Raw genomic sequence first — 222,761 nt, 5'->3', positions numbered from 1 at the left:
TGGTTGGAGGGGACACGATCTGCAGTCTGCACATGCGTAGCCATTCTCGCGGTCTTCACTTGCGTAGCCATACACGGCTCTCTGCAGTATACACAGAGCATGCTCGCTTGCTCTGAGGGTAGATTGTTCTGCCTCCTTAGATCTAAAAGCTACCTAGCTGCAGTTTCTAGTGAGGAACTGTCAGCCTTCAACTCCCTGAAAACTAGGTAGGCAGTTGCGATTCTGAGAACCTACAACAGAGCTAGCAGGAGGCTGACAGGCATAGCTCAGCTTCATGACCTCCAGAGTTAGGGATTGTAAGAGTACCTTTTATATGCCTGATGTAATTGTTACATTGGAGGCTTACTGCCTCCATCTACTAACCTAGGCCGAGTTCTGGAAGCTTCTAGCCTCTGTTCTATTTACCTAGGCCTAGAATGTTTTCAGCCTCTCAGAGTTGGGCATCTCTTATTCTGTCACATCTGGCTCTGATTCCTCCCTTTGTCTGCCACTCAGTTAGACATCACTTGCAAACATGAGTGCTTCCTACCAAATACTAACTTTACCTTCACTGTTTGAGATTAAAGGTGAATGCTAAGGCTGGGCCCTACCACAAGTAGAAACAGGATTTTCCAGTAAACAACATAATCTCAGGGTTCCCAGTATGATCAAATATCCTGCAACAAGTGATTTTTTTTTTACAGCTATCAGAGGGAATTAACTAAGGGAGCTGTGCTGGTTTGAATGAGAATTCTGCTCCCTGCCCCACATAGGCTTATGTAGTTGAAGGTTTGGTTCCCAGTTGGTGGACAGTTGAGGAAGGATTAGGAGGTATGGCCTTGTTGGAGAAATGTGCTGGCTGGTCTTTTGTGTCAACTTGACACAAGCTAGAGTCATCAGAGAGGAAGGAGCTTCCGTTGTGGAAATGCCTCCAGAACATTTCCCAATCAGTGATCAATGTGGGAGAGCCCAGCTCATTGAGAGTAGTGCCATCACTGGGCTGGTGGTCCTGGGTTCTATAAAAACAAAAAGGAAGAAGGAGAAGGAAAAGGAGAAGGAGGAGAGGAAGAGGAGGAAAAGAGGAGGAAGAGGACGAGGAAGAAAAGAAAGAAAGAAAGAAAGAAAGAAAGAAAGAAAGAAAGAAAGAAAGAAAGAAAGAAAGAAGAAAAACAAGCCTGTAGTAGCAGCCTACATTGCATCTGCATCCTTTCCTGCCTCCAGGTTCCAGCCCTGCTTGAGCTCCTGTCCTGACTTTTTCCAATGACTGATACTAATCTGGAAGTATAAGCCGAATAAACCCTTTCCTCTCCAACTTGCTTTTTGGTCAGCTGTTTTTGTTGCAGCCATAGAAATCCTAACTAAGACAAGGAGGAGACCTGGCCTTGTTGGAGAAGGTGTGGCTTTACTAGAGAAAGTGTGTTACTATGGGTGAGTTTTGAGGTTTCAAAAACCCAAGTCAGGGCCAGTCTTTCCTGAACCCCTTCGTGAGTGTGTGTTTGTGTGTGTGCGTGTGCGTGTGTGTTTGAAATTTATAGGTGGTACCCATATGTGACAATATATACAGAGATCGTCAGCCCAGAATGCTCTCTGAGCCTCAGTGTTCAGGTGTCAGGGCTCCACTCCATAACATGACAGGCTGATCTCTGACTTCAGGTCACTGATACTGATAACCCAAAGCCCCCACTCAAAGTCACATGGCGGGTCTGTCTGGTGAGACCATCCTTATCCATTAGGCTATCATGGAGTGGTCAGTTCCCATCTGGAGTTGCACTGACTATCACTATGACTTGAGACACTCGCAAAGAAAGACATCAAAGGTTATCTCCCAGGAGCCAGGGAGAAAGGCCAGACCTCTTTTGGAGATTAATGATTCACTGCGGAGTGTAACTGGCCTTCCTTTGCTTCCTGTGTGAGAAGGGAGAGAGGGAACTCACAACTTCATTGGCCATTCCGTGTTTTTGAAAACCACTCCCATTGTTCTATAAAATGTCTCCTCTCCATTCTCAAACTGAAAATAGACCCCATCCTTCAGTCGGGAAACAGCTCTTAACCAACCAGCAGCAGCCCCAGAGATAGCGCTGAGGAAATCACCCTTAATATTTCATCTAAATTTCACATAGACCCAAATGTTTCATTTAAGTGTAAAACAAAGATAACAGGGTGTATTTTAGTAAAATGCGCCTTGCTTCTAATCAAGATGTTCTTTTCAAGGCAGTCAGAATCTTCACCCCACAGACTAGCTACCATTAAATCACCTTCCCAGAATGAAATGTTCCTGTCAGAGAAGGTCAAGTGTCTTTCAAATGCTTCTTCAGTGCATTTCAGAGACAGGTCAGTGACCAACACTGGAAGCTACAGTGTCTATCAGCAGTGGGTCCTGCTCTTGGGGGTCTCGGGGTCCAAGGGTAGAAAGGAGAGAGGAGGCCTCGCACAGACTTACACATAAAGGAAATGAGAGGTTTACTGTTTACAGCCTGGGGCTCAGGTCTCTGTACTTTGTCTTCTTCACCTTGGAGGAGACATCACGTGACACGTGACCTGGAACATTGTTTGTCTTTGGCAACAGTTTCTTTTCGGAAGTCCTAGCCTCCGCACCCAATGCAGACCATTTCTACTCCCTGAAATGTCTTCCTACCAGATGTCAAGGTTTTGTTTGTTTTTTTGTTTGTTGTTGTTGTTGTTGTTGTTTTTTCATCCATTCTTTCCTCTGCACCTCTTGGGGATCAACAGCAGCAGGGGTGCATGGCTGGATTCAGTCCCACAACAGGCCTGGGGTTTGACCCGAGTCCTGGAGCTTTCTTTGGGAGCTTTGAGGAACTGTGAGCCACATGCTCTGTCAGATTGATCTTACAAGAAAGGACAGTACAGTGCACATACAAAGTCAGTCACCCCATTCTGGCTAGTCTGAGGTGCTAAATGGATGTCAACACATCCCATTTCTGTGACCTCAGGCTACCTTACAAGAAGGAGCCTACCTCCACACTCAGTTCCTACCACACGAAACAATGTTTCTCTACTCTGTGGCAGAATGGATTCTCATCTACCATCATACCCTCCAGCCCAAGGAACTCCCTTGTCTGTGCGGAGTTCATTACAGCAGAAAAGAACAAGCACCAGGGGATCCTGGAGAGGCTCAGCCTGGAGCATCCCAGCAGGAGGGTACTCTGGGGCTCAATTCACCCGCTGAATTGGTGAAAAGTTCAAAGGAGCAAAGTTTGCTTCTAGAATGGATGCTGTCAAGAGCTGGGGGTTGGGGGGGGGGTCTAGGATTCTTATCTTAACAAGTGCTACCGAGGAGTTGGACACATAGAGGGATGCTGGGATGCTGACACTTCCCTCGGTAGCTATCACTCATTGGTTGGTATTCTGCACTTTGTTCTTGCTCAGACAATTGCTAAGTGACCTTGGTTCTACCTCCTGCATGGAGACAGCAGTCTCCGTGTCTGACAGGATGGCTGTGACTGTCTTCCTTAGAAGGAACAACTGAGCTTAGCTACCATTCCAGATCAGTCCACAGTGACACTAAGGCCAACTCTGGGTGTCAGGCTGTCCTCTTCCTTCTCTGACCACACTGCTACATGGTGGTCCTTGGAGCTGGGGCCATCGAGGCAACTAGGAGGCAAACTCCAGAAAGAGCTCACTCTCAGGCACCACCTGTCACCTCAAACTGTATGCGTTAGGCCCTTCAAGTGGGTCACCGTCCTGCACCGCAGAATCCTTGCATGTTGTCTCTGGCCCTCTTTCCCATTCCCCCTTCTCTGCCTGTACCACCTGTATACCATCACCACCTTGCCATGCGCTCATTAACGATTCTCCAGTCACCTCAGGATTTGTGTGGACCATGTTCTACATGACTTGTTGCAGAAAATATTTTAAAAGGCAACCCCCTTAACCCCAGCACTCGGGAGGCAGAGGCTGGCAGATTTCTGAGTTCAAGACCAGCCTGGTCTACAAAGTGAGTTCCAGGACAGCCAGGGCTACACAGAGAAACCCTGTCTCGGAAAAAAGAAAAAGAAAAAAAAAAAAGGCAACCCGCCATTTCTCCTGCCTTGGCTGGTCCATGATCATGCTCAAGTACCAGCACTGGTGGGCCACAACACTAGGTCCTGGCAGGAGTGGAGTGGAGTGGAGTGGGGTGGGGTGGGGTGGGGTGGGTGGGTGTGTTCAGCTCGGCGTTTTCTCACCACTGAGCTACTCCCAGCTAGCGAGTTCATCTGTTTTCCACACAACACACACACACACCCCACGATCAGCCATCTCAACACCTAGTTACCCAGTAGAAACATGACTCTTAGAGCTTAATTATTCAATCAGATTTATATAACAGTAAGGTCACAATTTACAAGATGCCAACTGATAAAGATAGGCTTTAACCCAATTATTCTAATCTTGTGAAAAACCTAGCTACTTGTGGCTGCTTAAAACCACGTGGGGTCAGGATCATCTTTCAATTCGTCTGCCTCCATGTAGGTTTCTCTCCTTCTCCCCCTCAGGTTAACTCTCTATCTCTCCCTCCCAGCTCCGCCTCCCTTTTCCTGTCCAATCACAGGCCTGCCAGTGCCCTAATGTGATTGGACAGAGAAAATCCTGCAACAATGACTTTCTTATCATTCATCTTTCCTTTCAAGTGGGACCCTGAAAGAGGCCTCCCCAACCCACTCAAAAGAAAGCATCCCGTGCCAGGGCATTTCCTGTCTTTCTTTACCTTGTTTTAGCCTTCATCCATGTATCAGTATTTGAACTCTTTTAATGATTACACGTTATTTTCTGTCTTCACCGGCGTCTGGATGTTTGTTATACAACACAGGCAAAGGTTTGTCTGCCTTGTTCAGTTCTTCATCTCCAGGGACAAAGTGCAGAATACCAACCATCTTTTATACCAGCTACCAATGAGTGGCAGCTATCTACTGAGTGCAGTGTCAGCATCCCAGCATCTGTCTGTGTGGTTACGATTTCAAAGATCAATACATGTTTATCGTGATCTTATGAAAAATAACTAAACAAGACGTGTGTGTGTATGTGTGTGTGTGTGTGTGTGTGTGTGCGCGTGCATTCTCAAAATACGTGTTGGCAATAAGAGAAGGATACTGGCCTAGAATAGCAGAATCCTGGTCCTCAGGCATGGAGTATAATAACCAAGCTTAATTACTATATATTTGATTTGGCCCAGATTAAAAACCCAGATTCACATACTCCTGCGTATCTATGTATATATATACATACATATATACATTGCTAATGGATGCCCTGATTGCCAATTATTTCAAAAGCTTAGCCTAATAGTTTAATTCAAATAATACAATTAATAATCATATTATACTTTAAAGGGGAAAGTTTGACATTCAGTTATTTTGTTTCCTGATTATTTCAAATCCATGAGATTTTAAAAATTAGAGATCAGCAAGGGTTCTATGCAGGGTTGAATTCCTGACTCAACTGTCCCTGAACCATCTTAGGAATGAGACTGCCATAGGTGATAGTTGGTAGAGGGGCCCTGATAAGTGAGACCTGCCATCCCTCTCTCCCCTTGAAATCATTACCTCTGTCCCGGCCTCATTCTGCCACCCGAGCTAGATCACTAGCTGTGGTGGTTTGAATGAAAATGGCCCCCATAGGTTCACAGGGAGTGCGCTGTAAGGAGGTGTGACCTTGTGGGGAGGGGTTGTGGCATTGTTAGAGGAAGTGTGTCACTGGAGAAGGCTCTGAGGTCTCAAGATGGTCAGTCCAAGCCCAGGGTGGCATTCTCTTCCTGCTGTCTGCCAATCTGGATATAGAACTCTCAGCTCCTTCTCTAGCATGGTGTCTGCTTGTGTGCTGCCATGCTGCCCACCATGATGATAATGGACTGAGCCTCTGAAAGTGTAAGCCAGCTTCCATTAAACGTTTTCCTTTATAAGAGTTGCCATGGCCACGGTGTCTGTTTGGTACAATAGAAACCCTAAGTAAGACACTAGCTCACTAATTAATATGATTTAAAATAAGGGCTGAGGGGTTGGGATGATTGCTCAGGAGTTAGAGTACCTCCTGTCTTGGAGATGACCCAGGGTCAGTTCCCAGCACCCTCATGGTGCTTCACAACCATCTGCAACTTTACTTCCAGATGATCCAATGCTTCTGTGATCACCAACCCATACATGCAAGCAGAGCAGTTATACATGTAAAATAAAATAAATACTTAAAAATTTTTATTTTCATTCCTTTTTTTTTCCAAGATAGAGTTTCTCTGTGTGGGTCTGGCTGTCTTGGAACTTGTTCTGTAGATCAGGCTGGCCTTGAACTCAGAGATCCCTGCCTCTGCCTCCTGAGTGCTGGGATTAAAGGCGTGCACTACCGTGCCCTACTTTAACTTTTTTCTTTTTTTTTTTTTTTTTTTAAAGATTTATTTATTTATTATATGTAGGTACACTGTAGCTGTCTTCAGACACTCCAGAAGAGGGAGTGTCAGACCTTGTTACAGATGGTTGTGAACCACCATGTGGTTGCTGGGATTTGAACTCTGGACCTTCGGAAGAGCAGTCGGGTGCTCTTACCTACTGAGCCATCTCACCAGCCCCTTTTTCTTTTTTAATTATGAGTTTAAAGGCTGTGTCCCAGCCAATGAACCAGATCCAGAACAGAACTAATGTCTATGCCACCCTCCAGGCAGAACCATTGTTCATTGAAACAGTTGATGAATGACTTCATGGATAGACCATTTTAATACACACACCATTTCTTAAATGAATGTAACCTGTTCCCTGCAGGCTGAGAATGACGACAATCACTCAAGTCAAATAGCTTTGGCCATAGCAGGAAATATGCATCCAAATAATGGTGCCTACAATTCATTCCTTGGTGCAGCAGAACTGTCAACTCTTAGCTTAGCTACTATGGAGGTAAAATCCTTTGGTGATGTGAGGGACATTCAAGTACAGCCTTACTACAATGAACTCCAATGTCCAAAAACTGTTCTTATTTTGTGTTTGTACCACAGTAAGAGCCAAGATTTTAAGCTCTACTAAAAACAAAACAAACAAACAAACAAACAAACAAAAAGACCTTACCTATTTATGTTCATTAAAAAAACTAATAATGATATATCATTTTAAAATATCATACAGTTAATATATTTGGAGTTATTTGAAATTTATATTGAGAAAAACATATGTATTTTCAATATTGCTGTAGACAAACATCTACATAATACTGTTCAATTGATTGTTGTTTTATGTCAAAAAAACTTTTATAATACTCATTTTTATTGTTTTATTTTATTTTAAATTTATTTTATAAATTTAAAAAAATATGAAAAAATATGAAAGGTATTGCAGGTTTTGAAAGGAGGCCTCTCCGAGAGGAGTTGGGGTACAAAAAGGAAAGAAGAATGTGATGTAAGTCTATTTACTCAAAATATGTTTTTAAATGTTAACAAATTCAGATAAATTGGGCTGGTGAGATGGCTCAGTGGGTAAGAGCACCCGACTGCTCTTCTGAAGGTCCGGAGTTCAAATCCCAGCAACCACATGGTGGCTCACAACCATCTGTAACGAGATCTGACTCCCTCTTCTAGAGTGTCTGAACAGCTACAGTGTACTTATATATAACCAATAAATAAATCTTTTTTAAAAAATTTCAGATAAATTGAAATTATGTATCTTTTCTCATTTTAATTCAATAAACTTAAATCAAAGGGAAATTTTTTTAAAAAGTGGTTGTGTCCTATGGCTTACTACTGTAATCTAGCACTTGGGAGGCTGAGGCAAGGGATCTTTACAAGTTCAAGGCCAGCCTGAGTTATAGAGTAAGTTACCTTCAAAACAAGATAAGTTTGGGAGAATAAATATGTAATGAATATTATATCCTCAGTCTATATCAAGACCTGAAATAGAAAACAAACAAACAAACAAACAAAACAAAACAGAACAGAACAGAACAGAACAGAACAAAACTTAGCTCTCTATATGATTGCATACAATTTTTCTAAGACTTCTGGCCCCAGGGAAAAAAAGAAAGGACCCGAACGAGCCCCGCTGAAGGCCTCTGGGGTCCCTGTGCTCCCAGCAAGTTTCTTACTGGTGACTTATGGCCTGCTGCTCGCTCCCAAACTCTCTGCATTCTCCAGTAAATATCTGTGTGTCTGTCTCTGTGCCCGCCTCCCCTGCCAGTACACAACTGGCATCTGTTGTAGCAAAAATTAATTGGGGGTTTCCACCCCACCTTTGACCCAGATAAAAGCCACAAAACCTTTATATTTATAATCACCCTTAACAGCACTAGAGCTGGTCAGATGTCAACCCTCTAAGTTATTGTGTCTACTTCCCTGCCAATAACCCTGAGATATGACTTGCCATCTTCCACCTGGGCCTCTCTTACTCCAACTGGCCAGCCCTCATGGCCAGTTCTCATGAGCCCTTAACCCATGGCATCTTCTCCTCTCTCTTAACTCTCCTCCCCTCCTCATAGTCCCTGCCTCAGATCCCCAAGCCCGGGAATCCCATCTACCTGTCTCCGCCCAGCTACAGGCTGTAGGCATCTTTATTCAACTGATAGTTCTAATTTTTGTGTGTGTGTTTGTTTTTGTTTTTCGAGACAGGGTTTCTCTGTATAGCTCTGGCTGTCCTGGAACTCACTTTGTAGACCAGGCTGGCCTCGAACTCAGAAATCTACCTGCCTCTGCCTCCCGAGTGCTGGGATTAAAGGCATGTGCCACCACGCCAGGCAGTTCTAATTTTTAAAAAAGATTTACTTATTTGTTATACTGTAGCTGTCTTCAGACACACCAGAAGAGGGATGGTTGTGAGCCACCATGTGGTTGGTGGGATTTGAACTCAGGACTTCTGGGAAGAGCAGTCAGTGCTCTTAACCACTGAGCCATCTCTGGAGAGCCCTGATAGTTCTAAATTAAGGAGGAAAGTCACATAGCATCATTTGGTATACATGAGGATCTCCTTGTCTGTGAAGCAACTAGATCTTGTGGGCTGATATTTAGCATCACAGTGCATAGCAACAGGACCAAACCCTCAACAGGCACCTTGCATCGACCTCACTTTGTGCAGCAGACTCCATCCCTATAGATTTCTTTTCACTGCCATTAACTGTTCTCAACATCACCAACTGCTGCCAAATCAAGCCTTAGACACTCCGAAAGGAAACAGATACACAACAGCTCTCCCAGTGACTCGCCCTGGCTGGACTCCTTAAGTCAAGGGTAACAAATGTCTGCTGGCTGGCTGGCTGGCACCTTCTGAAGCACTCTGGTAGAAAAAGCCTTTGTAGATATGGTTATGGTGCCCAGAGGGAATTAGAGATAAGAATCACAGAGCAGATGGGGAACTTAGTAGGGACGGCTGTTAAAAATACGCACCGAGAAGGGGGCATTGAAGAAACGCCTTGACAAACTCGACGTTGAGGGAGCGGCATACACAGACAGGCCGGTGCTAAACAAGAGACCGAGGGAAGTGGACCAGACATTGTAGGGGAGCAAACACACGGAGGGAAACATAGTCCCAAGGTCAAATGGCTTAGCATCTAATCCCCCATCACTCCAGGCTCCGGAGGCTCTGACCTGCTCCAGTCTTGGTCTTGCTCTTCCTTGGTTCCCTGATGTCACAGTGAAAACAACAATACAGTTAAAATGGCAAAGTTGGGAGACACCAGGGACGAGAAATACAAGGCCTGACAGCAGCGTTCAGAGAGCCAAGCTTCACAGACAAGGAGAAGGGCGGAGCTTGGAGGAAAACAGAGGAAGCTGGCGACCACAGGCTTCATTTGGCTTCCCGGAAACTGTACTGAAGCATGCACACAACTCACTGTTGCTCTTTTGTGTATTCTTGCCGCAGATACAGCTAATTCCTGCAAAATCATTGTAAGCATGGCATAGAAGAAAGCCTTCATCTACTCCAGAAGGGAGACTACCTTGGCCCCTGGCAAGGAGTTTTATGTGAGGTAGCCCAGGAGAACTGTACTGTTCTGTTGTCTTGGCATCTGTGTTTCTTAGTGGTCAGAATTTTCCTTTGTGGTTAGACATCCTTGATTCTGCATAGATTGATCCCACTCTATCAGAAACTACAGTACCAGGGCATTCACCTACTCATGTACATCAATGAAGAATCTGTACCCTTAACATAAAACTCAACATCGTGTCGGGCATTGGTAGCACACACATTAAATCCAAGCACTTGGGAGGCAGAGGCAGGCAGATCTCTTCGAGTTTAAGGCCAGCCTGGTCTACAGAGTGGGTTCCAGGACAGCCAGCGCTGCACAGAAAAAGCCTGTCACAAACAAAACCAAACAACAAACTTCAGTGTCATTATAGTATCTTATAGTGTGACTTTGAAAGCCCCCCTTCTTTTTTGTGGGGATCATGGAATGAAATGCTCTAAAAAAAAAAAAAAAAAAAAAAAAGATCTGGTCCACCATGGCTTGGGACAGAAAAGGCTCACCTTGTTGTGCTTAAAGGGGGTTAGTTCAACAGTCAGCTAAATGGCTGACTGGGAGTACAGATTATTGGAAGAGCTATTTGTAAAATGAATTAGAAATTCTAGCTAGCCCATAGAAAAGACACACAATCCAGGTGTTTTCTTTACAAGCTGTCCGCTTAGATTGGGCAGGTTTTGGAGCTTTTCTAACTCACATCCTGGCCATGTGTCCCTTGTTGCTTGCTGTTTCTCCTGGCCACGTGCTCACGGTCCGTGTCTCCTCTCATGGCAGCTTCTGCCTCTCTCCATGTCCTTTCTACTTTCTCCCTCTCTACCTGAGACCCAACGGAAAACCTGCCTGTCATTGCCTAATCACAGGCTTTAGCCTTTTATTGACCAGTTAACTTGCGGAGCAAGGTTCACACACACAAAAAAAGGCTGGTTAGACATGACAATCCACAATCAGATCTTGGGGTATGGAATTTAGCATTCAAATACAAGCTACACCAGACCATCCTCCTACGGCTATTAATGCTTAGACAGAAAGGCAGGAGTACTGGGTTGAGGGGGGATAGGGAGCAGGCTCTGAGGAGAGTTCAGACCCCGAAGGGAGGAATCTCACAGTCTCTGTGGCAGAAATAGGTCTCTCAGAGCTTTCTGAGGATGGGGGAGGTTTTGAGGATGGGGGTGGCAAGAACCTGCCACCAGGCTCTCTGATTCCCAGGCAGGTGGCAGGGAAGGAAGGGGTGGGAAGGGGATGAGTGGTATCAGTGCCACCTTTGATGTAAGGCCCTTTCCACAGATGAGAAGCCCTGTACCTGAAATCAGAAGCTGCACACTCAGTATCTCTGTCGTGCGCCTCTGAGGAGGAAGCAACAGATAGTGCGGGCTGAGCAGACGCTGGAGTTAAATATCACATTCTCACATGCTGCAAGTTGTGAATATGCCACTCCATAAAGCCTCATAAAAACCGTCTTCAGAATCCACAGCTTAGATCCCCATCCTGGAGCAGCCAACTCCAAGCTCTGCTGAACTTCGCTGATTAAACTTCTGCTTTGATGAAGAAACATCTGCTCAAACTCTCTGTGTCTCTTGATTGACTTCTCTCAACATCTGGACCCGGTCATGAGGCTGGGATACTGCTTCCTCATTTCCAGAGGAATATACACCAAACATCCTTCCCAGTTTCCTGCTACCCATTCTTACAAAAAAGTGCACCCAGTGGATGTCCCTTCAATTCAGAAGGTAGAATGGTACTACTCCATCAGTGTACCCTGGTTTGAGTTTTGATCTAGGGTTTGTAAAAAGAGTATCTTTAAGTATCTGGGGCTTGAGATTGCTACAGGAATGAATGGTGGCTTATGCAAGCGTTTGGCATGGGTCCTGACAGACTTAGCACCAAGAGAAGCCTATGTCCCTTCTTGTTTTCACTGGCCACTTCCTCTCCTGCACAATAAAGCCTACCTATTCACCCCTCTGTCATCATCACCAGTGGTCAAAACTGTCTGCTTCCTGTTTCATAGAGTCTTGCTATTTGATGGTTTTATGCTCACACATTTAAAAAAGCAGAAGCCATTCTTGTTTGTTTGTTTGTTTGTTTGTTTGAGACAGGGTTTCTCTGTATAGCCCTGGCTGTCCTGGAACTCACTTTGTAAACCAGACTGGCCTCTAACTCAGAAATCCGCCTGCCTCTGCTTCCCGAGTGCTGGGATTAAAGGCATGCACCACCACGCCCGGCTAGTGGAAGCCATTCTTATCAAAGCTATACACCTAAGTCACCAAGCCAGTAATTGGCCCAGGAAGCCACTGAGGTAGTTCATCTCAGTTGTCAATTTGATGGGGGATTTAGAATCACCATGGAAACCAACCTTTGAGCATCCCTACAGGGGATTTTTCAGATTAGGTTAATTGAGGTAGAAAGACCTGGCCTAAACTTCAGTGGCATCATTCCATTTGGTATGATCCCAGATCTTCATAAAAAGGAGAAAACAGAACAGGCAAGTTTGCTTGGGGGCAATGAAGAGGTCAGCTCAGGAACTTTGGAAAATTCCACTGGGCCCCTCCCCTCCTCAAAGGCAAAGGTCATAGAGCACACAGGCACCCCTCCCCTCAGGAAGGAAGAGGCTAATTTCATTCCTCAGACCACAGGGGGCACGACCGACCAACCCTAGGCCACCTGCAGATGAGGGAAACCCAGAGCAGTAGACACATTCCTCAGGGCAGACTAACCATTGGCTACCCACAGATAAGGGAACCTCTTGCTACCTCATTCCCTAAGGACCAATCAGTTTAAAAGTCGCACTGTTCTGCCAATCACATTGTGCCTAGTGGCTGTTGCTCTATTCTATCCCTAAAAACTGTACAAAAACTCTCCCAATGGGTTTCCCAGGGTCACCACCTCTCCGTCAGGTACTCAATGACCCCAACGCGCTGAAACAATAAATTCCTCTTGCTTTTGCATCAATCCCCACCTCCAAGGTGTTCACACAGGGGTCCCCGGTGAGCTAAGGCTCAATAGAGTCTGACAGCTGATAACGTAAGTTCAATTCTTGGGACCCACTCAATAGAAGTAGAACTGGTTCTCACAAGTTATTGTGATGGCTACTCACGGTTGTCAACTTGACTATGTCTGGAATTTACTAAAACCCAAGCAGCTGAGCATACCAGGGAGGGACTTTTTCTTTATAAAACCATTTGAAATTGGAAGACCTGTTTTTAATCCAGTTCTTTTAAAGTGGAAGATCCACGTTTATTCTGGACCACACTCTCTGCTGGCAGTCTATATAAAGGACATGGAAGAAGCAAGCTTGCTTTCCTTTACTTACTGTCTCCTCTCATTGCAAGTCCACTCCTTCACCGGCATTAGTGCATACTTCTTTCGGATCCCAGCATATACCAAAGAGCAGCTGGGACATGCATCCTTGTGGGATGAACGACTACTAGATTCTTGGAACTTCTGTTGGTAGACAGCCATTGTTGGAATAGCTGGACCACAGCTTGTAAGTCATTCTAATAAATCATATGTATATATGTATTAATATATTATGAATGAATATGATGAATAAATATATATTCTATTGGTTATGTTTGTTGGGATTCAGGAATCACCTTATAAATGACGTGAACACCTATGTCAGTCATGTAAGAATATTTATTGAACACGAACACCCCAAGACTGATCCATCAGGGCCACAGCCCACAGGCTCAGGCGCTGGAAGGTGTAACCTTTAACATTTCTCACAGCCAGATTATAAAAGCTAAAACTGTAAAAACCACATTGAGTTCATATGCCAGTGCAGGAAGTACTGTCTGGTGGTTAGCCCTGACTCAAGCTACTTTAGAAGTAACAGTTCATATTGACCTTGAATCTGATGGGTCCTAAATGAAGCTTATGGTTGTGGAATGTCTTAAGATTAACACACTTCCTAACATACAGAATATAACTGGGTATGTTGTCAACAGGACCTTGCTCTGAGTCAAGTTATTTTTATGCGTCAATGACTGGCAGGCATATTACAGTAACAATCTGAAATAGCTGGTGGACTTGGAACAAAATGGCTACAGCTATGCTAGCGGGGCAACAATGTTAGAGAACCCAAACTAATACAGTTATCCTTTGATCTTTATATTTTACTGTGGCACATACACACAGTAAGTAAATATGTCAGTCAGTAAATAAAAAAATAAAAAATAAAAATAAATAAATAAAATATGGCAAGCAAGATATCTTAGTGGATAAAGATATTTGCTGCAGCTGGGTACTGGTGGCGCGTGTCTTTAATCCCAGAACTTGGGAGGCAGAGGCAGGTGGATTTCTGAGTTCCGAGGCCAGCCTGGTCTACAGAGTGAGTTCCAGGACAGCCAGGGTTACACAGAGAAACCCTATCTTGAAAAACAAACAAACAAAAAAACAAAAATAAAAATAAACACAAGTACAAACAAACAAAACTGATGTTGGATGCTATAAGTCCAGTGATCTGAGATCTATTCCTGGAAACCCATTTGTAATGGTTAGCTTTAATTGACACCTTGGTATGACCTAGAATCACCTGGGAAGATAGTCTCAATAAGGGATTATCTACATTGGGTTGGCCCTTGGGCTTGTCTGTGGGATAGTGTTTTGATTAAATTAACAGATGTGGGGAAGGGCTGGAGAGATGGTTCAGTGGTTAATAGCACTGACTGCTCTTCCAAAGCTCCTGAGTTCAAATTCCAGCAACCACATGGTGGCTCACAGCCATCCATAATGAAATCTGATGCCCTCTTCTGGTGTGTCTGAAGACAGCTACAGTGTGCTTACATATAATAAATAAATAAATCTTAAAAGAAAAAAAACAAAAACAAAACCAAAAACCAGATGTGGGGAAACCTAGCCCACTGTGGGAGGCACTATCCTCTAAGCAGAAAAAGCCAGCTGAGCATAAGCTGTCTCAATTTCCTGACACTGAGCTGAAAGGATGGACTAGGTCTTGGAATTAGAAGTTAAATAAACCTATATCCCTAGGTGGCTTTTTATTAGAGTATTTTATTACAGGAACAGAAGTTAAGTTGGAACACCACATAAAGATAGAAGGAGAGAGACAAGTCTACAAAGTTGTCTTCTGACCTCTAGGTAGCTCTGTAGCACATGTAATCCCACACACGTGTTATATACATGCACAACACATAAGTGTACACAGACAGCCAAACACAAGCCAATAATAATACATAAAAATAATTTTTAAATGAAACTAAATAAAGAGAATAATCAGGCTGAGCAGGAGCTCACAGATCCCTGCTTTCTGAGGGCAGAGACTATGTGACTAGCTGTCTCATGCTCCGCTTCCGTGCCTTCCCCATCAAACCAGGAGCCAAAATAAATCCTTTTTCCCTGAGGTTGTTTTTATGACAGCACTTTGTCACAGCAGTGAGAAAGTAATACATGAGACTGTGGACTGGGATAGAATTGTTACTGTAATGAGCTGTCCTGTGAGTTGATTTGTAGGAGTAACTTGGAATTGTGTGGAATTCTGGGCTAGAAATGCCCTGGAATTCCTTAAGAAGACCTGAAATGACCCACTCTGTTGGGAAAGAGAAATGCAGACAGTGGCATCCCAGCTATGAGGTTTCAGAGAGGAAGAGGGACTATCGGGGGGCTGGAGGCATTTTTTAGGGCATTCTGGTGGAAAATCTGGTCACATGCCAGCCTTACCCTAAGACTCCCTTGGGGTTCCACTAGGCGCATTAGGTTGGGAGGTAGCTGCTGCTTGCCTCTCTAATCCAGATCTACGGTTAGAGAGGGCGGAAAGTAGATCAGAAAGGATGGAAAATGTACAGCATGGTGAGGAAAAGTGTAAGTTTAACGTTACAGGCAAGGCAGCCTTGAAAGCAACTGCAATTATGAAAGAGTTGAATGTGCTACAGAGGAACCTGGCCCTGTGCACTGGGCCAGCAGCATTGCTACATACACGACCATCGGCTCTGGATGGAGCATTCGTGTCCCCCTTAGACACAGCTGCATCCACTTCTGTGGGGTGATGTGGGGTGAGCTTGGGAAGCTCTTCCCGGGTGGTTTGCTTTGAAGGCTCAGGGATCCCTGACACTGATGGTCTCAGTTTAGAAACCCTCCTTTCAAATGCATTTGCACGTTTACAAGATAGAACCTTTAAAATTATCTTATGTGTATGGGTATTTTGCCTGAATATACGTCTGTGTACCTACCACATGCATGCCTGGGACTCACCGAGGACAAAATAAGGCTTTAGATCCCTTGGAACTGACATTACAGTTGTTATATGGTGGTGGTGGTGGTGGTGGTGTGTGTGTGTGTGTGTGTGAGAGAGAGAGAGAGAGAGAGAGAGAGAGAGAGGGAGAGAGAGAGAGAGCACTGGGAATTGAACCTGGGTTCTTCAGGGAAAGCTCCCAGTGCTCTTACCTGCTGAGCCTCTCTCCAGCCCCAACACAGAGCCTGAGTTCGAATCCCCAGCACCCATGTGTGGTGGTTTGGGTGAGAAATGTCCCCTGTATGTTCCAGGATTTAAACACTTGGTTTCCAGTCGGTGGCGCCACTTGAGAAGGACTAGGAGGCGTGGCTTTGCTGGAGGAAGAACGTCACTGGAAGTGGAGTTTGAGATTTTAAAGACCAGTTCCACTTCCTGTTTGTGCTCTGCTTTGTGTTCGCAGTTGAGAGGGTAAGCTCTTAGCTTCCTGAAGCCACCACACCTGCAGCTTGCCACCATGCTTCCCTGGAGGGGTGGGCTCTTATCCTTCTGGAACCATAAGACAAAACGAAGTACCTTCTGTAAGTTGCTTTTTCAACACAGCAGCAGAAAGGAGCAAATACGGCAGATAAAAAGCCGGAGAGGACCACGTGTGTCTGCAATTCCAGGGTTCTTACAGTAACACAGGCAACAGAGAACGTGTGTCCCCAACCCCAATCTCAAATAGGGTAAAAGGTGAGCGTCTGATATCCAAGGTTGCTCTCTGACCTCCACACATGTCTCATGGCAAGCACAGACTCTTACACACATGAACTCACAGACATCATACACACAACAACTTTAAAAATGTTGAAAGAGAATGGCTAGAATATCATTTTCGGGACCTGTCACCTCGTGTGTTGAGTCATTACGATGTGCACATTAATGAGTTCAGCTATTTCTCACGATTAAATGACCTAGGACGGGGATCAAAGCCAACCACTTTCTTCACCTTTCCATTATTATTCATACACATTTGTACTCCCTCCTCCCCCTCCTCCTCCCCCTCCCCTCCTCCTCCTCCTCCTTACACATTTAACAAAGGATATGCTATGGTGGCGGTATATTCTAGAAATGCCAGACTGAGGAAGCTGAGGTAGGATTGTGAGGTCATGGCCAGCTTGGGCTAATTGGGGTGGAAGTTGGGGGAGAGAAAAATCCAAAAGGAGACACTCGTGAGTTTCCTGAGATTAAATATGCACAACAAGCCTCTCTCCACAACCTTAGCTCTTGGCCTCCCTTTTCTCAAGGCAAGAAGCTACTCTGTTCTGGGAATGAAGGGGCCTGCCTGGGTCCAGCAAGCTTTTGGTGACTGTCAGGCCTGAGGCAATCCCATCAGGCAGAAGCCATTCTGTAACAAAACCTTCTCTGCTTCTCTAGAACAGCCCTAAGCACATCCTGCTCTTTTGACAGAGAGAGAGAGGAGCAAGAATACTCAAACTGACCCAGGCCCCCAAGTTCTCCGCTTATCGCTAGTTAGATGCTTCTGTCCCAGAGTCCTCCGCCATCTTTTCCATGACCATCAAGAAGCCATACTTGAACCACTTGCTCTGGACCCAGAACTCGGTCTGCTGTAGACACAGTAGTACAGCGGCTCTCAGCCTTCCTAGTGCTGTGGACCTTTAACACAGTCCCTCATGTCGTGGTGACCGCCAGCCAACCATAAAATTATTTCATTGCTACTTCATAATGATAATTTTGCTATACCTATCAACCAGAAAGTAGATATCTGATATGTGACCCCTGTGACAGGATCGTTCTGCCCCCTCCCAAAGGGGTCACGACCCACAGGTTGAGAAACACCGTCAGAGAGTCTCTGCTTTTCCCTACTTGGAGAATTCTAGGCTCTTTTGCTCATTCCTCTCAACCTGGGCGTGCTTAGAAATTACTTACTAATTAACTAATTAGTGCAATGATTTGTTAATGTGTCTAACATCTGTCCCCCCCACCCCAACAGCAGAAAACAGAAAAGTTCCAACTAGCCCTGGGGCTTCAGTTTCGCTTGGTCCCCTCTGCTGATTCATCCTATTCAAACTGTCTTGTATCTGTCCATCTGTCCATCTAGATCCAGTCAGTGCCTTGCTCTACAGATCAACTCAACCCCAAGACCCAGCTCAGTCCAGTGACCCTGTAGCTAGGTTCTGCGCCTCTGGTCGCTCTCAACGGGCTACTTAATGCCTAACTTAATAACCAAGCAGGCCTTTATCAGCTTTCCTCCTCTGTCTCTAACAAAGCTAATGTAAACTCCTTGAGCACACACACACACACACACACACACACACACACACACATACACACTTAATTACCATGTATTGTGGAATGTATGATCAGAGTGTTAATATTAGGAACTAAGGCTGAAAAGGGGAACTTGGCTCTGCTTGTCAGACTATAGCCTATGACACTGACATAGCTTACGAATTTGTTCTTCAAAATCCTGACATTGTGGAAAGATACCAACTGTCTAGGTCACTGGCCTTTGAGCTCAAAATAGTCCCTCCCCTGTTCTGACTAGATACCTGCTCGTTCCCTCTGGGTAAGAACTCTGGAGAGGCCATTTCCACAAAACTCTGTGGCTGACTCTCCTGGGCCTATTCCAATTGTTTCCTCTGAGTTCCAAGTTTCCCCTGCCTTGAGACCTGCCTGCTGCATACACATGTTTGCATCCTGGCTTGCTTCATGAAAATGTCCCCTCGTTTTCCCGGGTTCTCTTTCTGAACAACAAGAAACGGCTCTACCTCTACCGGTAAATGTGATCCCTGCTCCCTCTAAGAGAATCCCTTCTGGAACGTGCTGGAGTTCCTGGAGATTCTTTGCAGCCTCCTTACGCTCAGCTGCTGTTTACATTTTGTGAATTGAATGTTGGCAATTACAGTGGAAGGATTTTTTTTCCCCCTAGCATATGCTGAACACGATAAAATATTTAGCACATCTTACTCTGGACTCATAATTACACTCCATTCTTTCAGCCCATTTATGACTAAATTAGAATATTCAGTCGTGTTTGGTGACAACTCCCACACTTTGTAAGCACCAAGGGGGGAAAATAGAATTTATTTAATTGGCTTTCACTTGGAAGGGAAATAACCCCACGTGAAACATTGCTGTGCTAGAACAGATATTGCGTTGCCCACAAAACTCACAGATGCTCGTAACTTTGGGGAAGTGACATATACCTTCCACGGGTAAGCTTGCAAGGACACTCCAAGTCTCAGCCATCCCTTCCTGGGTTAGCTGTGTAGCTCCACAGCTGTGTCCTGCTCTGTCCCTCACATAGTTACAGAAGCCCCAGGCTTCAGGCAAAAGGATGCAAGCTACTGTTGGCTTCTAGGCTACAAAGGCAGACTGAATGGCATCTGTCATTCTGAGAGGGGCACCTGCTCCGTGACGGGCCTGCTATGGGCGCCTGCTCTGTGACTGACGGGCCTGCTATGGGCACCTGCTCTGTGACTGACGGGCCTGCTATGGGCACCTGCTCCGTGACGGGCCTGCTATGGGCACCTGCTCCGTGACGGGCCTGCTATGGGCACCTGCTCTGTGACTGACGGGCCTGCTATGGGCACCTGCTCCCTGACGGGCCTGCTATGGGCACCTGCTCCCTGACGGGCCTGCTATGGGCACCTGCTCCGTGACGGGCCTGCTATGGGCACCTGCTCTGTGACTGACGGGCCTGCTATGGGCACCTGCTCCGTGACGGGCCTGCTATGGGCGCCTGCTCCCTGACGGGCCTGCTATGGGCACCTGCTCCGTGACGGGCCTGCTATGGGTGCCTGCTCCGTGACGGGCCTGCTATGGGTGCCTGCTCCATGACGGGCCTGTTATGAGTGCCTGCTCGATTCTGACATGAACTGAATGTGATCCTTTTATTGAAAAGATCATGGTCTAAGGGCAGGGACCAAAAAAGAAAAGCTATGACTGACACTTTTAGAGAAGGGGAGCTTGAGACTGCTTAGCCCACCTGGGAAGAGGGAGAAGGTGAACAGGAAACCATATTGGCAGGAGCCTGGGGGGTGGGGGTGGGGGAAACAATGCTGCCATCTTAAAACAGAGGTGAGAGAATGTGGAAAGCATGAGGAGGGAGGGAGAGAGAGAGGGATCCAGTGAAGGGAGAGGGATCCAGTGAAGGGAGAAAGATCCAGTGTGAGGGAGGAGGGATCTGGAGTGAGGGGAGAGGGATCTGGAGTGAGAGGGGAGGGATCTGGAGTGAGGGGGGAGGGATCTGGAGTGAGGGAGAAGAGATCTGGAGTGAGGGGGAAGGCATCTGGAGTGAGGGGGAGGGATCTGGAGTTAGGGGGAGGGATCTGGAGTGAGGGGGTGGATCTGGAGTGGGGGAGAGGGATCCAGTGTGAGTGAGTGCAGCAGTCAGTGCTGAGTTTTGAACTTGAATTTCATTCTGAAGGCAGTAGCAATTCTGTATGTTGCATCTCTAGGATGCAACCCAGGAAAGTAGGCGCAAGGGCGATCAAGGCTGGTGAACCTGACCAGGACAGTCACGGGAGAGTTTGAGGAGATAAGATATGTTCCGAGTGTATATAACCTTATTTCTTAGAGAGTCCTGGCAGAAAAACTGGGCTCTAACACTGTAAAGTATCAGGCATTCTGCTCCAGTAACAGGTGATTGTCCCTGTGAACACATCTGGTGTAAGGGGATCAGAACACACAGTCTTCACATATGTCACTTTGGCATAAGGGCTATTTTGAGCTGAAGACAAATGACAGCGAACATCAAAAGAGTTGTTTGCTTTTTTTCCATCTGCTCTAAACGGCAGGCATATTAGACACACACTTTGTTCAGTGAAAGCATTCTCCTGGGGCTAAGAAGGGAAGAACAGAACAGACCAAGAATCACCCACAGAGTTCATCTAAAGACAGTTTATTAAAACCACTCTTAACGTCCTATTGGTCACTCTTCCGTTGCTGTGATAGAACACCAGGACCAAATCAACTTAAAGAAGAGAGAGTTTATTTTGGCTTACAGTTCCAATGGAATAAGTGTCCATCACTGCAGGGGGCGTGGCTTACAGTTCCGACAGGATAAGTGTCCATCACTGCAGGGGGGGAGTGGGCGTGGCAATAGACAGCAGGCATGAGGAACGGGAAGGAACATGGAAGGAACAGGAAGCTGAGAGTTCACATCTTGAACCATGAGCTTGAAGCAGATAGAGCAAACTGAAAATGGCTGTAGTATTTTAACCCTCACAGCCTACCTCCAGACACGTACTTCCCCTAACAAGGCAGAAGCTCCTAAGCCTTCTCAAACAGCATCAGCAACTGGGGACCAAGTGCTCACATACAGGAGCCTATGGCGGGCGCTCTCTTATATTTTGGGTTGTGAGCTTAGCCTTTAATGGCTGAACCATCTCTCCAGCCAGGAACAATCTCATTCAAACCATCACACCGACCCTTAGTTCCCGGTCACTGACCCTTGATGCCTCTTTCCTGTCTGAACTGGTATATGATATGAGCCTCTAACACTTTATCAGGCTAGGGGGCTCCCTTTCTACATGTAAATATTATTGAACGTTCCCGTTTGTCCATTAAGTCTCTTTTGTTTGTTTCCGTTGCAGCTCCTGGGAACGACACTGAAGAGGCAGGGGAGATGTTCTTTTCCCTCAGTACACAGCATCACCTCATTGAATCCTCAGCTGGCTTAGAACAGATGTTCCTGCTCTTACTCCACACTTGAGATTCAGAAACTAAACCAAGAGATGTTAAGAAACCGATTCAAGATCACAGAGCAGAGCTGGGATTTGGACTCGTGCCTTCAAGACCGTACAGCCTAAGTACCTACCAACTATGCAGTAATTCTTTTTTCTTTTTAAAGATGTATTTATTTTATGTATGTGAGTACACTGTAGCTGTCTTCAGACACACCAGAAGAGGGCATGGGATCCCATTACAGATAGTTGTGTGCCAACCATGTGGTTGCTGGGATTTGAACTCAGGACCTCTGTAAGAGCAGTCAGTGCTGTTAACTGCTGAGCCATCTCTCCAGCCCAATGCCGTAATTCTAACACATGGAAAAAATATTTCCCAGCATGCAAAGAAACAAATATCCCTGTCCTACAATCGTGTAGACATTTTCCATGTTCTTTGGTAGTTCAGATAATTAGATAATATATCTAATATAAAGGGTCATTTAACCTTTCTTTTTTTTCTTCCTTTTAAGACAAGGTCTTGTGTATTCCAGGTTGACCTCAGACTCACGATGAATCCCAGGGTGACCTTGAACTTCTGTTCTTCCGGGCTCCCCCTCCCTCCTTGGGATTGTAGGTATGTGCCATCATGTCCAGTTTATGCCGCATTGGGAATCAAACCAAGGGCTTCAGGCATGCTAGGAAGTACTGTTCCAACTGAGCTACGTCTCCAACCCAAGCCCTGTTTTAGCTTGAAGCTCATACTCTTTATCTTACATCTACTTTGGAATAGAAATGACCAGCATCGTCTTTAGTGAACCCACAAACTAGATAACGAACACCCCAGTTCTGATGGTCCCCAAGAAAATGAAACAGATAGTCTTTATTTTAATTCTGTTAAGTGCAAAATAAAAACCTATGCAGGCCAGCTGGTGAATGCAGGGACTACAACTGTCATCTGGGCTTTAAGCAGGGTGACTCAGGGGTCCTTAGCTATGATCCTGGGAGGCAGGAGAGTTCCCGTAGATGATAGTATTTTAAGTACTGGCATACTGAGTATTTTGGGGGGATGTGTATCACTTGATGAAGCTACACGTCTCTAGTTGCTTGTACAAATACTGTTCACCTGAGAGCCTACAGGGGTCACTGTGGTGGTTTGTGTATGCCTTGCCCACTATTAGGAGGTGTGTCCCTGTTGGAGTAGGTGTATCACTGTGGGTAGGCATGGGCTTTAAGACCCTCATCCTTGCTGCCTAGAAGTCAGTACTCTGCTAGCAACCTTCAGATAAAGATGTAGAACTCTCAGCCCCCTCCTGCACCATGTCTGCCTGGATGCTGCCAAGTTCCCACCTTGATGATAATGGACTGAACCTCTGAACCTGTAAGCCAGCTCCAATTAAATACTGTCCTTATAAGAGTTGCCTTGGTCATGGTGTCTGTTCACAGCAGTAACTAAGATACCATCTTAACTCTTTTAAAGCCTTTGTAATTAATTTCCTATTTAATGCTCGTTTTAAAGGCTAGCATTCATTTTGTTTTCCCAGAGGAACTGTGACTGTCTGGACAGAAATAAAGCTGTTCTAACAAGGTATTTGTGCTCCGCCCCCTCAGCTATTAGACGATTGAAACAATAGACTCCCATACACAAAATTAGAAGTTTCCCATGCTGGGGAAGTCAAAAGGTAGGACCCCAATGTCAGCCAAATCAGGGACAGTGGATGGGGTCGGGGGGGTGATGTTGTCTCCTGGGAAAACATCACAGTTTTGACCATTGGTTAAACCACCAATCACTGGAGCCGAAACAATGACGTCAGTGATGAGTGCGACCACACCTTAATGCTCGGTTACCTCAATGCTTCTGCTCTATCTAAAGCTAAATGCCACTACACCAAAGGTGGGCTTGGGATGGAGTGAGTGATGGGCGGGCTGGTGGTCATCTCGGCGGAGGTCGGACATGGACAAAACCCTGCTCATTCAGGAAATATAGGAGAGCAAGCTACAGAGGAAGGAAAAGTAACAGCGTGACCCCTGGGATGGGAGACCTAAGGCTGCAACTCGGCCAAACTGACTCTGGCTTAGGCGCTGGGCATGGGGTAGAGGGCAGCCCTATCCATGCCAGGTCCAGGAGAGGAAGTAAGGAGTCAGAAGGAGGACTAGGTTAGACAGCAACGCTGGGAGATCCTGCAGTTCTTACTAACTAGCAACCACACTGCTTCTTCATGCACACAGGACTCATAAAACAAAGACTTGGGGGTTTTCCAAGAGACACAGATCATGTCGTTTTGTTGTCCCCGGACACCTGTTTGCTTTTTTTTTCATTGCATGTCCGGGGTCGCAGGTTCAATTACAGTTAGCAAGTACAGATAGAACATTTTGTTTCCGTTATCAGCCCCCCCACCCCGGTCACCCCATTTCAAAGAATCTACACAATATTTCGGCTAAAGCAAGCACACTTAATACGTGGCAGCCCGTTCACAGGCTGGCAGCATTGGTGATTTCAAAGCACTAGACAAATAGAAAATATCCGAGCCAGTCCAGGTGAATCACCATGCTCTGGGCAATGCATCATTAACCCTTGGTGTTCAAAACGCTACCTGCAAGTCTGACTGCTTTGGGGACACCTGGGTCATCTGGATGATATCTAATCTACTTGAGTGTACGTGGTTTGAGTCTTTTCTCTAGGAGCCCCTAAGTATACCTGTCAGGTGAGAGACTGAAGCTGGGAAGGAAGCAAAAACAATGGTGTGGTTGATCCATGGACACACGTGAGCCCAGCCTGGGGACAGTGGTGTTCCCCAAAGTTACCAAGGAAGAGAGTATAGTCCTCAGGCATAAAAGCTGTGTAGCTGTCCTTCAGTCTGTGGTACAAATGTGATCTTTGCATTCATGATCTGTATAAAAATCTATTTGTTTAAGAAAATACTTTTGTTCCTAGTTAAATAATGTCACTGTAGCCTGGTGTGAATCAGTCTTTTTCATGAATGGCAATTCCTGCTACCTCTCTTTTTCTTATATCCTTACATCATCGATTCATGCTATTCTGTATGGAAAGGGCATAATCTGTACGGCCCTCTGTCTTGTAAGCTAGCTGTTTCAGGAAGCTCTGAGTGTATTGTGGGATGAAGCCTCCGGTCTGTTGCCAATTCCCTTGGTCAGTTGGAGCTCGTCAGCTTCTTCTGAGTCGATGCTGTTCTGATTGTTTCTGATTGTTTCTGAGTTTGCTTAGGGATAGATGTTCCGAGAGGATCCTGGAGCCATGCCCTCATAAAGAAATGTCTAGGGTCTTTGTGCTTTTCACAATTCCCAGCGCATAAGGGAGACTCCCAGATAGAGCCAGGTAAGATTATTTCCCTGAAAGCAGGCGGGATAGTATGTTTAGGACTTTCCTAAAGAGACTGGGACATGATTTTCTCTGGAAAAGAGATAAAATGAATCATAATGCAGAAAGCCTTCCCCTCCCAAATCTGACAGGCAGAGACTAAAACCAAAAGTGAGAGTCAGAGTGAGAGCCATCACAGCCTTCAGCTCAGCTTTGCTGGAACTGGGTCAGACCACCGTGCTGGCTTCACAACTCTCATCAATTCTAATGGATACGACTGTTGCCAGTTAGGCATTTTATTGCAGCCAGGCCCCCATTAGTCCTGTTAGACACTCATCCCTGTGCCTTCCCTCATCTTACCTCACAACATCTTCTGAGAACAAGAAGTCTCCATCTCAGGGATCCAGTCTCACCTTTCTCTGTCTACCTACGTCCCTCTAACCTTTCTTCAAGTTGTTACTGGACTGACTGACTCCTTGGCCATGGCCACCGCAGACCAGTGGATGCTCGGTTTGATTTAGGCCTGTCTGTTGGCAGCCCTCTTGACTGTAAGGAGAAGCTGTACATTTCCAGCATGTCTCCCGCTGTAGCAAAGGTGGCACCGCCTCTCCTACCTTTGTTTTCTCTCTTCAACTTCTGGGACACCTGCCCAGGGAGAGGAAGGCTTTACTTGAGACTTCCCCCGTCAAGGATCTTAGCAGTGCAAGTGGAGCTCAGTGCCTGCTGTGTCTACAGAAGGGAGGAAAGGAGAAAGGCTGGAAGACAGGAGTAACTAGGCTCCACTGATTAGACTATACTCTCTTCCTTGGTAACTTTGGGGACACCACCATCCCCAGGCTGGGCTCACCACGTGTGTCCATGGATCAACCCCACTGTTGTTTTGGCTTCCTTCCCAACTTCAGTCTCTCACCTGACAGGTATACAATGCTGTCTTATCCCTAATGCCATAGCTACTGTGGCCAAAATGAATGTCTGCCAGTACCGAATCCCTTCCCCTCCTCCCAGGTCCTAAGGCTCACACCTGCTCCCCTTGGTGGACCTCCTCCCGGGCTCTCCCTACCCCCGGGGGGTCTGGCTGCTTTGGGGACACCTGGGTCACCTGGATGATATCTAATCTACTCGAGTGTGCGTGGTTTAAGTCTTTTCTCTAGGAGCCCCTAAGCAAAGGGAGGATTCAAAAGGTGTGCCAAAGGTTTTCCCTGAAGTAAAACCTCCAGAGGCAGCTGAGTCTTAGTCACGACCTATTTCAACATGCATTTTAAAAAGCTGTGCCTCTGGCGGAATCCTGCCTTCTGGACACCACCCAGACTCTTCCTTCAGCCCCCATGAAATCTCGTCAGCTGCTGCGGCTCTAGCTCTTGGAATGAAGTCAGACAAGAAAACCTTACAGACGAGCACATTTCTTCATGGCTCTGCTGGAATTCCCCAAGGCGGGCAGGATTCTGGGGTAATAGGTGGACCCTGCTGTAGAGAAGGATTTGAACAGCCTGCAGCCTAGTGGACTTGGTGGTCAGATAAAGGTTGGTAATAATTCCACACAGCACGACATAGGTGTCCTGAGATTCTATGTGTTTCTAACAAAACTTCAGTGACGGACAATTCAGCCGTGCGTTCTTCCTTCATCTGGATCTTCCTCACAGCCCCGGGGCCTGGGACCCAGAAGAGGGGCAGCCTGGGCCCTGTGCACAGCAGAAGGTCAGCCAAAAAGGAGCTGATAAAGAGTGAATGAATGGATCATTTTAAAAATTGTTTATTCTTCTCTCATAGAATAGATCCTGAACCCAACTTCCCTTCCCCCAACTCCTCCCAGTACCCCCTACCTCCCTTCCCCCACTCCTCTCAGTCCCCCGCAACTCTCTTCTCCCCACTCCTCTCAGTCCCCCCACCTCTCTCCCCCCACTCCTCCCAGTCCTCCCTACCATCCCTCATTCCTCCCAGTACCCCCACCCCCCCCTTCCCTCCACTCCTTCCAGCCCCCCACCTCCCTTCCCCCCTCACTCCTCCCAGTCTCCCCACCTCCCTTCCCCCCACTCCTTCCAGTCCCTCCCACCTCTCTTCATCCCCTCCTCCCAGTCCCCCCACTTCCCTCCCCCCTCACTCCTCCCAGTCCCCCCCAACACCTCCTTACCCTCCATTCACCCCCTTACTTCCCACCTGACAAAAGCAAGCCTCCCAAGGACAGCAACTGCACACAGCAGAAGATACAAGGAGACCGGGAATGTCCTCTCACAGCAAGGCTGGTAAAGGAAAAGAATTCCAAGAACAGGTAAAAGAGTCAGAGACACCCCACCCCCTCACTCTCCCTGACAAGAGTCCCTCCCCCTAAAACACCAAGCCAACAACCATAACATATATGAAGAGTACTTAGCACAGAATGAACGGGTGATTTTTATATTTATAATTTTTATATGATTGTTTAGCCTGAATATATGTCTGTGTAACACGTGTGTGTAGGGGAGTCCAGAAAGGGCACCAGATCCCCTGGAACTGAATTTATAAATGGTTGTGGGCTGCTCTATGGGTACAGGGATCCTGTCTCCCACTTAATCTCTGCAGCATCTCTCCAGCCCATGAGTGATGTTGTAAGAATCTCCGGTAGCATCAAGATGCTCTGGTGCAGAAGAGACCCAGTCTTGTAGGAACATGGCCATTCATCTGAAAAACGCAGATTCTCTTTCTTCACAAACTCTGATTCTGATACCCTCCTCGTCCGTCTTTTTGTCTTCTTACTTTACCTAATTTCTCCCCCTGAAGACTGGTTCTCAACCTTCCTAACGTGGTGAGGCTTCAATACAGTTCCTCATGTTATGTTTTGTTGCTACGATGTAACTGTGATTTTGTGAGTCATAGTGTAAATAACTGATATATGCAGGATGTCTGATATGCCACCCCCTGCAAGGGGGTTATGTAGTGAGAATTTTGGTTTCCTTAAAAAAAATAATAATAAAGAAAACAAAAATAAGAATGTGCTTTCGTTTTAATGCAGGTGTGGGAACAGGGCAGGGTTGTTGGCTAGAGCATAGTAGGTTGTTTGCTGTTGGCTGTTGTTGGTTGTGGTTTGTTAAAAGGTCATGCACAAAGAAGAAACAACAACAAGAAGAAATTAGATATCCTGGTGGTGAAAATCAAACTTGCCCCAAGATGCCCTCATCAGCAGAAAGTAGTCTAACAGTAACACGCCCCTTTCCTTTCTATCCTTTTCTCTCTCCTGTCTGTTGTTCGGAAGGGTAGAGAAGGGTGGGACAAAGAAGAACTCATGAAGTAGCAAGAGACAGCTACCCTGTTGTGACCCACAGGTTCAAAACCACAGCTTGAGATGCTTGTCATTCTAGAGCAGCAACTACCTTGTCATTTCACGGAGAGGAGGGACAGGGAGTTCCCTGTCTCTTGGGAATTGGAACCCAGACAGGGTGCGGGGATATTTTCTGCTACTACAACCCACCTGCCTTGGGTAAGTTTCCTAGTGCCTGAACTTAAATTTATCACCTCAAAAAGTTTTCAGTGACAGTAGCTCTATATAGGTTTGTAAGGGCGATAAAAGAGGGGCTAAGGGGCTGGTGAGATGGCTCAGTGGGTAAGAGCACCCGACTGCTCTTCCGAAGGTCCAGAGTTCAAATCCCAGCAACCACATGGTGGCTCACAAGCATCTGTAACAAGATCTGACGCCCTCTTCTGGAGTGTCTGAAGACAGCTACAGTGTACTTACATATAATAAATAAATAAATCTTAAAAAAAAAAAAGAGGGGCTGAAAATACAATCTTGAAAGCTAAAGTTCTTTTATTTATTTTTACTTCTCCTTTTGGGGGTTGAACGCAGGGATTAATGCATGCTAGAGAGGTGCTTTACCACCGAGCTGTCTCACCTACTCTGTTTATACTTTTACTCTTGAGATAAAGGCTGGCTAACTTGCCTTGGATGGCCTTGAGCTTGTTATCTTTCTACTTCAGCCTTTACGGTAGCTGGGATCACAGGCCTGTGCCACCTGGCCCAGCTCTAAAGCTCTGGGTTTTATAAGCAATCATTGTTCTGCATGTGACCGCAAAGGGCCATCTGATAGCCTAGCACAGTGAGAGGCTTCCCTCGCTGAGGTCCACAGGCCTGAAGTGGTGTGGAAGCTCTCATAGATGCTCGCGCATGCTCTCATCATCAGTGCTTCATACTTAGAGTGTGGGTCAGGAAGACCACCCGAGAGTGTCCTAAGGGTATTTCTGGAAGGGGAGGTAGCTATGGAGAGAAGCATGAGTCTTCTGAGAAGACATGTGTGGTATGGCTGTGGCGTTAGGGTGGACAAAGGAAAAAGGGACACTGGAGAAAGACAGGGATGGCTCTCTGTGAGAGTTGGGGAGGTGGCTGAAATGACCAGCCATGATAGCTGGCTTTTGATGAAGAGCTTAACAACCAGCCAGGGGTTTTGCTTGATGTGTGACATTTGTGACATCTCCCTTATCTCCCACTGCGCCGGCTCCTGGAGGCTCCTGCAACTAAAGGCAGAGCTGCAACATGGCTCAAACCAGTTTCGACTGCTCCGGCTCAAATGCTAGCGGGCCTCCTCAAGTTGCTGAGGATGCTGGGAGCCAGTCGTCATCAAAAGAAAGACCAAAATGTGTCCAGTCACTGGGGATGTAGGGAAGAATGCTCTTTTTCCACTGTCATGTCTTCATTCCTCGGTGTGAATTCGGTAAGCCTTTGTGCAGTGACTGAATGTAAGATTAAATACTGAGTCCCAGGGACTTTTCTGAGGGTAGAGAAGAGAAAACAAAGAGCTTTGGGTCTGCTCTTTCCCCATGCCTCCCACATCTTGAGAAGAAATGTAAGGAGAGCATTTTGTGGCCCAAGGAGGTAAGATTCGGGTCAGTCATTTGGGAAATACAGCAGGGCAGTTAGCGGTGGTGAAGGGGAGTGGGGTGAGCAGGGAGCTCCTTTTCCCGAGCGTCTGTGAATTCATCTGAACTCTGAACTCTGTTCACCTGGGCAAGGACCACTAGGGCGTCTTGATGATGCCGTATGACCTCATCATATTTCTTATTAGCGACTTACCATATACTAGGTGTTTTATAAGAGGATGTGGAGAATTGTAATATCAATTTAAGTGACAGGGATGTTGAGTAGGCACAGGTGCCTAGACAGGTCTGCTCCTGCTCCGAATTCACGTCTTCCAAGGCGATACAGCTCAATAGTACAATGCTTCTCTCCAATGTACAATATCCTGGGTTGGTTTCTATTTTGTCTTGTAATAGGATCTCACGACGGGGCGTAAGATGCCCTGGAATTCACACTCCTCCTCGTGTCACCTTCTGAGTGCCTAGAACATCGGCATGAATTCCCCAGCCTGGTGGTAAGAACCCATTCCGTTGAAATAACTATAATACAATTACCACACCAAGAGTAGATTAAAAATTATATCAATAACATCAAATACCCAATCGGTATTCAATTTTCTCCAAGTTGCGTTCTTTTTAAGACGTTTTGTCAAATCAGTCTCAATAAGATACATACATACACAGTTGCTTTTTTAAATTTTAGGTTAACATAGAATATCACTATGACATTTTCTTTTTTTTTTAATTTTTTTTAAAGATTTATTTATTTATTTATTATATGTAAGTACATTGTAGCTGTCTTCAGACATTCCAGAAGAGGGGGTCAGATCTTGTTACGGATGGTTGTGAGCCACCATGTGGTTGCTGGGATTTGAACTCTGGACCTTCGGAAGAGCAGTCGGGTGCTCTAACCCACTGAGCCATCTCACCAGCCCTGACATTTTCATACATGTGTGCCACTACACTTTTTTCTAGTTTATCTGCCAACCCCATTACCTTCCCCCTCTCTCCAGACCCTCTTGCTGGTTCCCACACTTGTGATTTCACGTCACAGGAATCCCGTTACCCTTTCCACCTCCCATATGCTTTCTACACACACACACACACACACACACACACACACACACACACACACACCTAAGCCCCGAATATGAGAGCAAACACAGTCTTTTGAGGGGGGTTCCTACAAGTTCTCCTGTTGTCAGAGAAACAAATTGCAAGAGGTAAGACAGAACCCTGTTCAGTACAACTTTGTTGGCCTGGCTCATTCAAACTTCTGGAGTCTGAGCCCAATCGATTTATTTTTGACGTATTTAAATACAGTACAACTTTGGGAAAGTTTTCCCTGTGACAATTATCACAATAAAGCTTCGGGCATGGCTGCATTAAAACTCCTTTGCAAAGTACCTATGACTTCTTCCACAAGAATGGTTTCTATTGACTGGGAAAGAATGCTTAGGATAAGGCCGCCAAGGAGGAAGGTTTGTAATAAGCATAATAGCAAAACTCTTTTACAAGTGCAAGGGGCCTCTTCCATAAAGGTGAGTTCTATTGACAGGGAACCAGTGCTCAGGCTGGGGGAGATTCAGAAAAGACTCTGCCTCCACAGGATAGCAGTAGAGACCACCAGGTTATTTAACAACATCCACTTCAGCCTCCTAGGTGAACAGGTGTCAATGTCTTCCCTTGAAGAAAAAAGCCTGCGTGCTTAACAAGTCTGGCTTCTCTAGCGCTGCCTGCAAGCACATGGACTGCATGTCCTCTGTAGCCTTTGTCTGTCTGAGTCTGGCTTATTTTGATGAAATAAGTATTTCCAGTTCCATCCATTTTCCTGTGGGTGTTATAATTTCATTTGCCTCTGTGTCTAAAAAGTCTCATTGTGTCTATGAACCATATTATCTTTATCCATTCATCTATCAACAGACCTCCAAGCTGGTTCTATTTCCTGGCTATTGACTAGTCAGTCCCACAGTAGATACGGATGTGCAAATATCTTACCCTTACGGGTCCTACAGGTGGGCCCCATTGTTGTACTGCTGGGCCAAACAGCAGGTCTATTTTAGTATTGTTTTAGGAATCCCTCCTCATGTCCATGATGGCTGTATAAACTTACACCCCACCCCCAGCAGTGAATAGGGGTTCCTATTTCCCTACTGCTTTTTCAGCTTTTGTTAGTTGTTGTTGTTGTTGTTGTTGTTGTTGTTGTTGTTTTAAATGACAGCTGTTCAGACTGGGATGAGATGGAATCTCAGAAGTTTTAATTTGCATTTCTCTTATTTCTAGAGATGTTGAGCACTCTCCTAAGTATTATTGCCCAGTTTATTTCTTACTCAAGATTTGTGCATTCTGGAGGGCTGGAGAGATGGGTCAGCAGCTAAGAGCACTGTCTTCTCTCCCAGGGTCCTAAATTCAATTCCCAGCAACCACATGGTGGCTCACAACCATCTGTAATGGGGATCCGATGCACACTCTTCTGGTGTGTGTCTGAAGACAGCTACAGTGTATTCATAGAAATAAAAATAAATAAATAATATTTTAAAATGAAAGAATTTTGTATTCAGCTTGTCAGCCATTGGTTGATTGATTTGTGCGGGTTTTATATTTATCTTTTGAAGTTACTGATATATTTTAGGTATTAATCCCCTGTCTGGTGTGTGTTCAATAGTAATTTTTCCCATCTGATAGGATGCAATTAATTTATAAGAACTTTTTGATCTCTGACTCTTTCCTGTCACCATTTTCATCCCCATCAGAGAAATTAGAAAATACAATCTTCAGTTGGTCTGGATTTTTAACCAATCACACCTCTAATATGTAGGCATAAATTCTTCTCAACTTACTTTAATAAGGGTTCAACCTCTCCTCTAGCCCACCAGAGATAGTGGTAAAGAAAAGTTATTAGGACACAGGGGAAGTAGACCTGTTTAGAAATAGTTCTTTGGGGGTGAGTGCAGTCCATTAGCAAACACCAAACATGAATCAGCAGCTGCAGATCAGTCCACTGTGCAGACACCACACAGGGACCAGCCAGGGCAGTTCAATGTAGAAGAAACCGCAAGGCTCGCTAACCAGCTGGAGGCAGCAAGGAGCCAAAGGAACCTCACGAGAAGTTCTTTGGCGAGTTCCTCTCGAGGGCGTCACCACTAGTGGAGCTCAGCAATGGATGTAAGGTGAACCAATGCATGCATGCTGTTAGTGAAGAACAGCGAGGCGGAGCAAAGCAAACCAACTCCCACTGTCTGTGGGCTCTTATTTATGTTCCTTCATCACATAAAGTGTCCTTTCATGTGTCTGCTATAGCAAGACAAAAAATCCTTCACCTGTGTTTGCTTCAGGAAAACAGTCTTTCATGTGTCTGCTTTAGCAAGACATCCTGTCACCTGTGTGCCCCAGCAAAACATCATTTGGCATAACTGGCTTTTCAAAGAAACCAGAAGTTTCCACTTCACTAATGTGTTATGGAATAATAACTCTTGTTTCATCTGAGAAGGGTATTTAATTCTAGAACTGTGAATATATTTCTTTAGTAGTTTTTTTTTGTTTGTTTGTTTGTTTGTTTGTTGTTTGTTTGTTTGTTTGTTTTTGCTAGAATACCTTATGAGAGATATTGTGTGCTTCTTCTAGGAAGAACAGAGTCTAGCCATCTCTTGTTGAGTTCGGTTCCAGTGAGGATCATGATCTAGAGGCATTCTTATTAGCTGGAATCCTCTAAATAGGCTCTTCCTTCTCCTCTCTTCGCTGAAGTGAACATGGGGAAAGACAGCTGAAAGCTGCTTGCTGTAGGACAAGAGTGAGATGCTCCAGCATCCTCCATGACTTCCAGCGGTGGGTTCAGTTGTAGCAGTCCCCCAATTATTTAGTTATTTGATTTCTGTTTTCTGAGTGAAGATGCCAAAGCCAGCAGCCTGACAGGGACCAAATCCTGGTTGTACTGGTCATGTAACTTTGAACCAGGCCTTTAACATTCCTGAGTCTCACCATGCACATTTGGAAGTCAGTACCTTTAAGGGCTCTTTTATCCAGTAGCTCTCCTGAGGATTAAGTGAAACTGTGTGTGTTTGAGAAGTTCTTGGTATATGGTAAGGGTAAGGTTGGTGAGGAGAAGGACAAAGGAAAGATCGACTAGCATCTGGTTTGTTCAGGAGAAACCCTGAGAACAGAAACTGTAAGAACCAGGGCCCATTGCCTGCCTACAGGATGGGGTAGTTATGGGGCAGAAAGAGGGGAGAGAAAAGGGGGCTGAATTTTTGTGTGTTTGTTTTGGCCTCTAGTCAGCCAGGGTAACCAGGGAAGCAGAGTGTGTAGTGGATTAAAGAATGGTTGGGCATGGTGGAGCATGCTACTCTGGAGGCTGAGGCAGGCATAGCTCTGCGAGTTCGAGGCCAGCCTAGCCTACGTGGTGAGTTCCATGCCAATCAAAGTTGCATAGTGAGAGTGAGACTCTGTCTCAAGGAGAGAGAGAGAGAGAGAGAGAGGGGGGGGGGAGAAGACGGGAGGAACAAAAGGAAGAAAAAGAAAAAAGAGTAGGAAGGGATAGACGGAGAGACAATGGGAGGAAGGAAGGAAGGAAGGAAGGAAGGAAGGAAGGACGGAAGGAAGGACGGAAAGGATAGGAAGAAACTAGGCAACCAGTAGTTATTAGGAGTTTGACAGGGTTAGAGCCTAAACACTTTAGGTTGTTTTGTTTTGTTTTGTTTTGTTTTGTTTTGTTTTGTTTTGTTTTGTTTTTTCGAGACAGGGTTTCTCTGTATAGCCCTGGCTGTCCTGGAACTCACTCTGTAGACCAGCCTGGCCTCGAACTCAGAAATTCGCCTGCCTCTGCCTCCTAAGTGCTGGGATTAAAGGCGTGTGCCACCACACCCAGCTCAATACTTTAGCTCTTGAAACCGTCATGGTGTCATCAAACTGGAGAAGTTTTACAAAATGGCGTGACCAACGCTCACAATAAACCCAATGTGTTTGCCATCATTAGTGGTGTTATTTTTAAAAGTGGACTTGAGTGGATTATAGATGATGGCATAGCGTAACAGAATCTCCAAGGAACTCTAGTGTGGAGCTGGGAAGGGGAAGCAGGAGGTTTGAAGAGATGATGGCTGGATTATGCTTTCACGATAGGCGGAGGATGCGGCTCCGTTGGAAGGGTGCTTGCCAGCTTCCAGGTAGCCAGAGCACCGCAGAAACTAGACACGGCGGGGCAAGTCTGCAGTAGCAGCTCTTGGAAAGTGGAGACAGGATGGATACAAGCTCAAGCTTGTGAGGCTAGACTGGGCTATATGGGATCCTGTCCTAAAAGAAAGAAGGAAGACGGCCCAGGGACTGAACCTTTTCATTTGTTCATCAAGAACACCCTGAGCTTCGTTCAGTCAACACAGCAGCCTCTTAGTGCTTAGTTTCTCCATCACAGCTACGACTGATGGTAGCGCACACCTACTAGATCACTGTCCTGCACAATGCCTGGCACACAGTAGGCAGTCAAATTTTAGTTATACTGAAAATTACAGCTCAGGTCAGAGTCTCATAAGCCCTGATAATCTCTGCCTAAAATTTTCTCTTTCTATAACCAGAACTGTAAACACAAAAATCCAAGGAAACTGTGTTTCACACAAACATTTGTAAGAAAGAGTTATCTGTCTGTTTAGAGCGATAAACAACTGTGCAGGGGCATGTTCCAGTAGCCCACAATATATTTTAAATGATATTTGGTGATCAAATAAACAAAGAGCATTTGAAGCGCTGGGCCCATGTCTAAGTGGGTTTTCTGGCCTCTTGCTTCTGGCCTCTTGCAGCCGTCTCGGGTGTACCTTCTGTTCCACAGAGCTCAGGCTTTTGGTGTTCTTATCTACATATTATAAATTGGGGACATTTCATCTGATATGCTGTGTGCTTTAAAGAGGCAGTATTTTGTCTTCCAGACGTACTGATTTGTCATCCATAAAGACTGCAGACAAGACAGTCCTTAAGAGACAGATGCTATGGAATGAATTATTGATCAAAAACCATGAACAAGTTAGAAGATAAAATGTTTACTAAATCCTTAAAAAAAATATGTATTTCCTACCTTCAACTCCAGAGATCTGTCAACAGTAGAGAAATATGTATGTATACAGGTGAACACTGGTAGGGCCAATATGCAAGAGCCTTGAATTTTAGACAGTGGTTCCCAATCTTTCTAATACTGAGATCTCATCATATGATTTCCAAACAGGCTGAACCAAACATCTGTGTGTGTGTGTGTGTGTGTGTGTGTGTATTTTTCCTAACCACAGTCATCTATAACTGTCAATCATGGTGTCCTGCCAGGAGAGAATGCATTCTACAGACACTTTTGCCCCTCCCTTTGGCTATCACACTTTTGAAACAATGATCTCTGTACTGGCTAGTTTTGTATCAACTTGACACAGCTGGAGTTATCACAGAGAAAGGAGCGTCAGTTGAGGAAATGCCTCCATAAGATCTGGCTGTGGGGCATTTTCTCAATTAGTGATCAAGCGGGGAGGGCCCCTTGTGGGTGAGACCATCTCTGAGCTGGTAGTCTTGGTTCTGTAAGAGAGCAGGCTGAGCAAGCCAGGGGAAGCAAGCCAGTAAAGAACATCACTCCATGGCCTCTGTATCAGCTCCTGCTTTCTGACCTGCTTGAGTTCCAGTCCTGACTTCCTTGGTGATGAACAGCAGTATGGAAGTGTAAGCTCAATAAACCCTTTCCTCCCCAACTTGCTTCTTGGTCATGATGTTTGTGCAGGAATAGAAACCCTGACTAAGACAGTCCCCAAGGAGTTGAAATTTCCCCCAGGAAATTTCCTGGGAGAATGCTGTGCAGCAGTTTCTTCTAAGGGCAAAACCTTCCATCTTGGGAGGAAACTTTTTAAGACATAGGATGTGACAAGAGCAGGTTTTAAGCAGGGTGTTTACAGGGAGTGAAACAGGATGGTCTAAGGAGAGGCAAAGCCCTCCCTCTTGCTGGGAAGCTCATTAAGACTGGAAGTAGACAATTCAAACAGCTTCAGGAAGTCCCTGAAACTGAACAGATTCACTAGGCTTCTCTCCTCTAGAGTATATAGGCAGTAAAGAATCCTTCACTCATTCTCTGACAAGCTAAATTGTCTATAAGATCCTCAGACAAGCAGAGCTGCCTGGAAGATATGCAGAACAACTGAACTCCCTGCTCAGCACACCTCCATCCTATTGATCTGCCTGCAGGCTATGCAGTGTGCTTCAGATTGCCAGCTTTCATGAGCTGTCATCCATGCAGCCTGGGCTTTGGTGATGGCAACTGTCTGAGTCACTTCTGCTTTTGTAAGCGTCTTAGTGTTCTATTGCTGTGAGTAGACACAATGACCAAGGCAATGCTTATAAAGGAAAGCATTTGATTTGGGCTGGCTTGGAGTTTCAGAGGCTTAGTCCATTATCATCGGGGCAGGAAGCAATGGTGGCACACAGGCAGGTATGGTGCTGGAGAAGTAACTGCAAGTTTTACATATTGATCTTTAGACATCAGATAGAGACAATGGGCCTGGTGTGGGCATTTGAAACTTCAAAGTCCATCCCTAGCAATGCACCTCTTCCAACAAGACCACCCTTCCTAATCCTTCCAAACAATTCATTAGTCAAGTATGCAAATATATGGGAGCCATTCTCATTCAAACTACCACGGTAACCTTAGTAAACTCACTGGTTCACCAGGTTGGACTTTGGTGGTATCCTCCCTTTGGGCAGCTGTTGGCGCTCTATTAGGTGTGAGTGGATATCTGTTTTAACCTCCCCATGAACAATGTCACACAACACACTAGGAAAAGGCTGAAGCCCGTTGTCAGCCAGAGGACGAAATTGCCTCCCTGGAAGAGATTTAACACAGTTGACAACTTGTCAGACCACCGGGTGAGAGAGACAGTGATTGGCTGGACCACACCTTGTTTAGTTATTGGGGTCTCTTGTTATTTATTTTAACTCAAATCTTCAAGAAGGATCTGAAGGCAGAGCACCTGTCATGAGTTCCCCTGGAACCTACGGGCTCCTGAAGGTTGATCTCTGACCTCTCTACCCCACCCCCATCCTTGACACCCATGGGCCAAATAATAAGTAAAAACTTGTATCTCAGGTCAGTACTTCAGTGATAACCTTGGGTTTTGGGAGGGTGTCTTGGTTTCCTTATTTGTTCCCCTCCTAACATGACCACATTGGGTACGTCTCCTCTCTCTCTGTTGACTGGCAATTACATCTTTAATTGGCCTATTGAGGACAAGTGGCGGAGCCTAGCTTGTAAGGGCCGCCAGGACCCGGGCTTCAACACTCATCTGGTACAGAATGAGACAGCCAGAACCACTCCCCTGGTGTATCAGAATTCTATAATTTGACTTTCAAGAGTGTTTTGTTTTGTTTTTTTTTTTTTTAGATGAAACCATCTTTAATTAACAAAGATACAGTTTTCCCTAGTGGTGGGAAGATTGGGGTCTTGTGTGTGTCACTCAGCAGTAGTGAGAACCTGGGCTCAACTGGAAGCATCAAAAATGACTGAGAGTGACCATTCTGACATTTCTCAGTTTAAACCCCTGCTTGGCAGAATACTGGCTTTTCAAACATGCCCCCTCTTCCCGCTCTCCCTCACTACCAGCAAGCCGGTTATCCCACATGTGGTCCCTTCCCAGTGGGCTAGAATCATGAGCCAGGAGAAGCCATTTGTCCTGGTTTGTTCCCAAGCGATTGGTTACTCTGTAGCATGCTTTTCTCTTCTGCCCTACTTCTGAATTCTTGTTTGCATACACCTTCATTAGGATGAGGTCACCCGTGGCAGGAGAGGTTAATCTTGACTGTTTTTTTAACAAAGCAGAGCCATAACCTGTACTGTCCCTGCTCCTGCCCTTACATGTCAGCTTCCCCTCCCTTAGATCTGGGTACTGTTGTAGATATTTCTCTCTTCCAGGAGCATTCACTGTGTCGTCTGGATTAAAGGCAGTGTGAGTAGGCTGAATCTCCTCCTCCTCCTCCTCCTCCTCCTCCTCCTCCTCCTCCTCCTCCTCCTCCTCCTCTTCCTCCTCCTCCTCCTCTTCCTCCTCTTCCTCCTCCTCTTCCTCCTCCTCCTCTTCCTCCTCCTCCTCTTCCTCCTCCTCCTCTTCCTCCTCCCCCTCCCCCTCCCCCTCCTCCTCTCTGTATGTGTGTGTGTTTCTGAAAAGTGGACTCAAGTACTCACACAAGTTAGGCAAGTACTCTACCATTGAGCCATATCCCGAGACCTTTATCATATTTTAAACCACTGACAAGAATCATCTTTGACCGGTCTCTAAACCTACAGGACATGAGACAGTATATTTCCTATGCACTTATTGAAGTCTGTTGTATATGTGTACACACACATGTGTATATGTGTACATAGATATCCAGAATAACCATATGCCTTCACGGGAAGGGATAAGAGAAAGAATACTGGAGGTGTTCCGTATCCCATCATCCTCTGGGAGGACTGAGCTCTGGAGCAGTGGCTGAGGTGGCTGGAGAGGTGAATCTGAACTGTGGAGAGCTGGAACTCAGGCAATCTCTTGGATCCAAGCAAGGAGAACTGCGGAACGCGAGCCACCGAAGCCACGCCCATTTTCCTTTTGTCTGAGGTCTAGTCATGCAATGTGTGCTCTTTTTCCTAGGCGCATGTTAGACAACACCTTTCTGGAAAGAAATCAAGAGTGAAGCAAGCCAGAGCATCGGAATGCTGCACGGACGCCTGCTTATGTCTTTCGATTCAAGGCCATCATTTTCAAAAAGCAAGGGAATGTTTTGTCTTCAGGCTAAGCAGCTTTCGTAGCTCTGCGCTTTCTAGGGCTGTGGGGTTAGAAAGCAGCCATTGATCCAGCTTGCTAAGGCGACTGCCCTGGCTGTCCTCTAGCCTTGATTTTTCTAAAGCAAACGCCTGACCGTAAAATAATCGAAGGGGCTCTAGCAGGCCTGAGCACCGCAAGCATAGCTCTGGCAGGCCTTCTCCTCCCCCCTTCTCTTTCCTTTGCTAAGCCGCAGATCCCATTCCTAAAGCTAGCCACCAAGGCTAGCTTTCCCCTTATTTGGCCAATAACCTGTCCAATGAGAATGAACTAACTCATCCCAACAGGGTTTCCCCTTTCCCCTTTATAAACTGCATTTGCCTATGGGCCAGGGCTGCCTCCTCTCTATCCAGAGGCAGTTCTTTGTTCCTCCAGGGCAAGTTTCCTCTCTCCAACCATCTTGTTCCTTTTCCCTTCTCCCTTGTCCAGTCTCCTGCCTTTGTCCCTTATTCCTGCCCCCGCCCCAGGGGTGGGGGTGGGGGCAATTAAACCTCCTTTGTGCTGAGACCTTGGTTTTGGTGTTTCCTGTGCCAACTCTGGCCCATTCAATAAACAGCCTTTTTTTTTTTTCCATTTTTTATTAGGTATTTAGCTCATTTACATTTCCAATGCTATACCAAAAGTCCCCCATACCCACCCACCCCCACTCCCCTACCCGCCCACTCCCCCTTTTTGGCCCTGGCGTTCCCCTGTTCTGGGGCATATAAAGTTTGTGTGTCCAACGGGCCTCTTTCCAGTGATGGCCGACTAAGCCATCTTTTGATACATATGCAGCTAGAGTCAAGAGCTCCGGGGTACTGGTTAGTTCATAATGTTGATCCACCTATAGGGTTGCAGATCCCTTTAGCTCCTTGGGTACTTTCTCTAGCTCCTCCATTGGGAGCCCTGTGATCCATCCATTAGCTAACTGTGGGCATCCACTTCTGTGTTTGCTAGGCCCCGGCATAGTCTCACAAGAGACAGCTACATCTGGGTCCTTTCGATAAAATCTTGCTAGTGTATGCAATGGTGTCAGCGTTTGGATGCTGATTATGGGGTGGATCCCTGGATAAGGCAGTCTCTACATGGTCCATCCTTTCATCTCAGCTCCAAACTTTGTCTCTGTAACTCCTTCCATGGGTGTTTTGTTCCCACTTCTAAGGAGGGGCATAGTGTCCACACTTCAGTCTTCATTTTTCTTGAGTTTCATGTGTTTAGGAAATTGTATCTTATATCTTGGGTATCCTAGGTTTTGGGCTTTTAAAGAGCTTCCCAATCCAGGACACTTTTGGTTGCCCTTTTCTCTCTGGGATCTAGAAAAGACAATCCAGGGGTACCTTTCAAACTGATTTTATTTTAGCTGAATGAACTAGTTACTGTATGCTCAGACATTATACGGAGTGCTTTCCAGCTATTATACCATACAGGGAATAACCCTGGGCTGTAGGATCTTAAAAGAGTCCTTTTGTTAGTTGTAAAATCGTATGTCTTTGAGTATGGTCCCACGAGTACAGGTCTCTGGGGAATCCAGAAGAGGACACACGATCGCTGGAACTGGAGTTAAAGGCAGTGTCAGGCTCCTGATGTAGGTGCTGGGAAACAAACTTGAGTCTTCTGCAAGAGCAGTACTTATTCTTAATGGCTGAGCCCTGGTATTGTCACTTTAAAGTTTAGGTGTTTGTGCTGGGTAATTTTATGTCAATCTGACACAAGCTAGAGTCATCTGAGGGGAGGGAACCCCATTTGAGAAAATGCTTCCATAAGAGCCGGCTATAGGGAAGCTTCTAGGGTTCTTTCTCTTTCTTTCTTTCTGGTTCTTTCTTTCCTTCCTTCTTTCCTTCCTTCCTTTCTTTTCCTTCCTTCCTTCCTTCCTTCCTTCCTTCCTTCCTTCCTTCCTTCCCCCTCCCCTCCCCTCCCCTTTTCTTTTCTCTTTTCTCTTCTCTTCTCTTCTCTTCTCTTCTCTTCTCTTCTCTTCTCTTCTCTTCTCTTCTCTTCTCTTCTCTTCTCTTCTCTTCTCTTTTCTTTTCTTTTCCGAGACAGGGTTTCTCTGTATAGCTCTGGCTGTCCTGGAACTCACTCTGTAGACCAGGCTGGCCTCGAACTCAGAAATCCGCCTGCCTCTGCCTCCCAAGTGCTAGTATTAAAGGCGTGTGCCACCACGCCCAGCTGGGCATTTTCTTAATCAGTGAATCTTGTGTAAGGACGCAGACCACTGTGGGTGGGGCTACCCCTGGGCTGGTGGTCCTGGGTTCTATAAGAATGCAGGCTGGGCTATCAAAGCTGGTCTCTGAGTTCCTGATTCTCTTTCTTCCATCTCTTGAATGCTATGATTTTGTTTGTTGTTTCTATTATGACTGCTTAGGGTTTTCCGCTGTGAACAGACACCATGACCAAGGCAACTCTTATAAGGACAATGTTTAATTGGGGCCAGCTTACATACAGGTTCAGAGGCTCAGTCCATAATCATTGAGGCATGAACACGGCAACATCCAGATAGACATGGTGCAGGTGGAGCTAAGAGTTCTGCATCTCCATCTGAAGGTTGCTAGTGGAAGACTGTCTTCCAGTCAGCTAGGATGAGGGTCTTAAAGCCCATACCCACAGTGACACACCTACTCCAAAAGGGCCACACCTTCTAATAGTGCCACTCCCTGGGCCGAGCATATACAAGCCATCACAAAGACAGAGAAAATCTTGCTTGTAATCCAGGCCACCCTGGAACTCAGCATGTAGCCCAAGTGCATCTCAAACTCACTCTATACCTGATTCTTCTTCCCAAGTGCTAAGACAGCAGGCAGGTAGCCCTACGCTCAGCTCTGCAGATATTTACAGTGTTAACTGTACAGCAACTGAAGCTCTGAGGGCTGTTTTTGGTTGCTGGCATATAACTGGGGCCTTGTGCATACTAACAAGCACTGTACCACTGAACAGTGGTGCCCGCAACCCACAACCTGCAAGCCACAGAGCTTAGAGTCTTGACTCAAAGCTCATAACACCCCTAGAAGGTTAGTTCCATCATTCTCCTATGTTATAAATGGAAGCCTTGAATCCAACAATATTTTTAAAAATATCTTTTATTACTATGGTTTTTGTGTGTGTGTGTAGGTGTGTGTGCCACAAAACACATGTGAGGTTAAGATGACAATTTGTCAGTTCTCCCATTTCAACACAAGGGAGCAGGGGATGGAATTCAAGCCATCATGCTTACAAGTCAAATGCTTTCCCTACTGAGCCATCTCCCATCTCTAACTATATTAGACTGTATTCATCCCCCACACTGTATTCACGTAGTACTTACTTCATCCAACATTTGGAGAAAGGTGTTATTATTATATACAAAGTAAAAGACATTATGTGATTACAGACTTTTAGTTGATATTTTAATGTGGCTTTGAATAAATTTAACCCTTTGGTAGACTATGAGGGTTTAGTGTGCTGCGTAGTCATCTACCATGCAGGTTTAGTCTCCTTGTTGATTCCTGTGAGAAGGTTCCAGACCCCAGTGTTAAGGAATCGCTTAGCAGCTGGGTGTGGTGGCTGCCTTTTGGTGGAGGCAGAGACAGGAAGAGCAGTCAGAGTCCTCCTCAGCTAGAGGCAGAGCTTGAGGCTTACCACATGAGCCTTTGTCTCAAAAACCCAAACCCAACCCAACCCAAAGGAAATCAAAGGAAAAAATGAAGAAATGCCTTAGGAAGGTAGACTCTCTCTCCCTCCTCCCTTAAACACTCTTGTATAATGTAGGTTTCTTGTCTAGACTTTCCTTATCTGTATATCTTCATATCTGTAGCCATGAGAATTAAATGTCTTTCTGGATACAAAATAATCTTTTTTTTTAAAAATTGAGTTAACAAATATGCATTGGCCAATAAACTTGTAGAAGACTGGCCCACTAGGATATCATGTGTTAACTCACACAGACATGCCAATAAATACCTTCAGTTAACTATGTAGATAATTGCTGGCTGGTGAGGAAAGATGAAGTCCCACAATGTAGATGATGTCACATGCAAAGGATGCCTCCAGGCTCCCCCTCCCCCATCAGCATCCATAGTAAGGGATGATTTTTATAGTCTTATCTAATGGCCATCTATTGGCTCCTTCTGATCCTCAGACCAAGAGTACTTGCCCTCTATCAGTACTCTCCTTTCTGTGGGGCCAATTTCTTTGTCGCCAATCCGGTGTTGCGCTTACTTCAACCACGTCTGTGTTAATACTGGGACTCCTTCCTGGGTTGTTTCAAAGCCCTAGATTCTATTGAGAACTTCATTTCATACAATCACGGTCAAGATGTTCATGTTCAGTGCCTGGCTCTTGTTGGTAGAGGTCAAGCTAACCGGAATGAGGTGTCTGGCCTCACTCACTGTCATACATCATGGTAGTCAACCTGCTAGGCAATGCAAGGCTACCAGATAGCTCTGGTTAATGGAAGGGAAGATATAAATCACCATTTTTCTGCACACAATGAAATTATTGTTTGACACACGATCACCAGTGGCTAAAACCATTGCTCAAAAACTTACAGGAACTGGGATATTCACAGGGATCAGAGCATCACCTCACAGGACCCTCACTGCTTGTAGGTTCAGAATCACAACTGTAAGAGAGACTTCCAGATAGCCTGGCGTATGTGATGATTGGTATTACCACCTACTGCTGAGAGAACGTCCTTGAACCAGTCTACCAAAATGTGTTGCTTGACTCTACCTTGGCCTTTTGCTTGATAGAAAACACAGGCTGGCATGAAAGTAAGATGACACAAGGAAGAAACCACTAGACAGACTAAGGGTGGGGCTTCCTGTAGGACACATGATCTCAGTGCATCGTGGCATTGACAGAAGATATTGTCTTGGGCTTTCTTCTAGAAGTACAAGATTTCAACAGCCATGACAGCCACTCATCATGGGATCCTTTTCTGAAGGCCCCCACTTTGAAAAGTGGCAGAAACCATTCTTTTTGAGCGGTGTCTTAATGTTTTACTGCTGTGAACAGGTACCATGACCAAGGCATCTCTTGTAAGGACAACATTTAACTGGGGCTGGCTTACGGGTTCAGAAGTTCAGTCCATTATCATCAAGGTGGAAACATGGCAGTGTCCAGGCAGGCCTGGTGCAGGAGTAGCTGAGAGTTCTACATCTTCATCTGAAGGTTGCTAGCAGGGTCCTGGCTTCCAGGCAGCTAGGAAAAGGGTCTTAAAGCCCACACCCATAGTGACACACCTACTCCAACAAGGCCACACCTTCTAATCATACCACTCCCTAGGCTAAGCATATACAAACCATTACAAGGGGAGAGGGTTGAATTTCAGATGCTGTCAGCATTGATGCTATTAGACACAGTATTAAATGTGTGCTTATGTAGGAAAGCACTCATATTTACATATACATTTATATATTAAATATGATAAAGAAATGATGTTATCTGTTAACAATGGCTAAGCCTGTATTACACCACACAAATTGGGAAACAAGCCATGATAACCCAGACCTAGGTGTTTTGTACTTTTTTTTATATATAAATTTTATATTTTAGGAGGAGAAACATTAAGAGCGGTGATTTTGAGCACAGTCCTCTTCTGTGAGCTTCCTACCTATCAAAATTCTAGGGTTCCACTCTCAACACATGGAGTTGAAGCTTGGGATCTTGGGAAAGCCTTGTAACACACCAAATAACCTTGAGAACACTGGCATCAAAGGTGGTGCAGATCACTGACCGGGACGGTCACTCTGGTGGTGGAACGTCATCGCTGAGGTAGAATACACAACCAAAATTTACTCGGCAAGGGGCTGGAAAGATGGCTCCGTGGCTAAGAGCCCTTGTTGCTCTTGCAGAGAACCTAGATTTCATTTCCAGCAGCCACAGGTTGGTTCACAGCTATTAATAACCTTTCTTCCAGGGAGTCCAGTGATCTCTGACTTCTGCAGGCACTAAGCACACATGGGGGTATACTTATATATACAGGCAGGCAAAGGACTCATACTAGTAAAATAAATCTAAAATTTAAACAATAAACAAACAAACAAACCACTTGCTCAGACTAGCCCACTATATTTAGACTTGGGAGTAATATCCTCACTAATATACCATGACTCCAAGGTAAAAATTCTTACTGTATCCTACACTGTCCAAACATGACCAAGGTTTTGCCAGCCCCTGCTAGAACAGCCTGCAGGGGTAAGAAGGTATATACCAAGACATATAAAGAGACATACCAAATTCACAAGTCCTGTACCAGCCAAGGCAGAGGCTGATGAGAACATGAGGGGACCTAGTCCAGAGCCCAGGTGGGGCAATCAAACCATATGGGTCTTCCACAAAAGCTCTGGGGTGCTCTTGGTTTATTTAAGATGGGCCCTGGCTTAGGACTGGAGTCCTGCTCCTAAAACTGTCCCGTGTTTAAGGAGGGCATTGTTGCTGATGACTGCTCGGTCTCACTACATGCTCGTTCGCACTCCTCAATACCATGTTCCATTGGGGTGCATCTTGGGACATTCTGTGACCCTGATACAGGCACCTAATGCCTGGGACACTGTCATGGTTTGTATATGCTCCGCCCAGGGAGTGGAACTATTTGGAGGTGTGGCCTTGTTGGAGAGTAGGTGTGCCACTGTGGGCGTGGGCTTAAGACCCTCATCCTAGCTACCCAGTAGTCTTCCACTAGCAGCCTAGAGTTTCCAGTGGGCTTCAGTAAACTGGAGAGGCTTTGGTAACTGCAGGTGTTAGCAAACTGGAAAGCTTACTCTTAATACACTTAAAATATTCATCCTTGCCAGGCGTGGTGGCACATGCCTTTAATCCCAGCACTCGGGAGGCAGAGACAGGCGGATTTCTGAGTTCGAGGCCAGCCTGGTCTACAGAGTGAGTTCCAGGACAGCCTGGGCTACACAAAGAAACCCTATCTCGAAAAACCAAAAAAAAAAAAAAAATTCATCCTTATGCTCTACAACGACTTCTGGTACCAAAATCTGTATTAGGGTTCTCTAGAGGAACAGAACCAAAAGAATGGAAAAAAATGCACATATACATGTATATTACATTTATTTTCATGTTTATATTTTCATGTTTGTATGTGTATATTTACACACACATATACGTAAATACGAAAAGTGGATTTATTAGAATGGCTTACAGCCTGTGGTCCAGCTAGTCCAACCATGGCTGTCTACCCAGGTTTTGGTTAATCTCAGACATGGTCGAGTTGACAACTAAGAATAGCTGTCACACATGGATTTTAGATTTGTGGCTCCCCAAGCTGTAAGAGAGCACGGCTGTGTAGGAAAACCCCTACCCACTGAGAAACAACTGCCAGTGACCGGCCATGACCGTTTAATCCATAACCCAGGAAAGTCATGCCCGATTCACCATCTGGCTCTCAGCACTGTATCCAGGAACCTGGTTCCCGGCACAATGACAGGAATAGGGATGGATACTTACCAATCTAGCTCAGCAGAGAGACACCGGAATGCCAGTTTATTGGCTTACCCCTGAGAATACAAAAGCTTAGCATGACTCAGGCCGGGAGTTACATGCTGTTTGGGAAAGAACCCCAGAATTAAGGTAACTGGACATTCTGAGGGCTGATGGTGCCAACCCACTGCCAGTCATTGTCCCCCATCCGGAATCTGAGGCATTCTGACAAATTCCGATTTTCCCACATTTCTAGGGTCTTCAAAGGGCATCACCGTGCTGCCTCAATGATGCTCCATCAGATGCGCTACACTGATGTTCACAGGCTCTGTAAACTTGGGGTAGAGCCACATCCACACCTTTGAATATTGTATCACCATATTCATGGAAAACCATTCATCACGGGAGTGCTCGCCACTCCTAGGACCTCAGATACTGGGACCTCTGAGGTAAAGACCCTTCTCCAGGAATATGTTCTCTGGGGCCAGAGTGCTACAGTATAACTCTGAACCCATCTGGTCTTGATTTCTGGTGTTATCATGAATCCCACTCTTGAGGAATAACATTATTATACTTAGAGATGGTGGGACCAGGGACCTACAAACCAGTCCAATCCCTCAGTAAAAAATTCCCATCACTAAGATTTTACTCACATCTTAGTTGAGTATTTTATCTGAGAAGGAGCACTTAAACACTTAGTCTTACATGTAGAATACGAGATGTGGCGATTTCTCAAAGCTGACCCCGAAAGGGCTTATTTAGGACTGGGAGGGACGCCCTTTCAGTTTGCAGCTTTATTCTACAATGGTAACTCACAGGACCGTTGAGTGTGGCTGACCTCTCTCCAATTTCCTCACATCCAGAAACCAGGACTAGTGAAGGGATCGCCAAGCAGCAGGTGAGCCTTCCTGGAACATACGTGGCCTGTTGTCCATCATAGCTTATTTGGTGGAATGCGTGCTTAGCGTGCATGAAGCCCTGGAGTCTGATTCTCCATATCCTATAAACCAGACACAGCAGTGCCTATGTGTAATCCCAGCATACAGGAAGCAGGAGGCGGAGTTCAAAGGCATGTTCATGAGACTGTCTTACATGCCTGGGATATCCACCCTCTGTCTGTGTCTCAGACAGACAGACAGACAGACACACCTTAATGTAATGGTAACAAGTACTGAGTAGGAAAGACTCAAGAGTCATTTGTTTGGACTCTTGTTTTGCAAACGTTTTAACTTTTACACCTTTAGCTTTTTCCGGTTCTAAAATGGAATGGTTCTTTGTGAAAATAGAACCCTTTACACCGTCAACTGTTCTGAGTAGTCTAAGCGGCTCTCAGAACCACCCATTTAATACATACAGTCCTTGCTGAGCTAACAAGGAGAGCCCGCCACCATTAAACACAAACACAAACAGGCACACATGTGCACGCGTCCATACACACCACACACACACAACAGGCAGAACCACTTTTGGAAACAATTTCTGTATTTCAATTTTATTTTTACAAAAAGGCAACAAGAATAGCAAGGGGGAGGTAGTAAGAATGCTTGCTTGGTCACTTAGGGGGAAGAGATGGCCTCAGGCAGCAGGAGGGGGGCCAGTCTGCTCTTCCCTGCCTCAGTTTCTAACAGCAATAAACAAAGAGAAGTCCAAGACAGGACTAGCTGGGGTTGGGTTAGCAAGGTCACTGTATTAGACCAACAATGAGACAAAAAAAAAAAAAAAAAAAAGACAGACGTCACACGGCCCCATCCAGAGGTAAGGCTTAGTCAGAACACTACTGGGGCCTTGACTCTAGGCCGGCTGGAGAATGTTTTGGCGGTCGCCTGGGTCTGTCTCTCCAAGGATTACTATAGGGGCCACGAGCAAAATGCCTTGGGAAGCCCCTATGTACTACCGGGGCCTGACGCTGATGACAGGGTGGGCGGAAGTTGGGCACAGGTGGCTGGGGATAAAAGCTAAAGTCGCCCTCAAAGGCATATCCAGTGTGGGTAGGTGGGGGGCTATCGGAATGGATATAGAATTCATCTGACTGGAAAACAGGGTCTGAGGAAAAATAGGAAACTTGAGGATAGAGTGGGAATGGGGGCATCTGCTGGGGCTGGGGCAGGGGACATCCTAGTAGGGGTGGGGGCCTTATGGGCAAGCCAGGGGATGGGAGAAGGGGAGGTGGTCTAAAAGGACAATGTGGAGAAGGGGCAAACACCTGAGGTCCTAGGTTGTCTTGGGGCTGCCTTTCCTCTACCTGGCCTGAACTTTCCCACGCCTCAAAATCAGGCTCCCATGAGTCTCTCTGGGGCAACTCCACACCCCATGCATCGGCCATGTGGGCCAGCAGCAGGTAGGAGAGCTTGCGGTGCGCATGCTCATTCCAGTGCACGCCATCTCCCTGCAGGTGCTTTCTGGCTTGCCGGAAGTGGAAATTTAAGTCCAGCACATCGAAATAGTGCTTTGTTGCTTCCGCATGGCTATAGAGATTGGCTTGGGTCACTTTCCTTTTCAGGGTGGCTACCGAGATCCGGGGGTACTGGCCCTTACACTTCTGTGGGAGGAAGGCCGCCTTGATCTTGTCACCCAAAGGCATAGCAGTGTTCCACACTAGCAGGCACGACTTGGGCAGCACCTGGTCCATGCGCCCAAACAAGTTTTCCAGGTTCTGCTTGTAGCTACTCAAGGAATTCCGCCCATACCTGGAGACGTCCCAGAGGCAAGAGTTCATAATGATCACATCTGGGGCGTGATTGCCGGATTGGAGCTCCTCTAGGACGCTCTCCATGTACTCAGAGTAGACCCGCGTGAGGAAGTAGAAGCGCACCAGATGGTGGTCAGAGCAGAACTCGCGCACCTCGCGGTAGTCCGTGCGGTTGTGCAGGGTATCCAGCTCGCCTCCCATCTTCAGCTGGTCCTTCTCAAAGCTCAGCTCCCCCTTGGTCCTGAGCTGCTTGTTAGTGAGCAGGCAATCCTTCTGCAGCAGGAGCACCAGGTCCTTGTACACCGCCCTATGCACAGAGTCCCCAAGGACGACCACAAACTTGTTGTGGAGTAGCTGCTGTACTTCGGAGGCCAACAGGCGGACCATGGTGCCTGCGGTGTGCCTCTTAGCTCCCTCTTTTGCACAAGCTGGGTCTGGGAACTGCTAGAACAGAAGAGAGAGCGCTGGGAGGGACTCACCCTTAGGCAGAGCAGCAAGCATTAAGAAAGATAGGGGAAGTACTGTAGGGAGCTGCCGCCTGAGGGTGCCGCCCTTCTCCCCCACCCCGACCCCCATGGCGAGGAGGGAGGAACACTGCAGGCTTCCCGAAGGCTGAGCCTGAGGGCTGGAAGGAGGAGGTAGGGAGGGGAGAGGGCAGGAGCAGGAAGCCCTCCTACATCTGCGATCTCATTTAACTATTGGGCACTCTGGGCTGCCCAGGCTCCAGCCAGCCAAGAGGCCAGCACCACCTGTAACCACTTAAGACAAATTAACATGCAGATGCGGTTGCTTACGTTTAGTTTCTGATGGGCCTCATAGTTCCCTGTCATCTCCACCAATTACCATTTCTTGAAGCTCAAACCATTTTTAATATGTTAATGATCCAAGCACTTGACTGGGGAGATGGAAGAACTGGGCAGGCTGCTCAAATCCCCAGAACGGACAAGCAGATCCCAGTTTACCTGTCAGCTTGCTTGCCTTGCCAAAATGGCAGGCTTCAGATTCAGTAAGAGAACCTATCTCAAAAAGTAAGGCCTTCGCCTTCATGCAGGCAGCCGTGCCTGGTGATGGCCCGTCTTTAATCCTAGCATTTGGGAGGCTGAGGCAGGCAGAACCCTCAGAGGCTAGCCATGTCTAGTCAGTTCCAGATGGGCCAATGCTACATGGGGAAGCTTGTCTCAATGAACAAATGAATGTGAAGAAAGAGACTCAGAAGAGGAAGACACGCCTCTGGCTCAGAAAGACAAATATTACATCTCCTCTAAAGTAAATAAATAGCTGGGCAGTGGTGGCGCACACCTTTAATCCCAGCACTTGGGAGGCAGAGGCAGGTGGATTTCTGAGTTCAAGGCCAGCCTGGTCTAGGGAGCGAGTTCCAGGACAGCCAGGGCTACACTGAGAAACTCTGTCTCGAAAAAACAAAAAACAAAGCAAAACAAAAAAGAAAACAAATAAATAGGAAGATTCGTTTGAGTGCATGCGCCTGTGCACACACCACCCTGCAATGCCACCCACACACCTATAATTAATTAAAGGACTCTTGTAGATGTAAAACAGAGAGCTCTAGTTTGAGTCCTCTTTGTTCACAACCAAAGGGAAAACTCTAATGATGTACAGTGTCTCACCTTTGTCCTAAGGGTGTTGTGGGTTTTTTTGGGGCGGAGGGAGAAGTGGGGGGTGGGAAACATAAATATCAAACTTGAAACCTGCATGTCCCCAGGGACTGAGCTAAGTAGAGAAAAGGTCTTGCCTTACTAAACACTTTGGATGAAATGCTGACAGATGTGGGACTCAAAACCTCAAAGTTAAAGTGCGATGGTACACGCCCTTAATCCCAGGGCAGCAGAAGCAGAGGCAGGAGGAGCTCTGTGAGTTCAAGGCCAGCCTGGTTTACATAGCCAGTTCCAGGTCAGTCATGGCTTGTTACAGGACTGTCTCCAAACACACAAAAACTGCAAGTTACCTTCATTCGACTTGCCATCTAGGATTCTTCTCTTGAGACAATTAAGAGGTAGAAACACACTTCATACTATCAACAAACTGACCAGGAGGGGCACAGAATTCACTTCAGGTACTTTGTGTCGGCTACTTGAGAATGGCAAGATCATATAAGCCGTAAGCATGTTAAGGATAGCTGGCATGACACTGTAAATCATTATTTTCTGAGAAAGGTTTTGCTGTATATTCCAGGCTGGCCTCGAACCCCCAATCTTACCATCTTGGCCTCTGGGAGCTGGTGTTAGAAGTATGCACCACTACATCTGAAACTTCTGGGTCTTACTAGGTGGCCCCTCCTGGAATTCACTATATAGACTAGGCTGGCCTTAAAGAACTCAAAGAGATCGGCTGCCTCTGCCTCTCAAGTGTGTTGGTATTAAAGGAAAGAGACAACAGGGCCCAACTAACAAATTAAAATGTTAAGGCTATGCAGCTTGTGGTTTTAAGTGGTCCCAAGTATCAATTAAGAAAATAGGGAGAACAGTGAGTTCTCATAGAACAGGTGAAAACACTCACCTGTCTTTACCCATTAATCACGTAAACATTGTAATCAAAAAAAGTTTTGCAGGGAGCCTTTATTCCCAGCACTTGACAGACAGGCAGGTATCTATGAGTTAGAGGCCAGCCTGGTCTACTTAGTGAGCTCTGGGGACAGCCAAGGTTACGCAAAGAGACCCTGTCTCAACAAATTCAAAAAGAAAGATCAACAACATCAGCTCATCATCACGAGGCAGCAAATGAGGCGTTAATGAGGAATCGCACACACAGGGCTGCAGATGCTGCTCGGCTGACAGTGCTCACGGAGAACACGCAGAGCCAAGAGTTGGATCCCGTTACCACATCACCAGGGGTGGAGGCAGAAGCTGCAATCTCAGGGCTTGGGAGGTAGAGAGGTAGGAAGATCAGAAGTTCAGGGTCATCTGTGGCTACAGAGTGAGTCTGAAGCCAGCCTGGTGAACATGAGACACTGTCTCAAAAGACACATACAAGCAAGTCAACAAACAAAAAACCCAAACAAACAAAAACAACAGAGAGAAAGAAAGAAAAGGGGAAAAAAAACAAAACAAAACCTGAGTTAAACGTTATTTGTCCTCTTAGCTCACAATCACTGAGAAACTGGGCTTGGTAGTATATCATAGGACTATGTAATGCTAGCTCTTGGAAGCAGGAGGATAACCCTAAGCTCTTAGACCAGCCTGGTCTACATAGTAAGACCTTTTCTTAAAATACCAAAAAGGAAAAGGAGGTAGGGGGAGGAAGGTCACTGATAATTGTAATATAAGCCAGGTGCGGTGGTGCAAACAAACCTGTAATACAATACGGGAGGATCAGTGGTTCAAGGCCAGCCTCAGACATAAACATACCAGATGACACTTCTTTGGAACCAAGATACCATGGGGGGTAGGGGGGCGGGCAGGACAGGCTCTGCTTGCTGAGGCTAAGTTCCTTAGCCTCTCTGTGAAACAGCACTACAGGACTCACATTGACTTGATTAAGTGGGGATTAAGTGTTGCGTACACAGATATTGTTTATTCTCCTAAGTCTGCAGGTCTTCACGGAGACCCGAGTGTCAGATCCCGAGGCTGGAGTTCCAGGCAGTTGTGAGCAGCCTGATGTGGGGAGGTGCTGGGCTCTGAACAGCGGGGCTCTCAACCTGAGCAAACTCTTCAGCCAGGACGTACTTAAAAACAACCCTGCCAAGATTGATTCTCAGAGAGCAAGCTACAACAGAAGAGCAGTTTAACCACGTGCAAAGAGAGAAGAAACTGTTCATCTGCCATCGGGGGTTCTACAAGACCAGCGGAGGCGATGGCAGGCAAGGGTTTTGAACATATGCTGGTATTCACAGAATGGCTCTTGGGTGACCTACAGAAAGCATCATTCTCTCCAGTCCTAATCTATAGGAAAGGTTATAGAGAGATTGGAACTAAGATTTACTCATTTTATTCCTAGGGAGCTAACTACCCAGAGCGGATGGTTGTGTGTACCTGGGGGCGGGGCTGGAGAGAATAAATATACCAAATCTCGTCACTCATTTTCAAGCTTGAGACACCAATATTGAACAAGGTGTTAGCATAACCCAGGAAGACGAAATACCGCAGGTTGCGACTTCCCTGTGGGAAAGGGTGGCTCCCGGTATCTTCACCAGGGCACCTTGGACCACACGCTGCTCCCAAGGATCAGGGCCAAGTCAAACAGAGTCTACAAGAATTCTCCATTGTCCTGGGGGGGCGGGGGGGGGGGGAGAAGGGGCAGATGGCATGGAGGAGGGAGAAAAGGAAGCATCCCAGTGAGCAACTGAAACCAAAACTCAGAGAGGAGGAGGCAACAACCGGACCAAGCCAGACACCCTCTGCCCCCGTGAGCCAGAACAGGCTCCGCAGGAAGGGCACTCACTCCATACATACAGCAAAACCTAAATGCCGCTTTTAGTGGACAGAGAGAACAGTCAGAAAAAGGGTGAATCATCTCAGGCGGTTAACAAAGACCAACCGGGAACTTCCAGTTCCGGGTCTTATTTATAAGAACTGAAACAAAAACAAAAACAAAAGGGATTTGCATACAGGCAGGTTAGAGACATTTGCTAAACTCCCTTAGTAGTTTTTGGATGCTACTTTACGGACTCACATAATGAGAAGGGAACACACAGTGGGTCAGCTGTTGTCTCAGCCGGTGTGGTGGTCAAACACCTATAATTCCAGCACAAGGCGCCAAGGATGAATTTTACCCCAAAAGACTAAAATGAGTTGGCCTCTTCCCTGCAGGGGAGAGATAAGAAAAAGGCTGCCAAGGACAGATAAGGTGGGAGCTGGTCCTACAGAGATTGTGCACAAGTGCCCAAGGCTGTCTGAGGAGAGGGCGGGGTTGGAGGCAGAGGGGTACAAGACTGTCATGGCCACCTTCAATTCCACTCTTAAAATGTGGCCTGCTTCCCCAAATCCTAATTACTTTCTGTTTTGCTGCAAGATCTGGGGCTGTAATGCTGTGGGAGCAATATGCATTAATGATGGCTACTGCTATAAAATAAAAAAAGACTTTCAAAGAACTTGCTTGTATTTCTCAATTTGGGGATGATTAATTTTTCAGTAGCTTCATAAGGCATAAATTATAAATCTTTGACTGTTACTTCATAGCTATCCCAAGCCAAACCCAGAGCATTTATTTTTCATTAATCAATGTTTTGTAATAATTAGGTTAGTTTTGGAAGACTGACAATGAACTAGGCCAGTTGCCCTAGGGATAGGACAGAGGTCTTAAATCATACAGACAGACCTGACAAAGGGGTGCTGCCTGCCTGGGCTTCCTGCAGGAAAAACAGGTAAGGAGTTTAATAATTTCATGCATCTGACTAAATACCTACTGTGACATTATACTAGGATTAGAAATAGCTCCTTTCTGTTTAAAGGCATTTTGGGAGAATCTAATTTATTATCTATCTATCAATCCTATCTATCCATCCATCTATCTAGTTTTTTTAAGACTGGGTCGCACTACGTAGCCTGGAACTCAACGATGTTTAGATCAGGTTGGCCTTGACCATGGGAGACCTGCCTGCCTCTGCATCCTGAATGCCGAGATTTAAACATACCCATCTCAAATCAGTACTTTTGACTTTTCCAAGATCTCTTTCAATGTTAAGGCATTGCATGTATAGACAAGAAAATACTTATTTCTAAGGGTACTCACATACTCAACTTTCCTATGTTCTGGTATTAGTTTAAAGTTGAACTAAATTTGTCAAAAAAAAAAAAAAAAATCCATGGCCTATAATGGGCCTACATTAGATTGGACCAGGCCTACTAAGACAATTAAGGATCCTAGGGTGGTCCACAAAGCCTGCCTGCCTTCCAACTACTGGCTATGGGTATTCTGGGGGAGGGGCAGTCACTGGACCCTGAACTGGGAATTCACCAAACTTTTGATTTGAGGTAAGTAAGTTAATATCCGCCAAAAATTAAAGAAACAATATTTTAAAGGTGGCCTTAGGGTCACATCAAATACATAAAAGTCCTGTGAAGAATGTGGTTACATGTGGTTATAAAGAAACCACTGCTGGGGAACCGCTGGCAGGACCCAGTCTCCTCCTCCCAGGTGGCGCTACCTGCTTACCAGGCCTCAGCCCTTTGGTCTAATTATTAAAAAAAAAAAAAAAACTAGTTTCCAGTGTGTGTCAGGGCCTTGACAGCTGTCACCTTGCACATTTAACCTGGTTGACACTTGTGACATAAATGGAAATTTGAACCAGGAAGATGCCTGCCTGCCCTTCAAAGTGTGTTCCAGGTGACCTCAAGTACTGCTTAGGCAAGAGTTGAGATGGCCTTGCTGGCCTGTGGCTTTATGATCCCTCACACTAATGCCTAATACTACGATTCTTTTGAAAAAAAAAAAAAATCGATTACATGTTTACAAATTACAAGCTTAAAAACTCTTACAGCAGTTAGAGCCTGGCCCAGTCTACAGAGTGAGTTCCCGGATAGACAGGGCTACACAGTAACGCCCTCCCTCGAAAAATCAAAAACAAAACCACCCAAAACAAAAACCGACCGTTTCATATGGGCTATATAAAGAAATGTAAGGAATAAATTTAAGAGTGAGATGGAAACCCCTAACACTTGCTATGCAGACACTTTTTAGGGAAAAATAGAATCTTTTTGGACAATTTGGAGTGTCTTTTAATTTTTTTGAGAACTGTCTCTTTGTAGCCCTGACTGGCCTAGAACTCGGGGAGAATTCCTGCCTCTGCCTCCCGAGGGCTGAGATTCAAGGTGTGCACACCGCCGTGGATCTTTTAAACAATTCGTGAGAATTTCATTTCAACCGCATACAGCGATGCGAATTTTAACCTCACCATCTCGATTCGTCACTTCAAGTTCCACTATAATCTGTCTAACAGGGGAAGGAAAATGCTCCAAGAAACAGCAGTGCCATACTGGTCTCAGTCTGGAAACTCATTTCTCTGAGCCTCGGTTTCCCCTCCAGTAACAGAGGGGATGAGAGGAGACCCGGTGTCTCAAAGGCCTAGTCACGCCTGTGGGACACCGGGCCCCTTTCCAACTCCAGTACAGCAAGCTGGCCCCACTCTAGAGAAAGCCCGAGGCCCCGAAGCCCCCACCCCACCCCACCTCACCCCACCCCCACCCCGGGGTCCCCCTTCCCATCGAGCGCAAAGGCAGACACGTACCTCCTGGGTTAGATCAGCAAGCCAAGTCTCGCCGGGAGCCTCCTACATCTCAGGCTACCTCCCCGTGGGCTGACCCTGCGCTCGGCATGCTAGTCTCTAGTCCTAAGGTTAGCTCCCACCCTTCTAAGGTCTCGCTGCTCCGAAAAAGAAAGGTAACTTTCCTTGGCTCCACCTCCAGGCCTGTCCTACCGCCTGGCCTTCAAAGCCACATTTTTAAAGCGCTGTTTGCACAGCCTGTGTCCGGTCCTCTCCCTCCCACTCACTCCTCCTTTGACTTTAATTTGGCTCCCAATCGCATCAAACCCGAAGACGTTTGTCAGTAAGTCACCACTGGCTCCTTGGCTTCCTTTCAAAGGCCGATTCTCGTCCTTTCCAGCTGCTGTTGACCGTACGTCTGCTACGCCCTCCTGAGTCCGTGTCACCGGCCCCGCTGGGTCCTGTCCTCCCCTGGAGCCTTTGCCGTACCTCTCTTCTCTCCCAGGGCACTCCCTCAAAGTTGCTCTTTCTCAAGGCCCTCTTCCACCTTGGTCTCAATCACCCTCAAGCCTATCTTACCCCAGAGAGTTCTGGCTTTGGCTTCAGCCAGATTGTAAATGGCTTCTCTTCCCTAGACTCAGGAGGAGGAAGACAAAGGACCACCCATCACCTTATCAATACTATTTGTATGCAGATAACTCAGAGTTAGGCAATAAAGCCACCAGGCTGAGAGGGAGGGCCCGGGATTTGGCCCTGGGGTTAGATCCAGCTGGAGTTCCCGGCCAGATCTGCACTCTGCCTGCTTTAGGTCTTCTGGCCCAGAGGGGAGGGCAGCCTAGTAAATTACTGGCGATTTCTCAACAGTTGATAGCTAGCAAGATGATGCCACATTTTAAAACAGCCCATTCTCTACCCGGGAGTCCCCAGCTCCAGGCATTCAGGTGTGTAAAGTTCTTCAGTGGGGGAAGGGAGGAATAACAATAGCTTTCCACACTCTCCAAGGTTCCTGATCCTCACACCAAACTGACAATTCCTAAGACCGTTCCCTCTTGACCTTTGGACAGTCTTCCTCAAGGTAAATACTGGCTGTGGACTGGAATGTCTGCTCTTGGTGTTCAGAACTTCACTTCTGCATGGAAATATATGACTGGGTGGAAGGAAACTCCTTCCCCAAGGCTGGCTCGAGTCATTTTTATTTTTCATAAATGGCTTTTCCCACTATTCTCGAAACATCCAAATCCTTACAATGCTAGCTCAACTCAACTATTTCTATTTATTTCTACTTTATTGGGAGTGCTAAGGATTCAACCCAGGGTCTGACTCATGTTACATAAAACCTGTGCATTTTCATTATATACTGTGTAACAGATTCCACGTTAATAATATTAATCAACATAGTAGATAACATATGGGTATACATTCTCTCATTATATATGTAAGGTAGAACTACATGCATATTGAAAATATGCTTTAGGATTTTGCAACATTTTCAGGAGGTGAGTAGTATTCGGTTTTTGCTTCTGGTTTACCATAGTTTACATGACTAATTTTTGGGGTGGTGGTGGTGGTGGTGGTGGTGTGTGTGTCCCCGATCATCTGGGATCAAACACAGGATCTGTTTAAGATCAGTTTTGTCAGAGATTCTTCCTTTGTCCTTCAGACAGCTGTCTCCTTCCTCCTTAATGCTTGGTTTGCTACTTGAGTTAACTCGCCCTGTCCTGCAGGCTGTCCTCACTCAGGTTCCCCCTGCCTCCACATGCCAGCTGGTCTCAGGAGTCCTCTGGTCCAGGTCTCCTCTGATGTGCCCTGGCTTGCCCATCCATCACCCTATGCCTCCTCACATCGGACATTCACAGTGGGTCCTCACAGGCCGGTGAGGTGAAAACTTAGTCTACTTACAGAGAAAACTTAGTCTACTTACAGAGAAATCAACAGAAGCTATGCAAAATAGCCCAAGACTGCTCAGCTGGCAAAAGCCAGAACTGGCTGGCCTGCTATAGATAGCAAGAAGTCTTCTGATGAATTAGATAAGATTGGGGCTTAGGTTTCCTTTCTTTGGGTTAAAAAAAAATTATATTGCCGGGCGTGGTGGCACACGCCTTTAATCCCAGCACTCGGGAGGCAGAGACGGGCGGATTTCTGAGTTCGAGGCCAGCCTGGTCTACAAAGTGAGCTCCAGGATAGCCAGGGCTATACAGAGAAACCCTGTCTCGGGGAAAAAAAAAAAAACCAAAACAATTATTTTTATATATATATATAGTTTCAAAACCTGAGCTTTTAACTCAGCTATACAGATTTGTTAAAAGGAAAAGAAGGAAGTAAAATTATCTAGAAAGAAAAATATGCATGTGGTCTCCCTCCTGGTTATTCTCGGCCAGGAAAACTATTTTGCACACAGCTTTAAACGCTTCCACAAGGACACAAAGCAGGTAAGGAGCTTCTCTGGTTCGTAATAACGTAATAACTAATTAGCCTTATTACTTGCGGTGAAATGAAGCATTTCAGCCAGGGTTTAGCAACACCAACCTGGTAACATTGTTTCAGGCTCCTCTGGCGACCTTTAAGTGATTTAACTTGCTTACCCTTGTGTTCCTCGTAAGAAGCCTAAGAAACAGGTGCTTTTCTTTTTTACACATTCAAAGATCAAGGTTGACAGGGAATGGGCTCCCTGCTTCACAGCCACAGGCTCATGGGAAGCAGGGCTGGGGTGCCGAGCCTCTGTGGTCAATCACAACAGACAGGATTGCATAGACAATAAATAGATACCGCACCTCCTTTTCTCTTCAACGTGGAACTGGCTGTTTTTCTGTATCTTTTTCTTTTCTTCTTTAAGGTGTTTAATTGTTTACCAGTGTAGACCACATAACTAACAGCTTGTCCTTTGGTGCCACCAAGTCTGGTGCCTGGAGTTTCCCATCCCTCCCCCCCCCCACCTGCTCATTGACTCCTTACAGTAGAGATCTGAGAAATGATGATCGATCTGAAAATTTAAATGTATATTTAAAAGAGAATGGGGAATCTCCCAAGATCTTTCTTCCTCAGTTACATAGGGAGGAGGAGGGGGAGGAGAAGGAGGAAGATAGCCTGGGCTACAAGAGACCCATTAGCGAAAGAAAAAAAAAAAAAAAACAAAACTGAAAACAGAAAGCTGGGGAGTACTTACTTATGGAAACCACTGGTGACTTTTTTAAAAAAGGTGACTCTCTGTTGATTCTAGATCCTTCCCTAGATAGAGTCCTTTCCTGGCTGTAGATCAGAATGGCCCAGGCTCTGTCTTCGGGGTAAATAAGTTCAGCGCTGGGTGCTGCAACTTTCACAAGGCAGTGTCTGGGGAGGTGATGCCATTTCCGGTGGCCTCTGGGGCAAATGACAGGATACAACGTTTGCTCTCTTGCTTTAGGAACAATAATGACCTAAGTTTTAAGACTGCGCCGTTAACGTGGACGAGACCTGACGTGGTGGGTTGGCTCTGAATTCATTTTTATGTTGCCTTTCTCAGTAATTTAAATGTGACCCTTTGTGTTCTCTTAAGAGTTTGGGTCCTCCGTTTTTACTATGCCGGTGTGGCGAATACGAAGCAGAAAGCATTCGGCGTGGGAAAGAGAAGTTGAGGGGAGAGATTTGGGGAGATGAGAGATTTCTCCCTTCTCATTTAGTAGCCTTCATCCTGTGTTGGGGGAGGGGGAGGCTCTGCTTTTAACCCAGCCTCCCTCTCGGTCTGCACGAAGCTCGGTAGGGGGGAAGGACTGCCCTCCCCCCCCCCCCCCCCAGCTGGGAGTCGGGATATAGGCCCAAGGGAGTCCAGAAAAAGTCAGAGCTGTGACCGGGAGCCAGGTAAATGCGGGAAAGGTCAGAGTCAGCCCGGCGGTCCCTTCGACTCCCTCTCGCAGACTCCCACTGGAAGCTGTCATCTGCTGTGAAAGAAAGGGCCTCTGATTTAGCAGATAAGCTCTGGCCTTGGGTTCTGCTTGGGATGATCTCATTGTGGGGGGGAGGGACTCTCACCTCCTACTAATACTGAGATGAAAGAAGGAGGAAATGAATCAGAAAAAAAAAAAAAAAAATCAACCTAGGAGAAGAGAAACTTAAAAAAACAACAAAAACAGCTTTAAAAAAATAGTGGCTTTTTAGTAGGTGTTCTAAACACTTCAGAGCAAGCCTTAGAATTGAAGTTACTGTTTTGTGTGCTCCTTTGTATGTCTGTGTGTAAAACTCCGGCCCTGCCCTGTCTCCCTCTGAGCTCCAGCCTCAGCTTCTAACTTCCATCACAATAAACAGTAGAAAGTGTGGAACAAGAAACACTCTGCAGTGAGACCAGTGTAGGCCCAAGCTCACAATCCCAGCACTCGGGAGGGCAGTAGCTGGATCTACACAAAGCCCAGGCCTGTAACCCAACTTTTGTCTACTTAGTGGGCTCCTTTTTCTTCCACCCTTCTCCAAACCCCTTCTTCTACCCTTTCAACCCCAGAATCTCTAGGTGGGAGAGAAAAAGGGGTGGAGGGGAAAGTAGTCTACAATGGCCTTAGACTACTTCCTGCTGGTTAGGGGCGTTCCTTGGGGCAAGTTTGATCTTCGCTGTCAATTGATCTAATTTCTTCTTTCCTCTTTTTGCATACAACTATCATCTAACCACCAGTCGACCAGCCCTTCTACTGGGGCTCTCGTGTTTATACATCCTTTGATTAATTCCCAGAGTTCCAAACGGTCACACACTGGCAAAAAAACTATCAAACGATCTGCAGCTGGCAAAATCACCCCCCTCCCTGCCAGTGCACGAGGTAAGTCACAGCGAGCTGCTGTGCACAGTCTGAAGCAGCTCCGTATCCCACACCTGGGATCAAAACAAAACATATTCTTATAATATTTCTGTGTTAAACAAACATAGGAACAACAATATGAACTAGCCAGTACCCCCAGAGCTCCCTGAGACTAAACCACCAACCAAAGAAAACACATGGTGGGACTCAAGGCTCTAGTCGCATATATAGCAGAGGATGGCCTAGTCGGTCATCAATGGAAGGAGAGGCCCTTGGTCCTGTGAAGGTTCTATGCTACAGTGTGGGGGAATGCCAGGGTCAGGAAGTGGGAGTGAGTGGGTTGGTGAGCAGGGGGAGGGGGAAGACGATGGGGGTTTTTGGAGGGGAAACCAGGAAAGGGGGTAACATTTGAAATGTAAATAAAGAAAATATCTAATAAAAGAAAAGAAAAAAACAAGGGGGGAAGGGTATGGGGGACTTTTGGGATAGCATTTGAAATGTAAATGAAGAAAATACCTAATTAAAATAAACAAATAAATAAATAAAAAAGAAAAAGGGGGATCAAAACCCCAAAATAAAACAAAATTCTCAGTACACAGGCCAGCCTGAGCTATAGAGGAGACCCTGTCTTCAGCACAAATAACAAAGGGTCCCAGGGCAGTCCTGAATTCCCCCTGTATGCTTTGTTCAGGGTCTTGTTTCTTTACTAATGAGTTATGAGGTAGGCTAGGCTACAAAATTAGTTCATTGTCATTTCTTGAAAATAATTTATCTCCTCAACTAGCCCACATGTGCATAAAGTTTAATCCCGCACTTCTGTGTTCTTCTCGCCTTGCCTAAATTATTTCTCTCATCTTGACCAAACTTTTCTGTGTTGCAATGAATTCTAATACAGTCATTACAGTGTCTCCAGACAGGCTTTCAGTCTGGAAAAGCCAACTGGAAACCTGGCTATCCTTAACTTCGGAACCGTGTCTTATGTAGCTGGAGGGACCCTGCCCTGACTTGGCGCCAAGGGGTCTGCTCGAGATGCAAATGTTTCCAGCGGGTCTGTGAGCTCTGAGACCCAGCTGGGAGGACACCAGGTTTTCTGTAATCACCAGGAGACCAGAGGGCAGAAGAGCAGTAGTAAATGCAAAGAGTTCATGCTTGGAATCTTCCGTTTTAGGTTCTTCCTTCTTCCCAGTGTCTGTTAGAACCCACGTCAGTCATCAGCCTGTATTGCTGACCTGGCTCCTGAGAATACTCTGGAGCCTCTCGAACCTCCTGGTCCTTACCCACCCCTAAGATGTACTTCCTCAGGTTGCCTTTTCAGGATGTGAGGCACACTCTTGTCACCTTTAGTTTGCAAATAGTGAGACCGAGACTCTGAAAAAACGTAATGGCTTGCCGCCGTTGATGGGGAAGGACCGACTCTAAACTGCACGGCAGCCATCTTTGCTGCCAGTTGGAGGGGGGGGGGGGGTGTGGCACACACAGCCAGTACTGTCATTCTTAAATTATTCTGCTTAAACCAGGTGTGGTAGCACCCGCCTTTAATCCCAGCACTTGGGAGGCAGAGACAGGCTGATCTCTGAGTTGAAGGCCAGCCTGGTCTGCAAAGAGAGTTGAAACCCTGTCTTGAAAAACCAAAAAAAAAAAAAAAGAAAAGAAAAGAAAAGAAAAAAGAAAGAAAGGATGCAAGAGGATTGTGGGATTGTGGGATGTGGCTCACTTGGTAGAGGGCTTGCCTGCAGTGCATAAAGCTACAGGTTCGATTCCCCACATAAACTGACTGTGCGTGTTACAATGTGCTTGCAGTCAGAGTGACGGGGGGGGGGGGGGGGGGACACGACCAGAAACTTAAGGTCATCCTTGACTGTATGTCTGAGTTTGAAGTGAGACTGAATTACTTAAGACCCTGCCGGAGGGGAAGGGGGAGTGGAAGGGGGAGGGAGGGGAATGTGTTCCCACCTGAGAGGGGCTGTAGGGAGGGAGGGAGGGAGAGAGAGAGAGAGAGAGAAAGAGAGAGAGAGAATGTATTTCCAAGACTCTCCTCCTCTAGAAGCACCACCAGCTACTTTGTCGGAAACATTCTATACAGATATTCCACAGCTGAAGAGATTTCTATATTCTCAAGTCAGGATAGAAAGCAAAAGTTCTCCTGCTGACAGAGTTAGGAAACTCTGGGAATCACCAACAAAGCCAAAGTTGCCTACAGAGGAGACATGTGTTTTCCTGAGACAGGTATGTCCAAGACGACAAATAGACCGTACTTCCATACAGCTAAAATAACCTCTTACCTTGGGTTATGTATATAAAACCTTTACTCTCGTTCCTAAATTTGAACAATAACACTCATAATGTATACTTCACAATTTTGCTTATGAAAGGAAGTTCTCTTGGGCCTTGCATGTTCTACTCTTTGAGCAACCCCCCAAGCCCCACAGACCTTGTACATAGTCACTGTGGACACTAAAGGTGTTGGAGACGTGGCTGAGTTGGTAAAGCGCCTATGGTAAAAATCCATGTTTTAAAAATGTGTCTTTTTAATATAAATATAAGTAGTAGATTTATCTAGCAACTGTATTTCTTTATCTTTTTTTTTTTCGAGACAGGGTTTCTCTGTATAGCCCTGGCTGTCTTCTAGGCCGGGCGTGGTGGTGCACACCTTTAATCCCAGCACTCCGGAGGCAGAGGCAGGCAGTTTCTGAGTTCGAGGCCAGCCTGGTCTACAAAGTGAGTTCCAGGACAGCCAGGGCGACAGAGAGAAACCCTGTCTCAAACAAACAAACAAACAAACAAAAAGTGTCTTTTAATAAACTTCAACTCTACTTCACACCAGCTTGCCTTGAAGTTCTTTTTTGTTCGTTTGTTTTTTTGAGACAGGGTTTCTCTGTATAGCCTTGGCTGTCCTGGAATTCACTCTGTAGACCAGGCTGGCCTTGAACTCAGAGATCTGCCTGCCTCTGCCTCCTGAGTGCTGGAATTAAAGGCGTGCGCCAACACTGCCCCGCTTTTTGTTGTTGTTGAAGTTCTTTTCTACGGCAAAGTGAAAAAAATCCTGGATTTGCCTAAGCAGAGGTCTCCAAGGCTCAAAGGTCCTGGGGTTGACAATACTGTTCAGTGGTAAAGCCAGTCAAGTGACCTGGAGCAAGAAGGCAGGCAAAGCTATCCTGCGGCGCTACAGCCAGGCCTTGGAGCACGTGACTTGGTCATGTGACCCACCCTGGTCTATGGGTCTCCACCCTCCAGCGTGGAGAGCTCTGAACTCAAGCTCCCGGAGGTTCTTAGTGTGCTGGTGGTGCATATGGAGAGCAAAGCTATGGTGTGAGATAGGTGAACCGGAGACCTCTGGCTTTGGCGCCAAGGGAATGGACTCACATTTGTTTCCACGACCTTGGAGGTCAGCGAACTCCTCAGAACCTACTCTTTCATTTGTAAAATAGTGGCGATAATCACCGCTAGGGGAATGCTAAGACTGGGATGAGAACCTGGCACAATATGTCCATAAGACAAAAACAAAAACAAAAAAAGCAAAAAAGATTTCTCTATTCTCTCTATTCTCTCTCTCTCTCTCTCTCTCTCTCTCTCTCTCTCTCTCTCTCTCGACCCCTCTTCCTTCTTCCTCTCCCTCCCTTCCCCCGCCCCCCTCCGTCTCAGTCAGTTACAGCCACAGGCTTGAATGCTTTATGGAACAGCCCAGTAGACAGGGGAAAGATGATACAAAGATGGGGAAAGTTGCCAGAGCCAAGTCCTTGGATGAGGAAGAAACTGGCGGTACCTGCCAGGCAACTTGTAGGGCTTGAGTTCTTCGTTTTTTTTCTCTGGTCTATCTCAGCAAGGTGGGTGAAGGCATAGCGCAGGCAAGGAGCTATATTTAACCAAGATTGGAGCTCGATTCTATGTTTTGCTATGTATCCCTGACTGACCTGGAACCCCCATATGTAGATCAGGCTGGCCTTGAACTCACAGAGATCCACCTGCCTCTGAATCTACTCTTTCATTTGCAAAATTGTGGTGATAATCACCCGCTATGGGAATGCTAAGACTGGGATGAGAACCTGGCACAATATGTCCATAAGACAAAAAAAAAAAAAAAAAAAAAAAAAAAAAACCAACCAACCAACCAAAAAAAAAAAAAAATCCACCTGCCCCTGTCTCCTGAGTGTTGGGATTAAAGGCGTCCGCCACCATTCTCAGCCATTTGTTTGTTTTGAGACAAGGTCTCACTATGTGGCTCTAGCTTGCCATTTGCCATTTGTAGACTAGGCTGCCCTCCCCCTGCCTCTGCTGGGACTTTAAAGGATGCTGCTGCTGAAGATGAAGATGGTCATTTCATACGTATGCATGCGTGTGGTGGTATGGGTCTTTGCACAGGAGTGCAGGTACCTGCAGGGACCAGAGGAGGCTATCAGACTCCGTGGTGCTTGAGTTACAGGTGCTTAGGAGCCGTATGACATAGGTTCTGGGAACCGGACTCAGGTTTCTGCCAGAGCAGTGTGTGCTCTTAACTTCGGAACCACCCTTCCAGCTGTGGCTTTGCCTTATTGGTGTTCATTCACATAGACTGATAATTACAAATTCATAATTTACTTAAAGCCATGGCTTACTTGAGTCCAAGCACATAAAACCAATTTTTTTTTAGATAGTAGAAAATATTTTTAATGTAATGGCAAAAATAATGTGTTTTCCTCCTTCCTTTTTTTTTTTTTTTTTTTTGGTGGTGTTGGATATTAAACTTACAGTCTCACACATGCTTGGCAAACATCTGTACCCTGTCCAGTAGTGTTCCTTCAACATCAACAACCCTTTATTAGTTTCGGCCACAGCTTATCTTTTTCACCCACCTTCTCTGTTTGAAGGGGCAGTTGTTTTTTCTTTTCTTCTAGGATTCCAGTGCTCTGAGTGGGCCAGAAATCAGCCCATTCAATATTTACATAAAGCTGCATTTACCTCAGTCAACGGGTGCTTGCTTTCACACTTATGCTAGGCTATGTTTAAGTAAAGGCCGAATTTAGCAAATCAAAAAAAAGCATGCCTTTTTTTTTTCTTCTTCTTTGCTTGTATGGATATAATGGCCTGCATGGTTTTGGTTATTTCTCTTCTAAGAACTTGTGATCTGTGCCTTTAAGTATATATGAGTAAGTCAGCTGTGTATTAGCTCAGCATTGGGGAAGCAGAGGCACAAGGGTTGCTGAGAGACTGAGGCCAGCCTGGTCTACATAGTGAGTTTCAGGCCTGCATTTTTAGACTCTGACAGACACAGACAGACAGACAGACAGACAGACACACACACACACACACACACACACACACACATGAATAATCTATTTCCTCTAATAGCATATTAAGAATTGTGGGGCTGGAGAGATGGCTCAGTGGTTAAGAGCACCGACTACTCTTCCGAAGGTCCTGAGTTCAAATCCCAGCAACCACATGGTGGCTCACAACCATCCATGATGAGATCAGATGCCCTCTTCTGGTGCATCTGAAGACAGCTACAGTGTACTTAACTATATTAATAAATAAATCTAAAAAAAAAAAAAAAGAAAGAATTGTGAGGAACTGGGGTTGTAGCTCAGCTGTAGAATGTGCATGAGGGCCCGGGTTCAATCCCCAGTACTACATAACAAACACCTTCGCTTACATTGAAACCTAACATGGCAGTATACGAGGTTGGCAATTCCAGAACCCAGAGGGTTGACGGAGGAGGATCACGGTGAGTTTGAAGCTAGCCTGGACTACTGAGTGAGACCCTGCCTTAGAAAAAACAAAACAATAACAAAAGGATTTTGAGGGGCCTGTGTTGGGGGTAGGTTCTGATGTTTTGTCTTAATTCAGTTCCCAAAAATCAAATGGGAATCCACATGTCCAGATGCTGAGGGCTCCTGTCCCCAACTGGTTTTTGATTAGCCAATAAAGAGCCAGCAGCCAATGGCTGTTTATAGGGTGAAAGAGGCGGGGCTTTTAGCATCCCAGGCAAGAAATGCATGGGGGAGGAAGAAGGGATTCCACCATGAGAGGGCAGGGCACGGGACTGACCATACCATACCGGGGAAGCAGAAAGATCAGAATTAAGAGCTCTCTGACAGGTAAGAACTTGGGAAAGTGGTCCCAAGGGCCAACCCTCTGACTGGGTCTGGGGTAGCAGAGATGAAATGTAGATTTTAAAAGGTGTTAACTAAGGAACATGGGAGGAGAGTGTGTGTGCTAGCCACAGGGAGGTTCATGAAGTGCCTAGCCATTGAGCTAGTAAGACATATTAAAAATAACACTGTGTGTGTGTTGTGTGTGTGTGTGTGTGTGTGTGTGTTTTCATTCATGAATCCAGAGAGCTCTGGCTAGATGCACAGGACCACAGAGTGGGTTAACAATTCACTGGAGAGATGACACCTCAGTGGTTAGATTGTGCACTACTCTTAAGAGAGGATCCGTTCCCTGAACTCTCATCAGGTAGCTCACAACTCCAGCTCTGAGGGAGTCCAATGTCTCTGGCTACCTTGGGCACCTACACACACACACACACACACACACACACACACACACACACAAATGCATGCACACACACAGGCACACAGGAACATACAAACATGTTAGACAAATCTTTCTTAGAAAACCAAAGACTTTGGAAGCCAGCTGTGGTTGGTGGCAGACACCTGTAACCCTAGTTCTTGGAGAACTAGACCAAAAGGTCATGAGTTCTAACCCAGTCTGGACCACTCGGCAAGACCTTGCCAACACATAAATAAACCTAACTTTGAGATCTGAATTAAAACATCTCATGAAAAAAAAAAAAGGTGCTGGTGTGATGGCTCAGTGGGTAAGAGTACCCGACTGCTCTTCCAAAGGTCCAGTGTTCAAGTCCCAGCAACCACATGTTGGCTCACAACCATCTGTAACGAGATCTGACGCCCTCTTCTGGTGTGTCTGAAGACAGCTACAGTGTACTTACATATAATAAATAAATAAATCTTTAAAAAAAACATCTCATGAGTTCTGCTTCAGCAAGAGAACTAAGTTTATACTAAGTCAGTATATGTCAACTTCTCGTTGGTTGTTGCTAAGCAAGGACTTAGGAGGTTTGAGAATGGATGAATCAAGAGACCCAAGATGCCAGTCTGTTGCTCTGCCTTGAATCTGTCCACAAGCTGTCTTGGAATCCTTTTGCGCATGGGCTTTGCAGGTCAACAGAGTCCTCATCTCTTGGGCCACTTGACTCTTCTACACCCATTTCCAGTGTCAGAAACTGAATGTTCGGACTGAGCAGCAGAGTTTGGATTTGCTCTAGGTAGTGGTATGTGCCGGGGTGCGGCTCCACATAACCACAGGTAGCTTGGCTCAGTTCGCCTATTGGTAGTTCTGGCAGATATCCCGAGCCCTACAGCAAACAAAGTTGTTAGGATAGTCAGCCGAGCGTGGCGTGCCAACCACTGATGCCTGGGTTGTTCTTAGCCAATGTTTTGAGAAAGGACAATGCATTCCTGTTGGCCTCAGCCCATCTCTGTGTAGCTCAGCATGGAGACACCACCCTCAGGTTTTACAATGGAGGGATCCTCTTGCCTTGTAGCTGCTCAAGACATCCTGTGCCCTTAAGTCTCCAGTAAAGTGAGCTAGAGAGATGGCTCAGCCATTAAGAGCACTCACTGACTGCTCTTCCAGAGGTCCAGAGTTCAATTCCCAGCAACCACACGGTGACTTACAACCATCTGCAATAGGGTCTGATGCTCTCTTCTGGTGTGTCTGAAGAGAGCAATAGTGTACTTATGTACATAAAATGAATGAATAAATAATCGTTTAAAAGTCTCCAGTAAAGTGCGATTTGTGCAATCTGGGTCATTGGCCCCTTCTCCTTGGTGTCTCAGGTCCCTTCTACCTGTGGCCTCTGGCTCTAAACTACTGGGAGTGAGGTTTCAAAACAATATATGTTCATCTATGCCTTCCTCATATATATAAATAATACTCTGAATGATTAGCCATAAGTAAAATACAAAGGCTTATAAGCACCCTGTGTTATGGGCTGTGATGGTTTGTATATGCTTGGCCCAGGGAGTGGCACTATTAGGAGGTGTGGCCTTATTGGAGTAGGTGTGTCACTCGTGGGCGTGGGCTTAAGTCCCTCATCCTGGCTGTCTGGAAATCAGTCTTCCACTAGAAGCCTTTAGATGAAGATGTAGAACTCTCAGTTCCTCCTGCACCATGCCTGCCTGGATGCTGCCATGTTCCTGCCTTGATGATAATGGACGGAACCTCTGAACCTGTAAGCCAGCCTCAATATAACATTGTCTTTTTTTTGTTTGTTTGTTTGTTTTTTTTTGTTTTTGTTTTTCGAGACAGGGTTTCTCTGTGTAGTCCTGGCTGTCCTGGAACTCGCTCTGTAGACCAGGCTGGCCTCGAACTCAGAAATTCACCTGCCACTGCCTCCCAAGTGCTGGGATTAAAGGCATGCGCCACCACGCCCGGCTAACATTGTCTTTATAAGAGTTGCCTTGGGGGCTCAGCTATCATGAGCACTGACTGCTCTTTCAGAGGTCCTGAGTTTAATTCCCAGCAACCACATGGTGGCTTCCCTGCCCTCTTATGGTGTGTGTGAAGCCAGTGACAGTGTACACACACACACACACACACACACACACACACACACACAGACACACATACACACATTTTAAGAGTTGCCTTGGTCATGGTGTCTGTTCACAGTGGTAAAACCCTAACTAAGACATGGCACAGCTCCAGGCTGTCCTGAGAGCATCCTGTAGGAACAGACTGCGGGTGGATAAGAATGATGTAGGTTGTCTTGAGGCTGGGGAGGCTGAACAGCCTTTCCCATTCCAGCTAGGTTCAGTCGTGAGCTTGGCCGTGCAGCAGGCTCCCTAAAGTTTGTAACCCTTTACACAAATGATACTCAAACGGCGCCTGAGAAAAGAGGCCTTTCGTTCTATCAGAAACGCGTCTCTCACCTGTAGACAATACGGGGAGACGCCAAGCCCCTCGCTTAGTGTGTTCTGATTCCCGTTCTCCGCACAAGTGAGACCTTCATCCATATTTGATGTCACATGGTTCTTTCTCATTCTGCAGACCTGAACCTACACATCTCATTCCCTCTCCCCGAGGCCCTCAGGGCCTCTCATTGTTCTCAGCGTCTCACACGCTCACCACTGCCTTTCTTCCCCAGTCCACCCATATCAGAAGCTTTATCCTAGCCAGGGCCGGGGTACACGCTTTTGACCCCAGCACCCAGGAGTTAGAGGCAAGGCAGGAGGTCAAGGCCAGCCTGGTCTATGTAATGAGCTCCAGGTAATGTAGAACTACACTTTGAGACCTTGTGTTAAAACCTCAAAAAACAAAAACCCTTCATCCTTAGACCTAAAAGAACGCCCGGGAGGGCCCAGGCAGCAGGAGCTAACGGAGACCATGCCAAGTCTTTCATAGTCATAATCTGCACTTTAAACTGTTCTCTTAAAAATATTATATTAGCCAAGCGGTGGTAGCACACACCTTTACTCTCAGCATTGGGGAGATAGAGGCAGGAAGATCTCTGAGTTTGAGGCTAGCCTCAGCTACAGAGTGAGTTCCAGGACAGCCAGGGCTACACAGAGAAACCCTGTCTTGAAAAGCAAACAAAACAAAACAAAACACAAAACAAAAAAACAAAACCAAGACTTTTAATTTTCATTTTTGTTTTGTACTTGTCAAGCCTTCTACTGACAGTTTTTTTGTTTGTTTGTTTGTTTTGGTTTTTCGAGACAGGGTTTCTCTGTGTAGCCCTGGCTGTCCTGGAACTCACTCTGTAGACCAGGCTGGCCTCAAACCCAGAAATCCGCCTGCCTCTGCCTCCCAAGTGCTGGGGCTTATGTAAATGCTCTTCCCAGCTAAATCTAGGGTTGTGAAGGCGGTTCTGGTCAGGATGAAGACAGCTTGATGTTCTGTGGCACTCCTCCTCCCTTCTCCTACCAGATAAACACCCCCCACCCCCAGGCCCCCTAGGGCCTCTCACCTGGGCACAGTGCTCAGTCAGCAGCAGCCTTTAAAAATGCATGATAAAAAACAGCAAAGAACAAAGAGACATTTCTTATAAACTCCTCAACCTGACTTACTGCACATCTCCAGTCAGAAGCCTCCCAGTCCTCTTAGCCACCCAGCACAGGCAGGGAGAGCATGTGGCAAACTGCTCTGACTAGTCCACTTCTCTGGCCACAGCCTCTACCTCCTTTTACAGCAGGAATCACGGTGCACCTGACGCCTCGTCTCTCCAGTCTGTGTCCTAAGATGCTCATCTTGCCACTTTGCTGCCCTTCACAGACTGAGTGTGTGTGAACCTCAATAGTGTCTGAAGGCCCCGGCCTGCCTCCCTCTGTCAGGCATTTTAGCAGCCTGGGGGCCACTCCTCTGAGATGCCTGCAGGTCTCAGCCCACAGAATCTCCCTATTCTTTCAGGCTGCAATAGTCATTTTGAATATTCTAGCTCCAGTGCCTTTGATTGACAGAATCAACTATTGCAGCTGCCATTTCCTGAGAAGGACGCCCAGAGCCTCACACCCACTGTTACCTTTAGTGCCACCTACAGACTAGGAAGGAGTGTCCCGGGGAGGAAATATTTCCCAGAGGGCCCTGTTTGTCTCAAGTTGCAAGGTCGGGCCTGCCATAGCATCTAGCAGGAAAACTGAACCCTATTCCATGCCCACAGGGTGATGTCTACGAGGACTGAAACACCACAGCAAAGATGAGAGGCCGTTTTAACTTTTGATTTGGAGGGGAACAGAGGCTGCCACCAGTGACTGCCGTGGTTTCCGGTATGTCACGGGCCAGCATGTGTCTAGGGACAGTGGGTTTAGAAATCTAAGAGGGAATGGTGGACTCCAAGAATCAGAATCTTGGGAAACCCATTGATTTAAGGCTGTCTTATGATTATATTCCCAGGAGACCCTACTAAACCCTGGGGGCTTAGAGAGCTGTGTTAGCCAGCAACGTCTGAGGGAGAAACTGTCTTTTGCAGAATTTGATTGACCACAGACTGATATTTTAGGAGGAAGTAGGCTAAGAAAGCTGCAACTCTGGCCCCGCTACAGTGTTTGTTAATGAGAATTAGAGCAGGCGCTTACTATCGCTCTGAACAGAAAGAGGCTCCACACGTTCTGTGTGAGCATCAAGGTGGATATTGCAGGTCTGAGCCCCCGCTTTGTAGGTGGGGGGCTATGCCTAGTGTGCTCATGTCTGTTGTGGGGAGGGGCGCATACTTACATGTCTGTGCAAGGAAGATCCTATTGTCCAGTCCCTCCATCGCTGGGCGCCGAGAAGGAAAGAGGAAGGAAGGCGAGAGGAGAGAAAGGTGGTGATCTCCACGTTGCCTCGTTCTCATTGCCGAGTCATCCCGGCCCTGTGGAGAGAGTCAGCACTTCCTTCAGTGTCAGTGGGTGGTGCAGCTCTGGGGCAGTGGTAGGGCTTCCTCTTTGGTGGAGTTTATAAGGTGCAAACTTGGCTCTTCTCTGCATGAGCCCCGGTGCCAGCTCCCAGGCTAGCCATGCCAATACAGATCAGAGCCGCTGCCTGTTCTACACGCGTGGGACGGAGCCCTAAGCTAACTCAGTTCCCCAATCACCTTCAGGCCTTTTTCTTTTCTGCGGGCCTGGACCATAGGCTTCATTAAGGTCCTGCTGACCATTAGGGCTCTCCCACACTCCTGCCCTACTGAGTCGCCAGAGCTGCCAGACTGCCAATAGCAGTTCCCACGCCTGGCAGAGATCTCTGACACCGAAGCCAGGGACACTGGCTCCAGCTTCTCAGGATGAGTCTGTGGAGTCCATGATCTTACAAAGCAAACTACTTTTGGGGTCAGCAGACTCCGGATAAACCAGCAAGGATCAATTTCTGTAGTTTGGGGGGGCTAGAGCTTGGAGTAAGGGTGGATTGGAGCAGCATCCTGCCTACCTCCCACCTGGTTCCTCTATTTCTTTTACAATGACCAAGGGCAGTGCTTTAAACGGGTACTTTTTTTTTTTTCCATTTTTGGCTTGATTTTTGAGACAGGGTCTTACTATGTAGATTGGTCCGGAACAATCCGTGTAGACCAGACTGTCCTCAAACGCAGAGATCCACATCCCCTGCCTCCTGAATGCTGGGATTAAAGGCTGTGTCACTGTGCCTAGTCTCTTTCCTTTTGTGGTTGAGAACATTTTTGTTCCTGCTGAGGACCAAGGTTTGATTCCCAGCACTCACACGTCAGCTCTCAACCATCCATAATTCCAGTTTCGTAGGGTCTAATACCTTCTTCTCGCTTCCATGGGTACTAGGCACATACGTGGCACACAGACATACATGTGAATGTAACATTCATACATATAAATCTTTAAAACTGTAAAAGAGCTGTTTGTCTACTGGGTATGAATGTGAGTGAGCTTTGTCTTTCCACCGCGCAAGGTCTCAGGACCAAACTCAGGTCATGGGCTGGGCAGCAAGTGCTCTTACCCACTGAGCCATCTTGATGACCCCCCAAAGCTCACAATTTTTATTCTATTAGGGCATGCTTGGTTCACGTCTGTTTCCAAGTGTGGACAAGAAGACCATGAGTTCAAGGCTAGCCTCGCATACATAAGATGAGTTGCTGTCTCAAAACATCAACAGACCAAACCCTGATTTTCCCCACAGACAGAGTCTCCTAAGGTCCCATGTGGAAGTCCCTCAGTAGCCAAGCCTTGAATTCTGATCCTCCTGCCTCCGTCATATGCCTCCTTCCTACCTAGAGGCAAGAGCTCAGGTAGCTGATGTTGGCTTTGAATTCCTGATGCCTCCAAGTCTTGGGATTGTCGTCATGTACCAGCTCATTCTGTCCAAAAATCTATCATCTATCATCTATCTATCTATCTATCTATCTATCATCCATCTATCTGTCTGCCTATCTGTCTGTTTATCTATCAATCATCTATCTATCTATCTATCTATCTATCTATCAATCATCTGTCTGTCTGTCTGTCTATCTATCTATCTATCTATCTATCCCCTCCCTCTCCTGTTATGGTGGGGGGTAGGGATTCAAGACAGGGATTTCCTCTGTGTAGCCCCCTCCCCACCCACCACGTCCTGGAATTTACTCTATGGACCAAGCTGGCCTCAACTCTGCCTCTGGGATTGAAGGTGTGTGCCATTACTGCCTGGCCAAATCTCTTATTTTTAAGTGATTAATTCTGATAAAGGAGGCTGAACAAAGGGGAAGAGAACCTTTGCCTCACTCCCTAAGGTAAAACAACTGCAGCTGAGAAGTAAACCAAGCACACCAGGCCTGACACTAACTAGGCACTGGTTGCCAGCCACTGCCCTGCCCTGCCCTGCCCTGCCCTCCCTCTCCCCTCCCTCCTCTGTTCTCCTTTCCTTTCCTTTCCTTTCCTTTCCTTTCCTTTCCTTCTCTCTCTCTCTCTTTTTCACTCTTTCTTTCTGTTTCTTTAAGGTAATTGGCTAAATTAGTTCCCGGTTCTACAAGCCACAAGGAATATGAAATGGTTAGGAAGCAACCGAGCCGGGGTGTTCTGATGCTTTTAAGTGAAGAATCAATCATAGAGCGTACAGACAGCACTTATTATTGAATTAGAAACAAACACGACGGCCCATGTGTAAACGTCAGAAATCAGGACTGGTGTAGAGAGCGAGGCAGGCATCTCTGGAGAAGCAATTAAGAGCCACCTGGACGAAGCTGGGCATGGTGGTGCATGCCTTTGATCGCAGCACTTGGGAGGCAGAGGCAGGCAGATTTCTGAGTTCGAGGCCAGCCTGGTCTACAGAGTGAGTTCCAGGACAGCCAGGACTACACAGAGAAACCCTGTCTCGAAAAACAAAAATCAAAACAAAAAAAAGAATGCTCTCCTGTCCCTTTAAACAGTTTCCCCGGTAGCCCCTGGCTGGCCTGGTATTCACTGTGTTGGCTTGGAACACATTGAAATCTTCTTTCATGGCTTCTTAAGTGCTGCTATTACCATGCCTGGCTTGATATGATGCTTATTAGTATTATGGATCAAACCCAAGGTTCGCGCATGCCAGGCCAGGCAAGCACTCTATGACCCAGCTGTACCCATAAACGGATTTTCTACTTTTTATTTTGAGACAGACTCTAAGTTGCCCAAACTGGCCGTGAATACATCATCCTCTGGGTGCATGAGGTTATGACCCGATGCTACCATAAAGATTTATTTATTATTATACATAAGTACACTGTAGCTGTCTTCAGACACTCCAGAAGAGGGCGTCAGATCTCATTACTGATGGTTGTGAGCCACCATGTGGTTGCTGGGACTTGAACTCAGGACCTTCTGAAGAACAGTCAGTGCTCTTAACCGCTGAGCCATCACTCCAGCCCCTATACCTGACTTCTTAACCTCATGGGTGGCCTGTCTCCCTTCCCCACTTCTCATCCACACATGGGACAAGAGAACACTTCCTTTGTCTTATGAAGACACAGACATGGGAGGGCAGTGCTGGTGGATGGAAATTAATGCCCTGCTCTGGGAACAGCAGGGAACGGTCCCTGGCTTTGCCGGTACAATGGCCACGGGGCAGTCTCACAATACAGAACGTGCGCCCTGTAAGGGGCGGCAGCAGCTCTGTTCCGACGGATCATGATGATGACCTCATGACGGATCATGACAGCTTCGGTAGCACCAGGGATTTCAGGGGAAAGGCTGAAGAGAAAGGTTTGATGAGCAATAACCTGATAATAAACACCGGCTTCAAAACAAGCATGCGCAAAACACAAAGCAGCAAGCGAAAAACTAAGGACTTTAAAGCTTTGCTGATGTTGCTTTGTGTGTGTCTGTGTGTATGTATGTATGTGTGTGTATATGTGCATGTCTATGTATGTATGTGTATGTTTCTGTGTGTCTGTGTATATACATGTGTGTGTGTGTCTGTGTATCTGTGTGTATGCATATGTGTGTCTGTGTCTGTATGCCTTGTTCTGTGTGTGTGTATGTGCATGTCTGTGTATGTATGCATGTGTGTATGTGTGTATGTACATATGTATATGTCTTTGTATGTATGTGTGTATGTGTGTATGTGTGTGTATGCATGTGTGTATGTATATACGTATATGTGTGCGTATGTATGTGTATGTGCATGTCTGTGTATGTGTATATGTATATGTGTGTGTGTGTGTGTTTGTATGTGGGTATAAGCATGTGTGTATGTGTGTGTACAAGCAGTGGTCCAGACTGTGCAGACCCAGATCAAACTGGAGCAGTGGATAGAAGAGAAGCAAGCAGGAGGCCTGTGAAGCTACAAAAGCCATTAAGAGAGGATTCTGAGATGGCTCTTCACTTACCATTGCTCTTCTTGCTAAAGCAAAACCCAATAATGGTTTCCTAGGTAACAGACAGAGTGGCCCAGACTGACTGGAATCCCATGTGTGTCTACAGTACAGCATCAATTTGATAGGTGAGTTTGGGCAGGATTTCTCAGGGTCTCACCAGTGCAGGAATGGATGCTGACAAGGGATTGCCTCCTAAATCTTGGCAAAACATATACTTCTATCCACTCCGCAGAGTCCCTCACCAACCCTCATTTGCCTTTGTAACACACTGAAAGCATTTCTCCAAGCCCAGGTATCTCCCACGTACACGTTACCATCTACTTGCTTATCAATTTTATGTGTGGTGACTTTGGTGACTATAAATAATTGAGCACTTGTAACACCAATTAGTGATCTGGTTATTGATCTTGCGGCTTTTAATTTCTGCAGCTGGGCAGAGCTTAGGGATTTAGTTTCACGTTGATACTTGAAACTAAATATGTGGGTTTACACATATTTCTCCCTAAAGATGGACTTAAACACCTTGGCTTCCTGATGCTGGGACAGAGGATCATTGGAATTCAAGAAGTCTTGGCTACTGGGACTAGAAAAAGAGCTCTATGTTTAAAAGCAATTTCTGCTTTCGCAGAGGTCCGGAGTTTAATTCTCAGCACTCAAATGTCAATCCACAACTGGCTATAACTCCAGTTCCAATGGCTCTGACTCCCTTTTCTAGCCTCTGGGGCCACCACACAAACACATGATGTCTAGACAAACATACAGGCAAAACACTCATGCATATAAAATAAATGTAAGTAAAAATTAAACAAGACTTCCTGGCTAGGCTGGGTAATGCATTGTGACCTTGTTTCAAAAACAAAACAAGGTTCATATCCTTTGTCAAGGAATGACGATAAGAGAACTCTGTCAGGACAGCATCAATAACCCGTACTGTCTATAGCTTTAGAGATCCAGGTTGACATGACTATAGTGTTCATCGTAACTGCCATTCTGCCACCAGGGTAACCTCGACCTCCCCAAGCTTGAAGGGGACTGTTAATAACATATTATTAACCAAAGTTCAGAGTTTACATTGGGATTCATGCTTTGAGCTAGCCCTGTGGTTCTCAACCTTCCTGTCGCTGTGACCCTTTAATATAGTTCTTCATGTTGTGGTGACCCCCTCCCCCCAACAGTAAAGTTATTTCCGTTGCTACTTCATAACTGTAATTTTGCTATGGTTATGAGTCATAATGTAAATAGTTTTTTTTTTTTTTTTTTTTGGTTTTGTAGCCCTGGCTGTCCTGGAACTCACTCTGTAGACCAGGCTGGCCTTGCCTCTGTCTCCCAAGTGCTGGGATTAAGGCGTGAGCCACGACTGCTCCACCTTTGGCAATGTGTAACCAGCTTGCATCACAGTACTCCAGAACAGCTTCCTTCCTAGAAAACCCCTTGTGTTCTTCCTACTTCCCTACCTTTCCTCCCTGGGAAATCCTGGCTGCCATTCCTCCTCTTCACCCCAGCCTTGTCGATGGCCATACCTGCTGGGTCACATTGTAAGACGGTGTTTGGCTTGGTGGGGAACGGGCCAGTCTGCCTCCTAATGAGGTCATCATCTTCCTGTCGCTCTGCCTCCTCACCAGCATTTGGTTTGTTAGGGCTTTGGATTTTAACCACTGTAGCAGGCGCGTAGCAGCCTATCAGTGTTCGAGTTTGCAATGTCCTAATGACCTATGGTGCCGGGGCTCTTTGCATGTGCTTGGCTGCTGTCTGTATGTCCTGCTTTCCCCAAATGTCAATTCAGGTCTTTTTCCTTTTTAGAAATCAGAAAGGCATATTGACCAGTCAGAGAGGGCTTGCCTCACATGCACAAAGCTTTGGGATCGATGCCTAGCCCTGTATAAACTGGGGACGGGTCTCATGCAGCCCAGGCTGGCCTTGAACTTACGGCACAGCTGAGAATGATCTTGGTTTTCCTGTCCCCACTGTCCGTCTGTCCGTCCGTCCGTTCTCTCTCTCTTTTTCGAGACAGAATTTCTCTGTGTAGCCCTGGCTGTCCTGGAACTCACTTTGTAGACCAGGCTGGCCTTGAACTCAGAAATCTGCCTGCCTCTGCCTCCCGAGTGCTGGGATTAAAGGCGTGCGCCACCATGCCCGGCGTGTGCCACTACGTCCGGCGTCTGCCCCCATCTTTCTTTCTTTTTTTTTTTTAATATAATTTTTTAAGATTTATTTATTTATTATATGTAAGTACACTGTAGCTGTCTTCAAACGCATCAGAAGAGGGCATCAGATCTCATTACGGATGGTTGTGAGCCACCATGTGGTTGCTGGGATTTGAACCCAGGACCTTCGGAAGAGCAGTCAGTGCTCTTACCCGCTGAGCTATCTCGCCAGCCCTGCCCCCATCTTTCAAGAGCAGGGATCACACGCGTGTACTATAATTATAATAACATAGTTGATGCTTGGCTCATTACTTGACTTTTGAGCCAACTGAACCTGCTTCATGTGGCTGGAATGAAACCTGTTTGACCATGGCATATAATTATTTTATACATTTGGAATCAACTTAAGTAGTATTTTGCTGAAGACTCTGGCCTCTGAGTTCATAAGAGACACTAGTGTTGGGGTCTTTTTCTCTCACTGTCCTGTTTCTGATAACAGGGTAACAATGCTGGTCTCAGTGTAAGCTGGGACATGGCCCTTTGGCTTCTGTTTTCCAGATAAAGCTGAGAAAAGTGGTATGCAGCAGATTTGACCCAAGAGCATAACCGGGCCTGGTCCTTTCTTCTCTGAAAGGTTGTCAGTGATTAATTCAATTTACTTCATTGATGACGGCTGACTCCGTTTACTCTTTTTAACCCCGCCCCGCCAATCCCATTTACTCTCGATACTGCTACAGTAGGGCTATCTTCCAATATGAGCAAACTTGTTTGTGCACAGAGATCTTCGGCTTCATTATTCTTTTAATGTGCATCAAATAGGCTGTAATGCCCCTCTGTCTGAAATTAGCAATTTACAACTTCTCTCTTTCTGATATACCACTATGTCTTTATCACATTTTTATGATGTATGAGGGCAAATATGTGCTCCTGTGGCCTATCTGATTTCTTTTGTAAACTGTCAGCTTGTGTGCTTTGTTCTTTTTCTATTTCACCTAAGGATTAATAACTATTAGACAGATTAACCAGCTGGCCTGTTGTAAATACTGAGAGTGATTTTTTTCCCCCAGCTTTTTTTTCTTTCTAATCTCATGCTTGAGATTAGAAATCTCCAATCATTTGTATTCATGGGTAAGTTGTACAGAATTCAATTGTTTTCTTTTCTTTTCTTTTTCTTTTTCTTTTTTTGTTTTTGTTTTTGTTTTTGTTTTTTTTTCGAGACAGGGTTTCTCTGTATAGCCTTGGCTGTCCTGGAACTCACTTTGTAGACCAGGCTGGCCTTGAACTCAGAAATCTGCCTGCCTCTGCCTCCCAAGTGCTGGGATCAAAGGCATGCGCCGCCACCATGCCCAGCTTTATTTTCTTCTTTTGCTATTTTATTAAATAATACTTGGTATTTATTGAGCTCCAACTGTGTATCAGGTAATATCTGTAGAGATTTTCTTGTATCATCTAGAGTACATCTCAAGGCCTTTGTTATCTGTTTTATGGATCAGAAAAATGAGGCACAGGTAAGTTGAGGACTGGGCTGGAGTGATGGCTCAGAGGTTAAGAGCATTGTCTGTTCTTCCAGAAGTCCTGAGTTCAAGTCCCAGCAACCACATGGTGGCTCACAACCATCTGTAATGGGATCTAGTGCCCTCTTTTGGCACGTAGCCATACATGCAGGCAGAATGCTGTATGCATAAAATAAATAGATAAATATTAAATAAATAAATAAAAAAAAGTAAGTCGAGGATCTTGTTTCAGACACATGTGGGGAGGGGCCAGGATCGGAAACGATTCATTCTGGGGCTGGGGACCCAACCCATGAATGCCACTGCTTCCTGGCCAAGTGTCAGTCCCTTCCTGACACTTGCACCTGTCGTAAATATGCTCACAACCACTCTTTCCTTCAGAATGTCAACATTTTCTCATCTGATATCATAATGCTATATAAAAACCCCATTTATCCAGGAACTGGACTTGGTATGTTATCTTGTTAAACTGATCTTACAGAATACTGGACAGACAGAATATTAGAAGATATGGAAGAATTATAAAAGGATTTAAAAAAAACCTATGCAGATTTGAAAAAAAATAAATTAGATATATTCCTTTTATTTTACACGTGTTTTGCCTTGCACGTATGTCTGTGCACCAGAAGTGCGCCTGGGCCCTGAGGAGCTGAGAAAAGGCAGCAAATGCTGTAGAACTGGAGCACACCACGTGGGTGCTGGAATTGAACCCTGGTCCTCTGCAAGAGCAGCCATTGTCCTTAACCACCGAGCCATGTCTCCAGTCTCCGAGCAGACATGTGAAGGGCAATTCCTGATTGAGTATTCCTTGAGACTAGAGTGTTTTGAACTGGGGTTTTCAAGGTTTGGAGAACTTACATGCCCAGAATGAGATGTGTTAGAAGATAGTACTTGAGAATAAGTATGAAATTCATATGTGTATTATCACTGTAGCCTAAAGGTAATTTTATACAATATTTTTGATGATTTTGTGCAAGGGGCCAATTCTGCAGTATCTGGCTTGTCTACTGTGGCATTATCTTAGTATTCAAAAGAGTCCTGGAGTTTTGAGTTAGTGATGCCTAATCTATACCATCTACTTGGGGTGGGGAGGTGCGGGGATAAATCATTTAAAAAAAAAAACCATAGCCGGGTGTGGTGGCCTTTAATCCCAGCACTCTGGAGGCAGAGGCAGGCAGATTTCTGAGTTTAAGGCCAGCCTGGTCTACAAAGTGAGTTCCAGGACAGCCAGGGCTATACAGAGAAACCCTGTCTCGAAAAACAAAAAAACAAAACAAAAAAACAAAACGTGAAACCATAAGGCAACTTTAGTGTTTAGCAGCTGTTACTATACACATAGGCATGGTAAAGCGAACAGTGACTAATTAAACACACACACACTCGCGCGCGCGCACACACACACACACACACCCCCCTTTCATCTTTCATCCCAGCACTTGGGAGATAGAGACAGGAGGACCTGAAATACAATATCATTTTCAGTGACATAGCAGGTTTGAGCTAGCCTGGGCTACTTGAGTCCCTATCTCCAAATAAATAAAACATTCGGGTTGACTATAGTAGACCAAGATCCATTTTCTGAGCCTTCTCTGCCTTGCCTCAGTATCTGATCCTAGACTACAGTCGCATGACTCTCACGGTAGCCTCTCATTCATGGTAACTATACTTCCAATATGCCCAGCCTCTACCATACGAGCAGGCTCAGAGGGAGTCACTACCTCTGTGTGAATTCGAAAGATACCAGAAGAGGAAACTGACACACAGCCAGCATTACACCCAATGACTGTGATGATAATCTGAGCAGGAAACTAACTAACTAACTTTCTTTTTCTTTCTTTCTTTCTTTCTTTCTTTCTTTCTTTCTTTCTTTCTTTCTTTCTTTCTTTCTATTTTCTTCCTCTCCTCTCCTTCCTTCCTTCCTTCCTTCCTTTCTTTCATTTTCTTCCTCTCCTCTCCTCCCTCCCTCCCTCCCTTCCTTCCTTTCTTCTTTCTTTTCTCCCTCTCCCCTCCCCTCCTCTCCCCTCACCTCTCTCTCCCCTCCCCTCCCCTCCCCTCCCCTCCCCTCCCCTCCCCTCCCCCCTCTCTCTCTTTCTTTCATGATCCTCAGGCTTCCTTGGGACCAAGCTCTAACTTCTAGAAACCTTTCTCAAGACTATCTGCAGTAGACTGAAACAGGCTTTCCTTTACAGGAACACGCTCTTCATTTAACAAGTTAAATATAGAACATGAATAAATAATTCACAGCACTCGAGATGAATTCAATAACTTTAAACAGAATTTCCAAACAGGGCAAGTGGCCAGCGTTGTTTCTGAACACAGCTCCATTTCCTGTCTCATTTCTACCACGTGGCCACCTTCCTCGTCCTCAATGAACACCCTGGCCATCCAGTGCTATTGCTCTTGTGTAAGGTTCATTCTTTAAATAGGACACACAGCTCCCCTGCCAGGGAGACCGTCGTCTTCTTGGCAGCTCATCTGAGAGTCTTCAGCAGAAAACTTTGTCCCAGGGTTCCCAGAAGAGCAAGAAATCTTAATATTCTGAGAAGCCTCGCTGCTGAGTCCAAGCAGTCGGCCAAAAATAATTGGCTTTATTTGCTGTATAAGTAGGCATCCAAGGGCCATGTGTGGTTCTATACTAGTTCTAGAACTTGTGAAGAGACCCAGGCTCACCCAAAAGGCCCTGGGGAGACACAGCTAGTTGGCAATAAAGGATGGGGACTATAGGAAGGATGGTTGCAGCCTACTGCAAGCAGCCTGGTCTTCAGGGGCCAGTCCTTGACTTGGGACTGAACCCAAAGTCTCACACCTGCCAGGCAAGTCCTCTATGGCTGAGCTACATCCTCTGCCCCTCCTCCTTCTATATCTGGTCTCCCTGTGCAGCTAGAGCTGACCTTGAATTTGGTATCCTCCTGCCTTGTTTATCTTACAGGCCTGCACCACTAGGTCTGGCTCGCGGGGAAGTTGTAACACAACATGGCCACGTGTCCCTACAAGAGACAGGGCAGATCCCCGTGCACCAAGAGCACAAGATACTTATTCAAAGTCAAAAGAGGAGAGCAGGGCAGGGTCCCAGCACAGGAATGACAGCAATGAGCAGAATCAAGACAGAAGCAACAAGAGGGAGAGAGTGTAGTTGTCAGAACTGGGGCCAGCCTGGTCTATTCTGAAATAAGCAGGTAAAATGAAATGGAAACAACCAACCAATCAACAACAACAAAACGAAGACCCTGGGAGACCCTCTGGCTGCCTAATGTGGTTGGTGGGGCTATAGCAGTGTGTGCTCCTTAATCTGCCATTTATGTTAAAGAACAGAAATCCAAGTTCCTAATGAACAATGCATGAAGCTACTGTGAGCCAGGGGTGTGAGGTCTGCCTGTACCTTTAAGAAAGGTCAGAAATCAGCCCCAAAGGAGGAACAACAATATAAACTAACCAGTACCCCCCAGAGCTCCCAGGGACTAAACCACCAACCAAAGAGCACACATGGTGGGACTCATGGCTCCAGCTGCATATGCAGCAGAGGATGGCCTAGTCAATCAATGGGAGAAGAGGCCCTTTGTCTTACAAAGGCTCTATGCCCCAGTGTTGGGGAATGCCAGGGCCTCAAAGAGGGAGTGGGTGGGTTGATGAGCAGGGGGAGGGGGAAGGAGATGGGGGGGTTTCAGAGGGGAAACTGGGAAAGGGGATAACATTTGAAATGTAAATAAAGAAAATATCCAATTTAGAAAAAGGGGGGGTGCTGGTGAGATGGCTCAGCTAGTAAGAGCACTGACTGCTCTTCCAGAGGTCCTGAGTTCAAATCCCAGCAACCACATGGTGGCTCACAACCATCTGTAATGAGATCTGATGCCCCTCTTCTGGTGCGTCTGAAGTCAGTTACAGTGTACCTATGTATAATAATAAATAAATCTTTAAAAAAAAGAAAAAAGAAAGGTCAGAAATGCTTATAACTTATAATTGTTGGTTTAGTGGGTCTGTCAATAATGAAGATTTTCTAGCTATTGTAATGGTGACAGTGGGGATGGAATGATGACAGAAGAGACCCCCCCACCCCGCTTCCACCCCTCACCCCGTCAAGAACTGCAAACAGGGAATTACAAGAGCTCCCTGGTGTCCCGTCTGCGTGTGCTGCAGCCGGGATGGCCACAGGTAGTTGCCTGGATGTAAAATATGGCTCCCTTTTTACTTTCTCTGGGAATGGAGCCAATTGCTTAACCTTTCTGAGCTTTTATCTATAAAGCTGAGAAGAGGGCTACTTTACAAAGCTGTCGTGAAGACTGAGTGAGGACACGTGTAGAGGGTCACACCTTGACACAGACGTATTAGCTTCTGACCGCCGACCCCCAGAGTAAGTGTTAAAGTAAGGCGATAAGTCAAAGGGCTCTGGACAGTCCCGTGCGGCAGGAGAGACTGCAAACCCAGGGGACAAGGGGAGGGGAGAGCAAGCCCCAAACTGTCGGGATGTCTCGATGTCTCCTATGTCAGAGCTGCCCCAAAGCACCAGAGCTACTTGCAAATGTGGAGCCAAGGAGAGGTGTAAAGTAGAGTAGAGGAATGCATATCAGAGCTAGCTAAATCAGACCGCATCTCACATTACCCTTGAACACCCCTCTCTCTGAGCTGGGGATGACGGCAGCCATCCTTAAGGAATGGCTCTGAAGATTAAATGGAACCCTATATGAAAAGTGTTCATACATTTTTGTGCCCACAGCTCTGGGCACACGTTGTCCCTGTGGAGACCCCTGGGCTCAGGGACCGCGCTGCAGGACGCAGTGACGTTAGCGGTTAGTCAGCAGCAGAATCTAGACTAGGGTCAAGGATGGCCGGTCCTGTGCTGCGAAATCAAAATCACACTTTGTATTCATCCAACCTCACTTCACGCTGGAGCCTACGCTGCGTGCCTTCTGGGTGAGAGAGACTCTAGTGCACTCTCCTGAAGGACATTCCGAGTGAAACCATGTTCTTCCCCCACAGACCCAGTTCCACAGAGCTCAGCAGTCTGCACATTCAAGTAACGTCACTGTTGCTCACTGCACAGTTCTGGTTCCTCTCGCCAGCTAAGCTAAATATTTTTCTCACTTCACCCCTGAATGTACTCTGTTTTTTAACAGCGTATTAAGTTTTTTTACCAAAGGAAAATGAAAGCGGAAAAAAAATTAAAAATTTAAGTTCTGGGCTGGAAGAGATGGCCCAGCACTTAAAATCACTATGCTGCTCTTGCAGAGAACCCAAGTTCAATTTGGGGTACCCATACCTTGCAGCTCACAGTTGCCTGTAACTCTAGCTCCAGGGGATCCAACTCCTCTGGTCTCCTTGGGCACTTTGTATCTCTCTCTCTCTCTCTCTCTCTCACACACACACACACACACACACACACACACACACACACACACGGCTACTTGAAAACATCTTTAAAAAACAAAGCAAAGTCCTAAGTTCTATTTGTAATCAACAAACCTGTCTACTGCAGGCTACAGATCAAGTGAACTGGATCTATGTGCAATGCAATGGCATCTATTCTCTGTGAGCTGGAGTGAGGGGCCCTTTCTCACGATGGTTAAATTGTGTTCGCCGGGGTGAGGTAAGGAGGACAAGGAGGGAGACAGGTGCGATTGTTAAGCTTTGTGCTGGGTGTGTGGGGTGCGGTCTCTTGAGAGTCAGCTCCAAGAATCAGCAGGGGTATGAACTGGCAAAGAGAAAAGCGGGGTGATGGTTCTCACAGTATCCCCAGCACCTCAAACCAAAAAGCGAACACCCTAAAATTAAAATACCTATGCTCAGACCCAGGGATTGTGCTACAGTCCAGATCCTGGCTTTTGGGGGGGGGGGTCAAGGGATGTCACTTGATGAAGTTCCAAACTCAGTCTAAGGTTCTAAGAGAACCTCTGCTTTGGGGTGAAGATCAGATGGTGAGTCTTAGCTAGTCCTGTAAGCTCAGAAAGTCAGGCCTGGGGGAAATCCTACCTTCCTGATTGTGAAGAAATCGTGGCTTTCTCTAGCTTGCCTACAGTGGGAGCAGAAGCACTGAGCTGTGGGTATGTAACATGCCTGGGGAAGATTAAGGTAAGGCTCGGGAGAGAAAGTCCTCCAAGGACCCAGAGCAGAGTTGCTGAATGCTAACACTGGAATTCAGAGCTAAGAAGCAATGAGAGATGTTGGATTATGGCACCGAGGAGCCGCAGAAGATAAAGAAAGTAGAATGAGTCTGAAAGCGGACAGCTCTGCGCTCTGGGGTTAGCGTGCTGCCCCTGGTGAGGTTCGCCTTTGGTTGGACCTGTGAGGGGCACATTTCCCATGCTACCTCTGTGCCACAGGGACACCTGCCCTGCCACAGGCAGAGTAGCATGCGACTTTACTGGGCACCACTAGAGTATAGGCATTTCAGACTCAGAGTTTGGGTGTTTGCCTATGATGGGGGATTCTTCCAGAAACCAATGTAGGCATTTCTAGTATACAGAGAGAGTTTGGAACATTCCTTTCATTATAGTCTGTAGGGAGTGGAGAGGAGGAGACGTCTCAAAGGGGACCAGAGTTAAGGTGTGGAAGCCGGTGGCTAGAGACCAGACCAGGAAGGAAAGAGTCAGAATGGACCGGATTGGGGTGGGTCTGTCCATACTCTGAGACTAGGGCCCAGGGATGGATAACCTTTCACTTGTTCCCTTCTGACCCTTGGAGATTGAGTTGAAAGCCCCTTAGCCCCTGCCTCACAGGAACAATAATTACTCAGGTAAAGAACATAGTAGGATTGATGGCATCCAGGATAACTGAGTTTTTGTTTTTTGTTTTGTTTTGCTTTAATGACAGGGTTTCTCTGTGTAGCCTTGGCTGTCCTGGAACTCACTCTGTAGACCAAGCTGGCCTCGAACTGTTTTTGTTTTTTTAAGATTTATTTTATGTATATGAATATACTGTTGCTCTCTTCAAAGAGAGCATCGGATCCTATTACAGATGGTTGTGAGCCACCATGTGGTTGCTGAGAATTGAACTCTGGACCTCTGGAAGAACAGCCAGTGCTCTCAGCTGCTGAGTCATCTCTCCAGCCCTGACAATTGAATTTTACTAGTTTAAATTCCCTTTTGTAATTTATTCATTTTTTATTCTTTGCTACCACTGGAGATTGAACTCAAAGCCGTATATGTATGTTAGTCAAGGGCTCTATCACTGAGTCACACCCCCTAACGATCATTTTTACTTTTTAGATGGAAATCCCGACTCAGAGCTACATGAACTAAGACATCCAAAAACCATTTTCTAAACAGTAAGAGTATGCATGAACAAAATACTATTCTTTTTTTCTCTGTAGAGTTTAAGAAATAGAAATGTGAGAAAACGGCACTGGGCTCATTTCCCTGCTGAAGAAAGTTCTTGAGCACAATGAGTTGACGTCAGACTTGGTAAGGAGGAGGGTGATGTTGGTCTAGGGATGTGCTGGGTGGGCTATTGGAACTGACCTGAACCGTAGCTCAGCCTACTGCAGTAGGAAGCTAGGTATAGAGGGTGGTCCTGATGCTGTTCTCCAATTGGTTCTTGACCTATCAATAAAGATGCAAGGGGCCAATTGCTGGGCGGAAGGAAAGAGGCGGGACTTCTGGTCCCTGGAAGCAGGCAAAGGGACACAGGAGAGGAAGAGGATTTTCATATTGCTTAGGAGTGAAGAATAAAAATAAATAAATAAATAAATAATGACTGCCCTGAGAACATGGGCCCCGGCCCCCGGCCAGATGGCCTAATTCCCCGGAACTTTTGGGAAAAACAACCATAGAATGTTTCAATGTCCCAGGTGCCTTGAAGTAAATATCCGCCCCTAGACTTCCCCTATTTCCTCTCCGATCCTCCCCCTAGGTTGTGTTTTTTTGCCATTTTAAGCCTGCTGGAAAATAGGGTCGTGGTCGGACTCCTCTACCCCTCCGTGGTGTATGGGTCTCGACCTCAGCATGCTGGTTTGTGTGCCATTAAAACCTCGTGTGTTTGAAGCAAGCTTGACTGTTGTGGCTTTCTGGGCTCGCGATTCCTGAGACTGGAGTGAGGGTCTCCCTTCGGGGGTTCCTTCATGAGGAGGAAAAGCCAATCGGCCTTGTAAACCCTTTTTGTTTGTTTGTTTGTTTGTTTGTTTTTCGCGACAGGGTTTCTCTGTATAGCCCTGGCTGTCCTGAAACTCACTCTGTAGACCAGGCTGGTCCCGACTCAGAAATCTGCCTGCCTCTGCCTCCCAAGTGCTGGGATTAAAGGCATGCGCCACCATTGCCTGGCAGCCTTGTGAAATCTTGGGCGGAGTGACCACAGGCTGTTTCCTCAGGCTGGAGATTAGAAACGCTAGTGATGGGAGATTAGAAGCGCCCAGCTATTGAGCCAAGAAGGCAGGCTGAAATTGAGCACTGTGTGTGTGTGTGTGTGTGTGTATGTGTGTGTGTGTGTGTGTGTGTGTGTGTCATCCGCAGATCCGAGGGAACCTGGGTGGAGGCTGGTAGCACAGCCTGTTTCTGGAGTTTAAGGCAAGATAACAAAAGCTACACGAAACGCCCAGGAGCTGGCTGGATATCCCTGGAACATTTTGCTTTTTACATCAAGGATGCACTGAAGGGCTAGATGCAGCGGAAGGGCCCAGCTGGAGGGGAACAAAGCATCAAGGGTTTGTTCTCCTAATCCACGGTCAGGAATTGTTTGCCAAAATATGAAAGTGAGACGATGACCGAGCGTCACAAAGGAATGGCTCCAAAGATAAACCCATGGTGTGCTGGCGATGATGCTCTCTGCAGCGCAGAACCACTGTGTAGCATTGGTTTAGTGGTCTTTATGGGCCACTAAACCATTGAAAACTGAGTAAACAGAAGCGTGGTTCAAGATCGCTAAGTTAGACTTTTCTTTTTAACTTGGGAGAACACTGCGGTAATGATTTGTTTAAGCAAGGCCACAGGCTCTTCTATAAACAGGGCACCTTCAGGCCAGGCGGGTTATTCATGGTAGTACAAAAGAGAGACCCTGCTGTCTGACGTCCCTGTTTCCCCAGCCTGGCTGGTGTGGAGCTGTACTTGGCCAGGTAAAGGGATGTGTTGCATGCGACTCACACAAACCAGGCATTGCAGTTTCAGACCATCTACCAACACGATCCTGCTCATTTGCTTAGATTACTTTGTAGGGAGATTTCCAGACCCTGGGGTAGAAAACCAATCAGTGGGGTAGGGTGTGTGTGTGTGGGGGGGGGGGGAAACAACACACAGAGACACTGGAGGGGCTGTAAAGGAACAGGCAAGTGATGAGGAGAAGTGGATGATGCCTCTCTGAGGCTGAAGAGACCTCGAAAAGGGTGGCTGCTGTTGGGAACCCAGGGTTGGTTCCTGGCACCCAACGTGGTGCCTCTCAAGCACCTGCAACTCCAGCTAAGGGGAATCTAATGCTCTGTTCAGGCCTAAGTCGGCAGTGGCCTAATCTACGGCAGAAATGAAATCGGAGTCTAGAAAGGTATTTTGCAATCAAGGCCTGAGGAGCCTGGCCCTTATGTAAAACACTCACACGTACATGTCCAGGGCTGAGGAAGGCACTGTATCACCAGCAACATGGCTGTTCTGGGGCAGAACAAGTAACAGCGAAGGGTGGAGCTCTCAATTTCTTTTCCTGACCACTTTAACCCCCTTTGCCCTCTGCCTGTTCCAGCGTCTTCATGGAACAGAGGAGTACAGCAGAGCTTTATACCTGCCGGGATGGCGAGAGCATCCCCCGTTTGTCCCCCTCTGCCAGGCTCCTTCTCTACTCTTGTTTGCATCTTTCCCTTTCAGAAGCCCGCCCTCAACTCCAACAAGCATCTCAGTCCTAAAACAACCTAGGGAACGGCTCCTACTCAGCTATTCAGGAGGCTGAGGCAGGAGGACTGCTGTCTTGAGTTTAAAGCCAGCCTAGACTATGGAGTAAGGTCTTGAGAATCCTGAATGTTTTCTCCACTGTCTGGGGCCCTCCATGCTGGATTATCAAGTTGTGTCTCACCTTAGCTATGGTAAAAAAAACACACACACATTTAAATACATTAATGTAAAGGGGTGTGGCGGGAGGTTGATACAGAAATCTGTGAGTTCAAAGCCAGCCAGTCTGAGCTACAGTATGTCTCTCTCTCTCTCTCTCTCTCTCTCTCTCTCTCTCTCTCTCTCTCTCTCACACACACACACACACACTCACACACTCACAGAGGTAGGGCTGGAGAGAGTGCTCAGAGCACCCCCTGTTCTTTCAGCAGGCAAAACCTCAGTGCACACAGAGCGGGGGGGGGGGGGGGGGGGACCAATAAAATTTAGAAAAAATGCATTTTACAAAATTGTTTTGAATTCACAGACTAAAGGTTATGAACACGTCGGCAAAGTCTCCACCTCAGATTACGCAATCGCCATCGGTCTCTGAATATATCTCTATCTCTATCTCTAGTGCAGAGTCAGGAAGTCTGTCCTGGTGAGGATAGTGCCTGAACCTCACTCACTGGGTGGCTCACTCAACTTGCCTTCTTACACAACCCAGGGAAGGGACCATCTGTCCGGGCGTGGTAACACCCAAGGGTGTGGGGCCTCCCACAGCAAGCAATCGCCTGTCAAGAAAATGCTCCCACAGACTTGCCTCTGGGCCAGTCTGCAGGAGGCATGTTTTCAACTGAGCTTCCCTCTTCTCAGGTGACTCTAGCCACTGTCATGGTGAAGAAAAGCAAACAACACAGTCTTGCTGGGTAGCACGGGTTGGCCACCAACCCCAAGTCCTGCAGCCTCAGCCTCTGGATTGTTAGGATGACAGGTATGCCGCCATGTCAGCTAAAACACCGTTTCTCTTATAAAATGATGGTGCCCGAAGATTGTAATTTGTTTTATAGAGGAAGTGGGGCAGGGTGGGGTGGGTAGTGGAAGAAAATCCTAGAAATTAGTTTTTTTCCCAGTTTTTAAATGTACTTTTTCTTAGCTCTTGACATTCAAAATTCCGTGTAATGGACATCTGCGGGACTCACCTTGAGGGGCTAGTACAATGGATTGCTTGGGCTGCTGGCAGCCGCTTGCAAGAGCAGATGGTTCAATATCCAGGAAGTGACTGTGGTGGCTGGAAGGCTGATGTGGTGGGGGAGGTGAGGTATTTGCATCATGAAATCCACAAATGTTAAAAATATCCCCTCCTCCCTCCGGCTGGCTGCGAACCTGCATCCCCTCTGTCAGCCCTGGGGAGGCACTCGGGCGGCTCCCGCCACTCAGAGCCCACAGGAGGCTAACGTGGACTTTGGGCACTGACTTATGAATGTATTCTGAAAATATCTTCCCACTGCTGTTTAAGCACAGGGTGGTCCATTTCCCTCAGGAAAATGTCTGCTCTGCCTGTCAGACAGACAAACGTCTGTTAGGTACTTGCATGTGGAGGTCAGTGGACAATATGCAGGATTCAAAGATTCGGTTTTCTTTTTTCTACCTTGTGGGTCTGTGATGGTTTGTATATGTTTGGGCCAGGGAGTGTGCCACTATTAGAAGGGGTGGCCCTGTTGGAGTAGGTGTGTCACTGTGGGTGTGGCCTTAAGACCCTCACTCTAGCTACTTGGAAGTCAGTGTTCTGCTAGCAGCCTTCAGATGAAGATGTAGAACTCTCAGCTCTGCCTGGATGCTGCCATGCTCCCACCTTGATGATAACGGATTGAACCTCTGAACCTGTAAGCCAGCCCTAATGAAAAATGTCCTTTATAAGACTTGTCTTGGTCATGGTGTCTGTTCACAGCAGTAAAACCCTAACTAAGACAGGGTTCCAGGGGCTAAAATCAGGTTACCAAATTCAGTGATCACGTTTACATGCTAAGCATCTTGCTGGGTCCAGGACATGGATCGATGGACCAATAAATTGACTATTAGGGAGAGAAACAAATGTTCTGTTGCTCACACCTGTAAATCAACACGGGACACCACCCTCCCTTCATCCCTCAGCTAGCAATCTCCTCCTGCTCTGGAACCTCAGAAGGGAAACCTCAACCCAGACAGTAATGGCGCCCTGCCCTGGAGCGCTCTCTTACTCAGCTGGTCTTCTGTTTCTCTGGGCAGTACACCCAAAAATTGTACTTCCTCTTCACTTTTAATAAAGCTGCCATTCTCTGGTGCGTACACCTTTTCTTTTCTTTTTTCTTTTTTTTTTTTTTTTTTTTTTTTTTTTTTTTTTTGGTTTTTCGAGACAGGGTTTCTCTGTGTAGTCTTGGCTGTCCTGGAACTCACTTTGTAGACCAGGCTGGCCTTGAACTCAGAAATCCGCCTGTCTCTGCCTCCCAAGTGCTGGGATTAAAGGCGTGCGCCACCACCACCCGGCTGCGTACACCTTTTCAAACTCTTCAAAAAAGATGCATCTGGTCCAGGCACCGACCACCAGTGACCCCTCTGGAGGGTCGTCTTGTCCCTGGCTCCTTCCCCATCTCTGCCTCCAGCTGCACCTCTTGAGGTAAGATGCTGTGGTCCAACATCTCTCCACCACCACATTCTGCATCACCTCAGGCTACTGAACTGCACATTCTAATTTGCCTGCCTTTGCTACGATAAGCACCGTGACTTACAGCATCTCTAGGGAAGAGATGGTTTCGTTGGCTCACACAGACTTATTTTTGTTCATTATTGAGTCAGGTCAGGAGGAACCCAAGCACAGCAAAGACAGGGACCATGGAGGAGAGCTCTTTATTGGCTTGCCCGGCTGCTCATGTTCAAGTACCTTTCTCCTGCAGCCCAGGCCCGCCCGTGAGGGAGGGCCTGGGCCCACAGCAGGCTGGACTCTTCACCCACAATGGGCTGGGCCCTCCTACATTAACTGGCAATAAAATTAAAAATAAAAAACCACCCCACAGAAACACCTACAGGCCAATCAGATGGAGACAAGTCCTCCATGAAGGTTCCCTCTGCCCAGGTAACCAGGACCAGCCCTCAGGCCAGCCAACCATGGACCAAAATGTCTAACCCCATGAGGTCAAACAGATCTTTCTCTTTCCCCTCCGTTGTCTCCCTCAAGTACTCGTCACCACGACTGAAAAGTACATTTGACTTAGGTTTTGGGAAAATTTGAACTGTAGTTACATCATGTGTCCCTAATTGGCACAAGTTCGTATCCTAACGGCGCTGGTACCTTCCGGTTGTCTAATGTCATTTACTTGTGTGACCAGTCTCCTTTGTGTCACCTGTTTTCCAAATGGCCCAAGTGTAAAACTCACCCCTTTCAGTCATGGCCCTAAAGAAAGAGACCCCCTAAGCTGGTCTAAATTAGCTTCTGACGTCCTCGATACTTGTTTGAATTTTCCGTCTTGGGGTTGGTGGGTATCAAAATCTTGTTTATTCGTGTCTAGGTTTCATAGAAGTGTCTGTAGCAGCTGGTATTTTACTCACAAGATAGTGTGTGTGGTGATGAGGTGAGGGGCTCTCCAGCCAGCTGGGGCTCAAAGTCCAGCTCTGTTATTACTAGCCAACCCTGGGCAAGGTGTCATGAAATGGGAATAACATGCTACTATCTTCTACTTGGGTATAAAGAAAGCAAAGCCCAGCATGGTCGAGCATGCCTTTAATCCTAGTTCTTGAAAGGCAGAGGGGCAGAGGGGCAGAGGGGCAGAGGGACAGAGAGGCAGAGAGGCAGTGAGGCAGAGGGGCAGAGGGACAGAGAGGCAGAGGGGTAGAGGCAGATAGATTTCTATGAGACCCAGTCAACTTGGCTTACATACTAAGTTCCAGGTTAGTCAGGGCTACATAGTGAAACCCTGCTAAAAACATAAAAGCAAAAGCAAACAATCAAAAATTGTACAGACACATGGAATACCCCCAGATGAGCTAACAAACAAACAAAAAACTATTGAAAAAGGTGCAGAGCTAGACTCGGCCTTCAGCATGGGGAGGACACAGGCACGAGGGCACACACACACACACACACACACACACACAAACACACCCCTCCCCTAGCCTGTAAGTAGCACTATCACAGCCTCAGTGCTGGGGGCCCTGTGGCTGGGGAGCCACCCTGCCTCGCTCACTTAGATTTGGCTAAGACCTCTCCATCGAATTCAAGCAAACACATGACATCCCTTCAGCATCTCCTTGCCAGGAGGGTACGATGGGTAACGTAACGCTGATTTCTCAGCTTGGCCGGATTGCAAGTGCTTAAGGGATTAAATCAAGCACACTTCTGGGACTCTGTGTGGTGGCGCTTTCCAGAGCGGACCCGACTAAGGCTGAGAGCAGGCGGCCCCATCCCATGGCTGTGGCACCTGGAGGGAATAACAGTACAAAAGGAGGCCAGAGCTAGCTCCCACACACAGCCCTGTCTGAAGGGCTCTGGCAGGCCGGGGCATGGCAAACATGGCTTCGGCAGGCTTTGCTAAAAAAAACATTCGATTATGTATCTAATGCTAGCCACCAAGGTCCAGCTGTCAAAGTATAGAAGTCCAGCAACCAAAAGGCGGCTCTGGCTACCTAATTCACCTGCCCAATCAAAATGTAACAACTCAGCCTAACATGGGGTTTCCTCCTTTGCCTTTATAAACTACCATTTTCCCATGGGCCATGTCGGTCTCCTCTCTATCCAAAGGCCGTCCTTTGTCTTCCTCTGGGACAAATATCCCTGCCCCCTCTCCCTTGTTCCCTTCTCCTTCTCGCTCATCCTCTATCTCCTGGCTTTGCTTCTTAGCCCTGCTCTTTGTCTCTCTGGGGCAAAGAAATCTTTGTGCTGAGAACTTGATCCTGTGTTTTTTTTTAACTCTTTCTCTTCCTTTGGTTTCCTATCCTCCCCCACCCCTCTCCTTTGCCCCTCCCTGCCCTTCCGAACTCCCTTCTTAACTCCCACAAGTGAATTGCCCCTCCCCACTCTGACAGGCTGTAGGTCTGCAACTGTGAACCCCATAAATCCTTCCTCCTCGGTCTCCCCACAACAACAGACAAACTGACGGACTGACGGACACAAAGGGCTCCCTAAGTTACTCTGGTCACTTCAACTGGTCTTTCCCTAGCTGCCTTCATTTACAGAGTTTTAACACGGCTCAATCCCCCCCCCCCCCCCAAATCCTATCTGGAGGAATGGAACTATTTGTGACTTCACAAAGCGTATCAGCGCGTCCCCGGTGGGAGTGGGCTATTCTTAGCGTCTGGTTCTGTGCCCGCCCCCCCCCCTCCCGCTGCGTTCAGTTCTGATTCCGACGGAGAAGTTACAGGATGTCTCCTGGGACAGAAGGGACTCAGTGTTTGGTTATGATATGCTGTCCTTGATTAGAACGGACAGAATTGAGGGATTTTTTTTTCCCTTCAGGAGAAGAAGCAAATTAGATCGAGGAGAAGTCAGTCCGACCAAGGAGAACAGAAGCATGCGACGACCCAGCATTCTGTCCAATGCATGTGGTATCCAGTCAAGAAAACACAGCCGAACTCGAGACCCATCCCATGGACAAGCACCAGTCCCTGACACTGTTAATGATCCTCTTAATGCTTGCAGATAGGAGCCTAGCCTAACTGTTACCCTTCTGTCTAAGCTCCGCCCCACAGTTGCCTGGCAACAGGCAGGTAGGCCTGACCCACTATGAAAGGGACTGCTTGCTCCCTCCTTCCTCTTCTCTTACTCTTGCTTCACTCTTGCCCCCTTGGGCTCTTCCCTTCCCCCCTCCCTTCCCCCTTCCCTTCCCCAATCTCTCCACGTGGTCATGGTCGGCCTCTACTTCTCTACTCTCTCCCCCTCTCTGCCTTTCTCTGCCTCTGCTACCCTCTTAATTCCCCTCCCCATGCCCTGAATAAACGCTATTCTATACTAGAGAGTCCCTTAGGTGGAAGGAATGCCTCAGCATGAGCCCGCTGAGACATCCCCTTCCTCCATACCTCACCACACCCCCATAGAACATAACCTCCATCTCTTTATCATTTTATAAACGCATCAGTAACTGTCCTCTGAGAGGCTCCACCCCGCAGCTGACTCAGACAGATACAGACACCCACAGCCAAACAGTGGATGGAGCTTGGATACGCTTATGGAAGAACAGGTGGAAAGACTGAGGCCCCAAAGGGGATAGGAACTCTACAGGAAGACCAACAGAGTCAACTAACCTGGGCTCTTGGGGCTCTCAGAGTCTGAACCACTAGCCAAAGAACACACGTGGGCTGGACCTAGGATTCCCTACACATAGGTAGCAGATGTGCAGCTTGGTCTTCCCAAACAACTGGAGTTGGGGCTGTCCTAACAGCTGTTGCCTGTATGTGGGATATGTTCTAGCTGGGCTGTCTTGTGTGGGGTGTCTGGGTAGGGGGATACCCAGGGGGGGGCACCCAGTTAGAGGAGAAGGGAAAGAGGGGAAGAATTGTGGGAGAGGGTGACTGGGAGGGAGGCAGGATGTAAATTGAATAAGTAAAACATAAAATTAAATTTAAAAAAAAGAAAGAAAACATAGTTCAAAGTGTTAATCAGGACCTAACTCCTCGGAAATACGGCTGAGTCTACAAAGACTTGTTTCTATATACTCTGTGTGTGTGTGTGTGTGTGTGTGTGCCTGTGTGTGTGTGCCTGTGTGTGTGTGTGCCTGTGTGTGTGTGTCCACCTGTGTGTGTGCCTGTGTGTGTGTGTGTGCCTGTGTGTGCGTGTGCCTGTGTGTGTGTGCCTGTGTGTGTGTGTGCCTGTGTGTGTGTGTGTGCCTGTGTGTGTGTGTGCCTGTGTGCGTGGTGTGTCTACTTCATGAGGCAATCACAGCGACACTTTCGTTTCTGTCGTATCGTCTAAGTACAAAATTGTAAACGACTCTAGCTTTTCAAAATTAACGTCATGGTTGCTTCTGGGTTCTTTACGTCCAGCGGATAGATATACTCTTCTGTCACCAGCGTTTAGAGAGCTGGCGCTCAGACATGATGCTGTTCCGTCTCTTGGGGCTTGGGGGTGCTTTTGCCATTTTATGGTCCTTGTTCCTTTAGCTTCCTAAACCCTCTAACTGTGGCCGTTCTAGTTTGACAATGTAAGCCTGCTGCTGTCAGCTTGCATCTCCACTGACAGTACCCCATTGTCTTAAGTAGGGACTTAGGGGCTCCCTGACCACTAAGCATTTATGTGGAGGCCAGTGCAGGTACCACTGATTCTGGGCAGAACAAGGCCCTTTCCCGGTTCCCCGGTCATGTGGGCCATTGAGAAACTGGGATCTTTTCTAGAGACTTTTCTATTCCAGCTGGCTTCACTCCATCCTAAGATACTGAGGTCATGAGAGTAACCCTGTCACAAGTCAGGTCATGAAAGTAACCTGTCTTAGTCAGGGTTTCTATTCCTGCACAAACATCATGACTAAGAAGCAAGCTGGGGAGGAAAGGGTTTATTCAGCTTACACTTCCACATTGCTGTTCATCACCAAAGGAAGTCAGGACTGAAACTCAAGCAGGTCAGAGAACAGGAGCTGATGCAGAGGCCATGGAGGGATGTTACTTACTGGCTTGCTTCCCCTGGCTTGCTCAGCCTGATCTCTTATAGAACCCAGGACTACCAGCCCAGTGATGGCACCACCCACAAGGGCCCTCCTCCCTTGATCACTAATTGAGAAAATGCCCCACAGCTGGATCTCATGGAGGCCCTTCCCCAACTGAAGCTCCTTTCTCTGTGATAACTGTTAGGTGTGAGGATACCATCCTCCTATTTTCTCCATGAAGAAACAGATCCCCTCCTGCCCAGTCCTCACACAAAGGACGGATGATCTTCAACTTACAAAAGGAATTACATCCAGGTGACACCACAGTGAACTGAGATTGAGTCAAGGGAGAAGGCTCCTAGCACAGTGCCCTACTGTATCCTATACCAGTAGTACCTACTAGTGCCTACCTAGTACACTAGTGCACTGCTTCCTATACTAACCAGGCACACCCTGCACATTAGTGTACTGCATCTCACACACCAGCCAGCCATACCTAGCACAATAACCTATCGCACCCAACACACCAGCCAACCAACCACACCTACCTAGTATACTAGGGTACTGAACTGAACACACAAGCCAACACCTACCTAGTACATTAGGGTACTGCACTGAACACACCAGCCAACACCTACCTAGTACATTAGGGTACTGCACTGAACACACCAGCCAACACCTACCTAGTACATTAGGGTACTGCACCGAACACACCAGCCAACACCTACCTAGTACATTAGGATACTGCACCGAACACACCAGCCAACACCTACCAAGTACATTAGGGTACTGCACTGACCACACCAGCCAACACCTACCTAGTACATTAGGGTACTGCACTGAACACACCAGCCAACACCTACCTAGTACATTAGGGTACTGCACTGACCACACCAGCCAACACCTACCTAGTACATTAGGGTACTGACCGTACTGTGTGTGTGCATCAGTTCTTACAGCCCCTGAAGCCACCTGTAGAAACATGCAGCTGTCCCTTGGTTTCCCCATCTCCAAACAGGAGCATACCTCCTATCACTAACCTGCGAGGAAGATAGAGTTGCTACTAAATCTGTGTCACCTTCACATCCCCAGAAAGCTAAATAAAAAAATAGATAAATAAATAAATAAATGGAAATACATTAATCAGACCCCCACACCCATTGTGGGAACTGTCTGGAAGTCCTTCAGTGCATCTGTTGTCCAGGCAGGCTCTACCTGACGACCCATGCCTGTGGCTAGTCAGCCCTCCTTAGCATTTCCTCCCATGTCTCTAGATGACTGTGTTGGTTAAGATACTCCAAATCACGTATCACCCCAGTATGCCCTTTGGCATCTTAATGTATCTCCACCCGTTCAGGCTGCACCAAAGGGACAGCCACCTCCCCTTCGACCCAGCCACCGTTTTTTCTGCCTGCTGATCCTGTGGGAGAGTGTTTGGTTCTTGCTTAGGGAACAAAGCGATCTGTTTTTCCTCCCACTGCTTCTTGCTCTCACGCTTCTATGAACAGATGTGCGAGATTCCCAACACCAGGTGGCTGGTCTCCAACTTAATTCTGACATGGGGTGGTGTGTCGGGGCTACTTGTCAATCACGAGAGGGGTCTCAGGTTGCCCACAGCTTCTGTCCAACTTGGCTATAAATCCGATGTTCCCACAACAAAGGATTTTTTAATTTTTTCTTTTATTTTTTTTAATTTATTTTTAAATTTTTTATTAGATATTTTCTTCATTTCCATTTCCAATGCTATCCCAAAAGTCCCCTGTACCCTCCCCGCGCCCTGCTCCCCTACCCACTCACTCCCACTTCTTGGCCCTGGCATTCCCCTGTACTGGGGCATATAAAGTTTGCAAGACCAAGGGTCTTCCCAATGATGGCTAACTAGGCCATCTTCTGCTACATATGCAGCTAGAGACATGAGCTCTGGGGGGTACTGGTTAGTTCATATTGTTGTTCCACCTATAGGGTTGCAGATCCCTTCAGCTCCTTGGGTACTTTCTCTAGCTCCTCCATTGGGGGCCCTGTGCTCCATCCTATAGATGACTGTGAGCATCCACTTCTGTATTTGCCAGGCACTGGCATAGCCTCACAAGGTTTTTTTTTTTTTTAAATTACATGTATATGTGTGTGGATATGTGCATGCAGAAGGAAGTGTCAGATTGGTGAGGACGGTGAGGAATTGAACTCTGGTCCTCTGGAAGAGTAGCCAGTGTTCTTAACCGCTGAGCCATCTCTCCAGCCTGCTACAAAGGATGTTTTAACGATTACAAATGAAAGGCAGGCAGAAGAGAGGCGCATAACAAGCTATAGGGGGGTGGGGCTTGGGCTTCCATCTTTTTTTCTGGACAGCTGCCCTCAAATGCTTCCATGTGTTTAGCGACATTGCTGGTTAGTTTCCTGTCAGCTTGACACAGCTAGAACCATGAGGGAAGAGGGACCCTCAATCAGGAAAATGTCTCCATCAGACTGGCCTGTACGTCCTACCTTTGCTTCCCTTGGTGATGGACTGTGACCTGGGATGTGCAAGCCAAACAAACCCCTTACTCCCCAAGTTTCTTTTGGTTGTGGTGTTTATCGCAGCAGGAAGTCACGTAGGCCAGACAACAAGGTGTAAATTCAGAGACTTTGATGGCGGCTTCGTCATGGACACATGATTATTGCACCAGTTCCTGCTCGTTCTCCCACACAGGAGACAGGGTAGAGTTAGCTGTGGCCTTTCTGGTGACCAGTCCCACCAGAGACCCCACCAAGCGTTGCCTCATGAGATCAGAGGTGCTTCCATCACCCAGGAAATCTGTGTCAGGATCCACAGCCCAAGACCAAATTCTAGACTCAAAGAAACATTTAGCACCTCACACAGGGATTAGGAACAGTAAGCTGGGAATGAGGAAGGAATTGAGATGTCCACCACCACATCACACTCTACTTCCTCACGTTTTCCTTTTAGCTGGTCGGAAATCCAGCCACTTTAAAAAGATTTATCTTGATTATTTTAAAGTGTGTGTGTGTGTGTGTGTGTGTGGTTATTGCATATGAGAGCATAAGTGCCTACGGAGGCTGGACACTGAACTCTGGAAGTGCTCCAAGCCACTGAGCTGTTGTCACTCCCCCCCAACACACACACACACACACACACACACACACACACACACACACACAGGGTTTCTCTGTGTTGTCCTGGCTGTCCTGGAACTCACTCTGTAGACCAGGTTGGCCTTGAACTCAGAAATCCGCCTGCCTCTGCCTCCCAAGCGCTGGGATTAAAGGCGTGTGCCACCACGCCTGGCTTCTCAAGTCACTTTGTAAAAGAAGAATCTCAATTAGTTAATATTGAAAGAAACACAGAAGAGGATCTACACCAATACTGGGAGGATCAAGAAGGTCATGAAAAGGTCAGCTCTGGAACTTTGGGAAGGTCATGAAACACTCACCCCTCCGGAAGGGAGAGGCAAATTAGCACTTCTCAGATCTCAAGGCGGACGGACCTGACCCGTGGGTGGGACACATTCCGCAGGGCTGACAAGGAAGTCCTTGTCACCTCATTCCCTAAAGACCAATCAGTTTGAAGGGTGCACTGTTCCGCCAATCATCTTGCTAGTTGCTGATGTTCTATTCTGCCCCTGGAAACCATATAAAACCTCACCGAACTGGTGCTGGGGGTCGCAGCCTCTCCTTCGGGTCTGGGACAACCCCAGTGCACTGGAACAATAAATTCCTCTTGCTTTTTGCATTGATCCATGTGGTTCACTCAGGGGGTCCCCGGTAAGCTAAGGCTCACCAGAGTCTTACAGTATGTTTCTAAATTCCAGAATAGGATTTTTCATATTAGAAGGAACAGACATGAGTTCCCCAGCACAGTGGGTGAGTACTGTTCACAAAGAGCCGTACACATTTTAGAGAAAAGCCAAGAGAGGCCACCAAGGCGCCCAACAGAAACAAAGGCTGAGGAAATTGATGCAGAGCATGCTGATTTTTTTCTTGTTTATATTTTGCAGAGTTTATGGTTAGACTTCCAGAGCCTAATATACACCAGGGAAGTTCTCTACCAATAACCCACATGCCCAGGACTAATCATTCTAATTTATATGTGTTGAAATAGCACAGGGAGCCCCACAAATACGACAAAAATATTTTAGAAATTCCTGTGATGTGACTTTTTAAAAAATCATGATAATAGTTGAGGTAATAATGTAATGAAATTGATGATAAGGTTTGGCTCCTTTGGAAAAAACCCTTGAATAAATTTAATTCACGAATAGGAAAACGCTGTGCAAATTGATACTGATTTCCTAACTTGAATAAACATGAGAGCTCAAGAGAGAACTTGTTTTTATTACCTGGATATAATGACATTGGGTACTCTGTGTCTAGGATAAGATGATATAAAATGTTTTTTTTCTGTCTATATTCCTAATATAAAACTCATACCATATCTTTACTACAAATATTTTACTCAGCCAGAAATTCAGTTTTCTACCACACAATTCAATTTCCATATACTAAAAGCCAAAAGGATACAATGAGAGAAATTTGAGGATGGATTTCAGAGAGCTTTTAAGGATAGATTGGACATTAAAATTGCATGTGTGTGTGTGTCTCTGTGTGTGTGTGTGTGTGTGTGTGTATGTGTGTGTGTGTCAAAAATCTATGTCTGTGTGTGTCCTTTTTCTTCCCCAAGGTCTTATGTAGCCCAGGGTGGCTTTGAATTTACCATACAAACAAAGAAGACCTTAAAGTCATTCTCCTGCCTCCAATTCTGATTGTGTTAGATTACAGGTATATACCATGCTTGGCTTCTACACGGGTGTTTTAAAATCATTATAATGGTTTAGCAAGATGGTTCAATGGATAAAACACTTGCCAAGCATGATGAGAGTAAGAGACAAGCTGCCTAGAACCTACATAAAAGCCTGTCGTATGTGGTTGCCCACTTGTAATCCCAGTGTGTAACCCCAGAAGCAGAGACAGGGGACCCCCTGGGACAAGCTGGGTAGCGGGACCATCTGAACTGGCAAGCTCTTAGTTCAGAGGAGAGATCAGGCCTCAGTAGATAAAGTGGACAGAGATCAAGGGAGACACTGGGTGTCAACTTCTGGTACCCACACATACGTGTCGGGTGCTATACACACTTGTACTCATGCCTTCACACCACCCAAACATACATGTATACATGTGTGCTATACACATGGGAACATACATACTACTCATGCTTGCATAGCACACAAACATACATACATTTTTTATTCACAAAAATAGAACTTAAACAACAAGAAACCCAAGTGCCATAGTATATTCTTCTCTCTCTCACACATGTATGTATGTATGTATGTATGCACATATGTATGTATGTGTTACAAGCAACAATGGCTGTCATTTGGGAGGCTCACCAAGCATCAGCTTCTGACAAATCATAACTTATTTATGTTGATTACATATGAGGTTGATAGTCTGATAGCCATTACACAGATAAAGCTAATGGTCAAGGAACCTGCCCAACCTTTAGATTCAGCCTGTAAACTCAATCAACTAAACTTTCTTTCATTACTTTGTGTGCCTGTGTGCCACATGTGTCCAGTGCCCAGAGAGGGCAGAAGAGGGCACTGGATTCCTGGAGAGCTGAGTTACAGTGACTGTGAGGCCCTTACCATGGATACTGGAAACAGAACTTGGGTCTTCAACAAGAGCAGCTTAACCAGTGGGCTATGTTTCCAGCCCCAGAAAATTATTTTCTTTATAAAACACATAGCTTTACATCTTTTGTTATAGCAAGAAAAAAAAATGGACTGACATCGTGGTCCAGAAGCTACTGTGGGAAGAGAACCATCTGTGGTTGCCAGTGGAGTGGAGGGTGTGGTCAGCGAGGAACAGGGTTTCTAGCTGACAAGGCAATGAGGATGTAGCTCAACCCAGCGGGAAAGCTAAACAGAGACACAAAGTAAGAGCAACTGTGTCTGATGGGATAGAATAACATCTCTGCTATGCATAGGCTAGGTCTGTCTGATGGGAAACAGAGATCGACATACTGCATTAAGTAGCAAAAGCCATCAATATCTGACTTTATTATTATCATTTTAGTTTATCAAAGTGACTTTTTTAAAGGCTAAGAAAAACAAAAGGATATCGCAAAAAGAGAGCAGCGATGAGTACTGATACCATATAAAACATAATTTAATTTAAAAACAGTGGTGCAGTCAGTGATGAGCATGATACAACAGAAAGGACACTCTAAGAGTGTGGTGGTGCACAGCTGTAATCAGGAGGCTGAAGCAGGAGAAAGCGCGCACTTAAGACTAAACCTAAAGTGGGCTGGAGAGATGACTCAGAGGTTAAGAGCAGTGGCTGCTCTTCCAGAGGTCCTGAGTTCAATTCCCAGCAACCACATTACAGAGGGTGGCTCACAACCATCTGTAATGGGATCTGATGCCCTCTTCTGGTGTGTCTGAAGACAGCACCAATGAACTCCTATACATAAAATAAATAGTTCTTTAAAAAACCAAAAAACAAAAAGACTAACCTGAGGTCCACAGCCAGCTACATACCTTGTCTCAAAATGCCTAAGACAAGATGTAAAACATACACTGGCTGCCACCTTGGGTGTATTAGAAACCACAGAAGCTAAACGCATAAAGCACTCTGAAACAGAGAGAACATCAGTTAGTGTATTTTATTTGGAACTATGGAGATTCAGTGAAAGCCAAGTTAGCACTCTGGGTAACATTAGACAGCAGTGAGGCCGAAGCAGTGTGGTTTGGGAAACTCCACCCATGAGACAGTGCCTTGGCTTGGGCCTGTGTGAAACTGAAGACCTGTGAGAAAAGGCAGATGCAGGAAGGACTGTCCTAGGGAGCACTACCTAAGACCCTGGTGTAAGTCACCCTACGCTGTGACAGAAGGAACAATCTACCTCAAGATGGAGGGCAGAGTAGGCAGTGGTGGGGCAGGGGGAGGTGTAGGTGGTGGTGGGGCAGGGGGAGGTGTAGCTGGTGGTGGGGCAGGGGGAGGTGTAGCTGGTGGTGGGGCAGGGGGAGGTATAGGTGGTGGTGGGGCAGGGGGAGGTGTAGGTGGTGGTGGGGCAGGGGGAGGTGTAGGTGGTGGTGGGGCAGGGGGAGGTGTAGGTGGTGGTGGGGCAGGGGGAGGTGTAGGTGGTGGTGGGGCAGGGGGAGGTGTAGGTGGTGGTGGGGCAGGGGGAGGTGTAGGTAGTGGTGGTGAGGTAGGGGCAGTGTAAACCATGGTAGGGTGGATGAGAACAGACCCTGTCTCCTGGCCCCTCTTGCCCACTGTCCCTGGCCTTAAGTCCCCTTTGCAGGATCACAGTCCAGGACATCTCACTCTGCATTCAACGGAGCAGGAAAATAATCATTTAACTGTTTCTGCCAGCCTCAGGACCAATTCCTCATGAAGGCTCCTGTGGCAGCACAATAGTATTAATAACTGTGTGGGCTCTTCTTTTCTTCATCTGTCTTTTGCTCTGAGGGCCTCAGCCAACAACTTAGAACTGTAGGAGGAAAAGATACTTTCTTCTCCTGTTTTAAACCGTAAGTTCTTAGAAAGTACCAAGTAGAAAATATTCATATTTTTGTGCAATCGGGAAACATTACGAAATTCAGTCATATTTCCCATTACAAAAAAAAAAAAAAAAAGAATGATTTCTTTTAAAGTCAGATTTTGTAGACCATGCTTGCTGATAGAAATGGGAAGGCTGACAGGATTTCTAGATGTGTTAAGAATAAGTGGGGGGTTGGAGAGATGGCTCAATGGTTAAAAAGCGCCTCCTGTTGTTACAGAGCCCCCCCTCACCACCACCCTCCGGAGCCCCCCCCCCCCCCCCGCCCCGGGGTCAGTTCCCAGCATGCACTGGGTGACTCCAGTTCCAGGTGATCTGATGCCCTCTCCTGACATTTGTGGGCACCGGGCATGCACGTGGTGCACTTAGATGCAGTAGGCAAAACACTCAGATGTATAAGATACAAGGAAAAGCAAAACAGGAGCAAAAGTTTGGCCAAACTGTAATCAACGCTTGCTTCCTAATTTTCTCTAAAATAGAGCAAAACCAAGGTGGTGTTCCTGGTGCTAGCTACCCCGTAACAACGCTCAAAAGAATTTTTTTTTTTAAGTAGAAAAAGAAAAAAAAAAAAGTTGCCGGGCGTGGTGGCGCACGCCTTTAATCCCAGCACTCAGGAGGCAGAGGCAGGCGGATTTCTGAGTTCAAGGCTAGCCTGGTCTACAGAATGAGTTCCAGGACAGCCAGGGCTATACAGAGAAACCCTGTCTCAAAAACCAAAAAAAAAAAAAAAAAAAAAAAAAAAAGTTATAGGATGCAAAATTTACGATCGGAAAAGCAAAGCGGTGAAGATAGTAGTGGAAACCGTGAGGTAAGGCCAGCAGGGTGAACCAACAGGAGCGCGGATGAGCGAGAGACAAGGAAGCGCTCGCTGGAAGCGGCTGCACCGAGTTAGTTAGGGGTAGCATCTCGCCGAGAGAAGGCTCAGTGGTTAAGATCTGCTTGCTCTTGCTTTAGACCCAAATTTGGTTCCTAGCACACACGGTGGCTCACTGGGCCCTCTGGTGGCCACTGTGGGTACTACACATGCACATGGCGCATAGACACACACAAAGGCATAACAACATCATACATAAAATAAACACATCTTTTTAAAAACCGTTTTTGTCTGTCTGTTTGTTTGTTTTTAAAGTGGAGACTTCAGTGCGTCTGGTCTAAAGCTAAATTATCTTGGGTTAACTCAGCCTCTGAATAACCAATTTCTGTCCCCTGCGTGTGTGACCCAACATCTTTGTGATGACAAAGCCTGAAAGTATCGTTAAGAAGTATATGAGGCCAATGACAGAGGTTTCCTGTTTCCATCTTCCGTTTGAAAAGCGCCTGAGTTATGACTTTCTTTGCTTTGCTCACTACAAACTCTGTGAAACAGTTTGGACATTGGAACCCAGTATTCAGGTACACTACAGCCGATTTTATGGGCCACGATCCCTCATCATTGGTTCCAGAATAAACCATTTCCCCACTTCTTCGCAGCGACTGTTGGGTTTTCGTGTTGATAACGCAGAAGTGGACAATGACTTCCTTTTATTCCGTGAATCAGTCAAACCATCACTCCCTTCGCTAAGGGGCTTTTTTACTGTGAGCACAACTGACCAGTTAGCCACCCATTGCTTGGCTCATTAATTTTGCAGCAGTACTGAGTTAGATGGTGTTAGGCAAGGCTATCCTCCTAGCCAAACTGCTGCCATCTTCAGGAGCCCGGGCGTAACAGGCGTAATTACTCACCCCAGTCCATGAGCTGTCAGGAATCATGCTATAAAAGCATGGTCCAGCTGTAGAGATGGCTCAGAGGTTAAGAGCACTGACTGCTCTTCAGAAGGTCCTGAGTTCAAATCCCAGCAACCACATGGTGGCTCACAACCACCCATAAGGAGATCTGACGGCCTCTTCTGGTGAGTCTGAAGACAGCTACAGTGAACTTACATATAATGATATATATATCTTTTGAGAGAAAAAAAAAAGCATGGTCAATGAGAGGGAGGGCTAGTCCTGACGTAACCCACGGAAGTCACAGCCCAGCATTGATCTTTTGTTTGTTTGTTTTCCTTTTTCTTGTTAAAGATTTATCTATTTATTTTATGTCTATGAGTGCACTGTAGCTGTACAGATGGTTGTGAGCCACCATGTGGTTGCTGAGAATTGAACTCAGAACCTCTGCTCTCTCCAGCCCCGCTCGTCTGGCCCAAATATTTATTTATTTCAGCTCCCTGTTTGTTTTTGAGACAGGGTTTCTCTGTGTAGCAGCAATGGCTATCCTGGAACTCTATCTGTAGCCTCAGTTGGCCTTGAACTCTAAAGAGCTCTGCCTGCCTCTGCCTCCTGAGTGCTGGGACTAAAGCCACAGCATTGATCTTAACAGGTGCATTTATTGCTCCATGATTCTGCTGAGTTGATAAACTTATAATTCCATTTGGTAAAATACAGTCAAATCAATACGACATGCTGGCCTTTTACACTGATTAGAGGCCCAGTTTGAAAACTATCCTGTAAGAGCCCCTGAAGAGTTCTTCCATGTGGCGTCCTCCTCCCGTGCCCCTTCCCTTGTGTACTAGCTGGCGTTGTGTGTCAACTCGACACAAGCTGGAGTTATCAGAAAGGAAGGAGCCTCAGGTGAGGAAGTGCCTCCACAAGATCCAGTTGTAAGTGGATCAATTAGTGACTAGTGGGGGAGGGTCCTGCCCATTGTGGGTGGTGCCATGCCTGGGCTGGTGGTCCTGGGTTGTATGAGAAAGCAAGCCGAGCAAGCCAGGGGAAGCAAGCCAGTAAGCAGCATCCTTCTATGGCCTCTGCATCAGCTCCTGTGTCCAGGTTCCTACCCTGTATGAGTTCCTGTCCTGACTTTCTTTGGTGATGAACAGCAGTGTGGAAGTGTAAGCTGAATAAACCCTTTCCTTCCCAACTTTCTTCTTGGTCATGATTTTTTGGGCAGAAATAGAAACCCTGACTAAGGCACCTTGGTTTCTTTATCTTTTTCTGTACTGGGGACTGAAGAGGGGGCCTCATGCATGCCAGATAAACATTCACTTTACTACTGAGCTATCCCACTGCCACACTAAAGACACTGGTAAGTCACAGCACACGCACACGTGCGCATAACTGGCTCTGGGTGACTCTGTGTGAACTATCTGGAGAAATGCTTTTTAGATGAAGGAGCAAAGTTTTGTGAATGTGTAACTAACTTTTATCTAACTTTATGTGTTGATAAAGCCACCAAGAATGTAGTCATAGAAGCCTACGCATTCCAACCCTTGAAGATGGAAATATAAGATGTGGCTGACTGTTCATCTCTATGATTTTTTTTTTTTCAGTTTAGAAAATGTATCGAAGCGGTTGATGATGTCTGATCTCTCTCTGGAGCTGCCGAAAGGCTGTGTGTCAAGTCAGTTACAGAACATCTCCCCAATGCGCGCACACTCCCTGGAAATATGGGTGTGAAAATGTGAAAAAACCTCCACGAAGCTGACAAAGATGAAAAGCAATTTTGGTAAAACGGCCATCGTGCAAGCATTGCTGATGACAACGGTATCCTCTCTGCAATCCTGAGCAGCCCACGTGGAATAATATTCAGGGGAAATGGGGTGTTTTTCTCCATCGTACTCCTCTGACCGATTGCTTCAGTACTATATGTTGAAGAGCCAAGAGAGGGGGGAAAACCCTATCTTATTACAGGTCACATTTGTGCTTGGAAAATGTCAGTTGACCATGATGAAGACAGAACATAATCCTGGTTGGAGATTTGTAGATTCAGAACCAAATATTTGGTCCCCGGCATGCAGAAAGCATTTGGGTAATGTAGATGGAGTTTTAAAATGTATATTTTAGTCACATGCAAACAAAATGTTTGGGATACTGAGCAATGGTTATATTTTAACTGGTCAGTATTATTTTTTTAAGGGATGGCAAGAGGAAGGGCATTTAGACTGCTCAGTTACAAAATAGCCAAGTTAATGTCCTTCCCTCCCCAATCTCAGACAGAGCACATAATTTTATAGGATGCTTCCAATACCAAAGCCCCCTGGGAAAACGGAGCCGAGCTGAAGACAGAAGCAAGATCGGTAGGTAGGGTGACTCCTACGCCTGTGCCACTAGGTTTATAGCCCTCAAAGTCAAAGCTGATTTAAACCTCATTTAGCACAGGACTTAATTTTGTTTACTTGGTTTCTATGCCAACCAGTTAGCAGGCCTCTATTCAACACTAATTCCCTGGGGTAGACTCTTGAACCGATCAGGCCTTAAGAACCGCTAGATCCCACACTGGAACTCTGAGGCTGTTTCCTTTTAACCCCGGTCTCATCTGCTTCTCTCTGGCTGCCTGGCTGACGCTTTTGCATGGTTGTTTGTGTATCTCTCTCCCTTCCAGAGTGTGGGCTTACCACGCCTTATTAATATTTATATTTCTCTTTACTTCAAAATCTTCCTCCAAATCTTTGAAGTCTAGGCAGAGAGCGATGCTTGACGAGTACAATGATTCAAAAATGGGGGTTCAGAGGAGGCGATGTTCCGTGGAGGCAGGATGGAGGCTGCCCGTGTGCGAAGAGAAGGACATCAAAGGCTCCGCGCAGAGAAAACCCCTGACCACTCAGGACCTCTCAGTGCAAGGACAAAGAGGCCCCTAGAACAGCCAAGGGACATAGAGGGTGCGCAGAAGGAAGGACCACGCCCAATCACCAGAAGGGTTTAAACGATGAGCCGCATGACTGGCTTACATAGGGAGGGGGAAAATGCTTAATCTCCAAGTGGGCAATGATGTTTCCGTAAGGGAAAGCCCAGCGATAAGGGTACGGCAGATCGGGGGTGCTCCTAAGTTGTGGACCGTGCCTGGAAATGGAAGACACTTGGGACAGAGACTCTACGATGATGTCAGTCACACCAGTAAGGGAGAACCTCACAGATGGCTTCAGAAGCTGCTAGGCTGGGTGCCGGCGCAGCATTTTGCTTTTGGAGGCGTGGCTGGAGCGTTTCCGAGAGGTCACTGGCGGCTTTACAACAAACACATCGATCATCGATCATCGACGTGAAGGAAGGGAGGGAGGGGTCCCATAGGCTGACTCGGGAATGGCATCGTGCGAGCTCGCAGTCCAGTTACACCTTCTCACGTGGAGCTCAAGCTGGAGCAGCGACACACGTGCCACTAAAGCACGGTCGGTACAGAACGCACCCGCAGCTCTTCACCTCCTTGCCCCGTTCCTACTAAGGCCCATCCTCTCAGAACCCGGCTCACAATTAATACTTAACAAACGGTGACTGGCTAAGAAAGAGGTACGAAAACGTATGCCACAAAGATCGCTGTGTTAACCCTAGTATACCTTAGGAAAATGCCAAATGCCAAATAATTTGAAATGATCTTTCCTCAGTATGTATAATTTGTGAGAAGACAGAAATCAACACACTCCACTCCCCCACCCCCGCCCGAAGCTTAACAAAATCTCTGGACGTAACACACACACACTCTCTCTCTCTCTCTCTCTGAACTTTTCTTATCTTAAACTTTTCCAACACCCTCCTCCCCACCCCCTCCCCACTAAAAAAAAAAAAAAAGACTTAGGAAGAAACATTTCCTAATCCACTGTGTTAGGCTTTCATTACCTGAATACAGAAGCAGTTGAGAAGCCCTACATGGAAATCGAAGGGCAGCGTTTGTCATAAATATCAATGCAAATGCCTGGAGGCGGTGAGAGGGGATTCTAAGCTCCTGCTTGCTAAGGACTCAGCACCACTACACCAGGCCTCTCAGCAGGAGCCCCCACAGCCAAGACCACGGGGACTGACACGCTTCCAGCCTTGTGAATAAATACCAGGGCCTATATTCAACACAGCTGCTTTCAAAAATAATAGACAATTAAGGTTAGTGAGTACAAATTAAAGCAACTTGGGGCCACCAACCCAGCACTACAGAAGATACTTAGAAGGAATGCCATGCACAGGTAGGGGTGGGATGGAAATGGTGGGCTCTGTGTGTGTGTGTGTGTGTGTGGGTGTGCATGTGTGAGAACCAGCCACAATCCTGACAGCCAGAGAGGAACCGCCTCCTAAGAGGGACAGATGAACAAGAGAAGGTTCAGCAACTCAGCAAATCCTTCCAAGGAGGGGGGAAGAGGACAGCAGAAAGCCAGCTCCAGAGACACCCAATACCTCTAAATGCAAATGATCACAGGGCTGAATTCAAATACAAGACCCAACTGTTTGCTGTCAACAACAAAGACATCTGAGCAGCAAAGACCCAACACAGACCGTGAGGGAAAGCAGAGAAGAGGGCACCCTGGGAAACGTGATCCGAGAGTATGAGGCAGAAGTCTGACTCCCATCTGACACAGTCAACCCCCCACCGGACGTAGTCACGGGGCAAAGGAAAGCCTCTGCATTCAAACACAGAAAGCAGTCCACCAAGGCAGGGGTACCAAGGCCGGGGTCGCAATCGTCAAAACATGCGCATTAACACTGGAAGAATAGTTAGGGTCCAATTTCACAAACCTGACAGAGATCAGGGGCAGAGACGTCCAGAGACATTAGCAATGGGAGACTTGAACACCCCATAGGAATTAACAGACAGGTGATCTATACACAGGCACACAAAATTAACAACGACACTTCAGAGGGAAACTCTACCATAAGTCAAAAGGACTTAACAAACAGCAGCAGAGGACTGTGACAGTCCTGCTCTTCTCGGTTGGCCACGAAACCGCCTTCAATACATTTTAGGCCACAATACGGGCCTTCTCACATGTCTTAGACTCGCTTTGATGCTACACAGCTGAGGACACTGATCCTCCTGCCTCCTCTCTGGTGGGATTTCCCACCTATTCTACAACACCTGGTTTTCTGCAGGGCTGGGGATAAACCCAGGATTTGCTGTCTGCCAGGCAACCAGTCTACCAACTGAGGTACACCCAGTGCCCTTCTAAATTGTATCTTATCAGATCATTATAGAATGAAACTAACACTCAAAAGCAAGGAAAAAAAAAACTACAGAAAACATGCAAAAAGATGGAGAGATTCATCAGTATATATATATTTTTTTTTAAAAAGAATTATTTATTAATTTATTTACTATATGTAAGTACACTGTAGATGTCTTCAGACACACCAGAAGAGGGCATCAGATCTCCTTATGGATGGCTGTGAGCCACCATGTGGTTGCTGGGATTTGAACTCAGGACCTTCGGAAGAGCAGTCAGTGCTCTTAACCTCTGAGCCATGTCTCCAGCCCTCATCAGTATATTTCTGAGTGGCCAGTGGGTCACTAAGAAAGTCAGAGGAGAGATCTGAAAATTCCTAAAATCAAATAAACAAGGAAATAGCACATATCAAGATCTGTGGGACACAGCAAAGATAATTTAAGAGTTTATAACGGCCGGGCGTGGTGGCGCATGCCTTTAATCCCAGCACTTGGGAGGCAGAGACAGGCGGATTTCTGAGTTTGAGTCCAGCCTGGTCTACAGAGTGATTTCCAGGACAGCCAGGGCTACACAGAGAAGCCCTGTCTTGAAAAATAAAAAAAAAAAGAGTTTATAACGGTGAGTGCCTATGTTAAAAACTCAAAGATTTCAAATAAATGACATAATTGTGTACCACGAGGTTTAGAAAGGCAAGCTAGGCTGGTCAGTCTTGGCTGTCAACTTGACTGGATCTGAAATGAACCTTGAGAAACACCTTAGAAGCAGGCCTCTGAGGACATTTCCAGGAAGGATTAACTGAGTAAGACAGACCCTCCCACAAATTGAGTAGTGCCTTCCAGCAACGGTCCCAACAAGAAGAGGTCCAATGGAGATGCAGTGTTGGTTTTGCCTGTCTGACTTCGCTACTTGCCTGTGAGTGCATCTAACAAATTGCCACGGCCAACTCCACTGTGAACGGAACTCAGCAGATCAATATCCTTGATAAGCAAAGACGTACAGATCTCACTGAAATACTTGAAAGTAGAAATCAATTAACCCGATTTCATACTAAAAGTATAACTATGGCTGAACGCAAGGAAATCGGCACACCTCTAACCATACACACAATAAAACCGAAGACCAAAATCAATCAATCAATCAATCAATCAATCACATGATAATTTTAACAGATGTGGTAAAATCTTTGGGCAAAAATACCACACACATTATAGAGAAACTAAGATTGTGGGAGGCATACCCCAAAATAACGGAAACCACGTACAACAAAACTGCATGCACGTCACCAGCATGACACTAAGTGGGGGGATGCTAATAGCTTTCCCCTTAAAATCAGGAATGAGATGAGTGTTTATTTATTCTCACCATTCTTCTTCAATCTCGTGCTTGAACTCCTGACCAGGGAGATAAAACAAGACAAAGACATAACAGAGATGCAGACAGCAATGGGAGAGTCAAACCATCCCTATTTATAAAGATGGCATGATATTATACTTAAAGGCCCTGACATTTTACCAGAGCACTCTCTGATCTGGTAAGCATGCTTAGCCAGGTAGCAGAATATAAAACCAGGGCACACATACACATACACAAATCAACAATGTTCAACTCGGTAAGAAGGAAGCCAAGAAAACAACTTCATCCCAGCCAGTCTCAAAACAAAACCCAGAAGCTCTCAGCATAGGCTCAATCAAAGCCGTTCAAGATCTAGGCACTGAAAACGATACAGAAACACAGTGTATGTGTGAGGGCATTGCGCTACACAAAATAAGCCCATCACCAGATGATAGACGCTCTATAGTCCCACTTCAGAGTTGAAAATAGTTGTGGAGATGGGTGGACGTGGTAGCTCTTCCAGAAGTCCTGAGTTCAAATCCCAGTAACCACATGGTGGCTCACAACCATCTGTAATGGGATCCAATGCCCTCTTCTGGTGTGTCTGAAGACAGTATACTCACATTCATAAAAGTAAACAAACCTTTAAAAATAAAAGATTTGAAGAGAAAATTTAGAATATCTTGACAAGATATAAACATATACCTAAATAAACAAAGGCATGGGTGAGGGACTACACTCTAACAGTATCACAAATGGTTTCCCTTTTTATAGTTTATAAAATTTTAATCAAAGGATATGAATTGGTTTGAAAAACAAGAAAATCTTTTCTCTGTGTATGTGTGAAGGATACGCATTACCTATGGGAGAATTCATTGGCCTATAGAGAACCATTTCTCAACCATTGTGTGTTAGGGATTCATGGAAAGTCCTCTTATGCCCAGTGTCAGGATCGCAGTATCCAAAATTAAAAGACAAGGTCCTTGTTGTCAGGGAGCTTCGGTGTTAAAAGGACGTAAGTTTTCTGTAGCGCGTGCTGAGTACACACCGGGTTGCATTTCAGTGTGTGTGCTACCTTTAATCCATAACTGCTGTGCGGCAGATGACATCACTTTACGCAGAGGAAGCTGATGCTACAGACGCCAGGTCTTGTCTAACATAGATAGCATGATGCTTCATCGGAAACGCAGCAGAACAGAAAACCCATGCAGGCCGCCCCTTTCTCTGCTTCACAAGAACGCCTAAAGAGAGCTCTCATCACAGAGACATTTGACAAGACAGAAGTGAACACGGGGTGCTCTGTTCAACACACACACGGCCAGCGTTGTGTGGGAAAGGTTGTGGAAGGCTTCCTGGAGAAGATGGAGTCTCCACAGAATGGAATACGGATAGGTGCTAAATGGTGCTAAGGCACAAGCAACTGTGCGTGCCTGTGTTCAGAGAACCAGGAGACTGGGGCAGTATGGTTGGAGACTGTCACCCACAGCGCCTGGCGCAAAGTTGGACCCTCTCATCAAAAAGACATTTACCTTACCCAGCAATATCAAGCAAATGAAAACCTTCCCATCTCGTCAACACGGTGCGGGGAGAGAAAGGGTTACGTTCTAAACCTTCCATTCCAGTTTGACGGACTAGTGCCATGGCAACCCAGCAGCAGCCTCCTGTGTCAAGGCTCTTTCTTTGGGCACAGGAATAAACAGTGATAAAACATTACCTTGGGGCTTTATATTTTGCCATCAGTTAAAATCCCGTTCTTAGCTATGGCGAAGACTTCAAAGAAAAAGCAAAGTACTTCTTCCCTCAGAAAGGTAAAGGCCAGCAGAGGGATGGATGACTCTGCACCTCGCAGCAGCAGCAACGCCGCTGCAATGAGCTCTGTGGAGAGAGAGCGGCCACCCCCTCACTGTTCCCTTTCTTTATGCCAGAGATGAGCAGAGTCTCGCAATTACTGCTGTGTGACAGCTGCGTGATGGGTGAGAACTTGTTTTCCTAAAACAATCCACAAATATTTAGATTTAGTACCGATCTCCAAACCACGCTCAACTCGGGGCAACTCCTTCAAATCGAGCGATTCCTAAAGTAGCTTTCGGGGGGGAGATCTAGCAGGGTTCAAATCTCAGGAGCTCTGCTCCGCTGTGTAAAAAGGGATTTATACCTACTTCTTACAGCCTGCCTGACAAGACCTGAGGTAATGAAGGCAAATGTGCCAGGCACCCATTCTGTGTTCAACAGCTGGTAGCAACTGTCATCGTTTACCCACAGTCACAGACTCAAAAGATAACTAAGATCATAAAGCTAGTGAATGGAATGGCAAAAAAATAAAAAATAAAAATAAAAAATAAAAAGTTGCCACCCCCCAGTTAACATATTGTGGTGGTTGAATGAGAAATGTCTGCATAGTCTTATGCATTTGGACACTTGTTCCCGATTAGGGTCACAGCTTGGGGAGGTTTAGGGGGAGTGTCTTTCCTGGAGGAAACTTGTCACTGGGGACGGGCTTTGAGGATTTAAAGACTCCTGCCGAACCCAGTGAGCTCTCAGCTGCTGCTTCTGTCCCCTTCATCTCGGACTCTTTGCAACCATAAGCCTAAATAAACTATTTTGTGCGGAAGTCGCCTTGGTCACAGTGTTTTATCACAGCAGCAGAAATTTCAGTAACGAAGACATCATCTGTCATCAATTCTAAAACACAGAGCCAGGTTTTCATATCTCTGGATCTGGGAAGTGCCTTGCAACATATGCTTGTCCATCACTGAGTAGACAGCATCTTTTCTCTCTTCATCGATCCTAAAATAACGGCCCATCTTACGGTGGCGGGACTCACGGAGCAGAGAGCCTGGGCTAAGTAGTTCCTCCCATCACACAGAGCGCTGGGCTTTGGCTGCAGGCCGACATTTAAAAGAGTGAGCCAAGATCCTATTCCTACTCAATTAATCTCTGACAGAAAAGATAAGACTACTGACAGGTCCCCATCTCATCTTTCCGAACTGTCACAGCCTGGCAGCACACCTGTTCCCAAGAGCCAGTGGGTCAAAATCATTCACCTATTCAGGTCTTACTGTGCCATCCTCGTGTGTCACCTGGGGCCACCATTCACGTCTCCTCAACCTCTCCTTGTTACATGGGTTCCTTCCAACACAAGGCAAATGAGACAGACAAACAAACAAAAAAGCACTTACGATTTTCAAAGTTATTTCTAGATCAGAAACAGGAAAGAATGTAATGAATGTAATTTTTCAGGCTTGTAGAAACCTGCTGGTCACAGCAGTCTTACTGTGCAGAGAGGAAGCAGGAAGGTATTGAGGGAATGGAGGGAGTGGTGACCCCAGAGTTGCTGGTATCACTTGCTTGGGAACAGGACAGACAGACAGACACGCACATACATACATTTAATGGCACAGACAGCAGAATCCGATTATAAAGCAGGCTAGGAGGCGTTTGCCTGGGGACCCAATCTCTAAGAGCACTGAAATACCAAACCCATAAATCAGAAATACGATGCCAGCCAACAGGTTTCTGAAAACACTTCTCTGGGGTGGCTGAGGCTCAGGTTGGTCTTGTTCCCATTAAAGGAGACTCTGACCTTTTGAAAAGTAGTTTAAAACTCAACAAAAGAAACCCCCAATTCCCTAAACCTATTTCAAGCTAGTTTTCTGTGATGCTTGTAAGCATCACATAGTGCGCTTAGGGGAAAGGCCACAGGTCTTAAAGCCTGGACCAGAAACCGACAGTCATGGTTTGAAAAGGGCTGCCAGTATCTGCCCAGGACCTAAGTTCTACCTTGATGTCAAGCTAACAGGGTGGCTGGCAGAAGCACAGATACTGTAAGAAGACTTGTAAGTCCTTGTTAGATGGTTTAGAACAAGGTACCATCAACACTTTGGTTACAATGTCTGCAGCAATGTGAGGAAGCCTAGAGAGCTGTCTCCCAACAGTGAGGTCCTGCGTTGAGCTCATGAGCTAAAGCTGCTGCCTCTCCCACTCTACTAGAGCCACACATGGAAGCACATTTAGAAGGAACACAGTAAACAAGGCCCTGCTCCAACCCGCAGCACTGCGTGTTTACTCCTGGTGTGCTTGAATGGAAGGCTCAACTCGAAGAAGGAGATGGAGGAAAAAGAGATGAGGAATAGATCTTTCCCTTTGTCTGGTGAAATCAATATTCAGTATTTTGTAATTCAGAGGTGAGAATAAAGTTGGATGTTTAAATGGAGTTGGGAAAATCTTTCCCTAAAGGCATTCCGAGAATTGGAGGTTTAGCTCTGGAGAGCTACGCCCCCCAACCCCTCCGGCTCCTGTTTCTGCACAGAGACCCTCTCCTTTTCTTTTGGCTGTATTCCAACAGCTCGCACCTTCTCTGTATACTTCAAAGACTTCAACAAAGTTACCAGATTTCATATGAATGGAACTTGACTCATTTTGAATTTAAACCAATTGGGAACATTTTGCATGAAGTGTGTAATTCACTTAACTTGAATTTCTCAGTCTTTAGGTTGCGAGGGGTGGGGTTCGGGGGGGGGGGAGAAAGTAACATTAACACAACACTTCTAACCAATTGGAAGATGCCATTCATATTTCATACTTTGTGAATCGTCCTCTGGTTTAGTCTAGGGTCTTCAATTGAGTACAATTTTGTGACGCTTTAGGTTCCCCCATTAGGACAATTTCTTAGTCTTCTGTTTTACAGCTTTGGTTTTTGAAAAATCCTTTAGTGCAAATTTGTTTGTTATTTTCTTGTGACTAATACTGAGCATCTGCTGAGCGAACCTGACTCATCTTTCCTTAAGAAATATCTTAGATGTTTTAGATGTCAATGAGAAGTGTTGGCTGATAAAAAGCCACAGGCACGTGGACAACCAATCTGTACCGCCCTTTGCTTCCGTCCGGACAATGCCTGCAAGTACAGAGTGTGACTCAGTCTATTCATGACAATGTTTGCCTTCAACACACTCCCCCACACCTGCTCCGATGGCTGCGAGCCCGTACATATAGGGCACATGTCTCATTCCTCCTAAATCCTCTACGATGAGTATTATTCTTATAATCAGAGAAAAAGCAGAAACTGTTAAGCTACAAGTTCATGCGTTACGGAGTAACTCAGCGCCCACTGCGAGTTACTAGGATACTGATCCCATACTGTGTCCTCTTGAGGGGGTTTCCACATCAACGGGCTCCAGAATCGGCTTTTAAAGCATCTCCTTGAAAAAAAAATTCAAAGCCTATTTGTACCCACAAATAGGCCATGTGTTATTATGTAAGCCAATCCAGAAAGGAAGTTAAACCAAGTCACTTAACAGGGAAGGCAGATAGCAACGACAATAGCAAAGAGCATTTGTTCTTGATGGATTTTTGACAAAGAAGAGAAAGAAAAAAAAAAGAGGAAAAGAGAAGGCTGCTCCTATGGGGGTGGAAGGGGTGTAGGTGCCAAGGCTCCCTCTGCATTTAAACACGGGGACGGATTGGAGGACGGGAGTGAAGTACTGAAAATGCATGCTGCAGGTTAGAGATGGAAGACAGACACAAAAGACAAAGCCCGGAGAGCCTGGAGGGACGCCTCAGCTGAGAGACAATAGCTATAAAGCTGTTTCTCCCAGAGTGCGGTAGACTCATTTCTGCAGATCGAAAAGACTCAGAGAAGCCAAAGGGATTTTTTGAGATTAATGGAGTATCCTGATGAATTGACTGGGGAGAAGTCTGGGCAGTCAGCTCCACAGAGTGTCACAGTGGAGGAAGAAATGGACCCGGGCAGGGGTAGAGGGTGGGGAGGAGAAGGTGGGACTCCCATGGGATGCGGGGTAGACTTAAGGGGGACTGAGAACAGCTCCAATTCCTCTGCAGAGGACTGTCTGAGATGAGAGGGACTGCTTAAGAGCATCAAAATCTAGACCAAGGAATGGACATGCGTCACCCAGGGTGGACCTGTTGGTGGAGAGAAAGATGCGTCTCTGACCCAGAATAGTGCTTTTGGTTGTGAAGAACACCTAGGCAAAATGTGGAGGAGTGGAACTTCTGTGAGCATCAAACCCTGCTCTTCAGGCCTTTGTTTCTGTGTCCTGGGAGTCAGTTACTCCAGAGAGCCCAGGCATTAACAGCCCAGGGCACCCCTGAAGACTGGAAGTTTCCCAGCATGGTGGAGAATTCCCATGGATGCACAGCAGTTGGCATCCTGGCTCCCGCTTGGTCTCTTTGAAGGAGTGCACATTGTTTTTAGTATCTATTTCAAGGTTTCTAAGAAACCACAGACATTTAGGAACCCCACCCCACGGCCATGTCCAGTGTTGATCCGTGATTGTACTGCCCAATGGTCAATGTTTCTTCCTAATGAACATCTTTTTTTTTTTTTGTTTTTTGTTTTTGTTTGTTTGTTTGTTTTTGTTTTTCGAGACAGGGTTTCTCTGTGTAGCCCTGGCTGTCCTGGAACTCACTCTGTAGGCCAGGTTGGCCTCGAACTCAGAAATCAGCCTGCCTCTGCCTCCCAAGTGCTGGGATTAAAGGCGTGCACCGCCACTGCCCAGCCCTTGTCAAGAACATCTTGACAAGAACAGTTCAGGCCATCAGGACTGGAGGAAAAGCTCCTAGGGGAGGCTTCTGGGAAGGGTGTCCTTGCTTTTTTAAAAGAAACAAGGACTGGCGAGATGGCTTAGTGGTTAAGAGCACTGACTGCTCTTCTGAAGGTCCTGAGTTCAAATCCCAGCAACCACATGGTAGCTCATCGGGGGCATATTTAAGTCATGAGTTCACCGTCCTCCTAAATGGGACTAGTGCCACCCGGATCCTTGCCATTTCAACCTTGAGTGTACACAGCAGGAAGGCCCACCTTGCCTGTGAAGCAACTGGAAGCTGACTCTCAAGAATGCCCGGCTCTGCTCAGAGCGGAGTAACCGGAAAGGCTCATGGCCTCTGAGGAGTTACCCATGAACCAGGGAATCAAATGGAGAATTTAGTTCTTGGGCTCAGATGTCTCCAAAGCTCTTGAGGATACCCAAGCACTATGCTTGCTTGTGCTGTAAAGCAGACCTGGTGCTTAAACCTTGCACATTCTCGAGAAAGTCCTGGCACTTACGTGGATCCCTGGTGACGACATCTGAATGTACTGACACCCCAGGACACAGATGATTAAAGTAGCTAACCAGGATTCGTGGTGGAAACTACTTAATTGCCAACATCCAGAGGCAAGCTACAGGATTTGGTTCTAAAGAGACCTAAAGAGAGAGCAGTTCGGCCAGCCAGTTGGTTATAGCATTTCTTCCCAACAGACCCTCAGAATCGTCTCTCTCAACATCAAAGCGCCATAGTTGGTGACAGTACCTTGTATATGTTCTCACATTTACTCCTGGGGGATTAGCACTTGCGTATGTGACTATCCCTCCCTGGTGGACAGCTGCAGCCGCGTGCCTGGACTCTCCTACACTCTGCCCTGCGCACTTTTGCCTTGCTGATTTGAATCTGATGCCCATCACTGATATAAGTCATAACCATGTGTTTCAGATTATCTGCATTCGGTGAGTCCTTTGGGGGAATCACTGAATGTGGCAGTGGTCTTGGGACCCCAACATGGCTCCTACGTAGAAGGCTGTTGAGTCACATGAGTTTCATGCACTCTAGCCCTTTTATCATCATGCAGATTGCCGTGATGGCCTCCTGCCTTAGGCTGCTTTCTCGTCTTGTTGTTTCCTTTGATGTACAAAAGATAATAGCTTGATACAGTTCTAACTGTTTACTGTTGCTTTGCTGTCTACGCTTTAGGTACTGTATTTTTCAAAAGCGTAACAAGGGGCTGGAGAGATGGCTCAGTGATTCTGTCCTTGCTAGCACATGGCAAGATGGCAAGATGATGCCACACTAATATACCCAGGAAGGCCCCCAGCAGTGACTCCGTAGTCCAAGTAAGCAGTGAACGTGGGCTCCCCCTCCTCAGTCTCCTGTGCATCTGGGATCACAGGCTGGTACCAGCAGCTTGTAGCTTCCTCATTAATTTTCTATCTATAGGTTCTAGAATTATTCCAAGGGGTTATTAAGTAGATATTTATATGTCTATACTCTCTCTCACACACACATACATATCTTCAATTCTGTTAATATTTGCATCACCTCTCCAGGTTCTGCAATGTTGAATATATGTTTCCGATTATTATTATACTCTTTCTTTGAGACACAGGATCTCACTACATAGTCCTGGCCATCCTAGAACTCAGTGTTGTCAAGATTGGCCCTGAATTCACCAAGATATGACCACTTCTGACTTCTGATAGCTGGGACCAACGGTATAACGTCACCATGCTCGGCCTACAAGTTCTTAGAAGTCGTAGGACGATAAGAACAGAAGCTTCCTCTTTTACTGTCTTATTTTCTATATCTCCAATGGACTCTCATTGAGGGGGAAATTAAGCAACAGCCTCTAGGCCGGTGTTTCTCAACCTGTGGGTTGTGATTTCTTGGGGGAGTCATACGACCTTTTCACAGGGGTTGCCTAAAACCATCTGCATACCAGCTATTTACATTACAATTCCTAACAGTAGCAAAATTACAGTTAGGAAGTAACAACAAGAACAACTATATTAAAGAGTTGCAGCATTAGGAAGGTTGAGAATCACAGATCTAGGCTCTGCAGCTGCAAAGGAGCAAAACTGGGACTCAGTGACCGACCAGCCACACTGATATAGTCCAGCTTTTTTTATGTACTTTTATGAATTTGGTATCTTAAGTGTGAAACCTCTGAGAGGCATGTGTTCTGTCACCTGAAAGTCCCGAGGACATCTTAGAAACTGACCTCGGCTTGTGGCCACTTCGGGAAATACTTATCTCATGTTCTGTGTTGGTTTTGTTCAGGATATTTAGGGGCAAACCAAACAACAACCCTAAAAAAGAGAGAGAGGCTTCATTCCCTTGCTGGGTTGTCCTGTTTCTGCATTTTATAGATTTCCTTTTTCTGTTTCAACACACCCAGCATGGCTAGAGAGAAATCTATTCTGTCCTTTACTTTCTTCTGAGATCATGAAACCTCAGCCATAAAGCAAAGCTAAGTATTTGAGCCGTGGTGGCTTTCTCTATGTGGGTTAGCGAGGATGTGGTGTGCCATCTCCTGTCACGGGCTGAATCGAGACAGAGGGCTTAGGTACAGACATTAATGCAGAAAATAAGGGTGACAGTGACAACGTATTTTTCTGTCCTTGACACTTTGATATACATTGCGTGGCAGCCTCGGGTGCCAGGGGCATAAGAGACTTTAAAAAAAAAAATAGGTCAAGAATCCTCAGCTTCCAAAACTGCACAGATTTAAAACTATAAACTTCTTTAAAATGTGTTTGCAACTTTTTTTTTCAGCATCTGCACTTTGTTGCATTATATTTAGCAGTGCCAAAACATACTGGATCTGTGGTGTTGATGAGTGGTAGAGGTGAAGCAATGTTGTGCTTCAGAAAACATCAATCCATTATTAACAACCTGGAGCAGCCAATAGCAAAAACCCCTTTTTAGTATGCATTGGCATGCATAAGGTGGCCTTTAAATTTGGGGAGATTGTTCTGCAGAAAATAGTCACAAGTTGAATGTGTCTTGTCTTGTCCCTTCCCTTCCTTTCCCTTCCCTTCCCTTCCCTTCCCTTCCCTTCCCTTCCCTTCCCTTCCCTTCCCTTCCCTTCCCTTCTCTTATTTTTCCAAGCTACAGTTTTTGATCTCATCAAATACACTCAAAGCGCTGCGCCCAAGGAGTCAACACAGAGTTCAGATTCTCCTCTCAAAAGTCAGTTCCTGATGCTGCCTACGGTGATCTTAAAATCTCAGAACACTAAGTTCTCCGAGAAAGTAATAATCCATCTACAAATGGGAGCCAGGCTTCTGAGAGCTGTCAGCACAAGGCAGGACCAAAGTCAGACTCCCCCATCTACAAAGGTGCAGATTCTACTCAGTCTCCAAAGGGAAAAAGCCCATGGGTACCGGGCGAGAAGGAGGCTCACAGTGTGGCCAAGAGAAGCAGACAGGATCCGAAGGAAAGGAGATGCCCTAGAGCAACATCCGCCAAGGAGACAGCTCACCGGGCTCCCACAGCCCCGAGTGTCTTTTTGTTTGACATTCTGTCCATGCAGCAGGTACTAAACTGACGGCTATCTGTCTCCTGCTCTCTTAGCAGGCATATTTTAGAGTCTTCCGCTCCTACATGATGTCAAACTCCAGAACGAGGGCACTTTCTTAAATCACTGAAATAGTCCAGCAGCAATTCCATCAAAGGGGACCATCTACACTGAAATCATAATGCCCTCCTCAGAGTCAAGGTCAAACATCTGAAGCACTTCGATGTAAACACCTCTGGAGACTGACTGGGTTTGGGGGTTCACAGCCCCTATAGACTGTAAGCCTCAAAACTATTCCTCCTGCTGGGGAAAGAAACACATCACAAGCACCAATGTAAGGAAAGGTATTGTCTGGATCTTACTTAATTGTTTAAGCATGTTTTCTGGGTGTGTGAGTGTCTGTGAGTGTATGCACATGTGAGTGTATGTGTGTGTGTGGTGTATTGAATGCACATGTGAGTGTATGTGCATGAGTGTATGTATGTGTGTTGAATGCACATGTACATGTGAGTGTGTGTGTGTGTGAGTGTGTGTGTGAGTGTGTATGTGAGCGTCTGTGAGTGTGTGGTATACTGAATGCACATGTGAGTGAATGTGCGTGAGTGTGTGTGTGTGAGTGTGTGTGAGTGTGTGGTGTATTGAATGCATATGTGAGTGTATGTGCATGAGTGTATGTATGTGTGTGTGTGAGTGTGTTGAATGCACATGTTTCTGTGTGTGTGAGTGTGTGTGTTGAATGCACATGTTTGTGTGTGTGTGTGTGAGTGTGTGAGTGAGTATGTGTGTGAGTGTGTGTTGAATGCACATGTTTGTGTGTGTGTGTTGAATGCACATGTTTGTGTGTGTGAGTGTGTGTGTGTTGAATGCACATGTTTGTGTGTGTGTGTGTGAGTGTGTGAACAGGAACACATGCATTTGCAGACCAGACAGCCCTCCATTTCGCTCCACCTTAGCTTTGGAGACAGGATCTCTCACTGACCCTGAAGCTCCCCATGTGAGTTACACTGGTTGGCCAGTGAGCTCCAGGGATCTCTCTGTCTCTGCACCATTCCACAATGATACATGCTGCAGACATGCCTGGCTTTTATGTGGGTGCTGGGTATTTGAATTCGGGTACCCTGTTGTTACAGCAAGCTCTCTACCCACTCAGCAATCTAACACTTCCTCCTCCTCTTCCTTTTCCTCCTCCTCCTCCTTCTTCTTTTCTCCTCTTCTCCTTCTTCTCTTTTTTCTTCTTTTCGATACAGGGTTTCTCTGTGTAGCCCTGGCTGTCCTGGAACTCACTTTGTAGACCATTCTGGCCTTGAACTCAGAGATCCGCCTGCCTCTGCCTCCCAAGTGCTGGGATTAAAGGCATGCGCCACCACTGTCCGGCTTATAACACTTTCATATTTTATTTCCCGTAGCACAAATCATTTTGTCAGGGATTGCTTTGGGTCTCTGGATGATTCCAATTTTGTGCATTATTTTATTTGAAAGTACATATACACACTGAACACGATCAAAAAAGACAAATGTCCATACTTTATCAAAATAGGTTATTAACTATTTAAATATTCAAGATATAAAGTAAAATCAAAGCTATTATTGTACAGGTCTCATGGAAAGTTTCACATCCCATTTTGTTGCGATTGCTAAACTCTTTCCACAAGCTGGAGAACACAGACCCATCAAGCCACCACTGAGCGAAATCCGTAGACATCTTAGCTTTCAGCTCTTACAGCAAGTGGGAGAGTTCCACAGTTTGCACATTGCCTTATTTCAGTTCTTATGATGAGCAAAGCAATCCATCTAATGGGTAGAAGGCTGTCATAGTTTCATTCTATTGATGAAAAGTTAAGGTACAAAGAATCCGAAGGAGTCACCCAAGATTACTTGTTAAGAAAACGTCAGAGACACATCCAGAACCTAGTGGCCCTAAGTGTAACCCAGCAGCCCCAGAGTCCTCCAGCAGCCCTAAGTACAATGGCCTCTCTGTAGCATGCTTCTCTTGCTGGTCCTGACTCCCCTGCATACGCCTGTATCTTTCACACTTAAAGACCCCATCACTGTTGTTTCATTCACAATGATGTCAGATGCTCTAAGCGCATCTCCTGTCAGTGGCATCATTTCGGATTCAGAACACTTGAAAGACATTAAAGGGTTACATAAAAGAGTCGGCCTTTCCAAGCTCTGACATGCATGTCCACACAGATGATAAAGGCACGGACATTTGGTTGTTTTCCCAAGCGTGCTCACTCATATTCTGCTTGGGTACAACATGTTGCCTTCTTTCTATTCACTTGCCTTCCAGAGGAGGGGACTGCTTGGCTCTTATTATCTCCCGCATCTCGTTTTTAAATAGAATTGGGCTGAAAGTCTTTGTACAAAAGGTCTTAAGAATTCCATCTGTTGAGACGAAAGGATGTGAATAATTGATTTCAACCATCACAAACCTTTGACAGATGGACACCTCGCTTTTTTTCTTAATTTACAAAGATCTCATTCAAATCACTTAAAAGTGAACAAATCAATAGAAAAAAAAGGGACAAGAGGTATTGATCAGCGGCTCCATGTACTAAGTAAAAATAGCAAATAGATGAGAGATGCTTTTAGTAGAAAGAAAGTGGATAGGAAAACATGAGGTTTCTATCAGCTTGGCAAGAAGAATGAGGAAGAGGAAGAAGATGAAAGAAGAAGGAGGGGGAGGAGGAGGAGGAGTGGTGGGAGAAAGGGGGGCTAGGGGGAGGGTGAAGGGAGGAGGGAGAATGAGGGGGAGGGGGAGAGAGAGGAGGAGGAAGAGGAGAAGGGAAGGGAGGACGAAGAGGAGGAGGGGAAAGAAGGGGAAGGAAGGGGAGGAGGAGAGGAGGCTCATGGTTGGAGGAGAAGATGTGGATCACTGGTAATTCGTGTTGGTGAAGGTATGAAGGATGGACTCTTAACACTCACCTGGTAGACATGGAGACCAATTTATCACTGCCTATAAAAATCACAATTGTGTGTATCCCTGGAAGAACCAGACTTCTTGTATGAACCTTACTATGTGGACAGAGTAATGGAAGTTCACCCAGATCTGTGGATAGAGACACCAAACCCACCAACAACCACATTATTTGTAATGGCAAGCAACTGTAATCGCCAACTCCAATCAGTGGGAGCTGGCGAAATAAAACAGGACAAGCCAGCGAGTGGAGAACATGGCGGCGGTGCAGGGCGGCGGTGCAGCGGCATCGGTCCCTCAGCAGTGAGGCCGATGCTCATCAGTGTTTAAGACAGGATGACTCCCCAACCTCAGAAGCCCATGGTTTCCTCACTCCAGTGATCCTGGAGATGTGGGCTGTCTCCCTCTAACCCAGAGCAGCTGGGGAAGGTAAGAGGCAGGGCCTCCCACCCCACAGCCTCACGTTATACCCAACACAATGACAGACCCTTCTTCTCTATGGAATGGAGCTTGGTGACTTCCCAGAGCCTGTGCTGGGGCTGAGGAATTGCCATCCTGACAAAATAAAGACGGCATTCAAGCCCTGAATTATAAGTCTCTCCCCAAGTCATTTTATTCTCCCACAGCCTTGGCATACTTATTTATTTCAGAGAACAATTCCTATTAAAATGATATTAGGGCTTCATTTTCTGTTTGAATAAGACTAGAGCTCTAGACTGTTAAATGTAGAAACACACATGAATAAAGATTAATACAGTGTTTTTATGGGGGCTATTTCTCCCATAATTATGTTTATGTGCACCTACTTTAATAAATCAAGACCCTAGCTCAAGCAACTTGTTCAGAAATTCACATGCAAATGAGAGAGAGTTGTTCACAAAAAGGGAAGAGAGGTTGTACTACCTATTTGCAGGAGTCCTGGATAGCCAGGCATGTCTTGCGTCTTTGTTTGTTTGTTTGTTTTGAGAATTTAAGACATAGCTACTGTATATACATCTTTTCTATACCCCCTTTTCTCCTTCAACTCTTCCCATGAAGTCTACTCCCTCTCAAATACATGACCTCTTTTTTCAGTGTGTGTGTGTGTTTTATGTGTATGAGTGTTTGGCCTGCGTGTATGTCTGTGCACCACATGTGTGTAGTATCCATGGGAAGACATCGGAGCCCCGAGAATTGGAGTCACAGACAGCTGTGCACTGCTGTGTGGGTGCTGGCACCTGAACCTAGGTCCTTTGCAAGAGCAGCAAGTGCCCTTCTCATGTGAGACATCCCCTCTGCCCCTAAAATAATTTGTTTTTCACGGTACTTTTACAGGGGTATGCCACCCTGATATCCTACAACTGTCTTTATCTTAACTTTTATGAATTTACTGTTGATCATAATAATCAGGCCTATATCAATATTCGGCCACACAGTCCTCCATATTCAGACATCAAAATAACCATGATAAAGGAGATTTGACTAATTTTCCTATTTATCCTTCCTCAGAGCTTATTCTTTTTAATAGAAAAGTGAGTAAAATATAAAGTGACACTTGTTTCATTAACTCTTAACATTTGAAATTAAGCAGAGCCACTCTCTAAGAAAGAAGCAACACTTGTGTTTTCGGTGCTCAGCATGGAACCTAGGGCTCTGCACATAACAGACAAGTGCTGGACTTCTGAGCTATGACCCAGCCCAAGGACCACCCTGCTTTAAAAAGTTTTCCAGGTAAAAGATCTTCTGTTCCTTTATCTCGGTGACTTGCAGACTCTTGTGAGTTGTATGATGCTATCTTCAAGTGAAATTTCATTTGAAAATCTAATACGCAGAAGGGAATGATATGAAATGGCTGTGGCTAGAAGGGCACACAGAGTGCAGGGCCTGCCTACAAGTATCTCCTTACGCCAGGCACAGTGCAGCACACAATAAACTGGCTCTCTGTTGATACTAAGCAAGTGCAACAAATGTAGGCTATACCATGAGTCCTGGCTAGGTTACGTCAACTAGACACAAGCTAGAGTCATTTGGGAGGAGGGAGCCTTAGATGAGAAAATGCCTCCATAAGGTTGGGCTGTCGGCAAGCCTGTAGAGCATTTTCATTATTAGTGATTGATGGGGGAGGCGCAGCCCACTGTGGGTGGTGCCATTCCTAGGCTTTTGATCCTGGGTTCTATATAAGAAAGCAAGGCTGAGCAAGCCATGGAAAGCAAGCCAGTAAGCAGCCCCCCGCCCCCCCGGCCTTTGCATCAGCTCCTGTCTCCAGCTTCCTATCTTGCTTGATTTCCTGTTTTACTGCCCTCAATCATGAACAGTGACATGGAAGTACAAACCAAAGAAATACTTTCCTCCGGAGTGAGCTTGCTTTGGGGCATAGTGTTTCACCACAGCAATAGAAACCCTAACCAGTACACTGCTCTAGTGCCGGATAACTATAGAGATGGACCTCGTTCTACCGACTGGTTGGCATCTGATCTGCTGAAACTTTCTATAAGTGACCAAGTAATGCTCTGGAAACACAGCATGAAAATCCCTCCCCGAGGGGCACATCCTGGAAGGTTGTGAGGTCCTCTGTGGGAAACGGGGACTTGAAATACACACAGGGAGAAAGAAGCAAGAGGATGCACAGGAAGAAGGCAGAGAGCAGGAAGCTTTCAAAGCAGAGAGCCACAGAGTCAAAATGACAGGGGGCAGGGGACCTGAGAAAGGAGAGTGATGGGCTGCTCTGGTACTCCCGGGCCAGACCACAGATCACTGCTGAGCCTCAAAGTTAATTCCAAGGTGGCTTCCTGCACGTCCCCACTTTCCTCACCCTTATTCAAGTCTCCACTACACGGTTAACTCAACATTCTCAGTCGGGCGGGCGCCCTCTGGGAAAGCCTCACTGACCACCAAACCCCCACCCCCACCCCACCCCCGCCCCACCCCACCCCACCCCACCCCACCCCCACCCCACCCCCACCCCACCCCACCCCACCCCACCCACGGCTTGGGTAAACCTAGGCTTCTCAGTGCCCTTTGGCTGGGACGCATGCCGCATGTCTGCCTTTGGGAGGGAAAGGGGCAGATGGAGCTCAGGTAGAGATGCCATTGCTCCAACCTTTGGCTTTTAAATACTTTTAGACATTTAAGACATTCTCATCTGCTACATGTACCAGCGTCTGGCCAAATTTAACGTAGCAAATGTTCCTGCAGCTACACAGTGAGTACGAGTCACTAACACTATCACGGTGTTCAGAACGCTGCGCTCAGTTCTCTGGGCCATCTCGCAGACCGATGCCTCTCTCCGTTCAAGAGCCAAATGATTCCAAGAACTGTTTGAGGTTATCGTTGGCGAAGGATGCACTTAGGTAGCAATAATACATCTCCCTGTTGACATTCACAGCACCTTTCTCTTCCCAAGTGTTAATGAAGCACAAAAGGTATCACGGGAGCAAAGATACACGCACTGTCCCTTAGTAATTGAAGTGGACAGGCAAAACAAAACAAAAAAAGCAGCAAGCACATTGAGGCCCCGAACGGTACTATCAGTTAAACTGGCTCCTGTAACTCACCTAACACCAGCAAAACGACATTATTTTCAGGCCTTTAGCCAGGGACACAATATTCTAAGCCACACCATGCATCAAATTTTTGAAAGGACTTAAATCATGAAATATATTCCTTTACCATCAGTGAATACAAATCAGTGACAGGCGGCTAGCTACAAAGTTGCCCAATACTTAAAAATTAAATAGCTTAAATTTATACCTGGTAGCTGAAGAAATCACAGCGAAATTAAATTATAAAGTATCTTAAATTAGATGCAAGCAAAACACAGTAATCTATGGGTCACAGCTAATGCACTTTTTAAAACACTCCTCTCTGTACTAAAGAAAATGAATTGAAAGCTAAAATCTGCAACACAAAAGTCCAACCTCAAATGACTTCTCTGGTAAGTCTAACCAAATATGAATTCCAAAATACTCTTCAGGGAGGTTACCAACTCAGGGTAGCATTATCCCGATAATGAAACCAAAGGTGTTACAAGAAGAGAAAATCTGCACAGCAAACATGTCCTGATGCAGATGGACAGAACATACTTAACTGCAGAACAAGTCGGGTTCATTCATGGTATCAGACCGACACTAGAATCTTGCCATCTTCCCAAAACACAGCGACAGGAAACTCCAAATTCCTTCCTTACAAAAACCCACCGTGAATTAGGAATAGAAGGGGGGGCATTCAACCTGAAAAGGGGGCTTTAAAGGAAACCTCCCAGTTACCATCACCTCTCACGCTGAACGTGCACAATATTATCCCTGCAAGACTGAAATCAAGGCAGAAATGTCAACTCTCACTGATTCTACTAGATGTTACACTAGAGCTTCAACTATGCAACTTCTTTTTAATATTTTATTATATTTTATAATATAGAGCCATTGCAGTACATTGAGCTCCATAGACACAGTGCCGGGCAAGCGCGAGCCAGGCGGGCACTGGGCGACTCTGTGACTCGTGGAGGAAAATCAACTGAACATGGGCAAAGGAGATCCTAAGAAGCCGAGAGGCAAAATGTCCTCATATGCATTCTTTGTGCAAACTTGCCGGGAGGAGCACAAGAAGAAGCACCCGGATGCTTCTGTCAACTTCTCAGAGCTTTCCAAGAAGTGCTCAGAGAGGTGGAAGACCATGTCTGCTAAAAAGGGGGAAATTTGAAAAAATGGCAAAGGCTGACAAGGCTCATTATGAAAGAGAAATGAAAACCTACATCCCCACCCCCCAAAGGGGAGACCAAAGAGAAGTTCAAGGACCCCAATGCACCCAAGAGGCCTCCTTCGGCCTTCTTGTTCTGTTCTGAGTACCGCCCCCAAATCAAAGGCGAGCATCCTGGCTTATCCATTGGTGGTGCTGCAAAGAAACTAGGAGAGATGTGGAACAACACCGCAGTGGATGACAAGCAGCCCTGTGAGAAGAAGGCTGCCAAGCTGAAGAAGTAGGAGAAGGATATTGCTGCCTACAGAGCTAAAGGAAAACCTGATGCGAAAAAGGGGGTGGTCAAGGCTGAAAAGAGCAAGAAAAAGAAGGAAGAGGAAGATGATGAAGAGGATGAAGAGGATGAGGAAGAAGAGGAAAACAAAGATGAAGAAGAAGATGATGAGTAAGTTGGTTCTAGTGAAGTTTTTTCTTGTTTATAAAGCATTTAACCCCCCTACACAACTCACTCCTTTTAAAGAAAAAAATTGAAATGTAAAAAAAATATATATTTTATAATATAAAAAAGAGTTCACTTTCTCCAAAAGATTCTTTGAAAAGACTGACATGGAAAAATGAACCTTTTTGAAGATGCAATGGCAGTCTGTACAGAAAGTGCTAGGAAGCTTACTTTTAAAAGTTATTAGAGGCCAGGAGTGGTGGTGCACGCCTTTAATCCCAGTACTCGGGAGGCAGAGGCAGGCGAATTTCTGAGTTTGAGGCCAGCCTGGTCTACAAAGTGAGTTCCAGGAGAAAACCAAAAACAACAACAAAAACAAAACAAACAAAGTTATTAGAATTAGTGAATACCTATAGAAAATTGGAATGCCACACTAATGTGCAAAGGCTGGCTACATTTCTGCACACTGGCTAGCAATGATCTGTCAGAAAATAAAAGAATAGCATTAAAAAAAAGTGGGTGAAATGGTAAAAACCACTGCAAACCACAAAAAACAAAACAAAACAAACAAAAACCACTGTAATCTAAAATTTGAAAAAATAGTGGAAGAAAAAAAAAAGCCAAGCACTAAATATGGGAAAAGAAATCCTGTATACACGGAATAGAACATCACCGCAAGTGATAAACAACAAACCAAATCTCACAAGTTCCCCCTTCCCCAACACTCTTGTTCAAAATCAGCCCACAGAACCAGTTGATATGGAAAGCCAAAAGACCTAGAATAGCTCCAAAAATACCAAGAAAAGTCTCATCTCCAGGTCTGGACCACAGCACCTGCTGTAGCCCCGCCCCTCCCTCCTATTGGCTCCCAGCTCCAGTGGATCACATAGATCTTCCCCTCTCACCTTCCTTCCCCAGCTCATCTCTTTATCTCATGCCTCTGGCCACCTCCCAACTCCAGCATGCATTTCCTGGGAACCTGCTGGCCCTTCCAGCCAGGGAATCAGGTAGCCTAACTGCAGATCTCCATCTCTCCTTTCCCCCTTTAAATCCAATCTCCCAATGTCACCCCCAACTGCTGTGGCCTCCCCCTCCTCTTTGACCTCATCTCCAGTGGATCACACAGATATTCTCCTCCAACCTTCCTCCCCATTCATCCTGTTATCCCAGCCCCCAACCGGCAGGCATTCCCTGGGAACCCACCAGCCAATCCTGCCAGGGAAGCAAGTAGACAAGCTAAGCAGGTAGGCAAGCTTCAGATCTTTATTCTCTTCCCTCTCCTCCAAATACAGCCCCCCCAGACTCATCCTCAGTTCTGTAGCAGACTACATGTTGGGTCCTCTCCTTTCTCTCTGCCCCCATTCCCAGGAGACTAAGCAAATCCTGGTGGAATACCTGCGTTCCCACTCCTGAGGATTCCTTCAGACTATACAGCTCCTAGCCTATCCTCATTCCCAGTTGTCAGTTCCCAGTACCTAGAAACACAAAAATTTCCCTAGAATCTCCAGTGGCCACACCTATCAGGATCCTAGAAGAATTTCATCCAGGAAACACACAGTTACCACAGTCTCCCAAATAGCAACAGAAACCAAGGAACAAAACAGCCATCCAACAAAGACAAAATCAGGCATCAGCACTTAGAATTGCAACCTCCCCAAACCTAGATGCCAGCATAAAAGCATGATCAACAACGGCCAGGATAATTTTTTCACTAGAGCCCAGTGAGCCTACAAAAACAGGTTCTGAAAACTGCAACACAAATGAAGCAAAGACCTTAAAGTAGCCTTAACGACTACAGTAGAAGTCCTTAAAAAAGGAGAAATGAGTAAAGAAATTATTGAAAACATGAACAGTGGAAGGAAGAGAATGAACCAGCTCAAGACCTGGAAGTGGAAATAAAATCAATAAACAAAACCCGAAGGGAAGGAAATCTGGAAATGAAAATTTAGGAACTCGAACAAGAATCTTCCAGGCAAGTCTAACCAACAGAATACAAGAGATGGAAGAGAGAATCTCGGGCATTAAATAAACAATAGAAGAAATGAATAACTCTGTCAAAGAAAATGTTAACCTAAAGCACCCCTAGCACAAAACATCCAGGAAATCTGAGATTACTATGGAAAGAGCAAATCTAAAAATAACAGGAATAGAGAAAGAAGGAACCCACAGTAAGAGCACAGGGAGAAAAATATCTTCAACAACAACATAGAAGAAAATTTCCGTAACTTAAAGGAGATGCCTATCAAGGAACAAGAAGGATATAAAACACCAAAATAGACTGGAACAGAAAAATAAATCCCCCGGGCACATAATAATTAAAATAATAAACATACAGAACAAAGAAAAAATATTAAGAGCCACAAGGGGTAAAGACCATATAACACAGAAAGGCAGACCTATTAGAATAAATATCTGACTTCTCAATGGAGACACTAAAGGCCAGAAGAGTCTGGAAAGGTGTGCCTCAGGCTCTAAGAGAGCACAGATGCCAGCACAGCCTACTATACCTAGTAAAACTTTCCATCACAATTGATAGAGAAAATAAGAAACTCCATGATAAAACCAAATTTAAGCAATATTTATCTTCAAATCCAGCCCTATAGAAGGCACTAGAAGGAAAACTCCAGCATAAATAGGTTAACCATAGCCAAGAAAACAATCCCCCAAAAAACAAATTAAAAGAGGAAAAAACACTAAAACACAAATACACATACACCACCACCACCACAATAACAACAAAATAAAAGAAACTAATAAACTCTGCTCACTGATATCTCTCAACATCAAGGTCTCAACCCCCCAATAAAAAGACACAGATTATAACAGAATGGATGTGAAAACAAGACTCATCTTTCTGTTGCATCCAGAAACACACCTCACCATCAAGGATAGAAATCATCTCATGGTAAAAGGATGGAAAAAGATATTCCAAGGAAATGGACCTTTAAGAAACAAGCTGGGGTGCCCATTTTTACTATCTGATAAGATAAACTTCAAAGCAAAGCTATTCCGGAGATACAGGGAGGACACTACATATTCATCAAAGAAAAGTCCACCAAAAAGACATTGCAATTCTTAACATCTATATACAAAACACAAAGGCACCCAAGTTCATAAACACTCCCACAGAACAAACCACATACTGACTCTCACATACTAATATTAGGAGACTCTTGCCAATAGGCAGCTCATCCAGAGAAAAACTAAACAGAGAAACGCTGAAGGTAACTGACATTGAAAGTCAAATGGCCTACCAGATATTTACAAACATTTCAGCTAAACACAAAAGAATAAACCTTCTTCTCCACACTGTATGGAGCTTTCTCCAAAATTAACAACATACTCAGATACAAAGCTGGTCATAACAGGTTCAAGAACACTGATATAATACCCTAAACCCTACCAGATCACCATGTTAAAGCGGGATATCAACAACCACAGAATCCACAGAACACTTACAAACTCAGGGCAACTGAACAGCTCACTACCAAGTGAAAAATGGTCAAGATGTGAACTAAAAAGAAATTAAAGACTTTCCAGAACTGAATGAAAATGAATACACAACATACTCAAAGAAAATTGTAGAGATCTTATACTAACTTAGTAGCATAGCTGAAATCTCTAGAACAAAAAGAAGGAATCACACACAAAAGGAGTAGAAGGCAAGAAATAAACTTGTTAATGAAATCAATAAAACAGGAACAAACAACAACAAGTACAAATAATCAAAACAAACATGATTCTTTGAGAAAGTCAGTAAGACTGACAAACCTTTACCCAAATTAACAAGAGGCAGGGAGGCAGAGAGAGAGAGAGAGAGAGAGAGAGAGAGAGAGAGAGAGAGAGAGAGAGAGAGAGAGAGAGAAATAGAGATGAAAAGAAGGAAATAACAGATAATGGAGAAATCCAGAGAATCCTAAAAACCTCTACTGCAAATTGGAAATCTAAAAGAAATAGATAATTTTCTCAATAGATAATACATATCAAAGTTAAATCAAGATCAGAGAAGCAATTTAAACAGACCTATAACCCCCTAGTGAAATAGAAGCAATCATTAAAAGGCTACCAAAAAAAAAAGAAATAAAAAAAGAATTCTTCCAGACTTTCAAAGTAGAGTTAATGCCAATACTCCTCAAATCATTCCACAAAATTGAGACATTTCCCAATTCATTCTACAAAGCCATAGTTACCCTGATAATCAAAAGAAAGACTCAACAAAGAGAGAGAATCACAGACCAATTTCCCTTATGAACATAGATGCAAATGTTATCAACAAAAAACTTGCAAACTGAATCCAAGAACACATTTAAAAAACAAACAAACAAACAAACAAACAAAAAAGCCACTCACCATGAACAAGCAGATCTCATCCCAGAGATGCAGGGATGGTTCAACATATATAATCTATAAATGTAACCCATCATATAAACAAACTGAAAGACCAAAAGCACATGACCATCTCATTAGAAGCTGGAAAGGCCTTTGACAGAATCCAACACCCCATCATTATAGAAGTCCTGGAGATGTTAGGGATACAGGAGACATAACTAAATACAACAAAGGCAGTTTACAGCAAGCTCACAGCCAACATCAACTTAAATGGAGAGAAACACAGCAATTCCACTAAACCAGGAACAAGACGAGGTTGTCCACTTTCTCCATGCTGATGCAACAGTCTTAGCTAGGGCCATGAGACAACTGAAGGAGATCAAGGGGAAACAGGTTGTAAAGAAAGTGAAAGCATCGTCATTTAAAGATGATAGGATAGGATACGTGGGTGGCCTTAAAACTTCCAGGAGACCAAAAAAACCAAGGCCCTGTAAATCAGCATGATCCAAGACCTTATGAACTCAGAGACTGAGGCAAGCACGCACAGGTCCTGCATGGGCCTGTACCACGTGGGGCCCTAGAAGTGAACGAATTGAGCACAGCCCCCATCCCTAACCCAGAAGCTAACGCTAATTGATAACCACTTGCATATGAACATTTAGGTTTCTCCTAGGGAGTCTCACTGGGCAAACAAGCTACTCTTTTTTTTGTTGTTGTTGTTTGTTTTTTCGAGACAGGGTTTCTCTGTGTTCCCCTGGCTGTCCTGGAACTCACTCTGTAGACCAGGCTGGCCTCGAACTCAGAAATCCTCCTGCCTCTGCCTCCCGAGTGCTGGGATTAAAGGCGTGCGCCACCAAGCCCGGCATCAAACAAGCTATTCTTAAGAGTCGGTTGCATGCCTTGTGGTGGATGGACAACACCTTTGGGGTTTCTTGTCTCTTAACATCATATTAGGACTCTCCATATCTGTCTGTTTGTGTGTGTATGTATATGTATGTGTATACACATATATACATATATGTGTGTGTGCATATATATGTATACACACACACACACACACATAATATATATACTATAGCTTCCAGTTTAGCGCTTTTATGGGATTCCTGAATATATATTTGTTTGTTGTGCCTTTTCTTGGGCTCTTTCCTTCTGTCTGTTTTGTCCAATTCTGATGTGTTAGTTTTTCTTTTATATATTATATTATATTATTCCTTAGAAGCCTATCTGTTTTCTAATAAAAGGCAGAAAGAGGGAGAATCAGGATAGAAGGGGAAGCGGCAAGGAATTTGAAGGATTAGAAGGGAGAGAAAACATAATCAGAATTATTATGTGAAAAAAAATTCATTTTCAATAAAAGGGGGAAAAGGGGAGATGACAAAAGGCTGGAGTCAAGCAAGCAAGCAAACAAACAAGGTATTCCCAGCAAGAAAGAAAAAAGTAGATCAATGATCAAAATAGCAAATTCCCAAGTCCAGATCTGTGTGTGGTGTGTGTGTGTGTGTATGTGTGTGTGTGTGTGTGTGTGTGTGTGTGTGTGTGTGTGTGTATGAGCACACATGCACACACATTGTCAATGGATAACAAGATAATCCACTAGTCAGGGGAGCCCTTATAAGCAGTGCTGACACAATCTCGCCTATGTGCAAAGAAAAAGCAAAGAGAGGAGCTAATTTGGACTTCAAAGAGTGCAAGCGATATCGACACAAAATCGATCACGATTTATAGCTTTTTTGTTTGTTTGGAGACAAGGTCGTGCTAGGTAGCCTGGGCTAGCCTTGAACTACAATCCTCTTAACTCGGTCTTCCAGTACTATAGAAGTAAGACACAGAACTGCACGTCTGTAGATCACATATTCAAGATCCACACACTCTATCCCTCCTCATCTCCTATACTCCAGACCTGAAGGTCTTTGCTACAGGCAACAGAGAAGCTTCACAACGCAGCAGGGGGAGATGCGCATACCTCAGAGAGGAACGTTAGGTGCTGAGAGCAAAGGACCACTCCAGTTTCCCCGGCTACATCTTCTGGCTACAAGATGAAGCCACTGCAAAACGTTTATGACTTTTTAAATTCATGCATAGAAATTATGGCATCAGATACACCAAGATGATAAGAAATGCCAAACATGAAAGGGAAGAGCATGTGCAGATCTACTGGTCTCTGCATAGTTATGGAGAAATATGGTGCTGTGTGCAATTAAAACTAAAGCAACTTTTCGTAGCATGGACACTTTAGGTCAGCGGTAAATCTCTAACGGTGCGTCACTGAAAGGGGGCAGCAGGGTGAAGCGAGTCCTTTGGCTGGACATTCTGACAGAGCGCTCATTTGGTCATGTGATGAATGCCTACAGCCAGGATGCTGCTCAGCACTTAAGCATGATTACTTACTGAATGTGAGGTCCATTTCGTTATCCCTGCGAATGCTTTCTTATAGCTTCCCAAGGACTGAACTCTGAGGACGCCAAATCACCAGGTGAAAGAAGGGAGCCAGCGTAGTCTGCGACTGCGTATCCTGACAGCCAGGACCGAGCCAGAGTCTCTGGTGGGCTTACCAAGCTCTCTGCCACCTGTCTCCGCCAGTTTCCTCAGGGAAGCTATCCAACCTCAGAACATACACAAAATACTACCTGGCATTTCATTAAAATTTTATCTTAATAAAAAATGGAGGAGCACATTAAATAGGCATTCTTGTTCTTACACACCAGAGAAAAACTGTCAAGATTTCTGTTTTATAATAAAAAGCCACTGGGACTGGGAAGTGGCTCAGGAGGTAAAGATCTTGTTGTGAAAGCATGAGGACTGGGGCTCAGCTCCCCAGCACGCACGTACATGCCAGGTAGGTGTGGCAGTTAACCTGTAATCCCGGAGCTTCAAATACAGACAAAGGGGATCCCCAGAACAGTGGTCAGCTAGACTAGACACATGGTGAACTTAATGGAGAGACCCTGCCTCAAAGAATAAGGTGAAGAATAACTAGAGAAAATTTCTGATGTCATTCTTGCATACATACATACAGACAGACAGACATACACACAAATATTCATTCACATGTGTACAGCACACACAAAGCATATTTAAGAAGAATCACATACCACATATGCACGCACACACTGCATGAACATGTACATGCATGTGGACATCCATTCGCATATGTACATCATACATACAAAACACAGGTAAGAAAAAAACATACACAAACACATGCACCTGGACACACATGTAGACTTTCATGCACACATGTACAACACACACACACACACACACACTATCCTATTAGAATAAGCCATGTATAGCCTGTTCATGTGTGTCACACTTGTAATTCCAGCATTTGAGAGCCTGAGGGCGGAAAGGTGTAAGTTTGAGGCTCGCCTGGGCTGCAGAGTAAGATACTGCCCCCCAAAACAAACAAACAAAGAAACAAACAGCTTTAAAAAAATATTCATGGTTGATACAGTCCAAGATCTCTGATCTTGTCAGTAAATGTGCATATTAGTATTTAGATGCTTAGACAGTTTGACTCAAATGATCTAGTTACCCATCAAAACCTTACACTATCCCAGTATCAAACTATTACAAAGAACCGCGCAGCCTCCTATGTTAAACATAGAACTTACAAATGTAGGGACTGGAAAAATACTTAATAAAAACCAATCTATTCTTTTTATAAAAAAAAATCACAAATCAAAACTAGCCTTTCACCCTTTAGATTATAAAGATGTCCCCTTCTGTGGAACTGTGACCCACGAAGCCTTTGCGGTAGGAGGCTGACATCTGGGGATGAGGGAGACTCAGGTGCTTTGAGAGGCTTTGCACATCCTGACGGGACAAACGATTATTGCTGCAGACAGAGGGTATCGGAACCTCTTCTGGAGTCAAGACTCACCACGCTGCGGGTGTGTCTGTAAACATTTATATCACAAGATGCTGTAATTGTGTTCTGGAAACTTGGCACTCTGTGGGAACAACTGAACAACTTAGCAATGAAGGTCATTTTAAAGAGAAACTTGAGAAAATAAATGACATTTTGAAACAAAATACTATAGAAATGTCCTGGCAGAAATCCTAACACTTGGAGATGTCCCTCAGTTGTGGAGAATCTATCTAGCACACACAAGGCCCCCGATCTAAGGCCCAGAGACTAGGAAAGATGGCCAAACATATAAGACCAGCCCTTGGAAGGGGCAGGAAGATCAAAGGTTTTAGGCCATTCTTGCTTGGATAGTGAGTTTGGGGCCAGCCTGGGCTACATGAGAGACCCTGTTTCAAAAAGATCAAAATGATTGATTCTGGAATATTTTCTTTTTGGACACTCTTCGAATATTACTTATTTATTTACTCATTTGTTTATTTACTATGTATTTATTATTATGTATTGTTTTGCTTTGTTTTTCAAGACAAGGTTTCTCCCTGTGGCCTTGGCTGTCCTGGAACTCACTCTGTAGACCAGGCTGTCCTGGAACTCAGAGATCTGCCTGCCTCTGCCTCCTGAGTGCTGGGATTAAAAGTGTGTGCTGCCACTGCCCATTCATATTTTATTTTTTGTTAAAAATATGCTTCTGAGCATAGACTTTCAGTAAACTGATTCCAAGGAACAAAGGTTGATGTGAAATAAAAAGATCTACTGCTCTCAGAGGACAAAAGACAGTCCACACAACTTCACAGCACCCGAGCCTCGGCCACAGGCTGACACTGTTGCACACGGGTGCTTTCTACATGCACAGAAGAGGACCTTCATATAAAAAGACTATGTGAAGATCTAAGAGAGAGATCTACAGGATGATTCCAGCAATCACTGTGTTGCCACATCATGTGGAAAACACACGGCTGATAAGTGACTGAGGAACTTGGCCCCTGTGGTGGAAGAAGAAGAGCCAATCAATGCCAGAACTTTAGATGCAAAGGGACTGATTATACTCTAATTTAAAATGTTTCTAGAAGGAGAGGAAGACTGGGGAAATTGAGTATTCACAACTTCCTCTTTAAAATCAGTTTCTAGTTGTCCCATGAGCATGGCTGTAACTTAATGTCCCCATGAGCATGACTGTAGCTATCTAGTTGTACCCATGAGCACGGCTGTAGCCTAATGTCCCCATGAGCAAGGCTGCAGCTTTATGCCCAAACATTCTAAACTTGTCTTTGAAAACATAAAAAGTGGGAGGCTCTGAAAGACTGGAAACATTGGGAGCGGCAGGAAGGCAGGAAAGCATCCACCCAGCAGGAACCATAGGAAGAAAGGACGCTGCCAACTGTTCCATTCCTGTGACATTATTGTAACGGAGAGTGCAGAGAAGCTGGCAGCTCTCGGTTTAAGCGGGACCCCAGGGCCATTTATTTACCCGTTGTAAAACATTTTTTTTTTCATAATCGATGTGTCATGCTCTGATGACAACCTTCCGATGCATTTAGACAACACCATGTTTAATCAGACCGTAGTGAACTAGTCTGGAATTTAATTATATTGCTGGATTTTCTCATTGATATTTTTGAAGAAGCTCAACTGACACGCACACAGTTCAACTGCTAATGTGATAGTTTGTATATGCTTGGCCCAGGGAGTGGCGCTATTAGAAGGTGTGGCCCTGTTGCAGCAGGCATGTGTCACTGTGGGCAAGGGCTTTACTGTTGGAGTGGCCTTGTTAGAGTAGGTGTGTCACTGTGGGTGTGGACCCTCATCCTACCTGCCTGGAAGCCAGTGTTCTGCTAGCAGCCTTCAGATGAAGATGTAGAGCTCTCAGCACCTCCTGCACCATGCTTGACTGGATGCTGCCATGTTCCCGCCTTGATGATAATGGACTGAACCTCTGAACCTGTAGACCAGCCCCAATTAAATGTTGTCCTTATAGGAGTTGCCTTGGTCATGGTGTCTGTTCACAGCAGTAAAACCCTGACTAAGACAGCTTCCCTTCTCCCCACCTCTATAGACCTTATGAAGTCTTACTCAGCAGCAACCATGGAAGCAGACTTTCCTGCAAACGTGCTGTAAGACAGCTAGCTTGATGGAAGCCAGATGCTCCCTCTGTGAGGCTCACCCGAGCTCTGTGTGTCGGTGGCAGTGTAGGTGGCTGAGATCTCCATCCCTTCTGCAGCTGGAGGGTGTGGTGCCAGCAGCCCTAGGCTTCCGGGATAGGAACACATGCTTATTCCAAAGAAAGAAAGCGCTGCACACAGGGCGAGGAACAGCAAGAGCGGCGGGGAGGAGGGGTTGGGGCCGAGAATAAGTCAGGGCGGCAGACTTGTGCGCTGGAACTGGTGTGTTACAAAGGTTACAGGGCAGTTCCAGGCCCAGGTCCCAGGGGAGCGTTCTCTGGATACTTCCCAGAGTGCTAAGGTGACAGACCAGAGCGTGAGAAAGCAGTACTTTCAGGATGGAAAGCCAGATTTTAATGAGCTGAAATGCCTTTCCTCAGAGGCCAAACGAGATAGACTTAAAGGCAGAAAGGCCTGGGCTTGAATCTAAACTCCTGAAGTTACAGTCTTTCCACACCTCGCCTCTCTCATCCAATGGGATCCGTCAGCACGCAGCTCCTTCTGCCCAGCTCGATGGTAGAAGGTGAGTTTCAGCTGCGGTGTGTACAACGTGTACACAGGATCTGAATTCTGACAGCCGGTCTACACAAGCGTGCCTCTCATAAGAGCTCTACATCTCTCCCTAGCTCCAGAAAACCTTTAACACATCTCCAAAGACTCAAACCTCAGTGTTTCTTTCTGCCTCTGTAATAGGGGTTTCAGAAGGGACAGGGAATTAGGAAAACATAGGGAAGGCTTGCCCCCTCCGTGCACCTCAGGATGGAGTCTGTGATTCACAAAGCCACAGTCTTCGAGACTACATACTGAGAGTAATATTTCTCTATGCACATGCCATATAAACTTAAAGGCAGTTCAAGTCTGGTAAACGTGGGCTTCCCGTCTCTCCTTTGGGATGTGGATGGGATAGAATGTGGAATGAGTGAGCTGCAACGTAGCCTGGCTCAGCTCTATGGAAGAGAGTCATCAAAAGTATGAATGTTGAGCAAAGAGACGTAGAAAAGTCCTCCCCTCATTTCCATACAAGGAGGAAAAACATCTCACCATGCCTGAGTGTTGAGCTAGCCCCTGTCTGTGAGCGGCTATCACAGCACCAGGCCTAGTGTGTTTGTGTACGAAAGGCTGGACACTGGGACTCACCTGTGATTTCTAAATCCGGAGTTCTTTCCACCCTGCGACTTCCCACAGGTGTCTGTCAACCACATGTCTACATCCTGGACTGGGAGACTCCTTCCCTGTCACAAGGATTCCCCGGTGTGCCTGGACACATCCATGAGTCCTAACCCAGCACCTGCCACTCCTTCAGGGGATGAAGGAGACATTTCCAAACAGCTGGGCAGACACTGTGTGTTCTTAAAGAAAACTCCAGAACCCAGCTTCAGATACCAGACAGAGTGCAGGCATTTAGCTGACCCATCCTTACATGGGCTTCTACACGCAGCAGGGCAGCCACCCCTGTGAGGGCCTGGCCGTCGGCCTCTCCCACACAGAAACTCTCCCTGTGCACGACAGGTTGAGACGCTTTGCTGTTGAAGGACACCTTGGTCTACCAGCTGAAAGGAAAATACCTAAATAACACCAGTGCTTCCTAGAGCCCAACAGAGGAGGGAGGAGCCTTTTAAAGGACACAAGAATAAAAAGCTAGTGTAACAGTGACAATTACTATGACTTCATTCGTTTCTATTACATTATTACATCATTAATCTGACTTCACACATTTCTATTACAGGATCATAATAGTAGAAGGTTGTGCTAATGGTGTCTGTCAACTTGACACAGACCTAAACGTATCTGTGATGAGGGACTCTTACATTGAGAAAACGCCTCCATAAGGCCGGTTTGTAGGTATGTCTATGGGGCATTTTCTTGATTAATGATTGCTGCCAGGAGGGTCCAGACAACTGCTTGAGGCGCTCCCCCTGGGCAGGTGTTACTGGGGTGTATTAGAAACAAATTGGAGACGCCATGGTGAGCAAGCCAGCAAGCAGCGCTCCTTCGTGGTCTCTGCTGTCATTCCTGCCTCCAGGTTCCTGCCTTGAGTTCCTGCCTTGGCTTCTCTCAATGGACTGTGATCCAGGGGCATCTGCCAAACTAAACCTTTCTTCCTCAAGCTGCCTGTGGTCATAATGCTTTAGCATAGTGTACTGGCTGGTTTTGTGCGTCAACTTGCCGCAAGCTGGAGATATCACAGACAAAGGAATATTTTCCCTGGAGGAAACGCCTCCATGAGACCCAGCTGTAAGGCATTTTCTCAATTAGTGATCAAGGGTGGGAGGGCCCAGCCCACTGTAGGTGGTGCCATCCCTGGGCTGGTAGTCTTGGGTTCTATAAGAAAGCAAGCTAAGCAAGCCAGGGGAAGCAAGCCAGTAAGTAACATCCCTCCATGGCCTCTGCATCAGCTCCTGCCTCCAAGTTCCTGACCTGCTTAAGTTCCAGTCCTGACGTCCTTTGGTGATGAACAGCAATGTGGAATAAACCCTTCCCCCCCACCCCAACTTGCTTCTTGGCCATGATGTTCTATGCAGAAATAGAAACCCTTGACTGAGACACACAGTAACAGAAACCAAGTTAAGAAAGGGCATTCTGGTGAAGCACTGTACATTCCTGAGGGCTGGGGGACACAGCCAAATGTCAGTAGACTGAGGCGCAAGACACAGACTGACAGAAACCACAAGCAACCCTTCAGCTGAAATTATTGTCTCACAAATATAAACAGCCAGGGTAACGGACGGGATATGGAGATATGTATTTTCCTCCAAGATAAAAATTTAATGAAACACACAGAAATTTGCCTAAAGACTCCCAGAGAAATGGCATTTACTCAAAATAAGAAAACTCCACGGGACAGCTTTTTAACAACAGAGACATCTCTAAAACATCAGGAAAAGAAGCTGCCCTTAGGTGACCCGGGAAGATCTCCCTGAAGTCAGTTTGTCACCCTGAAGTCAGTTTGTCCGAGGCATCCCGTGAATAGCTGGGAGCAGATCGAATAATCACGCTGCACTGCGAAGGTTCAGGCTGTGCGACAATTGGTAAATAAACTAACAGCAACACGTGACTTGGAGGGTCTGAGTCTCCCGTTCTTACGGTTCTTACCCACATACCAGATGGCAACACACACCCATAATCAAGCACAGAGCCCCTGTGGGCTGGGGGCTGGCGGCAGCTGAGTCAGACTGGCCTCTGCGGAGGAGTTGATCCGCCTCCACAAAGGGCTTTTTTGCGCTGTCAATTCTCTGTCTCTCTCTGTCCCCCCACCCCAACCTCTACCCCACCCTACCCCTCCCCACACCCTTCTTCTTTTTTTAAACAGGGTCTCACCATGTAGACTCAGCTAGTCTTAAATTTATAATCGCCTGCCTCAGCCTCCTGCCTCAGCCTGAGGTCACAGTACGGATGCTCTTGAGGGCTAATGGTATCCAGGGATGGGTTCCAAGCACCTGTGAGTGGCGTTTGCTTACTGCTATATGCAAAATTATATCCCGTCAGAATCAAGACGCTGTGCAAACACACTGAGACATCTTAGGGTGAATAGACATAGCTGGACCCACAGGCGTCTTAGCTCTTTAAAAATGTCTCCTTTAAGCTAGAGGAAGTACCCAAGGAGCTGAAGGGGTCTGCAACCCCCTAGGAGGAACAACTATGAACTAATCAGTACCCCCAGAGCTCCCTGGACTAAACCACCAATCAAGGAAAACACATGATGGGACTCATGGCTCCAGCTGCATATGTAGCAGAGAATGACCTATATGGTCATCAATGGGAGGAGAGGCCCTTGGTCCCATGAAGGTTCTATGCCCCAGTGTAGAGGAATGCCAGGGCCAGGAAGCAGGAGTGGGTGGGTTGGTGAGCAGGGAGAAGGGGGTAGGGAGAGGGGATTTTTGGAGGGGAAACTAGGAAAGGGGATAACATTTGAAATGTAAATAAAGAAAATATCTAAATAAATAAATAAATAAATAAATAAGGTCTCCTTTAGGCTAGTGTGCCAAGTGAAAGAAGGCAGTCAGAGACAGACAGACACGGGTCAATTCAGAAACAGGAAGTAGAATGGAGCTGTCAGGTTTGAGGGGAGGGGAAGTAGGGTAAATGGTGAAGGGAAAGTTTCTACCTGGGGTACATAGAGTCTCAGTTTTGCAAGGTGAATGCGCTCTGCAGGTGGATGGTGGTGACAGCTGCACATCAGTGGGAAAGCATCAATTCCTACACTTAAAAGTAAGATGCATGCTGAGGTCTGAGAACAAAGGGTCAGGAGTTCAAGGCCACCCCAGACTACTTGAGACCCTGTCTCAAACACAGAGCCTACTTTGCCTTTGCATATCTGTGGTAGGTTGAATATGTTTGGCCCAGGGAGCGGCACTATTAGGAAGTATGGCCTTGTTGGGGGAAGTGTGTCATTGTGGGCGTGGGCTTTGACAGTAGTCTTCTGTTTGCCTTTGGATGAAGATGTAGAACGCTCAGCTCCTCCTGCACCATGCCTGCCTGGATGCTGCCATGCTCCCAACTTGATGATAATGAAGCTGTAAGCCAGCCCCAACTAAATGTTGTCCTCTAATGAGAGTTGCCTTGGTCATGGTGTCTGTTCCCAGCAATGAAAACCCTAACTAAGACAATATTTGAGTATAATCTAAAATACATAAATGAAAAACATGTAGAGAAAAACCCAGTAAGTATCTATTTCCTCTGAGGTGAGAGAGGCCCGTGGTCACACTCTCACTTGTCTGCCAAGCTGTCTTTCATGAGAATGCAGCTTCCCCTGCATCAAGGTGACACCCTCTTTGTTTCCTTGTGGCTTTGTGAAGGCCTTTCCAACAGGAGGCTCAGCGCAGGCCCGGGCCTCTATTATTAACAAAACTGAAATGTTAAGTGGACTTTTCCGTTCTACCAAAAATCGGTTGCTTTTTTTTTTAAAGCATCCTTCTAAAGCAACCGAAGTCAGTGGGAGGAGGACTGTATTTCTCTTAGATATGTGAAGTTACATAAGTCAAACTTCAAAGAACGCAGCACATTTCTTCATGCTGTGCGTGGCTTTTGAACTGAAGAGCTCAAATCTCTGTGGTACCGTGACCTCGCCTTTCCCTGTACCCGTGGCCTGGGAAATCAAATTTCACAATGGACCAACCTCTCTGCCTGTGCCTGGTATCGACTCAACAGAGAAGGGGCTGATGGGAAGCCGTCTGTAAGAACAGGCTGGTTGGATCTGTAACATAAAACCCATGTTTTAATAATCAAAACAGCTTCTCAGGGGAACCTTAGGGATTGGGCCCCTGAATGGAGACCCGGGGAGGTCTCAAACACTTTACACTGCAATTCGAGGTGAGACTGTCTCTTGCACTTTAGGTCTTCATCGTGCACATAAGGAAAATCCGAATTGTTTTTGACCTTCAGAAGTTTTGCCTACTCAGAAATGTTCTAAGTCCTGTCTTCAGCATAAAAAAATGCTATATTTTATTAATAAGCTCAGGGCACACCTTATGCAGTTACATTGTTCATGTCAACCACAAACTGGCACGGAACATCTCCTAAGGGAAACATATTGGATTTATTTATTTTATGTGTATGAATGTTTTGCCCACGTGTATACACGTGAAGAGGGGACTTGATCCCCTCTAACTGGAACTACGAAGAGCTGTCATGTGGATGCTGGAAATCAAACCCAAGTCCTCTGCAAGAACAACTGCCCTTAAAAACAAAAGGCCATCTCTACAGCCCCACTGTGTTTGTCTAAAATTTGTTTATTTATTTTGTAGGTAGGGAAGTGCTGGTGCCTTGGCACACTAGCAGAGGTCAAAGAGCAACTTGCAGAAAAGTCTCTTCTCTCTTTCTACCATGTGGGTCCAGGAATCAAACATAGGGGACCGAATTTGGGTTATCAGCTTGGCAGAGGGCATCTATACTCACTGAGCCATCTCAGTCAGCCTGGATAGACATTTACAGTTGATTGATTTTATAGATGATTGAGTAAACAACCATCCGTTAAAGTGGGTCTTCCTGTAACCCTACTGCGCGCTCGCCTCTTTATGGGCGACAAACTACAAAGCTCACTCTGCATCTAAGTACATGTTAAATGTATCCCCAAAGTGGAGATGGGAGAAGAGGCTGCTGCCCGGGATTAGTGAGTCACGTGACTAACCACACATGATTAGTTCACTTTGCCCTGATCAACTACTTCTTGGCTCAGCAAAAAGCTCACAATACCGCTATATCTATGGACCATCATAGGAGTGGGAAACACAGGTTTAAAAATGATTTCAGCCTCTAGCAAGCATTTCCAGGCCAAGCACTGAGCCTGGTTATCAATCCCATTACACTGTGTGGGAAAACAGAAACTCGGCTTCCTAGGTTAAAGATCACAGAAGAGCCTGATCTATTGCCCCAATTTAACAGATGTTAGAATCTTCGTGATGATTGTTAAGAGGAATGCCCATTCCTCCTGCACACGAGGACCATCTGTGAAGTTTTTTTTTTGTTGTTTGTTTGTTTTTTTTTTAAGTATCACTATTTAATTCCTAACTCCAAGGCACTTTGATTTAGCAGACTTGAGTTGCCTTTTTTTCCCCCTAAAGAAAATTTAAAATCATCTTTAAAGTGTTTTACAAGTATGTGTCACTAGGGGCCATCACTGACATGGTCCAGTCGCTTCCCTGTCCCCATCCACGAAGAACGAAAAGACAGACAACTGGCCGACAGTGGCAGAGTGGCCGGTGGAAGCATGAGGCAGCAGGGATTTCTAGAATTCTAAATTGAGCCTTCTAAACATCTTGGAGCTTCCTTCTTCAAAAGCCGGCCACACATGCTGGCTGCCCTTTAGGCAGAGCAGAAGCGTGTTACGTGCTGTGCTGTGGGTGATCTCACTGGAGCCGGAGCAAGCTTGAGCTGAGGTGAATGGCAAATGATAAAGCTTAAATTTTATTTCTAGATTTGAGTCCAATGAATCCAAAAGATGAAAGAGTTCCATCCGATGTAAGGAATCTTCCGAAAAAAGACAGACTACATGTGTGTGTGTGCATGCGTGCGCGCGTGCGCGCTCGACGAGAGACGCTGCACAGCTGTAAAGTTAAACAGATGAACTAACTAACCAACTAACTAACTAACTAACGTTGATGATGAGCGTAGGGTCCTGAACCAACTCTTAAAGTGATTCTGTTTTGTTAAGTAACAGAATCCCAAGAGAACATGAGGCTGGGTGATAAACGCAGGAGAAGATGTTTAATCTCACCAGAGATCGGGGAAATGGGAAACAGACTACAACGTATTGGATTAACAGAAAGTAGAATACTGATCATCCAGCTAAACAAAGATGGGAGAAAGAATGATCTGGGGTACACTGGGGACTGCGTTGTTTCAGCATCAGGAATGTGTAGGTACAAAGGATTCTGGGAGAGGAAGTTGATAGATAACATTCCTCCCCTTCATCACCCTTACAACTGACTTTCCCGTGAAACTGCTAAATCAACAGAGCTAGGTCCTTGTTCAGGACGCACACAGTTCCCACATCAGTTCTGGGGAGCCCAGCAGGACCTGAGCTGCTTCTCTTGCTATCTGCCCTTGCCCTTCCCTAGAGCCTTCTCCAACAGCAGACTCCACGGTTCTCAAGTTGGAGACCACGAAGCTTACCTCCCCACCCCACCCCACCCCTGGTAGGCAGGACCTGGCCAGCTTGGTTGCTAGACATTACCACGTTCTGAATGCTCACTGTCCAAGCAGTGTCTCATTTTCTCATACTGATTTTGTCCTCACACAACCCTAGAAGGTGATTATTATTCTTGTCTTCATTTTACATCTAGGTAACTGAGATTTGTGGGAGGTTAAATGGCTTTCCTGAGGACACTCTGGGGGCCTGCAACAGAAAGGGTCCTGATTTTTCTTGTTTGAGAGCATCCTTTGTATTGAAGAGTGAAGTCTTCAGAGTGAAAATACAGTTTTTTTTTTTAACAGTTTCCCCTCCTAGGAGACTGACCCTAAACAGATGTCTGAGAACTTGCCTAAGGGCTGGAGGCTAGCCCAGGTCAGGGGACTCTGAGGAGCCAGCTAAAGGCTGGAGGCTAGCCCTGGCCAGGGGACTCCAGCACTAGGCTGAATGCCACGGCCTCGCTCCTTTCTGTTCGGAGGCATTTCATCCTGCTCTGCCAGGTCACTGTCTGCCTATCTGCACGGTGGGTCTCGTGCTAACCGTGGCGCACATCATTGGAGAGAGAAGGTCCCGCTACCAGGGATCCCGTCTACCAGGATCCAGCAGACACTGGGCTTACGTCGGGGGCCCTCTGTAATAGTTAATAACGACTGTCAGCTTGACAGGATCCAGCATCACGGAAGAGAGGAGCCCCTGGACATATCAGGGGAGCAGATTGACTAGGTTAATTGAGGTGGGAAAGCCCGTCTTAAACATGGCCAGCACCAAGGGCTGCGATCCTTGACTGGATAAAGTGGGGAACGCCAGAGGAGCATCAGCATCTCTCTCAGCTGAGCGTGGCTGCAACATGACCAGCTGCCCCAAGCTCCTGCCCTCATGGCTTCCCTGCCAGGATGGGTGCACCCTCAAACCGTGGACCAAAACAACCTCCCTTCCTTAAGCTGCTCTGCCCGTTACTTTGTTATCTTGAGTTCTGGATTTGGCTCAGTGTCTTCTAATTCTTCTGAGAAACTGAAAACCCTGAACAAGTTCACCTCAGTTTGCCCTTATAAATGTGGGCCTTTCCGGCTGCCTTCTATCAGAGGAGCTGCAGAAGGGGACAGAGCCTCCTCTCACTTCCGGCAGAGTGTATCATGGCCCTGGGCCACGGACCAGTCTGGAAAGGCAACATGGTAGCCCCCAGAGACGGGTAAGCCTGACCGCATGAAGATTCCAGCCTCTTGATCCAATCACAGCTGCACCTTAACAAGTGACCCAGGACCCGAGCATCAATCAATCAGAATGTTAGAGCCTTTCATTAACGCGAGTTGATAATGAAAAATAGGAAGGCTGTTACTTCCCGTCCCTAAATTCAAACAGAGACTCAGGGTGCAAGGTATCACTACGAATTGTCTCAAGGAGATCAACCAGGAAAACAAGAGCCTTGGTGGATTCAGTGTAAGAATTTTCTAAGCAGCTCTGTCACTGGTAAGTTCTCTATCACGAGAAACATTTATACTCACATGCTCGATTTCTGTGTCAACATAGAGTTGCCATTAGCAAATAATGGTAATAACTCAAAGTCACTACAGTGGGTATTAGAATTTAAAGTCTCCTATACTGCATCCGCAGAAAAAGCCACAGAGGACTGGTCCTGGGGACGCCTGAGGCTGGAACGTCTGCTTTGGGAGTCTCCGTACTGGTCTCTCATCTCTGCCTCTCTCTGCCTATTGCTTTGTTCTGAGTTGAGGAGTTGGAGAAAGAGGATTATCCTAGCAACAGCAGGCTGGACTTTTAACTTGTCTATCCCGCAGTCAGCAACCTCTCAGATCTGGTAGGAAAATTCCGGAGAAGGAGTCAAACTGGCTTCTTCTGGACAACGTGACCTTCTCTGATAACTGAGGTGGGCTTTGTTACCATGGAAACCAGGGAGAAGTGGAGCTAGGGTGTAGCTTGTTGTCAGAGTGCTTGCCTGGCAAGTGCAGAGCCGTGGTTTCTATCCGCAGCACTGCATAAAACAAGTGCAGCTGCCTCACGCTGGGAATTCCAGTGCTCGAGAGGTAGAGGCAGGAGGACCCGAATCTCAAGGCCATATATACTACGTACAATGTACTAAGTACTGTGTACAGTGTACTATGTATAATGTACTAAGTACAAGGTACAACATACCATGTACTATATACAATGTGCTATGTACTGTGTACTATGTACTGTGCACTGTGTACTGCATACTATGTATAACGTACTAAGTACAAGGTACAACATACCATGTACTATGTACAATGTACTAAGTACTGTGTACTATGTACTGTGCACTGTGTACTGTGTACTATGTACTGTGCACTGTGTACTGTGTACTATGTACTGTGCACTGTGTACTGTGTACTACATACAATGTACTATGTACTGTGTACTGTGTACTGTGCACTGTGTACTATGTACTGTGTACTAGGTACTGTGTACTAGGTACTGTGTACTACTGTACTACATACAATGTACTGTGCACTGTGTACTGTGTACTGGGCACTGTGTACTGTGTACTATGTACTGTGTACTACTGTACTACATACAATGTACTATGTGCTGTGTACTACATAGTGTGTACTATATATACACGAGTCCAGGCTCAAGAGGAGGGGTGGTAGGTAGTAGAGAATGAAAAACATATATAATTCTACTTCCCAGGAGAATTATATGATGTTCAGCGTCCATCATAATGCTGGAATCCAGTATATCCTTTCAAGTCACTGGAAAAAGAACCACCTTTCGTCTCAATGCAAAATCCAGTAAAAGTGAGCACTGGGAGACCGTGAGGCTAGAACCATAAATTAAGAAACACCGTGAGGAAGAAAAAAGAAATCAGGAAGTTGGAAGCTCCAACCGGCCCCACTGCTAACGGCCGTCCAGGGAATGTGCTCGGAGAACCAGCGATTTCAAAGGATGAGGCTGATGGCCAAGCATTAAAAACTGAAGATGTCATAAAATGAAGTGTGTCTAGCTAATTCTAAAGTGTTTGCAGGAAGAATCGACATGAATATTGCATGAAGGGCAGAACCAAGCTCGGGAGACTTACTACCCACCAACGCATTTGTTTGATCCAATTTCAAGATGGAAAGACCGTCAGGCCAGATACCCAGACAGATCTCTTAAGCGGCCTGTGCTTAATGAAACAGGTGGCCACGGAGTGGGAAGAGGAGGCAGAGGGAGAGACAGAGAGACAGAGACAAGAGAGGCAAGGGGTCTAATGAGAATCTCGCTGCGTGAGTACTTTCTGGCTTCTGCTGAAACCCTCCGCCTCTTGGAGACTCAGTTTCACAAGTCCTTGCTTTGGGCACGTTTTATAGGACATCTGTCAGCGTCTCCAGGTGACGCTCTGTAAGTGTGTCCTGACAACTTCCTGTGCTCAACAGGCCAGGCCTCTGAAGCGGCAGGAGAAGAATCTGCAGGAGAGAGGGTGGGGTCTGGGGCCTCCTTTTTCAGTATGGGGGATGCCACAGAGAGAAGGCTGCTGCCTGGGGGCAGGCACACAAAGCAGAGCCTAGATATTTGCCTGAAGTAGAGACAGGCCGTTTCTCATGGGTGAAAGGCGGTGACTGAGAAGAAGGGAGTGTGACAGAGCAGGAAAGGGCTGTATCTTCACAGAATGGATTCTCTTCTCTTACAGCTTTATGTGGGCAGAGAGGGAGAACTGTATGGAGGGGTGTGTCCCACAGTCTTCTGTTGCTGTGCGAATGCCCAAGAGAAATTATTTAAAGGAGAAAATATTTATTTGCATTCACGGTCTCATCACAGCGTAAGGGTGTGATAGATCAGAGTTGTTTACCTAATGGTGGCCACGAAGAGGGAAGAGAAACAGACAGAGACAAGAGAGGCAAGGCACAAGGTAAGTTATAATCCCAGTGACCTATTCCCTACAGCTCAGCCTTACCTCTTAAGCTTCCAGAACCTGACAAAATACCATCACTAGCCACGGAGCCAGGTCTTCAACACACAAAACTGCGGTAGCAGGGAGAACAGAATGGAGGCTCATGGGTACGCTGGCAGAGGAGCTCCCTCAAAGACAGAGAAGGGATTCCTGGGGGCAGGGACTGCTGGCTTCCCTGGATGTAGGCTCCCTGTTTCTGCACGGTGAGCCAGAGAGAGGCATTTGCTGACACTCCTGCATGGGATTCGCCCAACCCTTAGTAGCACAAGCCGGCGTTGGGGCTGCCCGAGTTCTGCTCTTTCCCACAGGCACCTCTTTCCTTCCCTCTGGGCCACTCATGCCCTTGAGTCTTCAAAGACATCATCGATAGGAGGCTTACATCACAGCTAGCTAATTCTATGAACGGAAATGTAATGTTTGCAACAGGAGAGATGCAATGAACGCGCCCCCACCCCCACCCCCATTTTAAAAGTGTTTTACGTCATCTCTCCTATTTCATTTTAGCCATCCGTCATTCAGCCATCCGTCATCCAGGGCAAGTGCAAGTTCTTACCTTCTAGCGAGAATCAAACCCGAGGCTCTGGGTGGAGGCTTTAGGCGACCTTCCTGTTCATTCCTCTGAAACATGATACAGTAAAATAGAAGTTGTCTGGGTTTGGTTCTCTGACGGTGATATATATATATATACACTGTTCAACTGAAAAAAATCATATAATTTTCCAACTTTTCCACCACGAAATGCTTTCCAGAGACTAGAAGCGTTTCCACCCTCGGCTGAGGACGTGAGGTCGCTATGAGACCCGCCTGTGTGTGCGAGCATCCGAAAGGCACCTGCGTTTGGGCCCCTTCCGGTCACCGCTGCTCTCTTCCCCTCTGACACTCATTCTTGCAGGAACAGTTTCTAGACGCTGTTTTCCCTACAGAAGTCTAAGGCTGAGCATTTTGAGTAAAATAATGAATGACACAGCAAAATCTGAGGCTCAGTTCTGAGCGGAAATGGCCACGGTTTTCCATATAACCAATGACCTACTCCAACGAGCCTCACGGCGCTATCACGGCCTTGCTACTGTCTTCTTCCTGTTATAATTATCTCGGCCACTCTTGTAACCATGACACTGTGCACTAAGGTTTGTTTTTGTTGTTGTTGTTCTTTTAGAAATTCTGCTTTTGCTCTCTACCATCTATAATGTCTGACATGAGGATAAATCCCAAGACCATGGTCCAATTCTTAGTCCTCTTTCCGCTGGCCAATCAGAGCGCTCCTAGCCACCATCACTCCTGACTGGAGCCAGTTTCTGTACCATATTCCAGACCCAGATATATAGTTTCCTTACTAAAGCACCCTTCCATTTCCTGACCTACTCTTTCCTTTAGAGAAGGTTCCACATCTTCATTCAGCAAAAGGAAGGAACTACTAAGACACGGTGGTGTTTCTGTGGAAATAGGACCAGGGCTTTCTCAGCAAGGCTGAGTACCCTGCTAGTTGGAACGAGCTTAAGGACCCTCAAAAAAATGTTAGATGAGGCAGGAGTCAGAGGTAGGGCCTGACCCAACTGGTTCCTGCAAAATAGTCCTGGGGGTGGTCTAGGCTGAGTGGGCTTCTTGCAACAAGGAAAAGTTAAAGGAGGGATTCGGTGATGGATGGAGTCTGGCAGAGATTCTAATCATGCCCTGGAGTCTAATGTGGGTGGCTCTGTCTCCCCTCCACAAGGTGGCCTCATGGGGTCACATCTGCCCTCTTTTTATTTTCTGTAGCTTCAACCTTTTATTGTAATTGAAAGGTTTGGTAGAAGTTGGATTTCCTAACACTGTAGAGATCTGGGTTTTTATCCGGGGGCCTAAGATAATTCACCCTTAGCCTTTAGCCCAGTGAATCAAAGGAAACTTGAACGCCCTGCGAGTGACCACTTGTCTGAGGCTGGCATCCGCATTGCTCAGTTCATTGGTCTGCATCACCGTGAAGCTATTAGGCAGCATGTGCCGATCACCGACTGTGTTAGGCACGGTTCATTCACTCTGCACCATTTGATGGCACCTCTGCATATGTGCATGTTCCCATGCTCTGAGAGAACAGGTATGTCAAATGTTCACTGCTCTTATGGTTTAAATACACAATGCCCCCACACAAGGCTCATGTCATGGTTTGAATATGCTTGGCCTAGGGAGTAGCACTATTAGGAGGTGCTGCCTGTCACTGTGGGCATGGGCTTTAAGACCCTTGTCTTAGCTGCTTGGAAAACAGCTTCTGTTTGCCTTTGGAACAAGATGGAGAACTCTCAGCTCCTCCTGCACCATGCCTGCCTGGAGGCTGCCATGCTCCTGCCTTGATGATAATGGACTGAACCACTGAACCTGTAAGCCAGCCCCAACTTAATGTTGTCCTTATAAGAGTTGCTTGGTCTTGGTGTCTGTTCATAGCAGGAAAACCCTAAGACAGCTCATATTTTCAGTTCATAGTATCCAAATTTTGGTTCTATTTTGAAGACCATGGAACCTTCAAGACAGTGTCTCTCAACCTCTCCAGATGCTGTGACCCTTTAACACAATTCCTCATGCTGTGGTGACCCCCAACCATCAAATTATTTTCATTGTTACATCATATCTGTAGGTTTGCTACTGTTATAAATCATAATGTATTTTCCTTATCTGATAGGCCGGATATCTGATATGCAATCCCTGTGAAAGTGTTGTTGGACCCCTAAAGGGATGTGAACCACTTTAGGAGATGGGGCCTAGAGGGCAAGAGCAGGTTCCCCAGGACAGGCCATTGAAGGTGTACTCACTCACTTCTGGCTGAAGTCTACTTGTTTCTGCTTCCTAGCCTACCACGACGTGAAGTCTGCTTCACGCTTGAGCTAACCCACCTCCCCTGCCAAGACGGACGGAGGCCTCTCTGAAACTACAATACAGATAAACCCTCAGCTCGAGTTGTTTTTGCTGGGTCTCTGAGAGTCAGAGCCAGGTGTAAAAGCAGCGTTACTGTGTGGTCTCTGTTTAGGCAAAGTATGTTAGCAGATGCGTTCTCACTGTAAGAAGCTAAACTGAAACTCACATGTTTGCTGGAGACCGGGTCTTCAGCACGATCCTGACTTCTTCTTGTAGGGTGTCCTCTGGGATCTGAGGGCCTCTCATTACCTGAAATATGAAAATGGCACACATTTAATTATTCATTTTCTATCACCCTTAATGAGGGGATTAACTGCAGAATGAAACAAAAGGAAATAGTCCGACCTTCAGACTGCCAGGAAGCGATAATTAACTAAAACCTCAAGTCCCTTTAAACGGACAAATGAAAGGGCTTTACTGATCATGATCTGCAGGAGTCATCGGGGTCACTAATTGGTGTCGCATAATGGAGCAACGGCCACGAGGCAATAAACACGTGCTAAGGGTACGAGCTCTTAATTATGCACACCTGATGTTTGCTGTGGAGGGGATATGATGTCGCTCGCACGGTGGACAGAGGGACAGGGGAGGGAGGCCGCTTGGCAGGGTGTGGGGTCAGTTAGATCTCCCGAGGCAGAAGAACTGCAGCGAGGTAGAGCTGTGCTAATCACAGCATCCACGCTAATGGCTTGGATTTCCCTGACGTGGCTTATTAGTCTGACCAAACATTACCATGGCAATGATTCATAGACACACTGCTGCCGCACCGCATGTAAACACAGCCTTCTAATACAGACCTTCGCTGTTACAATGGTCACAAATAGCTTCGAATTACTACTGTTGCACAATCCGGGACCTTATCACAGCTTCTGGCCAAGCAGATGGAGCCCTGTTCCAGGTGTTGCATTAGTACCGGCCTTCCCCAGAGCCCTTAATGAGCACATCCTAGTAGGCGTGCCTCAGATGACAGAGTGGCACCTTCTTCACCCTGTTCTCCCCTAGAATAACACATTTTTTCCCAAAGGCCATCAAGTCTTGAAAGTCTTCATACACCGATACAGTGAGACAACATACAAATGTGTGTATGTGTGTGTGTGTGTGTGTGTGTGTGTGTGTATACTCAAAATATAGCAGATCAAGCCACTATTAATAACTCAAAGAATTGTAGGGATCCAGTCAGTCCAATTCCTGTGCCAAAAGTCCTGAACATTTGCTCAGTACTTTCCTTTTTTTAAATCTGTTCTTGGTTTGCTTCAGTTCATTTCCTATTTAGACCCTTCACTGAGTATGTCAGACTTTAACTGTGACCTTACTAGGACATACCAGTGAATACAGGGATGGCAGGCCTTCAAAGCCTTGGGGTTTTTTTTTTAATTGTGCTTTCCAAACAAACATTTCCCAGTTCTCCATAGCAACCATAGCAACCATCATCTTCGCCGTATATGCAGAAATGGCCAGAGGAAAAGCAAGGGAGCTCTGCGTTATTTTAGGTCGGCAACGGTACGCTGTTATTAACTATTTCTTGAATATCTAATACTCCCAGGCCCAGCATTTCTATATGTAATTGGTAACCATCACTAACACTCCCAGACCCGGTATTTCTATATAATTGATAACCTTCCTACCAATCCCCACACAGCATGTGTTATTCTCATTTCACAAACCAAGGCTTGGCTCTTAATGAATTGGCCTCACACCCACAGTTCATGGCTATGGAGTTCAGGCAAGATTTCAACACCAATGCTCCTCAGCGTGAACCATGGGAAACTGCCAGGAGTCAATTATTTCTTACCCAAACTGACAATTTTATGGTTCGACCTAATAAACGTAATATGTTGACCTTAAAAGGAAACCGGCAATCCCCTGACATCAGAGTCTTTCTAAGCTTTCAGTGTGTGTGGATTGGAGAACTTTCTCATACAGTGTTGGGGTGGGGGTGGGGTGGAGGCAACGGTAATGGAACCTACCCCATCCCTGCATCAAAACAATGGCAAAAAGCAAGGTCAAAGGCCCTTTTGGATGCATCTCCTCTGGAGACCTCCACACGGAGTCATGCTCATTAGAGCTTTCCAGGCATTGAATTGATTTCAAGTATTCAAAGCTAATAATGCAAAATATTATTTTGATAGGTCACTGGGCTAGTCGTGTATAAGCAGGTGTGTGGTCAAAGGATGAATTGGAAAGACAGCTTTAACTGCAGGGAAACTACATGGGAATCAATACTAGGGTACTTTAGAAGAAAGAGACAAATCTTTTCTATGAGTTCTCCTTTTGGGAATAATGAGTAATAAACTCAAATTTCCATTCAACCCATAGCTTCCTCTATTGACATAGTCAGGATGGAGGAAGTCAAAGGAAGGGGATTCATGATGGCTGCACTGGATATACAATACCTTCTAAGCAATGGGCTGTTACATGCATAATGACTGGGATTTGTGTGTGTGTGTGTGTGTGTGTGTGTGTTGCCCATCTTTCATCAAATAAGTCACAGAGTCAGTCACCAAGAATTAAAGTGAGCTACGAAGCCCTGGAGGAGCCTTTTTCCTGAAAGGAAAGCTGAATCACAAGAGCTCCTCATAAGCGACAGCGCTCCACACACTGGCACCATCCCCGAGGCCAGCATCACTTCCTGCATCTACAGCCAGGGCCCATGCCTAGGTGCCAACCTCAGCCAATCACAGTCCAGCTCCCAGTAGTAATTTTCCTCTACCACCTATACGTATTTCCCTGGAAAAGAATACACATAAGCTATTGTGCCCCCAAATTAACATAATAAATAAAACCTCCTAGACAGCTATATTTAAGAGTCTCCTTATCTGAAACAAAATGGCCAAATAACTTTTAAAGCCAACGTTTACTTAAATACCAAGCAAAGAGGAAAGAGATTCATCGGTGCATCCCACAAGTGTTCTCTCCTACCCTCCCTTCTAAGCTTATCTCCCATTTGGAAAGCACTTGACTGACGCAGTGCTAGACTGGGCATGACTCAAGTTTGCAAATCAATACTTTCCATAGGATCCGAGCCATGACAAGGTTAATAGCCACTGCACTTTACTACTCGCAAACCAAATAACCTAAGTGAAGGTGTTTTAAATAGAAGACTGCCTGGTGTCCTTTCTAATATAATGATGGGTGTATGAAAGAAAAAATGAAAATAAGGACCATGATTGAAGGAAGAAAGATGGATGGATGATGGATAGAAGAGGATGGATGGGTAGATGGAAGGATGGATGGATGGAAGGAAGGATGGATGGAAGGATGAATGAATGGGTAGATATATGGAAGGGTAGATGGATGGATGGATGGATGGATGGATGGATGGATGAATGAATGGATAGATATATGGAAGGGTAGATGGACGGATGGACGGATGGATGGATGGATGGATGGATGGAAGAAAGAAAGGATGGATGGATGAATGGATAGATGGATGGATGGATGGATGGAAGGATAGATGGATGGATGGATGGATGGATGGATGTAAGGATAAATGGATGGATGGAAGGATGAATGAATGAGTAGATATATGGAAGGGTAGATGAATGAATGGAAGAAAGGAAAGAAGGAAGGAAGAAAGGAAGAAAGGAATGATGAATGGATGTATGTATGGAAGAAAGGATGGATAGATAGATGGATGGATGGATGTAAGGATGGATGTAAGGATAAATAGATAGACAGATGAAAAACAAAGGAAGGATGGATGGGTAGATGATGGAAGAAAGGAAAGGAGGATGGGTGGATGGGTGTATAGATAGAAGGATGGATGGATGGATGGATGGATGGATGGATGGAAGGATGGATGGATGATGGAAGAAAGGAAGGAAGGATGGATGGATGGATGGATGGATGACTCATCTGGTTCCCGACATCCACAGTGACTCATTCTGCAAAGCTGGAATGTTTAGAAAATAAATCCTACTATTGTACCAGAAAAGACAAGGACATAATATGGTAGAGAACAAGCCATGCCAAAAACCATCATTTTCTTCTCCTTCTGTGTGAGCTTCCAAGTGTTCAGAATATTTCTCTTGCTTCTAACGATACAGGAAATAGAAATAAAGGGGTACTAATAGTCTGCCAGAAGAAGCAGTTCTTTATCAACGGAAATGTTTCTAAACAGCGCTTTAAGCATTTTAAGATATGTTTATTTATATGTGTGTGCACAAGGGTCTGTGTCACAGCATGCATTATGGAAGTCAGGAAAATCTGCCAGGGTCAGTTTTCTTCTCCCACCTTGTATATTCAGGGATAGCACTAGAGTTCTCAGGCAAGTGACCTCACCCACTGAGCCATTCTTACCCTTAAAACAGTATGTTTGGAATAGTCCTTAATTTCTATTGATGTTCTCTTCATGAGTCTTTTAAATTGTATGCCACCCCCTGTTGCTCTTGGGTGGAATTTTTGCAAATGGACTGATCCCAGTAAATGTAACACCCTGCACATGACCGACCTTCAGGACCACTGTGTTAATATGCTTAAATCTGCACCAATGCTGATGTGCCTGGTGCTGCTGGTTTTTCACTGGAAAGCCTCTTTATGACTGGCTTAGGATGGATTATGGCCTGAGGTGCTCCAGTAGCCAGAAGGCAGGTAACGCTGGCTCAAACGGGCCTTTCTAATGGCTGACAATGGCTTCCTTAATCAACACTTTGTGCATGAGGTTGAGCCAATGCCAGGTTTTCCATTTCCCTCCCTCCCTCCCTCCCTCCCTCCCTCCCTCCCTCCCTCCCTCCCTCCCTCCCTCCCTCTCTCTCTCCCTCCCTCCCTCTTGTCCAAGGAAAAACTAATAATGATTTCCTGTCTCCCTGATGCACCTTAAGCAGGTTCTAACAGGACTCAATGTTCAAGGGCAGATGACAGTCCAGAAAGTGTGGCAAAGGTGACAGGCATGTTCCTGAACATCAGGCTCAGAGGTGCACACAAGCAGTCAGATTACACTTTTTGGATGGCAGGCATCCACCTCGTAGTTGTCATATTAAGGTGCAAAGTCCATGACAGACACTGGTCCTCATTGGTGTTTCCATGGCATTCCCAGAGGAGTCTGTATGGCATGCAGTGTGGAGAGTGGAGAACGGGTGGGTTCAAACGGGATGGGAATCAGCCTTTTCTGGCAGGATATGGGGCTGGCTGCTCAAACAGTAAACAAGAACACGTGGCTGTCAGTGTTGTGTGTGGCCTTCCCACACTCTGCTCCTCTGTAAGGCTCCTGGGAGGCCAGAGAACAGCCTGTGAGAGCAGATCTCTTTCCTGTCAGGAGACAGTGCTGGGCCAACAGCCCTGGGTGGCCAGGAGAAGGGACTGTCCCTTAACCAGAGGCTGCTGGTTGCTAGGAATCAAATCTAGTTCTAAGTAACTGAAGTTGAAGCAATGAATTTACTGTGATGATAAAGTCAATGAGTTCGCAGCGTCCCACAGAGAAGAAGCAAAGTCCAGCCCAGCTCTGTGGCCACCTGAGATGGGAGACAAAGGTCCCTCACACCCAAACTGCATTCTGATTCAGTTGCTGTCTTTGGTTCTTGACCAGATAAGTTTTGTTCTTTAAAAACACGCCAGATTTCTTCTCTCCATAAACTTTGACTTCCTCTAGTTATAAGGGAGAAATGCTATGACTCTGGCTTGCTCGGATGCTAACCTTAGCAACTCCCTGAGCACGGGGCCATCGAGGCATCCACAGCCTGGCCTTGCCTTTATATCCTGCCTCAAAATCCTGAGAGACTCTGAGGGTGAATGTCCACAGGTCTAACCCCAGTGTGAAAAGGTGGGTCAGGACTGCTGAGTCTGTACTTTCTGAGACTATGAAAGGCAGGAATTCTCAAAGAAGGAAGCAGAGAAGGTCACACAGATGTGCCAGTACACATGAACTACTATCCCAGATCATGTACCCCTTTCCTTACCATGTGGCATGGGACTGGGTCAGGAGAGAGCTACACTATGTTTTCCATGGTACATAATGTAGAATGATATTTTGGAATATGCATGGATATTTGTATTTGGTGTATGTTTCTCCACATTTCTACTATAAATGTCGCACACACACACACACACACACACACACACACACACACAGAGAGTTGCTGCTGCTGTCATAGGGACAGCAGCCACCTCTACAGATGTGACTAAGAGCAGCTAATGGGCATAAGGAGGAGGCAGAGACCTGGACTCAGACTGCCTGCATCCACTCGTGAACTAATCCACTGAGAGTCCTTTGTCACCACCTACATCACAACCTGAGCAAGCCCAGCCCTGTGCCCACTCCCCAAAGCCTTCTCTACCAATCACTGTCTGGTGTGCAGTTCTTGAGCTTTCCACAGAACCGCATTTTAAATACTTAGAACCTGCCCAAATATTCCCAAAATCTAGCCTTCCTAGAAATGTCTACAAGCAGAGCCTTAATACATTTAAATAAACAATGATAACTCCTGGCTCCGGATACGGAGTTCAGTTCAGCACCTAGAAACAGAAACCAAGCAGGAGGGCTAAAATCAACACCATAATCCAAGCCTCGCCTTCTCTTCTCCATCCTGGGTGGCTTTCGGGCCAGCTTGCAGGAAGCTCCTCGCTGTTTGCCTACAGCAGATGTTTACCCGCTTGGTTGTTTAAAAATCTAGTGATTTAAAATCGGACAGGAAAGAAAAGAAATCAGCTATGCAGGAGATTGTAATTAAGCTGTGTGCTTTGAAGGATGTCTTTTCCATACGTATATTCATCTCGAGAGACGTGCAAGTTATGTGAGGCGGTTTTAGTGGACACAGGTAGGCCACTGAACCAGGCAGCACAGGACTTGAGTTCAAGGTTTGACTCTGACCACCAAGGGTGTGCAAAGGTGAGTCAGCTCCTTGATCCCATGATCCTCCAGTGCTCTGTGCTCTTTCCCTATCTATCACGTTAAGGGAGATAATCAAGGGAATGAATTTGAACATTCTTCAGAAACTGTAAAATACCACTCTCCTGGTTGGATTTTTTTCCCCCTCTGTGTCCACTTGATACTAACTAGGAAAATTCAACTGAGAAAATACCATCAGAATACCCTGTGGGCAAGCCCGTGAACCATTTTCTTGATTCTTGAATGATAATTGATATAGGAAGGCCCAGCTTACTATGAGCAGCAGCACCCTGGGACAGGCGGTCTTTGGAGGCATAAGACACCAGGTTGAGCAAGCCATGGGGAGCAAGCCAGAAAGCAGCACCTGTCCCTGGCCTCGACTTCAGCTCCTGTCTCCAGATGCCTGCCCTGTTTGTACTCCTGGCTTGGCTTCCCTCCATGATGGCCCGTGATGGGGAAGTGTAAGTCAAATAAACCCTTTCCTCGCCATGTCAAGGTGCCTTTGTCATAGCGACAGGAAGGTAACTAAGGCAAGTACCTAGCGAGTGTTTGAGCGAGCAAATTCAGTACTTTACAAAGGAACGAATACGGTTGCCTGTCCTTACTGCTAAAACTATTTCGCACCAATGTACACATTTATTTTTTTAGTAGTATTTAACTAAATTTCATCTCAAATAAACTTTTTAAGTTCTGGGTATATGGGAGTGCATCCGTGCTCAGGTGGCCTTGGAGGCCAGAGGGAACCCCCTGGGGCTGGAGTTCCAGGTAGTTGTGGGTGGGAACAGAGTTTGGGTCTGGCGCAAGTGCAGTCTGTGCTTTTAAGAGAGGAGCCTTCTCTCCTTCACAGCTCCATTACACAATAGGTAGACTCCAAGTTTATTTTCTAAAATATGCAGAGGACGAACAAAAATAGTCATTAAGAAGCAGAGATCATCCAAAACAGACGACTAATCAGTAAAACTAGAAATGGTAACAATACCCATTTGAAAAGAGTCTGCTTTTTTTTCTTTCTTTTTTAATTTTGGGGATTAAATCTAGGGCCTCATGCATGCTAGGCAAGTGGTCTCATCCTGGATTATAACAACAGCCCCCAAAGTCTGATTTAAAATACTCATCGTTCTTAAAGCAAGAACAGATTTCGCAATTCAGCCTGACCCACAGACTAAGCCCACAGTGTGTCAGGGGTAGGGCAAAGAGCTTCAGAGGTTGACAAGACACAGAAGACTGGCTCTCTGTCCAATGATTGAAGAGAGAGCAAGATAGAGGGTAAGCCAAGTAAATACAGGTGAATTAAGTTCTCTGAATATATATATATTAATAAAGATATAGACTAATTAATATAGATAAAATTCTTTAGTTATAAAGATAAAACGTAACAGCTTTAAAGATAAGTAGATTGTTGAAACGAATTAGCCCAATTAACTTAATAAGGTCTGTCTATATTTCCAAGTCATGTTTAACGAGTGCACAATACAGGATACAGTCTCTCATCAATAGTGAGGCAGTCCTAGGACTCTACTAGCACTGAGCTATGAAGCCACACAGAAACGGGTTTTCAGAGGGCTGGAGTGAGAACACAGGTCATGTGCTGAGACCCCAGGGACGCCGCTACACTGACTCTCTCGGCTTCTGTTGCCCAGCATGAGATATGGTCTTGCTAAAATAACAGCCCGTACCAAAGGAGACCTGCTTCTGTGAGCATCCTCTCTCAGTGAGGTTAAACACAGGCAGCACACACTCAACCCTGACCAGGGATGTGATGGTCAAGCGTAAGGCTGTGGGACACACACAACAGGGAACTAAGCTCTAAGGAGCTGGAGAGTTGGCTCAGCAGATAAGAGCACTGGTGGCTCCTACAGAGAACATGGGTTCGATTCCCAGCACCCACATCAGCTGCTTCATAGCCACCTGCACTTCCAGGAGATCCAACTCCTTCTGGCCTCCTCAAGCACATACACACAGGTGCACATACACACAAGGTGCACATACACACAAGGTGCACATACACACAAGGTGCACATACACACAAGGTGCACATACACACAAGGTGCACATACACACAGTTGCACATGCACACAGGTGCACATACACACAGGTGCACATGCACACAGGTGCACATACACACAAGGTGCACATACACACAGGTGCACATACACACAAGGTGCACATACACACAAGGTGCACATACACACAAGGTGCACATACACACAGTTGCACATGCACACAGGTGCACATACACACAGCAAGCAAAGCCAGATTCACATAAAGAAGATAAACTTAGAAAATTTTAAAATGGCCTCTCTTCAAGGAAAGAAGGAGAGAGGGAGGGAGGGAGGGAGGGAGGGAGGGAGGGAGGGAAGCAGGGTAGGTAGAAAACTATTGTGGGGTGATGGAGATGGCTTATCAGGTAAAGCACTTCAGTCTGATCCCTGAACCTCACAGAAAGATGAAGAATGACTCCACACTCTCCTCTGGCTTCCATGTGACTGCCAAGGTACACGCATGACTACACAGACACACACACTCGCGCGCGCACACACACACACACCACATACCACACACACACACACACACACACACACACACACACACACACACACATTCATACACACACACACACACACACACACACACACACACACACCATACACCACACATACACCACACACACACACATACCATACACCACACACACACAACATACCACACACACACATACACACACACACATACCACATACACCACACATAACACACACACCACATACACACACACACAACACCACACCATACACACCACACACATACCACACACCCACCCCCCTCACAAAATAAGTTAAATTTAAAAAAAAGAAAACCAAACAACCCAAGTTTCTTAGCTATCTAGCTCACATGAGCTAAAACTATCTAGCTCACATGAGCTAAAACTATCTAGCTCACATGAGCAAAAAATTAGTTTCCAGAAGAGGAAGGTAAAATACTTGTGATAAGTATGATAAAGAATATAAACAATTAACAAAAGGGGGGCTTTCTCTAGAGATATTGTTTTGAAAAAAATTAAATGGTCATCCAAGGGCTCTAAGCATCTCGAAAATTATCTGAAATGAAGACACGGATCAGTTATTCAGCAGACTGGACACAAGCTGTGTGTGTCTGAGGGTTGGGATTCCATCAACAGAAAGCATTAGAGACAGCAGCCAGAGACAAGCCACGTGGAACATTTCACATTCACGTGTGACTGGAGTTCCAAACACCAGAGATAATAAACAAGGCAAGGGCATCGACGTGTAGATTCCAAAAATAAGATAAACACTTGGAAAAATGCAAGCAACTACATCATAGTCAAAACAATGCAAACCAGAAAATTTGCAAAAGTCCTGAAGTTAGCCAAAAGAATAAAAAAAGAGACATTATCTTCAAAGAAGCAACATTAAGATTTACAGTTCTGAACAGACATAATGGATTCCAGAAGACAACGCTGTCAACTTTAATGTCTCAAAGAAAGTAGATGCTAGCCTAGACTGTATCTCAAGAAGCCATCTTTCATAAACGAATGGGGAATAAGAAGATTTTTTTGGAGAATCTAAAAGATGTTCTTCAAAGCAGAAGAAAAATAAATAACCTCAGGGTGGGGGCACTTGCAAGAAGGACTAGAAAAGCATTGGAAAACACACAGATAAATAGATATTTATACCTGTTGTCCAAACAAAATGGTAACTGTAATGTGCTTGGAAGTATAGAATATTGTAGAAGCAAGAGGCACTCCGAGAACCCAGTCCTCACAGGGATAAATGGCTTGAAAGGTCTTGCTTTAGATCAGGAGTGCAAATGAATTGTATAAGTCTGTGTAACGGTCTGAATGTTTATGCTTTCCCCAAATCCAGCTGCGGGAACCCTGACCCCTGGCGTGACCGTAAAAAGGGCTGGGATCCTTGATAGGTGGTGGAGTGACAGTATTAACTGTCAACGTGAGAAAACCTAGACTCCTCTGGAAAGAGAGGCTCGAGGAGGAAGTGGCTGGATTAGGTTGGCCCGTGGGCATGCCTGTGAGAATTTTCTTAGTTGAGGTGAAAGATCACTCAAATATAGCATTTCATGGGCTGGGCCTTGGGTTGAATGAAGAGTGTGAGTGGGCTGAGCGCAGGCAAGCATGCATGCATCCTTTCCCTATGCGACTGCAGATGTGAAGAGCTGCTTCCAGTCCCTGCCATCTGTGACTGCCCCGCTAGAGACAATGACCTGGAGCTCTGCGCTAAAATAAACTCTTTCTACACGAAGTTGATTTCGTCAGGATATTTTATCACAGTGCCAAGAAACAAAACCAGGACATTAGATTATAAGGCTAGACAGTCTCAACTGGCCAGATCCTGTTCCCTGCTCCCGGACCTCTCAGGGACTAGACCACCAACCAAAGAGGATACATGGAGGGACCCATGATTCCGGCCAGGTATGTTAGCCTTGTTGGACATCAGTGGGAGGAGCGGCCCTTGATCCTGTCCAGGTTCGATGCCCGGTGTAGGGGAATGCCAGGGCCGGAAGATGGGTGGGTGTGGGTATGGGTGTGGGGTGAGTGGGGGGGCTGTGAGGGGCTGTGGGGGGCTGTGGGTGTGGGTAGGTGGGGGTGGGGGTGGGGGGTGGGAGCACCCTCACAGAGGCAGGGGGAGGAGGGATGGGACAGGGGGTTTCTAGAGGGGAGATCTGGAAAGGGGATAACATTTGAAATGTAAATAAAAAGAATCCAATAAAACAAACAAACAAACCAGAGAAGTATCTTTTGCTGAATAAAGAAACAGCCAGAAGGTACCACAGTGAGGACAGGGCTGTGACCAGGGTCTCTCCAGCCTCCTAACTGTGAGAAAAAATTCTGTGTAAAGCTATGCAGTGTAGGGTATGTTGTTACAGCATCCTGAACAGGCTTAGACATTCTGTGACAAGTCAAGGCTGTCCTCTACGGTTTCTAGAATAATTACTTCAGAATAATAAAGTCGTATATGACCTGCAAGTCACTAGCCTGCAAACAGTAAATAATATTTTCAGTATTCCAAAAGAGGCATGAAAGATGACAAAAGAAACCGAAAATGATAACAGAAAAGCTAATGAAAAAAGAGGACGGCTACAGACCCAAAACATCAGCTCTTGTGCCGAACATAATAGAACCAATTTGAAATAAAAGGCGAAGACTGTCACTCGGTTTTTAAAAATTCCAATTATGTTTGATAAATATAATCAATGTTTTATGTAAAAGGAAAGAGAAACATGCTCCCCCAAAGCTCGTCCAAAGGGAAATAAGAAAGAGGGACCTACAATGCTAGCAGAGTGAAGCATAAGCAGGATGTTGCACACCTCAGCATCTACACAACTCGTAGCCTAGAGGAGAGAATCTTTAAAATGTCTAAACCAGCAGCCCCTTTGAGAAGAATAAACACATCTTCAGTAACTGGCAGACAAAGGCGAGAAGGAAAACCCAGCAAGGACACAGAAGACAGGAACGGCACAATGAACACCTGATGTCAGTCCCATAGACGTAAAACTGGCTTCCAGTAACCAGTTCACATTCACTTCACGCACATATCAACACATTAAGGGGCATATCTTATAACAAACTCTCCACAATTTCAAAGTATTAACATAAATCTGAGAGCATCTTCTTATAACCTGGGTCCCACGGAGACTAGAGGCGCCTCACTCCTCCACCCAGCTGTATGACATAAACCCCCGCCTCCTGGTCAGCTGTGTGCGACAACCCTGGCTCCCTGCCGCACTGTATGTAAGAAGCGCATGCATTTCCAGGGTGCCGAGGGTTCTACACCACAGAGACCATCCTACCTGACCCCCAGATTTTTTTCTGTGTCCATCTGTCGGTCTCTTCTTCATTTCCTCTCACAGCCCCTAGTGAGGCCAAGTACATAGAAGCCCTGTGAAGGGCTCAACAGCCCCCTATTTTAACATGTAGAATGTATTTGCATTTGTCTGTGGGGTAGTTATGTTAGGCAGAATTATTATTGCTTTCATTTGGAAATTAAACATATTACTAAGAAGATGGTGGACTTGGGATGTCTAACCTTCGCTGTCTTTTTTTTTAAAGAAATTATTTATTTATTATATGTAAGTACACTGTTAGCTGTCTTCAGACACACCAAAAGAGGGCATTGGATTCCATTACAGATGGTTGTGAGCCACCATGTGGTTGCCGGGATTTGAACTCAGGACCTCTGCAAGAGCAGTCAGTGCTCTTAACTGCTGAGCCATCTCTCCAGCCCCAACCTTTGCAGTCAATTTGACTACATCTAGAATGGACTAGCTATGAGGGATTTTCTTGATTGGATCATTTGAAGTGGGAGAACCCACCCTAACTCTGGGTCCCACACCTTCTAGTAACAGCTTACATACGGGACATGGAAGAAGGGAGCCTCTGCCTTCTGCCCGCTTGCCCTCACTCATGCTGGGGAACTCATGTTTCCTGCTGCTGCACAGCCTTTGCTGGTATGAAAAGAACCTGCCTCCTCAAGATGTGCACTGAAGACCAGCAGCCCTCTAGGAACCCCTGGGACTCCCACACCAGACTGGACTGCTGAGACACCTACACAGAACAATTACTAGACCCTTGGCAGCTTTGTCGGTAGACATCCATTGTTGGACTAGGCCAGGCCACAGCATGTAGGCTGCTGCAATAGGCCTCTCTAGAGAAGCTCATAGAGACCGAAGTGACAACCAGAGAGTATGCACTGGATGGGCCTAGGCCTGCTGTATGTACGCAACAGTTCTTCATCTTGGTCTTCATGTGGGACTCCTAAAATGGGAGCAGGGACTATGGCTGGCTGTACTGCCTGCCTCTGGATCCCTTTCCCCTAACTGGGCTGCCTTGTCTGTCACCAGTAAAAGATACACACACACATACACACACACACACATACACACACACACACACACACACACACACACACACACACATACACACACACACCTCTCCATCCCTGACTAATGCAGGTAAAGAGCAATGAAAGAGAAAGTCTCACTGTGGATCATACAAATGCAAAAAGGATGATGAGAGGAAAAAAATAACTTTATGTAGAGGAATTCGATAAAATGGCCAATCCAAAACTAAAGCTTTACCAAAGCTGACAGAGTACACAGAAACTGAATATCTCAGTAATGCATTATAAATGAGTCCTAGGCTCAGTGAGAAGGCTCCGTGGGTGAAGGCACCTGCCACCAAACCACCAAACCAAACCATGCGCTGGGACTCCCACGCTGGGAGGAGAGAACTGACTCTTTCAGGTTGTCCATAGACTCTACCTATGTGCTGTGCACACACACACGTACTATTAATAATGATAATAATAACAGATGTAAAAAATTAAATGTAGCTTATCATTGAAGAAAAGTTCTCCCTAAAGAAAATCCAGACCAAGATAGCTTCCCAGTGAGTTCTTCCAAACATTCTGAAAAGAATCAATACCTGACTTCTAGAGTCCTTCAAGAAAATTAGAGCCTCTTAGACATTTCCAAAGTATTAAAATCATACAATGTGATTTTAAAACTGGGATAAGCATTATGAGAAAAAAATTTCACTTGTCTCCACTTTCAGAAACATTTTAAAAATGTTCAACAAAGTATTAGGAAACCAACTTGAGTTTAGTTTAGCCGACGTATGTAAGGAGGTCTACCGTTCAAAACCAGTTCACCCAAAGAACACACAGGAGGAAAGCCTTGCAGACATCTCAAAGCTGAGTAGCACATGAGAAACTTAGGCTCCTAGTTTATTAGAAACTAGAAAAGTATATGATATTGCTGAGAAAATATTCTTGAGTCAAATAGATAGACACACTCCCGTTGCTATGTGAGAAGTGTATTGTTACAGTTCCAAATGAACGCACACAGCGCCCTGGTCAGATGCCTGCTGGCTTATTTGTTCTCAGAAATTGATAAAACTTTCTAAAATCAGCATGTAACTATGAAGGGCTAGAAGAAGCAAGGTGTTCTAGGACTGTCACAGGGGTTCACAGTACTCGCGGCAAGGCTATTGTTCCAAAGCTACTGATAATCAAACAAGAGTCCGTGGGTCCTGGAACTGTGTGTGTCCCATGGAGGAGGGAGTAATCCAAATGTAGCCAGGCATATCTACCATCCCGTGACCTACAAGAATGTGACCCTGTTAACTCAGTAGGAAAGGTGAATGGAGAAAAAAAACACTTGTCACTACGCACAAAAGCCAACTCCTGGTGGCTTTCAGAAATGAACGGGGAGGTGAAATAGCGGAGCCTTCGGAAGTAACCCTGGAGCCTTCAGAGGCAAACCTGCGTGTTGAGGTTTTGCCTTTTACTGTCCATTCTAACGCTAAGTGTGGGCCCCTGAGACGTGGAGTCTGCAAGTAGCCCCTGTGACCTGGCCCCCAAGTTAATTCTGATTGGTGAATAAAGATGCCAACAGCCAATAACAGGGCAGAAGACAAGGGTTTTAGGTTTCATAGCCTTGAGACGAGAGGTGGACCACCAAGAGAAGAGGAGGAAGGAGAAGCTGCCATGTGTTAAGGGTCAAGAGAGCGTGGCCCCAGGGCTGTCCAATTGGAGTTAAGGGTAGCCCAGATGAAATATAGTAAATAGTAATAATTCGGGGTTATTGATAGGAAAGTAGATTCTAACAGCACGGAGGGTAGGCAGCTGCCCAGCCATTGTGCTGTTTAAGGCTTATTGTATATAAAGACTGTGAGTGTGTCTTACATCTGGGAACTCAATAACCAGGCAGGGTAGAAACCCTGGGCCAGGATTTTAAATGTTTTCTATGACATAGAGGCAAACCTGGGGTCTTCAGAGGCAAAGCCCTCAGGGAGCTGGTGCAAACTGCCCCTAAGTACAAAGCAGGAAAACCAACTAACCACCAAAGAAACAATGGAACAACGTCAACTCTATTAAAGCTAAGAACTTCTCTTCCCCAAAAGTGAGCGAGGCCACGAGAGTCGTTAATCTGTTGTGCGAGCATATCAGAGCCAAAGAATGGTAAGTGATACTCAGGGTTGACAGAGATTGTCAAGAACGTGGGTTCCCACATATTCCCTGGTGCGGGGGATAAACTGGCAGAACCACTGAGGGAAGCTGGTAGTTGTGTGACTAGTCCTGACCATGACTGTAACCTCTCACCCTGCAAATCCATCCTAGGTATGTACTCAAAGGGAGCTATGGGATTAGGTATGTCTGTAGTCCTATTACTTCAGGGTCACCCTCTGCTACAAAGTGACTTTAAGTACAGCCTGCACTATATGAGATTCTGCCATAAACAAACAAACATACCATCAAAAAAATATGTGCATGCTTAGCAAAGTCATGTGTCATGATACACACAGGAACCAGCTGAAAGCTGGCTTGGGATCCGGTTCTGTTGGCAAAATGCTTGCCATGTGAGCATGGAGAGGCAAGTCCACCCTCAGCGCCTATGAGAGAGCTGGACACTATGGTGTGTGTTGATCATCCCAGCCCTGGGGAGGTGGAGCAGGGAATATCCCTGGGGCTTGCTGGCAGACTGGCTAGTTAACCAGTGAGCTCCAGGCTCAGCAAGCAATTCTGTTCCCAAAATTCAAGTGGAGAGAAACTGAGAAAGACATTGATTACCTTCTGGGCTGCATATACATGTATATACACAAAAATACAGGTATACACACATACACATACACACAAACATATATATATATATACATATATATACACACAAATGCACACAAGTACACATATACACACAAAGGCATGCATACACAAATACACATACACACAAAAACACACACATACACATAAACACATACATATACACACATACATGCAAAAACACACACACAAAAACATACACACAAAACCACACTTATACATGCAGGTATACACAAAACACACTTATATGTGCATATACACACAAAAACATACTTAAATACACACACACAGAAGCTACACAAATGCCCCATTAGTGAAACGGTTAAGGAAATTGTGATATTGCCACACAATGGAATATCATACAGGTCTACAGCTAACCACAAAGCCAAAACTACAGATGAAACTCTCCAATAAATTTAGCACCAAAGCAGGCAGAAAGTGTCAGACTCCACTACCATAAAACTATCTGCACTGTTACAAGTCAGGAGGCTCTGACACTGGAGGTTGGTGGCCACAAAGAAAACCCAGTGGACATCTGAGCTGGTGGAAGCCCTGCGTATGGGCTGCCTTTGAAGGGGTGTGGCTCTCCTGCTCACCCTGCTCTGTGAGTCTGGTCTAACGCCTGTCTCTTCCCCCTCAAGCTAACTGGACATTTTATCGAGGCTTTGTGAAATGCCTGCTTCTGCTGACTTAACTTCTGAGCCTTTGTCTCTTGAGGTAGCTCCTCGGCGTCCTGAGTTTCTCTGACACAAAGTCTCTGTTCTTTACCCATGTGCCTCCTCCTCCTCACCACGAGGCTACCTTCTTTACAGCGAGGCTCTTTCTCCTCTGCTAATGTACTGACCAGGAAAAACGAGGAAAGATCAGTCTAAAGAGCCACGGGGATGTTTTTCAGTAGGGCAGAGACAGAGGCCATTGTCTTGCTTGCGTAATAGGGTTCACTGGGGCTGAGGGTGTAGCTCTGTTGGTACCCTGCCTAGCAGGCATTAAACCAGCCCTGGGTAAGAGGGAGTGGTGGCTTACTCCTGTAACTTCAGCATTGAGAAGCATAAACAGGAGGCTCGGAAGTTCAACAGCATCTTTGCTTACATACTGAGTTCAAGGCTTGGGATACACAAGACCCTGCTTCAACCAACCAACCAACCAACCAACCATGAACACCACCACCACCACCACCACCACCACCACCACCACCACCACCACCTACTACTACTAAACCTAGTTTACTGAAAACTAGGAGTTAATATGTGCTTGTACTCCCGAACACATGAGGAGAGATGAAGTAGGAGCACTAAAACCAGACTGTGACTCAATAAACCCAAAAGATTTCAACCATTACATGTGGTATCTCTCTTATGTCATTAAGATTATAATAGCGAGACACCGAGAGGCCAAACCTACTCTATCTTGGAACTGGCCTCCTTCTTAAAAGGAAAACAAAACAAAACAAAAGCCTGAGAACTTGGCCCAAACACAGCTAAACCCAAGCTGCCCTCACATAGGCTTGTCCTTGGCCAGCGTTTCTCCCTAGCTACTTCCTAGCAACGGATAGTCAAAGATTATTAGTCTGATTGTTTCAGAGGTACTTTCAGACCGTTCGTGATTCGTGACTGTATTCGGTCTTGCTTCAGAGCACCCACCTGTTGGCTTACAATAGTCATTTATAGTTAGATACTTGCCAGGCTGGGCCCCCTCTCACTTTCATTTTCTATAAAACCTTGTCCTAATGAGAGTTTAGGGCTGCCTCACCAAAAAACCCCTCCTGCGGGTCGGCAGCAAGCCCAAACTCAAGTTTGTAATAAAGAGACCCTAATGTGATTACATCAGAAATGGCTCCCTGGCGGTTCTTTGGGGTTCACAAACACTTCCTGGCACAACAATATTGCTAGATATTAAATATACTGAACACTTCTATTTCACACTCAACAAACACAGTCACGTCTGTGACTTTGGTTTCTCGAGGCTTTCTTTCATGTATGCAGTACAGCTAGATGGAAACTGAGCTCTGATCCAGTGAACTCTTGCTATAACTGAATAGGTAGATGTTCACCTGGTTCTGGTTTACATCGCTCTCTGTGGATTAAAGACTCCGAAAATATGACACTTCTAGTTTCGTAGGGAGGAGCCATGTTGATGCTCCTGATCTGGCCCCTCCTGGACCACACCGCAAAACTGGCGAATATATTGACCACACACCGATTCAACAGCCAAGAAGCTGAGGCTCAGCCTGTCTGCTTTCTGCTCGGGGGCAGCCAAGAAAGCCCACGCCTTCTCCTACTGCGACTGTCCACCACAGTGTAGGAGGCACAAGTGGCAGCATCAAAACTCTTCTCCAAAGTGATTTCTTGTTTGTTTGTTTGTTTGTTTGCTTTACTTTGATTTTTTTATAGTGCCCTTTGGGTATTTTCCATTGAACACCAGCTGACCCCTCTTTACTCCTAACTAAAGGCCTCTACCAAAGAATTCACACTCGCCAGTCCCCCGGGGGCTCCGAGAAGCCCAGGTGAGCACACCAGCTGACTCCTGTCATCTACAGCATCAGCAGAGGGAGCAAGGTGGGCTGAACAACGAGGACCTGCTGTACTCTGGCAGAGCAGGGCTCGAGGGAGGCACATAATTGGCATAAACAAACTGCGGTGAGCCGCCACTCCAGCTCCATTTATTTTGTACATAAACCTTGCCATTAGGTTCAACAAACATTTATTAAACATCTGTGCTATATCAAACCTCAGCTAAGGCCAAGGGCACTAAGACAAATAAGACCCTTTTACAGTTTTATAGATCTCCGAGCCCTATTCACCTGCCTCAACCTTACAAAACCAAACTGCCTCTCCGTTACTGCAGCGTCACACCAGAAGGTTGGAAACTGGAAGGCCAACTTCCTACTAAAGATCACATAGGCAAGAAACAGCATTTGGGACCCCAATCCAGGGATTTGACTCTTTATTCAATGGCCCATTTTTAACATACCACCTATTTCTAGACTCTGCCATTTGGCATTTAATTACAGGACGTTTTCAGACCCACTGTGCATGCCAAGAGAGATTATCTTCCTTTGCTTATAAATCTTTGTGGTTAACGTCATGGAGAAGAGGAATCTTATAGTTGTTCAATCCCTTCTGTTGTCAATCGATTCTGAGGCAGTGTCTTATGAAGCCCAGGCGAATCCTAAACTTGTTACATACCTGAGGCTAGTCTCGAACCACTGGCCCTCTCTCTTGGGTCCACCTCCCAAGAGTCAGATTACAAGCATGGGTCACTGTGCCCTACGTGGTCACTTAGTTCTGAAACCATTGTTCACCTCTGGTTACTTACTAGTTTACCCCAATTTATGCCTTAACTTAGACACACTTCACTTGGTTGAATCAGGTATTTTGCCAACAAAAATGAGTAAGAGCTGGAGTTCTACACCTTTCTGGGGCGAGCATTTCGGCAATTGGTCACCCCCAGGTTGGAGTCGCATTCTCTGTACTGATATTTATTTCCAATCACAATACAGATTCCTAGAAGAGAGCAACCACATTATAGTTCTGGGAGTGTGGCCAGGACTAACAATATTTGCTGAATGGAATTTAAATCATGGCTAGTCCTGCTACTCCCTAAATGGGAAACATTAGCACTAATGGTTAAGCTTGCAACTGAAAGGCCAGGGGAAGAGGGCAGGATCTACCTCCAATCTGGGGTCAGTTCACTAATTAAGTCCCACAGCTCTTGTTAGGAAATGGGGGGTGCGTAGTCCAGAGCGTGGTGAAGTGCTGTCTAGACTGTGTGCACTTGCTAGAACCACTTCCTGTGATCTTTCCAGAAGTCCTCTCCCTGAGGAATGTGATGTGACACTTCACTATTACAAACGGAAAAGCCAGAGCTCCTCAGCAAACCATCCACGGAGGACCAAACGCAAAGCCCTTGTTTGCTGAAAGTAACCGATGGAGCTCTGTGACCATGACAGAGAGTCCCTTAACAGCGAGGTTTCTCTTTTTCTCCCTCAATGCTATCTTGTTTCATTTGTGTTCTTAGCGGGAGAGTGATGTTTGCTTCAAACTAGATGTTACTTTGAATAATCACATTTGCCTTTATAAAACTATGGTAATTAATCCTACATGAAAATTTCAAACCTGGGAGTCTTAAATGTTATCAGTGTGCATCAGAATGACAGCGGTCACTCTGGCTTTGAGGATATAATAGCATTTAGGAATTCAACTAGATGATCCCTCCAGGCTAGGAATTCGAAAAATGAAAATTAGACCCCTGCCATTTATGCCCTCGACCCTAATAGGTAGTCATAATAATGACGGACATCGTTTTGGCACACCCGAGTTTTTCAAAACTGTCTATTTTAGTTGTTGTGTGCATTCTGTGTTTATGTGTGTGCGCGCACGTTTGCAGGGTGTTTACCCATGCATACATTTGTGGGGGCCAGAGGTTGATACCAAACATCTTTAATAGCTCTCTACCCCGCCCCACCCCTTTTTTGGGACAGGCGCTCTGACTGAGCCCAGAGCTTGCAGCTTCCCCTAGGCTGGCTAGCCCATGAGTCCCTGGGACCCACCTATCCCGAGAGTGATGGGGCCACACTCTCGTGTGGGTCTGGTTTCGTAAGTGGGCTGTGCACATTTGAAATCATGTCCTCATGCGTGAGCAGTAAACGCCACACCTACTGAGCCCTATCCTCAGCCCCACAGGTCTTCAGAAGCAAAGTATTACCCGTGTATTTATCCCTAAGGCTGAATGTGGAATGCGGGAAAAAAGGGCATATTTTTATGTTTATGAATATATTTATATGCACTCTTATAAACTCAACGTTTGGAAGGCAGAGGCAGGGAGATGGCTGGTTTTGAGACCAGGCTGGGTTACATAGCAACAAAAGGAAAGGGAGAGGAGGGAGAGGAGGGAGATGAGGGAGAGGAGGATGAGGAGGAGGAGGAGGAAGAGGAGGAGGAGGAGGAGGAAGAGGAGAGCTGGAGGGGGAGGAGCAGGAAGGGGAGGAGTAAGGGAGGAGTAGCAGGCGGGAGAAGAGCAGGAAAAAAGAGGAGCAGGGAGAGAGGAACAGGAAGGGGGAGGAGCAGGAAGGGGAGGAGCAGGAAGGGGGAGGAGCAGGAAGGGGAGGAGGAAGGGAGCAGGAGGGGGAGGAGCAGGAAGAGGAGGAGCAGGAAGGGAGGGGGTGTTGGAGGCGGGGAGCAGGAAGGGGCTGAGTTACATAGCAACAAAAGGAGAAGAGGAGGAACAGAAATGGGAGGAGGAGGAAGAAGAGGAGGGGGAGGAGCAGGAATGGGGAGGAGCAGGAAGGGGTAGCAAAAAGTGGGAAGCCGAGGGTCTGTTTCTAACAGTGCATAACTGTGACAAAGAAGAAAGGCATTCTACTGACTTCACTCCAGTGGACTCATTCTTTTGAGCTGAAACTTTAATTTACCAGCGAGATTATGAACGGCAGTTCTCTTGATTCCATTTCTTCTCCACCTTCCTGTCTTTCTGCAGGAAGCACACAGCATTTCCACGATTAGGGGAAAGGTCCTTGATTATGATTTTCATTTCCCATTGAGAGCCAGATGGTAGCGTGGGGCAGGGGAGCGTGTGACCTTCTCAAAGGCTGGTCTTGGGAGGACTCGCAGTGTTTTGCAGTGAAACTCAACAAAAGTTGTTGAGTCCTGACTTGGAGCTGAGAAGGCAGGAAGTCTTTCCACCGTGTGCCTCATTTGCATGGCGCTGGGCTGGAGTGGCTTTGAGATCATTTAGACAGCACTGTAATCCTCTAATGGGGCCTAGCACTCTTGGGTGCTTAGTAAATGATGAACAACTGTAGTGCTAACACAGGCGGGGTTGCGTCTCCATCCCTCCCCGCTTAGGGGTTATTTCACTGCCTGCTTAAGAGATACAGGAGGACCTGGCTCTCCCACATTGAAGTTGGTGTTTATTAAATCAGAACTCCAACTAACCAGAAACTCTAACCAGCTAAAGCTTTCTGTTGTGCTTTTCTCATCGTAAAATACTGTAGAATACTAGAACACAGAGATAAGGAAAGAAAGGGGGGTATTTTAAAAACCACTGGTGGTGTAGAAATATAATATGTTCACATAATGTATAATCTATAATTCATATACATAGTACAATCATAATAGTACCACTTTGTAATTTTGATGTCCTCAAATACTACCTTTCCGTTGTATTTTAGATAACAGTATAGCAGGACTTCTTAAGCTCTCTACTCATGACCCATTATTGCCCTATATGTGCTTAAAAGACAACTGGTGTGCCTATATATTTATGTATGTATATATGATAGCTATACAAACTGAAAACATGCTGGGATAAAAATTTCATTTTAACACAATTTTTGGTATATAATTTTACTATTTATTGGAGATGAAAGCAAACTTGCATTGCGATGAGATAAAGGTGGTTGTTATTTTTACAGGAGGGTTGGAGGGATGGCTCATTGGTAAAGACTACGTGGTCCTCGGGCAGAGGACCAGAGACCAGTGGTCAGATCTCAGTACTCAGACTAGGTGGGTCACAACTACCTGTAACTCCATCCCAGGGAATCCGATGCCCTCTTCTGGCCTTTTGGAGGTACTTAATCTTGCCCATGTGTAGGCATTCATGATCAGACACACATATACACAATACACACACAGGCAATTTAAACAATAACTGAATCTTCAAACCATGGCAAGTATTTGACACTAAATGACACTCACATAGCACTCTCACTGGTGTCTTTTTTTTTTTTTGAGTTGATTTTTCTTTTTTATTTTATAATCACCAACGATGATAACTCTGCATAAACAAGCAACACAAAATGGCAAAAGTATGCTTTTCGGCTATTTCAGGAATTCTATCCTAATCCTAAATAGATTTTTGCTTAATGATTTTTTTTAATGAAACACCAGGCTGCCATTCAGACAATATTTCAAAACAAACACGACATAATCCAAACATACTACTTCAGTATCTGCACGCTGAGGAACCATAGCAGAGGAATATTAAATGCTTATGTTTTTTATAATTAGACCATTATGTTTCTGTATAAGCAGGAAGCCTTGTATATGCAGTAAAAACACTGCGGTTCATAGCATGGGGTCTAAACTAGGTGTTTCCGGCAGCTTTCATGGGTGCCGCCCGGCTTGACGGAAGAAGCGTGCACGCCTTGTGCTCAGTACCAAGGCTACAGTGACGTCGCATAACGTAACACAGGTGAGCCCTGCCAGACACTCCTCGCATGCCCTCTAATTCTGATGAATGCTTGGCTTTTAAATGTTCAGAAACCAACCCTGACATCCGGTTACTCTCCCTCCGTCACAACCCACAGTCGAAGTAGCAATAAACGCGCGCGAAGGCAGCCATGTGCACGCCAAGGCGTTTGTTTACCCACATGCCTGCCGCCTTAAGAACGTGCCCCGCCGTTTCTGTTAGAAAAGGTGCTGTCACGAACACATGATATCCAGACGCAGCTCAAAACCTAAGCCAAGCCGGCCGACACACCTGTAACCCCAACACTCAGAAGGCTGAGGCAGGAGGATCTCGAGTTTGGGGCCTGTCTGGGCTACCTAGTGAGATCCCCACCAGCCAGCCAGCGCTATATACGTAGACAAACACCGCTTCAAAAAAAAAAAAAAAAAAAAAAAAAACTCAACTAACTCACCAAATAAATAATTAAAAAAATACATACTTGATAAGACAATCTGTCAACTGCACACACCTGCCTTATATTGCTTCTGTTGAAGGAGCAAGAGACAGCTGCCAACCACTCCGGAGACCGAGAAGGCTATGTGCAATTGCAATAGCATGGGATCCTATGAAAAGTGATACTCAGACCTGTTCCAATTACTCAATACCTGCTTTTTACAGCAGGTGTCCCAGGCTTGAGCAACAGAGGGCAGACAGACAGACAGACTGCTGCCCAAAACTCAGAATGAAGTTTGGAAGTTGAAAAGTTCCTTAAGAGAACAGTGTTTGTCACATCCCACATTTGATCCCTGGGGATTCCAGACAAGTTATGGGAAATCTGCCGGGCACTTGATCTTCAACCTCAGAGGGTGGAGTTCTATGATCAGACTTTCAGAGTTCAAACCTCTGAACAAGACTGTACCCACTTCCCTGTTTTATGTCCAAGTACAGCTAAACCAACTATGCAGGGACTTCAACAGGCTGGTCCCAATGCCACCCAAACTTCTCAAAGAGTAAGCAAGTGACGGTATACGCCAAAGGCTGCACACTGCACAAACCCTTTTAGGCACCTGGCTGGAAAAGACAAATCTCCAGAGACAGGAAGTGAGACAGATCTTGAAAGGGCTGAGAAAGGTATAGTAGCTAATTTTCTTATGGTTGTGAAGAAATGCCTCACAGGAATTAACTCAAGAGAGGGAGGGGTTCCTGGGCTTATAGTTCACGACTGCACACCCTATCCTGTTGAGGAGGCTCCGTGGCAGGAGTGTGCCTTCAGCAAGCCACTTCCTCCAGCTAAGCCCCGCTTCAAGGCCTACACCAAGCAGGGGACCAGCTGTTCAAACGCACAAGCCTTTTGGGAGACATTTCACATCCAGTCTTCAAAGGGGAGGAACAGGTTCAACCTACTCACTGCCTACTGGCTCAGTGATGTGCGGTGCGGACCCCTGTAAGCACACCAAAATATGAACTTTACAATTTAGGACAAGCTAGATTGTACAGTTAAAATGTTTTTAAAAGGTGACTTTTCTCTCCACTGACTACCAACAGCAGCCTGGAATGAAGAGGAAGCCCAGGGAATGGACCCTGGTCAGAGCTGACCACCAGGGCCCTCCCTGGGCAGGGAATGTGGTCCATTACATGGCTGCTGAGAAAGCCATGTATCTCCCTTGGGTCAACACTTTAGGGGAAAAAAAACTATTGTAGCAGTGAAATAAAGGTTAGGGATAAAAGGGATATCAGAGGTATTAACCTACCAAGCTGACCAGATGACAGGAAGGATGGGGCTCTGAGCTAGTTCTGGCAGGCGAGCTGGCTCCCCTAAAGACCCTCTTTCCTGAAGGAGCATGTGCAAGGCACCGTTGCCTTCCGAATATTCTTATTTCTAACTCGGCCAGTTATAACAGGCTTCATTACGGGTAAAAAAAACAAAAAAAAACAAAAACAGTTTTTAAGAAGCCTCCACCTGTTCCCGAAAGGGCACACCCTGAATATGGGGAGTAGATATGACGTAACCAAGGAGAACAACAGTTTTGTGTCTGTAGCGATGAGAGTAGTTAGCTCCCACCATGGCGAAACTGCAAGTTGATCATGGAAGCAAGAGAACAAAGAGAAAACAGAATACATAATGGCTGGCAGAGCCCACCAGAGTTCAAGACCACACCACCTGTAAGGTCTGTTGCTGCAGCCACTGCCACAGCAGCCGGGGCAAACTGCCAACAAGGTCAACATCGCACAAACAAGCCAAAGATGAAGAGGGGCTTCAAAGAGTGACCACTCCCCTAACTGTGAGAGCAACAGGTATGCAGCCTGTGAACATCTCCCTGCAGGACACGCACAGAGTGTGGGGCTCCATTGGCACAACTTGTGATACATTCAGAGAATAAACCAACCATAACAGAAATGTCTTCCGTCTTTCTTTAGTTCCTGCCATCCTATAAAAAGCCCCTAGACAAACAGTTTAGAGGGTTTTCCCTTCCCTTGGAACCTCTCCCGAGCTCTGCTTTCTGCAATAGATCTTTAATCTCCTTCAAAGCTGCATCTCTAGAATAAAAAGTTCCCTCCTAAGAAGACTCTTCTTGTCTTGTGAATTTCTTTCTTGAGCCTGTGAGACAAGGACCCAAGGTAGAGTCACTGACTCTTTTGTGTGACCCTTAGCGTCCAGTGCTCTGAATCCTGAATACTTAATGTATACTTAATGTAAGAAAACTCAATCCTAAGAACACTCCCTTTTACAGTCTGTTATTATGATTGCTACCTGGCAATGAGGTACACACGTACACACGTATACACACACACACACACACACACACACACACACATTCACACACACGAGGGGGGAGGGATTGATTCATTCTAGTAGATCACAGAAAACTTGCTAGATTCAAAAGAAATAGAGAACATGAAAACCCCACACAGGCGAGGAAGCCCTACTGAATGTTAGTATTAGCCAAAGCGACTATTTGTTATGGTTAATCTTGCTTGTCATACGAACTGGATCTGGAATCACCTAAAAGGCAAAGCACGCTGGGCAAACCCGTGAGGGACCTTCTCAATCAGGTTATCTGAGATGAGAAGACCCAGCCTGGATGTGGACAGCCCCCACCCCCACCCCCATCCCCACCCCCCTATGGCAGCACTGATGAAAACTTTGCTTTTTGCCTGCTGGCCCTTGCTCTCACTGGCAAGGTCATCTACCCCACTGCTGCCATCGCTGCTGTATTCCTCTGTTAATAGCAGAATCCAGCTCTAAGCCTTCAGAGGCAGGCTGGGTCTGCTGAGGCATCCAACCTCACAGACAGCATAGCTACTAGGTCTTCAGCATGCACAGTGTGGGACTGGCCAATGAGGGACTACTAAGACAGTAGTCCAACCCTAGCTGGTAAGTCCCCTCTTTATATACAGATTCACTGTATGAGTTCTGCTCCCCTAGAGCAATCGAATACACCACTGCTATAATCATGCCTTGCCCTTGATCTCTAACTCTTCAAGATTTTAAAATACAACCTGAGAAATTGGAAACCACAGAGCTAGAACCCGAGACCTCATCTCAATCACACCCTCCAGACGGGAGAGCCTTCCAAAGCCAGGAAGGTGAACCACGGCCACGCCCATCTCAGCCCACCAGATTCAAAATCAGATCATACCCTGAAGCCACTTCCTACTATCCACTGGAGTCATCATCATCAAACGGTCAAAAATACCAATAGAAAATACCACGCGGAGAGACCAAAGGACCATCCATCTGTCCCACTTTAGAGCCCAAGACGGCACTCAGCCATCTGTCTTGGTACTTCTTCCAAGCTGGAGGAAGAAACTTCTCTGTTCTGTTTAACTTAAAACTCTTCGAGGAGAGCCTCAAGTCCATTTCAACACATTCCACTTTCAAACAATTTGGAGTGCGGCTGTTGATCGTCTGGGTTATGGGACAGTATCACTGTAGGGTTCGGTGAACAATGAATGAGCTACCGTATGCAGGCTAGCTTGGTCTGGCACATAAGAACACATAGACAACTCACACCTCCACTGAGGGCACCAGGACTAGGTCAGTCACAAGGGACAAAGGCACAACGCAGAACAGTGTACCCAAAACAAAGATCAGTAGAGAATACAGTTAAATAAAAGCATTTGGTGGCTTTCAGGCATGGCTGGATCCAGGACTCTAACATTTGTCAGGGTCCCCTGCCTTCAAGACAAGCTTTATGAAGTGTAAGCAACAAGAACCAGCAGACTGAGACCATTGCCATCTAGAATACGTATCCTGTCACTCGGTTTCATTCATGAAAACGTCACTGAATGCCAACCAAATGTCAGCTGGGACCCTGACAGAGGAAACGGCTGTCTTCACAGAATTTTCCTTATAGTGGAGAGCGGGTGCTATGGTTTGAATACGATTTGAGTGTGTCCCTCCAAAATCCACTTGATAGAAGTCTGACCATATGTGACCATATTAGGGTGTGACGCTTCGAGGAGGTGGGGTCTATGTCGAGCCATTGATTCATGGAGGCTCACCCATGGACAGGATTAATGAAGGTCTCAAGGGACCACTGGTGCTAAAGTTGTTACACAAATAACAAATGTGGGTCCTGAACCTCTCTGGCACGCTGTGCCTCTATGTTGCTCCCTGACTTACTCTTCAACCATCCACCCTGCTGTGAGTACCCTGTGGGTTCTCCTCTAGAGGCAGGACTGAGCAAGAGGTATGACCTTGGACAGCCAATCTCTATAATTGTGGGTTCAATTTCATTTGAGAAAGGCGCCCCATTTAGGTATTTTGTTATAGCAACCGAACATTGACTAACATGGTGGAGATCCATGAGGTGATAAAGGTTATCAAATAAATAAACCTGAAAAAAAAACATTACCTTCCGCAAAGTAAGGCCATACCTTTTGCTATTACTGAAGTCAGCTTTCTTGTCTCCAGGCTAGTAAACACACACCTTTCATGCCTCTCTTGCCTTTGACATGCATGGGAGTCCAGAGAGCTGGTCTTATATAGACCTGCCCCCTGCGAGTTTGTGTACAGCTGGTTTATGCTGTGGGGTGATGGCAAGATACTTCTGAGAGTTGCCTGCAGGTATAGCATAACTTCCACTCTCCACTTCTTAAAAAAAAAAAAAACCACCCATTTTAGATCATTTTGTGATAAGCACGGGTTAACCAGCTTCCCAATTTCCTTCCATTTAGGACTGCAAAACCCAGTCACTTACTGGTCATTTAAATAACATTCCTTTGATTACCTGACTCCATTTCCAGGTGACCGCTCAGCTTTGTGACTTTGAGCCTTAAACCCGAGGTTTTCTTGGGGGAAGCCCGGGGGTTGGGGGTGTGCGTGTGGTCTGATAGGAATCTTAAACCTATTTCTCTGGGGAAATGAAGAATGCACCCCTGGAGCACACTAGGCTGGATGCTTGTGGTTTTAAAAGTCAATCTTTAGTGAAAGTGAAACTAACAGGAACCAAGTTGCCCTCCCTTGAAAACCCTGAATCGCTGAGCTCTCCCGGAACCAGTCCACATTAACGCAACACACAGGTCCATCAGATCCATGCCAAAAACTCACTCAGGAAGTTTTCCGATAAATTTAAGGATGCCGTGGGGGGGGGGGGGGATCATTTTGGTTTTTAAAGTTGTATTCATGTGCTCTGCCCTCACTGTCTCCCCAATTTTGTCTACCTTTCATTGGCTCCCTAAGCCCTTCTACTGTGGCTAGCATGGTTTTTTAGGGACAGTAATTTATTTCTTTTAATCCGTACACAACGGCCAAATGGATCACTTGGCTCAGTCAAATCCCATCGTTTAAGCCTTTAAACAAGAATGGATTTGTAATCGAAAAGCCCACCAGCTTCAAGCTCTCTCCCTCATTTTCACATGGCCTTGTTCAGCTTGTGCCTTCCGAGAATGCTAGCTCAGTCTACTGGAGCCCTGGTGGCTGTAGGGCCTCTAGGGGACAAGTCCTTCTGCGTAGCCACCCCTACCGAATTAATCCTAGTCCTGAAGCCGCCAGCGCGACTCTGGATTTTTTTTGTTTTTGTTTTTTTTGTTTATTTTTTTTAAAGGCTAATGCCCTTATCTGTGCATTCCAACCGGAAGCCTTCTTTCCTGCCCCTTTGCTTCTAGAGCTGGGCCCGGTGCCTCGGGCCGCCGTCTCCGAGTTAGGAAAAGGGCTCGAACTTTCCCAGGGAACCGGGGGGCGTCCCCGCGGCGCCTCCGCACCCCCTCCCCCCGCAAAGCCCCGGTGGTGCCCGAGGGAACGCGCCGCGGCCCTCGCTCCTGTCCTCCTCCTCCTCCTCCAAACCCGGGCGGGGACCCCAGCAAGCACCCGGTGCACAGCGCCCGCCAGGCCCCTCGCCCCAGCCCCTAAAGCCAGGCTCCGAGATCGGGGTGGGGTGCCACCTGCGGGCCACCGCCCGCGGGCTCCGGCGCGCGGCACCCCGGCACCCTGGGCGGCTCCCTACCGGGCTGGGCGGCTCCCCCGCGGGCGCGGGGCGAGGGGCGCGGGGCCTGGGGGTGCAGAGTCGCAGGCCTCGCTGCGGTCCCACCCGGCCGAGAGGCGGCGCGGAGCCCGCACGGGGCCGCCTCTGCGATTGGCTGCGCCCCCCCTCCCCTGCTCCGCCCGCCGCGGCGCCCGAGGAGCGAGGACGCGGGGACCCGCCTCCCGCCCGCTCCCGACCCCGGGCGCACGGGATAAAAGGCGGGCGGCGGGCGCGGGAGCCCGGGCCCTGCAGCCTGCGAGCGCCACCGGCGGGCCGGCTTCCCCCGCCGCCCACCCCGCTCCCGGCGCGGCCGAGCTCCGGCGGTACCTGCAGCCGAGCGAGAGAGCCGGGGAGCCCGCGCCGCTGCCTCGAAACTCGCCAAAGTTGAGAGGCTGCCGCCCACCGGGAGCTGGAGGGAAGGTGCGAGCGCGCGGGGCGCAAACCGGCAGGCGGACGCGCGGACCTTCCGAGCGCACCGCCGTCGGCGGCCTCTCCGAGCCGCTGCGGCTTCCCAGCGCTGTGAGTGGTCGGCTAGACCGACGGCTGGCTAAGTATTTCCGTTCAATTGTTTATGGGATGCGATTGTGTGTTTTTGTGTGTGTCGGTGGAGGGAGTTAAGGCAGAATGCATCCTTTAGAAACAAAAACACACAAAAAAGCCTGAGTTTCTCATGCTGAGACTGTCGCATTGAGAGAAGGTACCTGGAAATCTCACTGAGTTGGAGTAATCTAGGAAAAATGCATATAACAGGTTCTTTATTAAAAAGCCACCCCTGTTGGAGATGGAACCCATTTCAAAAGTTAATTGGAATGAAAGCAATTACGGAATAACTCTAACGGGTTAACTAGTGGCAGTTAACTTGTACTTTTCTCCCGTTTTAAATGTTGTTACCAGATTGGTGGGAGACTGAGCTGATGAGAAGCGACTGGCAAGAGACTCAGAGGCGACCATAATGTCGTTAAGGTTCCACACACTGCCCACCCTGCCTAGAGCTGTCAAACCGGGTTGCAGAGAGCTGCTGTGTCTGTTGGTGATCGCAGTGATGGTGAGCCCCAGCGCCTCAGGAATGTGCCCCACTGCTTGCATCTGTGCCACCGACATTGTCAGCTGCACCAACAAAAACCTATCTAAGGTGCCCGGGAACCTTTTCAGACTGATTAAAAGACTGGATCTGAGCTATAACAGAATCGGACTGTTGGATGCCGACTGGATCCCGGTGTCGTTTGTCAAGCTGAGCACCTTAATTCTTCGCCACAACAACATCACCAGCATCTCCACGGGCAGTTTCTCCACAACCCCAAATTTAAAGTGTCTGGACTTATCATCCAATAGGCTGAAGTCGGTAAAGAGTGCCACATTCCAAGAGCTGAAGGCTCTGGAAGTACTGCTGCTGTACAACAACCACATTTCCTATCTGGACCCCGCAGCGTTCGGGGGGCTTTCCCACTTGCAGAAACTCTATCTGAGTGGGAACTTTCTCACACAGTTCCCTATGGATTTGTATACTGGGAGGTTCAAGCTGGCTGATCTGACATTTTTAGATGTTTCCTATAATCGAATCCCTTCCATACCGATGCACCATATAAACTTAGTGCCGGGGAGACAGCTGAGAGGCATCTACCTTCACGGGAACCCATTTGTATGTGACTGTTCTCTGTACTCGTTGCTGATCTTTTGGTACCGTAGGCACTTTAGCTCCGTGATGGATTTTAAGAATGACTATACCTGTCGCCTGTGGTCTGACTCCAGGCACTCCCACCAGCTGCAGCTGCTCCAGGAGAGCTTTCTGAACTGTTCTTACAGCGTTATCAACGGCTCCTTCCACGCACTTGGCTTTATCCACGAGGCTCAGGTTGGGGAGAGGGCGATCGTCCACTGTGACAGCAAGACTGGCAATGGAAATACTGATTTCATCTGGGTCGGTCCCGATAACAGGCTGCTGGAGCCAGATAAAGACATGGGGAACTTTCGTGTGTTTTACAACGGAAGTCTGGTCATAGAGAACCCTGGCTTTGAGGACGCCGGGGTATATTCTTGTATCGCAATGAACAGGCAGCGGCTGTTAAACGAGACGGTGGATATCATGATCAACGTGAGCAATTTCACCATAAACAGATCCCACGCCCACGAGGCGTTTAACACGGCCTTTACCACCCTGGCTGCCTGCGTGGCCAGTATAGTTCTAGTGCTACTGTATCTGTACCTGACGCCGTGCCCATGCAAATGCAAAGCCAAGAGACAGAAAAACACGCTGAGCCAAAGCAGTGCCCACTCGTCCATTCTCAGTCCTGGCCCCACTGGCGATGCCTCTGCTGACGATCGGAAGGCAGGTAAAAGAGTCGTGTTTCTGGAGCCCCTGAAGGACACGGCGGCCGGACAGAATGGCAAAGTCAAGCTTTTCCCCAGTGAGACCGTTATAGCCGAGGGCATCTTAAAGTCCACCAGGGCAAAGTCTGACTCAGACTCAGTCAATTCCGTGTTCTCAGACACACCCTTTGTGGCATCCACTTAGCTGGGTGCCTGTGTTCGTCTGGTGTCGTGATTTAAAGTCTCCCTGCTTTAACTTTGGTCCGAAGAATTAATAGCAGGACGGGGTGAAAACCCTATTTTGTCTTTTGAGATGAAACCAAATGGTGTCTTTTTAAGATGGTTGCTAGGAAGTGAGGCAGAGCACACTGGTTGCTTCTTGGACTGGGTCAGGAGACGGTTGAGTTTGAGAGTTTTGAGTAACAGCATCTTAGCCTTCAGCATCGCCGAGGATTTCAAAGCTGCCTTGAAGGCAGTAGGACCAGCCATTATCTCTTTATTTGGTTATCTTGAAGGAAAAATGGAGCTATGTGTTAGCATTCTTTAAAAATAGACTCTTTTTGACTTACTAGAACCAAAGTTGAGCTGAGCTTTTTTTTTTCTTTTAAAGAAAAACATTAGTGGCTTCTTTCCCTTTTAAAAGATATAGAAGGAAGAATTGGCTATTTATAAAGCATAAAGTTAGCATAGAGGTTTTTCAGCCAAAATCATCATTTCAGACCAGAATGACAAACTTATAACATCCACAGGGTTCTGCCACATCCCATGTAGTGCAAAGGGACATTTAGCTGTTTAGCTGTCTTCTCCGTCCTCGCTGTCCTGAATACCCTGGTACAAAAGATCTCGCTGAAACATTAAAGATGTCATTATTTGTTGCAAAGAATATGTGTCAGTACCGAAATGTCTGAGTAACTCCCTAAACCTTCATCGTAGCAGACTCACGGCTGTCCGTCTGCTTGTGTATCTGTAGAACCTTAAGTTATGTGAATGGCTGAGTAGACCCTAATGTGCTGTGTTTCAGGCATTTAAATCCATGCAAATACATACACGTGCTCTGTGACTTTATGCTTGAGTTGCCTATTTACCGATGCAACCTGAAATGTTGAACGTGACAAGCGTGTGCTGTGTCTATAAACCTCCATCACACGGTATCCACATTACAGCAAACGCCTCTCCTCCAGAATTCTTGTCCTGACGATAGGAACTTTAGCTTTTAGCGGGAGAAAAGCCACTTTAATGTGTTCTGAGTCAGGGTTTCACTCTCTGCATTACAGGCTACTCTGATGTCGTGCATTCCAGCCAGGTCTGGGAGATCCTTACATTCTAGTTTTAGGACAAGTGAGTGCCTGGGGGCGGGGGGGGGGTACCAGATTATTCTCCTGTCTGCCAAGAGACAGTCATGTGCCTCTCTGGCACTGAAACGGAGGGCTCAGACCAGTTGGTGTTTCCAGTTCCTTTCATATTAGAATCTGGTTTCCCAGGAACCCCAGCACAGAATCACAGTGCCTTCTAAGCTGTACCGTACACTGAGGGAATGTGGGGCTGGGATGCAGATAGGCTAACCAGCACAGCACCATAGATCACAGGTGTCTCAATGGAGGAGGCTCAGAGAGAATCATGGGCTGTGTATGACCAACAGAAGCAAAGGGGCTGAGAGAACCCAGGCTCAGCGTGCTCCCCAGAGAGAAAGGGTCCAAAAGAATGGCTACCTTAAACACCCACGGGCATGGAGAGGGATTAAAATCAAGAGTGACCAAAGGCAGAGGAGAAGCGGGTGGGCGTCTTCCTAGGGAAAGTTGGGTATGGCCGATAGTGGCACCTTCCAGGGGTGTAGATGAGGATGGAGAGTTGACAGTGACACTGGTGACTTACTGGCAGCATGGTTGGTAATAGTGGATGTGTACAGCTCTCTCTGTGCTTTCTGGAGTTCTCTGCAGCAGACTGGTCAGCAGGGAGCTAAGGGGCAAGGACTCACCCTGGGGAGTAGGCTGCAGAACCGGGGCTCAGTACTGTGAACCACATTACACGGTGTTAGAAATGACCACCCTGCCTCTTAAATCCCTCACCCTGTAGATCGACTCCTTCAGAGCTGTGTTACCAGCCAACGTTTTATCGTAGTGGCATCCATGTAAGCATCAGATGATGTATGGAGCTGGTATGGCCACAGGGGCAATCTTCTCTTCTTTCATGTTTAGAGAAATGCAGACTCAAAGATGCTGTGATTAGTTAGGATCGCAGCAGTCTGGAAGGCGAGGAAGGGACGGAGGGCAGGCATGGCTGTGCTGCCTCTGGGGTGTGATGGGGCTGGCACAGTTCTGGCAATGAAATGGAAGAGGGTCCCTAAACTGTCTCTCATCTGGAAGAGATCCCTAAGGCCTTCTAGCTGCTGATGCCTAAGAAATAAGTGTTTGGCTTGGCAGACAACGAAGGGGCAGTGCTGGGAGGGGTGGCAATGACTTCAACCACAGCTGCTTCTCATGCCCGGATGCCAAGTTAGGGCAGGAAAAACTTAGGTAGAAACCAAGGTATTTTTAATCAGAATAAAACAAACAAACAAAAATCCTGAGTATTCTAAAACTTGTTTTGAGCGAACATAGGATGGTGGTGAGTCCTGGGACTGAATGCTGTGCCGTGGAGCCTTACATGCCTAGGAACATCAATCGTTAAGTAGGAATCTGAGCTCATGGATCTTAAATACAGGTACAAATTTAACGTGTGCTTTGTACGTTTGTCGCACGCAAAACTTTTATATAATTTTCCTTCTAAGCAATAACCTGGACTTATGCAACTGGGTTGCTCTCTTAAGCCAGTGGGGAGAAGTGGAAAGGTATGGAAAAACCAAGTGACAAGTGACAGGCTCCGGAGTGCCATTCTTTTCCTTTTTTGAAAGATTCATCATTTTCCTCTCCTCTCCTCTCCTCTCCTCTCCTCTCCTCTCCTCTCCTCTCCTCTCCTCTCCTCTCCTCTCCTCTCTCTTCTCCTCTCCTCCCCTCTCCCCTCACCCCTCTCCCCTCTTCTCTCCCTCCTCTCCTCTCCTCTCCCTCTCCCCCTTCTCCCCCCCTCCCTCTGTGTGTGTGTGTGTGTGTGTAGACCATAGGTCCTGGATCCCCTGGAGTTGGAGTTACAGGAGTCGTAAGCTGCCTGACTCAGGTCCTGGAGACTTAACTCTTGTCCTCTGTAAAAGCAGTGCACGATTTTAACCTTGAACGACCTCTCTAGCCCTGACATGAACTTCCCTAGATCATTTTCACTGAACTAGATTCCAGGTTCACGCTTTTCTGTAGCTATATATACAGTCATTCTAATTTTAAGAGAAACATTTTAGGGATTCAGGGGTGGGGGGATTCAGTAGGTAACAACCAAGCCTGATGACTCAAGTTGGGATCCCCATAACCCAGGTAAAGAACTGTACCCTGCAGCTCACTGTCAGTTATCCAGAGCATCTCTGTGGCAAGATGAGAGGGAGAGAGAGGAGAATATCCACAAGCTGGAAGGCAGCAAGCCTGGCTTGCACAGCAGTGAAGTGACTCAAACAAGGTTCAGCACCAGCTAAGGCCAGCTTGAGAAGGCTGTCCTCTGATTTCTGCAGGCCCCATGAGGCATGTGTGTACCCATGCCCCCCAACACACACAAGTACACCCCCCAACACACACAAGTACACAAATACAAGCACACATAAGTATACACAAGCACAAGTATACATACATGAACACACAAGCACACACAGACACACAAGTATACATACAAGTACACAAACCAAGTACAAGTGCACACACAAAAGTATTCAAGCACACACACAAGTACACAAATACAAGCACACATAACTACACACAGAAGCACAAACACAAGTACACAACAAGGACATACAAGCATACACACATGCATACACAGATACACAAATATACACGAGCACACACATGCACACATAGATACACAAGTATACACACACAGGTACACAAATACAAGAACTCAAGACACAAGTGCACACACAAAGGTATACAAGTATGCACATGTAGACAAATACAAGCACACACAAGTACACATAAGCTTACACACGTGCACACAAACACAAGAACTAAAGTACACAAGTGAGCACACACAAGTATATAAGCAAGCGCGCGCACGCGCGCGCGCGCGCGCACACACACACACACACACACACACACACACACACACACAAGACTTTCAAAAATAACATCCTGTAAGGATGATCTAAAACGATTTTAGAATGTAGACTTGGCTTCTGCGTTATCCCTCACTGCTGCCCAGTTCAATAATTTTTAATCTTGCTTGATTAAGCATAGAAAAATGAATTTTATTTTTCCAAATAAACTTTTCTCCTCACTAATTAGAAAGAGGAACAGATGACGCTTATGAGGGTAGAACATGAGAGGAACAGGCAGATCGACTCTCAGTCCCAGACCCGAGAAGAAGTGTGGCTGGGGAATCCGACCAAGTGTTGTTGGAACAGGCTCCAGCCCCAGCGGGCATCCTGAGCACCACCATCCTTCTCTCTGCTGTGGCTGATGCCTGCCACCCTCCACCATCAACTGCCAATCTGCTAGGCTAAGCAGTGAGCACAAAACCAGGCTGCCGTGTAGGTTCTCTGGGGAAAGTAAGATAAACAAAGCGTTCCTACTCTCCTAACCAGAGAGTCTAACTTGGGAAGTTTAGGACGGAGCCTGTCGATCATATTTACAGTTTTTCTTATCATATGATTCTCAGTCTACCTGATTTGATGAAACACATGCTAAGTGGGACCATAGCAGGATTCATGGGGCCAGGCCCCGCCAAAATACAGTATTACTTGTTAATGGATTTATTAATAAAAGGGAATATCTTGGTCTCCCAAAATAGAGTAATTAAAAAACAACAACAAGATGTTGGTGTGCTGACTCTAAATGGACCCCCACGTAAGCACTGGCTGGAACTCAGGGCTTGCGTTTTTGTAAATTATGAAATCTAAAATTATTTTGGTATGGCAACATCCCCGATTCTTTCGTTTTTAAGCTATTTTTAGTCTGGAGGCAGCTACAACAGATCGGGTCTGTGACAATGAGCACTGAAGCTTTCAAATTTGATGAGCTCAGAGAGCTACCAGCGTATATGCCATGGGCTCCTAATGCAGGTTCCACTTACAGAGAACTGGAATGTCACCGTTTTCCAACATACTAGAAGGTTCTTCTTTCTAAAACCCTCTAGATCTTTTCCCAGCTCCCGCCTTCCTCCCCAAGGACAGGTCCACATTTCTATCTCTCATCCTGGTCTACATGAGGAGAAAGTTATTGGTTTGTCATATAAGGTAATTAGGTTGTTTGTATCACAGCCATCATTGAAAAGCAATCTCTTTAACTACTCATACAGGTGTCTTCCTGGAATGGCTTTGTAAGGCAGGGGTTCCTTCCTCTGGGTCCTAGCCTTCGGTCCATTGCCTTGATCACAACGTGACTAGAGGCATGTTGCCGAGGGAAGGCCTTATCTGTCTTATGCATCCTGATGCAGCACATCACTGAAGAAAGTCGGGGCAGGAACCTTAGAGGAATGCCGCCTACAGACTTGCTCGGCCTCGTTTCCTACATAACCCAAGATTCCTAGGTAGGAGTGGGGCTACCCACAGTGACTGGGCCTTCCTCCATCAGTGGTCAATCAAGGAACTACCCCAAGAGATGCCCACAGGCTTGTCTGATGGAGGCGATGCCTTCGTGATCAACTCTTCTCAGGTCTGTCAAGTTGATAAAAACTAACCAGTACACCCATTGTGTACGTCCTGAATAATTGAAAAGATCGCCTATGGGCCATTGCAGATGGATTACAGGGAAAGCAACACTTTTATAGTAAGGACAGGGCTAAAGCACATGGTTGCATAGACACTTCAGAATGCAAGATGGACATTTATAGTGGATTCTTGTATTAAGCACCTACTGAATACCAGGCATGCAACAAGAAGTAGTAGAGGTTTGCTGTCATTCCGACAGTCTGGGACAGATGGCAAGTCCAGCAAAGGGAGAAAGAAACTCATAACAGAAAAGGTACGTTTTCCAGGTGACCCAGTTAAGAACTGGTTTTAAGTCATGTAACCACTAAACAAACAAACAAACACTCTCCGTATTCTCACCTAGACACACTATAAATGACTTTGTATGTCATGAGTCGTAAGTAAACTTTCAGTTAAAGTAAAGAGTGCAGAGGAGGCCCGGGAAGATGGCTCAGGCAGCGGAGAGCTTTCTGCACATGCACAAGGGCCTGAGGTATGATCTCCAGAACTTACATAAAAGGCTAACTCGGTAGTTTCCCCCTGTTCCCCAGCGCTAGGGATGGGAGAGCTGGGGTAGAGGATGGTAAGTGGATCCCTCTTCCTGGACATCTGGTCTACCTATCTGGTGAGTTCCGGTTTCGTGAGAGATGATTTCAGACAAGACGCCGTGGAAGACCCAGCTTTGACCTCTGGCACAAACACATAGATGTGCATACAAACCCACACTCATGAAGAGTGTGAAGTATTGCTATTCAGGGAGAGTGGAAGAGATGAAGAGGAAGCCATACATTATAATACATGCGGACACGATTTTATTTTATTTATTTATTGTTTTGTTTGTTTGTTTTGTTTTTTCGAGACAGGGTTTCTCTGTGTAGCCCTGGCTGTCCTGGAACTCACTCTGTAGACCAGGCTGGCCTCGAACTCAGAAATCTGCCTGCCTCTGCCTCCCAAGTGCTGGGATTAAAGGCATGCACCACCACGCCCGTCCCTGCGGACACAATTTTAAAAGCAAACCGCGGTACGAGCAGCAAAACCGAGAGTCCGCCTAAGAAGGTGTAGATTAGGTGGCTGTCTTAGTTACTGACACAAATCATAACCCAGGCACGGTGCAAGCGAGAGCTTTTAATTTGGGGATTCACGGTTCCAGAGATCATGACCATCGTGATGGGGAGCATGGCGACAAGGGGGCATTGTGCAAGCTCCAGGCAGAGAGGAGAGAGGGAGGGGGAGGGAGGGGAGGAGGGGGAGGAGAGGGAGAGGGAGGGACAGAGACAGAGAAAGAGAGATGGAGAGACAGAAAGAGAAGGAGGGAAAGAGAGACCGAGGGGGAGAGGAAGAGGGAAAGGAAGAGAATGCTAACTGGGAATGGCTTAGGCTTTTGAAACCTCCATGACATACCTCTTCCTAGAAGACTACACTGTCTAATCCTTCCAAAACACTTCAACCTACTGGGGAACCAAACGTTCAAATACAGGAGCCTGTAGGGACCATTCTCATTTAAACCATCACGGAAGCCCAGGCTTCCCCACTTTACTGACTCATTAATCTGATTCTCCTTCTCCATGCAATCACTGAAGATGCAAAATATATTTCTGCCTTGACACTATTAGCTGTATAACTCGTTTAAATGAACAAGATGAACAAGGGATTAACTTCCGTATTCTGAGAATTTTAAATTATTTGTGATTTCTAAAGTGTAAGTTTTATTTGAGGGAGAGCAGAAAATTTCAATTTCCAGGAAAATAATGTGGGCAATTCAAACCTTTTTAGGGATTTTCCAAACTAATTTTAAAACTGGGTTTTAAAACCGAGATAATTTAAAAATTATTTTTAAAGTACCCCTGCTAGCGTACTTCATGAAAAACTTCTACTAGGTAATATTCTGGCTGAGCACTAAAAATATTTTCAGAAAAATTTGTAGCGTCCATAGCATCTTTGTATCATAGGGTGACAGGACAAAGGGCCTCCACATTGTGAATGACAATGTTCCTAAGCGTCGCCAGTGCATGGGCCATAAGTATGGATAGTAGCTATAGTGTCCTCAATTGTGGTAGAGAGAGCGACTTAGCTTGGTTTCTGTTGCTGTGATAAAAACAAAACAATGTCACTAAAACCAACTTGGGGAGGAAAGGGTGTATTTGGCTCACATATGTCAGGTCGCAGTCCATCAAGTGACGCCAAGGCTGGAACTGAAGCAGGGACTATGTCTCCTTATGAATTGGCCCCTCATAGCTGACCTAGTGCACTGTCCTACACCACCCAGGGCCCCCTGCCCAGGGGTGGGGCGCCACCTACAGGCGGTCCCATGTAAATGCTCTCAATTGAATTTCCCTCTTCTTCACCTAAGTCAAGTTGGCAAAACCAAAGCGGCCCAGAGGATAATCAAATAACCCTAAAGCGATTCAAGAGTGATCCAGAGGTGCCTGCTAGTGACTTTAACAGCCGACGGGAGGCAAAACGGGAATGTGATTGGCAGATACCTTGCTTTTGCAACCTGGGATAATGTGGGTGAGACTTAGATCGGTGGCTCTCACCTTGTGGGTCGCAACCCCATTTGGGGGGGGGGGATTGAAGATCAGATATTTACATTATGATTCACAACAGTCGTAAAATTACAGTTATAAAGTAGCTACGAAACAATGTTATGGTTGCCCCGGTCACCACAACATGAGGAACTGTATCGAAGGGTCTCACTCAGCATCAGGAAGGCTGAGAAGTGTTGCTCTGGATGTTGTGGGTACCACCTACGGTGGGTCCTCACCTGCTGATGCCTTACAGAGGTAGGGCAGGGTAGTTAATAGTGACCCCAAATGAGTGTCAGATGGCTCATTTCAAGTTGTACTACCTGTGGCTTATTCAAGACCCACAGGGAAGCCATGCTAGCCCATTGTCTACGCTCACAGCCCCAAGTCTCACCACCACCCACAGCAGAATAAAGCTTTCTAAATGTGTGCTGGCCCTGCCGTGAGAAAGAGAACAGTATAATTATTTCCTGCGTGTAAGGCTCCATGCTAACACCCACATTCTGTCTCATGCCTTATTTTGCACAAACCTTCTTTTAGAGGGCAATCTTGGAAGTGTATGGGGAACCTCGTGGTCTGGGCCCAGAACAACCATCAGCTGTAGATATTGTACAGTGCTTTGCAACCTTTCTAATGGGCCCTTTAATACAGTTCCTCTGTGCTGTGGTGACACCTGTAGCTTTGTTTTCAAATCCCGTTTTTAATGATGGTTCTTAAAACGCTTTAACCTCCCTTTAGCCCACCACTCACCAGAGGAAGTGGACTTGTTTAGAAAGCTTTCTTGGGAGCAACTCCCATCTGTGTTGTCTGGAAATGGGCAGTTCAGTTCACAGGTCAGTAGGCGGCGGCAGCTCGATCCACTCGCAAACACTTCACAGGCACACCAGCATTTCCAGTTCGGTAGAGTCAGGTTAGCAACAGCGGTGACACGAGCTAGCAGAGACAGCCAGGCCTCAGCCTCAGCTTGAGCCAGCAGGAGGGACCCAGAGGGACACCAGGAGATGTTGTTGGCTGTGCCTCTCTCAGGAAAGCGAAAATCAGTGAAGATGCGAGACCCACAAGCATCGCACAGGTAGCTGTAGCAGCAAGCCAAGCTCTGTCTCTGTCACTCCATGGAGTCCTATTAATACTCTCCTCAGTGTGGCACGGGCAGCCAGTCATCCTCTGAGTCTGGACAAACGCAGCTCAACTACGCAGTGGAAGGCGGACCAATACAATCGTGTTGTTAGCAAAGAATCCTTCGTCACGTGTCCTTTCACGTGACACTCCTTCACGTGCTTGCCCCAGCAAAACGCCATCCAATACAACTGGCTCTCCAAAGAACCCTCAAGATACCACTTCAGATCCCCCAACGATAAAATTGTTTTCATCACTACTTTATAACTGTACTTTTGCTACTATTATGAACTGTAAGTATCTGATGTGCAGGATATGGACCCAGAGGTTGAGAACCATGACCTTAGTCCATTAGTCTGCAGTACCGTTCCTCTCCACAAGAGGGCTTTGCTCTTGCTGCATTTCTGTACGGAGGCTGCTTTCCCTTCTGTGGTCCGACTATATTTTCCAGCCTTGCAGAGACTGCCCTTTCCCACACACCCATCTGAGTCTGCCTTCCATCACTACGGCCTTTCTTCTTCTTTTTATGTCCTCATCTTCCTGACTCGGTCCTCGTCCTGTCATCTGTCTCTTAAGCCAAAGACTTAGCACATAACAGGCATTTCTATTTCAATTTCATTCACCCACCCATCCAAGAAACATTATTGAAAACCTAGTTATGGGGGCTGGAGAGATGGCTCAGTGGATAAGAGCACTGACTGTTCTTCCAGAGTTCCTGAGTTCAATTCCCAGCAACCACATGGTAGCTCACAACCATCTGTAATGGGATCTGATGCCCACTTCTGGTGTGCGTCTGAAGACAGCTACAGTGTATTCATAGAAATAATAAATAAATTATATATATAAAGCCCAGTATGTAACTTTCTTCATCCTCAAACAGAGTATAACAACAGTCAAACCACTCCCAGGCTTTGAAGCCATGCAGAGCTTTACTGTGGAGTAGATGTCTCGTCGCTGAAATGCTCTGATGAGGTCAAAGAATTCCTGGAAGAAATAATGCCTGGGCGGCTTCCATGGGTGCCCAGCCCAATACAAAGGCTGGAAGTGTGGCTCAGACTTATAATGAGCCCTGTCAGGAGTGTGTGTGGGGTCACTAGTCCCTTTGGAAGGGGTGCAGTGTAAAGATCCTCCTCACTTCACAGTCCTCCGTCTGTCCTTCTGGTCTGGAGATGCAGCCACACGGACTGCCTCATAGCTCTTCAAGGAAAGTCTGCTAAAGTGCCTCACACAGAGCCGTATGTTTTGCTAGGCTAAAAAGAGCTAGGAACATTAGTTTCTCATTCGAAGCTGGATTGTGATAAGTTATCCTACTTAACTCAGTGGTCACTCTGCAGACCAAGAAATGTCTCAGAGACCAAGGAGTGTTACCCAAGCCTCATTGTAATTAGGTCTACATTGTGAGCCCATGTATTGACTGGACTAAACCAGTTTTGTAAGAGTGGCTGCCTTGGGTGGAAAGGGACAGAAAAGTCTGGCTTTGAAGGGTAGGTTATCAGACTGACCTTCGTGATGATTGCGTGTGTGTGTGTGTGTGTGTGTGTGTGTGCATGCGCACATGTGTGTGCACTTTGCCCCAACTCTGCCTGCTTAAAAACTTCTCCAAAGCATTTGTGCTTGAGCTGCACTCCCTCAAAGTCTTGTTTTACAGAACTCATTCGCATGTAAGAGTATCCATTTTTCATCGTGTTTCTTTTTCCAAAGAACTCAGCTCGCCTGGGGAAAAGAATATAGTGAAATATCCGTGAGTTTAAAAGAAGTCGATTGTTTTGTTTTTTTAATTTGCTCTCAGATTTTTAATATTCATAGTTAATTACAACCTTAGGGATGTCTTCAGCTTTCAATCTGACCTACTTCAAATCAGTGGAGAAAATAGCAAACATTCCCCCTTAGCAACCATTTATAATAACTTTGACTTTTTCCCCAAACCCAGAGGAAACACTGCTTGATCCTGGGCCAAGTTTGTCAGGAGCTATTTGGGTTGTAAACCTCAGTCATTCTAGGATCCAATTGGAAACACACAACATTTATTGTTATATATATATAATTTGCAATAAGGATCATGATCTCCTATGATATATAGTGATCAGAAGGACAAGACGTTGCTGGCAGGGATAAGACCTGGCAGGGATTTTGAAGATAAAACCATACATTGCCCCATGCAGGGTCTTGGATTTTCGTAAAGAATCAAGTCCGTCATTACTTTACAGGGATTTTGCAACCAATAATCTGGCTGCCTGACTCCCTGCTCTTTGTCTCTTGGCCTGTTGGGCTTTAAGCACCACGCATTGGGGAGGTAGGAGTGTCACTTACAGGATGAGGCACCCTGCACTTCTCTTGAGTGTGGAGATAACGGGAGGATCCCTGGGAGGACGTGGGGTCTCTTCCCACAGGGTGTAAGGATTCAGAGCTGTGGGCAGAGGCTGACACCTTCATCTCTTCTCATTCTAGAAACTACTTAGAACATAAGAACTAAGTACTTAGCTGCTATCAAACCACCCTAGAGATACTTAGCTACACTTGCCCCCGGCTCCTCCCTACCTCAGAGGTATTTAGAAGACACTCCCAGTCCAGGGGCATTCCCCTGCAAGGGTTTATACTGATGGCTTCTCGGTTCTACCCTTGTCCTTTCTTGTAGAGGAATTTTTTTTTTCCGAGACAGGGTTTCTCTGTGTAGCCCTGGCTGTCTTGGAACTCACTCTGTAGACCAGGCTGGCCTTGAACTCAGAAATCCACCTGCCTCTGCCTTCCAAGTGCTGGGATCAAAGGTGTGCACCACCACCGTCCGGCTTGTAGAGGAATTTTAATCCAGCAATGTGGCTGCTCTGTTGAGGGATCGTATCCAAACGTCTTCTAGGTCTGTGTGTTCTGGCTGGAATACAGAACCATCCTTAGTACACTCCTCTAATCCCTAACAATGCCGGTAAGGTTAGTTCGTAGAGGGAAACAGCCATGTTTGAAAGTGATGTCTAACTGAGTGGCAGACAAAGTGGTGAATCAGAGAAAGATTTGACAGAATGAGTCAAAGATAGTATGTGCTCAACTTTTTCTTACCTCAGTCAAATGGCAACTCCATCCTTTCCATGACTGAGGCCCCAGACCATCTTGGATGAGTCCCTTGCTCTTTTATCCTGGGGAACATTCCCTAGGCTCCATCTGCAAACGCCACTTTGCTACCCCATCTCATCCTTCATTCAGGCACCCACTCCTTGACTGGCTGCACTGCTTCCATCTCTGCCCTTCCAGGGTCAGTCCTTAACACAAGACACTACAGGGGTCACCCGAAGTAAGGGGGAGTTCGCCTCATCCTCAGCTTTGAGCCCTGTGATTCCCTGTTATGGTCTGTATATGCTCAGCCCAGGGAGTGTCAGTATTAGAAGGTGTGGTCCTGTTGGATTAGGTGTGTCACTGTGGGTGTGGACTATAAGACTATCACCCTAGATGCCTGGAAATTATTCTTCTACTAGCAGCCTTCAGATGAAGATGTAGAGCTCTCAGCTCCTCCTGCACCATGCCTGATTGGATGCTGCCACGCTCTTGCCTTGATGATAATGGACTGAACTTCTGAACCTGTAAGCCAGCCCCAGTTAAATGTTGTCCTTATAGTTGTCCTTGGTCATGGTGTCTGTTCACAGCAGTAAAACCCTAACAAAGACATGCCCTATCTCTTATTTGCTCGCTCTGCACTAGAAACATGTACAACAAGATGCCAGAAGCATTCCCAGGCTTGAGATTCACACCAGAGACTCACTTGACTGAAAACCTTGCAGTCAATTGTCAAGTGCAGCCAAGCGCGAGTCCACCCCACAGCCTGCTGACCCTTACCCCAGCCCCAATCCCTGGCCAGCTTTCTGAGAACCAGACTCAGCCTGCACTCATCCACTGGCTCTGTGTGCTCCAAACGGTGATCTCCTTATTTAGGACCTTTCTGCTTCTCTCTCCTCTCCCTAAAGGCTTTCCTAATAAGGTTGGCCTCCTGTGCCCCTCATAGGAAGGCTTCTAATCAGACCTGATTCACTATGTCCTGCTTTGCTTGATTGCTGCCTGTGCCCTGGACAGCTCTCCACCTGACCCTACCTGCCCTTGGGGGTTGGAGGTGAGGTGGCACAGAGTTAACGACACAGACTCTGGGAGCAGGTGAGAAATGCTGTAGCCAGCTCATCTGAGCACTACTGCAAGCTCCTTTAATACCCTCCACTCACGCCCCCATTGGGCCCAAGAAAGCATCTCTTCTAAACAGTAGTTCCCGATTGGCTGGTGTTGTCTGTGCCAGCAACCCCTGATCTCTCAGACAGTGCTCAGTGAGGTCCACCTGCAGGAGATGCTTTTGTGACTGCGAAGTCCCAGCATTGACATAGAGGTGGCCCCGCCATTCCTGCTACAGCTTGATTTTTCTCCACCACATTATCACAATCCTTATCCTGATTATCATTATCCTTAGCAATAGTTCCTAGCCTCCCCGTCCCCCCATGAGCTCAATCTTCTTTGTCAGCAGTTCAGTTGGGTAGCAAACACCAAATGCAAACCAGCAGCTTCAGTCCAGTCCTTTCTGCAGGCAGACACCAGGCAGGAAACAGCAGCTGTAGTTCAATCCTGAGAACTACAAAGCTCACCAACCAGTCTGAGCAAGGCAAGCTGCCACAGGAACCCCACGGCAGTTCTTTGGCAAGTTCCTAGGACTCTGGTGTCAACACAAGTTGAACTAAACAACTCTATGTAAGGCGAACCAATACATGCCTGTCGTTAGCGCAGAATAATGAGGTGGAGCAAACCAAACCAATGCTCCCTCTCCCGCTGCCTGTGAGGTCATATTTATACTCCTTTATCACCCGCCCTTTCACGTGTCTGCTATAGCAAAACATCCTTTCACCTGTGTCTGCTTCAGGAAAACAGTCTTTCACATGTCTACTCCAGCAAGACATCTTTTTTACCTGTGTTCCTCAACAAGACATTTGACATGACTAACTTTCCAAAGAAACTAGAAGTTTCCACTTCAGCCATGACCACAGCAACTCTTATAAAGGAAAAGAGTTAGTTGTGGCTGGTTTATAGTTCAGAGGCTTAGTACATTATTGTCATGCTGGGAAGCATGGTGGCACACAGGCAAGCATGGTACTAGAGAAGGACCTGAGAGTTCATCTCGACTGGCAGGCAGCAGGATAAGACTGGCCAGGTTTGAGCTTCTGCAGCCTTAAAGCCCACTGCCTAGCGACACACTTCCTCTAAACAAAACCACACCCATTCCAACAAGGCCACACCCACTCCAACAAGGTCACACCTCCTAGTAGTGCCATACCCCTGGACGTCTGAGGCCATTTTTATGACCACCACACTGGAAATTCTGCAAGAATGAGGTTGTTTATCTGTTTATCATTGTCCTCCCTGCATAGAACAGAGTCTTATTAGTAAATGAGTGACTGTGTGAACTTCCAGAAGGAGCTGACTGCCCACTGATGTGAACCTGAGGGGTGGTCAGGCCACGTAAGCACATACTGTTTACAACACAGTTGATGTCCACTTCACTTATTTTCTACTCTGCCCTATAGTTTGTCCCTCTCACCCCTCAAAAGAGCACACGACGAGTCTTGCCATATTCGTGGGGTGAATAAACTGTCTAAATACATCTAAGTGCCCATTTGGTGCTTCTGAGATGCTGTCATGCTGAGTACAGGAGAGGCAGGAAGCGTCTGCTAAGGGAATCATGCCAATTAGCATGTGTCAGGGTCCCCCTTTGTCCCGAAAGGCATCAGACCAGGTTGAAAAGGCATCTCAGGCAGTAGACCTGACACACAGTTAATAAGCTGTCTCCTACCTTTCCAGCAGGTTTTTTAGCATCTCGTCCTGTCAGGAGGATTGCTGATGGATTAAGCAACACCAACTGGTGTGTTTACTTAGTCACTGAAGGCCAGCTGTCAGAGATGACCTCTGTGGGGGTGCGCGGTCTGACAGGCCAATTAACTGTTCTCCTGTCAATATGTGGCAACTTCTCGCAACTTCCATGGCAACATTTTTTTCTGAGTTAGTTCCTGGTACCGGGAGAGATCTGCGTTATCACAGAAAGAAATTGAGTCGAGGAAGGGATCAAGTGGGATGTGGGGTGTAGCGTAGGGCTGAGCCCTCAGGATATCTGCCCCTCCAAAGGGGCACCTGGGGAGAGGGTAGGTGGGATGATGGGTGGCCCAGGCTGTGGGAACTGTGAGGTGCAAGGCATGGGTGATCTTCAAGGATGCTACCTGGGACAGGGTGGACCACAAACTCTCTTCTCTAGAGTCCCCAAAGCTTCTCCCAGCGTCGCCCATTTGCTGTATGGTGCCAAACCCAAGAGGACATGGGGCAGCATGTCACTTTTAGTAGGTCAGTGTTCTTGGAGGATTAGATTAGCATTTTGGTTTTTTTCTCATATTTGTGCCAGTTGTCATGGTCCGGTTTCTGGCTACTAATTAAACTAAAGAAAACAGCCTAAAATTTAAAAACAAAACACCAAGCAACAGCGATCGAGCATTTTCCATAATGCCAACCCCTGTGCTTGGTGAGCTAACTGTTGTAAATTTCCCAATGACCCTGAGTTAAAATCAGCAAAAACACCTGATGTGGTAGGAACATCAGGAGATATGCAGAAATGAGCTCAGGGTCACACAACTGGAAGTAGCAGATAATGCTTCATTTAATTTCAACAACACATCGAAGTAAATACTGTCATCCCACTGACATCAAGAAGATGAAGAGAAATTAGTAACTCAGGGCTGCTAAGTAGGGAGTTAAGATCAGAATCCAGATTTGTTTGGCTTCAACACCTAGGCTGTGTGTGCCCTTTAAGACACACTCTTATTGATCCATTATTGACATTCTGTGCTTGGAATTTCCACAACAAGTACTGTTGGAAGTTGGCATCCTGATGTCCCCCACTGGGGTTGGAGATCCTAGAACTTCTAGTGCTATTTAAAAAACAAAAGATTGGGGCTGGAGCCTCAGCTATAGGGTGTTTGTCTAGCATTTGGAAAGCCTTGTGGTTTGTGGTCCCCTGAGGGCAGTGAACAAATGGCTGCTCACCCTGGATTGGATACTGTCTTAGTTAGGGTTTTACTGCTGTGAACAGGCACCATGACCAAGGCAACTCTTAGAAGGACAACATTTAGTTGGGGCTGGCTTACAGGTTCAGAGGTTCAGTCCATTATCATCAAGGTGGGAGCATGGCAACATCCAGGCAGCCATGGTGCAGGAGGAGCTGAGAGTTCTACATCTTCATCTGAAGGCTGCTAGCAGAACAATGACTTCCAGGCAGCAAGGATGAGGGTCTAAAAGCCCATGCCCACAGTGACACACCTACTCCAACAAGGCCACACCTATTCCAACAAGGCCATACCTTCAAATAGTATCAGTCCTGGGCTAAACATATACAAACCATCACAGCAGGTTAAAGGTCACTCACCCCTTTACCCTGGAAGGACATCATCTGAGAGCCCTTCCTTGCTCTGTCTCTGAAGACTAGAGGACACAGAGAAGAATCTGAACAATTGGCTCTGGTAAGTCCTCCATGTTTACCATCATTGAGTCATTGCCCTTGTTTCCTCGTGCTTCTCTGTGACTAGTGACCTCCTCATCAAGCCTGGGCCATAGCTGACAACAGCTTACCTTTTGGTCTTCATTTCTGAAGGTCTTCATGTAAGATAAAAACATATCAAAGATTTCCTTTTTTTCTCTCTCTGTCCCTTACACTACCCCCTTAAAATTTTTTTGAGATCTTATTTTTATTGTATGTTTGTGAGTGATTGTCTATATGTGTGTCTGTGTACCAGCTATATGAAGTGCCACTGGGGTCCCAACTAGCTGTGAGCCACCATGGATGCTAGGAATTAAACCCAGGTCCTCTGGAAGAGCAACCACTGAGCCATTTCTCAGCTCACTTTTTCCTTTTCTTTTGTTCTCTTTTCTCTTTCTTCTCCTTCTTCTCCTCTTGGCAGTGCTAAGGGACCATCCCAGAGCCCTGTTTCTGCTAGAGAAGCATTCTAGTACTGTCTGCACTCACAGCCAAGCACATCTGTAACTAGTGTGTCTGTTAGGGGGACACTTCCCACCTCTTATAAAGCATTTGTGAGAGGATTTTCATCCCTCATAAAGGATATGTGTGCACAGTTTCATCCCTTATAGAATACATGCGAAAAATTTTTATCCCTTATAAAGTGTATATGTGAACAAATTGGACTTAGCTTCTTCATCAGACTCTAACAGACCAAACCAAAATGGAGTCACTCATGCTAAAATTCCATGAAGGTGAAATTGCTTAACTTCCTTCAAAATGTAGAAGGAAGAAGAGAGACAGAGAGGGAGGGAAGAAGAGATGGAGGAGAGAGAGAGAGAGAGAAAGAGAGAGGCGCTAAATCCCCCAATAGGCCCTACAGTAAGGAAGTCCCTCTCTTTAACCTTAGAAGAAAACTAACTTTGGAACAACCCACTTGATTTTCCTCCTCCTTACTGTTGTTTTTTTGTTTTGTTTTGTTTTAGTTTTCTGTCTGTGGTGATCTCCCAATCTTTTCCTAGTTCCCAGAGATGCCTGGTTTGTCAGCCATTCTTTGCCCAAACTGTTATTTATTTTGTCCGAAGCCTATCTTTTTTGTTAAATAACATGAACATACACTTAATACAAAATAATTGCTTTGGTTAGATACTACAGTAACTAGTGGTTTTCTTTTTTAAAGGTTTTCTAGGTCAATCTATATATATCAGGATGTCAAAGCTATGTCTTTGTTGTGAGATTGTGTCTTCCAGTAAGTTCAGAGGCTACACTCTCACGTCTCCCCAACATGACTGCCCAAACAAACATGAGCTGAACCAGGAGGACAGCGATGAACATGGATGGGAGGGGTGGGGAGCTCATAAGGCCTCACCGCTACTCAAAGAACTATAGGCAACGGGGGCAGAAGAGATGACCAGCCCTAGGAAGGGCACACTGATGGGTTACCCAGTAGTCATCCCAAAAAACATACATACAAGTAACATTCTATCAACTCAACAGGTTATATCTAGGAATATATATGTATAGACAAATACATATATGCACACAATAACAATGGATGAAAAGAGGGTGTGAATCTGAAGGTGGGGGGAGGTTCCATGGGACAGAGTGGTGGGAGGAAAGGGAGAAACGTCATGATTAAATTACAATCTCAGAAACAAACAAAAGAGCGAAAAGACATAGGTCTTAAGATGACGTCTGTGTGACCTACTTAGCCCCTCCACCGGTGTCTCTCCTGGACGCTTTCGATGTTGCTGCCTTTGCAGGCACTATCCTTTGAGAGGCTGCCTGTGATCTGCCACTTCAGAAACCTTTCTTTCCTACCAACTCCCTCCCGTGTGTTAGTGTCAAGTTAGGTGCAGAGCCAGATTTCATCCTGCAAAAGGACGCCGGGCGATGCAGATCTTGGGCATCACATTCAGAACTCTCTATAGGGGCTTACAGACAACAATTTGTCACTTAAAAGTCCACTTCAATCTTATCTATACAAGGCCACCGAAGGGGGTTCTCTCTGTTAGGAATACTCTTAAGAGGAGAACGCTCGCACACTTACATGTAATCCCAGCATTCAGGAGGTGGAGATAGGACTATCGGGAGTTGCAGGTTAGCTTAGCTGTGATGAGTCCCAGACTAGCCTGGAATTCATAGTGAGACCCTGTCTCAAAACAGACAAACAAATCAACTCTCAAATATTTAACACTGACCAGCAAAAAGGGTCTATTAATCTGGGAAACCTAGCAGAAGTCCCATTGGTGTGAAGCCATCTTTGAACTCACCCGTGAATTTATACATGAAAGCAACATTTTCAAAATATCCACCAGTGCGGATTCCTACTCTCCTTCCAAGCCTGTTCTAAGCAGGACAAGGCCACGAATCTAATTTCCATTTGAAGATGCTCCCTCTGGTAGTAGTGCTGGCATTGGTTGGGATAGGAGAACGCAGGAAGAAAAATTAAACCACTTAGGTGGCTGGACAGATGCCCTGGAGCAAAACGAGGGTTGGACCTGGGAAGAGTTGTTAGCTTTCAGTGTTTAATAACTGGATCGGGTGGACCATTCAGACTCTTGTAGAGAATTATAATCATAAATGCATGCACATGGCGCTACAGGAGAATGAAGCATGCTGGCCACCCAGAGGAGGTTCTTGTAAGGATCCAGCACCCAGATGAGCTTGAGGGATGAGCCTAGAAGCAAGGGAATGTGGCAGGAGAGGGTGGAGAGTCAGCTGGAGAGGGCAGAGTGGTTATAGGTGAGAAGCAGAGAGAATACAGCACACGGGCTGACTTGTAAGTAGTTTGCCTCTGCTAGAACCACAGCTGAATCAGGCCGGATACATCTTTTCCATAGAGGGAAATCTGCCAAAGTAGGCTGAGGTTACAGTATGAAGGACACCATATAAGACCTGTCTTAGTTGGAGTGTCTATTGCTGCGATAAAAACACCCGAACAAAGGCAATTTAGAGAGGAAAGAATTTATTTCATCTTCTGTAGGCCATCATCCAGGGAAGTCAGGGCAAGAACTTGGGGCTGATACAGAAGCTATGGAGCCCTGTGACCACTGACTTGCTCTTCATGGCTTCCTCATTCGACTTTCTTACAGTATCCAGGTCTACCAATCCAGGGGTGACACTGCCCACAGTGAGCTGGACCCTCCCACGTAATTCACCAGCCAGGGAAACGCACCACAGTCTCGCCTATAGGCCAATCTGCTTAGGGAATTTTCTCAATTGAAGTTCCCCCTTCCCCAAATGACTTTATCTTGTGTCAAACTGGCACCAAACTGGCCAGCACAACACCACCATGTCATTTTAGACCTAATCTGAAAGCCGTGGTGTCCTGTGGTGGATTTCAGCGGCTGGAATGACGTACAAAGAAGCCAGCATTCTAGAGAGGGGTTTCTGCTGCAGTCAAAGAAACAGAATATTTGGGGAATTCTAAGTAATCTCAGAAGAAACGGTACTGGCTTGAACCGGATGTGGTCACAGAGATGGCTACTAGACACGTATTAGAGAAGCCTTGAGGTGCTAGCATTGACCAGATCGAGTGTGCAGAAGGAGCAGGAAGGGAACAAGACTGGCTGTCTGGCTTATTGTGTGAGCCACACAGTAAAGGATGGTGTTAATTTCCCAGACGAGAATATGTTTGGGAGAGAAGAAAGTGAGTTTTATGTTAGATGTGTTGCACTTGGACAGCCCGTGCCGCATGAGCGAGGAATTGTCCAGCGCAGAGACAGGTGAAGACGCCTGGAGCTCAAAAGAAAAGGCTGAGCCAGAGATGTGGATTTCTGCCATGGGCGCTTAGTTAGGTGCAAGCCCTGGGAGAGGGTAGAATAAATCAGAGCGTATGTAACAGACGAGAGAAAAGGAAAAGAGTGGAGACATCGATCTTTAAATAGCTGGAAGGCCTAAAGGTTGGGGTAAGGGGGGGGGGCAAGTAGGTAAGGGAACAGAGAGCAGAGCTTAAGAGTAGAGACCCCTTGAAGATGTGAGGAGAGGAAGGTGGGTGCAGGGGAACATTTCGAGGAAGAGAAAGCCTGGAATGTGCCTCGGATTTAGGAGCAGGTGACCCTGCGAAAGTAATTAAGTGGAGGAGGAAGCCAGATGGCAGTGGGCTGCGGAAGAGCGGCCATGCCTTCCGGATTTCAGCTGGAGGGAAGGAAAACAGAGGAGGGTGCCCCAACTCTGAAGATGCAGAATGTGGGTGGTCCAGTGACATTCAACAGGGTTGGGCATATCTCATATTAGGGTCGTTGGAAATTAGTATTTTTAGTGCCAGAAAAGAAACACACAACGAAAGTGAAGGTACCCCGTCCCGCCCCCAAAGCGACCTTCCTGGGTCAGCAGCAGAATCCTGAGTGGCCAAGAGGGCCCCATCTTTTATTTATCTAACCTAATGATGCAAAGAGGGGTTGAGTTTTCCTTCTTGCCTGAGATTCGGCCTCCCAGTTTATCACAGATTGGCAGGCTAATTCAGAAAGCAACGAAAGAGGGAGAGAATCCAGGGAGAACGCAGAGCTAGCTACACCTAGATTTTTAAACATTTCAGGAATTCCACAGCCGATTATACCTGGTCTAACAAGTTTATCTGACAAAGGATTAACAAAAGAGACTCTGGGAGAAGGCATGACGGAAAGAAATGACTGAATCTGGTCACAGAGAAGCCAGTGGAGGGCGGGGATGAAGGCCTCCTCGAGAGAGGGCATGCGCAGTGGAACACGGGCGTGACAGGCGAGACAGCAGTAGTCTGGGAAGTGGGTATGTCTGCACACAGGCAGAATCTGAGGACAGAGAGGCACTAAAGAGACTTGCCTGGAAAAAATAAATCATGAGTTAACTGCCAATCAGCAGAGGGGGCCATTTGATAGAAACCTAAAGAGCCACGATAAATCAAGAGAGGCCTAAAGCAGTGGTTCTCAACCTGTGGGTCGCGACCCCAAAACCCATCAGAAAACACAGGTGCTTACCTTACAGTTCCTAACAGAAGCAAAATTACAGTGATGAAGTAACAAGAAAAATAATTTTATGGTTGGGGGTCACCACAACAAGAGGGACTGTATCAAAGGGTCACAGTATTAGGAAGGTTGGAAACCACTACACCAGAGGAAGTGACTGTGACTTAGCTACGGCTGGGATACAAAGAAAAGAGAATAAAGAAGTGTAATGTGTACACGTTGCTTGTATTCGCCGGATGTCGCTGTTGTCTCCGAGACTTACTGCTGAATAAGCTCACCCTTTCTAGTTCTTTCTGAACTCTGGCTGGCTGGTTCAACTCAGCTGTTCTGGCTCAAACTCCTCTCCAAGCTGACTGATTCCACTGGGCTTCTCTCAGCGTCTCACTGAATTGCTCTGCCTGACCTCAAACTGACTGGCATTTGTTCTAATCATCTGGCTCCTTGTTACTCTCTCCCTGTAACCGCCTCTGCTGACCTGCACTGACCTGCACAGACTCGGGAACAGACCCGACTCTCCTGCGCCACACTCACTACACTGACCCCCAACTGAGTCCACTCCCAACTGACTCTCCTTTGCTGCTCCCTTAAATACCCTCCCTTTCCTGCCAGTCCTCCTGAGAGTTGGGCGTACCCCATCTCTGACTCATCCTGTCAAATCTTTCTCTGATTCGTCACTTTGCCTGTCTCTCAGTTAGATGTGATTGTTTGAGATTAAGAGTGTATACTAAGAGCGTGTCTGTATTCCAGCCAGAGGATTAAAAGTGTGTGGTGTGCCTGCATTCCTAGAAGGTCTTTGGATGTGATCAGAGCAGCCATGTTGCTAGAGTAAAATTCCTCTACAGTAACAGGCTTAGATTACTTCACCCTCATCAGTAGGTATGGGAGTAGAAACCCTAGTGGGGGCGGGGGCGGCTCTCATGGAGAGCAGAGCCCCAGGGGAGGTCTGCAATCAGGGTTTCTCCAGAGTTGGTATGATAGGGGGACAAGTTGTCAAGAGGGGGCAGGGTTATTCCTGTGACCTCCCGGATAGGGAAAGATGTGAGAGCTAAAAAGGATAAGAGGGGTGGGTGGGTAGGAAAGCATCACCAGGCTGAAGAGCGATACAGCTGGGAAGTTCTGGGGAAAGGGCGAGAAGAAGGGAGGCTAGAAGCTTAATGAAGTTGGAAGGAGATGTGAGGTGTGAACATCTGCAGTGTCATCTGCTGGGTGACTTGTGTGCATGAGTCAGGAAAGTACAAGAATTCACCCCTCCGTCCCTCCCCCAATGGCTATCAGTGACATTTGTTTCTTGTGCATGCATGTCACTGGCCAACTTGGGTTGGCCAACGGGGTTCCGGGCAGATGCTCAAACTCTCAGAATTTGAGGCTTCTCCTCTACACAACTCCCTACTATCTTATTTGTTTCCGAGATAACCTTAAAACAAAGACTTGGGGAAAGGAAATACCAACTCTGGTATATGGATGCAAACATTGCAATAAGACGCCCGCAGTAATAAAGAGAGAGAGAGAAAAAATTACAGCATGACCCAGTTGTGTTTGGCTTTAGGAGGGAAGGAAAAAGGTTGTGCCTACGTGGGCCCGGCGAGCTGCGCGGAATGGAAACATTGGCTTTGCTCGGTGTTCCGCAGCTCATCCAAACATCCATATATCCCAAAGTCAGCACTGCTGGCTTTATACGTCAGCATCCAACAATGAGATAAATCTCCGTGACACCCTAAGTCAAAAGGTTCACTGTGGGAGTGGGGGATTTCTATGTACACAGCTTCTCCCCATCCTGTCCTGTGGGTGTATATGGGGCTGTATATGGGGTGTATATGGGGTGTATATGGGGGTGTATATGGGAGTGTATATGGGGTGTATATGGGGGTGTATATGGGGGTGGTTAGGACAAGAAGTTTAAGGTGTGTCACGGTTTCTCTTTCCAGTCCTTAGCACCTGGTTGGGAAAGGTGATTTGTGAAGATAGGAAAAGAACACGCAGTTGGGAAGACTTAACAGAGCTACAGACAAGGGACGCGCCCGTTAAGAGCTGAGACAGTCCCCTGAGAACATGGAGGAAGGCCTGCAGAGCATTTCAGGCTATAGAATGTGAACGCTCCTGTCAAAGCCCCAGCATTCAACTGCTACGGAACTAAGTGACCCATCTAAGGCTTCAGGAACAGAACGGGAATTTGTGTCCTAGGGTCTGAAATTCTTAGTTCTTAGGACAGAGATCATTATAGTCGTTCCCCACCCTCCTTACCCCAAGTTCTATTGTCCTTGGCCTTTTCCTAAGGCCTTATGCGTTAGAGATAGAAATCATTCTGACATTGCTCTCAGGGGAACTTAGGAAAATGCATTAAAGAGCTTCCCAAGGTTCCCCAGTCACTGTTAGGACTGTGCGTCTTTCTTTAGTCCCCTTTGTTGGCGATCAGATGAAAGTTCAAAGAACTAAAGAGTCCAAGATCCCATTTTATCTTCAAACTAACTTGCAAGTCAGCCATGACCCCTGGTTGCTGTGGAAGACATAAGACTCCTGCAAAGAGATGAAGGGTAGTTTATTGTGAAGCAATAATAGTCAAATATCATTTTTCTAAGGGTTCCAAGTCTCAATAGCCAATGGGCACTATAAGAAAATTGACAGATGATATTTGTACATCAGAGGGTTGGCTTGAGAGAAGAGCTGATCTGAATCTTCCATGACAGGCTGCGATCATATCCATTCTTCGCTCTGAGAGAAAGCACTGTATTTATGTCGTTACACTGTACCTGACAGCAGACCTGCCTGTTTTTGCTCCAGAGAGAATTGCTATCTTTATTTACTAAGGTTGTTTTGCACACACGAACATCCTTGAAAAGACAGCCCATAACAACAGGCAATCAGCGCTTCTGCAAATGGCCCGAATAGCTCGGGACTCATGGAAAATTTTCTCCCAACAGCATGATTCTGTGAAAACCAGCCCTCTCCAAGTCACTGGCGATGGCTATTTTTATATTTTCAGAGTTCTTAAGGTAAAATGCCACTTGAAAATTCAGACACCAGTTTCGAATTGTTTCAGTAAACCTTCCAGCAAGAAAGCCGATTTTTAAAAATCCACTCCAGCTAGAATAACTCAGAATCAAAAAGAACAGTGCAGTGCTGTACACAGGGAGATGGGCACTTCCTAAGTGTGCTATTCTAGGAAGGAGGATGCTTTCCTAAATACACAAATGCATGGGAACTGCTCTCATGTTTGGGAGGTGAAATGGAAGAGGTGGGCAGCAACTGTCTAACTTCTCAGCGCGCGCGCGCGTGCACACACACACACACACACACACACACACACACAAAATGGGAGGCACTTCCCAAATTGCTCATAAAGTAGGATCTTTACCTCTTTATAGTAAGAGGAAGAAATTATTAGGAATCCTCAAACCACGTGTATCCTCTGGAAACATGTTTAATGGTTAGAATGTTCTGCCATGCATGTAGCGATTTCTCGCCCCTCCCCCCACGGATAATACCAGCCATAACTTGTCACGTGCCCCCATGTTCGAATACCGTCATGGTCCGAGCTAAAATATCCTCACTAGGCTTTTATCTTTAAATAGTTGGTCCCAATTGGGGGTGTTAATTTGGAAGGTTGAGGAGTTTGGGTGTGTGTGTGTGTGTGTGTGTGTATGTGTATGTGTATGTGTGTGTGGCTAGCTGGAGGAAGTGGCCCACAAGGGGGCAGTCTCTGAGAGTCACATATAGTCCATCCCAGCTTTGAGCAGGAGTCTCTCGCTGCTCTCTGGGATGCAGAGATATGAACAAGCGATTCTATGCTCCCCCTGCATGGAGCTACCTCTGTACTGTAAGAGTAAATCCTTCCTACCTCAGATTGTTTCTTATCAAGGACTTGGCCACAGTGATGAGAAAAGTGACCCATAAGCACTTGGCCTATGTCGTTGCGTTTGGGTTTTACAGAGGCGTGTGAAAGGATCGAGATAGACAGCAGGCTCCAGAGCAGCCAGGACTCGGAGTGGGCCTGCTTCTGACTGAGATGAGCGGCAGCCTCTATACTGCAGTATCTCCCACAGATGCTCTGATTATGTCCTGACTCAGTGCTTCCTAGGCAGGAAACCCCTTGTCTTAGTTATTGATCTATTGCTGTGACAAGACACCATGACCGTGGCAGCTCTTATAAAGGACAACATTTCATTGGGGCCGGCTTACAGTTTCAGAGGTATAGCCCATTATCGTCATGGCAGGAAGCATGGTGACACAGGCAGGCATGGCACTGGAGAAGGAGCCTAGTGTTCTACATTTGAATTAGCAGGCGGCACTAGGCCTGTCTTGGGCATCTGAGACCTCGAAGCCCACCCCTGTGACACACATCCTCCAACATGGCCACAGCTCTCAATAGCGCACACCTTGCCCTAAAGTCTGTTTTCCAGTATTTTCTCTCTTCTACTCAAGAAATCTGGGGCAGGAGTGGGGTGGTTCAAAGAGACACACTGAGCAAAGGACCAGAGTCTGTGAGGTTCTCTTTATACTTTTAAACATTACTAAAGTTAGAATACGATACTCCTGTCTCAAGTTCCAATTAAAATAAAATCATGCTATGAGGCACTCAACGATTTGCAACAGAAATGGTTTGACGATGACAGAGTGGAATGCTTTGAAAGATATCAAAGCTGACAGCCGTGGCAGAGGACCAGCTCTGTAGTTTGAGCGTGCTTACCTCAGCTGCACCTGTTAGATGCTTACCTCTCTGTGTGATGGTACAGGGAGGCTCTGCCTTCATGAACAAGTGAATGCCTCAATAGTAAGGTCTCACGAGAACAGGCTCTGTTTGGTCTTCTGCCCTTGGAAGAACAGTGTCCCATATCCCCAGAGGACACTGACTTCAAGCCATCTAAACCCTCTGAAGCAGAGGTAAGCCCATCACCCCTCATCAGACTGCCTGCACTCTGTTCTGGGAATTCACGTCTAAATCATGAGAGACCAAGTTCTGATTTTCTTGTTTTACTTTGGTTTTTACGCTAGGAATCAAACTCAGGGCCTCTCACCTGCTAGGAGCCCATCTCCAGTTGATTAATGTCTTGCTTTGGTTTAATTTTTGATTATTTGGTTCCCAGTATCAGCATACAGTGGACTAAAGGGTCTAAAACTGAGCAGCTATTGGGTAAGCATTTAAACTCTACGGAGATCCTGGTGTCATGCTGCATACCTTTAATCCCAGCACGCAGGAGACAGAAGTAGGTGGATCTCCGAGTTCAAGGTCAGCCTGGTCTATAGAGCTAGTTTTAGGATAGCCATGTCTCACTAGAGAAACCTAGTCTCAAAAACTCAAAACAATAAATAAAATACTCTATGGAGATGTTAACAGTTTTATTTGTATTTGTGCAACATTAGAGGCAGTCACGATAGCAGTCTTGATAAGTACTTTTTCTTCCCTAACTAAAGTCAGCACTGATGGCTGTCAATACTCTCTTCCCCCGGATCTATCTACTTTCGTTATTGGTGTTGGAGTCTGGGCCATTTCTAAGTTCTTGGCCTTTGATTAAAGAATGAAATCTAAAAGCCTCCACAGTTCACAAAACAGCAAGGAAGGCTTATATAAAGAAAAGGGAAAGAGTCAGAATATAGCACCAGAGAGCTGCAGGATGCTCTCTGTCTGTCTGTCTGTCTGTCTGTCTGTCTTACACACACACACACACACACACACACACACACAGGAGCTCAATTGCCCCTGATCACTGCTCAGGGCCTCCTTTTATAAGGCTCCAGAGAAGGAAGGGTTTGTGTTGACTTAGATTTTTCAAAGCCTACTTCATTTAGGATTCTTTAATACGTTAATCTCCCTTCTAGCCCGCCGACCATAGGTCTGCATCATGTGACACGTCCAAAAACTTCTACTTCAAGGGGTAGAGGAAAATGAAGGTTAATACGAAAAGGGGGTTGTGAACCTGTTTAGGAGTAGTTTCTGGGAGTAATTCCACTCTTCGTTGTCAGGATACCAGCAGTCCACACCAATAGCAAACATACACACAGACACACGCACGCACTCGCACGTGCACTCACACTCGAGAACACAGACACATGGCGGCACGATCCAGCAGAAACCGCAAGGCTTGCCCGAATCAGCACAAGTCAGTAGAAGCAGCTAGAATCAGCTGGAGTACGAGAAGTGCAGACCCGCAAAGCATCGCTCAGCGGTGGCTTGCAAGGTCAGACATGTCTCAGTGTCTGTGGGGTTCCATTTATTTTCTTTCTAAACTCCACACACCCTCTCATGTGTCTGCTTCAGCAAAACATCCTCTCACAAGATGGCTTCCAGAGACACATCACGTGACCCCTCACAAGACAGCTGTGTGTCACATCACATTACCCAACTGAGCTTTTAAAGAAACCAGACATTTCTACTTCAGGCTTGGTTACTAGGGACATAGTGTGGGTGGTTTCTCTATTTTGACTGGTAGGTTGGATAATATCATAGATCCTAGTCAGGGTTATCATTTCTGGGATAAAACACCATAACCAAAGCAGTAATGTAAATCGCTGTTCATTATTGAAGGACAACGGCAGGGCAGGATCCTAGAGGCAGGAGCTGATGCAGAAACCATGGAGGAGTGCTGCTTACTGGCTTGCTCCCTATGCCTTGCTCAGCCTGCTTTCTTATAGAACCCGGGATCACCAGCCCAGGGATGGCCCCACCCACAATGGACTGGATCCTCCCACATCAATCATTAATTAAGACAATGTTCTAGAGGCTTGCCCACAGCCCACTCTTATGGAGGCATTTCCTCAGCTGAGGTTTTGCCCTCTCTGATGACTCCAGCTTGTGTCTAGATGACATAAAGTTGCCCAGCACATCATGTTTCCACTCCACCATGCATCTGATTTTAGCCATATACATGCCCAGTTTTGCATGGACACTTGATGGTGAATAGGGGATTCTCACTAAAAGTTCACTTGAGGACAGCTTTCCTTTATTGAACATGTATCCTAAACCAGTTTAGGCTCTATAGGATATATATATATATATATATATATATATATATATATATATATATATTAATCCATATAAAGAGAATATAATTGAGTGGAATCTAAGTCTGGTGATTGTTGAGGGGAGGAGAAACTTATTCAAAAAACTTGTTCAAGGGGGGATGAACATGCAGCCTGATACAGGCGGGAGCCCTGTGATGTTAGAAGGCTGCTAGGCTTCTGTCCAGAGTAGGGTATGTGTGTTCCACATACTCAGATAAGAGTCTCAGGGTGTCGAGCCGGGTGTGGTGGCACACGCCTTTAATCCCAGCACTTGGGAGGCAGAGGCAGGCGGATTTCTGAGTTCGAGGCCAGCTTGGTCTACAAAGTGAGTTCCAGGACAGCCAGAGCTACACAGAGAAACCCTGTCTCAAAAAAACCAAAAAAAAAAAAAAAAAAGAGTCTCAGGGTGTCAAGTGCATTAGTACCAGAAAAGGAGGATGCACGAAGCCCACACCAAGTGGAGTCCCAGGTTACTAAACTATTTCCTATGCTTGCCGGTATCACTTTTTTTTTAATTCAGTATATTTTAAAGTCCTTGGTTATCTCTGATTTAGACCAAAGTGCCAAGCAATTCAAAAGCCTCTCTTAGGAAATCCGGTTTGTTTTTGTTTACTTATTGTTACTTTTCCCCCTTCTATACCTTAGTATTTTATCCGGTACACTTATGGAATTTCAGATATTTGGAGTGGGTCAAATGGCATCCCCCCAGAAATTCACATCTTGAGATAAAAGAATTTTTTTTTTTTTTTTTTTTTGGTTTTTTCAAGACAGGGTTTCTCTGTATAGCCCTGGCTGTCCTGGAACTCACTCTGTAGACCAGGCTGGCCTTGAACTCAGAAATCTGCCTGCCTCTGCCTCCCGAGTGCTGGGATTAAAGGCGTGCGCCACCACGCCAGACTTATAAGATAAAAGGGTCTTGATTTTGGGAGATCCTGCATCTAACAGCTAACATTCTCATTTGAGGAGGGGAGAACAGAGAGGCACGGAAAGGAAGGCGGTATAAAGACGGAGGCAGAGATTGGAATCACAGAGCCACAAGGCAGTGCAGGCAGAGATTGGAATCACGGAGCCACAAGGCAGTGCAGGCAGAGATTGGAATCACGGAGCCACAAGGCAGTGCAGGCAGAGATTGGAATCACGGAGCCACAAGGCAGTGCAGGCAGAGATGCTCCAACACTGCTCCACAGAAGAGAAACAGCAAATGAGCTCTCGTCATTCTGGTTTTGGATTTTTAGTTCCAGAACTTCAAGAGAACACATACGTTTAGTTTATTCTCTCCCCTTTTCTCTCTCATGCGTGTGTGTGTGTGTGTTCTTGCACACGTGACCACATGTTCCATGCATGCATGTAGATGTCAGAGATCACACTGTGCAGTCGGTTCTCTTCTTCCATTTTTATCTGGGACCTGAAGTGGCCAGGCGTAGGGGACAAGCACCTATTATCCACCGAGCCGTCTCACTGGCCCATATCTGCCAGTTTTTAAATTACCCAGTTAGAAGTAAATTGTTATGACAGCCCGAGGAAACTAAAATAGCAATATAAAAACCATCTAAGAGAATGAGAATCGTGCTTATCAGTGAGTGGTGTGTTAATTAACCGAGATAAGTTGAGAAGAGCAGAAAAGATTGCCTAGAAGATGTCACTCGATTTGAAGCCAGGCGGCTGCTAGGACCGCTTTAATTCGGAAAGGTTTTCCTTGTTAAAAGCCTGTGAATGCAAAGAGGCCGCTCGTCCTGTTATCATTGTTATCCTCCACAATATGGACTCCGTAGCATGAGTTGTCATCCTCACTGGGTATCACGGACCCTTCTGATCCCCAGTCAAGGCTCTGTGTTCCACGGGGCTGGAGAGATGGCTCAGGAGAAAGCACACCAGCTGCTCTTCCAGACAACCCAGGTCTGATCAAGCACTCACATGGGGGCTCACGATTATTTATAATTTCAGTTTCTAGATGTCTGATTCTTCCATCTGGCTTAGCTGGGTACCAGACATGCCCTTGGTACATACATGTAGACAAAACACCCATACGATACTGACTGGTTTTGTGTGTCAACTTGACACAAGCTGGGGTTATCACAGAGAAAGGAGCCTCCCTTGAGGAAATGCTCCCATGAGATCCAGCTGTAAGGCATTTTCTCAATTAGTGATCAAGGGGGGAGGGCCTCTTATGGGTGGTACCATCTCTGGGCTGGTAGTCTTGGGTTCTATAAGAAAACAAGCTGAGCAAGCCCAAAGAAGCAAGCCGGTAAGTAACATCCCTCCATGGCCTCTGCATCAGCTTCTGCTTCCTGACCTGCTTGAGTTCCAGTCCTGGCTTCCTTTGGTGATGAACAGCAATGTGAAAGTGTAAACTGAATAAACCCTTTCCTCCCCAACTTGCTTCTTGGTCATGATGTTTTGTGCAGGAATAGAAACCCTGGCTAAGACACATACATATAAAAAAATAAATAAAACATATATCTTTAAAAAAATCCTCTGTGGTCTAGTGCAGTGACTAGCATGTGGCCAGTCACAGTAGTTAATAACAGAGAGAGTGACAGATCACAGGTTTGTATAGGGCTGACTTGATTTCCTGACCTAATTAATAATAGTGCCTTCATTTTCAAAGTGTCTGAATCTCCGTGATTGACTGAGTTGTCATCACACTGACAGACATGTGTGAAGAAGACATTAAACTGGTCTGTGGAGAAGGGGAGTCTTTAAGTGAGAGGGGGACATTTTCATCTCAGAATTTAGGGTGCCATGTGACCAGGGTCACACAGAACTTCCACTGAGACAATGAAAGAATGGAATTCAAAGACAACAAGAAAGGTCAGCTGGAAAGAGTTTTGTTACAGAGAGAAAACATGGAGAAGGACTTAAATATTCCTGAAAGAAAGCTAAGCTCCAGAACGGGCCCAAAGGAAGGAAACTATCTAACTAGGGCTTTCTTCAGGACCTATGGCAGAAACTGGACCAAGACTGAGGCTGTTCCTACTGAGATTGGCTAATTCTCTGAGCACATCGCAAGCCAAGCCCATGGGGAAGTCCCACACTCAGTGAGTCTTTCTCCACCCAAGCCGGGGGACGGTTGCGGGCTGTTCACTGATGCTCATTCAGCTAGGGTCAGGGTTATGCTTAAAGCCCGATTTTTATCTTCAGTTTGCTTGTTGACTGTCTGTGGGCAGTTAGCCATGGCTGCGGTTGCTACTGTGGACCTTGTAGCTGTTGCTGGTCTTGGACCCTGGTAGAGTCTTCTTAACCATTACTTACTCTGTACTCTTTCTTCACGAGTCAGTTTGAGGTTTCGCCATGGTGGGAGCTATCACAGCTACTAAGAAATAGCTGTTTTCCTTGGTTACTTTGTATTTAAGCTTTGGGTCTGCAGGGAAGTCTGGGGAAGTCTTCTTCCTGGAGTAGGTGGAAACCTTTATTTAGAAGCCGACCTTACCCACAGTGCTCAGCAATAGTCTGTTGCTTTAGAAGCAAGTGTCTGTGAACTGCAGCAGTGCCATTCGGGGTGGGGGTGGGGGTGGGGGTAGGGGTGGGGGTGGGGGTGGGGTTCCTCGGGTTCTGCGGAAGTTGAAGCCAGCCAGCCTGCAGAATCCTGTTTCTCTCAGAGCTCTGTCCTTCCCCTTGCCTGGCCAGCGTGGTTATCTAGACCGGGCAGAAAACCCTTTTACTCCCCAGCCTAAGTTGTCTACCCTCGTGTTTTCACAAATGTTCTATAACATTCTTATTAACCCCAACCTCGGTTTCCAAGGAGAATTTCCTCCTCTTGGTAATTTTTCTTTGTGATGGTTTCAGTTTACTGCAGTTAGTCACATTCTGAAAATATGTGTGGAAAATTCCAGAAGTGACCATTGATAAGGTAGGATATAGCATTGTGAGACATTTCAAGAGAACTTTCCCATAGCTTTTATTACAGTATACCGTTATCATTTTTATTTTATCATTGTTGGTGACTTTACACTATGTCTAATTATCAAATTAAGCTTTATTACAAATATATGTTGAAGAAAAATTCTACTATATATGTTTTATCATCCATTGGGGTGGTGGTAGAATTTATCTCCTGATGCTAAGGGGTGTGGAGGGGAAAGACTGCCTTACTCTTCTGGGTGTATCATTTGACCCAATCTCTTTCTTGCTTACCTGTTTTTAACCATAAAATCTATGCATGTATTACTGTATCTAGAATCATCCTATTAACATACATCAGATTGTATTGTATTTTTTTTTTCTTTGCTCAAACTCTTCTGTTCTTCCCATTTTGTTGAAAGTGTAGTCAGCAAGTCTCTGCAGTGGAAAGATGCCATTTAAGAAAAAAAAAACAAAAAAACAGGGTCATACTAAAAACAGTAACAAAGGAAATAATGATATATTTTGGGTTAATGAACTTTATAACCTGTAGAAATGATTATACAAATTGATGATTTCTTCTAGTTTTCTTTTTTAAAAGATTTACTTATTTCTTTTCAGACTTATTTATTTATTTAATGTATGTGAGTAGATTGCAGCTGTACAGATTGTTGTGAGCCTTCACGTGATTGTTGGGAACTGAATTTTTAGAACCTCTGCTCACTCCAGTCAGCCCCTCTCACTCCTGCCAACTTTGCTCACTTAGTCCCTGCTTGCTCTGGCCCAAAGATTGATTGATTGATTGATTGATAGATTATACATAAGTACACTGTAGCTGTCTTCAGGCACATCAGAAGAGGGCGTTCGATCTCATTATGGGTGGTTGTGAGCCACCATGTGGTTGCTGGGATTTGAACTCAAGACCTTCAGAAGAGCATTACCCACTGAGCCATCTCACCACCCTTCTTCTATTTTTCTTTTCTGTCTTTTTTTTTAAGATAGGGTCTCATACAACCCAGGCTGA

At 46.1% G+C, this 222,761-nt stretch overlaps 2 protein-coding genes, 2 long non-coding RNA genes and 1 pseudogene across 20 annotated transcripts; 4 read left to right on the top strand and 1 right to left on the bottom strand.

Annotated features, from left to right (window-relative positions):
* Positions 1-27,183: 27,183 nt before the first annotated feature.
* On the top strand, positions 27,184-39,587 carry Gm41393. Of its 3 annotated transcripts, none has more exons than XR_875638.3 (4): positions 27,184-28,517; positions 29,539-29,745; positions 30,305-30,402; positions 39,520-39,587. It is a non-coding gene; the product is annotated as a predicted gene, 41393 (long non-coding RNA). The 3 variants fall into 3 exon arrangements; XR_875639.2 differs by lacking the exon at positions 39,520-39,587 and having other exon boundaries at positions 27,184-27,332; positions 28,363-28,517; positions 30,305-30,566; XR_875637.3 differs by lacking the exon at positions 39,520-39,587 and having other exon boundaries at positions 30,305-30,566.
* Positions 39,588-48,537: 8,950 nt separating this feature from the next.
* On the bottom strand, positions 48,538-187,258 carry Pced1b (PC-esterase domain containing 1B). 12 transcript variants are annotated; one of them, XM_006520963.4, is made up of 6 exons: positions 187,067-187,244; positions 156,815-156,897; positions 154,316-154,380; positions 72,896-73,031; positions 60,082-60,275; positions 48,538-50,206 (listed from the first exon to the last, which is right to left on the bottom strand). In XM_006520963.4, exon 6 carries the CDS (start codon positions 50,147-50,149, stop codon positions 48,848-48,850), a length of 1,302 nt encoding a protein of 433 aa, XP_006521026.1. In that variant the 5' UTR covers positions 50,150-50,206; positions 60,082-60,275; positions 72,896-73,031; positions 154,316-154,380; positions 156,815-156,897; positions 187,067-187,244; the 3' UTR covers positions 48,538-48,847. The 12 variants fall into 12 exon arrangements, with proteins under 12 accessions (XP_006521026.1, NP_758497.1, XP_030104421.1 ...); NM_172293.4 differs by having other exon boundaries at positions 48,538-50,203; positions 187,067-187,124; XM_030248561.1 differs by lacking the exon at positions 187,067-187,244 and adding an exon at positions 186,722-186,840.
* On the top strand, positions 76,780-96,062 carry Gm33325. Of its 2 annotated transcripts, XR_875640.2 has the most exons (5): positions 76,780-77,071; positions 86,075-86,185; positions 87,908-87,998; positions 91,254-91,371; positions 95,866-96,062. It is a non-coding gene; the product is annotated as a predicted gene, 33325 (long non-coding RNA). The 2 variants fall into 2 exon arrangements; XR_875641.3 differs by lacking the exons at positions 76,780-77,071; positions 86,075-86,185; positions 87,908-87,998 and adding an exon at positions 91,021-91,038.
* Positions 131,257-131,879, top strand: Gm4383 (predicted gene 4383; annotated as a pseudogene).
* Positions 186,944-190,157, top strand: Amigo2 (adhesion molecule with Ig like domain 2). Of its 3 annotated transcripts, none has more exons than NM_001164602.1 (2): positions 186,944-187,258; positions 187,634-190,157. In NM_001164602.1, the coding sequence occupies exon 2, from the start codon at positions 187,692-187,694 to the stop codon at positions 189,249-189,251; it is 1,560 nt and encodes a 519-aa protein (NP_001158074.1). In that variant the 5' UTR covers positions 186,944-187,258; positions 187,634-187,691; the 3' UTR covers positions 189,252-190,157. The 3 variants fall into 3 exon arrangements, with proteins under 3 accessions (NP_001158074.1, NP_001158035.1, NP_835215.1); NM_001164563.1 differs by having other exon boundaries at positions 186,944-187,290; NM_178114.4 differs by having other exon boundaries at positions 186,944-190,157.
* The last annotated feature ends 32,604 nt before the right edge of the window (positions 190,158-222,761 follow it).

Source organism: Mus musculus, chromosome 15 (assembly GCF_000001635.26).
Source record: "Mus musculus strain C57BL/6J chromosome 15, GRCm38.p6 C57BL/6J".
NCBI lineage: Eukaryota > Metazoa > Chordata > Mammalia > Rodentia > Muridae > Mus > Mus musculus.
The sequence above is the reverse complement of the archived record's forward strand: the minus strand, read 5'-3'. Positions and strand labels throughout refer to the sequence as shown.

Bases quoted from the DNA above. Each gene is read 5' to 3' on its own strand.
- Pced1b (XM_006520964.4), bottom strand. From the start codon at position 50,149: ATGGTCCGCCTGTTGGCCTCCGAAGTACAGCAGCTACTCCACAACAAG.
- Amigo2 (NM_001164602.1), top strand. From the start codon at position 187,692: ATGTCGTTAAGGTTCCACACACTGCCCACCCTGCCTAGAGCTGTCAAA.